This window comes from Rattus norvegicus, chromosome 5 (genome assembly GCF_021556685.1).
Source record: "Rattus norvegicus strain SHRSP/BbbUtx chromosome 5, alternate assembly SHRSP_T2T, whole genome shotgun sequence".
Classification (NCBI taxonomy): domain Eukaryota; kingdom Metazoa; phylum Chordata; class Mammalia; order Rodentia; family Muridae; genus Rattus; species Rattus norvegicus.
Window position 1 is genome coordinate 129259080 of NC_141538.1, and position 256401 is coordinate 129515480.

The window sequence follows — 256401 nt, forward strand, 5'->3', positions numbered from 1 at the left end:
TTGGGGCCCACCAGTAGGACCTGGTATAGATGGAGAAGACAGAAATGGGAACTTAGACAGTCCCACCATTCTGCCACCTTGAGAGCAGGAGGTATTGAGAAAGAGTTAGTTAAAAAAAAAAAAGAATACTAGGTATAGTAGCATATTCCTGTAATACAGCACTTGGAAGGCAGAGGCAGGAGAATCAGGAATTGAAGATGGTATTTGACTAGTCTGAGTGCAAGGCCAGTGGGGGCTACATGAGGGCCCACCTGAAAACACCAGGAAGTACATTACACAATATACGCTTACAAATACGCTTACAAATAAACTTGGTGAACATAAAACAATTTTTAAAAACATTAAGTTACCAAGATGCAATTCTGCTCTTAAGCGTAGAAGCTCTATTTATCTTTTAGGTTTAAATCTAGAAAACCTTGCCGAATGAGGAATGTGGAGCATAAGCGTTTTACTTCAGAAATTTCAGTGCACATTATAAAACAAAAGCTAAAAAGAGAAAAATTGACTATCCTTGGTGACTTAAGCCCAATTCCCCAGGATGGCTTAACTATGCATAAAGGATATTTTGTGAGTTAAGAATGGACCTATCTGTATGGCTCAAGTTTGTTCCTTTATGAGAAGACTAAACCCCTTGCATGTTCTGCAAGACCCATGTCCAACAAGGTACAGTTAGCTGCCCACCTTTGGAAGGATCTTCAGCCTAAGCTCAATATTAACACCAACCACGCCTCTCAGGTGCTCCTGTTGTATAGGCTTTAGGATGGTTCTAGAGCTCTATTCTAACAAGTTAGTGCTGTGCTTGTGAAAGGGCACCTCTGAGGCTTTGTACAAAGTGTAAGAGAAAGGTCCAGGTCCTAGGTCTCTGCGACTTTCATCAGCACCTTTGGACCTTTGGAGAGTGAATACACAGTTAACCCTCACCCACAAGAGGGACAAACACACACTCTCCAAGCCAGGCCTTTGGAAATTTACAAACAGTTGCTTCCCCAAACATGTCTAAAGTCAAGGGCCAGCTCAGCCCTCACTGTAGAAGAGGGGTGGCGGCAGCCTATCACTATCCTACAGGCCTGCATCTGAACCTAGGGGGGTATTGTGAGTAAATTGCTTTTGCTATAGAGGGACTAAATCCTGTGTGACCCCAGCCTCCACTGACACCAGTATCAGTTGCCCTCAAGCAGGATATTACAAACTAAGTAGAGAAATGCATTTGCCCTGTGATCAAAATAAATTTAACAAAATCAGAATGTACAAAGTGAGCATGATGGCACACAACTTTAATCCCAACACTTGGGAGGCAGAAGCAGAGGCAGGCAGATCGCTTGTGAGTTCAAGGCCAGCCAGTCCAGGACACCCAAGACTATGCAAAGAACCCGCGTCTCAAAAAAAAAAAAAAAAAAATCAGTATCACATATGTCTTCAGTGAACCAGACCTTTGTTTCCCGTACTCCAGTTAAAGGGCTGCTTGGAGATAAAGTGATTCCAAGCTTGGAGCAGGGGTGCAAGGTTTGCCTGGAGTTTCTTGTTAGGCTAGACAGGAAGGATTAAACCTAAGGATGTCACGGAAAGGGTGCATGAACCAGCTTGAAGTTGTTCAACTCAGCCAAAGATGAGACCACCTGAGTACAAGATGAAGACAGGAGAACTCCACAGGACCAACATGAAGATCACACAAATAACAGGACAAAGAGGGAAGGGTGGGCTTGCTTATTTTGAGATTATTAAACCCAGCTGGTAAAGAAAGGGCATGCCGGAACTAAAAAGCTACCTTACAGCAGTCCTGGGAAAAGGTCAGTGCAGGCCGAAACATCGGTGGTGCTGACCTAAGGGGAGCTTTGGGGAGCAGGGTATTTGCATAGATGGAAAGTACTCTGCATATATCAGTCACCACTAAAGGGCAAACGCACAGGGACGCTAGACGCTGAACAGTGATGAGAGCTGCCACTGTCTCTGAAAGGCAGATGGGTATCAAGGGATTCTGGCCAAGAATGCAAACTCAAATGAGGTATTTTCTGCTAAAACCAAACAAATGTGAGGGCCTGTACTCACAAAACAATATCCATGGCACAAGGAGAGGAAGCCAAGCCTAAAGCTATGTGCAGCATCTGACCCTAGCCTGGAAGTTCTCTGTTGAAGAATGGCTCTCAAAGGTTCTAGCAGGAGTGAGGTTAGAGCCTCCAGACACTGTGACCTTGACTTTAGTCCTGTTTGGACAAGGAATAAATGTCTACTGTAAAGGGCTCAGGGGCTGTGTTGTATGCACCTTAGTCTGAAATACCTCAGTTTTATAGAGGAGGGGAAAGATAAGCACTGACAAACTAAATGGGCAAAGTTGTTAGTGTGTGAGTGTGTACATGGGGCTGTAGAAAAGAGGACACTTTTTTTAAATAGGTATAATTTTCCTGGAGTTCTAAGAGATTTCTTAGTAAAAGTTCTTTAAAAATACTTCTGTTGTACAGTAAATAAAAATGCCCTGGGTGTCCTTGGCTAGCTGTCACTCAGATTCTCTTTCCAAATGCCCTCCGGTGGCAAACAGACCCGAACCCCTTTGGTTTGATTCAATTAGTAATCTGAACAAATAAACATGAATTCTCCTTGATCAACGCTGGGGTGTAACCAGGACCATAAGCATGGCATTCGTTATTTGTCAACTCTGTACAGAAAGTGCAAAAGTGATGATTCATTGTTTATTTCCTTTCTCCCCCACCGTGACCTTGGTGATGGCTGTACCCATATGAGCATTCATCTGAGCACATGACCGGAAGTCATCGTAAGAGAGGAGCAGAATTCTTGTCTAGACAGTAACAGAAGGGAGTTAGCTGCAAAGATAGCATATCTGTTGTGCAGTAGGAAGCTGCCCAGGTCTTCTTGGAGAATGCATAGAAGACTTAGAATCATGGATCATCTGTCCCCCAACCACCCTCCCCACCCCTTTTCCCCTAAGTCCTACTCCCACCCCATACCCTCCCTCCTGACAGTGTTAACAAAAGCTTAATCTTCCAGTTTTAAAGTGCAAATGGTTTGGATATGACTGCTGCTGCAGGTCTGAACAGAACAGACGGAGTGCCATCTACGCGATGTTCTCCAGGATGTAAAAGATGAGCTCGATGCCGACCGGGCCCTCGCTGAGCTGGCAGGCTCCTCCATGGATGACAGGCACCAAGGCACTGTCCAGATCCTTCATGTACTGCGAGGGGAGGGGCTGTCCATTGCTCCCTGCTTGATAGCCAACCTACCACAGAGACAAAGGCATGACAGGTCACCAGGCAGGGGAACTCTGCAGAGGCCAAGCGGGAAATAGCACATCCTTTGCCATGAGATAGACAATGCCAGAGCACACATATTCTTCCTCGTCTTTTTATTGTTTATCATCATCTACCATCCACCCTGGCCACTTGATAGCAGTGAGACTTTTGGCTGGTCCCTTAATGTCTATTTCCTGGGAAGAAAAATGGTGGGTCAGATGATAGTTCAGGCTCTGGTTGTGAAGTTAAAGAGAAACATAACAAAGATTAACTTCAGCCCATGCAGTCACCAGTGCACCATATTTTGAGCAACTGAAAACAAATTCAAAAATAAAGGGCCTTTCCCTCGAGAGGGTCGCAAATCTAGCAGAAAAATGCTTGCTACCCATAGTTCCTGTGAGGGAGCCTCTCTCCGCATGCTCTCAGCGCTGTGAGATGGAAGCATGGCTTCAGATAGACTTGCTTTTTCTAACCTGCATTTTATGTGTGGGTGTGGGTGTGGGTGTGGGTGTGTGCATGTATGGTGGGTAGTACATGTGCCACGACATGCATGTGGAGATCACAGGACAATCTTAGGAGTCAGTTCTCTCTTGAGTACATGGGCTATGGGGACTGACCTCAGGTTGTCAAGCTTGACAGCAGGAGACCTTTACCCACTGAGCCATTTTGCCAGCCTGGTTTTTGTTACTGTTGCTTTATTGTTTGTTTTGTTGTTGCTGTCCTGTGACAGGGTCTCATATAACTCAGACTATGTGGTAGTCAAAGATGATCCTAAGGTTTTGTTCCTTCAGTCTCCACCTCTGAAATACTAAGTTACAAGTGTACCCCACTATGCTCAGTTTATGTGGTGCTGAGGTCAATTCTGGGGCGTCATGCATGCTAGGTGAGCTACAGCCCCAGCCACAGATAAGCCCCTTGCAGCTTAGGACCAGACCGTAAGTGAAAGTAAATAGGAGCTGACGATGCCTAGTGAGGAAACGAAGCCAGACGCAGAACCGCTCACCCTGCCCTGGTCAGCTATTTGATTAAATTCTGCAATGAAAAGCCAGATTTCCCCAAGCCAGTACTCAGGAAAGAAGTGTGTCTGTGGCAGAATTAATTACTGCTCAGAGGGATATTGACCCAAGAGCCCACGTTCATTCCTTCTTTAAAAATAAACTTATTATTGTATTTTTTTTTTTTGGTTCTATTTTTCGGAGCTGGGGACCGAACCCAGGGCCTTGCGCTTCCTAGGCAAGCGCTCTACCACTGAGCTAAATCCCCAACCCCTATTATTGTATTTTTTAAAATGTGTATGTGACTGTTTTGTCTGCATGTATGAATATGCCTCATGTATGTGCCTGGTGCCCAAAGGAGGCCAGAAGAGGTGGTCAGAGCCCCTAGAACTGGAGTTAAGGATGGCTGTAAACCACCGTGCAGGTGCTGGGAACTGAGCAACGGTACTTATACCACAGCCCTCTCTCCAGCCTCCCACGCCCATTTCTAATTACACCACAGCCCTCATTCCAGCCTCCCACGCCCATTTCTAATGATTCAGCACTAAGGACAGAGGGTGAAGACTGAGCTGGCAAACTGCAAGCATCCCATGCAGGACCAGTGGAACGAGAGAGGGAGAGGGAGAGGGAGAGGGAAAGGGAGGGAGAGGGAGAGAGGGGTAGGGGAAAGGAGAGGGAGAGGGAGAGAGAGGCAGGCAGACACAAACACTAGGAAGAAGGAACTGGGGGTCAGGAGGTGAGGACTGGATTGTTAATACAAAAAGCACATAAAAACATCAAGTCAGGCATGGTGGCACACACTTTTCAACTCAGCACTCAGAAGGCAGATGGATCTCTGTGGGTTCAAGGCCAGCCATGACAACATAGTGCGATCCAGTCTCAAAAACAAAACAAAACAAAACAAAACAAAAAAACAACAAAAAACAAAACAACAACAACAACAACAAAAACCCAAAAAAACCAAAAGCAAAACAAGCAAAAACCTGTCAAGTCCAGTGACAGGAAAATTGTTGGGGAGATAGCTCAAACTACTCACTAACTGGAAATCCTGGCAGCAAGAAAACTTACTAGGCAGTGGCCACTGCAGCTGCCAGTCAGCAGGGGCTTGGTCCAGCTGAGTAAGAAAGGCAATATCGGGGACACCTGCAACCTGTCCCTAAGGGGCTATAGAACAAACAGGACCTGACAGTTGGGAATGGGGGATTTAAGGGTGGCACATGCTCGTCTCAGGTATCACGTCACAGCCTCTCCCATACCCTACAGTAAGAAAGAAGATATGCCTTGGGATGCATGTGGCTGAGGGTGACACAGCTGGAGACCAGGAGGATGCAGCGTCTAGAGGACTCAGGAAAACTCAGATAAAGTAACAAATAAAACAAACACTTCTCAAGACGCAACAAAAGCTGCCCAAAATGTATCTTACCTGATCTGAGTCAAGCGTCACACGGAGTCCCAGTTTTGTCATTCCGTCTTCTTTTAAAAGCTTCAGGTGGGGGCAGAGGGCCAGGCAGAATGCCTTGGCGACGTGCTCGGTCAGTCTGCTGTGATCTGCAGGGTCACTCAGGCAGGTACGGTGGTCATCGTTCTCTAGGAAGAAAACCTGTCCACAAACAAAGAGGCTTTTCAGCTGCTGCCCAGATGTGAGCAAGTAGAGCAACCCTTGTGTCTGAGCACCCCGCTCTGTGAGCAGCACAAGGCGACCTGATGGGAAGAGCAACAATAGAGTCCTTGGGGCCAGGAAAAGTACTACCTGAGGGCTGGAGAGATGGCTTAGCAGGTAAAGGCACACACTGCACAGCCATGGAGCCCATGTGAAGGTAGAAAGAGCCTAGTCCATAAAGCTGGCTTCTGACCATGATAGACATTAGACGTGCCATGATAGGTGGGCCTGCCACCACATGTACAGACATAAGATCTTTAAAAGGGACAGTGTAGCACCAAAGACAACCCCTGCTTGCCAGTCTCTGCACCCACACGCTAGCAGCAGCACCCTGTCTGCTCTCTGCCAACTGTGCCATGACACTTTCTTTGCAGAACCTAAAAGGCTCCCATTTTATACTGTACACTTTTCTGTTTTTTGAGACAGGGCTTCATGTTGTCCAAGCTTATCACGTCATCAAGGTCCTGATCTTCCCAATTCCAAGTGCTGGGGTCACAGCCTTGGGCCACCATGTGCAAGTGAAGTGTGCTCTAAAAGGCAATGCAGCATGTGGCAATTTGAAAAAAAAAAGAGTCTAAAAGAAGTCACTGTAGACTGGGGAATCCAGCTCCTCAGATGATTCAAGTGTATAAAGAGAGCGCAGTGTCTGGGCACAGGGCAGAGCTTTAGTCCTAGCACTGAAAAGGCCTCCAGTAGGAAACCTCTGAGTTCCAGGCCAGCCAGTTCTACATACCTAAGACCTTGTGTCAAAAGGAAAAACCGGACAAGCTGGGCATGGTGGTACCTACTTTCAATCCTAGCACTTAGGAGACAGAAACAGGCCATCGCTGTGACTACCCTCTAGAGTATGACCTTACTGTATGACTGAGTCTACAGGGTCAGTCATACTACCAGGCAGCTTTCAAGGGACTTAACATTTTCTGGGCTTGGTAAAGTTCTTGCCTCATATAATGAAGGCCTGAGTTTGGTTCCCTGGAGGCAGTGGTACAGGGCTTTATTGCCAATACTTGGGAGACATAGGCTGGTGGATCTTTGAATTTAAGGGTAGCCTGGTCTACAGGAATAACTACCAGGAGAGCCAAGAAACCCTGTCTTGAAAACCCAGAATGTAGAGCGTGGCGATACGCACTTGCAATCCCAGTGCTAGGGAGGTGGGGACAGGAGGACCCTTGGGGCTCACTGTCTAGATGAATTGCTGAGCTATAGGCCAACGAAAGAGTGTGTTTCCAACAAGATGATGTTTCTGATGGTGACTCCTGCGACTGTACGTGGTGTCCTGTGGAGTCTGTCCTTCCTTCCATCTTTTCAAGCATTCTGGAAATCAAGCTCAGATTGTCAGGGTTTATGGAATTCTGCCATGAGCCAGCTCATAGCTCACAGGCTGTGATGATTCTCAACAGACCTGCTTTCCCTCCTCCCTCCCTCCTTCATCCCTCTGTGTAGCCCTGGCTGGCCTGGGGCACGCCCCCACACTCTGTCAGGGTTAGACTGGCCGTCAACTGGCAACAATCTTCATGTCTCTGCCTCCTGAGTACTGCGATTACCGGCATGTATCACTATGTCTGGTTTTCAAAAGATTCCATAATGTCTACTCTGCCTCTGTGCATACAGAAAGCATCAGCTTGTCTTCTCTGGATGATATAAAGAATAAACAACATAAAGACAAAATCTAAAATAAAAATAAGTATAAATATACAATGTTTATACATTGTTATATACCAATTCCAGTATGCTGGTCCAAAGGGGGCCATGCTAAATATATGGTGGCTGGACATGTAGCTCCATGGCAAAGCATTTACTCCAGGACTCCAGGACCTGCCCCCTAACACATACACACACACACACACACACACACACACACACACACACACACACACGCACACACACACATGCAACACACATGCACACACACGCACACACACATACACACACACATGCACACACACACATGCAACACACATGCACACACACACGCACGCACACACACACACACACACACACACACACACACACACACACACACACACACCCTGCTGAGTCATTTCCAGCTGCTCACATGTGCTTAGGGGTGACAACCTGAAACTGCTTCACCTAGAAGGGACTCTGGTCCCTGGAGGAGATGGAGTCTCCCTCACTTAGCAGCATTAACTGCCTAAAGCTCTTCGTCTGGGACCACCTTGTAAAATTTCCCTGTCTACTTTGTCATGCCAACTGATGCTGTCATCACATGGGTCTTGCTTAACCCATGTTGTTAAAATCCCACAAAGCTTCCCTGTCACAAACAGAAGTGCTGGTCCTCTGACTCTTTAAATATTTCTGCCCTTCTTCTGAGACTTTCCCAAGCCTTAGGGGTAGGGATTGTGTTGTAGGACTTTTAAAAAACGTAGCTGATGCAGGATGTTAGCAGACCAACCAGCCTCAAATCTGTGATCTCCCTGCCTCAGCCTCCCAAGTACTGGGATTACGGGTGCGAGCGGGCACAGCTGGTCAGCAGCTTAGGAGCTGGCGAGATCTGACTTAGAATTGGGAACTTGCATTGTTTGTTTGCCTCTAGCTTTGACAAATCTTGCTGTGACTTGGCCATCACTTAAAGACCAAGTGAGGCAAGGGAGATTTGGCTATGAGTAAGTAGAGTATGGGATCCTTGGCTTCCTGATGAACGGAGCACGGAGCTCCACTCAGAGGCACACCCTACTTGCACTGCAAAGTAAATGCACGAAAATGAGTACATTAGACACAGCAGAGTGCAGCAGGCTGCAGTTTTGAACTTTCTTTCCCAGTCAGCTAAGGCAGATCAGAGGGAGTTAAACAGAATAGATAGATGAAAAGATTTTTTTTCATCAAAGAGAAAATTTTCTTTAAACATTTTTTATTTATTTATTTTAACGAGTATTTGTCACACGAGTGCCAAGTAGAGTGTGAGGGATTAAGAAGTCAAGTTATAAAAGTTGTTTCTTTTCTTCCACCATGTGGGTCCCAAGGACTCAATTTAGATCTCCAGGCTGTTGGAGACTCCTTTACCTACTGACCCATCTTGCTGCCTTAGTTCTCCTGAATCAGCACAGAATGGGCTTTTGGCTTAGCAAAGGCTACGCTGAGAGCAGGACATTTCCTTACCTCTGTCCATCTGATGACTTTTCCATTGGCTTTATACTCTGACCCATGGAATATTTTCACATTTGTTATAGATTCCATGGACTTCCCATCTATAGGACTCACCACACTACAACAGAGAAAAGGGAAGGAGATATCATGTCACATTTTGGGGTTCCTTGCTGAAGACATCTGCGGCATATCATGGCAAGACACAGAATGCTGGTGGAAAGGACTATCCACACAGAGCAAAGGCAGACACCTTGCAGGAACCTTTTCAGTTTCCTGTAATAGAGCAGGCTGCTCAGCCACCCCGCTCTTGTTCCTGTAATACACGCACGGCTCCATGCCCCAGCCTGGCTCCCCACTGTGTCCTGACCCTAGAGCAATGCTCACCATGCTCCTCTTTGCATACCTGCCTTAGAGAGTGAGTCTGAGGGAAGGAGTCCAACATGTCATCCTTGGGTGCTGTATTGCAGATACTGACCATTCCTTTGAACTTTTAGGAATTTAATGAGAATTTGTTAAGAACTATTTAAGGCCGGGAATTTGGCTCAGTGATAAGTGGGCTGCTTACAAAGCAGAGGAACTCAAGTTCATTGTCCACTAATGACATCATTGAATGAACGAATGAACGAATGAATGAATGAATGAACGAATGAGAGAGAGAGAGAGACAGAGAGAGAGAAAGAGAGAGAGAGAGAGAGAGAGAGAGAGAGAGAGAGAGCAAGCTGGAGAGCCGGGGTGAAGGAGACCAATGTCTATAATCACAATTCTCTTCAGTGCAATTTTATTACTCTTAGATTCCTAAACAGAATTAGTGTTGGCAGCTAGTTCTCCTTTAAAAACATAACAAGTAATTAAACATGTGGAGGTACACATTTACTCCACAAAAAGAACATACACTGATTGCTACAAAGATTCTACACTCCTCTCAGCAATATTTAAACCTATCTTGTGTTCTTGATTCTTTTGTTTGTTCAAGACAGGATCTCACTGTGTAGCCCTGGCTGGCCTCATTCTCAGAGGCCCACCTGCGTTTGCCTCCTGAGTGCTGGGATTAAAGGCATGTACCAGCATGCCTGGTCCTGTTCTTAATTCTCCACACATCCAGAGTTCAATCAGGGGCTAGCAAGATGGCTCAGCAGGTAAAGGTACTTGTATGCAGGTCTGGCCACTTAAGAGTTTGGACCCCAAAACCTACATAAAGGTGAAGGAAAACTGCACAAAATTGTTACCTACAGGGGAGCAAGCTCCTCTCATCCCCCAAATAAATGTTGAAAACATTTTAAAAGAGAAATCTAAATTGGGGAATGGGAACAAGAAATAGCAGAAGTTTTGCTGTATATGAAGAGAGAAATGTCAACAGAGTTAGAATGGACGTTGGCCAGAGCTGTTGGCCCTCACAGACTGGCACTGGGAACTGTGTGAAGAGGACGGTGCACTGATCCAGGGCAGGCATCCTGAGGAAGAGGGCGGCATGGGCGAAGGTCTGGGGCAGGAGCACAGCTCTGCTCAAGTAAGAAGCCATGTCTTGCTGAGCACTGTGAAGGAGCAGAGCAGGAAGATGGCTGTTGGTTGGAGTTCAGCCTAGATGCCATAGAGAATTCCACCAGTTTGGGCTAAAGAGTAAGACTCTGTCTCAGAACAGCAAGAAATGTAGGTCCTTAGAGTAACACATGACTTTAAATCTTGAAAGACACTAGATACCATTGGTTGTTTGAACAGCAGAGTGACATCATGCTGGCAGCTGTGTTAGGAGAGACTAGAAGCTGACCAGAGTGAGAGAAAGAAACCAGAAACCAGGGAAGCATCAGGGGCTATTGCAGTTGTCCAGACTGAGGTGATCTGAACTGGGGAAGGTGCTTTTCAAATGCTGATATGGTGGCAGTCTGGGTGGTGAAAGCCACTGTCATTTGGGATGTATCCTGAATTAGGGCAAACAGGATTTGCTGTTAGGTTAATTGTGGGTTATGAAAGAAAGAAAGAAAAGTATCAAAGATGAATCTGAGGTCTTGGTGTGAAACATTAGCATGGAGTTGCATGAGCCAGGGAGAATTTGGGTTTAAAGTCCAAGAAGACGGCTTTAAGTAGTCTTGCTAAGTCTTAGTTTATGGTGCTGACTTATTCAAACGGAATGCATTAGCAAAGATGCTTGATACCCAAAAGGCCACAGCTCATTCAGGCAACTCTAGAAGACCTGTTTTGTCTCACTGCCTCAGATTTCCCTCAAAATACACTCAGCGAATCCTTCACAGATCAAGGCAGGGGCTGGCTCAGTGGCCCAGTGGCTAAAAGTATGCACTTGCTGAGAACCTGGGTTTGGTTCCTGGTATTCAGGACAGGTGGTGCCCAACCACTGTAATTCCAGATCCAGAGGATCTGAGGTTAGTGTGTCCGTGGGCACCCACAGTCATGTGTACAGTGCCCCACACAAACACATAACTGTTTACAATATTAAAAATAGATATTTTTTTAAAAGAAATTAAGCTATGGCTGGAGAGATGGCTCAGTGGTTAAGAGCACCGGCTGCTCTTCCAGAGGTCCTGAATTAGGTTTCCAGCAACCACATGGTGGCTCACAACCATCTGTAATGGGATCTGATGCCCTCTTCTGGTGCGTCTGAAGATAGCTAAGTGTATTCATATAAATAAAATACATTAATTTAAAAAAAAAGAAAAGAAAAAGAAATTAAACTAAAAACCCAGAAATTACAAATTTTGTGTTTTACACTCCTCTTTCATTGCCAGGCATTTAGTCAAACTCTGAAGCAGCAGTGTGCACAGCAGACAAAGCCTGGAGTTGACTCCTAGAGGTTCTGAGGGTTACACTTACCCTTTGTTAACTGTCTTGTCGTCGTCCACCCACTGGATGTGGATCTGTTCCTGGGGGTCCTCTGCATCTGCCTTCCCACAAGTGATGGTAAAGTCCTTCATCTCCCGCAGTGCCTGCCTCAAGGAATCCATGTTCTCTGCAGTGATCTGGACCATAACGCCATCTAAGAGTATCAGCATGAAAGTAATACAGATGGAAACAGTGCAAAGCCAGGGAAGGAAATGGCTGAGACACAGTGCCTAGCGTCCAGCAGATTCTCTGATACTAAACGTAAGCTCTGAAAGCCAACAGACACAGTTTTGAGCTGAAACTCTAACTGAAGGAGCTATGGGGGCAAATGGGGGTTCACTCCAGGTTAGAATGCTGGCTTCTTTTTAGACCCCATTCCGTGTTTCTTCTGAGATTACTGAGAGGGAAAACTTACACATGACCACAGAGCTACTCTTTAGCCTCATAGAGTATTTTATTACTGTTTGCCTTCTTGCAGTTACCACCCTGACTGTATGTATTGGCTTCTAAATCTCTCTTAACTTCTCCCTGCTATATGACTGTCCTATAAGTGTTTGTCTTAAAATTACTAAATAAAATAAACAAAAATAAAATAAAACAAAGTTTGACTAGGTTTAGTGGTACAGACCTTTAATATCAGTATTTAGGTTATAAAGCAGGAGAATCTACTTTGAAGCTAGCCCGGCCTACATACATAAAGAGTTCTGGGCTAGCTAGGGCTACATAATGAGCTACTTTATCAAAAATAAACAGATCAAAGCCAACAAACGAAAATTACCGTGGTGATTTGGATGAAAACGGCCCCCACTGGCTCATATATTTGCATGCTAGTCCCTTACTGATAAACCAACTTTTTAAAAAGTATATATATTTTTTAGAATTTATTTTTTATGTATGTGAGTACACTGTCACTGTCTTCAGACACACCAGAAGAGTGAATTGGATCCCATTACAGATGGAATTGAACTCAGGACCTCTGGAAGAGCAGTCAGTGCTCTTAACCACTGAGCCATCTCTCTAGCCCCCATGATGAACTGTTAGCCCATGCCAGGCCCAGTCTTTGTCTCTCTGTCTCTCTGTCTCGTCTGCTTGCTGATCAGTGTGCAAACTCTCAGCCCCAAGCCTGCCCACCTCCATCTTCTCACCATGCTGGAAATGAGCTAAATGTGGTGGTTTGACTAAGAATGGCCTCGAGAGGGCTAAGAACAGACCATGGGTCCTCTGCAAAAACAGGCAGTGCTCTGAACTGCCGAGACAGCTCTCCAGCAATTTCCTTTAAAAGACTTATTTCTATTGTGTGTATATGATACATGCATGTTCGAGTGCAGGCAAATGTGTGCAACAGCACTCATGTGACATGCAGAGAACAATCTGAGACAGTTTGTTCTCTCTACCATGGGTTCCAGGGTTTAAACTCAGGCCGTCAGGCTTGTGCAAGTGTCACTTGCCTACTGAGCCCACTCACTGGCCCAACAATTTCTTTCCTCTTTTTTTTTTTAATTTAAAAAACTTTTAAATTATGTGTGTTGAGTGTGCATGCTATTATGTGTCGGATGTGTACTCTGTGTGTGTGCATGCATAATTATATGTGTGTACATGTGCATGCATGTGTTGGGTGGGTACTATGCATGTAACTATGACTCCAGGTGCCCACAGTAAACAGAGGCACAGGATCTCCTGGACCTACAGTTACATGTCCTCTCCAACTCTGTCCCCAACAATTTCTTTCTTTTTTTTTTTTTTCTTTTTCTTTTTTTCCGGAGCTGGGGACCGAACCCAGGGCCTTGTGCTTCCTAGGCAAGCGCTCTACCACTGAGCTAAATCCCCAACCCCTGTCCCCAACAATTTCTAATCATTCACTGTACAGTTGGAATTGTGAGATCTGGTTGTAAAATATGCATCACTTTACTCACTGTTTTACTAAACTTACCAAAAAAGATCAAAGCCAGTATGTATAAATACACGTAAAATTATCTGGGGAGGCCTATTGGAAACCATCTTTCAAAAAGGAATGATTTTACTTAGGAAACAAAGACAGGAGGATCAGGATTTCAGGATTTTCTGTTGCACACTGAACGCAAGGCCGGCCTGAGCTACACGATACCTTGTCTCAGACAACTGACGCTGGGGGAGGAGTCTGGAAAGAGTGGGCAGTGGATATGTTCAAGATATATTTTAGATATGTGCATGGAATTATCAACCAATAAATTTTAAAAATAGTTTTAAAAAAGAATGTTATTAACTACATTTATTTGCTTGAGGATATATGTAGATGACAGTGTTCCCGGGGTCAGAGGGCGACTCCAGGAGTCAGTTCTTTCTCCTTACACCATGTGAGTCTCTGGGCATCAGGCTCAGTGGCAGGTCTTTACCACTGAGCCACCTCACAGCCCAGGGATGTTTTTAGATGAGCCTTGGAGAAAGCTGTGTAAACAAACATGTCAGCCAAGCATGGTGGCACACTCCTGTGAGCCCAGCATCTGAGATTCTAAGGACTGAGGACCCTGAGCTCAAGTCAAAGTGTGTTACATAGCAAGTTCCAGGCTTGCCTGAACTACACAGTACGACCTTATCTCAAAAGACAATGACAGCGCTGGAGAGTGGCTCAGTGGTTAAGCACATTTCCCTCTCTTCCAGAGGAGCCGGGTTCAATCTCCAGTACCCACAGAGTGGTGTACAACCATCTGAAACCCCAGATCCAGGAAACCTATCACTTTCCTATGAAGTCTTTGGGTCCTAGGCATGCATGTGGCACACATACATACACACAGGTAAAACACCTACACATGTAAAAGAAATAATTTTTAAAAAATAACGAAAATTAAAAAAATAATAATAAAATCTGAGACTTCCCCTGAGCTGAAGACCTGCAATACCTTACAGCAGCAGAGCTGGGCTCATGCTGTGCCTCCCCTGAGAGACATAGCAGCAAAGTGACTACACACGGGGCTGGGGATTTAGCTCAGTGGTAGAGCGCTTACCTAGGAAGCGCAAGGCCCTGGGTTCGGTCCCCAGCTCCAAAAAAAAGAACCAAAAAAAAAAAAAAAAAAAAAGTGACTACACACTACACAGCTCTCTAACAGTCTCACAGACGCCATTCAGAAGCTCTCACACTGGGCATGCTGCTGGCAAGCACTTGTAATCCCAGCACTCGGAAGGTAGAGACAGGGAGACCATACGACCACATATAGGTCCAAGGTCATCCTTGGCTGCACAGTGTCTTCAAAGCCAACCTGAAAAGTACAGGAGACCCGTAGTTTCATCTTGTTCAGTTTCCCCCACTTGTTATGTTACAACTAGTAAGCAAAATATCAAAAATGTGCTGTAAACTTATTTTTTTCAAGCTTAATAGTTGCTTAAAGCAGGAATGTTTAGTATATTTTAAGGTAGTAAAAATGTATTTTACTATAACACACATTCCCAGTAATAATCTGCTTTCTACTTAGTAAAGTGTTAAATTGTAAGTCAACATCATCATTTCTGTTAAAATGATTCTCATCTGTTTAAAAACTGTTACAGTGTGGCTGAGCCAAGTGGTACTTTGTGAGGCCAAGGGTATGAGAGTTTACATGTCAGTTCCAGGTCAGCCAAGGCTACACAGTGAGACACTGTCTCAGAAGACAGACAAACCAACCAACCACTATAGCTGTATAATCCAACCTCCCTCCTGGAGGTAAAAACCCCAACTCACGGCCACAGATAGTCAGTGATTATCTAAAGACACAGTAGGTCCATATTCCTTCATCAGAAGGTGCGGCCTTGCCCCTGCCAGCACCGGAGTGTTGTGCAGGGACACTGCATAAGTCTCCAGGCAGGGCACAAGAGCAATGCAGCTTCTTCTCTGCTGCTGAACACTTGTGCGTGATCACGCCTGGTCTCCAAATCATCCCAGGCCTAGACATATATGTCAAAGTTTCTTCAGGGAATTTTATCTCATTTCCAGGAAATAATTTTGTGCCTTTAAGTCACGCCAATTGTCATGGAGCAGTATCAAATTCTCTGTAGTGTCCTATCAAGATTCCTTAGCAAGAGGAGTCAGCAGGCACGATAAAAAACAACTGCTTTATGCCATCAAATTTTGGGGTAGTTTTGTAATGCAATAAGAATAACTAGGCCAAAATGGGTGGTGGTGGTGCAGCCTTTAATCTCTGCACTCAGGAGGCAGAGGCAGGTGGATCTCTGTGAGTTCCAGGAAACATGTTGTACAGAGCAAGTTCCTGGGACAGCCAGGGCTATTACACAGAGAAACCCTGTCTCAAAAACCCAAAAGGAATAACGAGACCAACGTACAATAAACAAGGACAAAATGAAGATAAACAGCCTGTTCGCCTGTCTTTCCCAGGTGTTCATTATGTTGGGGGTGTGCCATGTCTGACTGCAGCAAGCGCACTTCATTTTGTGCTTCAGGGATAGTGGTATATTCTGTGGATAGGTGGGAGTGACATCATTTATACTGAAATATGGTATCTATGGCATTGCCCTAGGCATTCTATATCAGATGTGCGAATGGCTATCTCTAACAATTCACAAGTGCCTGTGGCACCGGTACTGAGTCCTGTCATTGGAGAACTAGGCATGCCAGAGATTTGTTTCCCTGTTTTTCTTGCTCTGTTGGTTAGACTGCTCTGGAACTCCTGTGTTCAGGGAGCTCCCTGCCTCGGCCTCCTGATAGCTGGCAGTACAAGCACATGCCACTATACCCAACTCTTGTGACAGTTTTAATCTGCTGAAGAATGGTATATCTCTAAATAAAAAAAAAAAGTTACAGCAGGTATCTAACCCCACCCCACAGTTTCATGTAGCCTAGACTATCCTTGAACTCTCCAGCGTGAACTTAAGCTCATGCCTCCATTTCCCCAGTGCTGGATTACAGGTCTGGTCTACCACATCTGGTTTGTACACTGAGGCAATCTTTCCCCCACCAGAACTACACCCACAGTCCTCATGCCCTCTCAGTGGTCCCATTTTTCAGCTGTAAGATCAGGATCAAACTGAGGCATGTGGAATAAACCATTCATCCTTTACCTTCTACAATACTGGACTTGGCAAGGTACCCTGAAGAGGACTTCAGTGCGCCACTGAACACGAAGAAGCTGGCACCAGTCACTGCAACAAGCAGAAACCTAGGTTAGTGAAGGCAGACTGCTGAGACGGGCAATGAGAACGATAGAGACAAACTGGGAATCCTAGGTATCATTATACGGAAAACAAAACAGGTGTGTGAAAGAATGACGATACAATTAATTCTCTTTCCTGCTGCTCTCTTTCTCAATCAAAAATCAAAGCATTTTACAAAACTTCTTTAAAAAATTTACAAGGGGTTGGGGATTTAGCTCAGTGGTAGAGCGCTTGCCTAGCAAGCACAAGGCCCTGAGTTCGGTCCCCAGCTCTGAAAAAAAGAAAAAAAATTTACAAAAAATTTTTACAAATTTTTTTTACAAATTTTATGAAAAAATTTATGGCCAGGTCCTATGGTTAGCTTGGCTTGCAGCACATTTCTGAAATGTTTGCTGGAACAAAGCCGGGTCTACTTGCTTACATATTTTCTAGGGCAGCCCAGTACTATACTTCTTTTCTTTTTTTTTTTTTTTTTTTTTCGGAGCTGGGGACTGAACCCAGGGCCTTGCACTTGCTAGGCAAGCTCTCTACCACTGAGCTAAATCCCCAACCCCAGTACTATACTTCTAAATAGATGGTGGCAAACACTGTTAAGTCTAAATATTAACATCTGGCTTGTCACAGAAAAGGTTGTAACTCTTTATCTACCAATTTCCAAATTTTCTGTTTTCTATTTGAGCATTGTCACTGAGGAGTAAGATGAGGTCTGTTAGCTACTTCATCTGCCAAGTAGAATTATTTTGTCTGTCTGTTTGGTGTTTTTATTTGCCTATTTAAGACAGGGTCTCGCTGTGTAGTTCTGGCTGTCCTGGAACCCACCCCGTAGACCAGGCTGGTCTTAAACTCACAGAGATCAACTTGCTTCCAGCTCCTGAGTGCTGGGATTAAAGGCGTGCATCCCCACTTCCCTCGTAGAGTTATTTTAAAGGCCTATTTAGAATAAATATTTAGGGTGGAAGATAGCTTAGTTAGCAGAGAACGTGAGCACCAGAGTCTGGCTCCCCTGCATCCATAACAGTGTTCCTGTGTAATTCCAGCTAGGGGACAGGGGCGAGCGGCTCCCAGGAATCACTGGCCAGCTAGTCTAGCCGCTCCAGGTTCAGTGAAAGAGCCTATCTCAAAAAACAGTCTGAGGCTGGCTAGTTGACTCAATAGGTAAAGGCTCTTGCTGCTAATCTGGGGACTTGATTTTTATCCCTGGAACCCATATGTTGGAAGGGAAAAAACCAATTCTCTCAAATTGTTCTCTGACCCACACACAAGTATGATAAATACATGTTAAAAACACACAAAAACAGTAAGCAAGCCATCAAAGAAGACACCTAATGCTGACTTCTGGCTTCCATATGGAAATGTACTACGTTAAGCACATATACAAGTGCACACATTCACATGAACTACCACTATCTCTCCAAAAATCTAAAGAATTTGCAATCATATTTAGTTTCACAAAAGCTTCACTATAACTGCTCTTATTTTCCTACCTCCTTTTTGGCTTTTTCATGAAATGGCTTCTCCGTGTAGCCCTGACTGTCCTGGAACTCACTCTGATCCACCTGCCTTTGCCTCCCAAGTGCTGGGATTAAAGGCGTGCACCACCACCTGGTTATTTTCCTACACCTTAGACTGGACTGAACTAATCCAGTTTCCCACTGATTAATCCTATAAGGTAGTGATCCAGCCTTTGTCAGATGCAGACACAAGGTAAGCATCCTACCTCTGGACAGCTCTCAGAATTACAAACCATGAATCAAATGTCGGATCTGGCTCTCTGTACAGTATTATTTCTAAGGCTTCATATCTGTTAGCTATCCACTCTGCAACTGCGTTCCAACCTTAGCCACCTTCTTTCTTAATGGTTCTAGATTGTGTAGCTATTAGAGAATTAACTGAATCTTTATTTCCACATAAAAAAAGAAGTAGCTAATTTATAATCTTCCATAAGGAATGATTCAAAACACATGAGCAACAAAAGGAATTGTTTTAGTAGGAACTTGGAAGGAAATTAAGCTTGTGGTTGAAAAAATTTGGGAAGAGTTAGACATCATCCTTCTCTTGAGAAAACCAGACAAGCATCAGCTGTCAAAAGACTGAAGGCAAAGTGTCAAATGGCTTAAAATGATTTAACACAGGTTTTCCAGATTTAAGACTTTATATAAATACTCCATCTATCATTCTATCTATCTATCTATCTATCTATCTATCTATCTATCTACCTACCTACCTACCTACCTACCTACCTACCTACCTACCTACCTCTACATACATAACTGTTTTGAGACAGGATCTCTCTACACCGCACCAGACCTGACAATGTGACCATTTCAAATCACAGGACTGGAGGAACACTTTGGGTACTGTGATCGGAACAAGATTTCAGGTCGGAAGCCCTATCTGACAGTAGTCTTCCTTTGTAAGTGGTGAGCCCACATTCAGAACCAAAGTCTTCCTTTAGGTGCAAATGAGCTGATTCATCTGCATCTCTGAAGTACACTTACTCTCAATACAGAGCCTAGTCTCAGTTTCAGGTACCGATGCTGGCCCGTTAGTATCTGAAGACAGCTCTTATATTTTCTTTTAAAAATATTTACTTTTTACTATTTAAATTGTGTGTGTGTGTGTGTGTGTGTGTGTGTGTGTGTGTGTGTGTGTGAGAGAGAGAGAGAGAGAGAGAGAGAGAGAGAGAGAGAGAGAGGAGGGAGGGAGAGACTGTGAGTGTGCCTGCACATGTGAGATCGTGCAGGTACATGTAGGGCCCAGAGGCACTGGATTCCCCTGGGGTTGGATTACAGGTGGCTCCCCGTGCCCTGTGTGGGTGCAGGAAATAAATGTCTTCTGAAGGAGCTGTACTGAGCCAGGTGTGGTGACATTTGCCTTTAACCCCAACAGTTGGGAGGTGGAGGCAGAGGCAGGAAGATCTCAAGCAAGTTTCAGAACAGCCCAGAATACACAGAGAAACCCAGTCTTGAAAAACAAATAAAAGGATGAGTGAATGAAAAAAGGAAAGAGCTGTATGGGCGCATAACTGCTGAGCCATCTCTCCAGCCCTGACAGTTTAAAAAAAAAAAAAAGATTCCCACTATAACAAAGATTCCTTTTGCAAATTTTAAGACTCAAAGAGCCAGATAGCTACTTGAGTAGGAAAACTAATCCTCAAAATATACTTGAAAAAAGTTAATTTGTGGTCATATATCTACTATAAAGTCAGTGGTGGGGATGTGGGACATCCAATACTTCAACAGAATAACCTGTTCTAAAGCATCTCCACTGTGCCAGCTGTGATGGCACCTTTAATCTCAGCGACTCATTAGGCAGAGGCCAGCCTAATGCACATAATGAATCCCAGGTCAGCTGGCAGTAGATGGTGGGACCCTGCTACAAACTTTAATAATTAAAATAGAGTAGGGGCTGGAGAGATGGTTCAGTGGTTAAGAGCATTAGCTGTTCTTCCACAGGACCCATTGTGGTTGGCTTGCAATGTCTGGAGCTCTAGACCCAGGGGATCCAGTGCACTCTTCTGGACTTTGGTGGAAGCAGACAAAAATGTAGGCAAAACACCCATACATGTATAATAATAAACCTTTTGATTGAATGAATGAATGAATGAATGAATGAGTGAAAGACTCCTCCAGTAGTTTGACTGTTTACCTTTCCTGGGCTGATTGTGAATACTGATGGCCTGGGTCTGATAGTTCCCATCATCGTTCTGTACACACACAAGATGAGAATCTGCCTTTTCATTGAAGCAGGCACCTCCTGCCAGGACGTGCTCATTGGATTTGTTCATGGCTTTCATCATCTGCAATCAAAGAGGAGGGCAAATCTTATTTTGCAAGAAAGGGCAATTTTTCTAATGTGGTAAACTACCACCTTCTCAAAGACAAAAAGTCAGTCACAATTAGTTTAGAAATACATTAAGCTCCCTATGTAATTTAGACATATAACCAATGCATATTTTGCATTTATGTTGCTGTTGCTGTTGCTGTTGCTGTTGTTTGAGACATGGTCGCACTCCTATGTGAACCAGGCTGCCCTTGAATTCATAGACACCCACCTGCCTGTCTTCAGAGTGCTAGGATTGAAGGTGTGCATCACCATGTCCAACTGTTTTGTCTTTCCCAAGTTTACTGAATCCAATTAACACAAACTAGTTCAGTTAAGTGTAGTTTCTCCTAGTCCGCTGCATTCTGTGAGGACACACACCCTAAAATTCTATTTCTAGAAGAATGTCCCAGTTTAACTGCATCTTCCACATTCTTCAACATCAAAACTGAGACTTTTCTCCAGACATTTATGAAATTCATTTAGTTAATTTTAATAACATATGTTTGAGTTCTTTAATGAATTTTAATGTTCAGTTGAATCCTTTTCAAAACAGTAAAGGTGGTAACTATAAATTTAACTTGAGGGCTGGAGAAAGGGCTCAGCGGTTAAGAGCACTGACTGCTCTTCCAGAGGTCCTGAGTTCAATTCGCAGTAACCACATCTATAATGAGATCCGATGCCCTCTTCTGATGTGTCTGAAGACAGCTACAGTGTGCTCATTCATACATACATAAAATAAATAAATAAATCTTAAAAAAGATAAATGTAGCACGGAAAAGCACCTGGGGAGCTAGGGATGTGGTTGCCTGGAGCACTCACTGGGCAAGTGTAAATACCTGAGTTTTAGATCCCAGCACTTGTGATGAAAAGGTAGGGATGGTTATGACCGTCTGTAACTCCTGTGTGTAGGAGGGTCAGAGGCAGGGGGTTTGCTGGGACTTCGTGGCCATTAGGTTCTGTGGAGTGTGACAGAGCAGGACACATGGCATCCTGCTTTGGTGTTTGCATGTGCACAGGCATATGCACACACGAGAAAAAGAAAGTTCCTGGGCCATTTTCTTTTAAAAAGACCAAACTTCCCTGGATATTAAACTCCAGCAAGATTAAGTTAATGTTCCTTTCCCCTGTTTTTCCTTTATGTTTTTACATCTGTTTAACTTACTGCTCTTTTTTAATGCCCTATCCTTTCAACAATTAATCTGAAGCTTGTTACAGTCTCTGTTTCTTTCTCTATAGTAAGTAGCAACACCATTTCCTTCCTGTACCCATTCATCTGCTCTGTTTCTATGCATTCATCCATCCCCAGTACTCATGTAAACTAAACCACACAAAATGTGACCATCAATCTAGCTATGCTCACTCAGCATTTGGTTTTTTATTTTTTATATTTATTTTTATGTGAATTGTGCTTTGTCTGAATATATGTATATGTACCATGTGTGTGGCTGGTGTCTGTGGGGGTAGAAGAAAAAGCCAACTCCCTTAGAACTAGAGTTGTGAATAGTTGTGAACTAATATGTGGCTACTTAGAACTGAGCCTGGGTCCTCTGCAAAACAAATGCTCCTAACCGCCAAGCCACCACTCCACATCTCTAGCCATCAGCACAATGTTTTGAAGGCTCATTCAAATTATAACATATAACAGGGTTTGTTTTTCTTTTGGTTTTGTTTATTTGTTTGAGATAGAATTTCCCTCTGTAGTGCTGTCTGTTATGGAACTTGCCCTGTAGACCAGGCTGGCCTTGAACTCACAGATCTGCCTGCCTCTTGCCTTTTGAGTGCTGGGATTAAAGGTGTGTGCTACCACCACCCACCTCAGTACTTCCTTTTTAAAAAAGAGTGTGTGTGTGTGTGTGTGTGTGTGTGTGTGTGTGTGTGTGTGTGTGTGTATGTGAGAGAGAGAGAGAGAGAGAGAGAGAGAGAGAGAGAGAGAGAGAGAGAAAGACTCCCTATCTTTGAAAAATAACTATATAGTCTGTTGTGCTTTGAATGGCCCACATAGGCTCATATATTTAATTCTTAGTCACTAGAGTATAGCACTATCTGAAAGGATTAGAAAGATGTGGAGATGTGGCCTTGTTGGAGGAAGTGTATCACTGGGGATGAGCTTTGAGGTTTCAAAAACCCATGCCAACCCCAGAGACTGTTTCTCAGACTACAGACCAGGGTGTACCTCTCTGGTCCAGCACCTGCCAAGATGCCACCAAGTTCCCCACCATGATGAAAATAAAATAAATATCTGAGTCCTCAATTAAATGCTTTCTTTTATAAGAATTGCCTTGGAGATAGTGTCTTCACAGCAACAAAACAGTGCCCAAGACACAGCCCTTTGCTCATACTGTGATGACATTTTTTACTTTTTGCTGTTGAGTTATATGCCTGTTCTCTTTTATTTCTGCAGGGGCAAGGGTTATGAGATATTGTCTCATGTAGTTCAGGCTGGCTTCCAACTCACTCCACAGCCATGCGGCAGAAAACTGCTTTGTCTTTTAACCCTCTTGTCTGCCTCCCGGTGCTGGGGTCATACTGTATAACTTTATGGTTTTACTACGTTTATTTAGTTTGCTGGTCCATTTTGATTCTGGCTCCATGTAAGCAAAATTCACTTGTTTTTAACATCCTTGCTTGAGATGTGTTTAGCAAACTATCAGCTGTGTTTCAGTTTTTTGACTGCCAGGCACTAGGAAAGGCTAACTAAACTTCAGAGTGAGGGGCTTCCTCCCTTCCCATATCCCTTCTATTCTGCGTCAGCAGGATGAGTCAGCACGAGAAGTATGAGATGCATAAGATGTGTAACCTGACCTGAGTAGATTTGTGAGTCAGATGATATACAAAAGAGAATGGTGCTATGACTATGTTGTAGAACCAGAGGATTCTTTGTTTTTGGAGTCCAAAGCTTTTGTGTTTCACTATCTACTCGACAAGTGGCAGAATTAACCCACACTCTCATGACATTCTTAGTGTAAGGTGAAACTAGGCTTATATAAAAACTATTATGTCCAGTAGGAAGAGAGGTTTCAGACCATGCTTGCTGGTTCATTTGAGTTGATTTGTATATAATCTGAGGAGGGATGGGGTACAATATCATTCTCTTCTGTGTGGAAATTCAGTTATTTTAGAGCCATCTGTGGAAACATGTCCCTTGCCATTTGGTATCCACAACATCCTTGTTCACACCAACTGACCACACGTACAAGGATTTCTCAGGCCTAAACTCTATTCTGTGCCAGCACAGCACTGTATACCCTTGTAATACATTTTAAAGATTTATTCAAGCTTTATTCTCCATCTCTAAAACCATTTCAGAATTGTTATTTGAGACCCATTACACTTCCCTGAATGTCAAGTATTGGTGTTTTTATTTTTCAAAGAAAGGCTGTGAAAATGTGAGGTTTCTATGAACTCTGCAGAGCATGCTGAGCAGTGTGACTGTGTCGGCTTGGAGTTTCAGGGACATGAGGTCATCTGCATATCTAGTTGTTCTTCAGCTTCTTTCTGCACCTCTTACAGTTTTCACAGTGTAAACCTTCGCCTCCCTGATTAAACTGTAGGCATCAATACAACCTGAAGTCATTACCCCACAGCTCTGTTTGTAAGTTTTAAAGTAGATATTTGCTGGCCTCAGTGGTGTGCAGCCAATGATCTTCAGCTTTTCATCTTCCTGCCTCTACCTTCTGAGTCCTGGGATTACAGACGTGTGCCACCATTCCTGCTTCATGTGCTGCTGGGGACCAAACTTTGATCTTCCCACATACTAGGCAGCATTCTAGGAAGCCCTCAAAGGTTAATTTATTTTCTAATTTAAAAGTTACTTTTAATTATGTGTAGTTGTGTCTACACGAAAGCAGAAAGTGTTCTTAACTGCTAAGCCCTTTCAAAGACTTTTTTTATTTATTTATGCCTCATGTATATGTGAGCACCTTCTTCAGAAGGTGTACAATGCTTGGTGTACAATGAGGTCAGATGAGTGCATCAGATCCCTGGACCTGGGGTTAGAAATGGTTATGAGCTATCATGTGGTGCTCGGAAATGAGCCCAGGTCCTCTATAAGAGCAGCAAGTATTCTCAACTGCTAAGTCTGATGGGGGTGGAAGAAGCTTTGAATATTGAGGTTCTGAATGAATATATACTTTTGATACGGGGTCATGTCAAGGACTCCAAAGCCTGAGACAAAGGGAAAAATAGCAGTGTTCCCTGGGCTAGCCATAGGAAAATGGCAAACTACCCTTTTGGCCCAAGTGTGGATGCTGACAGTGTGTGCAAAAAATGTCCACAAGACTGTTGCCACTGAGATTAGTTAAACTTGATCCAGCTGGATACCACAAACCCTGCCTCTTTGTTTATCTATATGTAATAACCCCACCTCCCAGTTTAACTGTACACAATAAATAGTCTGAACTTCTAGGGTGCTGAAGTTTTTCATCCAAGACCACAAACCATCTGATCTCAGGTTTTTTGTGTGTCTTTCCATTCCCTGGCTGCCCTAGATAGGTCCATCCTTGGGGGTCTGTGCAAGGACGCAACATGAGCCAGTTCTCTAGCCCCTATTTTTTAAATAAACATTTTTAATTTATTTTAGTGTGTGTGTGTGTGTGTGTGTGTGTGTGTGTGTGTGTGTGTGTGTGTGTGTGCAGGTCAGAGGACAACTCTATGGAGTTGGTTCTTTCCTTTTGCCATGTAGGTCCCAGGGGATCAAATTCCAGGTGGTCAGACCTTGCTATCTAAGAAGCAGTACTTTCTACATGGGAACAACTTGAATCAGTTGGTTTAATGCTTAGCCAGAGTCAACTGTGAGACAAATTTATCATTTGCAATTTACATTTGTATCATGTGAAAGGGAGATGACTTGCACGTAGCGATTTAAAGAATGCCACATCTACCATTTCCTCCAAAGCATTGAGCTGAAGAGACTTCTAATTGTATCTACACTAAGCAGACTAAGAAACATGTCCAGGGCTGGAGAGATAGCTCAGTGGTTAAGAGCACTGACTGGTCTTCCAGAGGTCCTGAGTTCAATTCCCACAAACCACATGGTGGCTCACAACCATCTGCAATGAGATCTGGTGCTCTCTTCTGGTATGTCTGGAGACAGCCACAGTGTACTCATATAAATAAAATGAATATTAAAAGAAAAAAAGAAACATGTCCAATTCAAACATCCTGAATAAATTACCTGGCATTGAAGGAAATCATTTCCTTGATTTATCTGGATGCTAGTTTCAAGTCCAACATGGTAAACTTCTATTCCTCCAAGAGCTGAATTACCATATTTTACTTTCACTATGTTCATTTGCAAAAGAAGATTTTCTCAGATAGATTTTTACTAACCATGAAATAGACTTATGCTACCACCTGATTACATAAGTGCTTGACTGTCTTATTTGGTTATTTCTGTACTCCAGAAGTTTAAATTCTATCTCTTCTATCTATCCCTTTCTCCATATTAATGTATAGACTTTCTCTATAGTAATTTTCTAACTACATTTTTTCTAGACATACCTAGATTTCATGTAATCTTAATCACTTCGATTATTTCCATATAATTTTCAAAGCCCAGCTCAGATGTCACACTTTATCTTGTCTACCACTTAGAATCATGTTTCTGATGCCCTAGCCCTGAACTAAGTTTTCTGTCTTGCCTCCCTTCCTAATGGTACCCAAATATGCTTCTTACTTGCAAAAGTACCACTCCCTCACTCACTTTCTCTTTCTTTTTCTTTTATTTTATGGAGACATGATCTTACTATGGAGTCCAGGTTGATTCTGAACTCATGATCCTTCTTTCTCAGCCTCCCAAGTGTTGGGAGTATAAGCATGTACCACTGTGCCTAGACTTAGGACTACTCCCCGACACCCCACCTATTTATTGATTGCTCTGGAATTAAACAAGAATTTGTGCTAAACTGTAATATTTTCTTACCCAGTGAAAGAGTGACAATATAAACATCTCGTGTGGTAAGCTGACATACTTATCCTAACTCAAAGCAATGCGTGAAAACAGAGATTGGTCTCTGCAATTACAAATATATAGACTAAATCCTCTTTTAGTGGTTAAAAATAGTTCATGTAGGAAAGTAAGTCAAGGCAGTATGAAGGTGGTCAGTGTCTTAGAGACTGTTTTATTGTTGTGAAGAAACACCATGACCAAGAAAATTTATGGAAGGAAGCACTTAGTTGGAGGCTGGCTTACCATTTCAGAGGATTAGTCCATTCTCATCATGGTGGGTAGCACGGCAGGCAGATGTGCTGGGAAAGTAACTGAGAGCACACATCTGATCCACAAGTTATAAGCCAAGAGAGAGAAAGAGAAAGAGACTGGGCCTGGCATGGGCTTTTGAAATCTCAAGCCCAGCCCCAGTGACAAAACTCCAACAAGTGCACCTATTCCAACAAGGCCGCACATCCCAATTCTTCCCAAACAGTTCCTGTAACTGGGGATCACGAATTCAAATAGGTGAGCCTATGGGACCATTCTCATTTAAACTGCTACAGGCAGAATCGGTTTCAGTGTTGTCACTAAGATCTCTGTCACTTCACTTGCACGAGTGTTACCTGACAACTAAGCAGGTGTATATTTAAGACTCTCAGATGGGTGAGTTACAGGAGATTGGATAACACGGATCCCTGGGATTGTGTCGCTCACTGGGAAATCTGCTCTGAGTTGCGGTGAGGCTCAGCCTTCGCACTCTCCTTTAACTGAAGAACTCTGCTTGAATGTTAATCACAGGACTAAATAAAGGCAACTACAGGCGAAACACAGGCAAGAGAAGTGAACATAAAATTATTAAGAAACAAACCCTGAGTAAGAGGGAGTCAGGAGGATGGACAGAGAGACACACAGGAAGTAGAAGCGAGGGATGTTCAGTTTGAAGGAGGTTTCTTGAGACAGTGAGAAAGGAGCCTTCTTGCTAAGATACCAGCTGAGGAGGAAGGTCAGCGGGGAGCTTTCTCTGCCTCTGAGCTAGCAGGCTTTCACCCTAACATCTGGCTCCCAGGTCTTCATTGGTAAAATTGAAGAATTGAGATTTTGTTTAAAACAAACAAACAAACAAACAACCCACCCAACAACATTTAGTGCTCCCACTGCAGGATCACATGGACAGAGAAATCATGCCAGCTGTAGACCAAATGAGAAGCCACCAGATTTGGTAAAGTCACCTGGGAAGTCCTCAAGGAGAGAGTTAAGTAATATTGAAAAGAAAAATCTCTCACACCTTAAGCATGGAAAATATCATAATATAGGGTGTTAGGACCCTATCTAGTGCCACTTTACATGGTGTGAAATAGTAGCAGAAAATGAAAGATAAATTACTTAACTGAGATTGGCATAATACAGACTAAAATTCCTATTGGTCTGGTAATTCACATTTACCCTTAATAGCCATAGTGTGGTTTTCTTGTGCTAAATATGAAATATAGTTAAGATACAAGCTTTAGAAAGACTTATAGATGAAAATAACAAAAAGACTCAGACACAGACAGAGGAATTTAGACAAGAACCTGTAGTACCACCATATGATGAAACTAAAAGGGGTGACCAAGGCTGTTAGAAAACCAACCTTAGTTTATCCAGATACTGTACAAGAACTACCAGCAGACAATGGGCACCCCCAAGGTTATGAAGAAATTAAATGGAATCCTATAGACAGACTTGAGGAAAATTAAGGAAATGATAGTTTTGTATGGTGTGTATTCACCCTATGTGAAGCACTTAATTCATGGGCAACTCAACAGAATTATCCCTCAAGACTAAAAGATTTGGCAACAGCAATATTAGAGGGTTCTCAGATACAATGGCAAACATGGTGGGAAGAGGAAGTTAGGGGCATAGAACAATGAAATAGGGCTAGAAGTATCAATATTTCCCAAGCTCAGCTGCTAGGTAAAGATTAATATGCTGAGTTACAAAGGCAGCTTGAATTTGATGATCATACCTTGACACTGTGTTGTTTAAATGCTTGGGACAAGGTTGAAGAATCAATCAGGAAAGATGTCTGAGTCATGTACTAAAATTATACAAGGCCTAAAAGAAGCCTTTACTTACATTTTTTGCAAAGATTGATTTCAGCTGTAAATAGAATACTATCAGATTCTGAAGTCAGAAAAATACCAATTGAAATCATTGGCTTCTGAAAATGCTAATTCAGAATGCAAAAGGGTGATTAGGCCTTTAAAGGTGAGATTAGCACCAATAAATGAATGGATTAGAAATACGGGTGATATTGAATCTCATGTTTATGATGCCACTCTGATAGAAGTAATTTCTACAATTTTTACAAAAAATCAAAACATCAGATGTTTTAATTGTGGTAATCAAGGTCATCTGGAAAGGGGCTGTAGGCAAGGTGTTCCTAGAAACAATGTTTTTTTCTAGAGATAATCCAAAAAGAAGGCCCTAACAGAAAGAGTGGCAAAGGCTGTTATTGTACTAATAAATGCAGATCAACAAGGGACAGTCAAGTTAATCCTTTGCCATGGGAAAATACCCTAGGGGACCTCCCTCAGGCCCTGATATTCAATTTGATCCAATCATTTCCTGTTAGTGTTGGTTGGAGAAACTCATCTATAGAGCAGTTAAAAAATGTAATACCTGTTGTTAAAAACAACAATGTTCTGGATGTAATCAAGGACAGAATAGCTTCAGTAGATAAAACAAAAAATTCAGGAGAGACAAGAAAACAAATACTTTGGCAAACTGCTAAAAATGATCAGTGGCCAAAAAAACAAACAAACAAACAAACAAACAAACAAAACCAAATAAATGGTTTGGTAGACACAGGAGCAGATGTAAAATCTTGGCATCCAGATTGGCATCTTTAGGAGGTGAATAATCAACTTCTAGAGATTGGGACTCTAAGGTAAAACAAAGTCCAAGATGGGCTGAGCATGAAAGAGCCAGAGCTGGGGTCAGTCTAAGGCCAGGGGAGACTTCCCCACACACAGACCTCCATGCACAAAGACCCTCCTTCCAGGGAGGGTAGGGCTGGCTTAGTTCCTGGAGCAACTGCAAGCCCAACCGTCAAACAAAGTCCCCTCCACTCCCAACTGCCGCCCCCATGTCCAGAACAGTCCATTGACCACAAGTCAGTTTGAAGGTCGCTTGTCCCATCGATAGTCCCCTGCCTAGTTACCACTGTTTGAATTCTGCCCCAATTGTTTGCAAGGTCTATAAGTCCCTGTTTGACTCTGCTGAGGGTCGTCTCCCCTTGAAGTGGGATGACCCTGACATGTTGGAATGATTAAACTCCTCTTGCTTTTGCATTGATCATCACCTCCGTGAGTCTCATTCAAGAGGTCCTGGAAGAAGTTCAATTTGAACCTCAAAAGTATATAGGGCCAGAAGGACAAACAGAAAAAATTAAAGCCATATATGGCTAGTAGAGTCATGAATTTATGGGAACGTGATTTGTTGTAGCAATGGAAAAACATAGACGAACATTCCTCCAATCTCAGAAACAAGCCATAAAATAAAAAATGTTTCTGAGGAAAATATTAAACAGACTGTTAAGGTTGTACATAGCAAAAACAACAGCTGCAGAGAGACATTGGCTAGTTTTGTTCTAAACTGTTGAGTTAAAGAGCTTGTGTATGTTTAAAGATGTGCTGTACTCAGAATGGAAACTGGGATATGTGTTCGGTTGGGGAAGAGGTTTTGTCTTTGATTCCACAGGAGGAAAAAAGCTGTGGATACAATCAAGATTGATAAAGATAGATTTGAACAGCAGAGACATACTGAATAAGGAGAGTCAGATAGCATTGGACAATTCAAACTAACCTATAGAGACTAACAAATGCCTTTCATATGATCATGCAGGAAAAAATAAAAATAAAAATAACATTTCTGAATAATTTAACAAAGGCACACTTGCCTTACTGTAATGAAGTGCTTTTGGAAAGGATATTTTTGTTGTTTAGTATTAAAAAACACAGCTAAGAGACTTAAATAGTGCTAAATAAATTCTAAGGGTTACTATAGTTTCAACTTGTTTTCTAAATCTCTAAGAGTTGGAGCAATTTGAAGATAAGATAGAATATTTGAGCAGGCAATGGTAGCCATGCCTTTAATCCCAGCAAAGATAGGATGATTTCTATAAATTAGTTGTTTTCTAAATTCTGGAGTTAGTGAAGAAGGCAGTGGTGGCACAAACCTTTAATCCCACCACCAGGGACAAAACTCAGGTACAGTTCCTAATTGGCATGTGTGCATATTAGAGAAATCAATTATCACATTTACAGACTATTATAAAGACCCTCAAAAGGGTTACTAGAAAGGGAGCTAGTTCCCAATGGGAACAGGAACAAAGTGCAGGTTTTGTGACTGTAAGCTCATCTCTGTGCATAGAACCCAATTAATACTAAACCAGATGATATCCTAATTATGGATATCAGATATATTGGTGACTTGGCAACTGGAGACTCTTCATAAAGCAAAAAGGATTCCACTAACATTTGCCAGTTGGCTTCTATTGCAAATATTTTCCATATATGGAGAATAACTATTCTCTCTGCAGCCAGGAGAAGGCAGGGCAAAGTCCAATGTGAGGAGTCCATAGGTCCACCTTCCCTCCAGGCATCTGCATGCCAGGTGGAGAGGGCTGAGCCCAGGATGGGCGAACCCGATCTAACCGAGAGTGAGTTCTGAGAGTATGGAGAGGCTGGAGGAGAGAAGACCTTCCCCAGAGGTTTTGGGTGTGGCTCTTTATGATGAAGGCCTTCCACCCGAGCTGCAACCCTTAATAAAGAGACGATCCTTGCTTGTTCATACTGGTTTTTTGATGGTGGATATGAATGCACACACCTTTTTTTTGGGGGGGGGGGTGAAGCAGGGATTAAATACCTTTTGTAGGAAGGAATACCCAGGGAGGGAAAACTCATTGGCTGAATACACAGGGGCTATCTAGATGCCTCATTAGCACGGAGAATTTGAGGTTTTTTATGCTATGTGACTGACTGAGATGGTCCCTCAGTGGGGTGTCATGGTTCTGAGTTCCAGAGCAGGCAGAGACAGGTAGGTAATGGCTCTACTTCTGCCATTCTCATTTTTGAGATTCCTGGAGTTTGAGCTCATTCAGCCTTACCACTTCTTATAACTGTCTGGTAACGAGGTCCCACATGCTCTAAATCTCTTTGAGAAACAAATCTGGACATATTTTTGAGGCATGGAAAAACCATACTCAGTCATTGCCTTGCGTCATAAGGGCAGCCCTTACAATGGTGGATCGGATACTTCAAAGGCAGAGCCCTTTGTAGGCTTAGCCATGCCAGGAAAGGTATCAGGGTAGAACTGGTGCCTATCTGAACTGCTTTGTGACAAGGATGTGGAAGCAAAGGGTCTATGCCTTCCCCACTGAGGAAATAGCTTAGTTGTCTAAACTGCTCACCCCTCTTCCAAAAGAGGCACCTATTGAACTGTGGGGACCCACAGAATGCTCACAATATTTGGCTAATACACGGTTTACTGATGGTCATCAACTACTGATGGAACCAAAACTAATGGAGAACAGCAGCCTATAGACTGGGGATAGAGTGGCCAGTACCAAAGAAAGCACCACAGAGTTAGTGCAACACTATTGGCTATCAGCAATGAGGAAAAATCTCTAATTTCTCTAGTTCATGGTGTGTGTGCAATGGAAAACCACTGACTGGCAGATACATGTCAAAGATACCTGGACATGGGAGGCATAAATGGAAACGGAAACCACAAAACCTGATAAAGCTTCGCAAAGACATCCATTTTATGGAGCTCATACAGGCAAGGCAAGCAAAATGTCTGAAAATAATGAAATAGTGAACAAATTGGCATCATCTTTAATTAAGACCTGAATATTAAAATTGACTGGAGAAAAAATTCAGAGCAAATCAGCAAGAATGATAGATTATACATTCTAAAAACACAAAAGCTTACACCTAACACTAAATAATAATGAGAAATGGAAAACCAAATTAAACTAGGACAACCCTAAGGAATTCCTAGCCAAGGAGGGGTTTGGAGGTACATGCCTTTAATCTTAATACTGGGGCACGGGCAGGGGCAGGAGCAGGGGCAGGGGCAGGCATAGAAGAATTATAGTGATTTGAATGTAAAGGCTGCTTTAGAAAAGACAGGCTGAAGTTTAAAGTGAATATTTTTTGTGCTCTAAATATAAATATACTTAAACATTGAATTTATAAATAAAGAGAATGGGACTTTAAATTTTTTCAATTGAAAGATAATATTTTCCTGTTGTTAAATAACATTTTGCCCTAGTAAATATATAAATAGCCAAAAAGGAACACACCAGAGTTAGGGCTGGGGCAGGATTTTGCTTTTATTTTTCCAGGAGAATAAAATCATCCAAATAAGAAAGCTAGAGACCACTGGATAAGTAAAACACTTGAAGAAAAAGGATGGATCATCAGAAACAATGTCCCACGAAAAAGAGTAAACTGGCAAGTGGTATCACCCACCTCAGCTGATGGCCTGAAGTCCCAGCTTGGAGACCAGGATTAGCACTAACACCATGTTAGAAAGGACAACCACCAATGCGCGCAGGGGAGGGACAGCCCAGGAAGACCCTTGCTTCTTTCTTTCTGTCATCATCTGGCCAGTCCACAGCAGATTCCCAAATGCTTGTCTCTGCTGCCCTCTCCAGACACAAGCGGCAAGTGGCCTTTATGTGGTCCCCATTCAATTAAAAATGAACCCACACACCTATGGTCACTTGATCTTTGACAAAGGAGCTAAAACCATCCAATGGAAGAAAGATAGCATTTTCAACAAATGGTGCTGTTTCAACTGGAGGTCAGCATGTGGAAGAATGCAGATTGATCCACTCTTATCACCCTGTACAAAGCTTAAGTCCAAGTGGATCAAGGACGTCCACATCAAACCAGATATACTCAAACTAATACAAGAAAAAGTGGGGAAGAATCTCGAACACATGGGCACTAGGGAAAATTTCCTGAACAAAACACCAATGGCTTATGCTCTAAGATCAAGAATTGACAAATGGGATCTCATAAAACTACAAAGCTTCTGTAAGGCAAAGGACACTGTCATTAGGACAAAACGGCAACCAACAGATTGGGAAAAGATCTTTACCAATCCTACAACTGATAGTGGGCTTATATCCAAAACATACAAAGAAGTCAAGAAATTAGATTCCAGAGAGCCAAATAACCCTATTAAAAAATGGGGTACAGGGCTAAAGAAAACATTCTCACCTGAGGATTATCGAATGGCCAAAAAAAGCAACTAAAGAAATGTTCAACATCCTTAGTCATCAGGGAAATGCAAATCAAAACAACCCTGAGATTCCACCTCACACCAGTCAGAATGGCTAAGTGATTTCCAACCACTCTAGAAATCAGTCTGGAGGCTCCTCAGAAAATTGGACATTCCACTACCTGAGGACCCAGCTATACCTCTCCTGGACATATATCCAAAAGATGCTCCAACATATAACAAAGACACGTGCTCCACTATGTTCATAACAGCCTTATTTATAATAACCAGAAGCTTGAAAGAACCCAGATGCCCTTCAGCAGAGGAATGGATACAGAAAATGTGGTACATCTACACAATGGAATACAACTCAGCTATCAAAAACAGTGACTTCATGAAATTCGTAGGCAAATGGAATGAACTAGAAAATATCATCCTGAGTGAGGTAACTCAATCACAGAAAAACACACTTGGTATGCACTTATTGATAAGTGGATATTAGCCAAAAAGCTCGAATTACCCAAGATGCAATCTACAGACCACAGGAAGCTCAAGAAGGATGACCAAAGTGCGGATGCTCCCACTCCTTAAAAGGGGGAAATATTCATAGGAGGGGATACGGAAGCAAAGTTTAGCGCAGCGACTCAAGGAATGGCCATTCAGAGCCTGCCCCACATGTGGCCCATATATATACAGCCACTAAAACTAGATAAGATTGGTGAAGCTAAAAAATGCATGCTGAAAGGGACTGGATATAGATCTCTCCTGAGAGACACATCCAGAGCATGTCCAATACAGAGGTCAATGCTAGCAGCAAACCACTGAACTGAGAACAGGACCCCCTTGGGGGGAATTAGAGGAAGTATTGAAAGAGTTGAAGGAGCTTGCAGCCCCATAAAAACAACAATGCCAACCAACCAGAGCTTCCATGGACTAAACCACTACCGAAAGACTATACATGGACTGACCCAGGGCTCCAACTGCATATGTAGCAGAGAATAGCCTTGTTGGGGCACCAGTGGAAGGGGAAGCCCTTGGTCCTGCCAAGGTTGGACCCCCAGTACAGGGGAATATTGGGGAGCAGTAAGGAGGGTGTATGGGGGGAATACCTGTATGGGGGAGGGGGATGGGATGGGATGGGATAGGGGCTTATGGACAGGAAACCGGGAAGGGGAATAACATTTGAAATATAAGTAAAGAAATACATCTAATAAAAAATTAAAAAAAAAAAAAAAAAAAGCTCGGGTTGGAGCATGGCTCTCTCCTCTAAACGCATTCATGCCTCTTGTTAAAGGAAAACCCAAAATCTCTGTCTCATATCAGAAAAGCCACCTGGTATGGGACAGAGGGAAACAAAAAATAAGGGGTTATTCTATTGACACTAATCTCATAATGTTTTTAGTGTTCATTTGACTCTCTAAAACTTTGCTTAAGGTATAAATATTATCTCAAGATCTATTTACATACACACACACACACACACACACACCCCTTATTTTGTCATGAAACTAGTAGTCATAGAGAGTACTACCAATTCAGGAATAATTTTCTACTTGCTTCCTGTATGTGTAGGTGTGAGTCAAGCAGGAACGAAGTTCATGTACCTCACATGTACTCAATAGATTATGGTCCTTAAACCTTTTGAATGCCATATCTGCTGAAAATGGCATTTAAAATGTTTAAGTTTTCTACAATAGACCCTGACCATGCCTAACACTAACCTTTGAGGTCTCCAAGAGGATGATGGGGCTCTGCAATGACAAATCCACGTCGATTGCGGTAACGCTAACCACTGGGGCAAAATAGTCCCATGCCTCTTCTGTTACGTTCTGCCAAATAGTGGATACCTTTGGGCTGACTGCTGTGTTCTACCTAGCCAGGATTGCCACTAAGCTGAAAAACACTACCCAAAGATCAGCTTGGACTACAAACTGCTCAGGACATTCAAATTGCTGAGTCCACAGAATGACACAAATATCTTACAGAACTTTGAACTGAGACTACTAAATACAACCAAGCTGGATACTGTGAAAAGTTTGGTAGAAATAGTTTCATTACTATGTTAAGAGTTAAAATCTTTCTTTTTGATTTAGACAAAAAGGGGGACATGTTGCAGGATATTTGATCACAATGTGACCTCTGAGATTGTGTTATTTACTGGAAAAACCTGTTTCTAGTTGTGGCGTGGCTTAGCCCTAGCACACACCTTTGATCCAAGAGCTTTCTTTTCATTGTAAACAGGGTTAAATAAAGCTAAGCATAGGTCAAGAGGTGGAACAAGCAACCAGTCAACAGGAAGTTAACATAGGAAAAACCATAGAGAGTAAGAAGTCAGGATGGATAGAGACACACACAGGAAGTAGAAGGGAGGGACATCCAGTTTGAAAGAAATTTGAGACAGTGAGAGAGGGGCATTTCTGCAGGATATTGGCTGAGGAGGAAGGTCAGCTGGGAACTTTTCTCTGCCTCTCTTAAGCTAGCAAACTTTCACCCTAGCATCTGGCTCCCAAGTCTTCATTAGTACAATTGAATGACTGAGATTTTGTTTAAAAATAACAAAATAGTGGGGAAAAAAAGGATAGCCTGGGTAACATAACTGAATAACTAGATAAAATGGTTCAATGAGAGCTGGAGCAATGACACAGACGATAAGTGACTTTCACACAAGGTCCTGAGTTTGGATCCCTAGGACCCATGTAAAAGCCCGGCATGACGGTGCTTCCCTGTGACCTAGTGTTTGGAAGGTGAAAAGGACAGGTCGCAGGGGTTTCCTGGCTGGCTAGTTAGGCAACACAGTGGCTCCAGGTTCCTGATACACCCTCTCCAAATACATGGTGAAGATGTCAGAGGAGGACAGGTCATGTTGACCTGAGCTCTGACTACATACTTGTGTACACATGCATACCCTCTCTAACACAGACACACAGACACAAATGGGTGGGGCATCTACGGAGAAGAGAAGGAGAGCTTGGTTCTTTCTTTTTAACGGCTTCATGGTGAAACCTTACCTTTTCTAGTGAACTTTATCTCAAGTCTCCTTCACCTCTCCCCTTATGAACAGATCACTATTCTTTGTAATGGCAGCTCCCACTTGTCTATCTGTGCCTTGCTTGATAAACTGGTATTCAAACTCCAGGGTCCTCAAGTTCTCATCTGTCACCTGGACAATCTCTATCTCTACAGCTATTCTTAACTTCTGCCTTTGATTGCCAATCGTGTGTGTGTGTGTGTGTGTGTGTGTGTGTGTGTGTGTGTGTGTGTGTGTTTAAGACAGGGTTTTTCTGAGTAGCCCTAGCTGTCTTGAATCTCACTCTATAGACCAGGCTGATCTTGAACTCAGAGATCTGCCTGCTTCTGTATGCTGGGATTAAAAACATACGCCACTGCTGCCTGGTTTGATTGCCAATCCTGATCTCTGTCAAGATGTCATTTTCTCTCAGGGCCTCTATCAAAGCCAGAATTCCATTTCTGGCCATAAATTTGATTCTGTTAAGACTTTTAATCATCCGGTTTACTTTCTGCCTATCTGAAAAGCAATGGCTGTAAGGTCACTGCTTCAGATAAAGTCAGGCTGAACTCTATGAGTTGTTGGTCACCAGAATCTTTGCACATTTCTTCAGGGTCATGGTTATGTTCTTGATGTTTTGCTGCAGACTCTCCTTCCACAGGTGTGGGACAGGATGTTCCTCAAGTACTAGCTTCACTTTCCTACATCTGAGTGCATTCTGTGCAGGCCTCTTGTCCCCTTTGATGTTGGCTGCTTCTCCATCAAATGTTTATGCTTGAGTCAACTGTGTACACCAAGCACAGCTGCAGGAGTACAGAGTCCAGTGTCAGAGGTGCTGGTCGAAGACTTTTCTAGGTTTGGGTCCAGAATCACTTTTTCTTTTTCATGAGTTCCTATATAGCCTTTTCTTTGGGGATAAAAATTCTTCCCCCCTTTTTTTTTCTGGTGAAGACCCCCATGAGTATTTCTGTTCAGAAGGCTCCTTTTCTACGAACACTGAAAGACCCTCGTGGTACAATGGGTCGGGGCTGCTTCCTGGCCTGGTCTTTCTGTTGGAGCCCAGCTGGTGGTAGAGCGCTCTGGGGTCTACGCCAGCCACAGCATTGGCAATGGCTCAGTTCCTCTCCTGAGAATTTGTCAAAAAGTTCATCTTCTCCAATATTCTTGTATTTTCCTGCCCTTTTTTGGTGAAGATTTAAATAGGGTTTTGTTGTTTGCTTACTTGTTAGTCTGCTTGAATGTACAATGACCTCTTCCTTTGGCTATATAGTCTCGAAACAACCATTCAAGGACGGTCACTTAGCTCAACCTAATGGACCCTTCGTCCCGCATGCACGGATGGAGATACTCCTGGCACGTATGCAGCCACAGTTCCAGGTCATATTTTGGTGGGCTGAGCAGACATGGCAAGAGCAAGAACCCTGTTGAATGCTCATGGTGACTCCAGCTGTTACTTACTGCATAAGTCCACAAGGGAAAGAGACAGCTCTCTTCTGAAAAGGGAGTGCTAATGCTATGCGGTGTGTGGTGTCTGCAAATGCATGCTCGTGAGCATGGAAGCCAAGAGAGGACACTGGGGCCTCGGCTTTATCACTCTTCCCTTAAGGTAAATACCTCATAGAACCTGGAACTACAAAGGTGGCTCAGAAATTCTCCTATCTCAGTTCCTTTACATCACTGGAGTTGTGTATGACCGAAGTTATCTTTCACATGGGTTTGGGGGACTTTAACTCAGGATTTCAATCATGTGCAATAAACATTCTGGCCTAGGGGTTGGGGATTTAGCTCAGTGGTAGAGCACTTGCCTAGGAATCGCAAGGCCCTGGGTTCGGTCCCCAGCTCCGAAAAAAAGAACCAAAAAAAAAAAAAAAAAAAAAAAAAAAACAACGTTCTGGCCTGATTAGCCATGGTCCAGCCCCCTGGCTTCTCATGTGTACCTCAAACTGGGTCAGTGCCCGAAGGCTTCAAGCTACCACCAAGCATTTGTTTGTCCTAGAACTGGTGGTAAGAGCTGAAGGGTCCTGAGGCACATTAGACAAGCAAATACACAAGAGTGTATTTGGATCTTGGCTTTGTTAGTAATGACCTAGCTGTGTGCCCTTGGGCAACTTAATTGACCTCTCTGTCCCAGTTTCCTCCTCTGCAAAATGGGATTTAAAAAAGGTGGCTACTTATATGACCCATTTAGCCTACTCTTCAGCATATGCTCAGAGGATTTACTATTCCATAGATAACTTGCTCAGCCATGCTCACTGCCACTCTAGTCACTGTAGCTAGGAAATGGAAACAATTTAAGCTGATGAATAGAGAACAAAAATGTCAGACAGACAGACAGACACACACACACACACACACACACACACATGCACACACACACGCACACACTGAACACTATTCAGCTTTAAAGAAAAAGTAAATCATAAAGTTTACAGGCAAATAGATGAAGCCATAAAATGAGTGAGATATAAAGACAGACACCATGTGTTCTCTTATTTCTTGAGCTTAGCTCTGCCTTTAGATATTAAGCATATAACCTTGACCATCAATTAGAAAGCAGGTACGGTGCTTTGAATGCAATGTCCCCATGGTCCTGGACACTTGTGAGATGAGGGATGCCGTGAGAAGATGGTCTGCTTCTGGCAGGAAGAGCTCAGCGCAGCCCCTGTGGAAGACACTAGAGGTAGACTCTAGGGGCTCTTTCTTGGGCCATCTCTTTTTATTTTGCCTCTTTTTTCCTCTTTTTTTATATTTTTATTTATATGAGTACACTGTAGCTTCAGACACACCAGAAGAGGCCAGCAGATCTCATTACAGATGGTTGTGAGTCACCAAGTGGGTGCTGGGAATTGAACTCAGGACCTCTGGAAGAGCAGTCAGTGCTTTTAACTGCTGAGCCATCCCTCCAGCCCTTCACTATTGTTTTAATTGAAAAAAATTTTCATATATTTTGCTCATATTTTTTCCTTTTCCCCGACTTTCCCCAGATTCTCCCCATCTCCTTACATACTCAGTTTTATTCTTTCTCTCTTAAACAAAAACAAAAAAACAAAGAAACAGCCAGGTTCCAGCACTCTGGAGGCAGAGGCAGGTGGGTCTCCGCAAGTTTATACAGAATTTTTACAGGTAGAGTTCCAGGATAGCTGAGGCTACACAGAGAATCCTTGTCTAAAAAAAAAAAAAAAAAAAAAAAAAAAAGAAAAGACAACAATAAAATCCCAAAGAAACAAAGATAACCTCCCTATGAAATTGAGAATTAAAATGAATAAGCAAAGAAATACCAGTAAGACAAAACATGGCAAAACGAAAAAGAAACAAAAAGTCTACAAAAGTAGCATCCACTTGATTTTGTGTTGACTGACTACTCCGAGGCACTGGGCCCCTCTCCTGATACCCAAAGACACCACAGTGGGAAACACTGATTTTCTCCTTGCCAGGCAGGGGTTCCCACTGCAGACAGCTTGTATTGGTGGTATCCTACCTATTTCTCCTTCTCACTTCTGGGAACCAAGATGATGATGGTAAGAATATAAACAAAGAACAAGGTCAGAGGGAAACAAGCCTTCCCTGCCCTCCAGCCTGCTTTTATTTTCTGCTGGTAAGCCTGTCTGTCCTGTTATGCTGCCTCCGCCATACTGTTGATATTAAAATCTAGTTTCTTTGTCTTTAGAACTGGACTGAAGAGCAACAACTCTCAGGGAATCTTTCAGACCTTTCAGTCCCATACTTGGACTGCTGTGCATCCAGTTTCATAGACTGAAAAGCTACTGGGTTCTTAGGAATTTTGGCATGCAGATAGTCATTACTGGACTGACTATGCAACCCCTATCATGTAAGCCAATCTGGTAAATCTCTTTTAACTAACTATATATATTTTTTCAGTGTAAACTAAGAACAGCCTCATCAATAATCAGAGAATTATCACCACCTTCACATACATTCTTCTCTACAACACCTTTGACCACCTCATTTCATTTCTTCCAAAACAGAACTATTAACTCCTCCTTCCCTGTAAGATGCATCCCTTGAAGACCAGAAACAAAGCATTCCTCAGATTTCAGAGCTCTCTCTCCTCACTAGTAATACAAAGAACTTCTGCAATTTCACACTTCCCTGAATATGTGTACTATCAATTTGAAATAACCTAAAATTCCTATTGTAAAATCAGAGTAGGAAACAACCTCGAGTCTATTCAGCTTAACATGTTCAGTCTAATTTACTCAAAATGGAAGAATATATTAAGTATTTGACTTCATTATATCACAACCATTACAATTTTCTCTTTTCCTGTCTTTTTACTTTTGAGCAAAAGCTACTGAAACTTTGATCATAGGCATCACCACACCTTAGTTTTACACAAGAGTAGGAGACAACCCAGGGTCCTTCTCTTTGCTCAGTTGCAGTTGCTGCACAGGCACCCATTTTCATGGACCAAGTCACTTCGGCCTCCCTGCCATCCATGCTATCATAAACTGTAGTCCAAAATCCCGGTCCAAAATGAACTTCCCTTTCCTTCAGCTGCTTCCGTCAGTATTTGGTTGTAGTGACCAGAAGAGCTAGCTACACAATTATTGTCTGCAGTGCTGACTTGGTATTCATGAATTGTTTTCATTTGTGCTTATCTTGAAATGTCTTTCTCTGCTGATTTTAAAAGGTAACCTTGACCTGGTCATGTGATTCATACCTGCAGTCCTGTACTCTTGAGGCTAGTACAGGGATGCTGTTAAGTTTGAGGTCAGCCTGGGTTATTTCTAGCTGTATCCAACAATACAAAACAACTTACCCACATAGGTTTGTTGGACACGACAATGTTGGTACGCAAACATTTCCTTTCAAAGTCTGAATACATTTTCTATTTTTTTCTGGCTTTTGGAATTTCTGGCAGAGGTCTGATGTTCTGTGTTTGCCATTGTAAGTGGCATTTTTTTTCTTGCAGTGTTTACTGTTGTTTCTGTGTTTTGACATCTTGACCACGTTAGGAAGAAGTTCTTTGGTTTTGTTTGGAGGGTTCTAAATGCCCCTTGTGTTTGGATATCCATTTCTTTCTCTAGACTTGGGGAATTTCTTTGTTCTAATTTTATTGAGCAGGCCCTTTTTTTTTTTTTTAAAGATTTATTTATTTATTATATGTGAGTACACTGTAGCTATCTTCAGACACACCAGAGGAGGGCATCAGATTCCCTTACAGATGGTTGTGAGCCACCATGTGGTTGCTGGGATTTGAACTCAGGACCTCTGGAAGAGCAGTCCGTGCACCTAACCGCTGAGCCATCTCTCCAGCCCGAGCAGTCGGTGCTCCTAACCGCTGAGCCATCGCTCCAGCCCGAGCAGTCGGTGCTCCTAACCGCTGAGCCATCGCTCCAGCCCGAGCAGTCGGTGCTCCTAACCGCTGAGCCATCTCTCCAGCCCGAGCAGTCGGTGCTCCTAACCGCTGAGCCATCGCTCCAGCCCGAGCAGTCGGTGCTCCTAACCGCTGAGCCATCGCTCCAGCCCGAGCAGTCGGTGCTCCTAACCGCTGAGCCATCTCTCCAGCCCGAGCAGTCGGTGCTCCTAACCGCTGAGCCACCTCTCCAGCCCGAGCAGTCGGTGCTCCTAACCGCTGAGCCATCGCTCCAGCCCGAGCAGTCGGTGCTCCTAACCGCTGAGCCATCTCTCCAGCCCGAGCAGTCGGTGCTCCTAACCGCTGAGCCATCGCTCCAGCCCGAGCAGTCCGTGCTCCTAACCGCTGAGCCATCGCTCCAGCCCGAGCAGTCCGTGCACCTAACCGCTGAGCCATCGTTCCAGCCCGAGCAGGCCCTTTTGCCTTTAGTGTTTTGCTTGTTCCTTTTCATCTTAGTTCTTCTACCTCATGAATTCTTAAAACTTGGTCTCCTGATTGTGTCCAAGAGTTCTTAGATGTTGTGGCTGTGTGCTTCCTTCCTTCCTTCCTTCCTTCCTTCCTTCCTTCCTTCCTTCCTTTCTTTCTTTCTTTCTTTCTTTCTTTCTTATTGTATATTTTTTACTTACATTTCAAATGTTATTCCCTTTCCCAGTTTCTCGGACATAAGCCCCCTATTCCCTCCCTCTCCCCTTCTTCTATAAGGGTGTTTCCCCTCTCCAACCACTCCACCCCTTACATTCCTTTACACTGGGGGGGGGGGGGGGAGGTCCAGCCTTGGCAGGACCAAGGGCTTCTCCTCCCATTGGTGTCCAACAAGGCCATCCTCTGTTACATATGCAGCTGGGGCCATGGGTCAGTCCATGTATAGTCTTTGGGTGGTGTTTTAGTCCCTGGGAGCTCTGGTTGGTTAGCATTGTTGTTCTTCCGAGGTTGCAAGCCCCTTCAGCTCTTTCAATCCTTTCTCTAATTCCTCCAATGGGGACCCCGTTCTCAGTTCAATGATTTGCTGCTGGCATTCGTTTCTGTATTTGACATGCTCTGGTTGTGTCTCTGAGGAGAGATCTATATCCGGTTCCCGTCACCAGGCACTTCTTAGCTTCATCAATCTTACCTAGGTTTGGTGGCTGTATATATATGGGCCACATGTGGGGCAGGCTCTGAATGGCCATTCCTTGAGTCGCTGCTTCAAACTTTGTCTCCATATCCCCTCCTATGAATATTTTTGTTCCCCTTTTTAAGAAGGACTGAAGCATCCTCACTTTGGCTGTTCTTCTTCTTGAGCTTCATGTGGTCACATTCTTTTTTTTCTAACACTTATTTTTTATTTATGTCTGAATATTTTGTCTTCTGCTTGATCTATTCTATTGCTAATGCTTTCTTTCTGTTTTAAAGTCTTATTTACTTTTATTTTACATGAATGTTTTTTCTACATGTGTGTCTGTCTACAAATAAGTCTGGTGCCCGTGGATGACAGAAGAGGGCACTGGACCTCCTTGAACTGTAGTTATAGGTGTCTGTAAATTATGTGGGATCTGGGAACCACACTCAGGTCCTCTGTGGTATGCTGCTCTTACATTCTGAGCCAACTCTGCAGCTCCGCTGTTTAATATTTATTTTTGTGCATGTGTGTATATGACCCTAGTGTCCATGTTTCTAGATGTCACAGGAAGGCACTGGATGCTCTGAGGCTTGAGTTCCAGGTGACTGAGCCACTGATGAGGGTGCTGGGAAGTGAACTCAGTTCATGTGACGGAGTAGCAAAGGTTCTTTTGAACTGAGCCATCTCTCTGGTCCTCAGTGATGATTTTATGGTACTTTTAAAATTTGTATTTATTTACTTACTTATTTATTTATTTATTTAGTTAGTTAGTTAGTTAGTTTTTAGTTTTCCAAGACAGGGTTTCTCTGTGTAGCCCTGGCTGTCCTGGAACTTCCTCTGTCGAGCAGGCTGGTCTCAAACTCAGAGATCTGCCAACCTCTACCCCCTGAATGCTGGAATTAAAGGCATGCATCACAACCATCTGGCCTATTTATGTATTTATACGTGATTAATTGTAATTTTCACTTCCAACTTTCCTGCTTTGTTTGTTTGTTTTTGTTTGGTTTGGTTTAGGTAACTCAATTTCCTTACTGAATTTCTAATTTACATTGCTAGTTTTTTACTCTGGGTGGCTTTTGGAACCATGGTCTTATAAATGTCCTTTCTTCCTTGTTGTTTGTTTCTTCTTTGAAGACTGTAGTTATTTATAGAAGCAGGCTATTTGTTGGTGTGTTTATTTATTTCAGCCTATCTATCTATCTATCTATCTATCTATCTATCTATCTATCTATCTATCTATCTATCTATCTATCTACCTACCTACCTACCTACCTACCTAGGCATTTCAACCAGTTCAGAATTTTTGGAATCAGGTATCAGGGAACTGTGATCTCTCAGAGGTGACAGGCTACCTTGCTTTTTGTTTGTGTGTTATGATCTGCGTGTCTGGAAAGCCATCTCTATGGTTCTATTCAGAGGTCTACTTGGTAGCAGCCTGTATCTGAGGGCTCGTTCTTAGTTCCTCCCAAAGACAAATAACAAACTGTATGACAAGAACCACATCAGACCAAACAAGATACCAAAACATACTGAAAATAGGTCAACACCGACTAATACACTGCTGATGACCAAAGAACAGAAACTAGGAAAAATCATGATGAATGTACTAGAAGCTAAAAAATTGTTTGGGGTGGGGGTAAATGTAGTAACCATAAGTGAATGGAATGAAAGACAGAAGCAAGGCAGGGAAAAAGGAAATTTAAGCAAGGCAAATAACAGGCAGAATATAAGGATGGAGAAAAATGTTATGAAGAGGAAAAAAGAAGTGTCTGCTTACCCAACAATAATGATGATGGGTAAGTAAAATTACATAAATATATAGAGGTTAAAATAAAAACATCGGAGTTTAAAATGCCAAAATATTAATAACGAATATTTATTTTTATTTTTTCAATTTGCCAAGCTGGTTTTTTTGTTTTGTTTTTGTTTTTCAATAATGAATATTTAGGAGATGGGAGCCTCTTTTAGGGGACAGAAAGATAAAATGCTGAAGCAGCTTCTTTTTGGACTCTCCAACACAGGAGTCTCGCAGATGAGAGGTGTGCAGGGCTGGTGTCAACTAACTGGGAGGCTCTTGCCTTTCCTGTCAGGTGCACTGGTGCTGATCCTGGACAGGAGTCAGATACTGGACAGACTTGTCTTTGCTTTAACGGCTTCTTTGGTGTGTGTATACGAAGCCTTCTGCTGGTCGCAATTAGCTGTGTAGTTTATCAGGTAGGGAGGTCCTCCCACGCTCCAAGGAGCCTCCAGTTTGTACTCCATGCAGTGTAGCTAATGCCCAAGCCATAGGATGTGTCCTAAGTACACTGACAGCAGGGAAAGTAAACACAGCACTGAAATCTATATGGGTAGATCAATTTCCAAAAGTTTGAAAATGTACTCAGATTAAACAACATGTTGGAGATGAGGTTGTAGGTGTCAAATATCCAGTATAGCTTCAAAATTCTCAGTCTCTGTGGTAGTGAGCCTCTGGGCACAAAGGTTGATTTACCTAGCAGACTCTCCTCAGGCAACAGACTAGCTACTAGGCACCATGTGTGGGTCTACAAACCATGGTACCCTTCAGCTTGAGCCAAGTCTCCTTAACTTTTGGTGTGCTGGTACATGACCTCCACACCTACCTCCACCAGTCTCTGCCCTGGGGCCATGGCAGGTTGGGCACAGGCTCCCTGACTTGTGATTTTCCCTTACTACTGCTCTCAGTCTTTAATACAGTGTCTGGCCACAGCTTCTTGAAACACAGGGAGTGACTAAATGGACCTCCTCTCCACTGTGACCCACCCCACTGCAGGAGTCACTATTTCATGACAACAGCCAACTAGAGTCAGGCTTGCAAGGACTATGGGCTGGTTCTGCAGCAGGACGGCCAGTCTCTTCCCACCAAGATCATCTGGCTTATCCTTTGATGAAGCTTCCATTCCCTCTCCCACTGGGCAGCCCCTGGGGACTCAGCTTCTTTTCACCATGGTATCCTTCTGTTTCCCCATCCTGTCCCGCTGTGCTGCCATCTTGCTGATTTCTGATGTTGTTCTCACCTGCTTCTCAGCAATAGTTAACTCCTGACTTTTCTCACCCACCATGTTATGTGGTGGAAGCTTCTAATCTGCCACCTCACCCTAAAATTTCCTATTTTTCTCTCCTGAAATTCAATGTTTTCACTTGTTTATTTTTAAAGTATTTCTTTTGTATGCACCCCTGTGTGCCATGAGGACAACTTGCCAGAGTCCGTTTCTCCACCTATGATGTGGACAGATTCTGGGGACTGAACTCAGGTCATCAGGTTTGGCAGCAAGTTCTATCCACTAACCCACCTCATTGACACTCATCTTTTGAAGTTCTCTTCAACTTGTTTAGAGGGCTTAGTAACATTATTTTATGTATGACATGGTTAGTAGAAAAACTATTCCTGGATCCATGAAAATTGTTCTACTGTTTCTTTCCAGCATTTTCTTCATGTACACGCATCCAACACAAAATCCTTGTGGATCTCCCGAGCTCTTCCATTTCCGGTAAATTTGCCTGCAAATTCTAGCCATGAAAGGCTCTCCCTGTATTCTGAACTCTATCTCCTCAACTAGGGGAGACCTCAGGTCTGCTTAAGTTTTGTCTATTTCTCTTCTGGCCTGGAAGATGCAGGCAGTAAATACAGGTAACATGAGCTTCTTTTCACCCTCCACTGCCTGCTGCCTTTGCTTCTTTTTTTTTTTTTTCTTTTTTTTCGGAGCTGGGGACAGAACCCAGGGCCTTGTGCTTGCTAGGCAAGCGCTCTACCACTGAGCTAAATCCCCAACCCCTGCCTTTGCTTCTTTACACTGGTCTGGACTAGCTTTTACAGTAAGCCGGAGTCCCTGAAGCAAAGCACATGGATGTGGTGGCACAAACTACAAAAGTGGATTACCTTATAGTGCTGGAAGCTGGAGGCCCAGTATTAAAGTCATCAGAGGTTCTCTCACCAAGGGCCATAGATTTATTCTAAGACTCTTAATGTGGATTAAAAACAGTTACTTTGGGGCTGGAGAGATGGTTCAGCAGTTAAGACCACTGACCACTCTTCCAGAGGTCCTGAGTTCAATTCCCAGTAACCACATGGTGGCTCACAACCATCTGTAATGGGATCTGATGCCCTCTTCTGGTGTGTCTGAAGACAGCTACAGTGTACTTATATACACATAATAAATGATTCTAAAACAAAACAACAACAAAAAAAACAATAAATAGCTACTTTGTCCCCTTACATCTTTATCATCTTCCCTCTATATGTATCTGTAGCTACATTTTCTCTTCATAGTATTAGTCATGTGGTATTATGGCTTCCCTAATTACTTTGTTTAAACTGTGCTATAGAATAGACCCTACCTTCAAATAAGGTCAACTCATTAGTAACTAACATCTTTTATTCCATCATGACCAGAAATAAAAGTTGATAAACTACTTTTGACTACAAAAAACAGTGACAGCTAAACATAATTTCAGACTTCCAGCTGCTGACACCTCTAAGGCTTCTAAGCCAGGACAGTTCATTCCCACAACTGTCTGATGTGGATCTTTGATAATGAATCTTCATCTTTGTATTTCATCCAAACCTGGGTTAGAGAAAGGTCTAAAAAGATGCTCCCAATTGGCTATTCCACCTATAGAATGAACTGCTGCAAGGACAACCTAGAAACAACCACTTCACATTGTGCTGCTTAGGGTCCCCACAGGATTCAACATGTAATAGAGCCTAGGCTGGTTACTAGAAAATACTGCATGCTTCTGTTACTACTTTTACTATTTTCCATTTCTCACATTAAAATCTAGTTAAGGCTGGGCTGGTGGTGCATGCCTTTAGTTCCCACACACAGAAGGCACAGGCAGGTAATCTCTGTGAGTTTGAGGTCAGCCTGATCTACAGTGAGTTCCAGGCCAGGTAAGGAGGAACAGTGAGGCCTTAATCCAAAAAAAATCAACCAACCAACCATTCAATGTCTACAACCAAGGACTAGGAATGTAGCTCAGCTGGTAAAGCATTTGCTTATCATGCATGAGCCCCGAGTTTAATCCCCAGTGTCATAAGACACCACACATGGGGGTACATGTTTGTGGTCCCAGGCCTGGGCAATCACTGCTTGTCTAGCTGGCCATTTTATGCTGATATCACTGTTACAAGAAAACTTTCTCATATGCTATGACTAAGAAACATTCTCATGCCTGACTTGGTTGTATATTCAGTTATGGTCTGTGCTTCGGTGTTCTTGGAAGCCAACCACAATGGAGGTCAGTTAGAACTGCTTTGTAGAGTTAGCCACAATAAGCTTGAACCAGAGCCAAGCACTGGGCAGCACTTCCTGCACCTGTGGATGGTAAGCTGCCCCTGAGACGGACCTCAACACAAGAGAGACAAAAAGACACCTGCACCAGTATAAGAAGCCATTTGGAATAAGGCTTCCATTTTGAGTAGGGGTCCAGTAGAGTTTTAAATTCCCAAGACCTCCCTGGGACTTGACATCCTACTTGGTAGAAAGAGACACGAACATGAGTAACTGACATCCTGGTTAGCAAATTAAGACATGAATGCTAGGCAAGGCAAGTCCCCTGCCACAGCTGAATATCCCACCCAATGGGAACAGGATAAATGCACAACAAAGACATGTTCCTAAGAAGTCCCCTACCCCTAAATCCTGGTTGGTGAAATAACTTGGCACAGACGTTTATGAATTTCAGACTTTAAAGCCCTGTACAATTCTGGCTCAGGGTTGCAATCAGCTCCTAAGTCTGACTTTCAGCCCTGATTGATCAGTCCTGGGATTAATGCTCAATAAACTATCCCTGTCTGAGGTTGGTATTCACATAGTTTGTGAGGTGACTCCCAGACCCCAACAACAGCTAGTTTATTTTATTCCTTATCTGATTTATTTATACAATGTCCTATAAGAGTTATTTATATACTATGTACATTTAAGTGCTTGCATGTATAAACACACATTACATGTGTACCTGGTACATGGCGTGGAAGGCACACACACTGGATCCCCTGCAACTTGAGATATAAGGAAACCCTTGTTAGTTTCTTCTATGGGTGCTGGAAACTCAACCCATGTCTTCTGCAAGAGCAGCAGTGCTACTCTCAACACTGCCATCTCTTCAGACCCATTTTTCTGATCTTAACAAACATATGGGATCTGTCTTGGGTTTGGCTGTAGCTCAACTACTTGCTGGATACTGGATATAAGAACACATTCTCTGTGTCCTAGCTTCCTCGTGTGTAGAGTGAACTTTCCATACTCATTTTATTAGGCACTTGCATATTTTCTAAACTGCCTGATATATAAGTATATCTGTGGGTAGAAGGGCTTGACATAAAACCTGATGACCTGAGTCAGACCTCTGGACCCCATGGTAGACGTGAAGAAATGATTGCTGAAAGCTGATCTCCACATGCGCACATGCTCACCCATGCTCACACACAGATTTAAGTTTAAGTCTCTTCCCCTGGCTTTTGAAGCCTTTAGACAAGACAGTACAGCACAACCTTATTTCCCACTAACCTATTAGTCTGTTTTAGCCTCCTTTTCACTATGCGGTTTCTGGTTGTCTACTGGGAGATACATACATGTAATATATTTGAGGATGGCTTTGAACTCCTGATGTCTGCCCACACTTCCTGAAAGCTAGCATTACAGGCTCCAGCCACCATGATAGTATATCCTTCTTCAATTTCAGTTATTTTGAATGTAAGCATCATTCTTTATTCATAAGATGCCATTTATTTATTTACCCAACAATTCATAAATATTTTCTATATGCAGAATTCTGCTTTTGTTAGGTACTCAAAGGGTAAAAAATTAAGGAACACTGGATAGTTCCATGTCCTGTCTTTGTTACTAAGCCTCACTATGTAGCCCTGGCTAGCCTGGAACTCTCTATGTAGGCCAGTCTTGCCTCAAACTCACAGATTCACCGGCCTCTACCTTAGGAGTGCTAGAATATGCCACCACACTCTGCCATGTCCTTTTAAATGTAGGTTCCAGAGACTGAACTCACACTGACAGGCTTGTGTGGTTAGTGCTTTCTTCCACTGAGCCATCTCTCTGCCTCTTGTTCATATTGTTATGCAACGTAGTTCTTGGAAACCTACGATGCATTAGGCAGCTACCAGTAGTAAATAAGAGAGACATATCCCTCGCAGAACTAAAAGTCACACAGAAAAATATTATCATGAAATAACAAATACAGGATTATCAATAGTATGCAAAAACTTCTAGGAACGTGCTGGTCATGGTAGTGCCTGCCCGTAATCTCAGTACATGCAGAGGCAGGTGGATCTTTGTGAGTCTCAGGCAAGTTCCAAGCCAGCTGGGGTTACATAGTGGGAAAATTTTTTTGAAATGTACACAACATGAAAAAGCTATTCCATGCTTAGGAAGCGCAAGGCCCTGGGTTCGGTCCCCAGCTCTGAAAAAAAAAAAAAAAAAAGAACCCCCCCCCCAAAAAGAAAAAGCTATTCCAGATAAAAATTTGTTGGAAACACAAAGGTTCCTGTGCTCAAAGATAGCTCTGAGGGAAACAAGAGTGCAAAACAAATGCTGTCTTTTCACTAGCAGGCTGACTGGAAGTGATTAATAGCCTAGTGACTTGTGCTGTCTAAAGAGTCAGGCCATACCAAGCTCCTACAAGCAGGGCTGGAGCTCACGGGTGGACTAGGTGGACCTCTGCATTGTCTATGCAGTCAGGGACTCCCCAAGCTCCCACAAACACAGAATGACCTTTACATCATCTGTATAACTGAGACATCATCAGATCCTTCCCTGGGCACTTGATTACACACATCTCTAGAATCTATCTTCTTGGAAGACGAGACAAGTACTTTCAGTTGAGTTTTGATGTAATTATGCCTCCTCGTGCACAGGGTATTGCATTATAGCAGAAAACTTTTTTCTAAATTGTACTGTGCTTAAATATGCTTGTAGTAAACTGCTCAGGGTCAGACTCTTGAACCAGCACCGGCAAGGTTGTGCTGAACTGATTCAGCTGACTTCTTGTCTCTTGTAGATTATTTGTCTGTCAGTCATAGTTTTGGCAGGGACTCCCCACCCATTAGGAATTAAAATCAATTCAGAGACAATATCCTTCAGTCTGTCCTTGAGAAGTAAATAAGGTTAAGCAAGTAAAGAGTAAGGTAAGTGTATTTAAATAAGGAAGCAGTTTATTGAAAAGCTGTGAAGCAAAAGCAGATCAAGGCCCAGACTCCTTAGAGTAAAAAGACCACATACTGGGCAGAGAGACAGTTCAGTAGTAAATAAACTGCCTGCTGGGTAAGCATTAAGGACCTGAATTTGGATTCCCCAACACCCAGTAAAAGGGATGGCTTGGCAGTGTATGTCCAACTAGTCATCTCTCATCACCAAATAAAACCTCCAGTTTCTGAAATGGGTTGTTGGCCACCCAAAACAACCCAGGCTGCTGCTAAGGCTATCACTTACTACAAAGGGATGGCAAGGCCCTAAGGCTGAAGTCACCACCACACAACTCAATGCACACTTAGAAGCTGAGCTGGTGCTCACTCATATCCTTTGCTCCTACTAACTGGTGTTCATGGTTCTAGAAGGTACTCTGCACTCTACCAAAGGAAAAAGGCAAACACTGGTGTACTAATGGCACAAAGCTACCGGTGTTATAACCAATATCTGACTGGACCTAAGGCCCATCCCATGAGATGGAACCCATTCTCAACACTGCTCACATGGCCAAGAACCTGAGGCTAGAGAGATAGGCCAGGGACTTAGGGACTCTAAACACTACTGCTCTGCTGAAACATTACAGCAATAAAATGGCTCCTAATGACCTTCTGCTTTACACATAGATCAGTGCCTTGCTCAGCCATCATCAGAGAGGCTTCCTCCTGCAGCAGATGGGAACAAAAATGGAGACTTCCAATGGAACATAGTATAGACAATGAGAGATCTTGGAATACTCAGTCCTAAACAGGATGTCTCCATCAAATCCCTCCCTTATAGCTGAGGGACTCCTATAGAAGAGGAAACAGAAATATCGTAAGAGGCAGTGGGACGGAGAACACAAACAAGTCCTTCTAAAACAGTAAGACTGATTTACAAGGAACTCACAGGGGCTGTGGCAGCATGCACTAGCCCTGCCCAGGTCTAAGTCAGACAGAGTCCTAGCCCTGAGAGGGAAAGTGGACACAGAACCATCCCTAAATCAAAAGCTATATCCAACTTAAAACTGACAGCAAAGAAAAAATTAGTATTCTCCAATGGAGTGTCACTGGGGAGATAAACCACCCTCAAGGATAGACCCCTCTATGGCGAGCAGTAGAGGGCGAGCAGTAGAGGGCGAGCAGTAGAGGGCCAGCACAAAACAAACTCAACGGTATGTCTAGAGGTTCCTTATCTTACAATGCTTTGTCTGCGAATTACTTTTTTTTTTTAAAGATTTATTTATTTATTATATATAAGTACACTGTAGCTGTCTTCAGATACACCAGAAGAGGGCATCGGATCTCCTTACAGATGGTTGTGAGCCACCATGTGGTTGCTGGGAATTGAACTCATGACCTCTGGAAGAGCAGTCGGGTGCTCTTAACCGCTGAGCCATCTCTCCAGCCCGCGAATTACTTTTATTATTCTGTTTTCATTCTTTCTTTTTCCTTACAGGTCTTGTGTGTGTGTGTGTGTGTGTGTGTGTGTGTGTGTGTGTGTGTGTGTGTGTGTGTGTGTGTGTGCATGGTTTTCGGTTTTGTGTTTTTATGGGATTTCTGTGTCTGCAAACATGTGTGCTTTTGTGTTTATATGTGTTTCTTGTGCTTTTTCTTTGGCTTTTTCTCCTGATAGTTTGTGTGTTACATCCTATTCCAGTTTGTTTGGTTTTATTTTTATCTTATGTTACCTTACATTATTTTATTTATTTTTTAGACTCCTGCTTGCATTCTAATGAGAGAGGGAAAGAGAGAAAGGGTGTGGATTTGAGTGAGTGGGGAGTCAAAATAATCTGGAAGGAACTGTGGGGAGGAGAACCTTAATCAGAAAATATTTATGAAAAAGAAGTCAAAATATTTTCAATTAAAAACAAAACTAATGAACAACAAAGCATTTGTTATACTAGGGAAAAATTCCACTAGAAATTTTATAGCTATGCTATAGCTAACTTTATACTTTTTAATAAGAATGCAACACTATCACAACATTGAAATCAAACGACATAATTAATTATTATAAAAGTCTGGAATTATCACTCTTTTATACTAGGAAATTTTACATAAGTGAACTAAGTCAAATATGAATATAAACTGAGTTTACTGCAACTGAAGATGAAATTTACTTTAAGTATGCACTTTTTACTTTTATTCACATTTTCCTTTTCTTTGTTTAAAGATTTATTTACCTTATGTATCTGAAAACTTTATGCTGTCTTCAGACACACCAGAAGAGGGCATTGGATCTCATTGCAGATGTTTGTGAGCCACCATGTGGTTGCTGGGATTTGAACTCAGGACCTCTGGAAGAGCAGTCAGTGTTCTTTACCTCTGAGCCATTTCTCCAGTCCTCATATTTTCAATTATGAAAAAAACGCCTTCATGGAACAAATCTTACCTCATTGTATCTGTTGCTGGGAATTTTGATGCTTGTTTTCCGAACTTCCATATCAACCACCAAACCTTGGACACCTGGCAAAGTGTACTGGTAATTTCGGAAGTCCTGAGCAAAGCAGAAGAAAGCAGAACAAAACATGATGAAATGGTAGGATCTGGTTCATAGCAATAAACGTAGCACAAACAGAAGAAGTACTGTGTCACTACCGGGTGAACTTGCTTATTTAAACCATGAGAAGGTGTGTAATGGAAGGCCTCACTGCAGTCTACCTCTAACTGTAAGCCCTAACTGTAACTTCTGCTCCTTACACATAATATTAAATAAACGGTTACTGTATTTATTGCCACTTAAGTTTTATATGCAATTTTTAGTTTTCTGTCTTCTTTTAATTTGCAAGTAGGTATGGACTCTTAACTTGTTTTGTTCTTGTACCTCTACTGCCTACAGCATGCTAGGTATTAGGGGTACTGCAGGCACACACAGTATACGTGTGGCTACCCAGGACGGCTGAAGCAGCACCAGCACCAGCACCAGTCAAGTCTACAATGCAGTATTACAGCCTGAAGCCATTGCTTCACATGTGTCATCACTAAGGGCTGAGATTGCTTTTCTTCCTTTTAGTTTTTTAGACACAGTTTTGTTATGCAGCCAAGGTTGCCTTGGAACTTACTGTGTAGTTATTGTGCAGGCTAGCCTTGATTTCACAGTTCCTTGGCCTCAGCCTTTCAGTGCTGAGATTACAGATCTGAGTCACCACACTTGATACCACAAAATGTTTGATTTTTATTCTGAGGAAGTTTCTGGTCTGTTTTTATTTCCTTCTGAAGACTAGGTGGTGAAAAAGGATGAGTGAGAGGAGATGAGATATGCATAATAAAAATAATCCAGGGAAGAGACGTGGTCACTGTTAACCGTTCAAAAGAGAGCGAAAATCTGTCAGATTAGGAAAAAACTGACAATATTTAACACGGGATTGGATATGGAATATGACAGAGGAGGAAAATTTTTAATGACTGAATTCTACTAATAGCTGGACTAATTAGTGAATCTGGAACTCAACACCTCAGAGATACAGCCTAGGATGGGAAGAGGAAGTGTCTCTAGGATGGGAAGAGGAAGTGTCTCTAGGATGGGAAGAGGAAGTGTCTCTAGGATGGGAAGAGGAAGTGTCTCTAGGATGGGAAGAGGAAGTGTCTCTAGGATGGGAAGAGGAAGTGTCTCTAGGATGGGAAGAGGAAGTGTCTCTAGGATGGGAAGAGGAAGTGTCTCTAGGATGGGAAGAGGAAGTGTCTCTAGGATGGGAAGAGGAAGTGTCTCTAGGATGGGAAGAGGAAGTGTCTCTAGGATGGGAAGAGGAAGTGTCTCTAGGATGGGAAGAGGAAGTGTCTCTAGGATGGGAAGAGGAAGTGTCTCTAGGATGGGAAGAGGAAGTGTCTCTAGGATGGGAAGAGGAAGTGTCTCTAGGATGGGAAGAGGAAGTGTCTCTAAGTATTTTGCCTGTGTACAGAACACAAGACTACAGACGGGAAAACAACAATATCCAGCTCTCCACACACTGAAATCACAGTGCCTAGTCTCAAGCTTGTGGTGATCTTTCTGCTTAGCGTTGTGACTGGTGAGGACCACAGACTGAAATCACAAAAACTTGGCTTTCAGACGTTTTAAAAAGATAGCTGGATCTAACCTGTAAAGGAGTGTGATGATTAATGCAGTCAACTTGACCAGACCCAGAATCACATTGAAGACAAACCTGAAAAGGACTATTTAGATTAGGGTAGGCCCTGGATGTGTCTGTGAGGGATTATCTAGATGGAGTTAATGGAGGTGGGAAGACCCGATTTAACTGTGGGAGGCATCATTCAATGGCTGGAGGTCATGGTCTGCTTCTCTGGATACAGTGTGACCAGCTCCCTCTAATTCCCACTGCTGTGACTTTCCCACCGAGACAGACATAAATCCTTCATTCCTTAAAAAGGAATTTTCTGTACACACTCACCCTTGCCACCACCACCCCCTAGTTAAAAAAAAACAAAACAGTGGTTCATGACTGTAATCCCAGCTACTCTAGAGGCTTAGGCTGGAGAACCACAAGCATAAAGTCAGCATGAACAAGTAAACGGGACCATCTCAAACTAGAAATTTAATGGGGCTGAGGGAAATAGGGTAACAAGAACAACAATAATAAGGCAATAATAATATGGCAATAATCTTACTAGCTAATAAATAGGGATGAAGGGGCTGAGCAAATGGCTCAATGGGTAAAAGTGCTTCTTGTGAAAGCATGAAGACTTGAGTTTGACTCGTGGCATATGTATTTGTAATCCCAAAGCCTGTACATGGAGACAGGAGGCAAAGGGAGGAGAAACCCTGAAACTCAAAGCCCAAGAAGTCTGATGCAATGGTGAATATCAAGAAACCCTGCCTCAAAAAAGGTTAAAGCCAAAGACGGACAGCTGTAGTTGTCTTCTAACACACACTGTTGCATGTGAATGCTCACATTCTCTCTCTCTCTCTCTCTCTCTCTCTCTCTCTCTCTCTCTCTCTCTCTCTCTCACACACACACACACACACACACACACACACACACACACACACACACACACACACACAGAGGGAGGGCCAGTATTGATGATAGCCTCAGGTTGCCAACTTGTGTGGAACTCACGTAGACTAGTCAGAGTTTCACAGGCAGTTCTGGAAGGTAGTATAGGAAGTCTCATGAACACTCTAAATATCTAAGATTCATCTTAGTGAAAGATGTAGCAGAAACTTTAATTGACTAAAATTTTGTACAAAACACTCAGCCTGCACACATACATCAAAGACATGAGAGAGATCAACAGACGGGAAAATGTAAGTCCTAGTCGGTACACAGACACATGAGCAAAAGAAGCCTTATTGGCATTTATTTGAGCATAACTCTAGGTCAACTTTCAGCTCAGTAGTGAACTATATAGGGATGGCAGATGCCATTCTTACAAAGAAACCAAGACAGAATGCTAGGTCTTTATTTATACAGTGTTCTAGTCCTTATAAGAATCCCCCAAGGTCATTACCAGGGAAGTATAATCAGGGCTGGAATCCTGTACTATTTCATCCAAGAGCTCCATCTGTTTTTAAAAGCAGATACATGTTCTGTTCTCTTCCAGTATAACCCTTCACCTGCCTGAAGCAGCAGGGGCACAGCTGACAATGAAATAATCTCTCTCTCCTTTCTCCTTTACAAGCACAAGAAAGATAGATAAAAGGAAACTTACTGCTAGAAGATTCATGATGGTATGCCCAGTTTCTCCGAACAATGGCTTCCGAAATCTGACACTGAACAGTGGACAGGGGTAAACTATAGAAATGAGAAATTATCAGATTAAACTCTGAAGCTTGAATTTCTAGGAAAAGAGACACCATTGTTATACACGTTTTAAATATAATTGTAATGGCTCATTATGACCTTTCAAATGTTGGGCTCAAAAAGTGTTAGTATTACAGATAGCTCCTGAGCCAGTCAGTCTCCCGATAACCAGACGTCTTCTGATGCAATTCTAAGATGACTCACCAGGCTCTAGGAAGCAGCCTGATCCAGAAAAACAAATTTCTCCCTAATCCCCTTGTACTCAGAAAGTCAAGCCCCTCCTTAGAAAGGCCAGACACCTAGTGACACTCCTAGCTGGCTCGCTGACCAAGTTTTCCTGTCTGAAATGACAGTACAAGACAAAGAAGCATGTTGCTTTCTCTGTGGGCAATCCTGTTTCCTTTTGCTGTTCATTTGTCTTTAGAGTTCCATCTTCACCTAAGAAGTGTTTTTAACCAACTCCTTCATCCTCGATCAAGATCAGGATCACCAGGGCTAGAGAGATGGCTCAACAGTTTTCTGACTCCTCTTCCAAAGGGCTACGGTTAAATTCCCAGCACCCACATGTCGGTTCACAATTGTTTGTAACTCCAAGATCAGACATCCTCACACAGACACACATGCAGGCCAAAACACCAATGCAGATATACACAAACAAAACATTAAAAAAAAAAAGTATCAAGATTGCATTGGAGCTCCCAAAGAATTTAAAGATAAGTATGGGTTTGTAACACAATATGCCACTTTAATCCTAAATTTTTTCCTTAACTAGATTCCTAAGATTCTATAATCATATCTTAGCTGTTCTGAATTTCCAGGATTCAAAATGCCTCATACGCTTTAACTAAATGGTTTTCGTTTGTTTGTTTTTTGCTTTTTGAAGACAGGTTTCTCTGGTTGGATGCCCTGACACTCTGTAGAGAAGGCTGGCCTTGATCTCACAAAGATCCACCTGCTTCTACCTCCGGAGGACTGGGATTAAAACCAGGTGACTTGTCCCGTCCCATCCACCCTCCCCCAAGCTTGTTTTGGGGTTTGGTTTCTTTTTGTTTTGTTTTGTTTTTTTTGAGACTGTGTTTCACTATGTAGCTCTGGGTGGCCTAGAATGAGCTATATTGACCAGACTGGCCTTGAACTCACAGAGACTCCTACCTCTGCCATCTCTGTACTGGGATTAAACATGTAAATTACCACGTCCAGCCCTTGATTGAATTATTTTTCTTTTTTAAGAATTTATTTATTTATTTATTATGTATACATCATACAGCTTTCTGCCTGCATGTATGCCTGCAGGCCAGAAGAGGGCACCAGACCTAATTATAGATGGTTGTGAGCCACCATGTGGTTGCTGGGAACTGAACTCAGGACCTCTGGAAGAGCAGACAGTGCTCTTAACCTCTGAGCCATCTCTCCAGCCCTGAAATTATTTTTTCTTTTAATTTGTTTAGATGTATTTATCTTATTTTTCTGTGTGTAAGTGCTTTGCCTGCATGTATGTGAGTGTACCACATGTGGACGTGGTAGCCCCATAGATCAGATGATGGCATTGAATCCCCTGGAACTGGAGTTGTGAGTAGTTGTAAGTCATTGTGTGGATGCTGGGAACTGAACCAGGTCTTCTATAAGACAAGAAGTTCTCTTAAATGGTGTGCCATCTCTCCAGGACCCCTTGATTAAATTCTTTTTTTTTATTATTTTTTTATTTTTTTAAATAGTTCATTTATTTATTATATATGAGTACATGTAGCTGTCTTCAGACACACCAGAAGAGGGCATCAGATCTCATTGCAGATGGTTGTGAGCCACCATGTGGTTGCTGGGATTTGAACTCTGGACCTTGGGAAGAGCAGTCAGTGCTCTTAACCACTGAGCCATCTCTCAAGCCCCGATTAAATTCTTAATCAATGAACAACATAAAAATAAAAATATAGGTGTAGTAGCTAATCGTAGTTGTCACCTTTATACACTTGGGAAGAGAGACCCTCAACTGGAGAACTGTCTCCATGAGACTGGTCTGTGCACATATGTGTAGTGGCATTTTCTTGACTGCAAATTGATATAGGAGGGCCCAGGCCACTGAGGGCAGTGCCATCCCTAGACAGGTGAGCCTGGGAACAAGCTATGAAGTAGTAGTCTCTCTCCTATGCGCTCTGTCTCAGCGCCTATCTCCAGATTCTGCCTTGAGCGCCTGTCCTGGATTCCTTAACGACAAATCGCACCCTGTAAGCTGGGGTCTTCTCTGCACGCTGCTTTTGGCTGTGGTATTTATCAGTGACAAACATTACGCTAGTACAAGAGGTGACTTGTTGAGAACATATCACTATTTTTTGGTTTATATATTAATGCTTCATTTATTGTTTTACTTTTTGCCTTTAACAATGTAATGGAACATGAGGCAAGAATTTAGATCACCAGTTTATAAAACAAAACAAAACCCTGACAATTTGAGAAGCTAATGACCAGAAAATTTAAATTACTTTCCTAAAATGGTGGAGCTTCAAGGGTTCTTATTCTTAGACATAGCACTTTAAGTAAGTGAAGATATAAAACTTAAAGTAAAGCTTACATTTATGGGTTGGGGATTTAGCTCAGTGGTAGAACGCTTGCCTAGCAAGCGCAAGGCCCTGGGTTCGGTCCTCAGCTCCAAAAAAACAAAAAAACAAAAAAAAAAAAACAAAAAAAACAAAAAAAAAGCTTACATTTATCTTTATTGTCTTAAAAACGCATAGACACACACACACACACACACACACACAGGAAGGCAGGCAGACACACACACACACACAGTCATATACACACCCAGACACAGGCAGGCAGGGAGACACACACACACACACACACACACACACACACAGGCAGGCAGGCAGACACACACACACACAGACATATACACACTCAGACACAGGCAGGCAGGCAGGCAGACAGACAGACAGACAGACAGACAGACAGACACACACACACACACACACACACACACACACACACATACACACACACACACACAAATGCACAGGTACAATCATGGGCAGAATAGACCTGTCAGACAGCTTATCAAATTGAGAGTCATTACAATACCACTAGTTTCCATTATCAGATGGAGTCAAGCAAAACAAATTTTTATTTTTATAAATGTTTCTAATCAAGTAATAACAAGTATGTGCAAAGATATACTATAAAAATGATACCTTTTTAAATTAATTGTTTAAATATGATATTTTTATCAGTGAACCATGAAAGAATAAATCTGCAAAGAAAGAAATACAATGAACATTCTATTTGGTATTCTCAGTCTTCTCATTATAGCCACGTACATTCAGGCATATTTAGTATACCTATTTTTAAAAGGTTATTTCTTATTAAACTGTATCACCAGAGGGGAATCAGAATACTTCATGTTTTATTTAATTACATGCGCTGGCTGTGTGCCTTAACGACATCTGTACTTACGTCGATACTCAGCTCCAAGTCTTAACATGAGTCGAATAGGAAACACTTTGGCCCAAGGGGTCTCCCATTTCTGGATGAGAATCCCAAACAGATAAGGAGGTGTTGGAAGCAGCAGGTCTTGCAGTGACTGGTGGGTAGAGGTCACGTACAGGAACCCGCCGTGCTCTTTACTGCCCAGGAAGCTCTGACTGAAGAAAGAATGTCCCAGGCTGCCCACAACACTCCCTAAAACAAAAGGTCCATTATCTTCTACCAAGAACCAATAGCATTTTAAATTATTATTCTTACCCAAACTGAGCATGCTACAACAAACACAATTCACAATCTTCCCCTGTGAAAAAGCCATATTTGCAAAAATTTCATTTTCTGTGTGTGTGTATTTGCATATGTGTGCACACGTGTGTGTCAACCTTTGATGACATTCCTCAAAGGCCATCTTCCTTGTGTTTTTGAGACAAGCTCTTTCACTGTGGCTAATTGGTCTAAGGTGGCCAGTAATCCCCCAGAAGTCCACCTCTCTCTGTCTCAACGTCTCACTTGGAAGCTCAGTACACTCTGCTGCCCGGACAGCTTCCTTGCAGTGAGGTACTGGTCTGATTGGAGGCCTCCTGCTTCTGCTACGCCATCAATACTGGATCTTCACCCAGACTCCTCTCAGATCTCCTGTTGTTGCCCTGTGTCATGGAGACCCTGCAGCTTTAGATCTGCAGGACCAGCCCCTTCACACACTCCAGAAGTTCATCGATGGCATAGATGTTGGGGTGGGCCAGCTCTCCCTGCTTAGCCCAGGCTAGGCACAGGGCCAGTTCTCCTAACTGCAGCACCAGTAAGGGGGGTATAATGACTCACTTACGATTATGCTTCCTTCTACTAGACTCCAATGTTATGACCCTTAGTAACACCAAGTAACACTCTTGCCCCAAGGTTGACGGATTCTCTTATAATTTTGAGTCTATCCTTTGTAAGAGAATCACAGAGAGTAATAAATATGTAATTTTCCCAACTATTGAAATTTCTAACTTGCCTATAATACAAAGTCCAAAGACCAGGGATATAAGTCAATGGTAGAGTATTTGCCTAACACAAATAAGGATCTGTGTTCAATTCCCAGCATTGTAAGAAAATATAAAAGTTCAATGTTATGTTTCCAAAACTAACAGGATTGTTTTATATGAGTTCAAATTTTTATCATCTACAATGGTACAAAGTTATAAAACAGTCCTACCAGCCAGTGCATCCCGGTAAAGTTGTACAAAATGATTAAAGATGTCCTTGGGCAAACATTTCTCATCTGGTAGACACTGTAGCAAAATGACTATCTCAGACTGACCCACAGCATGCATTCCTTTGGTAGTAAAACACCAGCACTTCCTGTTCACATCTAAAGGGGAAATAAAAATATATTATTCTTAATAATTGACCATAAAAGGATGCAAAGAAATCTGTTACAATACAGCAAAAAAGACAAAAGAAAAGAAAAAGAAAAAAGAAAGAGAGAAAAAGAAAGATCATGTCAGTTCATATGATTCAACTTTAATTTAAAATGGTCACTACATGAACAAGAATCACTGTAGAAAACAAAACATGGCAATGCTTTGTTTGCTTTTTCCTCAATGCTTAGGAAAATAACTGGAAGGAAGTTAAAAGAAATAAAAAAATGAAAATATATTTAAGACTTAAATAGACAACAAAGATAGAGTCTTCCATATTACTATTTAAAAACAAACCACTTTTCCTGGGAGTTGAGAAGACAGCTCAGTGAGGAAAGCACTTGCTGTATGAGCTTGAGGACTGGAGTTCAGATCCCAGCACTCACATAAGAAGCCGGCCTTACGCAATGGCACCTGCCAGTCACCTTAGTACAGGATGGCCCCAGGACACTGGTGAGCCAAGCCTGTGTAGATGACTAGTAAGCTCCAGGTCTTGGTCTGTCTCTGTTTCTCCCCCCCCCCCCACCTCAAAAAATAAAGGTGGACAGCAATACAATACACAAACAGACCTTCCGCTGGCCTCCGCCTTCATAGGCACATGTGTGGCTATGTTCACCTACATGCACATCTCACCCATACACAAAACTCACTTTACCATTATTTATGTAAGACTAGGAACAAAAAGAATAAAACTCGGTATTTTAGCTTTGAGTTCAGGTTCTGGCCAAAAGAAAATACATTCTTATGTACTAGCTAGCTTAATTACAATCCTTTCTGAGAGAAAGAAAATACTAGATAATCAGAAGGCAACTTGATTTGGTTGTACACTATACAAAGTATAGCTTGTCAAGACTACTTTTACTTTTTCACTTTAGGTTAGAAAGGGTTAAAAAAATCCACAAGAAAAAGATATTTTTTTTTGTACATACAGCAATATCAGTCCATCCTCGACACATTATTGTTTGCAATCTAACAACAGGATTTCCAAAGAAATCAAATAAGAGAATGAATAAGACCACTATGTGTTTCAAAACTAATAAAAGATCCTTTTCTTTTTGAATGGAAATCACTACTTTGGGTACCTAATTAGGAAGTACCTAGTCCTATTCATGCACACATATACACATGTCCATGTGCCACAGAGATGGTGGGTTTCTTCAATTGCTTTCCCCCTTATTTCCTGAGACAGGTTCTCTCAGTGAACATAAAGCTTGACAATTTGGGTGGAGTGGACGGTCAGAAATCCTCAAATTCCCATATCTGCTTCTTCAATGTTGGGATTGCAGACACATGCTGGTTCACCTGGTCTCTTCTTCCTCCTCCTCTTTGTTTTGTCTGTTTGTTGGTTGGTTGAGTTTTGTTTTTGTTTTTGTTTTTTTTACTGTGGGTGCCGGGATCAAACCCAGGTTTTCCTGCTTGCATGGCAAACACTTTACCAACTAAGACAGTTGCCAGCCCTTCAATTAGCCCACTATTTTAAGGTGCTTCAGAACTATAGGCTAGTTAATTTCTCTCTTTTTTGTTCCACAATCATTTAATGAGTAACTTCTATGGCAAAATGCTGTACTAGGTAAAAGCAGTGGATGACTTCTGTCCTCACATGGAGAGGTTAGCTAATTTCTAATTGTAACTTATAAACTGGATGTAGTACACTGAAATATCACATAAGCAAACAATACATGATATGAGCTGGGGTGGAACGTGGATAACAGTAACAATAGGCCAAATATATAAAGGTGCAGTTAATTAATGACTGAGGCTGAGACCTCCACTTCATCAATGGAGGATGTCTAGAGAAGCAGTGCAGAGCTGTTTCTGGTTTCTAAGGTCAAGTGGAAACTGGGGGACATTCCCTGCAAGCTGCCTCTTACTTTCTAATACATACCAGAAAGAATCAAGATTTAATTCACTGTCTTCTTTCTTACACTGATGCCCATGCTTCCAGCACCAAGAATTTGTTTCTTCTGATAAGTTAGTTTCGCAGTTTGAGTATATATTATGTAGTTTACATTTTTTACCACATAATATTCTGCACATAAGATGATTAAAGCTTCTGGATCTTAAGATCTACTAAGAACTACTGTTTGCTGCCCTGGATAACTTACTCACAATTATTCTAGTCATTAGTTGTGACTTAACATCCCCATATCACTGCAAAACTTATTTGACTTCCCTCCAGGGAGAATTCACCAGTCTCATCTCTGTGACCAAAGGTAAGAGGTTCAGTTAGCATCACCACTGTCTATTTTATAAGAACCAACTCTCTCAGAACTGCTTCCAGTAGGATGTGATTATATATTAAAATATTTTTGTGTGAAGATTATAAAGGCTCTAAAAAGTATGTGTTGAAATTATTTTTAATTAAAAAATTCTAACTTACAATTTACAATTTTAACCATTGACAATAAATTTGCATTTAAAACAAACACAAGTGGGTCAGGGCCACCATCCTCCAGTTGCTGCATGACTGAAATCTGTGATGGTTTCTCTTCCACAGCATAATCTGAAAGAGAGAAAAACATTGTAATGGATTGACTAAAGGGACAAACTGAGTAAGAAATCTGGTGTAGAATGTGATGACTAGTTACAGGAAAGGGTTGCACAGGTCAGGGTTTGTCCCACACTCCCTGCATGGTAATAGTGCTTCTTTTGCCACGGTTAGAATGAAAATAAGGCTGTCCTATATAAACCTCCCCACAAAACGGTTTGTTTCACATCTGCTCTACATCTTTATTTAACAAAAAGATTCAACTATTTTAACAGAAATGTCACAGAACAAATGCTTTAAGACCAACCTTTAAAATAATCAAAAATATATTACAAGGTGATTATATATTAAGACTTCCTATGGAAAGGATGTCAAGAAATTGGAACAGAGGGAGCCTGATTTTTAATTCTATGCTTTTATACTGTTTAATATTTTTGACCCTTAAGAAGCATTAGACTTTTTTTTAACTCACTAAAAAATATAATTTACTGTTTTCTTGAAATAATTTCTCTAAATCTGAGAACTTACATACAGATCACTGAAATCATTAGTAAGCCACACCTGAGACAGTGAACACAGACAAGACTCCTCCCCTAGTCCTGCAAGCACATACTGTACTACTTGACCACTTCATTCTTAATGGTGTTCATTTCAGTATAAAGTCAAAATCATGACCAATAATCAGAGACTCTAACTTAAAAATAAAGAAAAGAAATTAAAAATTGAAATTTCAGTGCTGTTCTCATAAAGTATATCATAAAGGGATAGCCAAGAGGAAAAAAATGATACCATTTTTCACTGATTAAAAGAAATAAAAATTGGGCTGGAGAGATGGCTCAGCGGTTAAGAGCACTGACTGCTCTTCCAGAGGTCCTGAGTTCAAATCCCAGCAACCACATGGTGGCCCACAACCATCTGTAATGGGATCTGATGCCCTCTTCTGGTGTGTCTAAAGACAGCTACAGTGTATTCATATAAATAAAATAAATCTTAAAAAAAAAAGAAATAAAAATTGATTTTTTGACCTTTCTATCAATCAAAATATGTTTGAAAGAAAAATATGAAGTGACTTAATTTTTTAAAATAAGTTAACCTAGTAAAATAAAAAATGCAAAATTCAAGTGAAGAGATTATAATATCAAAACAGAGCCTAGCAATATGACTTTCTTTTAATAATAAACTATATAATTCTTTATTAAACTATGACTTATTAAAATAGCTGGGTGTGGTGGCACACGTCCATGGGAGGGTAAACCATGCCAGGAAGCTTGCTAAGGTAGAGTGGGTCTGAGATCTGGAGACGCAGTGGGCACACTCCTGAGATGGCAGGATAGGAACACACGTCACACTCCTCACATAGGGAAACATGACCTGTGGTCATGTCGGCCCAGAACAGAGTTTTCTATGCCGATTAGGTATAACACATAACTTTCATGGGATGAGCCCAAGGAAGAAGCAGCGTTTAGAAACATGAATCAAGACCTAATGACTTCATGGTCAAAGTGAAAGCATCAGACTTAGTTTATCCACAACAAATGAGAAAAGTGTTTATACACACAAAGAATAACAGAATAGAGAAAAAAAGCAAAGTGTTACTTTGCAGGCATTCTAGGAAAAGACAGAGATAACTGAAAGGCTAAACAGCTTCAAAAAGACTGGCATACACGACTCTTCCAGAGAAAAGAGAAAAGTAATAATTAATGCCAACTGAATTGTTGCTAATAGGGTATATAATCTGATCTAATGCCCACAATGACATTTAAATAGGTATAGGTACCTTGTTTTTAAAAATAGACCAGAGTTTACTTAGAAATAGTTCAACAAGGATGTGTTTTGCCATCTATAAAGTTCATTGCTCCACAGCAAAGAGAAAAACATACAAGTATAAAATATAATCTATAAATGACACGTAAGGTGTTAGGAGTGAAATGAACCTGAAAGAGGGTTATAAGGAATTGTGCATGTTTAGATAAGTTATCCTGGAGGGATGGCTCGGAGTCCAGGTGCACTTGCTGCTCTTGCAGAAGACCTGGGTTCAGTTCTCAGCACCTACATGCAACTCACGACTGTCATAACTCCACTTCAGGAGACCCTCTTTTGGGTCTCGGTGGCTACCAGGCATGCAGGTGGTACACATAGATTCATGCAGGCAAAATACTCAACCACATAAAGTAAGCAATTTATACTGGGAATCCATTAGATATTTCTATAATTTGTGGTAGTGTCTATGTTCTAAAGGTAACTGGCAACAGTATAAAAGATAAAAGACAGGAAGTATGAGGCTACAGAGATCAGGGAAAGACTAAGACGAAGGAAAATGAAACTAATATTACTAATGAGTCTCTGGAAATGGGCTGACTGGATGCTGATGTGCATGTATCAGAGGCCACTGCTCAGCACTCTTTGCTTGTGTCATGTCTTTGCTCCTTTACCACGACTCCCTACAATGTGTTTTTATTAAGAAGGTTGCTGTGTAATGTAGGATGATGTCATACAGCTTGAAGGCAGGTACAAGATAGAATGAGGCCTGTCATTGGACGAGAAGGAAGGATGGGCGGGAGAAAAGTTTGAGGGAAGAGGAGGAGACTGGAATGGAAGGAGACTGGAGGAGAAGCCACCAAGAAAACATGGAGTTGGATGTTAAGATTCCACTCTACACCTTTACAGGTTGTTATGAATGTTCCTAAGGGATGGATGTGTACAGGGCTTTGTATGTTTCGGTGAGCAATTATATCGTATCAATTGGACCAGAGGTGGTTGTGTTGTGTGTTCATTCATGTGGCGATTTAAGTTTAAGAGAGTGTGTGGCGGCTGCGATACTGAGCCGCCATGGAGCTGGGATGTGTATGTGTGGCACAATGGCAGCCTGTCTTGGGAACTGGATAGGTAGAGAGATTGTTGCCAGGCTCAGAGAGGCCATCGTCACTGTGATATGGGATGGATCAAAGCAGGTGAGAGGCTTTGCTGACTGAGATGAAAATATCTACCAGATATCTTGGGGCACTGTGGTGCCAGACCTAGAGCAGGCTAAAAGAAAGAGTTTTTTTGTTTTGTTTTGTTTTTTTTTTTTATGTATAATTTTACAGCAACAGTATAAGCACAAATTTGGGCTATTTTAATAAATTTTTAGCTCAATAAGGAATTATAATGGTTGATTTTACTAATAAAGGAACTGGGTTCTTTTTCAATAAAGCTTGTGTCTGTTAAATTCAGTTGTTTATACCATCTTCTACACGTTTGTATATCTATTTAATGAAAACATTACAAGCCTGTGCTACCACACCCAGCTAAAAGATACTTTTAACAACAAAAGTGCTGCTTAAGTCCTCTTGATGTATCTTCCTGAAGGTGTTATCATACTTCAAAATGAAAGGTAAATTAGCATCCTGAGTGCACCAGGCTGAACTCTAGAATCACAAGGAACTCTTGAGAGCTTGGTAATTTTGAAATACCTTTCTAGAGACTAAAAATGACATTATACCAAAAACCATAAATAGCTACACTAGAATAGCCATGGCCATGCTTTCCTGGCACTGGGGAAGCTGTATTTGTTGTCAGACAGAAGAATGACTATCACTCATCAACCTTTCCTTAAACAGAAGGCAATGTGTGGCCGGAATTAACTATTCTGTCCAAACACTGACATCCACATACCTCCTTTCACACCCGTGGAGATGAGGATGGGAGGAAGGCCATCTTCAGGAATAAGGTTCATTGCACTTCCAACAGGACTTCCAACCTGAGTAATGCTCCCAGAGAACAGAGAAACGTCAGCCTAGGACAAGCAAATCATCAAGGTGAACACTGGAGTGTGTATGCAAGACGCTAGTAAAATGTAAGTAACTACTTGGGTAAACACTGGGAATTTATTTTTATTTTTTTAATTAAAGACAAGGTCTCAATATGTAGCCTTGGCTGTCCTGAAACTCACTATGTAAACCAGGCTGGCCTCAAATTCATAAAGATCATCTGTCTCTGCCTCCCAAGTGCTCAGATTAAAGGTATGGCCCAGCAAATCAGGTGCTCCTTGAATTCCTGAGATAGGATCTCTAGCCCAGGCTGTCCTCAAACTCACTACACAGCTAAGGATGACTTTAACTCCTGATTCTCCTACCTTGATTACAGGCATTCAATGCCATGCTCAGTTTATATGGTGGTGGGAATTGAACCCAGGGCTTTATGTATGCAAGGCAAATACTTCACCAACTGAGCTACAGCCCCAGCCTCAGTAAAGTTAATCTTAACAACATGTAATTACAATCACTTCAAAGTCAACAAATAATATGGAGATAAATATTTGAACAAGTATTTCTAAATGTATATTTAAACAGTAACAATTTCTGGAAACTTTAGAAGTACAAACTTTATCCAATAATGTGACCTACGATCTTTGGATGATCATAATGCAGGTTCACAAACTGCTTTATTCTGGGAAGGCACTGATAATGGTATGAGGACAGGTATTGTGAGAAACCTGTGTCTTAGTATGCAGCCTGGACGTCCTGAAACACTTTGTGTTGACCAGGCTGGTCTCAGACTCTGCCTCCCAAGTGGTAGAATTAAAGATATGTATCACTATGCCCAACTTAGTACTCCTTCCAATTTGCCATGGATCGAAAACTGTTCTAAAAGGTTTCATAAAAATGTATTCAAACTTCTATCCTTTAATTAAGAAGTAAAAAGCCAGGACTGGTGGCACAGGAGTGTAATCTCAGTGTAATACTCAGAAAGCTGAGGCAAGAAGGTGGAATGTTCAAGGTCTGGCCCAGATAAGAATGAGATCAACACTAGCTTGTAACTTACTATGCTCCCATTCCAGAGGAAGAATTTCAAAAGGGATGGAGATATAGATATATACATATATGTATATATCTCCATAGTAGAACTTTTTAAATCTACCATTTACAAGGTTCTGGATCCAACCTTCTAAACCTCAACAAGGACAAATAAATAAATAAAAAGGAGCTGGTATTTTCGGTGTTTGTGAATATTAGATCTTGATTTAAAAAAAAAAAAAGTCTTGAGTGCTCTCTATTGCAGGCCAGAAGAGGGCACCAGATCTCATTACAGGTGGTTGTCAACCACCATGTGGTTGGTGGGAATTGAACTCAGGACCTCTGGAAGAGGAGTCAGTGTCCTTAATCACTGAGCCGTCTCTGCAGTCCTGAATATATAGGTTTAAGGAAAGAAAATCCCATTAGTTTCAAAACTGTAACTGACTTTTACAGATATGAAAGTGAAAACCTACTATTAGCTAGTATCATAAGGTAAACTGAGCCTTCCATCCAGGAGAAAAAGACTTACTTATCAACTTAATTTAAACGTTGGCATCATTTTTAAATCTTAAATGGAAACAACAACTGGAGGTACTGGAAGAAAAACAAACCCAATGTCCCTTAGCTATGTTCAGGCCACTCTACCCTTGCCTCCACAGTACTTCCTAGGTCACCATAGAACCTGGGAACATAATTTGAAAACCAGTATCTAGGGACCTTGATATCTTTTAAGCCTGGCCTCTGCCTATAGCTCCAGCCTGATCCTCCCTGACAATCTTTCCCTTGAAAAGAACTTTCAAATATAGAACAAACAAGAGCAGCGAATTCTGCCATATTTCCTTTACTTAGACACAGACACAAATGAAGTTACTCTTATTAAATTAGGCCCAAGTACAGAAGGTTTCACACAGAAGTTATTCAACTTAACCAAGGACAGAGGACAGACAGTACCATGCTAAGTAAGGCAGTAGTCACTAGTAGCTGCCCTCCAATTTTCTTACCTCTGCCGGTAGAGGACTGGTGGCTACAGGCTTGACTGGGTCATGTGACACAGCCAGAGTTCCTGCAGAGGAAGTTCCATTCATTGTTAATTTGGCTGCATCAGCAACTTCTCCATTGGGTAAAATCCCATCAGCAAACCAAACTCTCCTCTGCTCTCTGGGCTGAGGCACTTGAGGGACCAGGAAAATAAAACAGGCATCAATGTGACATTGATAGTGTTTCTAATGGCAAAGAAGAGGTCACCAATTCCAGAGGTTCCAAGAGGTCCCTATTTATTAGCATCTTACAACTATATATGGTGGCTGAATGACAGCAGGTGTAACTAACAAAACTCTTCTTAAATATTCTTTACTTCTATTGGCAAATGCTTAAAATGTTTTGCTTTAAAAAATAGAGTAATTCTTAGACACCTCTATGATTATGTTACATAGTCTGTTCTGCATTGCTGACAGGAACCATGGAAAGTGTTTTAGATGCCAAGAAAATGGATTTATACCATGTGTGGGGATCTAGCAAAATAAACCCCCAGTTCCTAGAAATATGAGGTCCACAGAAATTAAATATTTGAAAAGAGGTTTTGGTACTTCTAAAAGGCAAAGATGCCCTGAAGAATATTGAAGAAACACTGCAAAGAAGACTTGGCACAGACATCCAAGAACTGAGTCACAAACTGACCAGATACTTTGGCTAAAAGTAACTGAAGGGGAAAGAGAACTGATCAGGTGCCAGTGTGCACTTTAGTGAAGGGACAGGGGAAAGCTGGAAATAGCATTTGATGAAACAATGCCCTTAAATCCAGTTTGGAAACCAGTCTGAGCAGTCAAAACAAAGAGACTAGGGAAGAACAACAAAAATAACAAATGAAGCAAAGAGAATAGGGTTTTAAGAAAGCCTGAACTCACAAATACAAGGATTATATTCTAAGGGATGATCTGAAAGAGGGGAGATGGGGAAGAATGAGAGTTTCAGTAGAGATCTGATCTTCCAAAGGGAAGGAGCACCTTAACAAGGAAAGGAGTATTACTAGGTGAACAGACACAAAATTAACGAAGATAGATTGATATATAAGGGAAACATCTTGACAAGGTAATTTTAAGGAAATATATAATTGCTATTTTTATAATTCATATTCATCTAAATTTATAGTATGCCTTTCATCTGACAATGTCATAACCATAAAGAAGTGACAATCCCCAAAAGTTGAGATTACAACCTATCATAATGACATAATCAGAATTAAAGTCCTGGATTTAAAGGTCTTATATGAGGTAATATTTTATATTTTTATAATGGACAAATTAATCGTGAAAAGAGAACATGGCAATGTCTACTTCTGAAAGCACTACCAAGTCATCAGGAAGAAGGCTTGTTTTTATCAATCACTTGGCAAACTCCTACCAAGAACAGGTAAGTTAAGTATGAATCTAGGACTTTACAGGATGGCTTCAAAGTCTTTAACTCTTCTCAGTTATAAGCATGAAATTAGTTCCTTCTTAAGTTGAGGGAAATGGACATATATTCAGAGGTCCCTCCAAAATATCAGGCAGTACAGTACTGTTTTACTTGCCCACATGTAATCTCGACATAGCTCTCAGCTTGGTCTTCTACTTCAATAGCCACCCACAGAGGCTTATCTGTCGAGTTTTAAAGAGTGGTGCTGTAAAGCCATATCAGCACCTTTCAGAGGAACATGGTGAAGAAAAGAAGAGAACAGCACATGATCCCCTACCTTCTGTTCCAGGGTGCTTTAAAACTCCCACAGGTACCATCACAGTGGGAGGTGGAGAGCTCAGGGCTCCTGAGGCCTGAGCTTGCTGCAAGGGAGGGATAGTAGAACAGTATTCAGCAGGATTGTTAGGGTTAGGGCTCTGGCTTGAGGCACTCATCATGTTCTCCCAGGCTTGAGCTAAAGCAAATACAGACACAATCAAGTGAATGGATTGCAAAATATGGACATCAAGACCTCGACAATACTGGATAATAATGTAGCTCCTCATTAACATTCACAGTATCTCTCTTGCCCAGCTCGTAAAAGGTATCCAGGATTAGATGGTTTTAATCCAATTAGGGAGACCACTTGGCTGAGCAGATTATCTGATGAAAAATAACAGCTCCAGGACTGTTGATACAGACTGTTGTTAGGTTGGTTGGTTTGTTAAGGGAGACCTTGTACTTCTTAAGAGGGAGGAAAATAACATCAGATCTGCAACTAAGTTGCATAAGGATCTACAACTGAGATAACCTTTATATTGTCTATAAAAAATCAAAATCAGGGACTAAACACTAAATCCAGTGTATGACTGCTTTAGTCTCACTTTCAGATGTTCAGGTTCCTTTTAGCTGAGATAAAATCTCATTTGAAAAATTCAGAAGCTTAAAGCTCAGAAGTATGTGTTTCGGTATTTCTATGGTTTATGCTTTAATGCAGAAGACACCTGTATAAAAGTACCCAGCAGTAAACCACTGCATGGTCTTGATATGTCGCAAAAACATAGGATCTATTTGAATATGAAAATGTGCCACTATCGTATAAGTGTGATCAACCAGTATGATCATAAACACATTAAGAGTCTATATACCTATAATCTTATTAACTAAACACTGACATATCAACATTGTCTTTAAAAGTACACAGGATGGATGGAGTTACAGAAACCAAAGACATCAAAGTTTTATTTCTGAGGTACAGGTAGTATATGGCCAGGAACAGGAAACACCCAGTTTTTGAGCACCTTAAAAACAAATCAGAACACCCCCATTCAACATCAAAGAATGATCCAAAAGATTTTGAATACTTATTTTGAATACGTATTTCCTCTAAGGCTAGTAACAAAAGCTATGTTCATTTGAAAGCTCTGGCAGGAAGAGGGAAGGAAGAGAATAGGAGAAAGGGAAAAGAGGGAACACTGAAAAGCATCAAATTAAACATTCAGAAAGAGACCAGGCTAAGCCATGCAGGAAGAAAGACAATAGCAAAACCAGAAGTAATTACCTTAGGATCCCCTGTTAAGGGCCTCCTTGGCTTAACAAAATGTAAGTGATTCCATACAAATCCTCTGCCATTTCCTTCATCTTTAGCTATGCCAAGTTTAAAAACATTGCTATCAAGTTGGAAGACCTCATCAAATAAAAAAAAGGTATTAGGTATTGTGGTTAAGCTGTACACTCCTGTCTGTGGATCTGTATCCACAGAGGAAAGCAGTGGACTAAAAACATCGACTGAGCAACTCAGTGAAGTAACCACCATTCAAACAGCGATCCTTAAGAGTAAAGAGAATGACTCACGTTTCATCAAAATTTTAAGAATTCAGAAATGGGAGGAAATCAGGTAGATCATAGGATATTAGAACAGATCAGACTAACTGACATGCAATAGGTTAATAAGCCAGCAACAGGAAAACGTCACTATGAGCAATGCAGACAGACAGAGCAGGAGGGATCTAAGAGCAGACCAATTCCAGTCTCCGGGATGCCAGGGACACCGTTAGCAATAATGTCCAGTTTCAACACTATGTCCACCCGGAACTGTTCTAGTAACTGCACAAAGATACATTCAAAGGGAAAATACTATCACATGCTAGGTTTTACTAAATATTAAAAATTTTTGGTTTTGTTATTTTTTTTTGTTTTTGTTTTTTTAACTATAATGTCCATGGATTAACTTCTAGTTCTACAAACGATGAATAATAAGATTAAGTTTTATCTTCCTTTCCTTGGCTGTATTCCAATTTCTACACAATACTTGATGCTAAAATATTTATTTCTAACCAAATGTATATTGTGAAGAAAGTAAATTCTGGGAAGGAGAGCCTTGGCCCAATTTTAATATCTCATGGCTATGTAGTCAACACACACCAACCCACACCTTTCTATCATCTGACAGGGACATACAGAGTTACACAACACTACTTCCTCAAAGGACTTCATTCTTCCCACAGAACTTACCTAACTTTACCATTAACCCATTAAATCTGACATAGGAATCTGAAAAGCTGACATACTTTTTAAACATGGAGATTAAGCTCAGGATTTTCAGTTACAGTTATGACACTTGGGAAGGTGAACAAATAGTTATTTAAAAAAGGGGTGGGGGCAGGGGAAAGGGACCTCATAGGAATGCTCTTCACTGCCTAGTGTCTGCATCAAGCCGTCTCCATACTTACCGTTCATTAGCACTGAGTGACAGATGACACACACTCGAGCTTCCTTTCTATCCATGTACAGCAGTTTGCATTTCAGGCTGCAGCAGGAAGCACAGAAAACCTGGGAAGAAAAAGAACAGACTGAACTATCAGGATCATGGTACAAAACAAGTGACCTAATATTGACCAGTACTGATCAAGAGTGAACCACATTAACCACTACACTACAGAATCAAAAACAAACAAACACAACAAAAAATGGCAGTTCAGGAAGCTAGAATTCAAAACCAAGGGTGAGTCTGTTAACAAGGAAGTCAATAAAGCTTGATGAAAATAAAATTTTGGTCATGGTCACACAGAAAATATATAGCAAGGGAAAAATAAAGCAAGGTTTTAGTTACCCTTAGGCAAATTCATATAACACCAGTACCTAAAAGATTGCTGCACCCATTTATCTATGTATGAGGGGGAAATGACCAAAGATAGCAAGTTTTAGGTTTTAGGTTTTAGGTTCTGTTTTTCTATTACCTAAAAATCACACTGGTTTGCTTTGAAGAATAAAATCAAAACATACAACTCAATAATAAAAACCAGCACAGCTCTAGCTACAGAAAGCCAGAGCAGGCCACACGGTCAGCCAGGCCAAGTTCTAACACCTCATCTCACCTTCTAAGCTTAGCCCGCCAGTCTGAGCCTTCCTTCCTCTCCTTTTCTACACCAAACAATTCCTCGGGTTCCTCTTAAGATTTACCTTCATGGATTCTTTAGTCACTTACCACATAGCTTTGTAGAGGAAGAAAGCTGTTCCCATTAAAATAAGCTGTACCCTAGTTTTCACGACCTGGAATTATCTTACGCTTCATAAAATTGAACCAAGAGATGAAAAGTCATATCAAAGTTAACATTAGCTACAGCGACTTTCTTCCCATTTGGAAAAATTGACATATTTAGCTACTATTACTAATTTAGTTTATAAAGAACTTTGCATTTTCAACTCAATTAAGAGAAAATATACAGAGTACAGAAGATATGCTATACTCACTTTATCCAAGAAGAAACTTATAGAGGGCCGCAATAACATTCGCCACCACTAGATGGCGCTGGCTTCCACTGCGCCCCACGTGGTAGGCCAGGATAGCCTCTGCCATTACAAGATGGCGCCAGCCTTCGCCGCGCCAGCCGGCCCCCTTTCAGGAAGTTAACTGTGCGCATGTGCAAGAGTGCCTTCGTGCCAGGTCTTTGCCCACTCCGGGGCGTGCCTTATGAGATCATGGGTAAACAACCAATCAGGTGTGGATGCGCCACACTAGGGGTTTATAAGCGTGCCATGTTGGCGCGGCGGGCGCTTCTCTTTAAGATTAAAATACAGTTTGGTCATAGCAAGGATTTCTAAATGTCCGCGTGCTTCTTGCCGGCGGAAAGTCGCGCGTGGGACATTTGGTGCCAAGAACCCGGGACAAAAAGCCACATCATCGCTGGCGCTACGAGAAGCCTCCATTTCACGGAAGAAATCCAGAAGCTGTGAGTGGTGATAAGACTCTGAGAGATCATGTTTAGCCTTGATCTGTTTCAGCTCAGTCCTCTGCTGGACACGGCAGGAGCCGCTATGGTTGCTCTGGCAGCCCTTGGGTTGTTTCTATTGACTTTTGAGTTTCTAGTTACCGCCAAACGGCGTCAGAGGTTGCGTGGGAACTGCCCAGCTGTAACAGCAAAGCGGAGAGTGTTGGGGGAAGGGCGAGGCGACAGAGTGTCAGAAACAGAGGGTAGTGAAAAGTTGCAACGAGAAAAGGATCCTGACCGATCTCAAGCACCAGGCCCCCCTGCGGTCTTACCACCGCCAGAGGCGAAAGATTGGGGAAAGAACACCCCGGGTGAGGAGAAGGGAGGAGATAAAAGGAACACAGCATTTTGGGAGAAAAATTTTGTCTTTGTGCCTGTTAGAAGTGTGCTTAAGCTCCGGCGCCGGCTCTGGGGATGCCGCGGCGTCCCTGCGCTGACCCAACAGCTTTACAGAGTCCTACTGATCAGATTTGATAGAGGCAGACCGCCTGAAAATTTATTCAGGAGTATCAAACAAAAGGACATCTCAGTGCCCGTGCACAGCCTGATGGAGTTAATGTAATTGGGTTGTGAGTAAAAATATTCAGGGCTGTGTTTCACTTCCATACCATTGGCGAATGTCGGTCGTACTGCTCAGATAATATATCTCAGTATCTTACAGGAATTGGGTTTCAACACGTTGGTGGACTAGTCCAGGAATTGAGACAATCCATCGCCCATATCGACTCCACTCGAGTGGATAGTCACCGTGAACACCATCTGGTTTTTTCCCTATTTGTCTATTGTTTGTCTCTGGTGCACCAGGATGTCCCATGTCTGTCAGTGTTATGTCTGTGGTTTTTATTTCTCGTTGTTTAAATGTTTTATGTTTCATGTTCAAAAGAAAAAACGGTAAAAACTTTATCTGCCGGTCGTGCACACCTTGACTTGGTTTTAACTCGTTTCAAAAGGGAACAAATGAATAAAAAACAGTTTCAATCAGGTCTTTGGATCCCTGTGCCTGGAGCCAGGTGTCTAGATTAGCTGGAGAAGCTGCCCAGAGGCTAAGCGTCTACACGAGCTGATCTTAAAAGCGCCAACAGCTTCTCAGCTTCTTCATACAAGAGTTGATAGCTGTTTCTCTTAGAAAAATCCCTGACTTATTACTTGACTCAACAGGTGACAAGGTGCTTCTCTTAAAATCATAGCAAAAATGTAAAAATGGTGTTTGGGCTAAATATTAAAGATAGGTGTAGCCACTTCAATTTTGTTTCTCATTGGTTTTTTTTTTTTTTTTTTCGGAGCTGGGGACCAAACCCAGGGCCTTGTGCTTCCTAGGTAAGCGCTCTACCACTGAGCTAAATCCCCAGCCCCTTCTCATTGGTTTTAAATGTATAAATATGCTCTACTTGCCTTGGTTATGGACTATTGGCTTTCAAGTTATTAGATATAGTTAAAAAGGTATAATATTGGTAACAGAAGGTTGACATAAAGCTGGTAATCTGGATGAAGTCATTCTAGATAACATGTGACATGGGCCAACCTAGGGAAACAGGTCTAAATTGAAATAATATTTTTATGGAATTATTATCCTAGAAACCAGGCTTCTAAAAGAATTTAGGACATTGTCTCTTTGTTGAGGTATTGGAGACCGCACCATCATGCGTTCATATATAAGAATTGGCAGTCAAACTTTGTATCTGTATTTTAATGCTAATTCCACTGCCCCAAGAACATTGCCTAGCGAGTTCTGCTCTCCAAAGTTGTGGTTTGCCCTAAAGCTATTGGTATTTTTATGCTAATTTACACTGCCCTAAGGACAGCTGCCTAGTCGCGTACTCAGAACTCAGGTGACCTTGTGGCTGTGTTCTGGTGTTACAAGGAGAACTTAAAGATTGTGATTTAGGATTGCCAGTGTTACATTGACTAACTCAAACTTATTTTTAATTAAGAAAAAATCAAACAGGTAGAGATTGTTACAAGATTTACGAAGGATTGATGAGGTTTTTGAGAAACTTGTGAGAACATTACAGCCAGTTTACTTACTCCAACTGCCATTTCAAGATAGATTTAGAGGATTGATTTTGAGTTTTCATTTCATGAGCTTGCTTACAGTTTTAGAGAACCCATAGAGTGATATCATTAAAAATGGCTAACAGCCTTATATTAGGTAATTTTGTTGCTTCTTCAGTGTAAGAAGTTAGAACTTAAATCTTTCAATGTATATGGAAATTTTTACTACAAACCTTTGCTCTCAAAATGAGCTTTAATATTTGGGGAGTAGCTGTTACACTACTCCAGATAAGAATATTTGAAGCTAATTTTAAGCTTCTAAGGATATGTTAATTGGCCAAGTACCTCACCCTACTAGAGGACTTAGGTCTTTGTTATGCACATTGGAGATAAAGCTTCAGCTGTGTTAGTACAGAGTTGTGGACTAGAGTCATGGAAGTATTTTGAAAAGAAACCTGGTAAAACTATCTTATTCCAAACAACAGTTAATTGGTTATTACAAAATACTGATATTTGGCCTATTACATATACAAATTTTTCAGACGAAATTGATAATTTTACTCTTTACATGCTTTTGTACTTCCTGTATATTTGTGCATACAACCCATAGGAAATGCGCTTACTGTATTTATAGGTGGTTCATCTAATGAAAAGGCTACAGGTATGATTGGATCACTTGTTTATTCTCTTGAGTTTCTATTGCTTCAACACAGATTATTAAATTCCGTAGTTTAGCCACTGTTTTAAAATCAAACTTTCTATTCACATACTGATAGCCAATGTGTGGCTTGTGGTTTACAATTGATTTCAATTACTTAATGCTTTATTAGAGACAGGTTTTCTACTTAAAATCAGTGAGTGATTTCAGTGTAAATTGTCTGACAACTCACTGTCCTTTCAGTGCTCTGGCTCAGACAACTAAACAAAACCATAGACCCAGCTCTTTAAAAATGGTAATGGAGTTGATAACACACCCTCACGAAAAGAGGAAGACTCCATTTGCTTACTTTCAACTCCCAGCCTCACCCTGCCAGCTCAGGGATTTCTAGTAAGACTGAATCTAGACAATATTTACAAGATTTGACATTTCTAATTAATGCTTATGTTTAGGTAAATAAAGTTTGTGAGGTGCTAGAAAAATGGCTTAGTGGTTAAGAGCACTAAATACTGTTCCTTTATAGGACATTTAAGAACTCAAACTGGACTGCCTGGGCTCTTTAGCAAGGGAGGACAAGATACCAGACAGATTATAGGCCTTACATAAGAACAATTAGTGAAAAAATCTCATTCTTTATATATCCAATACAATAATGCTAGAGACAATAATTTGGTATACAAGTCAATTTATAAATACAAGTGCTCAGTGTCCTCAATTTGATCCTCAAGGACTTACCTTAATAAGTAATATCTTTACTATATCTTAATAAATAAAAAGGGGGAGTTATCCCTGTATGCTAAATAATGCTCCTTTTATTTCAATTTTAAAATTTTGGATGCCAAAGTTTATGGCACCCTACAACTAGGCATACTTCTGCCTAGGTGAAATAGAGAGATCCACTTATTGACATGTTCCTGTCCAGATATTTTATATGGGGAAGAGGGAATGTTTGTGTTTTTTCTACAGGATGCTACAAGAGTGTGCCAGCTGCCTGAGTGGTTGCTGAGACTTCCTGATCCTGGTTATTCAGCTCTCGTGGCTCGGGTCCCTGGAGTCATCCCTCTGCCCTGAGAGGAAGATGAAAGATTCCCCTTCATCCTTTGTCATCACAGAGATTTTGCCATTGCTACAGTCAGTGTTACCGCTGCGTGTGTCCCGTCCCACTATGGCCTGCTCTCTGACCCTCTGTACACTGCTGCTTGCTGGGGAAGACTGGACTCCAGCCGTTGCTGCCCCCTTCATTTTCCCTGGTGACTCTTGCTGCCTTAACTGGTCATTTTACAGACTGTAGCTTTACAGGAATGCTACCTGCGTAAAGCTACAGTGGACTGGAGAACTCCGTCCTGGTTATACAGATCTCAGAAATGGTTCCATTGTCTGCTGGTTGTTCCAGAGAAAAATGACTGATCCTGAACTGTCCTAGAAAAGACCTTGACACTTTCGCTGCTATTGTAGCAGCCATTACTGCTGCAGACATTGTGTCTGCAGTGTCTGGAGTTATCCTCCCCCAATCTATTGTTGGACAAGTACAGTGGGTGAACTTTCTGGAGTAGTTACTAACAATTGGGAATTCTAAATTTTATTATAAGAGCAGCTTGACTACGGCCCTTGGTGGTAACAGCTGAGGAGGACCAAATGAGGTGCCCACTACTTATCGGGAGTGGCTCTGTCTGGTGCAGCCCTATGCTGTAGATCAGTGTTCATACCATGGTTGGTTTGCAAACTCAGATCTCAACAGAAACGTGACAAGGCCGTTATCACTCAAGCACTTGTGGCCATTGTACTAGGGGCCTCCCCTAGAATTTGGTTATCTTGCTCAGGAATTAGTCAGTATCTGAGTTCTCTGCTCCTGCACCCCATGGATCTGTGGATCCATTGCACTGGGAGGAGAGAGGATCTTTCTGTATCTGAGTTCTCTGCTCTTACACCCCATGGATCTGTGGATCCATTGCACTGGGATGAGAGAGACTCAGTGATCCTTTGATCAGCCCTTGCACATCGCTGAGGTTTCCTCATTGCACGTGATAGGGTGATCATGATTTGTTGTAATATAATTGATTTGTTATAAAAATAAATAAATAGGGGGAGATGTAGAGGTCCGCAATAACATTCGCCACCACTAGATGGCGCTGGCTTCCACTGCGCCCCACGTGGTAGGCCAGGATAGCCTCCGCCATTACAAGATGGCCCCAGCCTTTGCCGCGCCAGCCGGCCCCCTTTCAGGAAGTTAACTGTGCGCATGTGCAAGAGTGCCTTCATGCCAGGTCTTTGCCCACTCCGGGGCGTGCCTTATGAGATCATGGGTAAACAACCAATCAGGTGTGGATGCGCCGCACTAGGGGTTTATAAACGCGCCATGTTGGCGCGGCGGGCGCTTCTCTTTAAGATTAAAATACAGTTTGGTCATAGCAAGGATTTCTAAATGTCCGTGTGCTTCTTGCCGGCGGAAAGTCGCACGCGGGACAGAAACTAAGAGTTTTGTTGGTGGTTTTTTGTTTTTGTTTTTGTTTTTGTTTTTTTGAGACAGTTTCATTCTGTAGCCAAGGCTGGCCTTGAAATTACAGCAATCTTCCTCCTGCCTCAACACTCTAATTGCTAGGACTACAAGTTTAAACCATCACGTCCACCTAAGAAACTAAGAAGCCAAACAAAGTCACTAGGCCAAGCAATGAGATACTTTGGCTGGACTCTGCATGGAACTCTTGAGTAGGTTATGTGCAAAGCTAAGAGTTAAAGTCTACATTGCAATGGAAAAACCTAGGATATCTAATTCCAAATGCTGGTGTGCAAAGACGTAGACTCTGAGTGGAGCCAACATAAGAGAGACTATGTGCTGTTTATGTACCATGTGCAATGCAGATACCCATGGAGGACAGAAGAGGGCACTAGATTCCTTGGAACTGCAGATAACAGACAACTGTGAGCTAGCCAGTGCCTCAATAAATCTTAGCCATACGTAAATGTGCAAGTTAAGTATAATCCCCTCCACTTTATAGATGAACAAACTGCCTTGCCTAACAATACAGCAGCAGGTAAGCAGCTATAAAGATATTCAAAACCTATATCACGTTATTTCTAAATAAAGTTCAAGGCTGAATAGGTAACCAACTAGTATATTTCTAATGTTTAAGAGATATTGATCCCAGGCTGGAGAGATGGCTCCATGGTTAAGAGCACTGACTGCTCTTCCAGAGGTTCTGAGTTCAGTTCCCAGCAACCACATGGTGGCTCACAATCATCTATAATGGGATCTGATGCCCTTTTCTGGTGTGTCTGAGGATAACAACAGTGTACTCACATACATAAAATAAATAAAAATCTTTAAAAAGATATTGATCACATGAGGCTGGTGAAATGGCTTAGTGGATAATGTGCTACAAAACATGATTGGTAATCTGAGTTTAATCCCCAGAATCCATATGAAAGTTGAAAGAGAAGGAGAGGATTCTACAAAGTCGTCCTTTAATGTCCCCCTCAAGGCCTAAGACTTGTGCACACATACATCATCTGCACACAGTGAATAAAGAGACACTGACCTCTTTTGAACTTCACAATGACCTTAGTAACATACTTCAACTAACTTTTAAACAACTTACTACTCTTTGCTTTTTAAGGAACAATCAGTGACCTTACCTTGTATGAACATTTGAGGACAAAAGCAAGTCTTAAGTAACTGATCACTGAAGGTATAAACCAAAACAATCTGCTTTAATGTTCTGCCAATGCAGATCTTATGAAGATTATTCTGTATCCATTGCTGAAATTCTCAAATGTAAAACAGAAATGGCTGTAACTTAACAAAAAAATTCAACATGCAATTTTGTTTAAAATAAAATATCAACACCTAAAATAAAATTTAAAACCTAGAGTTTTTTACTTTTCCTTTTTGAAGTATATTAACAAATTTTTCTTTGAAAATCTTGACATGTCCACTATGGAAATCAACGTGGTGTTTCCTCAGAAAGGTGAGAACAGATCTACTTCAAGATTCAGCTATAGCAACCACTGGCTCTTGGGCATGTGCCCAAAGGACTATATCCTACTACAGAGGCACTTGCCCATCCGTGTCCACTGTTCTGTTTATAAGAGCCAGACACTGGGGACAGCCTAGATGTCCATCAACAGACAAAATGGAGAAGAAAATGTTGTACATTCTTGCAATGGGATATTATCCCAGGGTTAAAACATAATCCTTACCACGGCCTGCAAAGCATGACCTGACCTGTTCTGTGACTGTCTCTACATCTTCTTCTTATGGGAATCTTTCCTCAGTCACTATACTCCACACAGGGGCCCATTTCTTAAATAGGTTCTTTCCTGCCTCAGGTCTTCATTCAGGCTGTCTTCTTTGGAATATCAAAAGTCGGTTCACACAGGCCTTTGCAGAATGCCCTACACATAACTACCTTTCACATTAACTTTCTTATTTCCTTCATAGTCTTTACCACAACTTATATATGCTTGGCTCTGGCTGATGGCATAATATTTACATACGTATGGGGTTAGGGATAACAGTTACTGCTAATATAAATGAAGTACTCGATACAGAAACAGATGAGTGAACAATCAGCACGATCAATCGGCCAACTGTAACTTGTTTATTCATTAGTCAACAAATGTCGTTGAGCACTTTGAAGCTGCAGATACTGTGCTGTGTACTGGAAATGCAAATAAAACCCAGAATAAATGCCAGGGTTCAGTACAACAAAGAACAAAGACAAGGTTGTGTAATAATTGCTCTGTGATAGTTCAGGGTTTCTTTTAATCAGCACAGTCTTTTAGAGAGTATGTAATGGTAGGTATTTCCCTAGCTTCATTACAAACCACATTGAACCTAACTGTTGCTCTTATTTGACCATGCCAAAGGGTTGAAATCATAATAACAATTATAGGTTATAGGCAAGATGACAGGGTTTTTAGGTAGAGTATATGAGACTGAATTGCATGTAATATTCTATTTAAAGAAGGCAATTATTGCTCTCATATCTTTTGAATCCCATCAGTACATAAATAAGAGTCTGCGAAGGTTTGAATGAGTATGGCCTCCATAGGCTCCTATAATTTGGATGCATAGTCCCTAGTTGATGAACTGTTTAGAAGAACAGACATATGTCCCTGTTGGAGGAGATGTGTCCCTGGGAGTGGGCTTTGAGGTTTCAAAAGCTCTATCTGCTGCCTGTGTAGAGCTCTCAGCTACTGTCCCAGTGCCAGGTCTGATTGCTCTCCACCATGATAATGGGCCCTCAAAAGCTGTAACGAAGACCACAATTAAATACCTTCCTTTCTGAGCTGCCTTGGTTGTGGAGTGTTCTCACAGCAATAAAAGGTCAGTTACTAAGATAGAAACTAAGACCGGTTTGTCAAAGACAATGACAAACTTGACTTTGTCTCAATCTATTCTTTTTTTATCTCAAATTATTATTAAATAAGAAATCTAAGAAATACAACTATTTTAAACTATTTCTTGGGCTGAGAATGTAACTCAGTTGGTAATCTACTTGCCTGGTAGTACAGGCCTGGAATTCAGCACTCCAAAAATTCAGAATGTCAAAAGTAGAGACAACAGATCAGGGTTGCCTTCAACTACACAGCTAGTTTGAGGTCAGTCAGGGCTATATGAGGTCCTGTCTCAAACAAACAAGTAGTGTGAGATGTACACATCTGTAATAGAGGACAGCCTGGGCTACACAGGACCCTGTCTCAAACAAACAAAAATGTTCTGGTGTGGCAGCACATACCACTAATTCCACTATTTGGAAATCAAAGGCTGGAGAATTAACCATGAATATGAGGACAGTTGTGGTCCATGTGGTGCCTTTTAGGCTAGCCAGGGTCATATAACAAGACCCTATCTCAAAGACTGGAGGAAAAAAATAGTAAACTATCTCCCAAGTTCTAGCATTTACTGTATCTAAATTTGAGACCATTATCTAAAACTAAAGATGTTTTTAAAAAAGTACTGCTGCCATACAAAATTTCATTTACTTTTTAGTTTAGCAAATACCAATGAGCATCTCTTATGTGCTAGGTCTGAGAGAATACATCAGTGACTAAATCAGAAAGATCTGTAACTCCAAAGAACTGACTTCGAGGACAAAAATAAGCAAGTGAATATGTACAGAGAATCGTAAGAAAAACTACAGATGAAGAAACATTAAAGTATTTGGGTTGGTGTTAAAGAGTTGTGGTTTTGGACTATGAATTTTAAATCCTGACTAAGCTCCAACACATCTTCTTTATTAACCAACCTAGGAACTATTACAATCAACTATTTTTTCAAAAAGTAAATTTATTACTGTAGTATAAAAATCCATGCTTCTGGATTCCACAAGCTCTTCTTGGAAAGTAGTTTCTGCACCCTGCTGATTATTGAAAGTGATTTCTTTGTAAAAAGTTCTGAGATGCTTGAAGAAGATAGCTGGCAAGCTCACAAGTAAATATGGGAGAAGAGGAAAAAATTCACATGAAACGTTGAGCATTGTTGTGAAGAGTTGGGCTCCATTGGTTGATTTAAAACAGCTGCAGACATTACAATTTCCAGTGCATTTCACTTGGCAGAGCCCTCAGATGTGATGGCTTTGCAGGGCAGAAGAAAGCTGTAGTGGTTCAGATCACCAGCAGACCACAGAACAGTGGTTATGGCATTTTCTGAGTATGAATTAGAATGAACTAAAGGCTACTCTTTGGTCCAATGACTGAGCTATCTTATACAACCACTTTCTGTCACATCTTGCAATCTGATCAAGAAATGGTTTCTTGTTGCACAGAATAAGAGATAGTGACAGCTCAAAACAGTTTTTGGTTTTCTTAATTTTGATCAGTTCATGAGGGATCTGCTTACCAAGCTCTTTCAACCTTTCCAGTTTATTTGAAATGCTAAACCAGCTGAGTGGTCCGATAACCACTGAACAGCTACATTAAGTTATCTGGCAACTTCTTGTGCAGCTGTGAGATACTCAGCTTAAATGATTGCTCTCAATGACTGTTACCACCTTCCAAAGGACAGAGTCTTAACTATCTTCAAGGCTCTCATCTTGCCAAACCTGAACCACCACTGCACTGGACATAAGCAATTCTTTGGCAAAATGTGTTGTTGATGTAGCATGTCATCTTTGTTGTTTTTGATTCTTTTTGAACATTTAAAATTACTCAATGTCTTTTAAATATAATTTCCCTAGTATTAATATACAATAGCAATAAAAAATCATCAGTAAAAAAGTGAGAAATGTGAATTAAAATGATGTAGAACATAACCATATTCATTAAAGAATGTAGACCCATGGCTCCAGCTGCATATGTACAGAGGATGGTCTTGTTGGGCACCAATGGGAGGAGAAGCCCTTGGTCCTGTCAAGGCTGGACCCTCCCCACCCAGTGTAGGAGAATGTCAGGGCCGGGAGGTGGAACACCCTCATAGAAGAAGGGGGAGAGGGGATGGGATAGGGGGTTATGGACGGGAAACTTAAAAAGGAGATAACATTTGAAATATAAATTTAAAAAATCCAATTAAAAATGTTAAAAGAGGGGTTGGGGATTTAGCTCAGTGGTAGAGTTCTTTCCTAGCAAGCTGAAGGCCCTGGGTTTGGTCCTCAGCTCAAAAAAAAAAAAAAAAAAAAAAGTGTTAAAAGAAAAAAAAAAAAAAGACTGTATTCCCAGGGGCTAGAATGATGACCCAATGGTTAAGATAGCTGCTCTTTCAGAGACCTGAGTCAATTTATAATTGCAGAAGGCAAGTTCTACAGCTTAGAGACACAGGCTTGCCAAAAGCCCAGCATTATTCCTAAAATAGCAAAAACCAACAACAAAGAAACAAAACAGTAACAAAAACAAAATCTAACTATAATTGCCCCAAAATGAGGCAACTAAGTTATTCTTTAACTGATAACTTTAATCAATAAACTGTAGTATACTCATGTAATACAATCTTACTCAGCAGTAAAAAGAAACTTCCTATTAGGCCACGAAAAGACACAATAAAGCCTGAATGCATTTGAATCAGGGTCTTGCAGGAGTGCAGCAAGTGCTATACTGCTGAACTATGTCCAGTCTGCTACTGCATACTTCTACGTTAAAGAAACCAGTTTGAACTAACATACTGTGCAATTTCAACTACAAGGTATATTCTGCAGAAGTACACTTACAGAAGCAATAATAAGATCAGGGGCAGGGGCAGGGAGGTCGAGATAGACGAATGAGCAGGACAGGGTCTTTTAGGATACCTAATCGTGCTGGATGACACTGTGATAAAATATTTATTAAAGCCTGCTACAAAGTAAACAGTAATGTAAACTGGAGCCCTACATAATTCGTTCATAAGATTTTAGCAAAAAAATAATGTCTTGATTTTGAAATGTAATACATAATGAAAGTTGTTAATGGGTTAAACTAGAGGAAGGTAGAATTCACAAAATGTACTTTGTGTTCAATTTTTCTGCTCTGAAAAAAGTTTATTAATATCTTTAAAATGATCAAGACGGCCTGGGTATATGTAGAGGTGGGCCAGATATATCTTTTTTTGTTTGGTTTTGATTTTTTGTTTGTTTATTAGGTTGGTTTGATTTGATTTTTTTGGTGGTTTCTCTGTGTAGCCCTGGTTATTCCAGAACTCATTCTGTAGACTAAGATGGCCTCAAGCTCAGAGATCTTCCTGTTTCTGCCTCCTGAGTGCTGGGATTACAGAAGTGTGCCTCTACTGCCTGGGCCTGTTTTTTCTTTTGTTTTTTAAACATCAAGTGTAAGTGTGTTTCCACTGGTAAAGTACGTGCCACACAAATACAAGGACTTGAGCACCAAGCCTCAGCAACCACATAAAGGGCCAGGCACCTGCTTCTGCCTCCTGAGTGCTGGATTAAAGACATGTGCAGCCACCGCCTGGCTACCACAAGCTTTTTCCATTGTTTGGCTATTCTTTTCAAAAACTTACCATTCACGGGACTAGATAAAACAATTTCATGAAGTTAAACACTCATTGTTTTCTGGGACCCACTGCTAAATCCATTTCTACAGTTGGGACAGACAGAATGATTCTTAGGACCATAATGACCTTAATTGTGACATCTGGACCACGCCTTTCAGACACAGCTTTTGAATCACTTTTCATTTCAGTCCCCATCCAAGGCCTGGCTTCTTTCTCATCCATGCTAGCTAGCTTTCTTCTTCATCTTCTTCACCTTCACCTCCTCTTCCTCCTCCTCCTCCTCCCCCTCTCCCTCCTCCTCCTCTTCTTCCTCCTCCTCTTCTTCCTTCTCCTTCCTCTTCCTCCTCCTCTTCCCCTTCTTCCTCCTGCTCCTTCTTTCTTCACTGTAGGGGCCTCAGGTCAATTTGCACTACCAGCAACTATGCATTCTCAGTGGAATCTGGAAGATGCCCGATGTTTTTATGAATTAACAATGAGGAAGGAGAAAGAAAGGAAACTTCGGGTTTAGAAAATTTTTTGAGCTGCTAAATTTGTAACCTTGTAAAATCTGTCTCTAGAGTTCTTGAATATGGAAACAAGGCTACACTCCTGGACTTCTTTAAAGGATGTGTCAGAGAAAGCAATCAAGGTTGGCATGATAGGTTGTATGGAGTCTGAAGATAGGGTATGTAAGTATTATACTGCAAGTGTCAAGATAGCACAGGTACCATTTTCAAGACATGATACATTGTGGAAAAGAACTAAATTAAATAGTTGTGGGAGAAAGACTCTACATGTAGAAAGTTCTTGGGTAGGGAAACCGCGAGGGAAGAGGGTAGAAGGACATGGCCAAAGGAACTAAGATTTGGGAATCAGTGATGAAAAGCTAGGCAGGAAGAAAGGTAGTGAGTGGACGGGGCCGCTGCCAGCCAGCCGATTCCCAGGTGTCATTTAGAATATATGAGTGTGTCAGCTTCCTCTGGTACAAACGGTGGGCTCCACTCCAAGGAACATCTTTTCTCCCATGTTGGAGAGACCTCTTTGAGACATATGACTACAAACATATAAACAGTCTTTGACACAAATAGCATGGTTGATGACCAGTAATCCCTATACCCTCATACAAATGGTTTGGTCACTGACTAGTAATACCCTTTTGATGTAGACAGCAGTTGCTTCCCTTACCCAAGAAGAGCAAAAATTTGTAATATGAAAATTTTGTTTTATAACTACAAAAACACCAGACAAAAGTCAAATGGCAAAATGAATTTGTTATAACTAAAGATATGTTAAGAAAGTGAAAGTAGTAACTAAAGATATTACATATGCGGGGTTGGGGATTTAGCTCAGTGGTAGAGCGCTTGCCTAGGAAGCGCAAGGCCCTGGGTTCGGTCCCCAACTCAGAAAAAAAGAACCAAAAAAAAAAAAAAAAAGATATTACATATGCATGCCCCAAAGGCCCTTCTTCTATGCAGTATCCTTCAGACCCCTCTTGAATATACTTTATTATAAAATACTAATTCAAATTAAAGACACATGATCAGTCTTTCTGCTATCCTGGCATCTGTGAAAATGCTGTGGCAGCCAGGTGGTGGCGCAAGCCTTTAATCCCAGCACTCAGGAGGCAGAGGCAGGTGGATCTCTGAGTTTGAAGCCAGTCTGGTCTACAGAGTTCCAAAACAGCACTGCTAAACAGAGAAACCATGTCTCAAAGAATGAAATGATGGAAAGAAAGAAGGAAGCAAAAAGGAAGGAAGAAAACAAGGAAAGAGAGAGGAAGAAAGAGGTGTTAAGTCCACCTTCGGCTGCACCCATTCTTTGGATGGCAATCGTGAATGGAGCCATTTTGAACAGTTCTTCCAGGAGAGTGTTGGTGGCCAGGTTTTAACCACTGAAAGCAACAGGAGCAGGACCATTGAAACTTCTACAGCCTTTTCCCGCTGGACAAAGCGGTGCTTACCTTTAATCTCAGTACTTGGGAAGTAAAGGCAGGTGGATTTTGTGTGGTTCAAGCCCAGCCTGGTCTCCACAGTGAGTTCCCAGACAGCCAGAGCTACATAAAGAGACCGTGTCTCAAAACAACAAAAATGGATGAATCAATCAATCAATGAGTAAAAATATTTTGGTGATGACGACTAATCTATATGACTGTTTACTTGTAGCTGTTAGTAATATAGTTATAAACTACACGACTTTCAGATTAACCAGGATGAAGAGAAGGAGGAAGATGAGATTTAAAACACACTGATATAAAATATTTTGTATGAATTCATAAATAAAATTTAGGAGAATAAATGCATAAAATAAAAAACTGGCCGTCACTTCATACACATACAGAAGATATGGTAATTTATAACTACATTTATAAATGTTCAATCTTTCAAGTATCTATAAATTCAAATGTCTGAGAAGGAAACCTGTCTAGAGTCAGATTAAAAATTAATCTAGATCATGTTTCAACATGCTACTTTGACACTGTACGTATCACCCAGCTATTTTTTGATATAAGTAATGGGGATTATGAATGCCTTATACAAACCCTGATGAAGAAGCTAGTATGACAAACTGACCAGAAATGGAAGCTTATTGCAAAGTAAAACCTAAACGGTAGCCCTCTTCACTGACACAGCTTACAGCATTTCTGTTAACAGGATGGCTTTCAGAAAGTACACTCAAGTATTTAAGTATTCTTCCCACTGAGTGATCTCAGCTAATCTGTGAACTCTGTGGTCAGCATACAGCAAAATTTGCTCCCTTTCCATATACATGTATACTTATTTTTACTTTATTGAGGGAGCGGGCATGTGCACGACCCAGTGCAAGTGAGGTAGTCAGCAGAAAACTTGTAGAGGTACATCCTCTCCACCATGTGAGTTCTGGAGATCAAACTCAGGTTATTAGGTTTGGCAGCAAACACCTTCCTCCTGCTGAGCCATATAACAAGCCCCAACCCCAACTCCCCAGGCACAGAGGTTCACACCAGTTCTTTTAGACTTGACAATCTCTACGGAAAAGGGAACAGGAAATCCAGAGCTTTTAAAATGTATCCTACTGCTACAAGATACATAGTATCTACATACATAGTCCTACTGTGGCTTTCTCTTATCCAGTCAAGCTACCAATAAGTAAATTAAAAATTCATTTAGTTTGAGTTATACTTGATTGATGATAAATGTGGGAGAGCCCAGCTCACTGTGGGTGGTGCCTTCCTGGGTTGGTAGTCCTTGGTGCTATAAGGAAAGCAGGAAGAGCAAGCCATGAGGAGTAAGTCAGTAAGCAGCATTCTTCCATGGCCTCTATGTCAATTCCTGCCTCCAGGTTCATGCTCTTCTGAGTTTCTGCACTGAATTTCCTGAATGATGGACTGTGATGTGGAAGTGTGAAAGAAATCCTTTCTTCCCCACGTTGCTCATGGTGTTTCACCACAGCAATAGAAACCCTAAGACACTTGGTATCCACACTGTGGTGTATGAATTCTAAATTTCCCCAATTGTCTTGGGCATCTGGGCGTTCGGTCCTCAGTTGGTGGCCCTGTTTGGGGAGGTTTAGGAGTTGCGAACTTGCTGGAGGAAGTGTGTCACTGGGGATAGTTTTGAGACCTTAAAGACTTAGGCCATTTGAGTCTGCATTCTCTGCTTCCTGTCTGCAGCTGGAGATGTGCTGCTCCAGCTGCCTGTCTCCTGCTGTCTCCATGCTGCCATCACGAACTCTTATCCCTCTGGAACCATAAGTCAAATATACCTTTTCTTCTGTAAGTTGCCTTGGTCATCGTGTTTTATCACAGCAACAAAAGTAATTAGGACATTCTTTTACTACTCTGGAATTCAAAAGAAGCAAAGTAAAACCTACACAAATACAGCTACATTTCATTGCTTTCCCAAAGCCTAGCTGATGTGGTTTAAATGTCCCACTTAAGCTCATGCACTAAGTATCTGTCCCCAGATAGTACCACCAATTCGAGAGGTGGTAGAAACTTTAAGAGATAGGGCCTAGCTGGAGGAAGCACATCAGAGCCTTTGAACACTAGACCTGATCTTCTGGGCCTTCATGTTCTGCTTCCAATCTGCCATGATATAGCCTCCTTCTCCACACAGTCCTGCCACCATGATGTTCAGCCTTGCCTCAGGTCAAAGTAATGGAGCCAGCCAACCATGGTCTAAGCCCTCTGAAAGCATGATGAACTGTTTCTCTCAAATTCTTGGTCACCATCATGAGGACTAATACACAAGCAGAATTATTTTATATTCTATCTAACGATTATCTACTTAGGAAGGACTGATGTAAGTCCTATATTGTGCTGAGTAGCTTCTCACAATTTCCTACTAACTCTTTCTATATTTCTATATTCAGATGCATTTTTAATCTTAACCTATTCTTCTGATAAATTTATTTTACTTTTATTACTATTAATTTTCCCAGGCAATGCTTTTTCTTACATAATTTATAATTCCATAAGTTATATATACTCTGTGTGTGTGTGTGTGTGTGTGTGTGTGTGTGTGTGTGTGTGTGTGTGTGTGTGTGTGTGTGTGTAGTGTTGCATTCAAGTGAGGATGCAAGTTTGGACACAGAGGTCAATGGAAAACTTCTGGTGTCTTCCTCTATCACTCTCAACTTGAACTTCTTTTTGCTTCCCACGTCACCCTGTCACTGATTTAGTTACCTTCTAGTAATCCTTCTGTACTGGCTGGTTTTGTGTGTCAACTTGACACAAGCTGGAGTTATCCCAGAAAAAGGAGCCTCAGTCGAGGAAACACTTTCATGAGACCCAGCTGCAAGGCATTTTCTCAACTAGTGATCAAGAGGGGAGGACCCAGCCCACTGTGGGTGGTGACATCCCTGGTAGTCTTGGGTTCTATAAGAGAGCAAGCTGAGCAAGCTAGGGGAAGTAAGCCAGTAAGTAACATCTCTCCATGGCTTCTGCATCAGCTCCTGCTTCCTGCCCTGTGTGAGTTCCAGTCCTGACTTCCTGTGGTAATGAGCAGCAATGTGAATGTGTGAGCTGAATAACCCCTTTCCTCCCCAACCTGCTTCTTGGTCATGGTGTTTGCGCAGGAATAGAAACCCTGATGAAGACATCTTCCTTTTGTGTATATTCACAAAAAATGTGAAAGTGGATGTGTGTGCATGTGTGCATGTGGGTGTGTATGTAAGCATGTATGTATGTATGTATATATGTATGTATGTGGGTGTGTATGTGAGCATGTGTGTGTACAGCAGCAAGGGATGATGTCAAATGCCTTCCTCAATCATTCATCTTTTTCTTTTGAGAGGTCTTTTCACTGAACCTGGAGCTCACTGACAGAGCTAGACTGGATGGCAGCAAGCCTCAGAGATTATCCTAGTTCTGTCTTCCCAACACTGAGATTATAGGTATGCTCCCCCATGTCAGGCTTCTTTCTTTCTCCTCCCTTCCTTCTTTATTTTCTTCCTCATGAGTGCTGGAGGCCACACTTACGTCACGGTGGCTCACATAGTAAGCATTTTACTTACTGAGTCATCTCCCCATCCCCAAGTAATTCTTCCTAACTGCCCACACGTAATTTATCCTCCCCCTTTATCTGTTCAGGCTATGCTATGCTAAGACCAAGGAAATAAGTAATGATCAAGCTAATCATGTTTAATCCAGTAACTTATATAAGATCCACTGCCCATAACTGGTCAATGAATTGATGGAAGATGTTAGGATTCTTTTCCCCACAGTAAGAAGCTAGTTAAGAAGTCCTGTTTGACCCTCAGCCAGTTTCTTTTCCCTTAGGAAGTTGCCCAATTGAACTTGATGGAGTTCAACTACTAATGCAATACCATGAGAAGATCAAGAGATCTTCCATATTCCTGACTGCAGCAAACAAACTTGTGTCTTATAGCTTCTTATGTGAAATTGTGTTGAATTTGTCTAAATCACCAAGGTTTAGATATTCTTTTTGTTGATGTTAAAAGCATAAAACCAGATAAATCAAATGAGAAAGGATGTAGCGATAAACTATTGAAACTTACTGTTATTTCTGTAACCTCATGATCTTCACGATAGCCCAATGAAAACTATTTATACTAGTTTTGCATTTAAACTAGCTTTTTTTGTTATATATTATAAAACTAAGGATTAGTAAATTACATAATTAATAGAAACAAAGTTAAGATTTAAATCTAAATCTCACATAAAGCATCACATTCTTTAAAAAAATAAAATCTTTTCTCCATATTTATAGTTCTTGCTAAAAAACAGATTGTGGCGGCTAGAAGAGTGATTACCCTAAGAGTCTGTTGCTCTTCCAGAGGACCCAAGTTCAGTTCTCAGCAGCCAGACCAGGCAGCTCACACACACTTGTAACTCCAGTTCTAGGAAATCTAATATCCACTTCTAGTCTCCATGGCCCACAGGCACGCATACACACACACACACACACACACACACACACACACGTGCGCGCACAAATACAAATAAGTATTAAAAAATTGTGTTCCTAACAGAATTTGGAGAGAGCTAAGGAATATTAAATTATTCATATATCCTTAATAAGAATAAAGATCTATAGCCTTTAAATATTTGCATTAAAGTCATATAGGAGAAAATATGTGTATGTATTTATAAAAACCTTCAGAACATTTGGTACATGAAAAACTCTATGTAAAAACAAGTACAGGATCAGGCTTGTGAGATGGCTCAGCAGTTAAGAGCACTCACTGATCCTGCAGAGGAGATGGGGTCAATTCTCAGTACCCACATGGTGGCTCACAATCATTTATAACTCTAGTTCCAAGGGACTGAATGCCTCCCTCTGAGCTCTGTGGACACCAGGCAAAACAAGGTGCACATACACACTTACATGAAGGTAGAACATTCATTAAAAATAACCATATCTTTTAAAAAAAAGAGTGTAGGATAAATTTTGACTGTAAGTTAATGTTTAATTATAAAATATCATAAAATCAACCACTGACCACAGGGATTGTAATGTCTGTAATCATTACACTAAGTAAACAGTAGGAGAACTGATGCAAGTTTGAGGATAGCTTGGTCTCTACAAAGGGACCTCCAGATCAGTCACGGCTATATGGCCATACCCTTTTTCAAAAATATAAAAACAACAACAAAAATAGAGAACAACAACAAAAAAGTAAATCACAAATATGTCCTAAGTTGAAAGAACAACATCCTTATTTCAAACCATCCCATTAATCATGTATCTACAAACAGCTACAAATGTAAAGACCACAGAGTAAACACTTCCTTAATTCTCAATTCTCTTTTCTTCACAGAAAACTGAGACAGCATACTTTCTGACAGCAATTAAAAAAAAAAAAAAGACACCCACAATCAGCTCATATTTTATACAGATACTAAGACTGGGCTTTCAAAGGCTTTTTATAAGGTCATCTCAAACTAGAAGTACAGTCACCTAATCCTGCTTTAATTTTTGGTTCATCATTACAAAACACGGCAAGTTCCTGAACTGATAAATGCAACTTACCTTCCCACATGCTCTGCAATGATGCCTCCTTTTGGTGAATGTAAACCGAGCTTCACACTTCATGCAGTTCGGAGCCTGGGAGTCTGGTACCCATACTGGTGCCACCTCACCCAGGGTGGTAAATGGCTTTCTTGCAGAAATTCCAAATTGACCAGCTCTGAGATCATTATCTGGACTATCTGGAGATAATGCAAGGCATGGTCTACTGGAGATGTCAGCCTCGAAACTTTCTAAATGTTCCCCATTTGTATCAGTCACAGAGATGTTTCCCAAAGTTGCACTGCACGCACTGACTGCTGAGTTTTCCCCTAGTTTTGCTTTCCCAAGAATATCATTTTTGTTTTTACTATTATTTCCATTGTTTGCAGGAAGGTCATTTTGTAAATGGTCTGATAATGGCTTTGGAATCTGAAGTTTAAGATTAGAAGGTTGCTTGGGTCTTGCACCACCAAAAGGAACACTAATAGACTGCAGGTTTGCTATCTTGGGGGAAGATTGCCCGAGTACAGATGGGATTTGACTACAGAAATTATGTAAATAATTTTTCTTCATTATAGTTCCAGTGCTGTTTAAAAGCAGTCCATTCCCTTCTGTGTTCTCATTTCCTCTCTGTTCATAAAGATTTGAGTAGCATTCTGATTTGCTCTCTTCTATTTCTTTTTCTTCTGTTACTGAATCTTCTTTGGAGGGTAAAGTCTTTGGAACAAAAGATACAATTGGGCTCTGCATTCCATAGGAATCACAACTATTAGACAGAGAATTTGCTGCTGGTGCATCACTAACAGTGGAGAAATCATATCCTTCACTTTCATTCAAGCAAGTTCCTTTGAAATCTAGATCTGAATCTGCCATTCTAACACACTCTCCTGCACTCTGAGGGTCCTCAGGTTGGCTGATCTGTAAAACCACTTGATTTTCTTCACTTCCTTGGCGATCATCCACCTCATTTAGCTTTGCTGAGTCCCAGTGAGTCGTCTGAGAGTCCTTACCTCCATCTCCATCAGTTCTAGTCTCACTAGACACAAGGCAGTCTGAGGATGGTTCGCAATTGTCCCTTCCACATAAAGCAGGAGTATCTGGCTTGAGATTCAAAGATAAACCAGATGGGAGGGGGTCTTCAGCTGTCCTCTCCTCTGCTGGCTCTGTTTTTGTTAAGAGCTCCTCCCTTGAGTGGGAAAAGGAGTTTGAGCTCCCTAGATCTGTCCTAGAAGAGCTGTTTGCGCCAGAAAGGTCCTCATCAGGCATATAATCCTCTTGTTTTTTAATGGCAGGCCCTCCATCCATTCCCTGGGATGTATTAATTGCTAAGCTTGTAGCTGTAGATGTAGATGGGTCTCTACCTACATTTTCATTGTCCTTTAATTGTGAAGAGGAAGAGATACTGGTTGCACTGTTAGCTGAAGCAGCGCAGAGATGATTAAGAGAATCCCTCTCTGATTTTGGTTTATTCAAAGCATCCATTTGTTTCTCTGAGTTTATACCTTTTTCTGCGGACCCATTCATACTAAAACTAAATTGATCAGTTTGTCTAGTTTCATTATCCAGTGAACAGCTAAAAGAATCCATGAGGGATTGACTATTATAGTTATTACAATCCTGCAAATCACTTTGCAGTGTCCTTTTATCACAGTTATGCATGACAGCTACAACCAGAACATTCTTCTCGTCTGGCAGACAAGTGAGGCTCCCACGTTTCTCCTCTCCCACTTCAACGGCACTAAATTGATCATCCTGATTGTAGTTTCTCTTAATTAGTTGGTCTTCTGCCACAGCATTTTCATCAATCCACATCGTGTCAATCTCTGGATTTAGACTACCGTCCTGTCCGTTAGCACAGGGACCTTTTCCCTCCCTTGTAAGGGGAGCTGAGCCAGCAAGAGAAAAGATTTTCCGCTGTGGTCCTGTCTCATTAGAAATTGTAGGTTCATTCACATTGGCTAATGCAGGGTTAAAAGACAATGGATGAGAAGAGGAATCTAAAATCTTATTCCACTTTGTATCCAATAAAGTAGGAGAAACTGTTTCATCTGAAGGGGAAAAAAAAAAAAAGTAATTACAGTAAGTTTGCTGGTAACAGTAAAAAGCTACTTAGGGTTACCTGACAGATATTTCCAACTATGCTTTGGAGAAAATGTCCCCAGAATATGACAGTATCTAATCTTTAGCTAGACATAAGAAAAAAACATTTAAGACAATGCCCTATAATTATCTGTCAACAAATGATAATGCCTCAGAACATTTCAAATAACATAGTTGGGCAGTGGTTGTGCACGCCTTTAACCTCAGCACTCAGGAGGCAGAGGCAGGGGGATCTCTGTGAGCTCCAGGACAGTCAGGGCTACATAGAGAAATCCTGTCTTAAAAAACAAACAAATGGGGTTGGGGATTTAGCTCAGTGGTAGAGCGCTTGCCTAGCAACCACAAGGCCCTGGGTTCGGTCCCCAGCTCCGAAAAAAAGAAGAAAAAGAAAAAAAAAACAAAAACAAACAAACAACAAATGAATTTTATGTCAATTTAATTGTGTTATTAGATTGAAATAAATAACAATACAATTAAATTGCTCTATATACCCAGGAATGGGGAAGCAACTTTGGACTGTCTGTGTATAAGACAAGGTACAGACAATGAAGAGTAGTGAAGACTAGTAACTGAGTGAGAAATTTTCCATGGAGACTAATGCAGAGGTAGGGATTTAGCTCAGTGGTAGACCTTGGGTTCAGTCCTCAGCTCTGGGGGGGGGGGGGCTAAATGTCTAATCTACATGACTCGGGTACAGGCTACATGGACAGCCCCATTTGCTAAACTATCCAGTGACCCTTGTAGTCCTGGGGGCTATGAGTGGGAGGACAACTGAGTCAGTGATCTCAAGCCATCTTGGAAGCAGAGATGGAAACATAACATCAACAAAAAAAACCCAACCCAAACAAACAAAAAACACGAACTTTGTATAATAACATTTAGGTATTTTAGTGAATATAAAGTTTATCGAAAAAAGCTTTTTTAAATGGGCCTAGAGATTTAGCTGTTATAACAGTGCCTGGGATTAAAGGCATGCACCACCATATCCAGTTTAATTTGTATAGATTTAAATTTTTCAAATAAGGTTTTTTTTTTAAGTTTGATTATAGCATGTGAAATTCTGTTTATAATAATGTTACTAATTAAGCTCATATTTATATTCTTACCTAAGGACATTTGGGAAAATAGCATTTACTAAATCAATTTCTAGTGTATCTATATCTATATCTATTATACATATATATATAATTTCATCTATCATTTGTTTCTTTTATAATAAATCATAACTATAATAAGCTGTTATTCTCAAGTTATAGTGCTATTTTTATATATCTAAATAAGTTAACTAAATGAAAGCAAATGCACATAGTGTCTTGTCTTCTTTCTCCCATCAGTAAATGATAACCATGGTGTTGAAATTAGACAGTTACAATTGTTAACACTCATCTTCAATGTACCCATGGACCTTACTAAGGATTTTACTGTACTATAATACAACAGGTTATTTACCTTCTCTTTCACCCACTGAATGGTTTCTGAAGGCAGAAACCATTTCATTCTGTCAGTGGAAAGCCCACATTGCATAGTGCCTAGTGTGTAGTAGGTAACAGATGTACAAAAGCAAAAATAAATTCTGTGTAGCATTAAGGTTAATACCTTACGCCCCTACAAAGAATATAATGTAGCTGGTAAGCTAAGATAGATACAATATACATGAATAGCTAATTAGTGACATATTAAAATGATTATTTTTTGTAAAAATACAAAATAAATTCTAGGATGTGGGAAATGAGCCTGAGTTCACTAAAAGGAGGAACTAGACGAGGCTGCAAGCATTTTATCAAAAGTAAATGATTTGCAAATAGGGAAACCAGGAAAAGCACAACACCAAATATAAGACTTAAGAGAACAACAAATAAAACAGTTTGGGCCAAGAAAACAAGCCTATGGGATAATGAAACAAAGTAACACAAGGCAGATAGTGAAAGAGATAGGGATAATGGTTGATAGAATGCTTATGTAGCATTCATGAGGCCTGGGTTTGATCCCAAACGCCACACAAAATCAGGCTTCATAGGGCACACCATCAATAGACACTATAGAGGCAGAGATAGAAGGCAAAGTAATCCTCAGCTACAGGACAAGTTCAAGGTAAACATAGGATACAAGAGACCCTCACGTGGTGGTGGTAGAGCATGCTTTTAATCCCAGCACACAGGCAGAGGCAGAGGCAGAGAGGCAGAGGGGCAGAGAGGCAGAGAGGCAGAGGGGCAGAGGGGCAGAGGGGCAGAGAGGCAGAGAGGCAGAGGGGCAGAGGGGCAGAGGGGCAGAGAGGCAGAGAGGCAGAGAGGCAGAGAGGCAGAGAGGCAGAGAGGCAGAGAGGCAGAGAGGCAGAGAGGCAGAGAGGCAGAGAGGCAGAGAGGCAGAGGGGCAGAGGGGCAGAGGGGCAGAGGGGCAGAGAGGCAGAGGGGCAGAGGGGCAGAGGGGCAGAGAGGCAGAGAGAGGCAGAGGAGCAGAGGGGCAGAGAGGCAGAGAGATAGAGAGAGAGAGAGGCAGAGAGAGGCAGAGGAGCAGAGGGGCAGAGAGGCAGAGAGAGGTAGAGAGGCAGAGAGAGGCAGAGAGAGGTAGAGAGAGGTAGAGAGGCAGAGAGAGTTAGAGAGGCAGAGAGAGGCAGAAGCAGTCAGATCTCTGAGTTCAAGGTCACCCAAGTCTAGAGAGTGAGTTCCAGGACAATAATCTTGAAAACCACCCCAAAAAGGAAGGGGGATAAGTATCCCAAAAGAAATAAGAAATGTATTTCTTACAAGAATGATTGGGTTTTACCTACTACCTAGACATGTTAGTTACCTAATGTAGTACATTTGTGATGTAGTGTGTGTGTGTGTGTGTGTGTGTGTGTGTGTGTGTGTGTGTGTGTGTGTGTGTGTGTGTGTGTGTGTGTTTCATTCTGTTAACAAGTCTCACGTAGCTTATACTGGCTTCACATTCACTATCCAGCCAAGACTGGCTTTGAACTCCTGATCTCCTGCCTCCTTCAACTAACAAGTGCTGGAATTATAGGCATGTGTCATACCTGGGTCTTTGGGAGGGAGGGGTGGTGATACAGATTTCATCTATGTAGCCCTAACTGACCTGTAACTTATTATATGAATCAAGCTAATCTTGAATTTGTGAAGATCCTCCTGCCTCTGGCTCCCAAGTACTAGGATTATAGGCCTGGATATTTGCCATATATTTTCCCCTTAAATTAGAAAATAAAGTAACAAGAAACAAGAAACTACCTTCATGAAATTGTTTTAAACTTTAAGTTTAAAATACTTAAGTACCTGGTACATAATGCTAAGAGATATTATTTCTCCCTTTAAATATATTACATATTATTGTCATTATTATTATTTTATTTTATTTTTTGAGATTTATTTAATTTTATTTTATATATGAGGGTTTTGCCCGTACATATCTCTGTGTATCACTTGCACACCTAGTGCCTGTGGAGCCCAGAGGAGGGCATCAGATCCACTGGGATTGGTGTTCCAGTTGTGAGCCACCACAGGGGTACTGGGAATTGATCCTGAGTCCTCTGTAAGAGCAGTCAGTGCTCTTAACTGCTCAACCATCTTTCCAAACCCTTACCCTCATTTTAAAAACAAACAAACAAAAAAACCCAAAAGAACTGTATAGTCTAATTCTCACAGTCTTCACATCATAAACTCAAGTAGGTTTCCCAATGTAAATCCTCACCTTCATTTTGTTCAAATTCATCTAATACCTTGTCCAGGTTGTAAGCTTCTGCTTGGAAGTAATTCTCCATCAGTGAGGAAACACTGCTGAAGAGACTTATTTAAACCTAAAAAGTTAAAAAAATTAAGATACAATTTGAATTACTAAAATATGATTCACAGATCCTAGGTATACAAGAAAGAACAGCAAATCTATTTGGACAATGATAAACAATATTAAGATCTTCAAGTGTGGAAACCTGTCGACTAACAATTACCAAAACGCAGTCAGCCTCTATATCTGTAAATTCTATGTCTACAAATTAAACCAATGATGGATGAACAATATTCAGGAAAAATGGGGTATGTTCTAAATATGCATCTTTCTAGTCACTTCTCCCTAAGAAAAACCGTTAAATAGCTATTTCTTTAGCACTATATCTTAGTAGTCGATGAGTTACAGCATGCAGGGCGCCATGAACAAGTTATATGTAAATACTCCATGGACTCTGAAACCCACAATGGTACTAGGGTCACTTCTCCACGAACACTGAGGGACAAATGTACAACTATAATAAGCATAGAAGTCAGACTTATTTAATAGCTTATCTTCAAAAGATAAAGTATAAGAGTTGGGAAGGAATCATTTTCATTAGGATAAAGTTACATTTCTCCAAGAAAGGGGAGTGTTCATAGCTTCTATTAAGTAAAAAAAAAAAAAAAAAAGATAAGAAAGTTCAAGCACAGGTAAAGGATATTAGTTTTAATTTTAAGAATGACTGACAATTTTTTTAAAATCTCTCTTTTTTAGATATAATTGTTAAACTTCCCATACTGCTGACTGAAAAAGCATATATACAAGATATCAACAGTTCCTAAGGGAGTGCCATGTAACACCACAGTAGGAGTTTTTAAAATGCTACTGATGATTCCTTTATCATTTATTATTTAAGTTTTGGATTTTTCATAGTATCACACCCCACACTGGAGCCCAGGCTGGTCCATACTCCCGAGGGCTGGGATTACTGTTATAAGCCTCATCAGGCTTACAGCTGATTATTCCTTTTCTGAGTAGATCAAACTCAGATTTACTAAGAAAAGTGGGGAAATGCTCCCAAGACAGGAAGGTATTCCAAGGGAAGAATACCTCTGACCATCCCTTTAAACTGACTTATCTTTTGGTATGTGTCCATGTGTTTGTGTATATGAGTATATACAGCTCCATGTGAGTGTGCATGCATATGCAGGTTCAAGTGGAGGACAAAGGCCAAAAGGCCAACACAGGGTGTCTTCCTCAATCGTTTCTTCTCTCTCTCTCTCCTCTCTCTCTCTCCCTCTCTCTCTCTCTCTCTCTCTCTCTCTCTCTCTCTCTCTCTCTCAGAGAGAGGTATATGCACATGCGTTTGTGAGTGAAAGTGTGTAAATGTCATGATATACATACCAGAGACAACCTTGGGCATTAGTCTTTGATTGCCACCTTGTTTGTGACAGGGTCTCTGTTGTTTTTCTGCTATGTACACGAAGCTAGCTGGCCCAGGAGCAGCCAAGGATTTTCTTGGCTCTATCTTCCCTCTAACAGTATGAGCACTGGAATTATATATGTTGACCACCTCACCTGGCCTTATGTGGGTTTATGTATGAATTCAGATACTAGTTTTACACAGCCAGAACTTCACCCTCAGCACGCTAAAGTAGTACCTGGTGATTTATTATTTGTGATGAGTTGTTATTAAAATTGTTTGCTATTAATTTCCTACTTAACATTGTTTGCTATTGGCTAAATTATAAGGGTTTTTATGTTAAGATCAATAACTAAGGCCTGACTGTACTGCCTCACACCCAATGGTTGTACAATACATATCAATCTGTTGGTCTGATTATTTACTAATGCTTTTATCCCGACTTCCCTATGGGGCCTCATCTCTGCTGTCTCCAGGAATGGTTTGAGGTCTTGAGTCTTGAGACCCTGGTTTCATTTTCAAAGAAACACCTGTGGCTTTCTGAAGCCTTGAGGGAAAAAGTAGACTTCTTCTTACATAAGTTAGGATTTATGTTAGGATTCTTTACTAGCCTTCTTACAAAAATGTCCATTTTATGCAAATTAGTAGCTCACTAAACTCACAAGTGTTATTTCATAGTGGAATATAATGGGGTTGGAGATATGGCTCAGAGGTTAAGAGCACTGACTGTTCTTCCAGAGGTCCTGAGTTCAAATCCCAGCAACTACATGGTGGCTCACAATCACTTGTAATGGAATCTGATATCCTCTTCTGGTGTGTCTGAAGACTGCAGCAGTGTACTCATATAAATAAGATAAATAAAATTTTAAAAAAAGGAATATAATTACTTTGGGGTTTTTTTTTTTGGTTTTTGGGTTTGTTTTCTTGTTTGTTTGTTTGTTTCTTTGTTTGTTTGTTGAGATAGAGTTCCTCTGTGTATTCCTGACTGTCCTGGAATTCACTTTGTAGATTAGGATGGCCTTGAACTCAGAGATCTGCCTGCCTCTACCTTCCAAGTGCTGGGATTAAAGGAATGTACCACCACTGCCTGGCCTGGATTTTTTTTTAAAGGATGTTTACCTCTAGAGTACCTCCACTGATGAGAAAGCTTTTAGAAATTCTGCAGAATTCCATCCTTGAGGTCCCACTGACAGCACTGATTCAATTGCTGCTTTTATGTCCTCTTCCTTGAACTTCCCTTTTGTGCCCCAGGGACAAACTTATGCATCATATATTACTGGGCAGTTACTAGGTACTACTATTGTCCCAGTCACTAGATTACAGTGACAAATAAGATTATGCCTTAGACCTAAAGAAGCCCAAGGTCTCAGGGGGAAAGAATGAGTTAACTTAAAACTTAAAATACGGGGCTGGGGATTTAGCTCAGTGGTAGAGCGCTTACCTAGGAAGCGCAAGGCCCTGGGTTCGGTCCCCAGCTCCGAAAAAAAGAACAAAAAAAAAAAAAAAAAAAAACTTAAAATACTATGGCAGTACTAATTGCTATATGACTAAGGAGGAGTTGGATGTATCACTATTTTTTTCTAATGCATCGCTCAAATCCATGCTCTTTTTCATGCTAAAATTAGCTATGATCAAAGGTTAACAGTAAATTGATTATAAAAGGGAGAAGCCAGCACTAGTAAAGAAATTAGTGTCATGACATTGATAGTTACTTCAAAAACAAACAAACAAAAAACAGAGCTGAAGAGATGGCACAGCAGCTAAGAGTGCACACTGCCCTTACAGAGGACTCTAACCCAGTTTTAGCACTCATGTCAGGTGGCCCACAATTGCCTGTTCCATGGTATCTAACACACTGCTCTGGATTAAACCTGCAATCTCTGTCAGTGCTTAGGAAAAAGAGGCAGGAGGATCACAAATTGGAAGTGATCTTGAACCACACAGTGACCTCCAGACTAGCATGGACTACCCAGATTTTGCCTCAAATTAATTAATTACTGTCTTCCTCTGAATTAGAGTAAAAATCATTTTGAAAAGTTATACTGTTAGTTTAACAAGAGATGCTGGTAATGAGGCAAGCAGTGTATGTCCGTCTACCTGTATTCACAGGTGTAATCCATCACTCAAGTTTAGTGTGACAGAGAAATAAAACAATGGCTTCCCTACCTGTCCCCTCAAGCAGCCTTCTCTGTGCTTGCTCATGATGCCTGCTGCGCCAGCCAGTACTGCTGACCCAGAATGTCTTCTTTGATCCTACAGAAAAACCAGACTGCTTATTACATTTGCTAAAACAATAAGCTCTCATTTTCATCTTATAAGCCTGCTAACACCAGACAAATAAAAGTAACAAGTCTCAACTAAATTATAATTACATCTTCAGATTCAAAGACCTGCTCAGCATGGAAGGCAGACACACATACATTTATTGAAGAAGGCAAAACTTCAGCGTCAGGGACGAATTAAGAAAGTCTCTGCATGTTCACTGCAGGAGACAATATATAATAAAACAAAAGCAGGCGATTTCTGTCCGACTGTAACTGCTGATTCATAGAGACACCAGTCACTTTATGCTAACAACAGGTCCTTCTGAAACCCAAAGTTAAGAAGAAAACTGCTACCTCACAAGAATGTCCTCAAATACCATTTTCACCCCCTCTGTATATATCTCTGACTGTACAGGAACTTACTGTAAATCAAGTTGGCCTTGAACTCATAAGAGATCCACCTGTCTCTGTTTCCCAAGTGCTAAGATTAAAGTCGTGTGTATGCCACTGAAAATTATTAAACTGAGTTTAAAAAGTTTCCTACTGAAATTTTTATTGCCAAACAACTGTTTTCCCTCCAAAAGGAGTGTATTTGTATCTCAGACATCTCTCACTGCCTAAAAGCAGTGGATCCATTAATGCAGGATATTGAATATTACTGTTAATAGTATGTCAAAGGCAAAATTCCTCAAATGCAACATCCTTTCTCTCAAAAAAAGACAATATCCATAAACCTAGCATCCTAGCATAGTCCAATTTACATGCCTCTTTAAGTTCTTAGCAATGATCACTTATTTTTAAAGATTTATTCTTTTTTTTTTTTTTTTGGTTCTTTTTTTCGGAGCTGGGGACCGAACCCAGGGCCTTGCGCTTCCTAGGCAAGCGCTCTACCACTGAGCTAAATCCCCAACCCTGATTTAGTCTATTTTTAATTATGTGTGCATGAGTTTATGTGCACAAAAGAGCTAGCACCACTGAGGCCAATAGAAGGTGGATCCCCTGGCACTGGAGTTACAGGTGGTTGAACTTGGGTCCTTTACGAAAGGCAGCAAGTACTCTTAATTGCTCAACTACCTCTCTAGCCCTGTGAGAATTCTTAGAGGCCTAATTTAGCTTTGTTCAGGACTGAACACTGGAAATAATAAAAATAAAGACTAAGAACATCATAATCATGATATTTTCAGAATAGGTAAAATTCTTAGAGATTAGCCAACATATCTAAATATTATATTATCTAACATGAAAATTATGTGCTTATTAAGAAAAAGCCCAAAACTACAAGTTCTGGAGATCAATAAAGAATAAAGATCACTTGTCACAGGCTTTGCTATCTTCACGAAGTGGAGGCTAGTGATGAAGGAATACACCACACAATATCCTCTGATCCGATTGATAGGATAGAATTGCCCATCTAGACAACACAAAATCTTGTACACATCCATCCCTTAAGAATAGTCATAACAACCTGTAATATGTGCAAAGAGGAATCTTAACATCCGCTGCCATGTTCTCTCCTCATTTTTTCATGTGGTGACTTAATTGAGTTCAAAGAGCGTATGGTGGCTGGGTGCACCAGCCACCACAGAATTGGGATGTGTATGTTTGGCGTGGTGGAAACCAGCCAAGAAAGCTGTGAGTGAGGGCAGGGTAGCCTGACAGGGTGCCATGTTGGAATGGCTCTCAGACAAAGGGTCAGAAAGCAGTTGGGGTCAGCATGGAGCTGCTGAGATAAATTAGCGCTAGTTCCAATGGCCTGTGGGTGCCAGAACTAGCAAAGGGAGTGTGACCACCAGGGTATGCCGGGAACTGGTTCCACCACTTTTTCATTTTTACTGCAACAAATATCTATGGTTATTTTTACTGTATTTCTAACACAAGAGGCAGTATAGTTACATAATAGTTAATTTCTTGTTTTAATGGCTACTTGACTAGGGCACAGGTTGCCCATACTACTACTGGGTGTTTCTGAGGGTGTTTTAGATTGAGTTAAGTTTTGAATTGGTGGATTAAGTAAAGCAGACTGCCCTCTCACATAATTAGGTATCTTCCAAGCCACTGAGGACCTAAAGAAGGACAGAAGGATTCTCTGTGTGTGTCTAATTTGCCTTGCTGTCTTCTCCTGCCTTGGAACTGGAACTTTCATAATTATCATCCAGTCCCAGAACTATAATCCTACCAGCTTTCCTGGGTTTCCTGACTGCAGACATCAGACCATGAGACTTCTAAGTTTCCAGAATCCTATGAGCAATTTTTTATTTACATATACAGACATTTTTTTTGAAACTGAGTCTTAACACATAGCTCAGGCTGGCCTCAAATTCACCATATGGCCCAGGGTAGTCTTGAATTCAGACACTTATCACTTAATGATGGAAATGCATTAAAGAAGTGCTTTCTTAGGTGATTTCTTGAGTGTTCTTAGGTGTGTGAACATCAGAGAGTTCATTAGTATAGCTTGGCTGACTCATATTTACCTGGTTAAACCTTCTCAATTCATTTGAGTTGTTCCTTATTTTCCATTTTCTGTGGTCAAATTGCACTTATGTGTTTCTTGTCTAATGACAACACTTACAAATGAATTTACATTTTTCATTTGCCTCTCTCTCTCCCACTCCCACTGGAAGATGAACTGATTAAGAACAAGTCCTGTACTGGGTGTGGCGATATACAACTTTAATTCTAGCAATTGGGAGGCAGAAGCAAGCAGATCTCTGTGAGTTTCAGGCTAGTCTGGTCTTCCGGGCCAGCCAGAACTACATAGTGAGACCCTGTCTCAAAAAATAAAACAACAACAACAACAACAACAACAACAAAAAAAAAGAGCAAGACCCATGATGTCTTCATTCTTTGTAACCCAGGGCATGCCACAGTTTTTAGCAAATGCTATATGAATAAACAACTCAAGTAAAATTAAAACTCTATATTCTACATTCAATAATCAAATTCAAGGTAAATATTTTGTCTGTCCTAAAAGAGTAATACTCCTGAGAGCATGTGTATTGAAAGGCAGAAAGGAACATAAGAACAAACAAGTTAAATATATGCAAACTGTTGCCCCCCGACTCCCCAGCACAGCTGTAGCCATTTTGTTCCATGCTCCCCAGCTATTTCATATCGTTGCCATAATATGCCTGCCAGTCATTGACAAGAAAAATAACTTGACTCAGAGCAGAATCATGCTGACCTCATACCCTGTTATGTTCAGTATGTTTGCTAGTCTTAAGAAATTCCACAATCATAAGCTTCACTTAGGACGCATCAAATTAAAGATAAATATGAACTGTTATATCTAAAAAAGCTTGAGTCAGGGCCAATCACACTACAGAGTTTCCAGCATCTATCTGCATATGATCTCACTGTAGGCTTTGTGAGGTTTTTTTTTTTTTCCTTTAAAAGCTGGCCCTGAGTAATGTCTGGGGTCCCAGCTCCCATGTCTGGAGCTATGGCAGTGATCTTGGGTATGTGTAGTTCAATAAACCAACCCTGTTTAACTGAGATCTGTGTCTGAGGGGTTTGTGTGGCAATTTCTGAACCTCAACAAGAACCTAACATAAAACAAAAATTAAAAACATAAAAATTAAACATTTAGTGTGTGTGTGTGTGTGAGAGAGAGAGAGAGAGAGAGAGAGAGAGAGACTGATTCAAAGAACAACTTGTAAGGGTCAATTCCTTCCTTCCACTACAGGTTCCTAGTAATAAAGCTTTAGCGTCATTACCCACCGATTTATCTCTCTGGCCCCCATTTGTCTTAAAGAAATATTTGAATAAATATAAAAGATAATACAAATTAAACTATTAGATTCAAGTTTAAAATAGTTTAAAAATGGGGAAAATCTAAAGGTCAAGTAAGCAGGAACAATTTACAGAATGAAATAAAGCTTAAGACCTCATTTTCTTTTAGGTAAATTTCACTGTTTGCTAGGTGGTGGCACAGTATGCCTTTAATCCCAGCACTTGGAAAGTAGAGGAAGGTGGATCTCTGTGAGTTCAAGGACTGCCTGGTCTATAGGATGAGTTCCAGACAGCCAAGGCTGTACAGAGACCCTATCTCAAAAATCTAAAAACCAAACAATGTTCATTCACACTGAAATTAGTTTTGTCTTCTCCTAAGAATTAAAGATCGAATCTTTCTTTTTTTTTCAAAGATTCATTTATTATATATAAGTATACTGCAGCTGTCTTCAGACACACCAGAAGGCATCGGATCTCTTTACAGATGGTTCTGAGCCACCATGTGGTTGCTGGGATTTGAACTCAGGACCTCAGGAAGAACAGTCAGTGCTCTTAACCGCTGGGCCATCTCTCCAGCCCAGATTGAATCTTTCTAATAAAATTACTGCATATTCCTAAAGGAAAAAAGTATATATAAGGGCTTTTAAAATCAGAACAGGGAGAGAGACATTTCCTATTAGAAATTAACAGTTTTCTTAATTTCATTTGAGACTAAAAGAACTATAAAAAAAAAAAACCAAAGCAAAACAAAACCAAGGTCTCACAATGTAGCTCTGGCTACCTGGAACTCACAGAGATCCCCTGCCTCTGATTCCCAGGTGATAGAATTAAAGGCATGCACTGGCTAAGAGGACAAGTAAATGTAAAGGCCCAGGGAGGTGGTGGTACACACCTTTACTCCCAGCTCTGGAGAAGCAGAGGCAGGCTGATCTCGGTTAGCTCCAGGCCAGTGAGATCTACAAAGAGTTTCAGGACAGCCAGAGTTACAGAGAAACCAAATCTAAAACAACAATAACAAAATTAAAGTATTTAAAAAATGCATACACACAAATAGAGAACCTCTTGATAGCTAATGTTTGGGTAACAAACTTTTTTTTTAAAGAAGGGTCTACAGTCATAATTTTTTAAAATTTGTATAAAAAATGGAAAAGAGAATTGAGTTTACTTGACTGTCAATTGATTAAAAGAAAAGCTACTTATATTTTTACTCTGAAACCTGAAAAGCAATGGGAAGAGGACATTAATGGTTTCATGGGATCATCTCTCCAAGATGATAATGGAAGACTAAACTTTCAAATGCAAGATGGGAGAGACTTACAGAATCATTTAAAATTAAGAACGAAAATTATTTTTACAAATAAACTTATATGGAAAATGACAGGTATAAAGACGGTGTTCAGTGTGTAAAGTGCAAGGAAGCATGAGCAATCTCTGATATGCAGACGTTTTAACAGAAAAAACAACTTCCAAAACACCAGCTGTAATTTGAGAATAGAAAATTAAGAGGCTAAAACAGAGAATTTTCTTAGTTAAATATGTATCCTTTCTTGGTTCTGATCAATAAGATTCACATAGAACACATTAAGTATCTTCCCAGTAGCTAAACTTCTTAATATTCCACCAGGAAGTCTGACAAGGAGTTCAAACACTGCCCGAGTCTTCTCTCTCACAACCTTACAGTAATCTGGGAGCTCAGGTAGGTGTGGCAAGTCTTGGCTCCCAAATGGCTGCTAAAGAACCACCCAGTCCATGTAACTCCTTCCCCATTTTCAAACAGTCTTGATATGTTGCCTAAACTGGCATAGAACTTGCTATGCAGCCTATACTGGCTTTGAAGCTTGAAGCTCTCATGCCTCTGTCTCTCAAATGCTCAGATTACAGGTATGTGCACCACCATACCCAGTCCAAATGATTTTGTAAAGTGACTATTGCTATCTTCCAAGAGAGCTGCATCTGTCTCTTTCCTCTACACCTGGACAGCCCTTTGTGCCTACATCTACTAAGAGATTAATGCAGAAAACACATCAAATGGCCAAGTCATCAAAGGTGAACTACCTTGATCTCTTGGGGACACTCACTTTTTGAATACAGTTATCATGTCAAGGAAACCACACAAGAAGGCCATATGTAGCTGATTTAGTACATGAGAATTATACATGTGAATGGCAAGGCTAAAAAATAACTCTAGCTTCAGTCACTGCCTAGCTACAACTTTATGAAGATCTCAAGGACCGCTTGACTAAACCCAATCAATTGCTAGAAACATAAGAGATAATAATTACATTTTTTGGTTTAATTCATTATATAGGAATAGATTAACAGAAGAATTTCAGGTTAGTAATTTGTTCTCCAAATACAATATTTCAAAGTAGAAGCTTCAAGAGGGACAGGTGAGAATGCCTTTCTTTTATTAAACAATTTTGCTCTAACTTCCAATTTATGTGACTCAATAAAGCAAATCTTAAAAAGCCAAGGTAGTTCACTCCAGCACTAAGTTAGACTGTCACGAGTTTGAGGTCAGCCTGGGCTTCCTAGTGAGTTCCAGGCCAGCCTGGGATACAATGTGAGCCCTGCCCCCTTGACAATTATGGTAACAGCAAGCAGTAGCTTGGCCTCTGAGGGTCCAGTTTAGGAAAGGTACATTATTCAAGCAAGGGAAAAGCAGGATGGGGGTGGGGTGTTCTGGAAAATACTCTAGGAAGCGCAAGGCCCTGGGTTCGGTCCCCAGCTCCGAAAAAAAAGAACCAAAAAAAAAAAAAAAAAAAAAACCCAACAACAACATCTCACCAAGCCAGAACTTGAGTGCCATTCTAACTATTCCTCTTACCTCTGTATTCACTAGACCTCCAAGTCTTGTCAATCACTCTTTAAGTCTTTCCAACACATTCATTTTACTCAGTTTCCTCTGTCACCTCCCATACTTTCTACCATCTTTCATTTGTTAGAATTTGAAAGATCCAAACCACTCTATTTGCGTTCCTTCTATATATTTGGTATCCTTCTAGACTATTCCATATGCATATTGTTATATCTTTTATGGGGGGGGGTGAGCACCAGAGGACAACTTGAAGGAATCAGTTCTTCCATTATGTGGCTTCTGGGGATCAAACTCGGATTGCCTTGCCTTGCCTTGCCTTGCCTTGCCTTGCCTTGCCTTGCCTTGCCTTGCCTTGCCTTGCCTTGCCTTGCCTTGCAGCATGTTCCTTTACCGGCTGAGCCATTTCACAACACCCTTGTTTTCATCCTTAACAACATTCAATAGCCTTCTTTATTCTATAAGACTGGCCATACTTCCATAGCGGGCAATGGTCTTTAATTTGGCACCTTTTCTCTGTTCTTAAATTCTTACTCTGTGCACTAGTGATCTTGATCAATGTAAGCATTTAGCTGTCTATCTTGTCCATTTCCACTCCCCAGAACACAGTTTTATATCAATAGATATGCTGCAACATGGAGAGGTCTTGAGAATGTTATGCTAAGTCTAACATGTTTCATATTCTCTCTCTCTCTCTCTCTCTCTCTCTCTCTCTCTCTCTCTGTGTGTGTGTGTGTGTGTGTGTGTGTGTGTGTGTGTGTGTGTGTGTGTGTGTGTAGCCATGGATGTCTTTGAACTCCTGATCTTCCTTCCTCTGCCTCCCAAGTGTGGGATTACAGGAATTACTATCACGTACGACACACAGGGTGCTGGGAATAAAACCCATTGGTGCACGCCTCTAATCTCAGAAACTGTAGAGTTGAGATGACAAAGATCATGAGTTTGAGTATGGTACAGGTCAGAGAACAAGACAGTGCCTCAAAAAGTATCATAATACAAGATAACATATAAGTGAAAAAGTCCTGGGGTCAGACAATACTGATGGTGGCATGACATTGAATTTATTGAAAATAGAAAGTATACATAGAACATATACTTTAAAGGAGCTAATTTTACGTTATGTAAATTATATCTAAATAACAATCAAATATTTTTAACAACAGTCCCTGAACTCAATCCCTGCACTATTGAACGAGTGAAAGAATGAATGACTTCACATGTTACTATTTAGGCCTAGGTCTGGGATAGTGGCCTATCTTTTCTCTTGTGTTTTTTACAATGATTATAACATTTATCAGTCTGGTCATGATTTCTACTTAATTGATTATCTTCTCTTCCAGACTCCTAAGGTTTTTCAGACTAGGAATTGCCCTTACCATTTTATGACTATGGCAGGTGACACCATTTATGGCATAGAATACCTACTCACTACCTATCTGGGAAACAAACCGAAAGATTTTAAAGCACGTTCATCTAAGAAATTTCTAACATAAAGGATCTCGAGAGTTGTGTAATAACTGCTAAAAGTTTAATGCACTTAGAATTCCAAAACTAATGAATGCCAGAATAAAGCAATGGTTTGCTTATTGAAGCTTAAATTCTATATTAATCATGTATTGTGCTTTCTACCTACATTCACTCATATCTGGAAACTTTTGCATTAGTTTGACTACTTTGAAAAAATAGTATGATTCAAGTATATAACAATATATATCTGTAAGAGCAGACCTGGAATCTTTAACCAACCATCATAAACATGTCATATACAAGTTGGATGCTTAAGCCATGTGAACACTAATGATCCGTCAGCGGCACAAAGGTCCCTGCTATAAAATCTAGCTAATTCAAGCTTTAACTTATGCTCTAGTATTTAACAGTTGATGTTACTTTCACCAAGTCACTGAACTTCTTTGAGCTTCAGTTTCTTTGTAGTATATACTATATAATTCATAGTATATAGGAAACTAAAGTTTGTAATATATAATATACACATATTCATATGTTATGTAATACATGTGCATACACATGCGCGCGCGCACACACACACACACACACACACACACACACACACACGCACACACACACTCAGACTAGGTTTCTCTGGGTAGCCGAGATGTTGTCCTGGAACTCAATCTGTAGATCAAGCTGGTCTCGAACTCAGAGATCCACCTCCAGAGCATGAAGTTAAAGGCATGCACCACCGACACCCAGTTTTGCAGTAGTGTATTGTTAACAATGAAGAATTTTACTTGGTAAAGAGAACTTCACATGAAGTGCCTTTCAGAGACTTTATACGTAATGTTCAACAGATGGTAGCTATTTAGCAAATTATTTAGCAAAACTAACTTATGTGAAATATTTAGGACAAAAAGACAGAATGTAATCTGAGCCATGAAACCAATCAATGGATTGGTCATTTATACAATTAATCCATTAGGATCCTTAGTCTTAAATTGAAGTCAGGACAATGAAACAGAATAAAACAAAAAGGTAACCTTATTGTTCAACTTTCAGAAAAGGCTAAATTTGATCCTAAAACGACACACTTTTAGATATCAAAACTCTCAATCACAGTACCACAGGAAAAACGAGATAATCTCTGAGAAGAGCTTTATTCTCGTAGCTCAAGATCAAAATACATTAAGGAGGTAGAATCTGGGAAACTGACATTGTTGCTGTTCCACGATCTCACAGGGCTTCAATTTCTAGGCTATCAGTCTGGCACCATTCACAACCATCAGCTTCTTGGTCAAAAGCCATGACTACTTTCAACTAGTACACACTAAGCAAAGGACAGAACAGCCTAATAAATTTTGGAAAATGTAGTCTATAACAGGTGTATGAAATATATGCAGACAACAAAGTCCCCTCCCTTTGCCCTATCTACTGTGCGAATGATGACCATTCTCAGCAGTCAGATTGCTGACATTCCAGAAAATGTGACATCATCAGAAGGGGAGCGCGGTCATTGTGAAGGGCCCCAGGGGAAACTCCAAGGAGGGAGTTCAATCACATCAATGTACAGCTGAGTCTTCTTGGAAAGGAAAAGAAAAAGCTCCGTGTTGACAAGTGGTGGGGTGACAGAAAGGAACTGGCCACTGTCAGAACCATCTGCAGTCATGTTCAGAACATGATCAAGGGAGTTACTCTGGGCTTCAGTTACAAGATGAGGTCTGTGAATGCTCCCTTCCCCATCAACGTTGTTATTTGGGAGAATGGGTCTTTGGTTAAAATTTGAAATTTCTTGAGTGAAAACTACATCTGCAGGGATCAGATGAGGACAGGTGCTGCTTGTTCTGTCTCTCAAGCCCAGAAGGGTGAATTAATCCTTGAAGTAAATAATACTGAACTTGTTTCAAATTCAGTGGCTCTGATTCAGCAAGTCACAACAGTTAAAAACAAGGATATCAGAACGTTTTTGGACGTTATCTATGTGTCTGAGAAGGGAACAGTGCAGCAGGCTGACAAGTAAAGCCTAGGGTACCCAGCTCCAGAAACAAGATCCTGGTTAAAAGTACAATTTGGGCTCTTTGGGGACAATAAAAGACTTATATATTACAAAAACAAACAAACAAATCAAAAAAAAAAAAAAAACCCCACAAAGTTCCTAGTACAGCCACTGATCTGAGATCAGTATTAAAAGAAAAAATGTTTAATCCTGATGTCTGGAGTACTACAACCCTAGACCATTGAGATACACTTACATACATATAGCACTGAGTCAGCAATCACTGAGATACATAACATCCTTGGGAGGGTTAATTTTACATGGCACTTTGAGCCAATGGATGCCTAGGCATCTGATTAAAGATTGTGTCTTGTTGTGTCTGTGAGAGTACTTTAAAAAAACTAGGGGTTGGATTTAGCTCAGTGGTAGAGCGCTTGCCTATCAAGCGCAAGGCCCTGGGTTCGGTCCCCAGCTCCGAAAAAAAGAAAAAACAAAAAACAAAAAAACTAGCATTTCCATTGGTCTGAGTAAACTACATTGTCCTCCCCATAATATATAGACACACATATACATCATGAGATTTTTGTAAGCCCTTGGCTCATGCATTATGAAGTTATATGTCCAGAATCTGCTGACTGGTTTGTTTCTTTTTATCCACTTTATTGGCTCGGTTTATCCAGAGAATTCTAACAACAAAGTCATACACAAACAACTCTGTTCATGATAATGTGCCATAATTATGAGCACATTAACTCAATTCTATACCTTGAATTTTTAGAACCTTGAATCCTATGTAAATTGCAAAAACTCCAAATCAAAGGACAGCCCCACACTCTTCATGAGTTTTACCTGCAGGAGCTCAGACTATAATAGCTACAGTCAGCATCATAGAAGAATCCCATAATGCTTCTGGCAAGGAAAGGAATAAAAGAACTATTTTGAAACAAGCCAATTCTTAACAAGTCTGTCCCCTGTAGAAACTCAACCTGTCAGAGTTATATCATGGCCTAACTGACCTGAGACAAGGCAACATAAATACCCAACTGTAACCCATTTTACCATCCTGTCCCCTGGAAACAGGGGAAAGTACTGAATAGCACTTGTGAAGTACACAAGTCAAAGAACAGGTTTGCTCAAAGACTGTGACTTAATCATGGGACTACAGAGTGTTTCCTTTTTTACCCTAACTTTACCATATTACTAAAGATCTATTTATAGTTGTTTCTTTTACCAAGTACATCATGTCCTGCTACCAAGAAAAGGTTACAAGGCATACTGAAAGGTGAAAACAAAACCAAACACAATTTAAAGAGTTAGAGCAAGCACAGAAACCAGACTAAATGTGGCAGAAATACTGGAATTATCAGACAGGGAATGTAAAACAATTATGATTAATATAAGATCTACATAATGGCAAAGCATGAGACAAAGTGTAAGAACAGATAGGCAAGGCAAGAGAAAAAGAGAGAAATTCAGAAAAATGTGCTAGAAAGATTGTTCAGTCAGTGAAGTGTCATACAAGTATGAAGACATGAGTTCAATTCCCAGAAGCCATGTGAAAAAGCCAGGTGTGGTGGCACACACTTGTAATGCAGGGCAGGGGAGGCAGAGAAAGGCAGATCTCTGAAGCTTGTCAGGCAGCTAGTTTAGGCTACAACCAATCCAGCATACATGGTAAAATCTAGACCAACTAGAGACAGTATCTCAAAACACAAGGTAGATGGCTGGAGAGATGCCTCAGCAGTTAAGGGCACTGGCTGCTTTTCCAGAGATCCTGAAGTCAATGTCAGCAGTGACACGGCAACTCACAACCATCTGTTACAGGATCCGATGCCTTCATCTGGTGTGCGGACATAAACTCAGACAAGGCATCCATAGACACAAAATATACACATAAATCTTAAAAAAGACAAAACAACAGTAAAACAGGTGTTATAGTGCACGCCTTTAATCCCAGCATGCTGGAAGCAGAGGAGACAGATCCCTATGAGTTCAAGTCCAGCCTGATCTATATAGTGGGTTCCAGGACAGCCAAGAGTTATACAGATTCTGTCTCAAAAACAAATAAAAATCAGTCCACACTTAAGGAATGGTACTCAAGGTTGAACTCTGACTCCCATATGCATACTTACATGTGTGCAACACACACACACACACACACACACACACACACACACACACACACACGGACACGGTGAGGACACATATCAGTGCACCACTCCACACTCATCAGAGATACCCCTTCTTTCAGTAGATGATGATTACATGGAAACTGAACAATGTACAGAGAGTAAGACTATGGAGCACTCAGCCCATGGATGTCTTTATTACCACTCCCCACAAGACTCAGGGATCTATGTAGAAGAGGAGGGGGAATAAATGTGAACCAGAGGTAGTGTATGATTCCTAGGAAACCATTTTTTCAAGACACAACAAGTTGATAACTGGATAACCTAAATGAAAAGGGCCACATGTTAATGTTCTGTCACTGTAGCAAAATATCTGAGATAATCAATTTATAAGGCAGAAAGAATCACTGAGGTATTTCAGTTCACAGTTGCTTGCCTGATCATGTTAGCACTGTGGCAATGTAGATTACCATGGTGTGGCCAAGTTGGTGAAAAAAGCTGTTCATTTCTAGGCGGAGAAGCAAAAATAGAGAGAAGGGGACAGGGCACCAACATACCCTCCAAGGCATACCCTCTACGACTAAATTCCTTTCATTAGCTCCGGCTTTTCAGGTTTCTACCACTTCCCATCGGCTCCTATCCACTAAAAGCTAAGTTTTCCACACTTTAACTTTAAAGGAAATGTTAAGTTCAAAAACATAATAGGTCAATTCTTTGAAAGACAGAATCTGCCAAACACAAGAAGGGACTGAACAGACTTTTATCTAACAAAGAACTTACATCAATAGTTAATCTTCCAAAGCAGAAAGTACCAGATTCCCTGGCAAATTCTACTAAACATGTGGGAACGAAACTATACTGACTTTCTCTAATGTTTTTCCAAAAGTAAATGCAACAAGAATATTTTCTAATTCACTCTTTGAAGTCAGCTAATATTACCATAACCCCCGAACTGAAGAGATTATTAAAAAAGCTAGTTGTGTCTCTCATCACCATAAATGAAAAGATGCTGGGCAAAAATATTAGCCCATAGCCTAGTAATCATACACAATAACCAAGAGAAATTTATTGCTCCTAGGTAAAACTGGTTCAATAAATTTAAAAATTGATCCATGTAAATATCATATCAGCAGTCTACAGAAGAAAAATGAGATAGTCATATCAATGGATGCAGGAAAATCTATTTCTAAAATCCAACGGCCATTTATGATAAAAATTCAGAAAACTAAGAAGAAAGGAATGTCATCAATTTGATAAACAATATCTAAAAAATTAAAAAATTAACATCACATTTAATTGATTATGGAAATTGAAAGCTTTATTATTAACATCAAGAACAGGATAATATTTCCTCATACTGAAAGTTCTAGCTAAAGCAATACAAGAGGAAAAGAAAATAAAGATATAAAGATTAAAGAGAAAGAATACTGTCTTTGCTCACGTATATCATGACCTAGGGACAGAGCCCAAAAGGATCAAAAATATTCTAGGAACTAAGTAATAACAGCAAGGTTGTATAAGTTATAAGGTAATCACACAAAAGTAAACTGTCTCCCATACACTAACGAGAAACAAGTAGAATTTGAATTCAAAACAGAATCATTTACAAAAGCTTTAAAATGTTTAAGAAAACTACAAAACTCTAAGAAACAAAAACAAAGAGCTAAATAAATGGAGAGAGACATTTCATGTTCATGAACAGAAAGACTTGGTATTATCTGGTAACAGTTCTTCACAACACAATCTATAAATTCAATACACATTTTGAAACTTATAAACTATTAGAACATAATGCAGGTGAAAAACTGAGAAGACTTTAGATTTGTCAATGACTTTTAGATAGAACATCAAAATCTTAACTATGAAAAAGAACTGGGGGTTGGGGATTTGGCTCAGTGGCAGAGCGCTTGCCTAGGAAGCGCAAGGCCCTCGGTTCGGTCCCCAGCTCCGAAAAAAAGAACCAAAAAAAAAAAAAAAAAAAAAAAACCCTGATAATCTGGACTTCATTACACTAAGACTCTCTTAGTTGGTTCCACCCTGCGTGGAGACTGAGCAGGAAGGTAACTTGAGCAGGGGGTTTAAGTTTGGCCTGGACAACAAAGTGAAACTCTCAAGAAGAATCATTTTCCCTGGGAAGGACAAGAGCAGGGGGAGTATGGTTAGAAAACATATATTCAAGCAAAGTACAGATAGAAGGAATAATAAACCCTATTGAGTTCCATCAATCACGATGGACCTATAATTCACAACGACCTAATGCATTTACCAATAGCTAGAAAAGCTCCAAATATAAAGTATTGATGAAGAACTAATTGAAAGCATCCTCAGTAGATGAAGCATTGCTGTACAAGCTTGACAACCAAAGTCTGCACTCCCAGAAATCATGTAAAATCAGATGAAGGAATGATGTGAATATGTAATCCAAGTGTTCCTATAGCAAGAAGGAAGATAGAAACAGGAGGATCTCCTGATGCTCTCAGGCCAGCTAATTTGGCATTCTCAGGGTGAACATAGAGAGATAGAGTTTCAAGCCGGAGAGATGGTTCAGATAGTAAAGGAACATGCTACCAAGCCTGGCATCCCCTGGGATCCAACTATTGAAAGGAGAGAACTGAGTCCTGCAAAGTGTCCTCTGGCTTCTTTTACCTGTGCACTGTAGCATGCACACAGACACGTAAATACACAATAAATAACTGTAAAAAAATTTTTAAAGATTAGTTGGCCAGCAAGCTCCAAAGATCCTCTATCTCTGTTTCCCAAGGGAAAGTGAGTCAAAAAGCTTAAAAGCAATTTTGAACTTACAAATTCTTTCCCCTTCAGTAATGGGTGGAGGAATAGTTATGTCTCCTTGCTAGGCCACAGACTCCTTAAAGGAACGACAGTGTCATCCATGCATGGTATCACTTTCACAAGGCTTCACAATGCTATTATATAGAAGAAGCTCTCAAATGGTTTACTGACTCAGTTTCCATCTCTGAATATTCATGAAAGGATTTAAAGTAATCAATGTAAAACCCCCAAACCCTTCCTCATAAAAAGACTACCCTCTGATTTACAGCTCAAGGTAGCTCTTTAGAGTCTGGTGGTGTTTAGGTCTCAATAAACATAAATTCATTGTCCCCTTCAAGTCTTTGTTCTAGAAATGGGGAGTGGGAGGGACAAAAAACAAAACCAACCAACCAAATAAAACCTGCCCTGAACAATTACAGCCATGGGGTATTTCTGAGGCTGTGTCCGTTAAAGCTACTCACATTTCACTCTCTGGTCTTTCTCACTACATTATTTAAGAATGAGTTCACTTCAGCACTCTAGACACAGCTTTTGGGTCTCCTTTTCCATGCCTGCCTGGCTAAGTGCTTTAGACTGCTTACTTTCCAGGGTATCTTCTCAGGATCTAGGTTTGCAGTCTCACGTGAAACAATGCGACAATGTGGTGAAAGGGAAACCGTGCGGGATCCCTGGAGCCAGCTGACCCGAGTTTGTGCACTGGCGCAGCCACCAGTTAATCATGTGACTGTACATTTCTAAAACCTCACCTTCTTTCTTTTCCTTTTTTTCAAATGAGAATATCAATAATATCTAACCCACCTGGATTATAATACTGCAATACTATTATAAAATTAAATGGCAATGCAGAAGTACTTTATAAAATAGTCTACAAACGTGAACCACTACCATATGAGGTGTGGCTCAAAGACAGTATAAACGGAAGGGCAATTCACTTCATGATGACAAGAACATTAAGAATATCTACAGGATCATAGTTACTTCTCCACAGTCTGGCTTTCTTTCTTTTCTTTTTTTAAAATTTTTATTTTTATAGGTGTTGTTTTCTGAATTTATGTCAATGTGTCACACATGCCTGGTGCCCAAATAGACCAGAGAGGGTGTTGTATTCCCTGGAATTTGAGCTACAGTTGTGAGCTGCCATGTAGGTACTATGAATTAAAGCTGGGTCCTTTGGAAGCACAGCCAGTGCTCTTCAATACTGAACCATCTTTCCAGCTCCCAAAGTCTAGCAATATTTGTTGAATGAAAAACTAAAAAAAAAAAAAAAAAAAAAAGACAGAAAAAGAAAAGAGAACTCAATATTGACCTTACCTAAATACAGAAACATCTACGCTTCAATGTCTTTCTTTGTAAAGGGTTAAACTACCATCCACTTCAAAAAGATTGCTGTGGAGCTTAAGAGAATGATACCCATAGAATATAGTATAATGAACACTTCTCTCCTTGCTTCCTTCCCCTAAGTCTATTTAGAAATTGATTGAAGGGCTGGAGAGTTGGCTCAGCCGTTAAGAGCACTGTCTGCTCTTCCAGAGGTCCTGAGTTCAATTCTCAGCAACCACATGATGGCTCATAACCATCTGTAATGGGATCCGATGCCTTCTTCTGTGCTTCTGTGTATCTGAAGACAGCTACAGTGTACTCATATAAATAAAATAAATCTAAAAAAAAAAAAAAAGAAATTGATTGAAAACAATAACTAGGGCTGGAGAGATGGCTCAGCGGTTAAGAGCACCCGACTGCTCTTCCAGAGGTCCTGAGTTCAATTCCCAGCAACCACATGGTGGCTCACAACCATCTGTAAAGAGATCTGATGCCCTCTTCTGGTGTGTCTGAATACAGCTACAGTGTACTTATATATAATAAATGAATAAATCTTTAAAAAAAAAGAAAACAATAACTAATAGTTAAAAAACAAGGGTACAGATTCAGATTCACCAGGGACAAAGAACTTTATTTTCAGTAAGTCAACAATTTGCAAGGACTACATGAATCCCATGAGATCATGTTAGGTCATAAAACAAGCTACAAATACTTTAAAGATTTAAAAATCATAGAAAATACATGTTTTGTAATCACAGCAGAATACAATTTGAAATCAGAAAAAAGGTCTGAGAAATTCTCAACATGTGGGAATTTTTTGTTTTTGATACATAAAGTTCCATGTGTCCAAGATTGGCTTCGAATTTACTATGTAGCTAAGGATGACCTTGAACTTGACCCTGTTTCCACATCCTGAGTACTGATATTATAAGGGTGAACCATTCTGGCTGATTTAGGTGCTACTGGGATCAAACCCTGGACTGTGTGCATAGATAAGGACTCTACTGACTGAACTAAAATCCCCAGTCTAACATGTGGGAACTAAACAACATACAAATAACCAAAAGGTCAAAGAATAAATGTTGAGGCTAGAGAGATAGCTCAGTAGTTAAGAGCATTTGCTACTCCTGCAGAAGACATGGGTTTGGTTCCCAACACCCACATGGTGGTTCACAACCATCTTAACTTCAGTTCCTGGGGATTCAATACCTTCTTTTGTCCTCCACAGGTACCAGTCATGTACTTGGTGTACATGTATACATACAGGCAAAAGATTCATACACATAAAACAAAATCTAAAAAACTTTTTTCAAAGAATAAATGACATGGAAAATTATCAAAGACTCTGATATCAATAAAAGTACAAACACAGGGACTAGAGAGACGGTTCAGTGTTTAAAAGCACACTGGCTTCTCTTCCAGAGGACTCAGGTTCAATTTCCAGCACCAACATGGTGGCTCACATTTGTCTGTAACTCCAGCTGCAGGGGATCTAATGCCCTCACAAAGACATACATGCAAGGAAAATACCAATGCCTATTTAAAAAAAATAACATTTAAAAGTTATTTACGGTTGATTGCTGGTGGTGGCACATACCTTTAATTCCAGCACTTGTAAGGCCAAGTCAGGTGGCTCTCTGATTTACAGAGTCAATTCTGAGACAGCCAGGGTTACACAAAGAAACTCTCTTGAATAACCTAACTAACTTTAACTGCATACATACAAACAAACAAGCAAATGCAGTAATCCTAAAACGTATAGGGTACAACCAAAGCTGTATTTTAAAAGAGCTAAAAATTCCCTGGCAGGGAAGGGGCAGTGTAATAGTTTTGTTATGTAGACAAACCTAGATTGGCCTTGAACTCATAATACCTGAGCCTGAGCCTATGAAATGCTGGGATTACAGGCATGCACCACATCTGGTTTACTTACAGTTTTAAAAGACTTTAAATAATAATTTAATTTTCTACTTTAAAAATTATATAAAGGGGAAGAAGTTAAACCAAAACAAACATAAGGTACTAATAAATATTAAAATAATATAATAGAAACATACAAGAAAATCAAAAAACAAAATTTTAAAGATTTTTAAAAGTGGGGAGCCTTTACTAAGACTGATAAGAAAGAGAGAAGACTCAAGTTAATAAAATTAGAAATGAAAGTAGGAACATTACTATTAACCTTATGGAAAAGAATTGAACCTAAGTAAAATGGATAAATTCCTAGAAAGACATAAACTTCAAAACTTACTCAAGGGGAAATAGATAATTTGATCTGATGGGACGGATCAGCTGGTAAGACACACAAAGCCAAACCTGATCATCTGAGTTCAAACTCTGAGACCACATGGTAAAAGGAGACGACTCCGAGTTGTTCTGACCTCCATGTGTGCTCTGGGATGCATACATGTATACATACACATAAATGAATATAATCTGAAAAAAAAAGGCTAACTCCTCAACCTGAAAAAAGCCGCTAAGGACAAACCTATGGCCTAGATCATGCTTTTGGTGTCATGCTTACTGCCTCCTGCTAACAGCAGCAACAGTCAAAGAATACACTTTGGCTTCTTCTACTCAAAACAGATACACAGATGATTACAGGGAGAAGTAAGGCATATTCAGACGGGAAAAAGTAAAACTATCTCTACTTACAAGAGATATGAACTTGAATGCAGAAAACACGCATCCTCAAAACCAAAGTACTAAATTCAAGAGGAATGAAAGGTACAAGAGCAATATCCAAAAGTCCACCATCTTTCTGTGTACTACTAATGAACAATCCAGAAATGAAATTAAGAAAATTGTGTGTGTGTGTGAGAGAGAGAGAGAGACAGACAGAGAGAGACAGAGAGACAGCATCAAAAGGACATTAAATGAGAGTGTGGTATTCATAAATGGAAAACTACAAAGCTTCATGAAAAAGAGTTAAAGATGACCTAATGGGAAGACTGTCATGAGTCGAAACTCGTGTCCGTGAGTTGGCAGTTTTAATGTTCAAATGATTCCCAAGCTGAAGTACAGATTCAATACAAACCTTACCAAAATCCCAGGTACTCTGGGTTGTCAACAGTCAGAATAATCCAAAATATATGTTGTAATATAGAGATACAAAGAGCTCACATGGAAGTAGAAACAAAGTCATAAACGTCGAAGTTAGAAGGCTCACATGGTCGAATTAACACACTTACTACAAACTTAGTTTAATTTACACGATGTGCTTCTGCCATAAATTCAAAAGGAACACATATTAATGGAAACTAACTGAGAGCTCAGGTACCAGATTTCCAGTCAACGGACTCTTCAACAAGGGTACTATATTAACTACTCTTCTGTCACTGTATAAGGCATTGTGACCGAGGCAACTTGCAGAAGGAAGAGTTTATTTGGCATATGGTTCCAGAAAGATAAAAATCTGCCATGGAGACTGAAGAGATGAGTCAGTGGCTATGAGTACCTGTTGCTCCCGTAGAGACCCCAGGTTCAATTCTCTGCACCACACAGTGGTTGACAACCAGCCATAACTCTAGTTCTAGGGTCTCTGATGCCCTCTTCTGATAACAAGCAGCCATGTGCTGCACATGCACACATGGAGCAACATATACACACGTGAAAAATAAATCTAAAGAATAAATTACATATATTTAAAAGAATTTGGAGACACACCTGGAAAGTCAGAGGAGAGTACTTTCTGCCCACATTTCTGACTCTAGAGGAAAACGCCTAGCGCCATCTGGGCCCCCTGTGTACAGGGACCTGAGAAAAGGCGGGGCAGGCCCTTCTGGTTGCTGCCCCCACAGAGAGCTGGAACCCACCCCCGAGGAGCGACTTCAGGCCCAAGACCAGAGGTAAGACCAACTTTTCTGCTCCAAGTGACCTGCCTGGTGGACTCAGGCCACACGGCCACAGGAACAGCTGAAGACCAGTAGACAGGAATAACTACACGCCCAAAAGCAGAACACTCTGTTCCCATAACTGGCTGAAAGAGAACAGGAAAACAGGTCTACAGCACTCCTGACACACACACAGGCCTATAGGACAGTCTAGCCACTGTCAGAAATAGCAGGAACAAGGTAAAACCAGAGACAACCTGATGGCGAGAGGCAAGGGCAGGAACCCAAGCAACAGAAACCAAGACTACATGGCATCATCGGAGCCCAATTTCCCCACAAAGCAAACACTGAATATCCAAACACACCAGAAAAGCAAGATCTAGATTTTAAATCACACTTGATCATGATGATGGAGGAATTCAAGAAAGACATGAAGAACTCCCTTAGAGAAATGCAGGAAAACATAAATAAACAAGTAGAAGACTATAGAGAGGAATCACAAAAATCCCTGAAAGAATTACAGGAAAACACAATTAAACAGGTAAAGGAATTAAAAATGGAAATAGAAAAAAAAGGGAAATAGAAGCAATAAAGAAAGCACAAAGGCCTTATTTATAATAGCCAGAAGCTGGAAAGAACCCAGATGCCCTTCAACAGAGGAATGGATACAGAAAATGTGGTACATCTATACAATGGAATATTACTCAGCTATCAAAAACAATGACTTTATTAAATTCATAGGCAAATGGATGGAACTGGAAAATATCATCCTGAGTGAGGTAACCCAATCACAGAAAAACACACATGGTATGTACTCATTGATAAGTGGCTATTAGCCCAAATGCTTGAATTGCCCTAGATGCACAGAACACATGAAACTCAAGAGGGATGACCAAAATGCGAATGCTTCACTCTTTCTTTAAAAGGGGAACAAGAATACCCTTGGCAGGGAATAGGGAGGCAAAGTTTAAAACAGAGGCAGAAGAACACCCATTCAGAGCCTGCCCCACATGTGGCCCATGTGGGGCCCATATACAGCCACCCAATTAGATAAGATGGATGAAGCAAAGAAGTGCAGGCTTACAGGAACTGGATGTAGACACAGCCAGAATACAGCAAATACATAGGCGAATGCCATCATTAAGCCACTGAACTGAGAATGGGACCCCCGTTGAAGGAATCTTAGAAAGGACTGAAAGAGCATGAAGGGGCTTGAGACCCCATATGAACAACAATGCCAACCAACCAGAGCTTCCAGGGACTAAGCCACCACCCAGAGACTATACATAGACTGACCCTGGGCTCCAACCTCATAGGTAGCAATGAATAGCCTAGTAAGAGCACCAGTGGAAGGGGAAGCCCTTGGTCCTGCCAAGACTGAACCCCCAGTGAACGTGATTGCTGGGGGGAGGGTGGTAATGGGGGAAGGATGGGGAGGGGAACACCCATGGAGAAGGGGAGGGGGGTGGGGTTAGGGGGATGTTGGCCTGGAAACCAGGAAAGGGAATAACAATCGAAATGTAAATAAGAAATACCCAAGTTGGGCTGGAGAAATGGCTCAGTGGTTAAGAGCACTGACTGCTCTTCCAGAGGTCCTGAGTTCAAATCCCAGCAACCACATGGTGGCTCACAACCATCTGTAATGGGATCCGATGCCCTCTTCTGGTGTGTCTGAAGACAGCTACAGTGTACTCATATACAAAATAAATAAATAAATAAATAAAATAAATACCCAAGTTAATAAAGATGAAAAAAAAAAGACTGCCTTGAAAACAAAAAACAAAAAACAAAAAACTTTCAGTAGAATCATACTCATATGATTCTAAAATTAAAAAAAAATCACAATGTTTGTTAACTAGGCAACAAGTAAAATGTATATACTTTACTGATAAAAAATAAAATATGAATAAATCTTGAAAACAGCATGTTGGGTGCTGGAGAGATAGCTCTATAATTAAGAGTGCATATTACTTTTGCAGAGCACCCAATTTCTGTGGAGTGGACTGTGAGAGGAAGCTCCCACAGCCCTCCCTAAAGAGAATTGTGGTTATCAGTCACCTAGGGGCAGCGCCCAGAAATCCCTCCTCATGTTGATGAGGCATCTCAGACCAAGCCAATAGGAAGCACCTGCTGTCATTGCCAACCCATCCAAAAACTGTATACATGATCCTATCCAGAAGGGATAAAGGTATGTGTGAATTACTCCATTGTCTAAGGACTTCTGTTACAAGAGCTGTAACACTACCTCAGAAGAGAAGGCTCTCCCAAAGCTTTCATCACCAGAAGCTCCCCTGCATTCTGTTCACTAACCAGCCCTCCCGCCCTGAGCCCCACAGCTGGCTAAGCTCAGCACAGTCAGTGCAGTATCTCAGAGCAGCAGCGGCAGCAGCAGGGGAGGTACTTCCCTTCCCTGCTCATGCTCTTTCCCCTTCGCTGAAACTGGGCCATGGAGAGCCTCCTGCATGCAGACCTACAAATTTCTAGCAACTACATGGCAGCTCACAACCACCTGTTAACTCTAGTGCCATAGGTCCAAACCTTCTGGCCTGTGCAGGTACCTGCACGCATATACATAAACCCATACATACACACATACAAATACACATAACTAAAGTTAAAATAAATTGGAAAGAGAGAATAAGAATAGCATGTTAAGCTAGGTGTCTGGGTGGTACACGCCTAGAAATCTCATTGTAGCAGCAGCAGATAGATCCTGAGTTCAAAGCCAGCCTGGCTATATAATAAGACACTGTCTTGGTAGGAGAGGGAAAGGAAAAAGGGATGAGAAAGAAAAGGGAAAGAGAAAAAAAACAGGTAGAAGATCCATCAACATGAAACATAAAAGACAGACAATTACACAGAGAAACTACAGTAGAATTAGAAACTGAAAAGCAATAATGAAAAGGACCAATAACCTGCCAATGAGTACAAAGTTCCTGCAGGGATGAAGTTGTTCTAAAATTAGAAACTGTAGTGGGGATCACTGCACAGCTCTATAATATAATAAAAACTGTTAAACTGTACACTTTCAAAGAGGCAAATTTTATAGTATGTATATATCTCAAGAAAGTTAGTCTGGAAACAAGAATTAAAGCTATAAATTTCAACCTACTTGATAGTAATATGCTTGTTCTGCTATATCCATCGGCCTCCTATATAAACCATTTCAATTAATCATCTATTATAGGATGAAAAAAGTAGCAAATGGTCCTCTCACAATCAATAAATTCATTTCTTAGAGATTCTGTGAGGGTTTTACCTGAATGTATATATGTGACCACATGTATGCCTTGTGCCCACAGCAGTCAGAGAGACCATAGGAACCCATGGAATTGGAGTTACAGTTAAGCCTTCATATGGTTGTGAGACTGAAACCCAGGTCCTTTGCAAGAACAAGTGCTATTAACCACTAAGCCATCTTGCCAGGCCCGAAATAAATTCATTTTAAGAGCTAAAAAAAAAAAAAACCTATTATTTTAAGAAAAGTATATATATTTAAAATATTTATAAAATTTGCAATTAACTAATAAACTAAACTTTTAAAAATCTATTTTTGGTGCTTCACTCCTTCTTTAAAAGGGGAACAAGAATACCCTTGGCAGGGAAAAGAGAGGCAAAGATTAAAACACAGAAGGAACACCCATTCAGAGCCTGCCCCACATGTGGCCCATGCATATACAGCCATCCAATTAGACAAGATGGATGAAGCAAAGAAGTGCAGGACGACAGGAGCCGGATGTAGATCTCTCCTGAGAGACACAGCCAGAATACAGCAAATACATAGGCGAATGTCAGCAGCAAACCACTGAACTGAGAATAGGACCCCCGTTGAAGGAATCGGAGAAAGGACTGGAAGAGCTCGAAGGGGCTCGAGACCCCTTATGAACAGCAATGCCAAGCAACCAGAGCTTCCAGGGACTAAGCCACTACCTAAAGACTATACATGGACTGACCCTGGACTCTGACTTCATAGGTAGCAATGAATATCCTAGTAAGAGCACCAGTGGAAGGGGAAGCCCTGGGTCCTGCTAAGACTGAACCCCCAGTGAACTAGATTGTTGGGGGGAGGGCGGCAATGGGGGGAGGATGGGGAGGGGAACACCCATAAGGAAGGGGAGGGGGAGGGATTAGGGGGATGTTTGCCCAGAAACCGGGAAAGGGAATAACACTCGAAATGTAAATAAGAAATACTCAAGTTAATATAAAAAAAAAATCTATTTTCGGGCTGGAGAGATGGCTCAGCGGTAAAGAGCACAGTCTGCTCCTCCTGAGGTCCTGAGTTCAATTCCCAGTATCCACATGGTGGCTCACAAACATCTGTAATGGGATGAGATACCCTCTTCTGGTGTGTGTGGGTCACCCTGATGCTGTTTGTATTTGATGCTAATTACGCTTCCCCAAGAGGGGTTGCCATGGGCAAGGAGTGAATCATTACTCAGGTGATTCCATCAGAACTTTCTCCCCATTTTAACTTGTAAAATAAAAGTGAGAGCTGGTAATTGGGCAGGGGAAGGGAAGGTGGAGCTGAAGAGTTGGAGAGAGAAAAGAAGAGAGGAGGAGGTGGAAGGAAGATGGAGCTGAAGCACGTGGCCTGGAGAAACCACAAGTTCTAAGGGATCTCACAGCTGGGGAACAGAGTAGTGTAGTGGTATAGATCTGCCCAATCTAGGCACTCAGCTTGTATTCATATTAATTGAGTTGTGTTTTCTTTGCACGGGCTTATTTGGGTTGGAGAATTTACTCCAAAAGGTGTGTCTGAAGACAGCAACAGTGTACCCACATACATGAAATAAAATAGATAAATCTTTTTTAAAAATCTATTTTCAAGTGAGTATTTGTACACAAGTAAGTGAAGGTGCCCTCAGAAGCCAGAATAGTCAGGTCCCAGGTGGTTGTGAGTTACTTAAACATGAAAGCTGGGAACCAAATTAGGATCCTCTTCATGTGTGGTATAAGCTCTTTACCAGAGAGCCATTTCTCTAGCTCCTAAATTTAATTTAATTATTTAATTAATTAATTATTTATTTATATCCCAAATGCTACAACCCCCCCCCAGTTCCCCTGAGGTCTTTCTCCCCATCCTCCTTCCTCCCTCCCCTTCTCCTCCAGTGGGTCCGCTCCCATATTACTCCCACCCTGGTCCATCAAGTCTCTGCCTGATTAGGCACATCCTCTCCCAGTGAGGCCAGAAAACCTGTTGGGGAATGGATACCACAGGCTACAGCTTTAAGGAGAGCCTCCACTCTAGTTGATGGGGGACCCACCTGGAGACCGAGCTGCACATCTGCTGCACATGTGCCGGGAGCCTCATTTCAGCCCATGTGTGTTCTTCAGTTGATGGCTCAGTTTCTGAGAGCTCCCAGAGGTCCAGGTTAAGTAACTGTGTGGTTCCCATCCCCTTCAGGGTCTTCAGTCCTTCCCCCAACTCTTCCATAAGAGTTCCTGACCCCTGTCCAATGTTTGGCCATGGGTATCTATCTGTGTCTGTTTCAGTCAGTTGCTGGATAAAGCCTCTCAGAGGATAGTTATGCTAAGCTCCTGTCTCCAAGTATAACCGAGTATCACTAATGTCAGGGATTGGTGCTTGCCCTAGGGATGGGTGTCGGGTTGGGCCAGTTATTGGCTAGCTATTCCTTCAGTCTCTGCTCCATCTTTGTCCCCCTATTTTTAGATAGGACAAATATTAGGTTGAGAGTTTTGTGGGTGGGTTGGTGTCCTTATTTCTCCATTGGGGGTCTTGCCTGGCTACAGGAGGTGGTCTCTTCAGGTTCCATGTCCCTACTGTTAGGCATCTCAGCTAAGGTCACACACATTGATTCCTGGTAGCTCACCCTATCTGGGGTCTCTGGGACTTCCTAAAGATTCCCCTACCCACCCTACCTCTTGACAGCTGCAGATTCTCATTCATTCTCCTGGCCCTCTGGGCCTCTCTCCTGTCTCTCTCCAAATCTGATCCTGCCTGATTTCCCTTCCCTACCCCTCTCCCACCCACTTTCCTTCCTCCCTCTTCCTCCCATGACTATTTTGTCCCCCCTTCTACGTGTGACTCAACATCCTCACTTGGATCTTAATTTTTGGGTGGTATGTGAGGTACATCATGGGTATTCTGTGCTTTATGGCTAATATCCACTAATCATTGAGTAAATACCATGCATGTCTTCTGGGTCTAGGTTACCTCACTCAGGATATTTTCTAGTTCCACCCATTTGCCTTCAAATTCATAATGTCCTTGTTTTTAATAGCTGTGTAGTATTCCATTGTGTAAATGAATCACAATTTCTGTATCCATTCAGTTAAAAGACATCTGGGTTGTTTCCAGTGTCTGGCTATTATGAATAAAGCTGCTATGAAACACATGGCCTTAAGATATGGTGGAGCAACTTTTGGGTATATGACTAGGAATGGTATAGCTGATCTTCAGGTACAACTATTTCCAATTTTCTGGAAAACCACCAGATTGATTTCCAGAGTGTTCCCCTTTCCCCACATCCTTGCCAGCATCTGCTGTTGCTTGAGTTTTTGATCTTAGCCATTCTGACTGGTGTGAGGTGGAATCTCAAGGTTGTTTTGATTTGCATTTCCCTGATGACTAAGGATGCTGGACATTTCTTTTATGCTTCTCGGCCATTTGAGTTGCCTCTGTTGAGAATTCTATGTTTAGCTCAGTAGCTCATTTTTTTTAATTGGGTTATTTGGTTTATAGGAGTCTAACTTCTTGAGTTCTTTATATATTTTGGAGATTAGTCCTCTGTCGGATGTAGGGCTAGTGAAGATCTTTTCCAAATCTGTCAGCTCCTGTTTTGTGTTATTGATAGAGTCCTTTGCCTTACAGAAGCCTTTCAGTTTCATGAGATCCCATTTATCAGTTACTGGTCTTAGAGCCTGAGCCACTGGTGTTCTGTTCAGGAACTTGTTCCCTGTGCCAATGCATCTGAGGCTCTTACCCACTTTCTCTTCTATTAGATTGTGTGTATCTGGTTTTATGTGGAGGTCCTTGGACTACTTGAACTTGAGTTTTGTGCAGAGTGATAAATATGGATCTATTTGCATTCTTCTACATGCAGACATCCAGTTAGATCAGTGCCATTTGTTGAAGATGCTTTCTTTTTTCTGTTGTATGGTTTTGGCTTCTTTGTCAAAAATCAAGTGTCCATAGTTGGGTGGGCTTATTTGGGTCTTCAACTTGATGCCATTGATCAACCTGTCTGTTTCTATACCAATACCATGAATTTTTATCACTATTGCTCTGTAGTACAGCTTGATAGGAGAGTGATTTCTCCAGAAGTTCTTTTATTGTTCAGGATTGTTTTGGTTATCCTGTTTTTAATTGTTTGTTTGTTTTTCCATATGAAGTTGAGAATTGCTCTTTCAAGGTCTATTAAAAATGTGTTGGAATTTTGATGGTAGTTGCACTCAATCTGTAGGTTACTTTTGGTAAGATGGCCATTTTCCTACTTACCACGAGCATAGGAGATTTTTCTTTCCATCTTCTGATATTTTCTTCAATTTCTGTCTTCAGGGACTTGAAGTTCTTGTCATACAGAACTTTCACTTGCTTGGTTAGAGTTACACCAAGATATTTTATATTTGTGGTTATTGTGCAGGGTGTTGTTTCCCTAATTCTTTTTAAAGAAGGATTTAAAGTATTTAACACAGCTTTATATTTAAACTACCAACTCAATAAATAGTATTGTGTTTGTTCTGTAACATACTTTATTTGGTTGGTTCATTAATCAAGCATGAATATTCTAGAAGATCTACGCAACAGAATTTTAGACATTCCTTATCATTTAACAGGGTCACAGTTTTACTTTTAATATCATCAAAACACCTATACTAAGTACCTATAATTATATCAGCATAAGAATTTACAGTTGAGGCTGGAGAGATGGCTCAGCGGTTAAGAGCACTGGCTGCTCTTGCAGATGTCCTGAGTTCAACCCAGCAACCACATGGTGGCTCACAACCATCTGTAATGGGATTCGATGCTCTCTTCTCTTCTGGTGTGTCTGAAGACAGTGACAGTGTACTTACATACATAAAATGAATAAATCTTTTTTAAAAAAAGAATTTACAATTGAGCCTAGCTTGGTGGTGTATTCCTCTAACCTCAGGAGGCAGAGGTGGACAGGAAGAGTAAGCCAGTAAGCAGCATCGTCCATTGCTTCTGCTTCCGTTTCTGCCTTCAGGTTAGCACCTTGAGTTCCTGCACAGGCTTCCTTCAATGATGAACTGTGATACTAAAGAGTAAGTTAAACAAACAAACAAGCATAAAACAAAAACCTTTCCTCCCCCAAACTACTTTTGGTCATGGTATTTCATCACAATTACAGATTCCTATCTACGACAGAGATTATTACCATGACCATGGGGTGCTGCTGTGACAGACCTCACCATGTCATTTTGAGGAAGATTGTGGAAGCAACTTGGAACTTTGGGCTAGAAAAGCCTGTAAATACTTAGAATCCAGCAGGGTGTTCTGTGAGAACTTGAAAGATCATGGAGCAGTGTAGACAATGAAGGCCCAGCTTGTAAAGGTTAAGTAGTTCTCAACCTGTGGGTCCAGACCCTTTCGGGGTCATATATCAGATTGTTACATTACGGTTCATAAGAGTAGCAAAATTACAGTTATAAAGTAGCAACAAAATAATTTTATGGTTGGGGGACACCACAACATGAGGAACTGTATAAAAAGGGTCACAGCATTAGGAAGGTTGAGACCACTGCACTAGAGGAAAACACAGACTAAAAACCCCTCCTCCCCCAATTGCTTTTGGTCATGGTGCTCCATCATAACTATATAAACTCTACCTAAGACAGGAATTGAGCTCAGGTCCTCACAGTTAGTTTCATGGAGCCATCAGGTTTTTCTGTACATGCCTACAATCCCAGCCCTGGGGGATAAGGTAGGAAGATTGTTGCTAATTTAAGGCCAGCCTGGTCCACATGTTGAGTCCCAGACCAACGAGGGCTATACAGTGAAACCTTGTTTCAAGAAAACAAACAGTCCATAAAAAATAAATAAATATATTTAGAAGCTAATTTCCATAATAATCATTCTGGGCAGTCAAGAAAGAAGTTGGTTTTACACTAATGTGTTAAATGTATGATTCAAACTCCCACTCCTATTCCCCCTAATTGGACTTTGTAATTATTTTCCTTAAAGCATTTTAAGTAGTAAGTCACAAAAATGAATACTGATTAATGGTATTTTTAAAATACTACAAATAATACTTAAACAAAAGTAACATTTTCACTGACACCATTCTTAACAAACTTCAATAATAACACTATTCCAGGGAAACATCTATACTTATTATTGAAGAAATACCAGAAGTACAAATAGAACCACAAAATGGGCTGATCTAAAGCTGCTAGCTCAAAAGGTACGTATTCCCAAGGGTAATGTGACACTTGACAATTGTATGGATTTGTAACATAACATCACTATGTCCTCAACCTCTAATTTTTCAAAAACTATTTTATAAAGATAAAAAATATAAGCTCTTATAAAAACATTGACTGAGATAACAATAAAAGAACACAAAGCACCTAACTATGTAACAAGCTGTGGTGGTTTGAATATGCTTGGTCCAGGGAATGGCACTATTAGGAGGTGTGGCCTTTTTGGAAGAAGTGTGTCACTTTGGCTTGGACTTTGAGACCCTTCTTCTAGCTGCCTAGAAGTCAGTCTTCTCCTGACTGCCTTTGGACAAGATATAGAACTCTTGTCTTCTTCTCCAGCACTGTGTCTGCCTGGACACTGCCATGCTTCCTGCCATGATCATAATGGACTGAACCTCTGAACCTGTAAGCCAGCCCCAATTAAATGTTGTCCTTTATAAGAGCTGCCTTGACCATGGTGTCTCTTCACAGCAATGAAAACCTAAACTAAGACACAAGTGATATTTAAAATTTTCATATATTAAAAATATTTTTCTGATCAATTGTTAGACTCAAATATCACTTGTAACTGATGAGGAAAAGCACTGGTTTATATGAATTATTTCTTTAAAAACTATCCATGCCTATAATCTTAGTTCTAAGGCAGGAGAATTACCTCAAATTTGAGGACAGCCTGGACTACAGTGTGAGACTATCTCAAAGAGAAAGCAAAACAAAGGATCTAATGGAGCTACTCTGGAGGCTAAGGACAAGCATGTGACTGTGGTGCTTCAAATGGCGGGGAGGGAAGCAATGCTCATACACTGAAAATCAAATGAAGCTCGTTAAGTCAAACATCGACGAAATTCACTGAGAGCAACATTACACCTTCCCCTAGACAGAGAGAAAACTGTAGTTTATTAATTAAATGAGCCATGTGTCTACCCAGACATTTATTTAATGATCATCTATTATGCATGCTCAAGAGCTATAGTAAAAGCTTTGAAAACAAAGAAAAAATAAATATGTTTATCTGTCTCCCCCCATAGAAGGGACAACAATATAACATAGTCCATAATAATGGATACTCAGATACGGTATTTAATTGAACATGCAAATATTCAATTGGAATAGCTCAAAAACTGAATGCTATTGTATCTGAACAATATATGCAATGAAAGTCTGATCCTGAAAAAACAGAAAGTCAAGTAATTAATTGCATTTAATATAATTTTATATAATTAAAGTTAATAACTAGAGAAGTAAACAGTACTAAAGCATAGGTCTTGATTCCTTCATCTAGCCAATATAGAGACTTCAAGTCCCAAAAGACTTCTAAAATTGAATTTGCATTATCTATTTATTGGTGGTGCTGTTCTAGTAAGTTATAAGAAAAATATATCCCATGTGTTCATAACTCAGATTACCACGTCTTCTAATACATATATTAACAATTCTGAAACAATCTTCTTTCGGGCATGCACTGAATACTTGGCATTCCTGTCTTTAACTTCTTCCTTTAGCGATTTCCAATCATGCTATCTTTGGATAACAGACATTCAAATCTTTACTTCAACTTCATACATTCTAGTTACTGTCCATTTAAATTTTTTTTTAAACCAAGCACGTAAAACTTTTTTTACTGGGGTTTGGCGGATGGCTCGGTGGTTAAGAGCACTTGCTGGTTCTCAGAGGACCTAAATTTGTTTCCCAGCACCCATGTCATGTGGCTCACAACTACCTATAACTCTGACTTTCTCTTCTGGCCTCCTCAGGCACCTGCACACATATGGTAAGCCCCCCTTCACCCACATGTGCACACACATGCCATTATTTTTAATTAAAAACAATAAAATTAAAATAAAAGTATTTTTACTAAGCCACCTTATCTCCAACCTATTAGAACTGCTCCAGCCAAAGTTGTCAATACTTTCCAAATGCTGAATCTAACAAAATTTTTCCTTCCTTTTTTTTGTTTGTTTTTTGTTTTTCAAGACAAACTTTTTCTTTAAAATTTTGTTGGTCTGTTTTATTTTGGAGGTGGGATCTTGCTGCATAGCCCTACTGGCTTGGTACTTGGCACGAAGCTCAATGTGGTCTTCACTTACGCCCATCCTATTTCAGCCTCCCTACCAATAACATCCCAGCCATCCATCTGTGCTCTCAGGTCTAAAAGTCTTTGCTTCTACAAAGCTTGATTACTTCTCTGCCTCCCTTCCTCCCCACCTCTCTGCTGAGGGCCTCTACCACTGAGCTACAACCCCAGACCCCTTTTTCATTCTTGAGGAATGGTTTAACTAAGTTGCCCAGGCAGATCTTGAACTTACAATCTGGTGATCTAAATAAAAATGGCCCCAATAGGCTCATATATTTGCAGGCACTATTTGAGAAGGACTAGGAGGTATGGCCTTGTTGGAGTAGGTATAGCCTTGTTGGAGGATGTGTGTTACTGGGGGGTTGGGGGTTGAGGTTTCAAAAACCCATGCCATGCCCAGTTACACTCACTTCAGCCCTTGGATCAGGATGTAACTCTCAGCTACTGCTCCAGTATGCCGTGAGTATCCATCATGCTCCCTGCCATGATGATAATGGACTAAACCTGTGAAACTGTTAAGCACACTCCAAGTAAATGCTTTCTCTTGTAAGAAATGCTTTGGCTATGGTGGCTCTTCATAGCAATTAAAAAGTGAGACACAAGCTTCTGCCTGAACCTCTCATGTAGCTGACGGGTCTATGACACTCTCTCTTTTTTTTTTTTTTTTAAGATTTAATTATTTTACTTTATATGAGTACACTGTAGCTGTCTTCAGACACACCAGAAGAGGGCATCAGATTCCATTACAGATGGTTGTAAGCCACCACATGGTTGCTAGGAATTGAACTCAGGACCTCTGGAAGAGCAATCAATGCTCTTAACCACCGAGTCCTCTCTCCAGCCCCGCCACTCTATTTCTTAACTGTGACTTTATATAGTCTCAAGTTCTCTCACAGACTCTCTGCTCTCTTCATCTTCTCATTAGATGACCTCATCTACTACAGCTTTAATTATCCCCCTTAAATCTAGTCTATGGTCCTAAAACCTCACAGTATCTCATATATCCCTTTTTCAAATTAAACATATCACTTTATCCTCAAATCATCTAGGCCTAGACATAAGTACACACACACACACACACACACACACACACACACGCACGCACACGCACACTCACACACACATGCACACACAACCAAAGGCAGCACCCAAAAAGCAACACCTGTAACTGTCCTCTGACTTCCACACACATGTGCATATGTACTTGCACACATGGAAAGGTACACATACACATAACCATCACTAATTCTTGTCTGTTTCTATGTATATTATCATCTTGTTGTAGGGCTAAGGGTATAGCTCAGAGTTAGACTATATGCCCTGGGATGGATTACCAGCAGTGAAAGAAAAAACAAGATTTGTCTACCATTAACAAAAAAAAGGGAAGGGGGCTTTTCTGGTTGGCAGGCCCGTTCAACAACAGAACAAGGGTTTCCTGGGGGTACCAGAGCACATATGCTTCAGAATAACAAGCTTTTAGTTGAATCTCATTATAAAATAATTATGGTAAAACCCTCCGCAAAATGCAAATTTATAGAACTATCCACGGACTCAATGTTTGGGTATCTATGCATTCTAAGCATAAATCTAAGTACTAGAAATGAAATGTCAAGTAAATAGGAAAAAACAATGACCCTTGTGAGGAAAATGGAAAATAGACAGATGAGTATGTAAAATGTTTCCCATGCTAGTCTACAGAGAAAAAGAAAGGGGGTTGAGAGTTACAAGTTTAGATGGGTAGCCAGGTGACATTTAGATTGTTAGCAATCAGGTAACAATAGCATTTGTTTCAAGACATGAATGTCAGGAAACCCTGTGAATATATGGAAAGAGAATTCCAACACAAGAAACTGCAAGGACAAGAAACAGTAGGGAAGAGAGTAGCAGAGAAGACTTTGCAAGCATTGTTTGTGAAGGACTAGGAGGTATGGCCTTGTTGAGGAAAGACTTTATTGAGGGGTCAAATTAGGTCAAATACATATTATTGTCTACAATTCTTAATACAACAATTTTAACATAAAAGAATGTTGACATTTGGTCTAGAATTTGCTACTGAAGACTCTAATCTGCAATACAAACTTACTTTGTCATTATTTTTCACACTGTATTTATAATAGATTTTAAATTTTCATTAAATAAGGATGATACTAAATGTAAATGTAAATTCTCATTTTCATTGATGAACTCGTCCCAAATTTCACACAGAAACACTCTGAGCTTCAGGAAATGACAAAATGCACTGGGACAATGCAAATAGTGCCTTCTAATTTCTTCCAAGAACCTGAGGAGTATGTCCCCAATCCTAAATTCATTTTCCATTTCCTAAAATGAGCTATAGACACACTTTTGTAAGAGTTGGGTATTGTGGCATATATATATATAAAATCATGGCACTTGAGATATGGAGGTAGAAGGATTGGATGTTCAAGGACAATCTCAGCTACACACCAAGTTCAAGACCAGCCAAAGCTGCACAAAGCCTGTTTCAGAAACAACTATTGAAAACAGAGCACAAAAACAAAATCTGGGTAGTGGTGGTGCAGGCCTTTAATCCAGCACTTGAGGCTGAGAGGCCAAGAGGCCTCAGAGATGTACTTAGGTTCAAGGACAGCCTGATCTACAGAGTGAGTTCCAAGACAGTAGCCAGGGCTACACAGAGAAACTCTGCCGAAAAACAAAACAAAACAAAACAAAATAAACAACAAATAAACTGACAACCCAGTATTTCTGTTTCAAGAATGTCAAAGGTGCTGGGTGAAGGCGGCACACATCCAGCACTTCAGAGGCAGAAGCAAGTAGATCTCTGTAATTTCAAGGCCAGCCTTGTCTACAAATAAACCCTGTTTGAACAAACAAACAAAAAAGTCTTAGAATGTAATATCAAAAGATCAACTGATATATATTTCTTAAAGATTTGTTCTCAGTAAAGAATTACTGAATGCAAGCCTTAGATAAGGACCATAGCTCAGTGGCATAACACATATTATACATGAGTTCAGTCCTTATCCCCCATCTCAAAAACTGTATTTTTAAAGTTATTAACATGGAGTTACTATATATGAGCAAGCAATAAACTATACAAACTAAAACCATAAAGGTATAGATTAAGAATTATGTTACTATATTAAGATTTAAATTATTATGTTCGCAGTAAAGTAACTACTGTGTAAGCATGAATTTGGATCCCCAACATAAAAAGCTGTGCAGCTTCTGTAACTGCAGCACAAGAAGCAGAGGATAGGATCCCTGGCACTCATTGGCCAGCCAGTCTAACCAATCAGTGAGCTCCAAATTCAACCAACTGTCTTCCACATGCAAGAATACCTACATACATATGTGGATAGATCAACAAAAGAAATGGTATTACTAAAACATTTTCAAACTTGTCTGGAGAGATGGCTCAGCCAGTGGTTAAGAGAACTTGCTGCTTTTCCAGAAAGCCTGGGTTCAATTCCCAGCATTCATACGGCAATTCACAACAATTTGTAACTCTAATTTCAGGGAATCTGATGCCTTCCTCTGGCCTCTGAGGACACCATGTGGTGTACATACATGCATGTAGGCAAAATATTCATATGCATGAAGCAAAATTAAATTTTTTAAATGATCAAACAGTTTGATAAATTCAATTTATCAAATTAAATTTAAACAGTTTAAATAAATTCAACAGAGTTTAACCTAGGTTGTTAACTTTACAAAAATTTTCAAATAAGTTGGTAATCACATAAGATAAAACAATCTTCAATGAACTAAATGTGATGAGTTTAGATTACAGATAAGTACAGGCTACAGATCCCTAGGAAAACTACTTTTGCTAACACTATGTCTAATAAGAACACTATAACAAAATGCCTTGATATTTCCATTTCCATTTTAGGGCACACAAAAGTGCAAAAACAAGAGTGGGTACAACTGCTTGTATATAAGTACAAATCAGGCAGGCAATACCAGAGCGTTCTAGTAGTCATATCCTTCACTGTCTCTTCACTAAGCTCAACTATGGAGGGAGTAGAGGGAGTCCATTCTCCTTGACTGCTGAAGCAATATAATTATTAACTTTAATAAATTTTAATTCTTGGATAAGTGCTTTATATTCTTTGTGGAACAGTGGACCCTACTAGCAGCAATCCCAGCTATTCAGGGGGCCAACGTAAAAGGATCATAAAAGGCCTGCCTATTCAAAGTGAGTTCAAAGTCAGTCCAAGCAATTTAGTGAACTATGCTCTCAGCGTAAAACACTTAAGAAGAGAGGTGTAATAAAGCTCAGTGGTAAAGTGCTTGCCTAGCATATGAAAGGACCTAGGTTTAATCGTAAGCACTAGAAGGAAAAACGTATTTGAGTGTGGGGTGTGCGTGCATGCGTGTGTGCGTGTGTGCTGTATGGAATATTTCATTTCAAGCAACATCCACTAAGCACTTATTATGTACTATGTGCCAAACCGTTACATCTGAAATACCTGCTTTCGGTTCCAAGTAGAAAACTCATGTCACATTGATAAGCATATTCAAGAAAAAATGTCAAAATCAGAGTATCTAGAAGAAGTTTTAGTTATTAAATACAAAAGCAACTTAGGAACACAGCCAGATAATCATTCTAACATTAGTACCTAACAGCTTCTTAGTACTTACATACGGACGTATGTTACTTGTATTAATATTCTTGGAAGAACTTGCCAATAACTATTAGATATAAGTCACATGCCCCCAGCTGCATTCCCTTCGGGATCCCCTGCTTTCAAGATGAGGCCATGCTTTCTCAGGGTGGCCCCAGTCAATGACTGATTGACAGTATGGGCACCAAGAACTGGCCATTTATAATACAAAGCCCCTCCAAAGGCAGTTTTGGATCCCATCATTGCTGTACTTGGTTAATGGAAAACAGATATGTATGACACTTCTACGATCTCCATGACAATAGCACCTCTCAAATCCTTTTCTCTGGAGGCCTCCCCTCCTGCACAAACTTCTCATATTCCTAATTCTGTCTCAGTAGCTACTTCCTCAAAGACTGGAAATGGACACAGTTGATAGCAGACAAGGACTAAGAAAACAGGTTAAATGGGGCTGGAAACAGATCACTTACAATCCTGCTGGCAATGAGTATGCCATGTGAGGTATGAGACATGCATGGACAGTCTTTGGCAAAAGCTAGTGGTCCAAGCAATAACACTTTCAGAGATATAACTTCAGAGAATGTTCCCAGAAAGGAATTCCCTTACTGGTATAAGAATGAAAAGTCTGAAAAGTGTGAGTTACAAAAACAATGGGATGAACTTAGCTATTCTGTTGCAGTGACTCCCCAGAGAGAGCCACTAACAAATGACTTAAAACTAAGGGCTGTTTGGTAGAATACAAAGATCCCTATCACTACAGGGAAAACAGTAAAACACAGATGAACCCTTGGCAGCTAAGACCATTGTTTGAAAAATAACTTAATGTTAACCATGGACAAATATGTTATGTGAAGGTCAGGACCTTGGCTTAGAAAAGCAGAAGCCTGAAAGATGGAACAGATGCGCCTAAGATGGTGGCTCTTGAGGACAGTCATTCTTCTTTGAACCCTCCAAATCTACAGGAATGAGTTAGCACTCCCAGAGGTATATGCTTACATTTCATATGGGAGAGGGTAGGGGGGTCACTGAATCTTCATCTGAGAGTCCATTCACTCCCTCCTATGCCTCTCAGCACCATGCATAGAATTCTACAGTAAGGTAGTCTGCCCCATGGTCTCAAGAGGTACTAGAGTACACAGAGTACAAAGGCAGGAGAATTCTGTGCAGCTATGAAACAGTCACCGTCCATGCTGAGGGGAGACCTTCGGGTGGCTTCGGGGGTCACCCATGCTCTGTAAGTAAGTCAAATAAACTCACTGGCTCAGCAAATAAGACTTCAGTTTGTCACTGGGATGTTGTAAGGAAGTAGACATCTGTCTATATCATTTGTTTATATCTCCCCAGAGAAGGCATTCTCATAAGTCTTCCTACTCCAAGCTAGTATGTTTTCCCTCTGGCTGCCATGATAATAGTTAATGCTACCTCTAAGGAGGATATGCTAAGCCTGAAAAAAAGAAGAAAAGAGAACATATATTCCAAAGGCACTGCAAAGACTAGCCAGTATAAACCAGCAGGATGCAGGATATTTGTGGGGCTACGTTTTTAATACCACTAATCAAAGAAGCAGAAATATTAGCCTGAAGTAAAATTTATGGAGAGGGTTGGAGTACAGGGGAGACACTGTCTCAAGATTCCGGGATTAACTGTGAAACAGACCTAAATGATGGTATAACCTTGTGGCCAGGATGACTCTTAGAAGCCTGGGGAAAGTGAAATGCCTGAGCTGACATGAAGAGTGGAAGTAACAAAAGAAGGTTAATAGAAGGCCATGCCCATTCACCAAGGCCATCAAGAACACAGCTAAAGAGGCAAAAGCATCACTAACCAGTTAGATAGTAGGTTTCTTCTAATACACGATGTCAGTCAGGGTCTGGCTCATTGATAAGAATAGGAACCAGGGCACTGAATCAATAGCAACCAGGTGGCAACAGTAGAAGTGAATCTTTCATAATGGCTGACAGGTGGGTAACACTAATAAGTTAAATCCTCAGGGACCTGTGCAGATAGTTAATGGGACAGTGTCATTAGGAGAAAAGTAGACAGTCAATCACAGTGCTGCTAAATATATATATGCTCAAAACGAGTTAGAGGCTGAGGGTGACTGCTTCAGTAAAGATCCTGTAGCCCCTAGCCAATTCCTGGACCTGAGCCAGTTGTCAGATCAACAACTCATATAGATCCTTACTGAAGAAATATACTTAGAACACATTTGTCTGTGACACCAATGGCATGGCATGGCATGGCCATAGCCAACATGCTGAAAGATAAATATACTCAAAACAATGAGAAAACTTTTCTCTTCACATAATGAGGTATTAGTTCAAGTTCTCTCACTCTTAGGGACAACAAAATCCATTAATGCCCAATTCTTAATACTCAAATCTCTTCTATAAAATGTATAGTATTTGTACATAATTTACATATATCTTGTTACATACATCTTGTTGAGCATTCTGCTAGCAGCCTTCAGAGGAAGATGTAACTAGAACTCTCAGCTCCTCCTGAACCATGACTGCCTGGATGCTTCCATGTTCCCACCTTGATGATTAAGGATTGAACCTCTGAACCTGTAAGCCAGCCCCCATTAAATGTTGTCCTTGGTCATGGTGTCTGTTCACAGCAGTAAAACCCTAAGACAGAAATTGGTACCAGGGACTGGGGTATTGCTGTGATAGGCCTGACCATGCTTTTGTTTGGAAGTATTTGGATTTTGGGACTTAGGATTTGGAAATCAGTGGAATGCTTTAAATAGGGCTTAATGGGCTATCCTAGTAGGAATATGAAAGACTTTGTTGCTGAGAGTAATTTGAACTGTGCTGATCTGGCCCAAGAGGTTTCAGAGGAGAAGAATTTCAGTATGTGCAGTAAAGATTGTTTTTGTGGTATTCTCATGAAGAATGTGGCTACTTTTTGCCCTTGTCTGAAGAGTCTGCCAGAAGCTAAGGTGAAGACACTCAGATTAATTGCATTGACAAGGGAAGTCTCAGAAACGCCCATCTTAACTTTGTTCTCTGGTTAAGTCTCATGAAGAACATTTTTAACAAGCGCAGCAAGCTGAGAAAGGAAAAATATAAAATATATGGTTTGACTATTAAAGGGGCACCAGGAAGTGAAATGGAGCTGAATCCTGTGTTCAAAGAGATAACAAAGGGAGTGGGACTTTAGGGCAAAATCCTACCAAGCTAAATTTAGATTCAGGCACGTTGGTACACACCTTTAATCCCAGGAGATAAAGCCAAGCAGATCTGAGTTCAAGTCCAGCCTGAGACAGAGCAAATTCTAGGTGAAGAAATGCTTAAATCCAGGCATGGTGATACCCACCTTTAATTCCAGGAAACAGGCATGCAGATTTCTGAGTTCAAGGTCAATCTACAGAGCAAGATCCAGGATAGCCAGGCTTAGGCTGTGAAGCAGATGCAGAGTTTGGAGTTTGCCTAGCTGGTCTTGCTTTGGGGATTACAGTTAAGTGATTGGATGGATCTCAGAAGAAACCTTGAACTTTGGACTTTTAACACTGTTGAGACTGCTATAGATTATGGGGGCTTTGGAAGTTGGACTAAATGTATTCTTTATTATGCTATGTTTAGATATGGCCTCCATAGACTCCTCTGTCTAAACAAGCCTATGGGGGCCAGGGAGTGGAATATGATGGCTTGTATATGCTTGGCTCAGGGAGAGACACTATTAGAAGGTGTGGCCTTATTGGAGTAGGTGTGTCACTGTGGGTGTGGGCTTTAAGACTCTCATCCTAGCTGCCTGGAAGTCACTGTTCTGCTAGCGGCCTTCAGATGAAGATATAGAACTCTCAGCTCCTTGTGCACCATGCCTGCCTGGATGCTGCCATGTTCCTGCCTTGATAGTTATGGATTGACCCTCAGAACCTGTAAGCCAACCCCAATTAAATGTTGTCCTTATAAGAAAATAAAAAAATAAATAAACGAGGGCTGGAGAGATGACTCAGTGGTTAAGAGCACTGACTGCTCTTCCAGAGGTCCTGACTGCAATTCCCAGCAACTACATGGTGGCTCACAACCATCTATATTGGAATCTGATGCCCTCTTCTGGTGTGTCTGAAACATTGTACTCATATACATTAAAATAAATAAATAAATCTTTAAAAAAACACTCAAAAAAAAAAGAAAGAAAAAACAAAAACAAAAAAACCCATATAGCTTGTTAAGTCATCTTTAGATTATAATACCTAGTACAATATAGATGATATGTAAATAGCTGTGATTCTGTGTCTACACATGAATCTCTAGACATGTAGAGGAAGTGTAGAGGAAAGTCGAGGAAAGAAGTGTACACATACTCAATACAGACACATTTTTTCCCTGAACGCTTTCTATGGATAGTAAGTTGAATCTATGCATGTGGAGTTCACAGACACATGGGGTGACACCATTCAGGGCTCTATCACTGCAGTGAAATTGTAGGAGTGCAGTGTCAGAATCACACCAATGCTCCCCCTCCAAATCAAACTATGACTGCTTGCATTTCCCTACAACTATCAGTGGACTACTTCAGATTCTAAAGGCAACTAAAGGACAGTACTGTGGCCTATATGGCGACATACGGGTTACCCGCTTAGGTTGGAAAACAGCTCTAGAGAATTCCAGGCTTCACTGTAAACAGTCCCTAAGCCACCGATCCTCAACCTTCCTGTTGCTGAGACTCTTTAACACAGTTCCTCATGTTGTCCCATGCATGTCCCCGACTATTAAATTATTTTTGTTGCTACTTCATAACTGTTATCTTGCTACTGTTATGAGTTGTAAATATCTGTGTTTTCCAATGGTCTTAGGCAATTCCAGTGAAAGGTTATTTGACTTCCCTACCAAGGGTCAAGAACCACAGGTTGAGAACTACAGCTAAGCTGTCAAATACACGTGGGGAAATAATAGTAATGAATTGGTAGATTCGTAGTGCAAGTGATGGAGTTCTATGGAAAAGCCATGCTACTAGTACAACAGCTCCTGGTATGTATCCTGGTAAGAAAGAATGCTTGATCACTGGGCACCATGTGTTCAGAACTTTTCATAATAAGCTAGGTTTACATTTGAGCTCAGCAGCAACCCAGTCTAAGATAGAAACGGTAATACTGAAGACTGAAAACAGAACCAAAAGACACAAGGTACATAAGCTGGCAGCCAAGACTACCCTGACAGTGACCATTATTCGAGCACTTCCTCAGTTCACATCTACAGTTGTTTAGAGACCCTACAGAATCAACACAAGGAGAAGAAAACAAATCAAATCAAAACAGAAACATAAACTAAAGATCAGCATATGAATGCAAAAGTAGATTTAGTATAGCCAAAATTAAGGGCAACCTTGACACTGGAGAAGAAAACCTCTCTAGCTTCCTAAAAGAGCTTTAAATGATATGTATGCTTATGAAATTTTGTAGAAAGAAAAGTGGGATAAGAACACACACTCATAGACAATAGCAAATAGACTGGCCAACTGATCAGAGAGGTTTAAAGAGAAACACTTTAAGAAAAAGGAACAATTGAATGCCCTTAAAGAACTGAGCACAAAGCATGAAAATCTGTTTCCTGTGTTAGGCTCACCAGAAAGCATCTAGTTTCTGCAGAAGAGCCACTGAACCACCAAATGTACAAAATTATTCAACTGACATATGCCACCTCAGAACTGGCATGATGAGGACATGAATGAATAGGCCACTATGGCATAAATAGAGATGGGGAAAGAGGAAAAACTATGGGTCATTTACCTCACCCAATTCTAAATATTGCCAAGCTCCCAAGATAGTACTAAACTTAATAAACAAGCTATTAGGTGGCAGGCTGACTACCCATCTCAGAAGGACTAGTGTGTCAGTTTGGTTTCTACTGCTTGGAGAAGAGTTTGTTTTATTTTACAGCTTGCAGTTCCTCCATGAAAGGAAGCAGAAACTGAAGCAGAGACCTCGGAGAAAGACTTTCTGGCTTGCTCCCACGGCTTTATCAGCCTGCTTCCTTATATAACCCACAGCCACCTGCCCAGGGACACACCACCTAAGGTGGGCCAGGCCTTCTACATCAGTCATTAAACAGTAAAATGCCCTCAGACCTGTCAGTCTGAGAGATGTACTTTCTTAATTAATGACTCTAGCTTGTATCTGGATGACAACAAGAACAACAACAATAACAAATAACCATAAGAGTCAATGATTGAGTCTCACAGGAACACAATTATTACTGGTATGGGTTTGCCTTTCCAACAGGAAGAGCCAAACTAACACCACTCCATAGGGCTTGCACAGTACCTATTCTAGTTTGGATATTGTCTAAGTATGCTCCCCAAAGCTCCACGTGGTAAAATTTAATCTCCATTAAAAGTAATTGAGGAGCAGAAACTTGGGAGGCAGAGACAGAGAAATCCATGTAAAATCAAGGTCAGCTTGGTCTACATAGAAAGTTCTAGGATACCCAGAGCTACACAGTAAGACCCTGTCCCAATACAAAAGAAAATCATAACTCATGAAAGAGAGTCCCGGGGAGAAGGGACATTGTCCTGTGGCAGGACAATGGAGGCTGACATACAGATCTTGCTCTGTGTATTTACAGGTTGTTATCAATGTTCCTAAGGGATGGTTGGTACCGGGCTTTGTATGTTTAAGTGGGCAATTATAGCTTATCAATTGGATCTAAGATTATTGTGTTGTGTGCTCTTTTATGTGACAGTTTGAGTGTAGGAAAGTGTGCGGCAGCAGGAGACACTGGGCCGCCGAGGAGTTGTGATGTGTTTCTGCCAAGATATTTAGCAGATATCTTGGGGCACTGCGGTGCTGGACCTAGCGAGGTAAAAGACAACTACAATTTTTTATTTTTATATTTTACAACAACATATAAAGGTTTGCCCAGTGCTTTCAATAAACATCTTCTTTTTTTACTTGCCAAAAAAAAAAAAAAAGAGAGAGAGAGAAAGAGAGTCCTATACTCGCAGAGTACTGGATGTCCCACTGAAAGCACAGCTGAAATACCAGCTCAGAGAAGTAAGAACATGTAAGATCCTCTAGAACAATGGTTCTCAATCTTCCTAATGCTGCAATCCTTTAATACAGTTCTTCATGCTGTGGTGACCCCCAAATAAGATTATTTTGTAGCTACACTATAATTGTAATTTTGTTACCATTATGAATTGTAATGTAAATATTTGATATGCATCCCTGTGAAGGGGTCATTCATTCCCCTAAGGGGAACGAAACCTACAGGTTAGGAACCACTGATCTAGTACACTGTAAGTAAACTAATTCAGAGCTGTATTCCCATTGGTAGAATCACATGATCTCAGAAATAGATGGAAGAAAAAATACTCCCACCATCATAATTTCCAGTGATCCACTAGAAGACTTTGTGCTTTCCATTCATACAATGCTGAGCTCCACAGAATTAGAGAGTCTCCTGCCAAAAGTGGCATTCTTTCCTTACAAGGAAACCAGGCTGCTTATTTTTTAGTCAACTTGACACAAAGTAGAGTCATCTGAGAAGAAAAAAACTTCAATTTAAAACCTGCCCCCATCAGACTGGTCTGTAGGCAAGCCTGAGGACTTTTCTTGATTGAGGATTAGTGTGGGAGGGTACATTCTACTAAGGGCAGTGTCATCTCAGGGCAGGTAGTCCTGGAGTGTGTAGGAAGGCAAACTGAGCAAGCCAGTACACACTATTCCTTCATGGTCTCTGACTGTACTTCCTACCCTAGCTTCCCTCAATGATGGACTATAAGCAGTAAGTCAAATAAACCTCTTTATCCCCATTAGTTTTGATCAGTGTTTTATCACAACAATAGAAAGCAAACTAAGAGACACAGGGAAAACTGCAATTACCTACAACTTACAACTGGGACTCCCTGCATTCAGGAAGTAAAGAAGAGCAACGATCTCTGCAGCCTTAGTTAATCCTCAATTCAGCAGGAAGTAATAGCTACAGTTACATAATAGAAACAAGAGGTAGTCACAGAACTCAGATATTCAGTAACGTGACAACTGTATAATCTCCTGCCTAACTTTATTTATGAATTCACAAATGCAGCAACTCTTACCTGACAAGGTATGGCTCTCTGACCCCTCAGAAATAAAAGTTTGGGTCATACTACTAATAAGCAGCCAAGACTAGGAAAAATGACAGCTGAGAGTAAGGACTATCTATTTAGACTGAACAGCAGAAGCAATGAAAATGATTGTAACTGCAGCAGGTTTGAATCTCACCTTCCCAATCGAGACTATCCTTGTCAAAGGCAATTCCTAAACAGCACCTAAATGTGATGAGCGTAATAAAATCTGTCCATTGCTCCACAGTCGCATACTCTGGCTGGCAATTTGTGTCAAAGACAGCTTTCTTTCTCATGTTCTTCTCTATCCTCCTCCCTCCTCCCTAATTTCTTTTTATACTTCCAAATCCACTCCAGTGCCTGATTTTTAAGGAATCTATTACACATAGTGACAATTTGGAATTATGGTTTCTCTGAAATAGAATAATTATGAGAATGTGATTTGTTTTAATCCCAGGTGTAGGGATACGGGGCTGCTTCAGACTGTTTGAAGCATCTATGAATTGCTTTGTGCCCTAGCAGAGGTGTGGCTTCTGCAGCGTTCGGAACTTTTCGGAGGCTATATTAATGCTAGGGTCCAGAGAGGCAGGGTGGGTGGTTGTTGGCTGTGGTTTGTTCGTGGTCACATTCAAAGAAATAAACAAAGGGAAAGAAATTAAATTCTAAGCTCTCTCTCTCTCTCTTTCTCTTCTTCCCCCCCCCCCCACAATCTATCCTTCTTCCTCTCCCATCTAGTGATAGAGGTGAAACCTGGGAGAGGGAGGGTAGATAAAGGGTGAAAAAAAAAAAGAACCCACAAAGTACCAAAGACTGGCTACATAGGGTGGATCATCTCATAACTCACTGAAGTATTACTGCTAGTCCTATTTTACAGGTGGGAAAGCTCTGGCACAGAAAACTGTTAACCTGCCCAACAGCACACCACAGAACTAATATAACTGAACCAATTTCTGAGCCTGTGTTTTAAATTACCATGATAGGAGATGAGATATTATTTTGACATCTTTAGAGGTTAAGAGAGTAATGATTTATTCTGCAGAGTTTCTGAAAACAAAACAAAGGAATGTTCACTAGAGAAAAGATGTTTTGCTAAATATAAAAGAAAATTTCCTAATAATGAGCAATAAACAACAAAATCAACTCCCTAAAGAAGTAATGAGAACTTATCAACTGCAAGTTCAAATATTCATGAATATTGTAACAATGAGGCTTTATAAAAACAGATAAAAGTTGGCCTGGGTCAGTCAAAGGTATATTAACACCTCTCACTTTGGAGCTATTATGAATGATGTTAGAAATGCTGTGTACAGACTGTTCTGTGCCCATATACTTTCATTTCCTTTAGGATATACATATGTATGTAGGTATGTATGTATGTTATGTATGTATGAATGAATAGAATTGCTGGGTCAATTGTAACACTGTTTAACTGTCTGAGGAACAGCCTGGCTGTCCCACAGCCAGATAAGTTTGATAACATGTGGCTGAACAATTTTCAGTTCATTGCCACTCCCCTATCTCTGAAATATTAATGTGCTTTACAAATCTGTACCTGATCAATACAGAATGCTGTAAACCCAAACTTACATGATTAGGGAACATTTCCTTTTCCCCAGGGAATATACTTAGGCAGTCCTAGCCTGGGATAATTTCTTTCCAAAGTCAATATTCAATTAACCAAGGCATCTAAAAAGCTAACAAGGAAAAAAAAGTTAACTTCCCAGTTTCCCAAACCATCACCTGTCTATTTCTATCAATATCAGTCTCTCTAATATAGAATGGGAAAGCTATATAAATCTTGTTATAAAAATACATTTCAGTCTTTTCAAATGCAGTATGTGCCCTCCTTTTCTTTATAAACAAACTTCGCACACCTGTAACAAGGACATATTTTAGTATATGTGCTGCCGAAGCGAGCACAACAAGGACATATTTTAATTACTAAATTTTCATATTATAAGCAATATGAAAACTTTTATTATCTCATGCACGCTACTGAGTGGCCTATTTTCATATAACAAGCTCTAGATGCATTTTTCCAAACACATGTACACTTTCATAGACAAAAGCAGAAGAAAGAGGATATGAGCCAGAGACAGAAAGGCCTCTGCCACAAATGAATGCTCAGAGTTATAAGGGTTTTATTTAGATATATATTGCTTTATAATTTTAAGAAAAACTTGTAAAAATATATATATAATAAAATAATAAAATTATAATTCCTCTGTTTTGACCTTGCATATTTCTCAGTCACCACAGCTGCCTACCACTCCTAATTCTTTACTTCCCTTATGTCATTTCATCTCCATAGCCTTAAGTCAGTCTTCTGTCAGCCATCTATCTTTCACTCCATTCACCGTTTTTTTTATTGGTTATTTTATTTATTTACATTTCAAATGTTGTTCCCCTTCCTGGTTTTCCCTCTGTAAACCCCCATCCCACTGCCCTCCCCTTTGCCTCTATGAAGGTGCTCCCACACGCACCCACCTCTGTTCCCACCTCATCACTCTATTGTCCCCCTTATACTGGGCCATCAAGCCTCCATAGGACCAAGGGCCTCCCTTCCCACTGATGCTAGATAAGGCCATCCTCTGCTACATATCCAGCTGGAGCCATGGGTCCTTCCATGTGTACTCTTTGGTTTAGTCTCTGGAATCTGGGGTGGTCAGGTTAGTTGATATTGTTCTTCCTATGAGGTTGCAATCCCCTTCAGCTCCTTCCCCTAACTCTTTCATTGGGGTCCCAGGTTAGCTGTGAGTATCTGCATCTGTATTGGTCAGGTGCTGGCAGAGTCTCTCAGGGGATAGCTACCAAGCTCCTATCAGCAAGCACTCCTTGGCATCAGCTATTATGTCAGGGTTTCGTGTCTGCAGGTGGGATGGATCCCTAGGTGGGGAGGTCTATAGATGGCCTTTCCCATAGTCTCTGCTCCATTTTTTTATCTCTGCATTTCCTTTAGATAGGAACAATTCTGGGTTAAGTTGGAAACAACCCAGATGTCCTCAATGGAAGAATGGATAAAGAAAATATGGTACATTTACACAATGGAGTATTATTCAGCTATTCAAAACTATGACATCATAAAATTTGCAGGCAAATCAATAGAACTAGAAAATATCATCCTGAGTGAGGTAACCTAAACACAAAAGAACACACATAGTATGCACTCACCAATAAGTGGATTTTAGCCCAAAAGCTCAGAATGCCCACGATACAACTCACAGACCATAGGAAGCTTCCTTTTTCTAGAAGGAAGACAAAAGTATAGATGCTTCAGTCCTACTTATTAGGGGGAACAATATAATCATGGAAGGTAGAGGGAGGGAGGGACCTGAGAGGGAGAGAGAAGGGGGAGGGAAGACAAAGGGGGCAGGATCAGGTATGGGAAGAGGCAGGAGAGAAGTACAGAGGGTCAGGAAATTGAACAGAAATATGAGGCAGTGGGGGATGGGTAACTGAGGGTAGCCACTTGAAAGTCCGAGATGCCAGGGAAGCAAGAGGTTTGTTCCCAAGATCCAACGGGGATGACATTAGCCAAAATACCCAACGAAGGGGAGATAAAACCTGTAGAAACCATATCCAATGGATAGGCATGGCCCCCAGTTGAAGGTTGGAGCCACCCATCCATTCACCTTTAGAAATAGCCTATTTAATGTGGGAAGGGCCTTGCTATCTAGTCTACAACTAATTTCCAGAACAGAGAACTGTGACCCAATCAGTTACTATACTTTTCTAATAACTGCAGATAAGACATTTATCTATTCAATGTAGTATATGAAATATGAAATTCCAAAAATAAATACTTATATTTCTAGCACATATCTATATATGTCAGTATATTTCAAAGGCAAATACCCATCTATATTAATCAACGGTGTATTTACTTGGAAATACATTATGAGAAATTATTAGATAAAAGACATAGACACAAGATTAAAATAGTATTTCATTATAAAGTCAAAATTATATGTATTTGAATCATGAAATATGAGTTTAGGCTTATGAAAACCAGTAAACTCTAAAACTCAGCCCCCTTGGGTGAAAATAATGCTACATATATTCTAAGGTCATTCTAATAACTAGAAATAAAATACAATGATACACCTAACAAAAAGATAGCACACTATGGAAGTGTGCTATCCACTTCCATAGTGGTGCTTATATAAGATGAAAGCCTTGACAAACTTGTTATTTTGGAAGAATCAAATATAGAACCAGGGATGAGTGATGATCAGATTGTAACTACACTGTGAAAGGCGGGTTATGAGATCTTAACCTCTGGCCTAAGATGTGCTTGTCTAACATATGCAAAGCCCTGGACTTGACCTAGCACTGCATGAGCCAGGTGTCATAGAAAGCCCAAGCCTATAACACCAGTACTCAGAAGGTATAGGCAAGAAGATCAGAAGTTCAAGGTTATCGTCAGCTACATTTTGAGTCCAAGGCTATATGAGACCCTGTCTCAAAAACAAAATAAAACCAAAAAAGGGATGGTGAGATAGCTCAGTGGGTAAAATGACCTGCTGTCAAGCCTCTAGACCTGAGTTTTATGACATGATATAAAGAGAGAACCAACTGCTACAAATTGGCTTTTGACCTCTAAAGATACACCATGGCATATGTGTATCTACAGGCATTTGCTCATAAATAAATAAATAAATAAATAAATAAATAAATAAATAAATAAATGTAAAAGAAGTATTAAAGTAATGTGAATTTTAGCACAGACTATTATGCTATAAATACAATATTACTAATAACATAATAATATAATAAAAGTAAATTAAAACACATGCCTTTACTCTTTATTTTGATAAAATAAACACTATCAGAAAAAAAATATCACTTTTACCATGAGAAAGTTGATAAGAACCAGATCATTTTACACACAAAAATACATGTCTGTGCCTGGGTTAGTGGCTTGTACCCATAATCCTACCACTCCTGAGGCTGAAGAAGGATCAAGAGTTCAAGGCCATACTACACTAACTACAGTGTGAGACCCTATTCTCCCCACCAACCCCGCCCCTAAAATTCTTTTTAAATGTTTTTCATGAGTCCTACCAAAAAGACTCTAGAAATACTATTTTTTTTATAACTTTACATGGAACCTTTGGCATTCAAAGCAACTAAAGAACAGTACTAGTCTTTTCACTCATATAAATAAATCTTTATTCTAAAACATTTTTTAAAATTTATTTTATGTATGTGAGTATACTGTCGCTGTCTTCGGACGCACCAGAAGAGGGCATCGGATCTCATTACAGATGGTTGTGAACCACCATGTGGTTGCTGAGAACTAAACTCAGGACCTCTGGAAGAGCAGTCAGTGCTCTTAACCGCTGAGCCATCTCTCCGGTCCATTAAAAAAAAAAAATCTTTAAAAAAAAAAAAGTTAACATATGACTGGACTCTAAATTTTTAGAAATGTTTTAGCAGAGTTAAAGGAAAATCAAACCTGGGACTTACAATTGCCTTTTGTTAATAAGTGTTCTTTAAACTGGTGCTTTCCTGTAATCCAAGCACTTTGGAGGGTGAAGCAAGTGAATCCCTGAGGTTTGAGCTACATAGTGAGTTCCAGGCCAGCATGGGCTACAGTATAACAGTCTTTCTCAAACAAACAATAATTTAAAAGAATCTGGTGTCTCTATTCCACCCCCACTACCACCCAGTATGATTAACCAGTTCCACTTAATGAGCTCACTAAAAGTACACAGCTTTTATCCCCAAGCCAAAACATTTCTTATCATAAAAAAACAAAAAAAAAAAAACAAAAAAAAAACCTCACAATTTGTCTCCAAGAAAAAGCTCCAACAATTACCTACTGATATAAACAAGTTATGAATAGAAAATAAAGCCTTACCTTTCCACCTCATGCTTACTCAGGTGATTAAATCAAAAGACAGGTAACAAACACGGGTTAGTAAGGATGTGAGGAAATTAGAACCTTCACACACTTACTGGTGAGAACATAAATGTTGCAGCCTCTTAGTAAGACAGCCAGACTGTTCCTCAAAAGGTTAAATTGACTGAACAATTCCATTCCTATGTGCATCCCAAAGGCAATGAAAGTATACATGTGCATAATAATTTGCATAAGAATTTTCTTAACATTATTCATAATAGCCAAAAAAAACTATACCCAAATTTCTGAATGAATAAATGAAATGTGGTATATATTTATACAACAGAATATGATTGAGCAATAGAAATAAGCTATAGATTCATTATTATTGAGCCCTGAAAACGTAATTATACTGCTATAAACCAATCACATCATATGATTCTATTATATTAAGTGTTCAGAATTGATAAGAAAGTTTCTAGAACAGAAACACATTAGTGTTTGCCCAGGGCTGGGGGAACTAGGAAGATATTGGGGGTGATTGCTAATAGATACCAGTTTGGAGTAATGAAAATGTTCCAAATTAGATAGTAGTAACATTTATACAACTCTATGACTATAAAAAAAGCCATTACATTTTATAATTTAGATGGGGTAAATCATGTATACATTAATTTGTACCATAAAAAAATAGACCCTTTCCTAACATTCTAAGTTTGGCTGAAATACATTCATTTCATTTGCAGTTTAAAGTCTCTAGAGCTAATGTTGTAGAAGCAATCTTCATTGCTTAAAGACTCCTATCAATGAGTGTTAATTTCTTTTTCCTTGTGCAATAAAAACTGTTTCTTTGATGAATACCTTTAGAGATTTTATCTTTACCTTATTTTCCAAAAAGTTCTGAAAGGTATAAATACAAACAAACATATTGTTCAAAATTTTGCAACACTCCAGTTCTCTTAGTTGGACTATTTAAAATAATTTAAGCGAGGCATAGTGGTTCATGGCCATAACCCCATCACTTGGGAGGTAGAATGTGAGGATCAGAAGTTCGGGATCATCCCCAGCTAAAATCACATGTTCTAGGCTAGCCTGGGCTACATCAGACCTTATCAAAAGAGAGAAAAAGAAATTAAAGCACTACCTAAATTTATAAAATGGAGAATTTATAAATAGCATTTTCAAAAAATTTCATTAAATAAAATTTTGATAAAGTATGAAGCATTCTATTAACTACATAATCAAAATACTAATTCTGTGAACTTGTCTCATCCCTAATTTGGCAATCTTTGCAATTGATCATGTTACCTTTATTTCTTAACAGAAAGCTGAATAATTAATAATCTTTTAAACTTACTCAAAACTCAAAAAAATATATTTTTCATTTCTAGAGCAATGCTTATTTATATATGGAACAAGCTCTGATTTACATATTATATCACTTAATCCTCACAATAATCCTATAAAATGTAAACTATTAGTTCATTTTACAGAATAAATGAGGACTTAAAAGAGTATAAACAAGACTGTTCAAGGTTATAAGACATGTATATATACATATGTGTATGTATATAAGTTATGAGAACTCTGATTTTTATAACTTGGGACTGGAGAGACAGCTCAATGAGCAGATGGCTCACTAGCTGCTCTTCCAGAGCTCCTGAGTTCAATTCCCACCAACTACTTGGTGACTCAGAACCATCTATAATGGGATCTGATGCCCTCTTCTATCATGTAGACACATATGCAAATAGAGTAGTCATGTGGATAAGTAAATTTTAAAAAATAAAACAAAGAATTGTGATTCTCATCACTACAGATTATAAGGAAAAGTATATGTTTTGAGTAATATTCTTAAACTGAAGTACATGAAGTGTTTTTGTTCAGCATCTGCAACTCAGTATTTTCCAATGATAAGTACGCACCAAGAATGTTACTCTATACACTAATTCACACTGCAAGCCGAATATACAAGGATGGAATAAAAGTAAAGACCAATGTAAAACTGAAAGGAAATTAACAAGTATATCCTAGGCATATGGAATATTAGTTAAAGATGAAATGAAAAATATGTACTCATTACAATAAAAATTTTCCCATCAAATTTTAAAAAATAAATCCAAAAGTAAAACTTGTCGAGAGAAAGGAGAGAAGACAAGCTTTAAGTCACACGGATCTATACAAGATCTGGTTTTTATTTTTCTTTTCTTCAAAAGGAAAAATGGAAATGAACGTTTCTCTTTACTGTCTATAATCACTTGCACCTCACAGAAACTTTCTACTTCCCTGGGAGGGCTACTCATACTACAAGAAAACAGAAGAAGCTCAGAACCTAAGTATCTCATTGCTCTTCACGTCTGACTCCATACGCTGCACCACAGCATGCCATGCAATTAATAATCATAAAACACTTACATGCCACCCCTAGAAACAAAAGAACTTAAGCTAAAGTCTATGCAATTATCTTTTAATCAAGCTTTGTACCTTGCAACCACCAGTCTGTGACCAGCACATAAGAGGAGCCAAATAAACTTCAGTGAATGGAATAAAAGTGGCAGCTTAGCAACAGAGGAAGGAATGAGTTCATCCCTACTCATTCACTTGTTCTCTATTCACTAAGGAGTTAATATAAAACTAGTACTTCCTAGGAAACACATGCTACTGTCTCTTTAAAGAAAACATTGAATCAGGAATTGGAAAAGAAAGGAACACTGCATATGATTTTTTTCCTCAATTCTTAGAATTAAACCGGGGGACGTGCACATTCTAAGCAAATCCTCTTCCAGAGTGACCTCCCATCCCTTACAGATGCTCGTGAACGGCAAGATCCTGGGTGAGACACAGAAGCCCTAAGCAGAGACCTAGCTCATTTTACTCAGTTACAACACTTTTCTGACCCTGCCTTGTAACAGTTAATTAAACTTGTCCTGTTTCCACAATTAGCTAATTGCTAGCGGAAGCCTTGGTCATTTTTGTATTTCCCAGAACACCTAAGACAGAATCTGATATTAGTATTACCTAAAATTATATTTAAAAAATTTAGGGGTTGGGGATTTAGCTCAGTGGTAGAGCACTTGCCTAGCAAGCACAAGGCCCTGGGTTCAGGCCCCAGCTCCGGAAAAAAAAAAAATTTATACAATACTTTTTTGTATGCTGTTTTCTAAAAGCCTTCCAAATTAAGTATAATACCTAACTGCATTTTATAGACAATATTGACGTTTATCCACTGCCAAGATGAATAACCAGGTAGTTTTCCTTAATGTTCCCACTGCAGGCTCACCAGGTTTGTTTACTAAAACAACTGTTTTTCTATCTGCATTACAAAACCATTATCTGTTGCTATGAAAACCATCTGTAAGCCACTTAAGAGTGAAAGCTGTGCTAGAGAGAGGACACTTTTGATCACCCAAGCAAATCTCTTTTAACTTTTATCAATGATGTTCAAATTAAGAAGTACTAGAAACCAGGAAGGTTGATAAAAATCAAGATCTTTGAATTCTGAATTCAAATTGATCTACAATTCTGATTTAGGGGACCAGGGATCAAATATTTTAATCAGCACCCCAACTGATTCTAATATTGGTCTTTAGAGACACTAAGAATTTGATTTTTAAAACCTAAGTTAATGAACATACTTAATCAAACCAATGTTCTACAGTTAAAAACACACAAAATCTGACAAAGGCAAGGCTACACACACACAATGGGTGCTCAAAATTCTTCAACATGATGAACCTCCTTAGTCCTCAGGAGATTCCCACGCTCTGTAGGAAGGTTAAGTCAGGAGTCTTACAGGTAACTATGCATATTAGCTGATGGCTCTAACTCCGGTAATTAGTAACATATTTTATAAATTTTAAACAAATGCCTGACTGTAAAGTGGACCAGTCAGGTATTCTTAATTAATACCAAATAATAACAACAACAGCAATAATAATAATAATAATAAATTTTAAGTCACTATGAGTACTCTCACTGTAAACTTTGAATGACCATCAAAACATACTATGACATTACCAGTAATCTCTCTCCAGTTATTAAGTACATATTGAAAGCCAATATAGTACCTCTCTGCGTATCCAAATTTTCTAGTATATATACATATTTTCATGCCTTAAAGTTCTAGATATACATAAGTCCTTACAATAGAAAATAAAAATAACCTGTAATCATAAACAAGAAGCACGCCAATAACTGAGGTGTGATATCAAACTACAATCACTTTTTTTACATCAAAACAAATCATTTTTCTTGTACAACTGAGTTTATATCCCATTGTCGGCATGTCCTTGCTATTAGGTTAATTGGTTCGATTTAAAATTCTTCTTGCCATCCGTTCCCTATTTGAGTGGTACATTTTTGTACCAAGGACTGAGGCATTAAACAATTTCCTGTCTCTTTGAAGGTGGAAAAGACACCTTCATAAAAGATTTTTTTTTAACTGTAAGTGGTTAGCTAGGAAACTTAGCATGGCAAAAATGGGATGGGGCTTTCTCCAAGGCAGACCTCGCTCAGATGTAACATAGGGAGGAAAGGATGAGCTAGCGGCAGGTGATGAAATTTCACCTCAAAAAAGGACGCAAAAGGCTGTGTCTCCATCAAGAGAGGCGTGAATGCTACTCCTGGAGTATCTGGGGCTCCGAGTGCCCGCACTCTCTGCACCTCAATACTCACCACTCCCCACCCAGGGGTTGGCTCCGCGGGACTCAGTAAGCCGCGCAGGCAAGCCAAAGCTGTTTGCAAACAAGCCGTCCTTTGCCTCCCTCCGGGATGTGCGCTCAGGGCCCTGGGAAGGAAGGCACGCACGGCCCCGCCCGGGACAAATGCGAAGGGCACCGGTGCGGCCGCCAGCCCAGTCTTCACGTACCCGGCCGCGCCGGAACCCAGGCCCAGCTAAGGGCTTCCCGGCGGCGCGGGGCCTAGTCGCCCCCCGCACGCCTTCAGTCTCCCGGGGGACCCACGGAGAAAGGGCCGAGGCCCCAGAGCTTCGGGGTGCCCGCGGTGGCTGCGGTGGCCGCGGTGGCAGGACGCTCCGTCCGCCCGACCCGAAAGCAGGCGCCAGGACCCCTGGGCGGCGCAAGCAGGCGAGCCCCGGACCGCGGCGCGCCACACTCACCGCCTCTCCATGGCCCGGGGGTCGTCACTCAGCCGAGAGCCTCCTCCACAGCAGGGCTCCGCCGCGAAGCCTCGCACTCCTGAGGGGGCTGCGGTTTCTGCGGCCGGGGACGAGGCCCAGCGCCGCTCCAGTCGCCTCAGCCACGCGGGGCTGGGGGAGCGCGGCCGGGGGCGCAGCTTACGGCGGGACGACCGAGGCGCTGCAGGCGGACGGGCTCGGCGAAGCCTCGGGCGCCGCGGTGGCCGCTTCAGCCGCCCGCGCCGCTGGGCCACAGCGCCCCCTGGACCCCACGTCCCGCTACGGCGCCGGGACTGCGGCGGCCGCACCGGGCACGAGCGGCAGGGAACGCGAGGCAACGCGGCCTGGGGGTGGCGGGGCCCGGTGCGCCTTGCGCCGCCCGCCCGCCTGCGGCCGGTGGCCCGCCCCTGACGCGGCTTCCCGGGAGCCGGAAGCTGTCGGCTCCCCCCACCCCACCCCCGTCAGACCCCAGCACCTTTTTCTTCCCTCCCGAAGGTATGTGAATGCAGAGCGGGAATGTGAGGGAATCTCGGTTCATTTCTCGCGCAGACAGGGGGTCCCTTTTAATCCCCTCAGTGCGTCAGTATGAAAGGAGAGTGACCCAGAACAAATCTCTTTTTTCTTTTTCTAAGCACATGCACAATTCCTTCCCAAAACAGATAAAGAAATAATCTTTGACCTCAACTTTTTTGGAGCTACTGTGCAGATTCACTACAGAAATTGGCTACAGAACCCCTTAACGCCTAACCTTCCCCACAAAATGGGGGGGGGGGGAGGGGGGAAACAAAAAAAATAAACGCTGACCAAAAGAAGAGAATAACCAACGGGTTGTCCTGAAATTGATAAACAACTTAAAGGTAAGAAAAGAATCATCCTTTTACTAACTTAACCCTGGCCACCACCTCTATTATTTCTGTGCCACCCACCCCTTACCAAATCCTAGGTAAGACTCTGAAAGAAGGAAATTGTGGTTGTATTAAAGGCTATGTAGTCATTTTGTTTACAAATGCCGCCCGTTTGATCTTGCCCAGCCTCTGGGTTGCTAACAGAATGCCACAACCAAAAACAAAAGACTATCAGAAGGCAAATAGGAAAAAAGAAAAAAAAAATTAAATCCCCTGGTCCCTCAAATTCCCAAATGTGGTGTTTGTTTGTTTGGTTGGTTAGTTGGTTTTGTTTCTGGGTGCTATACTGGAACAAGCAAGGACTTCGGAGTCAGGCAGATCCTGATACCACTGGTTTCAGTTACATCATGTAGAGTTTTATGACCCTGGCAAGTTATGTAATATTTTTGAACCTCTGTTTTCTCCTGCCTGCCTAGCTGGTTGTGAAGGTTAGGGACAGAAGGACCGGCCTACAATTACAATTTTCGTTAATTCCAGAGCACCCTAACACTTAGTCATTCTTAATCTGGATATTGTTCCCATCTGTGTTTGTTTGTCCCACCTCACTCCTCCACCCCTTTTGTGTGTGTGTGTGTGTGTGTGTGTGTGTGTGTGTGTGTGTGTGTGAGTGTGTGTGTGTGTGTGTGTGTGTGTGTGTGTGTGTGTTCCTATCAAAAGGTCATTCTCATCATTCCTGGTCTAAGTGAAATTTCCCTGAATTTCACTAGTGCATTTATGTAACATTCTCCTCTGAAGAAGAGAACCTAATATACTGGATCCTCTGACATTCTACCGTACAGCAGATATCAAAATAGAACCAGTACATTTTTTTCTGCATAAAAAATATTATAAGCAATCTTGGCTTTACCTTAGGTTATGGCCTAATAGTAAGTAACAAGACATGAGAAAATTACATAAGAACTTCGGGAACCGTTAAAGTAATAATTGAGCAGCCACTCAGAGAAAATATAACCTAGCAGTTCTTTTTCTCATCAATGAAAGCTGTTCCTGTACAGTCCCAAGTCTGCCTTTGCCACATAATTCTGAGTCACATTAAAAAAAAAAATCACTATCCCCTTTTTGTAACGACAGAAACCAGCTCAGAAGGTGATTCATCCTCACAACATCTCTATGAATTCAGTACCTTGGTACCACCGAAGGACATCCAACATAAAGAAAAGCTGCAAGTATACCCCATAACCATAGGGGTCTCCCATCTGATAGCAATCTTTTCTGAAGTATTAAAACATTGTTAGAGTGAGTTACTATGGATATCATTTGCTCTTTAAGATGGGGCCCTTTAATTTAGACCAGCTTGGCACCCTGACATTGGCACTGTCCTTTCCAAGCCCAGCTCACTGCCGCTGCAGAAAACCTACATTTGTTTGTGAATAGTCATGACGTCTAAGGGTGTAGCTACAGCGTGAAGATGATTCATTTGTTCCCAGGGCCGGTTTCTTCTTGCCTCACACTTTCTTCCCTTCTATGCAAACTCTTGCTGAGGGAGGCTGCTTGATAGTAGTTTGCTTAAAATCTGTTTGTCATATGCTGGCCAGATGGCTCAGTGGCTAAAGGGCCAAGCTCGGTGATCTGAGTTTTATCTCTGGAACCCATGTGATAGAAGGAGAGAACCAACTACAGGAGGCATGCATGCGCCCAGTCAGTCTCCTTTTGTCTGCTCCCGTTTCACCCACGACTGTTTCTCCTCTTGCTTCCTCATTTTACTCTCAGCTCCTGACCTGTCTCTCACCTGCCTCTTTTCTTCTACCTCAAGCCACTTCAGCTTGCAGTCAGTTGTCTTGGTCCTGCCACTCTCGGTATGCATTGATTTCCACCACTCTCCAATGACTATAAAGTATATCATACTCCCTGGTAGAAGTCCCCACTTTCATTTGTTTACCATTGACATCCTGTAGAAAGTTAATATCATAAGAATGTTTTCAAGGAAGCTTAGGATCATCTTCAATAGAATTTTCTTTGCTCTTTAAACTCCGAGTGAAGCCAGGCATGCTCTCCTCATCCACCTGTATGTATATCTGTTTATTTCAAAGGCCGAGGCAAAGGGATCACTATTGAACAGGAGTTGGGAGCCAGTGTAGGCAACATGTCAGTAGTCCCATCTCAAAATTTTAAAGCGAGGAGGGAGATATCCAGTGACGTCATCGTCTCCCAGCTGCCTAATCCAAAGTCCAGATTTAATTGTTAGCGCTCACTACTGGACAGTCAGTCACAAACCCTAACTACTTCTTGTGGTTTTTTTTTTTTTTTTCTTTTTCTCTCTTTTCTTTTTTTCAGAGCTGGGGACCGAACCCAGGGCCTTGCGCTTGCTAGGCAAGCGCTCTACCACTGAGCTAAACCCCCCCCCTTTTTTTTTTTTTAATTATTCTCCTCCCTTCACACACCTCCCTGCACACATAGGTACAGACCTTTTGATCTAGGATATTTGATGAATAAATGATAAGTTTACAGAAGGGGAAGAGGGAAAAACAATTAAATTTTATATTTGTGTACAAGACTACATACTGTATAAATTATCTCATCTGTATTCTTTTTAACCCAACTTATAACTCTTCAGCACTGCAAGGTCAATACATATCTCCCCGTATGTCTCCCTTATCAGATTGTGAGTCTGTAGGCCAGGTGCAGTGTTTTAATCATATCTGTGTCCCTAGAACTGGTCTCAGCATGGGTACTCTTAAGCTGAACTAGATAGCTTACGTTTTACCTGCTCAGCGACTTTTTAAGGCTTGCTTTCAATTTTCAGGACCTAAAATAAGAATTCCCTTTGAGAGTTTTAGCCCAGAACTGAACCTACCCTGCTGCTGATAGCTGTGGTCTCTCACATCCTTCTTCCCTCAACAAATGCCAAAGCCCCAAATCCAGTGTCTTGTGGAGCAGATAAGCCCCGGCGCAGGGCAGAAGTCAGTTAAGCATCCCAAGCTGGAAAAGGAACGGGGCATCTGGGGACTGGTTAGACATCCCAATCCCTAAAAAAGAACAAAGCAGCCTACAAGATGGCATAGTGGAAAAGGGACTTACCTACATGCCTGATGTTCTGGGACCCACGGGGTAGGTAGAAGAGAAGAACTTCAAGTTGTCCCCTGACCTGTATATGTTCTGACCTCCACACATGATACCCTCACCACACACAAAAATATAATCATTAAAAAAAAAAAAAAAAACCAAAGCAGGGACAAAACAAAATAAACCAAAGCAGGGCCTGGAGAGATGGCTCAGTGGTTAAGAGCACTGACTGCTCTTCCAGAGGTCCTGAGTTCAATTCCCAGCAACCACATGGTGGCTCGCAGCCATCTGTAATGTGATCTGATATCCTCTTCTGTAATGTCTGAAGACAGCTACAGTGTACTCATATACACTGTAAAAAATCAATTTTAGCATAGGTATTAAACACAAAGAAGTAATCAAATATATAAAAGATATATAAAATGTTTATTATGTTTTGGTTATTGACATGAAAATATAAGGATAACCTAAAATAAGTAAATTACATTATCTCCACAAAAATATTGTTCATCTATTAATCTTTTCTGTAATGTGTGTGTGTGTGTGTGTGTGCGCGCGCGCACCTGCCTGTGTGAGTTTATATATAGCACATGCATACAGGTACCCAAGAAGGCTAGAAGGCATCAGACACCCAGACCAGGAGTCACAGGTGGCTGAGAACTGTTAAGTGCTGGAAACTGAACCCTGATCTTCTGCAAGAGCAGCAAGCATTCTAAAACCACTGAGCCATCTCTCCAGCCCCCATTAATTGTTTTTAAATTATTTTAAATGACATTGAAAACTGCTCATGATACAATACAAAATTAATAAACGTATAAAGTAAAAAAGAATGTATGACTCAATTGTTATATGTGTGTGGTATATTTAAAGATTCATTTTGTTATTCTTAATAGACGCGTCTACCTGTGTGCCTATGTGCCAGTCTATACTTGGGATTATAGTCGCCTTCAGGGACCAGAGGTTTCAGATCTCTTGAAGGTAGAGTTAAAAGTGGTTGCAAGCCAATGGCATGTATCCTCTGCAAGACCGGTACAAACTCTTTTAACTACTGAGCCAGCTCTCCAGTATACATATATTTAGAAGGTAATAAATAAAATGTTAAGTGCTTATGGGAATTTTTTACTGTATAATTTGGAATAATTTCAGATTTAAAGATGGCAAAAAATAGCACTTCCAAATCCCATGTATGTTCTGGTCGTAGCTAACCACATTTCCTTTAGCATGCTTTCTCTTGTTCTCTATTTTTTTCTATCTCAATAAGACATAGATATGTCTGTATAAATGTATATACATATATATCATTGTGATTTTTTGGAATTATAATTACATCATCTTTCCCCTTCCCCTTTCTCTCTCCAACCCCTCCCATATATCCCCCTAAAGTCATAGCCTCTTATTTGTTATTGTAACATAATGAATATATGTAAATATATAAATACAACCTGCTCAGTCCCTCAGTGTTACTTGCATGTATATTTCAGGACTAACCATTGGTTTTGAGTGATCAATTAGGGGACCTATCCCTGGGGGAAGGCAGTTTCTCCCACTCTTAGAATTCTGTAGCTGCCTGCTGTTCTTTGTGTATGTGTGGGGCCCTTGTAAGTTCTTCCCTTTCAGTGTTAGTAGGTCTATCAGTGTTGTGTTTCTTTAGGTTTTGTCTAGGCAGCCATACTGTTGAGAGGAAGCTTGCCTGCCATTTCTAGGAGATACAGTCTCCCAGCTTTCCTGGTCCTCTTTCTGCCTCTCTGCTGTGCTGTCCCTGAGCCTTCAGTCCAGGAGTTAAGTTGTAGATGTGCCAGCTGATACTGACCTCCCCAGATCACTGGTTCTTAGTAGTAACTATGTTCTCATCCTTTGTTTCTAAATAGTTTATTATATTTCCTCAAAAGATATCATAGTATAATTATAAAGATTAGAGGCATTTCATTAGTATAATATTATGGTCTAATCTACAAACTTATTCAAACATTGTCAATTGTCTCACTAATGTCCTTCATAGGAAAAGACAATAATTGCTGGGCGTGGTGGCACACACCTTTAATCCCAGCACTTAGGAGGCAGAGGCAGGCGGATCTCTGTGAGTTTGAAACCAGCCTGGACTACAAAGTGAGTAGTCACAGACCGAACAGAACTAGTAGTGAGACCCTATCTCAAAAAAAATCCAGACTACAACATAGGACCACACATTGTAAGTAGGCGTTGGGGTTCTAGACTGTAGGATGATGTCATTATGCAGGTGAAGGCAGGTACAATATAGAATGAGGCCCGTCATTGGATGAGAAGGAAGGATGGGCAGGTGAAAAGTTTTAGAGAGGAGGAGGAGACTGTAGTGAGGTGGAGAAGCAGCAGAGAGAACATGGAGGTCGATGTTAAGATTCCTCTCTGCATGTTTACAGGCTGTTTTGAATGTTCTTTTATTTATTTGTTTGTTTGTTTGTTTGTTTATTTGATGTATGTGAGTACACTGTTGCTTGCTGTCTTCACACACACCAGAAGAGGATATTGGATCCCCATTACAGATGGTTGTGAGCCACCATGTGATTGCTGGGATTTGAACTCAGGTCCTCTGAAAGAGCAGTCAGTGCTTTTAACCGCTGAGCCATGTCTCCAGCCCGTTATGAATGTTCTTAAGGGATGGATGTGTACAGGACTTTGTATGTCTTGGTGGGCAATTTATCTTATCAATTGGATCAGAGGTTGTGTTGTGCGTTCTTTCATGTGTTGATTTAAGTGAATTCAAGAGAGTGTGTGATGGCTGGAGACATTAGGCCACCACAGAATTGGGATGTGTCTGTCTGGCATGGTGGCAGCCTGTCTTGGGAATAGATGGGTAGAGGGATTGTTGCCAGGCTCAGAGAGTAGCCATCAGCAATGTGATATGGGATAGAGCAACACAGGTGAGATGCTTTGCTGACTGAGATGAAGGTATCTACCAGATATCTTGGGGCACTATGGTGCCAGATGTAGTGCGGGATAAAAGACAGCACTTTTTAATCATTTTACAGCAACACTAGACAGGTAGCTCAGTTGATTATTTGTTTACCGATCTTCTGGAGGAACCAAGCCGATTCCCGTAAACTAACATCAGGAGACTCAAAACCACGGTAACTCTGAGCTCTCAAGGATCCGACATCCTCTTCTGCCGCCTCAGGCATCTCCTCGGGCACCTTGGGGCACACACATAAGTGAAAATCAAGGATTTTAATAAAAATGTGTCTTTAAAATAATTTTTTTAAGCTGGAACGGGTTCTTGGTCTTGTCTTTTGTGACTTGACAATTTTGAAGAATGTGTTTATTTTGTAACCTTTTGTTTTAACTTGAGTTTTGATGCTTCTTATAATGAGATTCAGGGTCTGCATATCTGTCGGAATACTGCAGAGCTGATGTGTCTTCAGTAAATTACATCAGATGTAATGGACCTCGTGTCCCACAGTGACAGAAACTGTTCATTTGTTCAAAGTATTATCGACTGGATTTCTCTACCATAAAAATAGCTTTTTGTCTTATTTCTTTTGTTTATAACATGCAGGTTTATGGGTGTTGCTTAGGACTATCTATCTCAAATTTATGGTCTCAAGTGACCCTCTGCCCCCACAGTAGCTAGAATTGGCTATTTTAGATCTGTGATTAATCGATATCTTTGGGGTAAGATCACTTTTTAACATTAGTTGATGATTTTTGTCTGAAACAACTATTACCGTAGAGATCGCCACGCGATCATCTAATTCCATCATTACCCTTCTTGCTTATCCTATATTTGTTGTCCTGTTAACGCCCCCACCGTTTCCGTTTCCTCTCACTGTGCATGGCAGCTTGCACCTGTACTCTCTCCTACCGTCATTCACATTGGTACACAGGTCATTTTCAGCCCTGACTGACTTGGGTCTTCATTTCTTTGTTTATTAGGCTTCCCTGCCTTCTGTCACTGTGCATCAGGCTTATTTTGTACTATACTAACCCTTGCCCTGGAAAAATTTGGTCTCCCTGAAAAGACTAGTTCCATTTAGTGGAGAATACTTTTTTTAAAGAAAATTCTGGGGTTGGACATGATGGCACACAAACTGTAATCCCAGGTTCTTGTGGGTCTGAGGCAGGAGGATGGTAAATTTAAGGCTGACCTGGCTAAACAAACAGACCTAAGTGCCAAGTATCACTCCTCACTGCCTCTATGATTCTGTTCTTGTAGAGTCTTCCAATGTGCAAGACTAGATCATGAACTCGTACCTCACTGTGACCTGAATATCATTTAAAGTAATTAAATTATTGGGTTACGTGTGTACACACACATACATGAACATTAACATGTATACCATGGTATGTGTTTCTGTAGAGGTTAGAGAACAATTTTCAGCAGTTGGTTCTCATCTTCAACCTTGTTAGTCAGGCTCCTTTTTGGTTTTCCTCCTACTGCACCATGTATTCCACACTCGCTAGCTGAAAGCTTCTAGGCAGTTCTGTCTCCATGTCTTCTCTTGCTGTAGGAATGCATGTTTACAGATGTGTACCACTGCATTTTTTTTTACCTGCGTTCCATGAATTAAACATACGTTTAATTGCCAGGCAGTGGCCCATATCTTTGATCCCAGCAGAGGCAGGAGGATCTCTCAGTTCTAGGACAGCCTGGTCTACAGAGAAAAATTCCAGGATAGCTAGAGTTACACAGAAAAACTCTGTCTCAAAAGACCAAAGGGAAAAAAGAAAAGGGTGCGTCAGTCTAAAAGAACCAGTTCTTTAGTCCACAAGGTGGGAATCCAGCTATCTTGTGTAAAGTTTTTCTTACTTTAAAGTCATTTGCAAAAATGCCAACAATAATCCATCAAACTAGAATAAAACTGGAATAGACATTTCCAGAGGCAAAACCACCAACTCATGATTGGGCTGGCATGTGGGAGAAAAATAAAAAGGAACCTAGTGAAAAAGAGAAGTCAAGGATGATACTTGAGTTTCTAGCTTGGGAAACTTGGGGAGTTTATTTTAGACAAAGAGCAGAGGAGGTGGAGCAGGCTTGAGAAGAAAGGCGAAGAGTGCTATTTCGACATACCCACATATTAAGAAACTAAAATTCACGTAGATGACACTCTATGTCCAAGATGACTGGAGTCAGCAGAGCTGAGATTCCAACCCAGGTCTGTCTGACTGCAAATCTCTGCTGCTCAGCACTGCCCCGCCTCCTCCCACACCTGGAGTGGGAGCGTGTGCCAACCAGTAGGGATGGGCGGACAGTGGGGACCAACTTACAGAATGAGTAACATGCTTTCTTACACGTCAGATTCACCTGACTAATAACATGAGAATATGTCCACAAACATAATTACTGTTATTAGCATTGTGCCCCTTGTGACTCACACTGCCATCCTCTGGTTGCAGTGCAAATGCATTGAGATACACCTGATGCCTTGTGGTGGTGGTGGTGCGTGCATGTGTTTAGTCCCAGCACTCAGGAAGCAGAGGCTGGCAGATCTCTGTGAATTCAAGGCCAGCCTGATCTACATAGTAAATTCCAGGAAAACCAAAGTTACACAGAGAAACCTTCACCAGTGCACATTAAGTAAAGAAAAATAAATCATTTTTTAAAAGAGCCGTGAGCCAGGCAGTGGTAGTGCATCCTTTTAATCCCAGCACTTGGGAGGCAGAGGCAGGTAGAGAGCCCAGCCTGGTCTGCAGATCAAGTTCCATGACAGACAGGGTGAAGCAGTATGGTGCAATGGAGAGACTGTGGGGATAGAGACTAGAAATAGAAGTTCTAATGACGGTTTGGTGAGTGGAGGAGGTTGTTCCTGAGTCTGTTTTACTTCTGCGTACCCAGTTCAGTCAGGACTCCTTTAGCCCACCTGCCTGTTCTTCACTACTCACATGTAAAAAGGTAGCATTGGGGATAGTGCAGTGTGCAGGACAGTACAGCCCTTTACAGTGAGCAGATCTGAGTTCAAATAACAGCTCCAGGCAGCTTGGAGGGAGAGAGTCGCTTATTCTGTGTTTGTTTTCTTTTCTTTTCTTTTTTTTTTTTTTTCTTTTTTTTCAGGGCTGGGGATCGAACCCAGGACCTTGCGCTTCCTAGGCAAGTGCTCTACCACTGAGCCAAATCCCCAACCCCCTGTGTTTGTTTTCTAATATGTATGGTTCAAGGAAGTTTGAAGCACATAGTCGGCCCTCAGTTGAGACTACCTATATTTTCTTACCCTTTTCATTCTTTTAACCTTAAACGCCATTTCTCCTCATCTCTATCTCTAGCAACTCCAGAGTCTACAGTTTCTTTCTTTCTTTTACTTTGAAGGGTAGGGATTGAACTCACAGACTCACACTTGCTAGGCAAGAGCTGCATGCCAGGCACTAACAGTTCTGTATGCCCTATCTCATGTGTGCCTTCATTGCCAGAAAATGAAATAAGAACAGTGTGGTAGTGAAATATGCACCGTCCAGGTAACCAGCATCCTTTACCACCTGATGGTTCCAGGCTTGCTTGACGGTCTTATACCTTAACACTGCCGTTCTGGGTGTTCAGGAGGGTTTTCCTCCCCACCTCAACCCCCATGGCAGTCCAGAAGGATGGTGTGTAACAACTGTTACCTGTTTAGCTAATAAAAATGTCCTTCTCTCTGGGGTTCTACCAAGTCTGTGAATGTGGATTCACATACTCTCATGTGCATGTGAACTCAGTTTAGTTCTACAAATACTAAGTGCTATGATCTGATACACTAGAACAGAGAGTAAGTGGAAATCATAGTTTTGAGTGTGTGTGTGTGTGTGTGTGTGTGTGTGTGTGTGTGTGTGTGTGTGTGTAAATGTGCCTTGGCTAAAGAAAGACATGAATCATACAATGTCTGAGATCAGATAGTAGGATATCGTGAGTTCATGTTGATTCATGAGAGCTGTTTTAATTTTTTCTCTTTTACATATATATTATAACATTTCATCATCTCTTACTCTAGACAGTGGTTCTCAACAATCCTAGTGCTATGACCCTTTAATATGGTTCTTCGTGTTGTAGTGACCCCCCCAACCATAAAAGTCTTTTTTGTTGCTATTTCAAAACTGTAATTTTGCTACTGTTATAAATTGTAATATAATTATCTATGTTTTCCAATGGCCTTAGGTGACCCCTGTGAAAAGGTCATTCTACCCTCGAAAGGGCCATGACCCACGGGTTGAAATCCGCTGCTCCAGAGAGTATTAAAATGTTGAATCTTAGTCAGTGATAACGTGTTTATCGTAAGATATTCACAAAGCTAAATCAAATTGAATTTCTACCCACCAACTTCAGATTTTTAAAAAATGTTAATTATTTTATGTGTATGAGTGTTTCATTTGTGTGTGTGTGTGTGTGTGTGTGTGTGTGTGTGTGTGTGTGATGCCTAATGAAGTCAGAAGAGGCCATTGGATCCCCTGGCACTGGAATTACAGATGGTTAAAAACCACCATATGGGTATTGGAAATCAAATCCAGTCCTCTGCAAAAGCAGCAAGTGCTCTCAGTCACCGAGCAACGTTTCCTGCTCCTTCTTTTTGTTTTCTGTTCTAGACAGGCTCTCATGTAGCCCAGGCTAGAATTAAACTCAACATGTAGCTGAGGGTTTCTGGTCTTGAACTACTAACCGTTTTGTCTGTACCTTCCAAATGCTGGGATTCCTGGCATATACAATACATGGTTAAATGTGGCCATTTTAAAAAGCTAAATTTTAAGAACCTCAATTTGTGTAAACATATAGTAAAGTATCCGAAGAAAGATAATATAGTGCTTGCTTTGTACCATTATGAGATGAGTGAATTTTAATTTCCACAGTTTAGTTTAACATCAATCTTCTGGCGCCATAATTCAAACTTCATTTCTCATAGTATATTAGTTAAAAGTAGATACAAAACTATAAGCATTGCTACTAGCTCTTTAGAATTCACTGGGGAGGGCTGGAGAGATGGCTCAGCGGTTAAGAGCCCTGACTGCTCTTGCAGAGGCCCTGAGTTCAATTCCCGGCAACCACATGGTGGCTCATGACCATCTGTAATGGAACCCGATCTTTCAGTGTGTGCACCGTGTACTTACATAAAACAAACAAATAAATCTTTAAAAAAAAAAAGAATTCACTGGGGAAGTCAAGGAAGCACATCATGGTTGGTCATGAGGCACCTCATGTTATCCTATCAGGGATCAGTCACTGCACGGCTGCTATTAAAGTCTTGCATAGACAGCAAAGCAGATCTTGTGTTGCCTCATTTTCTACCAGTGTAAATTTTACAAAAATTAACAAGTGAAATGAAGCAAAGAACAAAAAATGATCAGGCTCAAAATTAAACTTTAATGTAAAAGCTATTACAGAAGAGATAGGAGCTTATTGGGCAAAACCCAGAAAGCCTAATGGCCTGAGTCCAGTTCCTAGAAACCACAGAAAGGTGAAAGGAGAGAAGCAACTCTACAAAGTTGTGCTCTGACCTCCACACGTGTGCTATGGCGAGCACATATGCACACACACAGAATAATAAGAATTGTAAAAGATAGTTTAGATAGGAATTTTGACACCACTCCCATTGGGAGACTGTACACATGAGCCAAAGGAACTTAGTGAAGACAACTGATCTAAGTGACGAGATTGTGACAAAAAGCATGAATGAGTCCTAGAGAAAGTGAGACTAGCAAAACATAAAGCTTCAGCAGAACAATTCTAAGATGTATTTCACGTCAGGACATAGAAAGTATAAAGAACAAAATGTTGGAAATAAATCCAAGCTTAGATATGGAAGTGTGTCCTTAATACAGAGCACTTGCCTGTTTGTGCTGTAAGTTACACAAAAGCAAACAATGTTCAAATTACTGCCAATCATTTTTTTCTAAAAAGAAAATATTTTAGTTTTAATGTTTTGAATTGAGTATTTTCAATTACGGTGTGTGGTATTAATGGGAAAAGAACAGTCTTTTCAACAAATGGTGCCAGGACAATTGTATTTACACAGGCAAAATAGTAATATTGGACATCTACCAAAAACAGTATTAAAATGGATCAAGGACTTATGTATAAAAACTAAAACTATAAAATTCCTAGAAGGAACATGGATGTAAATCTGTTTTACCTTGAACTAGGAAGTATTTTCTATAACGAAAGTATAATGCAATGAAAAATAAATAAAATGACTTCCAAAATTTAAAACTGTAATTAAATTGGTACTAGCAGAAACTAGCAAACACTTCATGTTAGGGCTTGTTTCATTAACCATGTAGACGTAGATTAAGTGATAGAGTAAATATTGTTTTGTGTCTATTGCTATTACGTTATGAAAATGACATAGAAAAAGAAGGTCCAGTGATTAAAGTGCTTGTCACACAAGCCTGATGTCCTGCAGCCCATGGAAAGCCAGATGCAGTATGACTGCAGGGCACGCCTACAGGAAGATGAGAGGCAGAGACAAGAGATTCGCCAGAAACTGGTGGATCGGCTAGCCCTTCCGCGGCAGTGAACAGCAAAGGACCTGTCTCAAACCAAGGTAAAGGTGAGGACCAACCCCCAAGGCTGCTCTCTGAACTCTACATCCCCAAACCTTGGCGGGTGCACACCCATACTCAGCACATACGTCATACACATGCACGCATGCACACTAGCAAGTAAATACTTTTACAGTATTTGAAAACAAACATTCTCAATAAACCATTTGTATGGTTCATAGATAAATCAAGATTTCAATAGATGCCTGTGTTGTTTCATTTTCATGATACTTACACTAAAATATCAACCAACATTTGTGTCAGCACTATCCTAGGAAAGCCAGTGGTTAAACATTTACCAGTAGTATACCACTAACTGGAAATGGTAGCAGAAATCCTAGAATCTAGTGTCTCTTTATCATCTTACATGTTCTGTGCTTGACGCTTGCCCAAGTCACAAGCAAGTGAATGGATGGTCATATCAGATCATGAGCTGTTCCTCTGCCCTTAACACTGCCTCCCTGGATAGCCAGGAAATGTTGTTTCCCATGACATTCCAGAGTAAGGACAGGTAGTGAAGAGCTGTGAAGCCAGTTGTAACCAGACTAGCTAATAAAAATGCTCTTCTCTTGGGGCTTTTGGTAAGTCTGTGCACCTGGCCTGGGAGGAAGAGGCAAGAGAATTAGGCCTAGTAAAAGACCTGCCAAGTGCTTCTCTCTATCTGGGCAGACACTAGGGCAGACAAATAAGCCCTGTCTTGTTTGGGGATTTTTCTTTCCTCTCACTCGACTCCCTGAGGCATAGTCTTTAGCTGGGAATTAAACAGAGACTTGGCCCCAAGAGAGAGTCAGGTCTGAGCTTGGCTTCCAGTCCAAAGCTCTCTCCTTGGCTTTAATCACTTGGAATGCTACTCCAACTTTATCTTATTTACTCAGCGGCTCCTTGGGAGGCGAGCCAGAGACTAATAAAAACAGGCTTTTTACATACAGCACTTTCCAACTTAACAAAGCCTTGTCAATGCAAGATGTGTAAGCCCCCCACTGGCCTTATATGGTGAGTATGGAAAGGCTAGTAAGTCTATTGATGAGAAAAAGAGGCTCAGAGACATGGTGCCAAGGTATGCTAACACATTGTCTTCTGTAAAACAGAAGCATTATACACTAGAACTTGAATTATAGTTATTTGCAATAAAAATTGCATACTATACACTTTCATTGAACCTCCATATTAGGTACAATGAAATTGATGCTGAACTTCGCATTAAGTGAATCAGAAAGCAAAGTTTAGAAAATCTTAGGAAGTTGTCCTGGATCACACAGCAGAACTATCAGAGCAGGGATTCAAATCCAAATCTCAGTTCCCAGTGTTAAACCCATATCAAATAGCTAGTCCTGACACACGAAATGATATTTTGTTATATATAAATTATTTCATTAATAAAGGAAAGAGAAAGAAAAGTAAACCAATTGAGCTTCCACCATTCAGCTGTTAATAAATATTCCGTAAGAATATTGTACTACGTATAGACTAAAAAGTTACAGATTTTACTCTCAGTTAGATCTCCATACTTAGTGTGTGTATGTGTGTGTGTGTGTGTGTGTGTGTGTGTGTATATGTATATATATATGTATATGGGTAGCAGTGCATATGAAGGATTCAGTATAAATCTGTGTAAATCTGGAATATTCTGAGATCATCGGGAGAGGGAATAATGGGGACAGGGAGGTCTTTAAGAGGAAATTACTCAGGAGAGTCCAGGAAAGCTTTTTGAGGAAGTGCTTTTTGAGACCAGAATCCAAGTCATAATGAGGCAGAGAACAGTGTGTGCTTAAGCACAGAGAATGGCAAGAGCCAAGGCCACAGAGAGGCAGGCAAGAGTCAGATCGTAAGGACCTGTGCCCATTGGAAGAGATCTGAGTTCTTCTCTCAGTGGGAAATCTTAAAGGGTTTTCTATCAAGGGAGAAATATGAACTAATTCATGTTCAAAATATTACTCTGATTATTGAGAAGAATGAAATTGCAGACACAATATTTGAAGCATGGTGAAGCCGTGCTTTCAGAAGCCGGGTGAGATGGTGGCCTAGACTAGGCCCAAAGCAATGTCAGTGAAAAGGGGAAACTGTAAGTGATAAATGTGAAATATATATGGTATACCTGGGGACTATAAAACTTCTTATTTAAACTCACAAACTAGTGATGTAATTGTTTTACAGACTTTTATAAATGAGGAAGCTGAGACTGAGAGATTTCAATGACCATGTTCTGTATTTTACCTTTCTTCAAATAATAGTGATCTCTTGGGTGGAAAAACTCATATCCAAAACCCTTTAAAAAGTAGTTTTATGGTGATTGATATATGGAAAACCCTATCTGAAAAGCCTGTCTACCTCCAGATGTAGAGATCGGTCTAGATAGGGAGAATCTGTGGTTAGAGGTTAGTCTGGTAGAACACTGTATTTAACCTGGCACAGCATCAGGTCACCAGTTTCTCTGGATTCCAGGCACTAGAAAGAAGCTTCTTATAGCTGGACAATCTTAGAAGGAAAAAAAAAAGATTTTAACTTGGGCCATAAAAAGATATAGCTGTAGATTGCCTGAGCTAGAAAGATTTCTTCCAGATAACTGGACACAAATGTCTAGTGTCACAGATGAACAAACAAAATCTAAATTCCAAAGAGTCTGGGGTCTGCCAGAGGCACTTAGAATGAGAGAGCAGATGTGGGCTGACACCAGGTCTGTCACTGCCCAACCATCGGTTCCTACAGCACTGAGCTATGTCATTTGACCCAAAAATCTTTTTTCTGTATCTATCCCTTAGAGCATCCCTCAGGATTTGAAGCTCCTATTCTCCTACCTCTGTGAACTTCCTCTACCAGGTGCTCTCTAATCTTTGGGGAAAGATTTTTCTGTCCATCACTTTTACCATGACAGGAATTATAAAGAGTCAAATCCCAGTAAGGCAGAGGCCCTGAGTATTCCATTGGCTGCTGTGTGACCCCAAGACAAACCTTTGTTCTGTTATAGGCCTGTTTCTTTATCTGGTTGATAGGAGAGTGGGCGTAACTCCTGAGGGGGCTTGCTTTTTATGATCGTGTGGAATCGGGACTAATTCCAGGTCCCTGGCACAGAGTAGACTAACCAGAATGCTTGACTGCCTGGTGAGGTGGAGTCCTCAGGTGGAATGTAGTAACTGCCAGGCTCTTCCTGCCTCCCACCCGTCCTCCTTTGCTCTTCCGGAGTGTCAGCTGATGACCAGAGGTGCCCAGGGTCCAGAATCATTTCCTTCCTAACCAAGGGAAGAGCCCAGGGCCCCACCCAAGCTCTTCACAGGCTACTGTTTGAGTATAATTTGAGAGAGGCACCTTCCTGTCTTAAAATATCTTCTCCACCCACTGGGAGGAAGTGAGGTGTTGATGAGGGAGCAAGAGCTCTGGGTAAACAGAGTTGGAACCTCAGCCTGTCATTTCAGCAGCTTTGTATCCTTCTGCAGCTTGTCCTTCTACATTCAGATCCTAAGGTGTCTGTAATACCCACTGAACATTGAAAATTACACGTAATGTCTGGAAAGTACTTGTGGAATAAAAACATAAACTTTTGCTCTTAAAGCACATTAGAAATTAAATATTAAGGGCCATTTTGTTATGAATTTTTCAAATGATGTGATTCTAATAATCAAAAGGCTCTCTCTCTCTCTCACATACACACACACACACACACACACTCTCACACACACACACACACACCAGGGGGTGTATGTGGGTGGGCATATGTATGCCAGAGAGCTTGTGTGGAGGTCAGAGGACCACTTTCAGGAGCCAGTTCTCTCTGTCCATCATGGATTCTGGGACTGAACTCAGGTCTTGAGGCTCAGCAGCACGCACTTTACCCACTGAACCGTCTCACAAGCCCTACAGTTTATTTTTTAAAAAGCAAAATGGCAATGTAAAATCTTCTTTCCACATGTTTCACAGGTAGGTCAGCACATCTTTATTGTCATTGTAATTATACTCATTGGGAATTAACTCAGTGGTTCTAAATTATCTCACAAATGGAAGTCTGATTCAAATGCCTCTCCAGCTTAACAGTCTCCAGTGACTTCCCACCGCCTACACTGGATAAAGCCCAAATGTAAAGCTATAATTGAGGACTCTTAGCTCTTAGGGCCCAGCCTCCCTTTGCAGTCTGAAATCTTCAGTGCAGCTCTTTAAAATGTATGGGACTTAGTATCCCCCTTCAGGCACTTCACAGATTTCTTCCTCCGTGACACTAGTAATTTCTACCTCACATAACATAGTAGCTTCTGATAGCTACTGATTTTTGCAGTCATTAACTGCTGGTTACTGTATAAGAACTTGAGACTTGACAAACATTCAATCCTGACAAGAGCCCAGTGAAGGAGTTTCTGTTTTAAGGTGAAAAAGCAATGTTAAATAGACGTTAAACAGCTGCCAAGCACGACAGTTGTCAAGTACCACAGACTCAGGTTCTGCGTTGTTAGTTTAGCCCACAGTGCTAACTTTGTGCTATAAGACCTCCCCGAGGGCAGATGTTTAAGAGGACTTTGCACACACCAAAGAGCTGTAAAAAATACCTGTTAATCACTGTCATCACCTCCTCTTCCTTGGATGCAAAGATCTGATTGCCCAACAATGTACCATTCTCAAAAGCACTTTATACAGCTGTGCTTTTAACCACATTGTTATTTTCTGCCCCAAGTGTTCCTATTTCCTCACTTGAATGCACCATCCCTCCTCTAGAGTCAGGTAGACCATGAGGTCCCATGTGCCCAGTGGTGAATGTTCTGTAACACATGGCATACACTCACCCTCTCCAGGGCGGGTCCGAGGCGCCTCATGTCCCCCTGCTCCTCTCCACTTAGTTCGCATTTACTAGATAATTTATGAACTCTTTTCTTGTAAAAAATTTCCATGAGGGCTGGAGAGATGGCTCAGCGGTTAAGAGCACTGACTGTTCTTTCAGAGGTCGTGAGTTCAATTCCCAGCAACCACATGGTGGCTCACAGCCATCTGTAATGGGACCTGATGGCCTCTTCTGGTGTGTCTGTACTCACATAAAATAAATAATTATTAAAAAAAATGTCCATTCTATTGTTCCAAGAACTTAATGGGATTGTTAATGGAAACACAGGACACAGATAGCAGTGTAATGCAAGCCATGTCCAGCAGATGGCAGAGCAGTCGTGATCACAGCAGTCCCAGCAGGTAGATTGTAGTAGCTGTTATTTGCACGATATTATCCACAGGTGTTCTGATCCACATCTTACAAATGAAGGGAAGTAGGAAACTTTTTAAAACATCAGAATCTTTTCAAAACATACAAGTTGAGTTCATTTCAAGAGTCCAGCATAAAAACCTTGGATTTCCGTTTACAGTTAGGTAGCTCATTCCTTGCAAGTGTATGAAGTATGGTACCAGGGACTTTAATTCCATAAAGCCTTCTAATCTTAATTATTTATGTAGGGAGAGATATATTAAATATCTTAATTCATATTTATATTAATGTTAAAAGTTCCAAATGTGTTCTTTTGAAACAGTGACTTACCATTTAGCCCAGGCTCCTATAACTTGCAATCCTACCTGTTGCCTGCTGGTTACTGGGATTACAGACATGGGGCACTATGACAAGCCTCAAATATTTATTTAAGACAAGGTTTTAGTATATATCCCTGACTGACCTAGAACTTGCTCTGTAGTCTAGGCTGAGCTCAGGCTCACCAAGAATCACCTGCCGCTGCCCCCTGAGCATTGAGAGCAAAGTGTGCACCATCATGCCCACTGATAAGTGCTTGTTTATTTTAAGTGTTTTCAGACAGGGTCTCATGTATCCAAGGCTGGCCTCAAATTCCCTTTGTAACCAAGGACAACCTTGAACTCCTGAACCTTTTCCTCTACTTCTCCAATGCTGGGATTACAGGCATGTGCCACTATACCCTGTTCATCTTGATGCTATTGACAGAACCCTGAACTCCATTCCACTCAAACAACAGAGCTGCATCCCCAGCCCACCCCACGTATATAGTCTTGAGTTTGTCACTTGACCTAAATAAGTTTAATGGTCACAGTGAGAGTACATGTGATTACTCGAGACATGAAAAAGAGCCACAGAGATATCAGTGAAGAAAAGGACAGATCTGTAGGAAGTTCCTTAGGGCCCATTTGCTTCCCTGTGGCTAAGGTTATTGCCAAGGGGTTCTGTTTATCAGGAGATTGGTTATTCCAGGAATTTGAGAGTACAGTTTATGAGAGCATCATGTTTAGGATATCCTCAAGAAACTCCTAACCAGTATCTAAGAGATATACAATTGAGAGCTACGTCTGCATAAGAGTCAAAAAAAAAAAGTAAAATAATAAAATCTGCAATTCCAAATGTAGTGACCAGAAGTTCGATATTAGGATCTCAGATTTTGGAGCCAGGTGTGGAGATGCACATGTTCAATTCCATAGAGGTAGACAGATCTCTGGGAGTTGGGGCCAGCCTGGCCCTACATAATGAGTTCCAGGACAGCCAGGGCTGTGTAAAGAGGCCGCGTCTCAAAGCTCATGTTAGACAGTCACCACACTCAAGTGGTAGGAAAGGTTTTTCCCTGCTGTGGACTCCAAATGTGAACTTTGTATACTTTGTAAACTTTGTAAACCCTCAAGGCAAGAAAGTAGCCAGGTCCTGCTGGAGGAGCTCCAGCAGCCAGGCCCCTCCCCCAGACCTCCCTAACTGTCATAACTGTCACAAGCTCATCTCCAGTCCCTCAGCAGGACACTCCCCAGATTATGTTAATTTTAGGGGGAAAGATGTGAGAAAAAAAAAAAAAGACACCAACCCCTGAATAGGAAAACCCACGAATCCTGAGCTGCCTCAAACTCGGAACTTGAAATCCCACCAATCCTCACCCTGGAAATCTCCACCCTAGAAATCTCCACCCCCAAAACTCCTACATAAGCACTGCACTTTGTCTACTTTCCTGCTGCCGTTTGCTCCGTTGGTTTCGTCTCTCCTCACCGTGAACACTCACTCTAATAAATCTCTTTTCTGAGAGTGCTGACTGGTGTGACTCTTTGGAAGAAGACAAGAAGCAGTGAAGAGAGGAGGTCAGCTAGGGAGACCCTCCCCTGGAGCTGCAACAATACCTCTGCTGAGGAGGCTTCCTCTCAGAGCTGTGTAGTTCACTGGGACACTGCCCCACCTCAGAGCAGTGTGGTTCCTCAGCTCCTAAGTCAGGATACCCTTCCACTGGGACACTGCCCCACCTCAGAGCTGTGTGGTCCCTGGACTTCTGAGTCCCAGGACACCTTCCCATCCAGAGAGGTTACAGCTCAAAACTCAAAAATATAAATAAATAAACAAACAAACAAACAAACAAACAAATGTGTGTAACTCAGACTTTGTTGCCATTGACGCCAGGTTTGGTAGCACACACCTATAATGCCAGCACGTGAGAGGTTGTGGTAGGAGAATCACTTGAGTGCAGGAGATTTAAGTCAGCCTGGGAAACACAGTAAGATCCAGTCTCAACATGAACCTAAGATCTGGAGCACACAGATTAGAATGGGGTGTTCTACATGTGACCCTTGGGTTGCCATTGTTGACATGCCTGTGATAGAATCTTTGGTTCTGGTGTTTGAATTGACCTTAGAGCTTGAATATAAAGTTATCCTGTAAATATGAGATGTGTGGATTTCAAAACACAGCTGAATTAGTGGGAGAAAACTAATTCAGTGAGTTAAATTTGAGGAGACTTGGGGAGTTAAATACTAGAATCTCAGACTCTGAGTTTGGAACTTGGTCTTCTCGTCTCAATACAATTTCAGATTATTAGAGCAACATCTGGAAACCTGACAGTAGACCTTCAGAGTCATAGAAGAGCAGGGAGTAGAATTTGGAGTTTCAAGACTAGATTTAGAATATTCTTATTAGAATCCTGCCTTTTGAGACTAGAGCCTAACTTCCAAAAAATAGAATACTGCAGTTTGAATGCTTAACCTGAACTGAATACAGAGAGCACAACCTTGAGTTCCAGAAAAGACCATTGAGTTGTCATTGTGGATTCTTGAGACACACTGTTTATGTATACCAATACATAATTAGACTAATATTAAACTTTGCCATCAAAAACAATAATGCAAGTCAGATGTGGCAGTGCACACCTATAATTCACTTGAAAGGCTAAGGTTTGAGGATCAAGAGTTCAAGCCAGAAAAAAAAAAGAGGCTGGGCATGATTACTCTTGCACTTAAAGGCTAGCCTTGTCTATAGAGAGAGTCCAGGGCAGCAGGACAGCCGAGGGCTACTCAGAAAAACCCTGTCTCAAAATACCTAAACAAACAAACAGGCAAACAAACAAATAAATAAAGTAAAATTCAAGCTCAGCATTGATTACATAGAGAATTCAAGCCAAACTCGGATGCCGGGAGGAGCTTGTGAAGCACTTTAATCCCAGCACTTTGGAGGGATAAATAAGCAAATCTCTGATTTTGGGGCCAGCCTGGTCTACAGAGTGAGTTCCAGGATGACCAAGGCTATATAGATAAACCTTCTCACTCTCTCTAAAAAAGAACATGTAATGATGCTAGTTAGGCCTAATGGCACAGACTGTAATTTCGGCTACTCAGGAGGATCACAAGTTCAAGGCCAGCCTGGACAACTTAGTAAGATACTCTTTCCAACAGGAATCCTTGCAAGTTCAGACCGAAGTACTGGGGCGGGGGCATTAAAATACAGTGATTACACCAACACCTAACATTTACTAATGCTCTCTAAATGCTTCACGTACAGTAACTATCATCAGCCCCTGTTTTACAGATGAGGACACAGAGGTATGGAGAGGTTAAATAACTTCCCAAAGGTCATGCATGTGAGAAGTACAGATGTGGAACCCAACCATACGTCGTCTGGTTCCGGAGCACAAGCTTTTAGCCACTGTGTAAGTACTTCTTGACTCTTGGGTTCCATTAGTAAATATTGGGCTGATCAAGTAAAACCTGGAGTTATCATAAAATAAACAATAGCCCAGTAGCAATGTCTTGGGTTTTAGTGACGTAATCTGTATGTCCCGTGAGAATGAAAAACTCATGTAATAGGAACCAGAGCTCTAAAAAATTATTTATTTATGAAATTAGAAGAGTTCAACTTAACTTTAGTAATTACATTCCAAGTTACTAAAACTTTAGCCTCAACTCTGAAACTTCAGACCTAGTTCCAGTCATTTAGTGAATATTTTCTAGAGTAAAGTCTAACTCCTATGGCAGAATTTTAGTTTGTGAAAATAGATCCTTGACTTTTAATAGTGAATTCTGGGAGAGTAAGGTTTTAACGGTTGAATCAGGAGTTATTGAGGTTCTCAAGCCTTGAGATTTGAAACTGGGGTCCCATTAATGAAACATGAGATTGCATTAGCAGAATGTAAACTCCAATAATAGGATCTTGGTTACAGAGACTATGGTGCAATGCTACAAAAGCAGTGTTATGTGATTCCAAGAATAGAGCTTGGATCTCCAGTGTTGGGAGCTTAAGCCTTGATAACAGAACCTGAAGTTATTAGAAAATACAAACCCAAAGTTTGGGTTATAGAGTGAACTGGAGACAGGTGAGATGGTCAAGCAGGTCAAAAAGGGTCTTACTGCCAGGCCTGATGATTTCATCTCTGTGGCCTCAGGGGGAGGAGAGAGCCAACTTCCAGCAACTTGTCCTCTGACCACCACATGTTGTGGCACACGTATAGTATTTTCTGTTCCAATAAATGTAAGTGTTTTAAAAAGAAGAATCTGGATTTGCCAAACTAGAAGTTGTAATTCCAAAAGCAGCATCTTGGGGTTTACTGGTGGCGTCTTTGGGTAGGGCACTGGAGAAATGACTCAGTGACTCAGAGCACTTACTGATCTTTTGGAGTTCCCTGACCCACAAGCGTCTGTAGCTCTGGTTGCAGTGTGTCCAGTGCATGCCTTTGTCCTCCAAATGCATTGGTCAAACACATGTGCACATGCACACATACAGACAAAATGCTCATGTATGTGAAACATCGAGCTTGATATTTCAAAAATAGTAAAACCTGTTCAATGGGAGGATATAAGACTTCCAAAATAGGATTTGGCGTTTAACTGTAAATCACTGTGTTCCTAGGGTGGCATCTACAACTCAATTGAATAAATTTCAAAGAATTGTAGCAGAATATGAATTATTGTTAATAGAATTGGGAATTCTCAGAGTAGATCAGGGGATCCAACATTAGAATTTAGTGTTGCACTCCAGTAGAAAAATCAAGAGTTCCAGTTAAACAACAATTTGGAATTATGGGTTGGCAAGGTAGCCACTAAGGCTGACTACCAGAGTTTAATCCCTAGTACTCACATGGTAGAAGAAAAAACTCAGCTCCCCCAAGGTGTCTTCTGAGCTCCACACATGTTTTCTGTCTGTCTGTCTGTCTGTCTGTCTGTCTGTCTGTCTGTCTTTCTCTTTTATACTTATAAGTAAATGTTGTTTTGGTTTGTTCGGGTTTTTTTTTTTTTTAATAAGGAAATTGGGGCAATGATGGTGGACTCGTGGTTAATTTTCTTCTCAGTTTTCAATCTTCATTGTTTGTGAGCTAGCAGCTAGATTTATTGTGTCTCCTTATTAGAAAAAGAAAGAAAGAAAGAGAAAAGAAAAAGAAAGAAACAGAAAAGAAAAGCTTTCTATTCAGTGAGAGGAGATTCCTAAGCAGAGAGGAATCCTGCAGAATCTAATGGAAACTTCCAGCATTACTGCAGGCAGATTAAAGCAACCTTCTTCTCCACGAGCCATGTGATCAGACCTGTCACATGCTGTGGGATGTCTCCAAGAGAAGACCTGCTCCGGTCCTGAAAAGCTAGTCATGAGTAAATCAGTACATGTTTGACCTAGTGAGGAATGTGCTCCATGGTCAGAATGCATGGCTTGTGCTATTCAGACCAGAGGAAAGAGCTCTGTGTGGGCTGAGTAGGGAGGATTCAGAGGAGGCATTCTGAAGGGTGGGGAGAATTTGAATAGAAAGTAGGAGCTTGCTCATGAGGGAACACTCAAATGAAAACATGGAAATAGGATCCAGCATTCTGTACACCAGCAGTTTCTTTCAGCAGGGAAACATTTATTGTCTACTGTTATTCACCAGGGTCAATCTAGGTCCTTACAAACAGACAGCACAACTAGTAGTCTCAGCCTCTGAGAAGACAGAAAAACAACTATAGGCTGAGACAGGAGAAACCAAGGGATACGGAGGTCATAGGTTCAATGTATAAAGTGTGTGTGTATGAAACTATCCTTCCATAACACAGTCTCACAATGAATATGCACAGTCAAAAAAGTTGGGTTTTGATTTGTTGGGTTTTTTTTTTTTCAGAGCTGGGGACCGAACCCAGGGCCTTGTGCTTGCTAGGCAAGCGCTCTACCACTGAGCTAAATCCCCAACCCTGGTTTGTTGGTTTTTGTTGTTTGATGTTGTTTTGTTTTGAGACAGGGTTTCTTCTGTGTACATCCTGGAACTTGCTTTTTATTGCTACACTGGCTTCCAACTCAGAGATTGGCCTGCCTCTGCCTCCCAAGTGTTGGGATTCCCTTGAGTACTGGGACTAAAGGCATGTGCTACTACTACACAGTGAAAATTTTAATCTTTATAGGTACACGTTTCCCAAAAATTTACAATGACTTGAATTTATACAGATCTGGGCTTGAAAAGTTGACCCACAAATTAACTAGCCTTGAGACTAGGAAAGCCCTTTTACATCTTTGAGCTAACCTTTTTATACAAAGGGGCTAATGGTACCTTCCTTAAAGAGTAGTGTGAGCATTCATGTATGCGTGCATGCGTGCGTGCATGTGTACGTGTGTGTGCATGTTCGTAAATAAGCACATGGTAGTCATTATTGTTTGCTCAAGTAGACTATGGACACAGTGTTATAAAGATACAAAGGAAGGGCTAGAGAGATCGCTCAGTGGTTAAGAGTGTTTGCTGTTCTTGTAGAGGACTCAAATTTGATTCTGAGCACCCACGTCAGGTAGCCCACAACTTCCAATAACTCCAGTTCCAGGAGATCCAATATCCTCTCCTGGTCTCTGTGGCCACCCAGATGCATAGGTAAACACTTATACACAGACACACTACATATTCAAAAATAAAATAAAATTCTTTTAACAGGAGCTAGAGAGATGGCTCCATATTTACTGTTCTTCCAGACTAAGTGAGTTTGGTTCCCAGCACCCATGGTCGGCAGCTCATAACCACATTAACTCTAGCTCCAGGGGATCTGATACCCTCTTCTGACCCATATGTTCTCTCTCTCTCTCTCTCTCTCTCTCTCTCTCTCTCTCTCTCTCTCTTTCTCGCATGTGCGCGCGCATGTGCGCGCGCGCGCACACACACACATTAAAATAATTGTGGAAGAGGAGAGGCTGGAGAAATTACTCGTATGTTAGGAGCAGTGGCCCTGGGTTTAAATCCCAGTGGCTAACAACCGTCTGCAATTACAGTTCCAAGAGATCCAACACACTTGGCCTCCATGGGTGCCCCATTAACATGTTGCATAAACACATATGCAGGCAAAGTAAACATAAATAAATATAAGTAGAAATAATGTTTAAAAAATGCAGCTGGACATGGTGATACACACCTTTAATCCTAGCACATGGGAGGCCAAGGCAGATGGATCTCTGTGGGTTCCAGGACAGCTTAGTCTACGTAGTCAGTCATAGGCTAACCAAAGTTACGTGGCGAGACTCTGTTTCAAACAAAACAAAACCGAGGGTGCCCAAAAGAACACGAGGGAGCCGACAATTTAAGTTGAGTTCTGCACAGTCTTTGGATAATCAGACAAGGAAAAGGGCAGTTCAGACAGAAGAAACAGAAATTATGTACATGTGAAGCAGGTAGAGGAAGGGTACTTTGGAGGGCTTGGTCCTTGCTCAGGTTAGAAAACCAGTGGGATTCCAGGTCATGCTGGTGTCTTCATAGAATGACAAAAACTTGAAGTTTTGCTAAGAGAGTCATTCCACAAAAATACATTAATTGAGGTCAGGTCCTAACTGGGTAGTAGACTAATAGGCGACAGGATAGCTTTTAAAATTACATTTAGGTTATTTGTTGTATGTATGGGTGTGGAAGTCAAAGGAAACCCTGTGGTGATCAGTACTGCCGTCTTTATTTCTACTGTGCAGTCCCAGGAACCAAACTCAGGCCATCAGGGTGAGTTGTGGCTCCTCTACCTGCCGAGCCCTCTCCCTTGGCCATGGTGATCAGTCTTGTCAACTTGATCTGTCTGGGAAGCACCTAGGATAATTTCCTAATAAAGCACTTTCTGGGTGTCTGTAAGGGCGTTTCTGAGAGGATTAACCAAGGGGGCTGAGATTTATCTTGAATGTAAATGGTACCATCCAAATATGAGGCCCGGGTGGGGAAGGGAAGAAGGAAAAAGCCCCCGTAGGGAAGCACTGTGCCCTTCCTCTTCTTCCCTCTCCATCTGCTTCCTAGCCACTATGAGGTAAGCTGCTTTGTTCACCACCCTTTCCCCACCAGGCTGGTCTGAAACCTGCATAAGCCAAAACCAATATTTCCTTCCTAGTTTTGCCCAGGTATTTGGCTATAGCAACAAAAGTCCAACTAACACAGCGAGACAGTCCTGCTTACATAGAGCCTGTAGAAATGTAGGGAAAAGTACTGCATGCAAACACCCACGACTAGTAAGCCAAAGGTTCCTATCTTGTTTTGCCCATCAAATTTTCTCTGTGTGTATGTTTATTTCACTTTCACTTGGCAACAAACTGTCTTAAAAGACTTAGGTCAGGATTATATGGAAAGGAGAGTAGAAAGAAAAATAGCTCTAGAAAAAGGTTCAAGTCCTACCTATTGCATAATGTGATTTTTTGGCAGGTTAATTCTCCTCTCAGAGGCTTAGTTTACAAAGCTACGAAGTAAAAGTGCCAACCGTGTGTGTGTGTGTGTGTGTGTGTGTGTGTGTGTGTGTGTGTGTGTGTGTGTGTGTGGTTTTTTGAGACAGGGTCTCACTAGCCCTGGCTGGTGTGGAAATCACAGAGATCCTCCTGCCTCTGCCTCCCAAGTGCTGGGATTAAAGACATATACCACCACCACTCAGCTCAGCACCTATTTTTCAAGAAGGGCCAAGCTGAGCATGATGATGCACGCCTTTAATCCTAGTACTCTGGAGGCAGAGGCAGAGGCAGACTGATCTTAATGAGTTCAAAACCAGCCTGATCTACATAGTGAGTTCCGGACAGCCAGGGCTACAAAATAGAGAGACTGCCTAAAAGAGAGGGGGGAAGAGGGGAGAGAGAGGGGAACAAGAGTCATGTGTGGTTTTAGTCAAGCTTGTTGGGGTATTAGGGAATTCCTTCAAGTGCCTACTAAAGAAGTTTGGAAGTTAAGCAGTGATGTATACCATTCGTTTGCCCACAGCAGTCCTATTCCCAGTTGCCAAAGACCTCTTGGAGAACTGCCCAGCATTGTGGGACTGGCCTCTAAGGTTGTGTCCCCATCCTAGGAGCAGTGTGTCTCCTATGCCTAGCTGATGGTTCAGTCAGTCAGGAACATAGAATTCTCACCCATTTGCTTCAAGTCTGAATGATTCTAAGGAATTATGTTAGTTCTTGACTCTCATAGGAACATAGAAAATTCTATTTTAACTTTATTACAACCCAGCTTCTTCTCCTGCCGCATTATGTCCCCTCATGTCCTCTCGGGTTTTTTTCTTCTTTTTCCTTGTTTGATTAGATGCTTAATTTTTAATTTTGTCTATCTTTCTGTGGGTGTGTGCATCCACAGGTGCCCACAGAAGGCCAAAGGCACTGAAGGTGTCTGGAATTATAGAATGTAGGTGCAGTGAACTGAGCTCTAGTCCTTTGCACAGCAAGTACTTTAAAAAAAAAGTGTGTGTGTGTTGCCTGCATGTCTGTCTGTCTGTGTGAGAGTATCAGATCCCCTGGAACTGGAGTCGTAGACGGTTGTGAGCTGCCTTGTGGGCTCTGGGAATTGAACCAAAGTCCTCTAGAAGAGCAAGCTGTGCTCTTTCCTGCTGAGCTGTCTCTCCAGCCCCACTGCAAGTGCTTTTAACCACAGAGCCAGCACTGCAACCCCAAAAGGTGCGATCACAAGTGCATGCCCTGAAGGACCTGACTGTTCATCTCTGACTCAGGTTGTTTATCAGAGAACCTGACTGTAGACAGGAAACAACGGTAGTTTGGATCTGGGACGAGCTCTACTTCAACAAATTGATTAACACGTGGATGCAGTGGACACTCCCCGTCCCCCTATGGTGGTACCACACTACCACTGTCTACTTTTCCTAGTTTTGCAGCTACCAATAAACATTTCTCTTTAATTTTCCCTTCCTCTGTCTTGTGGCTTCTGCTTTCTGCCTTCTCTGTTTACAAACTTTTGTTTCAACATCAACTGCTGATCACTTCATTTAGTAACATGTTGCCCATTCAGGGCTTCACAATGCAATGAGCATTAGTAATTACTAAGGGGATGGCACTTCCCAGCTAATGCTGACCTCAGACCAACTAAATGAGAGCAAGTGTGTGAACTGAGTGAGAGCACAGCAAAGTCCTTAGGAAATGTGCATCCCTGTTACTAGAGAACACAGTATCAAGGAAAGCAGAGTTACAGGTGGCAAACGGGAACACCAGAGCAAACTGTTCCAAGGACAGCTACTTCTCCAGCAGTGGCAGCCAGCTTGCAACTTGCTTACTTTTTCCTTGTCCTTGCTGCCACACAGGAAACACTGCTTTCTTTTGCTTCTGACTTCACACTCCCATGTTTCCACCTCTCTGATCGGTCTCACTTCCACTTGATAATTCCTGTGTCTTCATATCCTTAAACATTCCACATCCCTCCAGGCCTTGTGCTGGGTGGGTTTTGGTTTTATTTTATTTTGTCAACTTGATTTAAATCTAGGGAGAGGGAAGTCTGTGAGGGTATTTTCCTAGTGATTGATGTAGGAGGGTCCAACCCACTGTGGTCAGTGCCATTCAGGACCTGGGTTTTATAAGAAAACAGACTGAGCAAGCCTGGGAGAGCAAGCCAGTAAGCGTGCTTCAGTCTCCTGCCTCCAGGTTCCTGCCCTGAATTCCCTTCATGACAGACTGAATGCTGTGAGAATGAGTTAAACCCTTTCCTCTCTAAGTGGTTCTTAGTCATGTTTCACCACAGTAACAGAGAAGACTAGGATAGGTTCTTTGGCTTTCCTTCTCTCATTCCTCATGATCTGTCTGTGTATTTAATTATAATCTTTAGGGCTAAGAAGATGGTTCAAGAACACTTGCTATGCAAGAATGAGGATCTGAGGTTGAATCCCTAGAACTAACTCACTTATTTGCTTTATTATTTATTTACTTATGCATACATACCAAGAGGGCTGGAGAGATATTTCAACAGTTAAAAGCATGTGTTGAAGAGCAGTAAGAGGAAGAGTGTGTGTCAGGCGTGGTAACAACCTAGAAATGTGCACCCACGTTAGTAGCTCATCTGTAACTTTAGCTGTAGGGAATCCCAGCACTTATGTGTACATACCCACACAGAGAAATAAAATGAATCTTTAAAAAAACAGCCAGGCATAATACAAACACAGTTCTGTTGTGAAGGCAGAAACAGGAGGGTCAATGGGCTTGCTGGCCACCAGCCCAGCTCCAGGGTCAGTGAAAGACCCTGTTTCAAGGCAATGAGGCAGAGGCAGAGAGTGACAGGACAGGATAGCAGTGTTTTCTTTCAGTCTCCATATACACACAAGTATTTACACCTGTACACACGTGTGTGTGTGTGTGTGTGTGTGTGTGTGTGTGCGTGCCCGTGCGTGGCCACATGCTAGGCATCACGCCCAGCACAAACACTCCATTAGTGTGCCATATCTCCAGTCTTCATTGTTTATTTTTTCCTTTTTGTTGGTCACCATCAGAGTTTCTCCGCTTCTGTAGAAACCTGTATCCCTCTCTTCAAGCGGATCGACGCCTCTTTGCTCTGGGAAGACTGCTCTGAATCTTCCAGGCAAAACTAGTCACACTAGTATTCCTTTCATATTGTAAACATATGTAACTTTCCATGTTTACTCCAAGAGTCCTCATTGGTAGCACTTGAAGGGATCTTCTTCTTGAAGCCAGTGGGCAGAAATATTATAGGCAATATTATTAAGTAAAATATAAGATTGGGAGATGGTAGAAAAGATTCAATTCCTAGCATAATCAAGTGTCTTCTCCAAATTGGGTCCTAATAAGAAAGAACTTAGTCCTAAACAATGAGGTGAAGATATGTCAGGAGCTGTGCTTGAATTCTAAGATTCTCCTGACCCCCCAGGAACTGTAGAAGTGACCCACTGTCTCAGGAAGGTAAATGCCCACCCCCCCCAAGTTGGTAATTTAGAAAAACAACACATATCTCCAGGATCTGCCCTGATTCCTCCTCGTGGCCACCAGATTTATAACTATTATCAATTAGAACAGGTAGGTAGGGAAATATGGGTCTGCTAAGAAGGAAAAAAATTATATACCAAAGTAGCTATAGGACCTGGCTCCCAGTGCCAGGAAAATGTGCGTGGGACTGGGTAAATGAGAGTAGAGCTAGATTGGGAAGAGAAGGGTTTGCAATATTGCAGTTCTTCCCTGTGACGGGATGGGACATCTTCCGAGGGACCCCAGGCATAATTCTGTACACCACCGATACTCCTTTTGTTTTATTCATGGATCTGTGCTAGGTTTGCACGTTGTGGTTGTTGCTTGGTGTTGGGAGGGGGGCCCTAACAATGGGAGTGGGGTTATTTCTGACTCTTTTACTTTTTGGGACCCCTTTCTTCCTATTGGGTTGCCTCGCCCAGCCTTGATGTGAGGGTTTGTACCTGGTCTTATTGTATCTTGTCGTTCAGTTGATATCTCTCAGAGGCCTGATTTTTTTCTGGGGGAACACAAGAGGCAAAATGGATCTGGAGGAGAGGGGAGGGTGGACTAGAAGGAACAGAGGGAGGGGAAGCTGTGATCAGGATATATTGTATAAGAAAATAAATAAAAAATAAAAAAAGAAAGAGAAAAATCGTTATTTTTGCTCTGAAGAAAAAGAAGAAAAGAAACATGGAATGTCTCATGAAATCCTGTGCCAGTGTGTATGCCATGCCAGGAGATCTGTGGTGGCCCTGTGCCAGTCTGTATACTACAGAGATCTGTGGTGACTCTGGCCTGGCTGGAGCGGCCAAGGAGTTGCACTCTCTGAAGGGGAGAAGGGCATCAAGGTGGCCACTACCCTCTTCCATGGCTGTTGCTGGCTGGAGCAGGGGTTGGACTTGGGGGACACAACAGCAGCTGCTGTTCAGGGGTCAACTTGAAATGGCAGGGTGTGGCAGATAGGAACCAAGGTTGAGGCCACCCGGTAGGAAGTGACCTCAGTGGGCCCAGGCAGCTTCTGGAGGTGAAAGCTTCAGCAGAACTCTCTTCTCCAGAAAGTGTCACAGCGCTTACATGACAGAAGCTCTCAGATGGTCCTCGATGGAGTCATTCTCACACCTTTATTCCTTCTGCATAGGGTCTTATGTACATTTATGTACATAGGGTCTTATGTACATTTTGGGGGTGGGTTGGGGTCTGACAGCAGTATTTCCTATTGGCTCGGTCTGGGATGTTAGGGATGCCTCACCTGCATTTGGAAGGTTTTTAGGGCACTGCCTCTACACGACCATCATGGTGATCCTCACTGTGGGGAGCTGTGGTCATGCGACAGGGGCCTGGTCAGGAGCAGGTGAAGTGTCTGTCCTCTGGTATGAGGTGCTGGGGCTTCTGATCTCACTCAGCCTTATCAAGTTTCCTGGCATGAGCCATTACTCTACTTCCCTGTGTCATTCTTGCACAGGGGCCATTCTGATCTCCTTCCTGTTCCAATGTAAGTATATGTGCTGTTGAAGCAAAAGGTAGAGGAGCTGTCAAAAATGACAGAGATTACCACACCTCCATAGGAAACTATGGTGACAGGAATCAAAAGACTCAGATGACTGAGACTGAGGGTGTAGCTCAGCCATACTGCAAGGGAATACAAGTGGAAAGTAGAAGACTCTGAAACTGCCCTGACAATAACCAACATAATAAATCAAAACATGTCATATCCCAGTGTAGTGACAGAATTTAATGCCACGGATGCCCAGGTGGTGATGGTGCATGCTTTTAATCCCATTACTCAGGAGGCAGAGGCATGCGCAACTCTGTGAGTTCAAGGCCAGCCTGGTTTACTTAGGAGTTCCAGGACAGCCAAGCTACATAGAAATCAAAAGAGAACAACAACAGAATGTAAGGATGGAGCCAGGTGTGGGGGCACACAACACCAGAGTTCAGGATGGGAGAAACTGCGCTACATACAGAGTTGCAAGATATCCTGGGGATGCAAAAGGGAGGAAGAAGGGAAACAGGAGAGGGGGTGGAGTGTGAGAAGGAATATGACGGTACTCGTCAGATTCCCAGATGCAGTGTGCTCCGGAGAGAAACGGCATAGCTCAGGTATCTGACACTCAGTCAGGGATCTGCTAAATATGCTCTTTCCACACTACCTAGAAAACAACTATCATGGGATAGTAACGGTGCACAGTTATAATTTTCTCAACATTAATGTCCATGTGCCTTTTGTTCCTTTCAGTATGAAGTGTAATCCACACTAAAGCAGAGATTACCACAGCCTCCGTAGGAAGGATTATTATTGACCTAATAAGCACTCTGGAGGGCACAGTAAGGCATACCTCAGCAGCATGGAAGAGAAATCAGATTCAGAGATGTGACACATAAGTTTTGAGGGGTTCAAGGATCTGTAGCATTTCAGGATGTTCCCCCCAGGGTGAAGAACAGCCATTTCGATCAGCAAGTATATGTTCTAGGCTCCTCTGGGTTTTAGGGATGACAGGTTTTCCATTTGGAATGCTTCTGTGGCCTGTTTGTCAGTTGATACAGAGTCTTGTAGCCTGGGTTGGAGCCCAGAGTAAGACTCAAGACTGAATATAAATAACACCACTGACTTATATGATTGGCCCATATGGCTGGGCAATATTTTATTATACTGTAAAACCTCTAGTAATCTGGCTCAAATACTTAGTTGTTCACAACTGCTAAATACAACTAATTCCAAGTTTATCTGATATGCATTTAATATTTGCGAGTCCCTGTGCTGAAAACTGGAGACAAAGAAATAAAACTTAGTCATTGCTCCTAAGAAGCCCAGAGTCCAATGTTACCCTATATGTATTTAATTAACCCATTCTTTTTTCTTCCTCTAACATTTTGCAAGGATTTGGGGCAGGGGAAGAAACTTAGGGACAAGTTCCTTAACTAACATATATTACAAACCAGTTGTGGCAACATAATTCTGAGATTGAGGCGAGGGCAAAATTATCACAAATTCAAGCCCAGCCTGGACTACCTGCTGAGATCTGAGCTAGTAAAGATAGGAAGTTGGATGAAAACACACAGCAATCACTCTTCACCAATAAAAACCTAGTATTTACTGACTTCCCCCTAATATGCCATGTTGTTTCAGCAAGTGAATCACTCAAGGCACATAAAGGCCAGTAGAACTATATTTACAGGGCACTGCTGGCACCCCACATTTGCTGGCACCCCACATTTGTTTTTCTTCACACTAAACAACTGCTTGCAGTTTCCTTTGTAGTCAGAATCTGACCCTCCAGTGACAATGAGCATTTCAAAGAAGTCTTCTCATCTGTTCAGGACTAGGGCTGGCCTCCACATGCTAGGTAAGTGGCTTTACAAGTGCACCTCATGTCCTAATAGGGACTTTTGTCTGGGGTGTGGGGAGGGGGTGGCAGACTGACCTTGAATTTACAAGCCACATGCCACCATGAGCCCCTCAATAAATTCTGTAGAGGATATTCAAATGTCCTCACTCTAGGATCATTAGTTTGCCAGAACAGTCTCAGGCTAGCTTTGTCAGTGACTGGCAGAGGAGGTGTTTTCAAGAACACAAAAATCATGCTAGTAGCCAGGCACACACCTTTTAGTCCAGCACTTGGGAGGCAGAGGCTGGCCAACCTAGTCAACAGACTATCTCAGACAGTCATGGTTATACAGAGAAACCCTATCTGGAAAAGCAAAACAAGCAAAAATCCTGCTAGGAAGCAACTCAGAAAAAAGGACATCTTGACATAGGAACAGAAACTATAGTAATTTTCTGAGGCCCTTCTCTTGATAGGGTTGCCTATTATGTTTTATTCTTACCAACTTTCACACAGCCCAACATCAGTGTTTCAGCTCAAAGGTATATCATCTTACTCAGTTTTAGACAAAACAACAATCCTCAGAAATAAAGGATTTGGCCCAGCTTATTGTACAGATTGGATATTCTGGCCTTGGTCTCATCATCTATGGCTGAGGTGAAGTAGCACTCAAAGCGTGTCTGACAGATATGCATGCTTACTTTGGATTAAACCAAGGGCATCACAGACTCATGAATGCTGTGTGCACTTTACCACTGAGCTGTATCCTGAACCCTTATCTAGGCCTGCGTCCTGTGGATATGAGCTGGATTTGTCAATATGCTGGAAACAGCCTGTCCAGAACACATAGACAAGACGATTCTTTTCATCTAGAATACTTTTTATTTTTTTAAATGTGCTATTTTCTAGCAATTGAGATAGAGATCACAAATGCTCCAGTGGCGCAATCGGTTAGCGCACGGTACTTATAGAGATAGAGATCACCATAGAGATAGGACTTGGTACCTAGCAGCTTTGGCTGCTCAAAGTACCAACACAAGGGTCTCAAAACCATGGCCTGGAGAATGGCTTGATGTCAAGGCTGCTTTTCCAGAGTCACCTGTGACAACTATGCTTATGGTAGGATGCACTTACCAACTGCTGGATGACCCATCTATCCAGGATTTCTTTAAAAAAGAATATCAGGGGCTGGAGAGATGGCTCAGCGGTTAAGAGCACTGACTGCTCTCTTCCAGAGGTCCTGAGTTCAAATCCCAGCAACCACATGGTGGCTCACAACCATCTGTAATGGAATCTGATGCCCTCTTCTGGTGTGTCTGAATTTACAGTGTACTCCTACATATACATAAAATAAATAAATATATCTAAAAAAAAAAAAGAATATCAGTCTGGACGAGAGCTTAGCATTGAAGCACTTGCTCTTACAGATCTAGGTTCTGTTCCAAGCACCACAGCAGCTCACAACTATCCTAACTCCAATTCCCAAGATTCTGACCCTCTCTTCTGACCTCTGTTGAGTACTACACAATGGGTTGCACAGACATCTATGCAAGTAAAACATCCATGCACGTAAAATAAAAATACAAATATCTAAAATTACATCCTGAGCAATCCTGTAGACAGGTTTGGCCTACATGCTAAAACTAGATTTGAACTTGGTATTTGACTAAAGACTATATCTACATAGTTTTCATTGCAATACTTTTCAGGGGGCTAAGGCTAAGGTCAATAGTAGAGGCCTTAAATAGCATGCATGAGGTCCTAGGTTCAGTCCCCACAATTTCAAATAAACAAAATAAAGTTTTTGGAGAGTATGGGATGGTATTAAGGAATTGGAGCCTTGAATTTAATGTCTACAAAAGATCTACATTAGTTCTACAATTAGTTTGACCTTTGGCAACTCCTGTATTCTTCAGTTCTCCTTTAAAACTGAGACAGTACCTGTCCTCCTAAATTGAGAATTAGGGTGGGTAAATGTTAGTTATCATGCTCTTGAGTAAATGTTGGGCACTATGCTGAATGCACGATGAACACAAATCAACGTGTTTATAATCTGATGACAAGACAGATACTTTTTGTAGTAACAGTATGGTGTGCTAAAAATGAATGTAGGGTGACATACTTAGATGGGAATTTTAGGTAGTTTGGCGTCTAAGTGGAATAGTAAGGGAAATTAATCACAACAGATACCAATAAGGAGGCTCTACTAACCCAGGCAAATTGTGTGTCAGGCAACCAATAAAAGCAGAAGCTGAGACAATGCAGGGTAGAAGCTGTGCTGCCTACCCAACAGCCCGGGGAACAGCTTCCTGCCCTGGCTTGGAGGAGAATACACACTACCGTCTGTCTTTACCTCCCTCAGGCAGATCCTGAGACCCCTGATTCCATCTTAAAAATCACTTTTCAGAGGACACAGCAGCTGAGAGATCACTATGAACAGGGTATAATTCATACTGTAGTTCAAAAATGGTACCCTCTGAATACAGCAACGTGAACTATGGCTCTTAGAGTTGTCCTCCACAGCATCTGTGTGAAAAGTTATCTTAAAGCCTGTCTTTCCCTATTCTCCTGTCATGTAATTTTATGGGTACATAGCATACTTGTGTTAAACACTGAATTAAAACAAGCAGGTATGTCCCATATACAACTGTTTTTGATAAGTCTCAGAGGTTTCCTGAAATGAATTTAATGGAATCCTCTAAGTCTCATTATTTAACAATAAATTAAGGTATTTGATTCTTTTTTTTTAAGATTTATTTATTTATTTTATGTACAGCATTCTGCCTGCATATGTGGCTGCAGAAGAGGGTACCAGATCTCATTACAGATGGTTGTGAGCCCCCATGTGGTTGCTGGGAATTGAACTCATGACCTCTGGAAGAGCAGTGCTCTTAACCGCTGAGCCATCTCTCCAGCCCAAGGTATTTGCTTCTTAAACTGTCATCTGATAGGTAAAACAGAATAAAGGTAAGGGTCCAACTATTTGAGTGTCCCCCAAATAGATAATGCTTTTAAAAAGTACTAATCATAAAGACTACAACACAATCAGGTGATGTGGTACATGCTCTTAGTTCCAGCACTCAGGAGGTATATCTGTGAATTTAAAGCCAGCCTAGTTACAAACTGACTTCCAGATCAGCCCGGACTACACAGTGCAAACTGTCTAAAAACAAAACAAAGCAGGCTGCACATCAATTTCCTGCAGTCTGTACGGTTTCCCCCTTTCTCCTTCTTTTCTTATATTTTCTTGAATTATTCTTAAAATTTAAGGGCCTGGAGAGATGGTTCAGTGGCTAAGAGCACTGACTGTTCTTCCAGAGGTCATGAGTTCAAATCCCAGCAATCACATGGTGACTTACAACCATCTGTAATGGGATCTGATGCTCTCTTCTGATGTCTGAAGGCAGTTACAGTGGACATTTATATAATACATAAATCTAAAAAAAGGCTAATATCCTTAGGAAACTCATATGTAGCCTTTATTTACAAAGCACATGTTTAAGTCAGGCAGTGGTGGCACACACCTTTACTGCCAGTGCTCAGGAGGCAGAGGCATGATATATATATATATCCATTTAATTCATGATTATACCAAGAGCTATATAGTTTACTAAAATTTCACCCTTACCTTTATTCTATGCCTACCCACTTTGAAAACATAATTCTTTGTTGAGAGTTTCAATATATTTTGTTCAGAAAAGGCAAAGTATAGGAATGAGATGAAAAGAATATTGTTTCTTTCATTTTATTATAAAGTGTGTGTGTGAAGTTACCAAGGGAGCCCAAAGAGTATGCCTGGAGCTTGAGTTGCAGGCAGGTTTAAGCCAACTGACATTGGTGCTGGAACTAAGCTCAGGTCTTCTAAAGGGCAGTATGCCCTTAAGCACTGTCACCTCTCCACGCATCCTTTCTTTGTACAAAAGAAGACCAGAGGAGAGTTGCTGACAGTAGGATAAAAGGGGATATTGACCAGAATTGCTTAGAAGCTAAAATGGGATCAAAATGCAAAGGGTTATATGCATATAAAGTCTATTAGGACTGATAAAAATAACAACATCCTTCAATAGACAACAAACCCCTTCTGGAGAATTTCCAAATGAGATTCACAGAGCTGCAAGAGCAGAACAAGGTTTACACTCAGAAGGATCTTACTGGGTTGATGATGAAATTTATAGTATCTGGGTCATGTGGGTGGACAAGGTGACATAATGCCAGAATCTGGACCACAACATAAATTTTCTCAGTTCTAGATATACTCTCTCTTTTCATCTACAACATGGCCCGTTGCTTTCTGTTCACAATTTCTGCCTTTGGACAGTCAAAGGAACAAAATTCTGGAGTAAGTAGACCAGCTACAGATACTGACCTAACAATGGATGAGATTATTTTCAATATTGACTACGTGAGAATTCATTTAAGTATGGAGTAGAGGAGAAATAGAAAGGAACTGTAGACAACAATTAACAGAAGCACTAGAGGAAATAGTCTCCTCTTTTGTACTGTTATTTTATTACTGTTATTTATTTTGTTACGTCCATATATTATATAAAACATAACAGGGAAAAATCAATAAATTTATGAAATAAATTGAAAATGTTTGGATGAAAAGAAACACAAGAGATTTGCCTTCAAGTCTACAGATCTGTCAATATGCTGTTGGTCTTGCATCCTAAGTATCAAGGAAAGATATCCAGCTTGAAACAAAAGTTGGCATGCTGAAGGTTAAGCTGCAGTTAGTATGGTGATGGGCCAGGAAACAACAGATTCTTTAAACCTTATCCTAAGATATTGGCTATAATATGCTGATATGTCAAAACACAAGCTTTTATCCAAACAGCAAGAGGAAAGCCTGAGTAAATGAATATAACTTACCTCCACGTTCTCTGACAGAAGGTAAACAAATAATACTGTCTTACCACCGTTCCCTGGGGCATTAGTCTCAGCATGCAGGAGGGTGTTAAGAGCAGCTGTAATCAATTAGATCTACTCAGAGGTAAGTTCAAGGCCAAGAATAGGAAAGTACCTGAAGAAATTCTCCCGTTTCAGAGAATGCCTATATATGCTAGGAGAAAATATGGCCTACGTGTTCTTTTCATTCAAAAGGACATTCCCAGATTCAACCTTGTTGAAAAAGAGGCACCCCTGCACCTGATACTAAGAACTAGGAAATAGGAGAAGCTGAGTATAAAGTTATTTAGCAAGCACATGCTAGCTATTCCAGTTTGAACTCTATCAACCGTAAATGTTTAGGGAAATAAAACATTGAAGATGCTCCTCGAGGTGAGGAACAAAGAGGAACTAGGCACTCTCTATATGGAGAACTTCTGTCTCAAACTAGACAGAAGAGAAGAGTAATATCAAAGGCTGACCAGTCCATTTGAAGACCAATATGCAGGGAGGCAGGGCACCAGGAAGAAAGTTAAAAAAAGGACATTTTATGGGTCTGACTAGGAAGTGGGTCTAAGGTAGCCACACCAAAGGTGCCTGACTTGTGACTCTGGAGCAATCTAGTGCCAAAATATCTCAGGACATTTTCAACCCATTGAAGTGTATAAAAATATTGAAGTTAATTCAACAAATTAACACCAAACTTCTAACAGAAGGAATCTCCTCGGCTCTGAAATCAGAGACACTCACTTTTCATCAATTATGTGCAGCGTTTGTTAGAGAAAAAAAAGTAACAAATGTAAAGATTTGCTTTATTTCTATTGGGGGAAGGGATACGATAGATATAACTGTTATCCAATCTGCTGTCCACTGTGTACACACATACCCACACACATACATATACATACACACCAAAAGTCCCCCCCAAAAAACAAAAACCACCCTCAACCTGTACCAATACTTCATATTTTGACCAAAAGAATCGATCCTGGGAAGAAGTGCAAAATGCAAAATCCAATGACCAAGAAATGCTGATAAAACAGCATCATTAATATACAAAATATTTATATTACGGAACTAATAACAGGTGATGTTCTCCATGTCTGTAAAACTTTGGAACAACAGAGCTGATTGTTAAATCTAGTCCATGCCAGCTTCCAAAACCCAGAAGATTTTAGTTAGCTTCATTTTTTGATGCTTCATCAAAATTTTCTACAAGATCTGACAAAAAGAAGAAAGGAAAAAAAATAAGTAAAATACAAATGAGTCAAAATAGTTGCAACTAGAATTAGTCAAAAAGCAGAAAAGATGAAAACAAACTAGCACATTTCAGTGATAATGACTTTTATAGAACAGCAATCTTGAGGAAATGACTTTTAAAATGTATGCAAAAATAACTATGGTAAATAATATTTTATGTCAGTTATAATGTCACCAAGCTTCTAATATTATTTTATTATTTTGTGTGTATAGGTGTTGTGCTGGGATGTATGTCTGTGTACCACCAGCATGCAATTCTCGAGATCAAAAGAGGGTGTTGGATTCCCAGAACTAGCATTACAGAAGGTTGTGAGCCATCATGTGGATGCTGGAAATGGAATCCAGGTCCCCAGGAAAAGAAGCCAGTGCTCTTAATTGCTGAGTCATTTCTCTAGCCCCCCAACAAAAATTTTCAGCAATAACAATGTATACTGATAATCATTTCAATGTAATACATGCAGGCAACAGAGCTTTGTGGAATATTTTCTGATCCCAAGTTCTGAATGAGAAAGGGACTTCTGTATTCATGAATCTCCTACCATGGGGATCTAGTCTGGATTCCCTGGTCTTTGTGATCTCTGTCTAAAGAATTTCGATAAAACACAAAGAAACAGCATAAATGACAGGTAAATACATCTGTAATACAGTAGTGCATACACTCAAGGGGTAAGTGTGACCTAGACTGCATATTGGGCAGGTCACAGAACAAAGAGCTTTTCTTGAGGGTCTTTGTTCTGTTCAGGTGAGTGGCAGGCCTGTTTCTGACACAAATAGAAGGCAACAGTGTGTCTATGTTCTTTATCAGACAGCCTTCTGCTATACAGTGATCTTTCCTAAGGTTTAGCATTCCTAGAACCAGGCTTAGATAGTATTATGTAATGGCAGAGACAGGACTTAAGGGACATTTTTCTGACCTGAAGTTCCAGTCCTTGGTTTTATAGGCTGAGGAGGGTCCAGCGTCTCCTATGCCAGCTAATACCTAGCTAGAAACCTAGCACTATCCATCTCATTCTAAATCAATTGAAATTCAGTCAAATAGAAAAAAATTCTGAAAGTCGTCCATGCAGTAAATAAAGAAGATGAAATCTTTTTTTTTAAAGTTTTAAACATTACACTATATTATTTTATATGGTGTTGCATTTGTGTGTGCATGTGTGGGTCAGAGGACAACTTGCGTTACTGATTCTCTCCTTCTACTGTGTGGGTCCCAGGGTCAAGTTGTCAGACTTGGCACCAAGCATCTTTACTAGAACAGTCTCACTGGTCTGAGACAAAGACTGAGAAAATGTCCTTTACCTGGAACGTCATCATCCTCTTCATCAATGTCTTCTGGTTTGGGTGCTTTACTATCCAATACTACAAAAAGTTGATTTGAGTATTAGTCACTGAAAACAAAGAGCTTCACAAAACACCTCTAACACTTACCTTCTCTTTGTCTAAATCTCACATGGCTGTTGAATCCAGCCAATCTAGCAAAATGTAGGATTTGACAAGCCTGAACAAAGGTATACTCCTTTAGTATCCTTTATTATTCTCTGACTTAAAAAAATACTTTTTTTTTAAAGATTTATTTATTCATTTATTATATATAAGTATACTGCAACTGTCTTCAGACGCACCAGAAGAGGGCATCAGATCCCATTGCAGATGGTTATGAGCCACCATGTGGTTGCTGGGAATTGAACTCAGGACTTCAGGAAGAGCAGTCAGTGCTCTTAACCACTGAGCCATCTCTCCAGCCCAAAAATAGACTTCTTTACCACTTATTTTGATCTAAGTATCTAGCTATGCAGTATGACCACATGACTACTGAAATATGAGGCTCTTTGATGGTTAGAGGCAACAAGACATGCGTGAAGTCAAAACCAACCTGGAGATTCAGAATTGATGGTTACCGTATCTATAATGGCAATCATAGAGAAGCACAGTAGCAATTGACAACACTGATCTGAATATTCTATAAGGCACACTTCATTAGCTAAAAAAGAAAACTACAAGTTTTACGAAGCACACAAATGGCATCATAAAAAGTAAAAGAACTACCTACTGAGGAAAATCCTCTCAGTTTAAGTAAAACACCTTTTTTTGTTTGTTTGTTTTTGAACCAGTCTGTGGCACAGGCTGACCTCAACTTCCCTATACAGTGAGGATAACCCTGAACTTCTGCTGGAAATACAAGTGTGTGCCATCACAGCCAGTGCTGCTGGGGACTGAACCAGACACTATGCACACTAGGTTAGGACTCTGTCAACTGAGCTATGCCCCGAGTTCCAGATGGGATGCTTTTAAAAACAGTTAGGTTTCTTAATGACAGCAGGGAAGAGGGGAAAGGTACTAAACTGAAATACATACCTTGTCGTGGGAACTGTTCAGCTAACTTTCTAAGGCTCGTTAAGCTGTCAGCACCAAGCTGACTTAGTATTCCAGGAAGCATTTCTGTGATTGGTTTGGCTTCTGCATGACCAGTAATTGCAAAGGTGTTAGCGGAGAGGGAAGCCTGGACTTTGGGATTGTTGAAATGAATAACTGTTCCATCGTCTTTAATCATGTTCACCTGTATGGGCACAGAAGACAGTGTATTCCACATGCTAGATTCAACTAAAAATATCTTTTAAAAAAGCAGTTTTATCAATTATGGCATCTTGCAGAGTAGCAATCCTATAGTGCTAATAATCTCAGCAGAGAAAGACCCCCACAATGGATGACAATGGTGCTGGACAGTACAGGTCATTAGAATGGCTATGAAGTAGTCACTCAGGGCTCAGGTGAAGGAAGTTCATGGCCACTTCCTTCTTTAAGTAGAACTACATTCATGAGCCAACTTCTTCATTAAATTAGTTATTCAAACGAAATCAGTGCAATTACCACTTAGTGGGGTGGCATCTTACTTAGAAGAATGGAAGGCAGGAAAAGTCTGCAGTAAAATAACCACTGAAAAAATCCACAAAGATGACACAGAAATTTAATTAGTCAAGCATTTTACTTCTTTGAATGCTCAGCAAATTTACCAAATTTTCAACCTATTTTTTTTTTACTGTTGTTCTATTTCTTTATTTTTGTCTTTTGAGATAGAGTCTTGCAATGTATCTCAGCCTGGCCTAGAACTCTGCTTGCCTCTGAGTGCTGGAAATAAAGGCATATGTTGTAATGTTTTTTGTTTTGTTTTGTGTTAAATGGGTACATATGCACAACATGTATACAGGAGCCACGGGAGGTTTTAAAAAATCAGATGCCCTGGAACTGAAACATCTGTGAGCTGCTATTTGGATGCTGGGAACCAAACCTGGGTCTTTGGCAAAATCACTAAGCGTTCCTAACTCCTGAGCCACCTCTCCCACCTGTCATGTTATTCTTTACAGGAAGCTTGTCAAGCTCTTTTCTTTTCTTTTCCTACTTTTCAAGATAGAATTTCTCTGTGTAGCCCTGGCTGTCCTAGAATTCACTCTGTAGACCAGGCTGGCCTCAAGCTCTGCCTGCCTCTGCTTTCTTAGCGCTGAGATTAAAGGTGTGCAGCTACTACTGCAGGCTTCCTTTTTAACTTTTATTTATTATTTCTTATCATCATTATGGCATGATGGGGGCTGTACCTGTGGAGGTCAGAGGCAGCACCGTAGAGTCTTCCTCTCTCCTCCACCTGTGGGCTTCCCAGCATCTAACTTTCGTCAGTAGACTTGTGAAGAGCATCTTGCCCACCCCTAATATATATATTAGGCCCTTTACTTTTTTTTTTTTTTTTTTTTTTTTTTTTGGTTCTTTTTTTTCGAAGCTGGGGACTGAACCCAGGGCCTTGCGCTTCCTAGGCAAGCGCTCTACCACTGAGCTAAATCCCCAGCCCCGGCCCTTTACTTTTTATTTTGAGACAGTTATTTTTTTTTTAACTTTTTAAACTTTTACTTTATGTGCATGTATATCTGTGTGAGGATGTCAGGTCCCTGGAAGGGACTGGAGTTACAGACAGTTGTAGGCTACCATGTGGGTTCTTGGAATTGAACTGAGGTCCTCTGGAAGAGCAGTCAGTGCTTTTAACCACTGAGTCATTCAGATAAATCTAAGTTTCCAGGCTGGCCTTGAATTGTGATTCTCTTGTCTCAGGCTTCTACGTATCTGGGACTACAGATTTGTACCAACAGGCTTGACAGTTTTCTCTAATTCTTAAATATTCCTTCTCTGCAAACAAAGCTCTCCTACACACTTACCCACCAGAACATGTTTTGTTAATAACTGGGAGTTCTTTAACAGCATCCTACCACGATTTCTTTAGCTTTTATCAATCTGAATTATTTCAGATTAATTTATTCCACTGTCTTGGGATTTACAGAAACAGCAGAGTGAATGCATGCTATTTAAATTGCTATTTCTCTCTCATGTATTTTCTTTCTGCACTTTTTGTTATGTCTTGCTATGATCTCGTTTACACAAGTTAACTGTGTAAACACCGTCATTCCACCATGAGGTTGACTCCACTCTAAAAGTCCCTTCAGTGCTATGTGCTTATTATATATAGGTCAGGAGAGCTAACACTTAACTACTTCAAGGTATATAACTGCCCTTGTCCTGTGCTCTCGGTGTCAGTGGGAAGTGGCTTCTCTTCTTCAGAGGGGTCACCATCACCGACAACACTAGTGGGGCAGGAGGAGAAAGTAACTCAAAGTTTCAGCAAGACTGTAAGCAGAGAAATTACAGATACATCCTTGGAAATTACAAAATAACTCCACAAATCACTTCTAAGTGTGTTTGTGTGTGTGTGTGTGTGTGTGTGTGTGTGTGTGTGTGTGTGTGTGTGTGTGTGTCACTATTTAATCTTATACCCTTCCTTTTCTCAGCACTGCACTGGGCTATATGTAAGGATCTTTTTATGTTTTGTTTTGTTTGTTCTGAGACAATCTCACTACGTAGTCCTTCCTGGCCTTGAATTTATAGAAATTCACCAGCCCCTGCCTCCGAAGTGCTGGGATTAAAATTGTATATTATGTAACATGTATATTTAAGGTTCTTTGAAGTGTATCATACACAGTAAGGGTTCAATGCTGCTGCTTTAAACAAATGGCACAACTCAATTTATAGCAATTTTAGGAGCTAAATTATATTATTCTGAAAATGACTGCAGCTTTGGTAGAAAAACTAAATGGTAAAGTGGCTAAAGTCCGGGGAGGTCTGGGAGGTTAACGCTGGATATGAAGGGAGGTGCATTGGATCTACTCAAGTCCCCTGGTTTATAAGAGACAAGAATAAAGGGAGAATTGTTCAATGGTGATTTCCAAATCACATGGTTCAATGAAGAATTTCTACACACACTGTTGGGCATGAAAAGTGGCACTACTGGAATTTGAGACATTCTTGACTTACAAACACTAAAGTCATAATTCATTTGAAATCTATAGTTCTTCATGCTAGAGAAGTAAATACAGAGGACAGTATTCCTGGTTAAACATAGACCCAAGGACAAACAGCTGGCTATGTGTGGACTAAGTACTTAAATGAATTAGTTTCTCAACTTACTGTCTGGTTTCCTGTCTACTATGCCATCCTCTTGCTTAAAATATTCATTTGTGGGGTTGGGGATTTAGCTCAGTGGTAGAGCGCTTGCCTAGCAAGCGCAAGGCCCTGGGTTCGGTCCCCAGCTCCGAGAAAAAAAAATATTCATTTGTTTATAAAAATCCAATTCTCTGCAAGCGTGTCAATTACTTGTCTCAGAATATAGGTCAAATGGAAATCAAAACCATTACAGATAGGTGGAGAATATATCTCACTGGCTACAAAGAAGCCAACATAGGGTCAAAACCAATGCATTTATGAGTTTTCTTTCTTGTTGGGCTTCTCTTCCAGGCCATAAGACAGGCATTAGTTGTTTGGGGATATGTGTAGGTAATATGGAAGGGACAAGAGGAGAGGAAAAGGCTAAAAATAAGAAAGTACAACTGAAAAGATCAAAAGCCAGCTATCTTAACATAGTATCCACTCTGGTTTTTAACATTCCTTAGTTCAAGTCTAGAATTCCAATCCTTGTTAGGTATGACACCAGGGGCTGGTGAAATTCTACAAGCATCAGCCCTTTGATTTGTAACTAATAACTCATCAATAACTCATCGGGGCTATGAAGCTGAAGTGGGGTGACACATGTTCACATGGCTGTCTGTCTAATTAGTTCCCACACGACTGTAACTTAGAAATGACTGACAGGTTATGAATACTACTTTCTCTACCATCGCTGGCAACTGGTTAGTACACAGCTGACACGCAGTCAGTGTTGACTGCCATTAAGCCCTTCAGTGTGACAGCTTCAGTTGCAACAGAACCATGGCCACATAAAGCGCAGCCTTGTAAGTATGGTAGTGGTTCAACAATTTACTAACTAGGGCTGAAGATGTTGCTCAGTAACAGAGTGTTGATTTTCCAATACCTCCAAAAAGAAAAATTACTGTGTCCTTACTTTATTATGACACAATTATTTTAATAAATTGTAATTTGAAGGACCACAGGAGCTGGAAAGATGGCTAGGTGAGTAAAATCACTTACTGTGCAAGCATTAAGACCCGAGTTCAAATCCCCAAAACCCATAGAGAAAGTTGGGAGTAATTCACTGCTGCCTGTAGCCCTAACACTTGGGGGAATGAGGGAGGAATGAGGATTCCTGGGGCTCACTGGCTGCCAGCCTAGCTCCAGATTCAGTCAGATACCTGTTTCAAAGGCGTAAGGCAGAGAATAACAGAAAGAGTGCATACATACATGAACTGCCACACACATGTACACATAACATACACAGCACTCTGGAGGCTAAGGTAGGACAAACAGCCATAAACGCTTCTGAATTTAAACAAAAACAAACATTTAGAAATACATATCCTTGGAGATACTACATGGATAAAGTCAACACCACAAAGCAGGATGTGGTGGTCTACACTACAATCCCAGCTGAGGTAGAAAGACTATTGAAAGCTTAAGGCCAACCTGTAAGACCTTATCTCACGAAACAAACATGGGCTGGAGAAATGGCTCAATGGTTATGAGCACTTGTTACTCTACCAGAAGACCTGGGTTCGGTTCCCTGCACCCATAACTCCAGTTTTGGGCTATCTAATGCCTTCTCTTAGGACCTCCCTGGACACCAGGCATGTATGTAGTAAACATAGATGCTGCAGACAAACCATGCATATACGTAAAATAAAAATGAATGAATGTTCTCAAAAATATTGAGGCTGGAGAGATAGCTAAGTGGTTGAGAGCACTGGCTGCTTTTCCAGAGGATCTATGTTCAATTCACAGCACTCACATGGCAGCTCATAACTGCCTGTAATTCCAGTTCCGGGGGATCTAACAGACACACGTGTAGGCAAAACACTAATCTACATAAAATAAAAATAAAAAAACCACACGAATTAATCTTTACTACAAAGGAAATATACCTTTTATCTCTACATACAACTGTTTCTTAGACAAGGGTAATTTTTTTTCCATCAAAGAACTATCTCACAGTATTTAGAAGTAATTTTCTTTTATTGTGGCAGTGGCTGTTTTTGAGATAGGGTCTTCCCATTCAGTCAAAGCAGGTATGAACTTGTACTGGGGTGCAAACTCCCAAGGGCTGGGATTGTAGGGGTGGACCAAGACAGCCAGCTCAGGGACATGTTTGACTGTTGCCACTAAAGTGTTGGGGGTGTTACTAGCAATTAGTGGACAGAGGCCAGGGAAACCATGAAACATCCCACAGAGCACTAGAGAACTGACCAGAGCTATCTGCTCCAAAATATCAGTATGAATGAGGTTCAATATATGAATGGGTTAGAGATAGAAAATTAGTAGAGCTATAAATTTCATAAATATTTTCAATTATGTTGTAGCTTACTACTAAGTTGTGGCTCTTACTTAGGGTAAATAAATACTTCTAGTGTTGTCAGGATTAAACCCAAGGACTCTAGTACACTGGCAAGTGCTTTATAACTGAGCTATATCTTGCAAGAGAAGTCAAAATTAGGTCTGGGGATATCTTTTTTCTCTAATATATATGTCCATGGTTGAGACTATCTGCTATTTTTTTCCCCAAGACAGGATTTCTCTGTGTAGTCCTTGCTGCCCTGGGACTAACACTGAAGACCAGGCAAGCCTCAAAATCAGGGGTCTGCTTGTCTCTGCCCTCCCCTACCCCAAGTGTTGAGATTAAAGGCATGCGTCACTACACCCAGCCTCTCTGAAATTTTAGGTCAATTCGGATATATAAAAGTTTTGGGGCTAGTAAGATGACTCAGTAGGTAAAGGTGCTTGCCGCCAAGCCTAATGACCTGAGTAAGACTTCTAGGACCCACACAGTAGATTACCAACTTTCAAAAAATTTCCCTTCACTTCCACACACCACCAGTTTTCCACCACGAATAAATATACATTTTAAAAAGACAATATATAAAAGGTTTCAACAGCGCAGAAAAAAACTTGAAATTAGTTATGCAAATCAGACTAATTTTTAAGAATGCTGTCACCTCAAGCTGAAAGGAGAAAAAAACTGCATATGTTGTGTATTTTCTATGACTTTATCAATACTGATTGTGAAGGCAGATTTAAAGGAGGTTAATTTTGGTCATTTGCATGTGCATGCAATTTTCCACCTTGTCTCTAAGATGCTAATGTTACTAGCATTTATCTATTAAGAACCTCAGTGATAGCTAGTGGGATAGTACATGCCTTAAATCCAGCATTCTAGAGGCAGAGGTAGGGAGATCGCTGAGTTCCAGACTAACCTGGTCTACAGTAAGTTCCAGGCCAGCCAAGGCTACACAGTGAGACACAGTCAATATGGCCTCAGCCTCATGTTCCTGTCTAGGCTTTCCCCACCATGGACTGCACTCTCAAACTGAGAGCCAAATAAACCCTTCCTTCAAGACGCTTTGGTCAAGTATTTTGTCACAGCAATGAGAAAAATAATACTTTTAAAAGTTAATTACTTTTGAAAGAGTCTTAATAAAACCGACTGAATGCAGTCACAGTTATGCATCACTATGGAGAAACAGGCAACTATCCAGTGAGATAATAGCTTAAAAAAGATAAAAACAAGCCTTTAATGCCAGCACTTGGGAGGCAAAGGCAGCAGATCTCTGAGTTCTAGGACAGCCAGGGCTACATAGTGAAACACTGTCTTGAAAATACCAAAATAAATAAATACTAAAAATAAGGAAGAAAGACAGGGAGGGAATCAAATCCATATACAACCAATGCTAGATGTTTTTAGATGAGGTAATAGACTTTATAGCATAGAAGATGAATTTATGGTAAAAATAAAGTCTCACTTGAAAAAAATATTGGGCTTTACTCCTACACCATTAGAAACAACAACCTGCTAGGTACCAGGCCACATCCTCTGTTAAATATCAATACTAAGGAGGCAAAATCACAAGTTAGAGGCCAGTCCAGCATACAGAGTGACCCACAGAAACAAAGCAAAACAGAAGAAATCTTACTTTACACTGACGTTCAAGAGCAGTTTCATAACTGTCATGTACGCAAATATTTAAGCCTAAAGTGTGAAAAGCCCTACCTGCCTACTAAAGTCATTTCATCCCAAAGCAAATCCAGCCACTACCCTTTCAAAGACACATACGTGAAGTATTAGAGATTTTTCCAAGCTAGTATTTTCATTTGAAAAGTCAAAAGAACTGTGCATGTGCTCTCTCTCTATAATTTGAGTTTTCAAAGTGTTCATACCTCTTCAATACCAGCTATATTGTTCACAGCCAGTTTCTTTAGTGAACTCTGAAGCTTTTTGTCATCAGCAGTAGCTGTCCTATGCACCACCTTCTTCTTCCTGCGAGCTGTCCCCTGGAAAATGATTAGACAGAGGTGTTACTAAGCACAACTGGCTACAGCAACCACATCCTCCTGGCTACAATCTAAAATCCACATTGGAAAAACTAACCAAACGGCAGTGATTAACAAGACCACACAGTGTTGTGATATTCAGTCGACAACTAAAGGCAACTGTAGTCAGTTATTACTCCTTTCTAATGTCTAGATTTTATCATTTCAATAGACTATGCTTCAAAATACTGTTTGTCAACAGAACAGAATTTATAACTCTGTGCTTTATAACTTTCAAGCATTGTATACTTTCACAGAATCCCTGTCAGCCCCTGCCAATAAAATCTAAGGATGGTCAAAAAATCTCAGGAACTATTAAATTCCTATGAGTGAGTACTCCAGAGTCTAAGAATCCAGAATGAAAACATCAAGATTTTACTTAAGTTCCTATATTATAATAAGAGAAAAATGTCGATAAGTACTTAAACAAATAGATCATTTCAAACAGGGTAAAAGCAAAGCACTGTTTTACTAGAAATGAGACCCAAGATCAGGAAGGAAGGATCCAAGCAGAAGGAAACAAGATTGAACTTGTCTTCTAGGCAGAGGGGTGCCCATGTGGCTACAACAGAATGAATAAAGAGGAAAGGAGACGGAAATGAAATCAGACAGGCACACAAGGGCCACACCATGTAGATTACAATCTCACAGGTAGGAGCTCAATTTTATTCTCATTGCAATAGGAAGCCACTGACAGAGCCTTCATCTGACCTGTTTACTCTTATCTAAGGTTGCCACATGGAAATTGGACCTGGAGGCTATAACAGAGACCAGTCAGAGGGCTGGTGCACAATATGGTGAGAGATGAGAGTTGTGGTAGTACCTGAGGATGGTCAGAATGTCACGAGACAAAATAACTGCTGATGGGTTAGATGTGATATATGCTGGTAAGTCAGGATTTTGGCACAAAGTTAAAAATTGTAACTATTTACTAAGTCATAAAAAGTTCATTTCTCTATTGGTAACTAGAAATACAGCGGTGGAGATAATGCTCAGAGCACTTGTTCCTAGCACCCATGTCAGGCAACCCACAATTGCCTATAACTCCAGCATCAGGGGACCCAATGCCCTCTTTTGGCCACTGATGACACCAGCAGACACAGAGACACATACACAAAAAATATATTTAAAAAAAGAAATACATTTTCCATTAAAAACTATTTAAAATAATGGATTAATTTTCTGGGTCATTAAAAAAAATGTAACCAACATCAGAGCTGCAATACTACCAAAAGCCAGGGTCTTTAGTCTCTCAATAGCTCCTCAGGGACTTACAGAAGAGAGCTGGGGTTCTCTCTCAGCAATCCCAGTGGGAGATAAAAAGCTCTGGCTGCAAAGGTTCTGATGATGCTCAGCTGTAACAGATCACTATGTACAAAGATGGTCGCTGATGAAGCATCCCTAACTCAGGGCTAGCTTAGTTGCTTGCTCTACATGTTTAAGACAGCATATTGCTATCTAGTGAAGCAGTCTGCAATCCGGAGTGCTGTGATTATAGGGTGTGCCACCATGCAGAGCTACTCTATTGAAATGGTCCTCAGATACTTCAACTAAGTTACCTATAGTCCCAGCACACAAAGATGCAGAGGAAGGATTGCTTAAATGTTTGAGGCTAGTCTGGTCCACATATCAAGTCCTGAGCAGCATGGACTTTAGAGTGAGACTCTGTTGTCATCCCCCCGGCCCCCAAAAACCCCGAGTTCAACATGTCTACAGACTTAACAGTTCACAAATCTTCCTTATCTCCTAGATTTTATAGTTGGTAACACCACAATCCCACACTAAATAAAAGCCTGGGAAACACCTTAATTCTTCTCTATGCTTCTCATCTCCCCACACCCACCTTTCATTAAATCATGTCCAACCCCTAAATTTGTGTACTATGTGTAAGCAACAGCTTCTAGACTATTCTGTATTTGATCCCATTTCATCCCATTTTTCACACTGACACCAGTTCTACAACAGTGAGGCTGTACTCAGACGCACAGAGATCCACCTGGCTCTGCCTCCAGAGCCCTGGAATTAAAGGCCAGTGCTACCACACCCAGCCATTCCCTTCTTTTTTTTTTTTTTTTTGTTCTTTTTTTCGGAGCTGGGGACCGAACCCAGGGCCTTGCGCTTCCTAGGTAAGCGCTCTACCACTGAGCTAAATCCCCAGCCCCGCCATTCCCTTCTTAAAATCCTTCAGAAGTTGTCTACTGTGAATGGATGAAATCCCAAGCTCCTTAGAATAGCATATAAAAAGTATGACGGAGCCCAAACTACCTGATCATCTCATCCCTACCATTCTCTATCCATTGTATACTCTAAACTAGCTGTACCAAACTAAAGCTAGCCATCTGTAAAGTTCCATGCTCTCTCAGCACCCTATGTGCAAAGGCACATAGGCACATGATATTCCCCATTTTAGCCTACCTCTCACTAGCCCTTTCATTTGCTGGTCTAATGATTCTTACTTATCCTTTAAATCCCAGCATGACTCTCCTAAATAAAACACTTTGTTCTTTTATTACAATACTTGCTATTCTTCATTGTACTTGTGAGTGTGACTCTCTTCTATGCTGAGCTATGCCAATGTCAAAAGCAAGAAACTTGTTTATTTACTATGCCTGGCACAAAGTAGGTATTCAGTTAACTGTAGATAAATTCATGCAAATACCAACCACAACATTAAAAATAGATAATTATGGACTCAGGATATGACTCAGTAGGTCAAGTGTATGTGCCAAACGTAAGGAACTGAGTATGGGCAACCAACATAAAAAGTAGGAACAGCTGTGTGCACCTGTAACCATGACAGAAGGTGGACACAGAAGATTCTAGAAGTTCACTCACCAGCCAGTCTAGCTAAATCATAAATCAGCAAGCTTCAGATTCAGTGAGAAACCACCTCAAAAAATAAGGTGGGGCACATATATACATACGTATGTATGTATGTATGTATGTATGTATGTATGTATATATGGTAGTGAGCAACAGAAGATATATAATGCTTACCAATGGTCTCCACACATGTCATGTGTCCATAAACATACACACATGTATATACACACATCAATGTACACACACACACACACACACACACACACACACACACTAAATAAGCCTCTAGTTTTGCATGTGCTGCAATGTGACCACTGTGGTTATCGGTGTGTTAATATAAATTGACATCATCCAACTTTATCACTATCAGAGGAAAAGTACCAGTCACTTCTTCCCTTCTCCCTCTATGTCTATGCCCAAGAGCTGTGGTTATGACCAATGTAAAGCATGGTTAAAAACCTGTTACATATTGTCCTATCTGCCTTTTCTACACCTCAATCCATGTATGAAGTATTGTTCTTTCTTTCTCTTTTTGCAAACACTGCAGTGTGCAAAGATGAGCATACAGTATTCACCTTGAGCCAAAAATAAAGAGAAAACAAAGGGCCTGGGTACTCACAACTTCCTGAGGCTTTAAAGAATGTGGAATATGAAAACTTACGTTCATGTTCACCAGCATGAAAGGAAAAGGAAATTTGGGAGGAAAAACTAGCAATCTACAAAATGTATATCAAACATTCTCAGTTAAAACTGCTTCTGCAACCAACCACATGGTAGTTACTTGTACTTTTATTCAAGATGAGGTAACCCCAGTATCTGCCATTCCTACGTAAGAGACGTAATTGCTACCATTTGTTAACTATTCACCTTGTGTGTCAGATATATACCATGTTATTGTTTATAAACAATGCTCTAATTGATAGAAGCATCTTTTTTGATCATTTGTATTTTGCAGAGGGAATAAAGATGCTTAACAAGACTAGGTAACTTATGTCACACAAGCAGATGTTCAAACTGGGACTTAGAGGCTCAATGAGTAAAGCACAAACATGAGAGCCAGTCTGGATCCCCAGAGCCCACATAAAAGCCAGGTGGGTGTGGTGGCCCCCTGCAATCCCTGCATATGGGAGATGGAAAATAGGAAACCTTTAGAAGCAGCTGGCAAGAGAGTCTTCCGTGATATATAACGTGGAGAATCAATGAGAAAAACTCCACCCCACATCAACCTTGGGCCTTCAAATGCATTTACATTAGCATATGCTCAAATGCCCACAAACATTTGTATACACGAAGACGCACACCAAAATAGAAAGGTGAGGATTCAAACAAAGGGGTCTATTTTCATGGCACCATCAGAAAGAAGCGTCTTCTAGTTACCTGCTTTAGATCTAGACAAGTTCCTATCGAATAGGAATGTGGTCTGATTGTAATCACTGAAGAAGATTCTGGACTCAATGACCACACATACATAGACGTGATGCTCTCAGGCAATCACATGTCTTCCTAGTTTGTCTTATAGCACACTCACCTTGCCCCCTATCCGGACCTGAGCTTGAAGCTTGGCTAACTTTTCTTGATTCATGCTGTTGGTAAATCTAGGGGGAAAACAGATTTGTTAAATTCACTGTTTTATCAAGTTAAAAACCTATTTATTCAAACAATACCTTTTGCTTCACTGAGTTAATGTAGTGTCCATTAACATCATGGTCATATCAATACTGTCTCTAATCTTAATAAATAGTGGTAACTTGCTCTAGCTTCACAAACCAATTTTAAAAAAAAAAATTAAATACCACATGAGAATCAAATATACAAATAGCAAATGAATGGGATTCAAAGTTGCCTATTTAAAGATCCATTCTTAATACATGACTCAGTTCTCCGACATTCAGAAAACTAACCAATTATGAAATTCCTTCAGGCAAGGAGGTTTTTTCTTCCAAAGACTTTCACAGCAGAGAACAGTTACCAAATGTTATTAGCAAAACCTTCAAGTAGATCATTTTCTCTGGAATCACATTCTGTATTTCTTATAAAGAATAAATCACACACACACACACACACACACACACACACACACACACGCGCGCGCGCGCGCGCCAGGCAAAGAAGAAATTGAATAATGGGCTGCCAGGCTGTCAACAAACAGGGAGGTCACGTCCTCTATTCAAGGTCAGATATGTTAATAATGGGAAACTGCCAGATTTCCAAATACCTGCTGATTCTGCAGCACCCCAGTTCATTCTAGACTTTGCACTAGAGTGTGTCACACTTAACAAGATTATTACTGCATTCCAGGCAAAATGTCTCACTGTACAATTTGACAAAGATGATTCTTGGTTACATTAAGTTGGTAGGGCAAGACAAAAAAAAAGTTATGCAAATTTTGCCTTTTGAAGATTCTAAGGACATTCTAAAATCACGAATTCTAGTCGGGACTGTGACACTCCTGCTATGAAAAACAACATACCATGCTCTAAAAACAAATAAAAGCTAATTTAACAGTCTTATTTGACTTGTTCTGTGGCTTAACAGATCATTACTGAGATGAAGGGGAAATAAGGGAATAGATATTGTTGAACTTTTTTTGCTCATTCTAACCTTGTAATTGCATCATTCAGATGAGGATACTGTTTTTTTACATTTGAAAGAAAAATCATGTAAATTACTAACCATTCTGTACTGACATTGAACTTAAGGAACTGACATATATATATGTGTATATATATATATGTATATATATACACATATATACATATATATATACACATATATATACATATATATGTCACTGCTGTAAGGCTGAATCCATTTCATGAATAAAAATTAGAACCTATGGCTTCTCACTATGTTCAACATTGTATCACAATGGCCAAGCAGGTAAAAGGGGAGTTGTGTGTAGAATCCAAGTCAGGTGTGGGCCGATCTTAGCTGTGCAGTAGACTTAAATGTGCTGATATAAACCTCAATCTTGCATTCAAGCATCCACAAAACAACTAATACTCATTTCATCAAAGGACTACAGCCATGAACTTATAGTGAAATAACACAGCACTTAAGGAATTTCTTGCAAAAAGAAGGTCAGGAGAGAATATTGAAACTAAGCGCAGGATAAGCCCTTTGTGACTATTCTGCATGTTAGGTGACAATCCTCAAGAAAAGAGATGGTGGTTGGAAAGATAAGATAAAAAGTCCAGACTTATTTGAAGCAAAAGCAAAACCCAAATTAACTCTTTCTTATAGAGTTAAGAAATCTTATTCCTAGGGAGTATTTTAGGGAAAAGGCATAATTCTAGGGAGTCTAGAAGCTTGAAGCAGCAGGAGAGGGAGAAAGATGGCCTTTTGTCCAACAGCAAGTTGGGCAGTGTAGGATTCAAACAGGAAAGAAATTTAGACTCAGTCTGAGACCTCAAAAGGTCACCTGGTTTAATCCCTACTTGATACCTTTAATGTACCTGTCGTTCTTGTTTTAAGTGTGAGGTCATCTCAGATACCTGCTAGTGCAGCAGGACATAAGTTATAAATAAAATCGTTAGCCGCCTTCCCAGTTTAACAGAAAATGAAGGCCTGGAAAGTTCCTTTCTGTGTCCCAAAGGTAGAAATGACTTTCAAGGGCCACATGATCACTGAGTTCAAGAATCCTTTTTGCACTTTTCGCAAGGACTTCCAAAAAGAGTATAAAGAGATGAATCAATATTTATTGAATGCCCAAATTATAAGCACCCAGGTACTTTCATACACATCATGTTTACACAAAGATAAAAATAATTTGAATTATCAGCCCTGACTTTTTATGTGAGGTTATACCACTTAGGGCTTTGGGAAAGTATTTAACTTCTTTGTACTTGTGTTTGTTTCTCCCGCATTAAGAAAAGTATACCATCACATACTTTACTGGGTTGAAGGCTCTTAGAGCATATCAAGTTCAGGTAAGATACACAGTAGTTGGTAACTATTGTTACCATTCCTCCAGAGGGCCACTAATTAGGTATAATGAAAGAACCTGGGAATAGAAGTTGAAATTGCCATTCACCAGCTGTGTAACACTGTGCTTGCCGATCAATCATCAGGCAGTGTGATGAGGTTATAGGGATAAGTAACTGTCTCAAAATCAAGAGAGACTTGTAAACAAACACTGCCATTACAAAGTGAAGAGCGCTGCAACCTAGTTCGGCCCCAAGAGCTTGGTAGTCGGGTGCTAACCTCAGTTTCCCTATCTAAAGATTGGGAAGAGCAAAAGAGATGACAACAGATATGCTGCTCAAAGCGCCTGACACTGTTGTTGTGAATGAGTGATAGGACGAGGAGGGTTCTACCCTCCAGGATCTGGATCTGAGCGGCCAGAGCCCCGGCCCGGTTCCTCCACAGCGGGCGGTGGTGCTGGGGACCATCCCTCAGGTGCCGACCCCCAGCTGCGCCGCCCGTAACCGACAGGCCCGGCCGGCCGCCTCCGCCCCCACTCGCCGCGCCACGGCGGAAGTGGCAGCCGGAGCGGACGGCGGGTGTCGAGAGGGGAGGGCGGGGGGAGACCGTGCGCAGCGGCCGGAGGCCGTGGGGTGGCGGGCCCGCCGGGGGTCTCACCTGCAGCGGGGAGGGTCCTCTAACACCAGCACGCGGCAAGAGCAAGATGGCTGCCTCAGCTGAGACAGAGAAAGACCGCGGCGGCAGCGGCGGCGGCGGCGGGAGAGGCCCACGTGACGCACGGCCCCGCCTCGACCGCGGGAGGAGGGGAGAGGGTGGGTACCGTAACCGCGCGCCTCCCAACTACAAAGCCCAGACTGCCTCGCGCACCCCAATATTCTGATTGGCGGCCGGTGAGGGGGCCGCGCTGCTTCCTGGAGGAGGTGGCGGACACCTCAGCGTCCCATTGTGTCTGTGATACCTTTTGTCTCGTACTCAACCGAAGGGCCGGGTGGGATGTAGTTTGGGTGTCTACTTTGGATGTCCTTCACTAATGGACTCCACTAGTATCAGAAGGTTAAAGTCGGGAATGTTGACTTGTTAGGGAGTAACTCGACCCAAGACCAAAAGCAACAGATTTAACGGAAAGAAGCTTTGCCCTTTACGTGCTTGCAGTGACTTATGTCCCAGTTCCCTCGGACTTCCTCGTCAGTTGTGCAGTAAGAGGCCCCAAACATGGTTTCTTTGGAGCTTATGTCAGTTGGTTGCATCATGCCTGAGTGGAAGTCGTGCGGATGCGAGGGATAGTAAAGGGTCCAGCGCTCCTCCAAAGTGCACGCCTGCAAGACATGGACAGACGCGTGCACAGCAAAACGGGCTTACCGGGTCTCTTCGGAATCCCAAACAGAAGAAATCTAACAATGAAGTGCTGTTGTCCAGTATTTTTACTTTATGCAAGGGGGCGGGAAGTTCCAAGTCCTTTGTTGTGATAGGCTAATATCACAGATAAATAATTTGCATTTTGAATATTTAGTGTAGTGGTCCACTGGAGGGAGGGGCTAGGGTGGAGGTCAGACGTAATTAACAACGGTTTTCCCGAACCTTTCCCCAGCCCCCACCACTTCGGCCCACCTCATCCGGCTGTGTCCCTAGGCCTGGATATCCAGGATTTAGGGAAAGCAAACTCGAGATGTACTCCTCCATCCTTCTACGTGATCTGCACCTTTAAACTTACTCCATTCCAAAGCGGACCCTCGAGGCACCGCCCACATCCGTCTAACATCACTTCCTTCGGTGTTTGGAGAGGAAAAAAATCTGGGAATCCGAGGGGTTGGGCTGAGCGGCGATAAGAGGGCACAGGGGAGCTTCTCCTGGAAATCCTGTGTTCCCGCAATCCGGTGGCTCTGTGCAACTACCCCAGTGGAGATGTCGCTTCGTTTCGGGGCCACCTGTTTGCTGAGCTTCAGTTTCCTGCTCCTCATCACTTCTTCAGACGGACGCACTGGGCTTGGAAAGGGTCAGACCTCGTTCTTATTGTAATCTTTACGGACCCCGGGCCTCCTCTTGTCCTAACACTTTTTGCTCTCGCTGTATCTTAGGCCACTTCAGATTCCTTTTTATCTTCCCCAACTGCTTTTGGGAGATTTCTTGGGGTCGGGAGTACCAGGTCCCGGAGAGGGTTTAAGAGAAGGAAGTTGAACTTGAGGGCGCTCTTAATTCTTGGGTTTGGGAAGATATGGCCCTTAAATTAGAACTAGGCTGTTTAGGAGTCCATTCATGTGTCATGTTAGGCGCTTGGGACGCCTACAAGAACCGTCACCTTCCCGCCAGAAGTAAGGTCGCTTGGGAAGCCCTCAGGAACCGTCACCTTTCCGCTAGAAGAAAAAGGGTCTCTGGTGACCTGTGTATCACATAGTCGCTGGAGTCTGAAGATTCCTCACCACATTCTCCCTACCCCACAAGACCCGGTTCCCGATTCTCTAAGAGATGCAAAAGAAAGAGCCAAATGAAGGGTAGATCTTTTGCTAGGTTACCAACAGTTGTTCTCTGTGTGGCTCAGCTAGTGTGTTGGAAGAAACTGATTTCTTTAGAGCGATGGATCAGTGGTTATGAATGAAGGTTAGCAAGTATGAACCCCCAAATCCGTGTATTGCCTACTTGAACCCCTTCTCATCATCAGTCCTTTTTTGGACGGGGGAGGCAGCTGAATTGACTAACTGGGTGAGTTGTAAATGGATTCCAAGCCTGCTTTGATTATTTTGTGTTCTGACCTTACTGTGTGGGATTCTGCTGCTGGTGGTGGTATCTGCCGATGCGTTTTGTGGTGCACGACACACATGACTAGGCCAGAAGAGGATGTTGGGTGTTTTCCTCTTCTGCTTGTTCTCCACCTTATGAAACAGTCCATTCAATTTGAGTTCACCGTTTAGGCTAGAGGAGCTGGCCGGTGAACTCATGGGATCCTATCCCTAATGTTAGGGGTTACATGCATGAGCTGTCGTGCCAGGCGTTTATATGGTTACTAAAGTTGTTTTCACAACTATTCTTATCTTCTGAAACATCTCTAGGCCCAATCATGATTTTTTAAAGGTTTATTTTGTGTGTGTGTGCGTGTGTGTGTGTGTGTGTGTGTGTGTGTGTGTGTGTGTGTGTGTAAGTAAATGTGTGGCCCGAGTAGGTCAGAAGGAGGGTGTCAGTCCCCTTGGAGCTGGAGTTACAGGCAGTTGTGGGCTGCCTAACATGGCAACTGAACTTGAATCCCCTGAAGAGCAACAGGTCCCCTTAACCTCTGATCCATCTCTCCAGCCCCTGTTTGTTTGTTTGTTTGTTTGTTTGTTTTTAATGCTCTTTAATTTTATATTCATTGGTGGCCAATGAGACTGAGTGGAAAGTCAGTGGACCTAAATGGAGTCACCTCTGTTCAGGATTGATTTCTGATCATCAACCATGGTTTGATCACTGGCTCGAGTACTAGAGAAATGGCAGTGAAGAGAACAGACAAGGTTCTTGCTTTCATTGGGTGTATATTTACACCCAGGTTCATGACAGATTAAAAGACTGGGAAGTAAAAAGGCTGAAGAGGGTAAGGGAGCTGGCATTTACCTGAATTAGGAAGGTGAAAAAAGCTTATCTTTCTTTCTCTTTTTTGAGGAAAAGTTTTTCTAAGATGATCTGTGGGTTTTTACCTATGAAGGAAGTGCTAAAAACTGCACAGTGGGTCAAATGTTTCAAATACTGGTGATTCTTTTGTAAAACAGGCTGCTCTGTACTTGGAATAAAATTGTGAGCACAGAGGGAGACTGGAGTGCTAGGATGTATGCGGAGCTGAGTTTCAATGTTTTCTGCCAATGTCCAAATGAGATGCCTGTGACAAGCAGCTTAATCTCTCACAGCCTCAGTTCCTCAGCTGCAAAATGGGTGTGATTGTTACCTCAGACACTCGACATGTAGCGTGCCCTGCTCAATTGACTGTGTTGAGTGTATATAACATTATGAAATGTTTTTTGAGTATCCGTTCTTTGTCAGACAGTAAGTTCTGTGTTGTTCAGTTAGCATCATTGCCTAATAAACAACTCCCAAATATATCGAAGCCTTCAATCCCAGGACTTGAGGTAGAAGCAGGTGAGTGGATCTTGGTGAGTTCCAGGGAACTCAAGTGGGAGAGCTAGTTTGTGATAATTGAAAGAAAAAGCAAAAGACAGAATACCATGCCACACACTTGAAAACTAAAGGAATTAATGCCATTTAAAGTGTTTGTTTTATGTATTGCTTATGTATAGATTCTTTGGACATAAGAAATATACTAACCCTGCCTAAAAAAAAGTAAAAAGTGCTACCTGAGGCAGGAATTCCTGAAATTTTTGATGAGTGTCGTTTCTTCCAAGATGTCTAAATAGCTCCAGCTCTTTCCAGAAGACACCTTGGGTGTTTGCAGAGAGGAGACAAGGAATAACCCCCTTCCTACCCTCTCCCAACAGTTCTCATTATGAAGAGGAAGCATGTTGGTGTGGAATGGTGTGCACTAGACTGGAATTACTAGGCCTAGATTTTAATCTTGGTCAGGCCATTTAGTCAGCTCTGGTCTTCCCCGGTGACCATTTATTAAGTGAGAGTTGAACTAGAAATGTGTCCTAAGGGCCCTGCATCTCTAACATTCCAGTGTCCAAAAACATGTTCATTGTTCTCAATAGACTAGAAACTTAAAATGTATCACCTGGAAAGAAGTGCAGTCACTAATGCTAGCTTCTAGGCACTGATCAGTGCATTTTTTCATACAGTTTAATTCTCATAGTAACTCTGAGGTGGGTAATATTTTTATTATCCCCATTTCACAGATGAGGAATTTCAAATGAAACATTAGCAGTTAACTAGTAAGTAGAGAGCAGGAAGATGAAGCCCAGAGTCCATGTCTTTACCCAGTGCACCGCTCTGCCCTTCAATGCAGAATCTAGAAAGAAGCCATTCATGTGCTTTCCCCCCAATAATAGAAATAGATGACTTCAGTTTCTGGAATTCAGAGTTGGCACAGTAACACTTACGCTCCATGTCCTGTTTACAGCCACAGTCACTTCATGAGACAGATATTTCTGTTAGCTATATTTAACATTTGCGCAGATGGTAGAAAGGCCGCTTTCTGACAGAGACATCACTTGGCTACACTGTTACTCTACCTTCCAGGTACAGCGTTGCCTAACTCACACTTGGCTGCCGGCTCTGACATTTGACCTTCCCTTATTTAGGTTTCACCAGCTGGAGCGTGGGGGTGACGCTTTTCTGATGTCTTTAAAACAATCTTTAGAAGAAGAGCTTGGACAGTGCCATAAATACTGTGTTTAGAACGGGCTTTTCCTGTTTTAAACATCGTCTTGGGTGGGGAAAAAAGAACTGTGGCGTGGGAGCCTTTAGCTTCCTTTGCAGATGGCTGGCATAAACTGCCTTGCAGATGACACCTTAGGAAACTGAACTGTCTGCTGACGTTCCGTGCTGCCACGGCCAGGAGAATAGGTGCTTAAAACGACCTGTGTAAGATCTTTCAAGAGGAAAGGCAAAAACAAAAACAAAGCACAACCTCCAGGGGTGTTCTGTAGCTGAAGTCAAGCTCTCAAGGTGCATTCCTTCTTTCATTCATTTTCTTTTTTAAGATTTTTATTTATTTTACATATGTGAGTACACTGTAGAGTGAGTACACTGTAGCTGTCTTCAGACACACCAGAGGAAGGTTTCTGATCCCATCACAGATGGTTGTGAGCCACCTTGTGGTTGCTGGGAATTGAACTCAGGACCTTTGGAAGAGCAGTCAGGGCTCTTAACCACTGAGCCATCTCTCCAACCCTTTCATTCATTTTTTAACTATTGTTGGTGAGCCAGTGAATGGTAGTGAATGGTTCTAACTATAAAGGCAACCACCTCCATTTTAGTTCTAGCTCTGTCTCTCATGGGCAACGTAACCCTAGACAAGCTCTTTAACTTCAGCTTCCTTATCTGTAAGCAGAAAGGATAGAGTTAGCATTTCATAAGGTTATTCTGAGGATAAATTAATACCTGTAAATACATTTTAAAAATTGCTATGCTTAAAAAGACAATCCAGCTGGATACCTTTAATCCCAGCACTTGGGAGACAGAAGTAGGTGAATCTCTGAGTTAGAGGCTAGCCTGATCTACAGAGAGTTCCGGGACGGCCAGGGCTACACAGAGAAAACAAAAAACAACACTATCATTATTGTTTTTCTTAATTATCATAAGCTCTTATGTTTTCCATCTCTTTTTATCTGTGGTGCAGTCAGGAGAGCTGAATTCTGTCTGTCTCTGGGTTGCTATTTTAACCTATCCATTGATGCTTTAAAAAACAGTAGACTTATCTTTTAGAACAACAGTTTTATGTCTGCAGAAAAATTGAGCAAACAAAAAAGAGGCCTGAGAGATGGCTCAACACATAGTGTGTCCACTTATGTTTGATCTCTTGAACCAAAACAAAAGTAAAAGTTTTCCTCTGACCTCTACACATGTGCCACGGTATGTGCTCCCACGTGCACATATCACACATATACCCACAGGTACACATTGAAAAAAGAGCAGAGGGGTTGGGGATTTAGCTCAGTGGTAGAGCGCTTGCCTAGGAAGCGCAAGGACCTGGGTTCGGTCCCCAGCTCCAAAAAAAAAGAACAAAAAAAAAAAGAGCAGAAAATAAGAGTTTACATATATGCACTTTCCCTTCCTCACTTTTATTTTTTCAAGACTTATTTATTTATGTAAGTACACTGTGTTCAGACACACCAGAAGAGGGCATCAGATCCCATTACAGATGGTTGTGAGCCACCATGTAGTTGCTGGGAATTGACCTTAGCGTCTGGAAGAGCAACCAATGCTCTTATCCCCCAAGCCATCTCTCCAGCCCCACTTCCCTACTTATTAGCATCTTATATTAATGTAGACTGTTACAGTGATGAGCCAGGGTTGACACATTTACTAATAAAAATCCCCAATTTATATTACAGCTCACTCTTAATGTATATTCTGTGCATTCTGACAAATGTAATAACACTCTTAGTTTGCTAGGGCTACTATAATAAGTACTGTAGATCGAATGGGGCTCTGTTTGTCTTTCTGTACTTATTTGTGTGTGGGTGTGGACGTACATGTGTGTGGAGGCCACGGGTCTACTGCAGGCATTCTTTTTCAGATGGCCATCCACCCTGTTTCTGAGACAGGCTCATTCAAGATGTTGGCAGGCAGGGTTGTTTTCTGCTTGTTGGTGGCTATTTTCTCTTGCTGTATTAGCATGGTCTTCCTTCTGTGTATATTTAATCTCTTCTTTCAAGAATTAGGGCCTTGGGGAGGGGTGCATACCTTTAATCCCAGCATTTGGGAAGCAGAGGCAGGCTAATCTCTTAGGTCAACCTGGTCTGCAGAGTGAGTGAGTTCCAGGATTGCCAGAGCTACACAGAGAAACCCTGTCTTGAAAAACAAAACAAAACAAAACAAAACCTTTGGGCCTGCAGAGAAGGCTCAGTGGTTAAGAGTACTGGATGCTCTTCCAGAGGATTCAAGTTCAATTCTCAGCACCCGCATGGCAGCTCATACTTGTCTGTAACTCCAGTTTTAGGGCTTCTGATTCCCTCAGACAGACAGACAGACAGACAGACAGACAGAAGTCCAGCTAATTTTATTACCTCTTTAAAGACCACACACATTCTCAAACACAGTCACACTATAAAGTACTGAGAATTAGAACCTCAACATCTACAGGGAGAGACATTGTGCAAAGTTCAGGCTATAACAGTCTGTATCAGCCGGTGTGCTGTATGTCACAAAATAGCTTGCTAGTATCACAGCCCATGTTAGGTGGGTTCTGGGCTCAAACTCAAGTCCTCGTGCAAGCACTTTAGTGCCTCAGATAGCTCCTCTGCCCTTCCTTTTGTTTGTTTTGTTGTTTGATTTTGGAACAGAATTGAATGAATCTCAAGCTGGCCTCAAAACTCAAAAATTTACTATGACTCAAACATGACCCTAAACTTATCATCCTCTTGTCTCCTTGAATGATGGGATTGCAAATGTGTGTTAGCTTTCCCGGTTTTGACTTGACAATTTAATTTGTGATTTTGTGAATTTATGTGGTATTTCTCTAAACACATTAAATGTAGTTTTTGTCTGTTTTTTAATTCTGTGGTTCTTAAGCCTGGTACCTAAAGTCCTCGTGGTCTTATTCTGTTGCTTTTGATGATTTTGTTTCTTACTTTGATTGTTTTGTTGTTGTTTTGTTTTTATCAGTTTGTAGCTCTGGTGGTGAACTCACAGTAATTATTCATCGTAACTACCTTGGAGTCCTAATGTGGGAAATGTTTCCCCCTTAGGAAGGTGTGGGGAGTGAGCTGCACTGGGGACTTGGAACCCTTCTACTTTTCTCTAGTGGTTTAAGAGGAGTCCCAGGCTGTCTCCAGTTTGCCACATGATAGCAGATATTTGCTTTTGGGGTGGGTGACCTCACCTTTGCTTGTTCATCTGACATTGGTTTCCTTTGTGTTTGTGGAGGGATTTCTGTTATCGCAGTGAGTCCGCTTTGAAAGTTTGCTTCTCTGGAATTTCATTGTTTTGTGGGTGGGCTTCTTAGGCTCAGACAAGGGCATGTGGCCAATTGTATAGGTTTGAGGCCTGTGAATAAGTGATGATAGACACGTTGAGCACCTTCCAGTCTCCCATTGTCCTCCCAACGTCACCCTGTTAGTCACCTTTCAGGATCAAACTTTGGGCCTTAGGTAAATGACACACCCTCCCTGATGGCTAGCAGCCTATGCTGTTGAGATTGAAAAATGGTGGTGGTTGGTTTGGACACTACTCTTGTGTGTTAACAGGAGGGAGATTCATTTTCCTTTAGAAGAACACTGATAACAATTAGATTTTAATCCATTTGGGGGAAATAAATTTCTGAAAGACAAATATAGTGATTGAAAAAGCATAAGGTGTCAGGCTGTGGTGGCAGGTGGCCTTTAATCCCAGTACTCGGGAGGCAGAGGCAAAGCAGATCTCTGCCTGGTCTACAGAGCAAGTTCTAGGACAGCCAGGGCTATACAGAGAAACCATCTCTTGGAAAACAAAAAGGAAGGAAGGAAGGAAGGAGAAGGGAAGGGAAGGGAAGGGAAGGGAAGGGAAGGGAAGGGATGGGGAAGCACAAGGCTGGATGTTAAACCCCAGGTTGTTTTTTTATTTTAGCATTGGAAGACCTGGTATAGCTGACTGGCTTCTTGGAGCCTCAGTTGTAAAGAAAAGCAAAAGCTACTCCATACTAATGTCCATACCCTAAGACTCTTAACATTTTTATATTTTGTTTGCTATTTACCAATAACCTTTTGAGAGACAATTATTATACCTATTTGAGTCCTGAGAAAATGGATAGAGGAAGGTGAATTATTAAGGTAACCCAAGCTGGTTGTCTAATATGCTGTACACACATAAGGTGGTTAATCACCGATATAAGAAGAGGTGGCAGAGAGTAAAATCCAGAGGATGGGAAGAAGGGTTGAGAATGGCTGTCTTCTGGATGTGAAGGCTGTTGTCCATGAGCTCACAGCAGCTGTGGCTACCTGCACAAGGGTTTCACAATCCGCACTGGACACACCCAGAGTTCTCAGCACAAAGGAGATTTATTTGCCTCAGGAGGACAAAGGGTGGGGAATAAGAGACAGAGACTGGACAGGGAGTTGAGGACAAAGGAGAAGAGAAAAGGGCCCAAGGCTGGGTAGGGACAAAGGACTGCCTCTGGTTAGAGAGGAGACTAAGGCCCATAGACTAACAGCAGATTATAATGGGAATAGGAGTTGGTTTGCTTTGATTGTTAGTTCGGATAGCCAAAAGGGGGCTTTTGATTACTTGATTTAAATACTTTGGTAGGTGGAGGAAGAGGGGGAGGAAGAGGAGAAAGAGGAAGAAGAAGAGGAGGAGGAAGAAGAAGTAACTAAATACGGGAATCAACCTTGAGGACTAGCTTTAGAAATGTAATCTATGGTTTAGCCAGGGGGAAGAAGGATAAAAGACAAAATCTGTGGGCCCTTCAATAGATATATAACTTACTGATTGGTTTTTGGAGGAGAAGAGTCATTCCTCAGTGGGGTAGCCCTTGCTCAAGTAGATAATGTTAGGCTCCAGACTTGGAGCCCCTACCCATAACCCTATTAATATACAGGCAGTTCCACTGGCCTGCTCTCGGGGACCTAGCAGCTGCTTATTTAATCATCTGCTGCCTCCAGGTACACTGGGTGTGTGCTGCAGATAAAAGGACCCCAGCCTCCTCAGATCGATCTATCTATCTATCGATCTATCTATCATCTATCTATCAATCATCTATCTATCTATCTATCTATCTATCTATCTATCTATCTATCTATCTATCTATCTGTCCGCCCGCCCCCCACGTATAGCTCTTTCCCTGACTTTATTCTCTGAGACCAGAGAACCCACCCCTAAGCTGCCCCCAATAAACCTGCTTTTAATTTAGCTTGAATTAGCTTATTACATCAGCAGAAAAAAACCTATTAGATAATTTCCTATACAGGCTCATATAAGCAACCTGAATTACATAGACACATATACAAGAAAATAGGAAGATTTATTAGAAAGGCCTCAGTGGAAGGGTAAAGGAGGGAGATACATACATACATACATATATATATATATATATATATATATATATAATTTAGAAAGAATAAATGAATTTAAACAGCAACTAACATTTTGATCACTGACATTTTCTGGATATAACACAAGATTATGTGATTTGGTCTACTAAGATTTCGAGAACTCTTATGGACTACTTGGAATAGTCATGTGTATTGCTAAGTGCTAGGGAAGCAGAAGATACAAAAGGTTTGTCCTAGCACTAAGGGAATTCTCCTTGGAGTAAGGATGTTTCAGATACTGTAATGTCTGAAGATTCTGTCTGGGAAGTGTGGTGGTGGGATGAGAATGGAGAGGTTTGAGAGAGTAAGAAGAAATGCCCTTTGGGTTTATTTATACCGGAGCATAGGAGTGGGGAAGAAAGGCGGGGGTGGGGCGTGAGGAGGTGGAGCTGGAAGGTGTGAGGGCGGTGCTGCACAAAGAGGTGGAAGTACTCCTGTGTCTTGAGTCTTATGAAAATGCTGGAGTGGGTTGCAGAAATGGGCAGAGTGTTTGTGTTTGTTTGCTGTTTTTGTTTTTAAGACAAGTTTTCTCTTGTAGCCGTAGCTTTCCTGACACTCTGTGTAGACCAGGCTAGCCTTGGATCTCACAGAGATCAACCTGCCTGCTCTTAGTCTGCTAGGACTAAGAGTGCTCACCACCACATCCAGCCATGTGTTATTTTCTCACTGAAACCTTCGTAAGTGCTCCTTCCAGGGTTTCCCTTTTATCCTTGGGACATTGGATAGCCTCTGAAGTTTTTCTTATTAAGCAGTGATATCATTGAAAAAGATTATGCCAGGCCAGGTAGTTGGGTCAGTGGGTAAAAGTGCATAAGGCTCGAAGTGAGTCTTAACTACTGGGAGACCCCCTAAATGAGACATGAGAATGGAGTTTGATGCAAATGCAAGAGGTTTACTTTCTGGTGCGTCAGGGTTGCCTTCCAGTCACGAGTTACATCAGCAAGGTTACAGTTTAAACTTATTGGCTAAGCATATTGACCTTTGAATCTATTGGCTAGCAAGCATATGACATGCATTCGAACTCTATCTGGGACCAGAGGGTCAGGTGACTATCAGTGAGTACATTCTGCGGTTTTTCAAGAATGTCCCTGCTCCTCCTGAGAACTGTGGGTGGAGAATGGAACTTGGCCTAGCCTTGACCGGAGGTGGGAAGCTGGTACTTGGCCTAATCTTGACCTGAGGCGGTGGGTGAAAGGCTGGTGAAAGCCCTTAGGGTCCTTCACAGGAACTCTATAACCTGCCTACCTTCTACCAGGCCAAGCCTCTTAATAGCTCTTACACGACAGTAAAAACTAGAGTCCTTCAGGTGCTTGCCACAATCTTGCCAACCCGAGCTCAACCCCTGGGCTCACAGGGTGGAAAGAAAAGGCTGATTCTTTTTTTTTTTTTTTTCTTTTCGGAGCTGGGGACCGAACCCAGGGCCTTGCGCTTGCTAGGCAAGCGCTCTACCACTGAGCTAAATCCCCAACCCCGAGAAGGCTGATTCTTTTTTGGTGTTTTGTTTTGCTTTTGTTTTTGTTTGAGACAGGTTTCTTCGTGTAGCCCTGGCTGTTCTGGAACTAGCTCTGTACACCAGACTGGCCTTGAACTCACGGAGATTCTCCTGCCTCTGCCTCCTGGGTGCTGAGATTAAAGGCGTGCTCCACCATCATCCAGTGAGAGGGCTAGACTTGTCCTCTGGTTTCTACATGGAGGCTGTGGCATGTGCATTCCCACATAAATACACAAACGTAGTTTTAAATGACAAAGACCATTCTGGCTGAATTTGGGGAATAATGTACCAGTATTCTGAGGTAGAAATTAGTGTCTTGATTTTTCTGGATGATGAGACTGAGACTTAAATGACTTCATTCAAAATTCCACAACCTTAATGAGAAGTGGAGTTACAGGTCCAAGTTTTTGTGAGTCTGCAGCTGCACTGCCTGTCATTTCAGCGATGGTGCTTTCTGTTCACTGTGTAGGACAGTCTCACTCATTCTCACCACATTGTTGGCGTGTGTGGTAGTTCGCAAAGGCGTCATCGTTATTTAAGCTCCTTAACATTCACTAATGAAATAGCATTCTCTCATCTAGAGGTATGAAAACAGACTTGGGGAGGATGGCTATCCATGGTTCAGTATGCCCAGAAAACAGTGGAGCTGGCCTTTGAACCAGGCTCTTAGCAGAGGGAAACTTTTTTTTTCCTATTCGTAGCTGTATTACAAGCATGTCTCCTTTACTTTGTATGTCCTTTGCTTGTTTTTTGGATGTTTATAAGGCTCTCTCCTTCTAGGTTTTGGAGATCATATTCACTGGAGGACTCTAGAAGATGGGAAGAAAGAAGCAGCTGCAAGGTAGCAAGCTTGGTGTTAAGTTGTTTGTAGTAGCAAAACCTTCTAGCCATTAGCATTGCTCTCAGACGAAGGGCCACAGCAAGGCCCAACAAGAGCTATGTAAGCTCCCTGATAGCATACTGTGTACCAGGTGTTAAGTAATCCGAATTGATTAACTTATTTAGTTTCACAACATTTCTATAAAGTGTTGTTGTTACTTTTTAAAATTTATTTATGGGCTGGAGAGATGGCTCAGCGGTTAAGAGCACCCGACTGCTCTTTCAGAGGTCATGAGTTCAATTCCCAGCAACCACATGGTGGCTCACAACCATCTGTAAAGAGATCCGATGCCCTCTTCTGGTGTATCTGAAGACAGCTACAGTGTACTTATATATAATAAATAAATAAATCTTTAAAATTTATTTATTTTATGTATATAAGTACACTATAGCTATCTCAGACACACCAGAAGAGGGCATCAGATCTCATTACAGATGGCTGTGAGCTGCATGTGGTTGCTGGGAATTGAACTCAGGACCTGGAAGACCATTCAGTGCTCTTAAGCGCTGATACATCTCTCCAGCCCGTAGTTACTTTTTTAGAAATGAGAAAGTCACTCAACAGGTAAGGTGTCCAAGATCACAAGTTGGTACATAGCAGAGCTGAGCTTCTGACAGCCTCTTTGTACTCTCAGTCAGTGAGTTATACTGTCTGCTAACCTAAAGCTAAAATAGTGTGATGTTTCAGGGGGGTTAGTTTATGCACAAACACCCACAACATAAGGGTTGGGGTGGGGGCGGAGACAGGAACTGCCAATGTTACAAAGATCGGCCTGTACAGCCTCTGAGGTGGGAAAACTGTGAAATAACTGTTAGATTTTATGGAAGGGGAACTGAAATACAGAAAGGTGAAATTACTTTCCAGTATTTAAACTGCTATTAAGTGAACTTTCATTTGTCTACTGTACTGTATTAGAGGCTTACTCTACTCCAGCATGTGTGTCCTATGTTATATCATAACTCCTGGCACCAACATCCTCACAGTTACACCTCTGCACCTACCAAACTAGAGATCCTAAGTCTCAGGACACTGGGGTCTCAAACTCTCTGCAGTAGGACTGCCAAGTTTAATTAAAAAAAAAAAAAAAAGATGCTCAACTAAATTTAAAGTTTACACAGAGGAAAATTAAATCTGTTCATGTAGCTTATGCAACTTTAAAAAATTTTTTTTCAAAATCAGATTTAATTGGAAAACCTGCATTGTATTTGGCAACCCTATCAGAGATTAATATTTTCATTAGTCTTAAAAGTTCAAAATCAAATAATTTGACCTGAGGGTGTAGTGCAGTGGCAGAGTGCATGCACAGGCTCTAGCCCAGCAACCCTTCTACCAAACAAATAAAAACAAATTCAAGCATCAGTCAAGTCATCAAGTAGTAGTCTGGGCACCGTTTTCACTTCTGTTCTTCACACTAACGTACAGCTACCCATAGAAGTGTTTACTTTGTGTAGACACTTAATGCTTCCTGATAAGAACCTTGATTTTTCTTAGGGGAACAGTTTTCTGTTCATCTCAGACCTTAACCATGGAAGGTTGTTGACGATTGAAATAGTTGTTATGAATAAATATTTACTAAGAGTTACTAGGTATGAGGGAAATCCTGACTAGAGAAACATCATTTGTAAAATGCCTTCTGTATGCTAAATGTGCTAGTAATTTCATTGAATGCCCATTAAATTTATTTAATAGATAGGGATGTTCTTTGACGGAGGGTAATCTTATTCTGTTGAGCCTTTAACGTTTGGTGTAAATAACTAATGCATTCTAATCTTTGCGTCTCCTTTCTGAGAACGTTGGTCCTTAATCTAGTTGGTTAGAGTTCCCGTTTCCATAGAAACAAAAGGTCATGTTAGAGTGTAGGGAAACAGGAAGTTCGGGTTCCTCTTCCGGTTCTTACCGGAAGTTGTATCGAGGCTTCCGCACATGGATACTTCTGGAGAACATGCCACTGGTCGTGGTTTGCGGGCTGCCGTCCAGCGGCAAGAGCCGGCGTACGGAAGAGTTACGTCGGGCGCTGACCGGCGAGGGACGTTCGGTGTATGTGGTGGACGATGCTTCGGTGCTGGGCGCGCAGGATTCCACTGTGTACGGCGACTCTGCGGGTGAGAAGGCGCTACGTGCTGCGCTGCGGGCCGCGGTAGAGCGGCGCCTGAGCCGGCAGGACGTGGTCATCCTAGACTCCATGAACTACATCAAGGGGTTCCGCTACGAGTTGTACTGCCTTGCGCGAGCTGTGCGCACGCCGCTCTGCTTAGTTTACTGCATAAGGCCCGGCTGGCCAAGCCGCGGGCTTCCGGTGCCTGGCGCCTGCGAGAGCTCGGACCCGGCTGTCAGTGTGAGCTGGAGGCCGCGCGCCGACTACGGCGAGAAGACTCAGGCGGTCGGCGCTGTAGAGCAGCGCGCCATCAGCCCCTTAGCAAATGGGGGAGTCCCGACCGCTGTCCCCAAGGAACTGGATCCAAAGGATATCCTGCCATCAAATCCTCCAGCTGTAATGACTCCGGAATCCGAGAAATCTGCAGAGCCTGCGCCATGTTCCTTTCCTCCCGAACTTTTGGAGTCCTTAGCGCTGCGCTTTGAAGCTCCCGACTCTCGGAACCGCTGGGATCGACCCTTGTTCACCGTGGTGGGTTTAGAAGAGCCATTGCCCCTGGCTGAGATCCGGTCTGCACTGTTCGAGAATCGGGCTCCCCCACCCCATCAGTCTACACAGTCCCAGCCCCTGGCCTCTGGCAGCTTTCTACACCAGTTGGATCAGGCCACGAGCCAGGTGTTGACTGCTGTGATGGAAGCACAGAAGAGCGCTGTACCCGGAGACTTACTAACGCTTCCTGGCACCACGGAGCACCTCCGATTTACCCGTCCCTTGACCTTGGCAGAATTGAGTCGCCTCCGTCGCCAGTTTATTTCCTACACTAAAATGCATCCCAACAATGAGAACCTGCCTCAATTGGCCAACATGTTTCTTCAGTATCTGAACCAGAGTTTGCACTAATGGGATAGTGGTCTGCAGCGGTGGCTCTTGTCTGAATTCCCCTGTACTTTGGCTAGGAAAAATAGTCCGAAGGTCTGCAAAGCGCACTGTAGTACTGAGATGCTAAATTTGACTCATTTTCTTAACTGCCTCTGCCATATCCTGAGTGTGCTGCATAAGCTGAGGCATTGAGCACCAGCTCCAAAAATACCAGGTGGCTTCGGTTGGAATCTACTTGGGGATTCTTCATACACTGTTTTCCTTTCATCGGGACGGAGAATTGTTAAGTCAACTGTGAGTAGAAACCGAAGATAACAGTTTTGTATTATGGCCCTTTCATACTACAAATACTTTTGAGCACAGTGCCTCTTGCTATCTATCCTGGAACTTCGAACACAGATAAATCTTGTTCTGCCCCTGGGAAACTGATATTTGTATAAGACAACCATTAGATATTTCCTCTAATAAAATCTTCTAAAATTATCTGCTGGACTCTTGGTGTAATTTACTGTTTCCCTTGCAATTTTGCATATACGTTTACCATCACATACCTTTGGCTGATAGTACTTTTATAGGAGAGGCTTGAGTGCTTGGCCTATACTTTGTGGCACCTTGCATTGTGCTTTATTGCATATTTAAGGCAAACATCGCTGTAATCTTAGTTTGTTGGTAGCAAACAGTACTGGATTTTCATTATTCATAAAATTTTTCGGACTTGGCTTTGACCGTGAGTTGTGTGAATCGAAAACATGCTGATAGGATGAGTGCTAGCCATCGCTGTGGAGGATTAGCCAGATGCTAGGAGGTGTTTGAAGAGGCGCGTTAGAGAAGTTAGTATTTGAAATACCACGGTAGAATAGTGGTCTGCAAAGGAACAAATGCAACTTTTCAGACTTTCTAGACCTTGGAAGGCTCTTGCTACTTGGAAAGAGTAAACAAACGTGTTCTAAGAAATGTGAATAATACTTGTGTCACAAAAGTATTTTAGATTTGCTTTTTTTCTTTTTTCTTTTTTTCGGAGCTGGGGATCGAACCCAAGGCCTTGCGCTTGCTAGGCAAGCACTCTACCACTGAGCTAAATCCCCAACCCTAGATTTGCTTTTTCAACTATCAAAATTTTCACCGGGTGTGATGCTCACACCTGTAAGATCCTTTTTTTTTTAAAAAAAAAAAAGGGAAGAAAAAGTTGGTTTATTTTTGTTGTTTTTTTTTAACGTGTCTTTGTACAGAAGCAACCAATGGGTTGGCCTTGGCCTACAGATTATTTTTGCTATTTTAGCTAACTTGCTAGAATGACTAATAAATGTTTGACAGGACTAAGACATTCATTCTAAAATAACCACGCTCTGAAAACTGGTGGACTGCTTTGGTTGATGTTGTTTCCATGGTAATACTACACCTTTTGTTTGTGATATGAAGGGCGGGTAGGATTCATGTATGAAATGTAGGTTTGAACTAGGTAACCTCAACCTTTTCCAACCTTCATTTCTTATTTTTGTCTAATTGATTATTGATTGATGGGTTTAAACCCACATATTCTAGGACTGTCAATAATGCCTCAGTGGTTAAGAGCACTGGATGCTCTTCAGGTGGTCCTGAGTTCAATTCTCAGCAACCATGTGGTGGCTCACAACCATCTGTAATGGGATCTGATACCCTCTTTTTTTTTCTTTTTTTTTTTCTTTTTTTTTGCAAGCATACATACAAATATAGCACTCATGGCTCTTCTAAATAAAAGATACTGATACTATTGTGGCCAAAAACAACATTGGTCTGGGAGTTAGTCCTTTTTTTTTTTAACTTATAAATGACAGAACTTACATTTTATGTAGTCAGATTTTTTTTAAACGATTTATGTATTTTTATTTTATATGCATTGGTGTTTTGCCTAGATGTTTCTGTATGAGAGTGTTAGACCCCCTGGATATGGGCACAGGAGTAAGTTCTCTGAAAGAGCAGTCAGTACTTTTAGCTGCCCCCTCTGCAGCCTCTGTGGTCAGATATTAATCTCCTGGGATTCTTGGTCTTTTGGGGTCGGATTAGAGATTGAACCCAGACCTGTACAAACTGGGCAAGTGCTCCACCATTGCTCTACATCCCAGGTTAACTTTCTCTTTTCTATGAGACCAGTGTCTGCCCTAGATGAATATTGGGGTGTATGCCTGTAATTCTAGCACTCAGGAGGCTGAGGCAGGAGGGTTGCCACCAGTGCTAGACTAATTTACATTACATAGCTAGAGACCCTGCATGAAAAGTAAAAGGAGGACAGATGAGATGCCCTGGAATGCCAAGAGAGCTCCCCTCTAAGCCTATCCAGCTGAGTTCAATCCCCAGGACCTACTCCATGAAAGGAGAGGACCTCTGAGCTAAATAGTACATGCTCTCTCCCTCCCTGGAGTGTGCATGGGTCCACACATACAAATAAATGTAATTATGTATTGTGGGGGAAGAGGACAGGGTCTTACTACATAACCTTGCCTGGCCATCAGCTCACTATTTAGAGCAAGCTACCCTCAAATCAGATTGCTGGCTTTAAAGATGTGTGTCACTATGCACGGCCCATACCTCTACTTTTTAAAAAATGTTTCTAGAATTGTTTGTGGGGCTATGTAGTATAAAGCATGCAACATATTTAACATATAATAGTCACATTTAACACACTTTAGTCATGGTTACCTAGATCCTGCCATCTATTTACACTTCTGATTTATAAGCCGTTAGCAAACAGTATGAGTCACGAGTCAGTCATGAGTCAGATTCTCAGTAGACCTAAGGTGAGATGGCGAAACAGTTTATTTACCTAAACCTCATGTAATAGCAGTGGTGTATGGTGAACATCGTGTATTTGATGTCAGTAATATTGTATGTGTTGGCACAGGGGATGAAAGGATAACTGAAAACATGTCCCAGAAATTATGAGTGTAATGGAGAGAGCTGCTGAACAGGCTCTGGGATCTAACTAAACTCAGGCCGTCGTGCCTATATAGCAAGCATTTCACCCACTGAGCCATCTCGCTGTCCCAATCATAACTTTATATCTTAATTTTATACTTAGCATACTAATGAATTATTTTTCCATTTTCAATTACTATGTAATAGTAATCATAGAAATACAGTAACATTTAGAATATTGTAATTCAATGTTTTTCTTCTACTTTTTTTCCTCCCTACTTTTAAAGCCCACGTTTGTGGAAGTTACGGAAACATCAGCATTTATGTCTTTCTGATAAGACTCGATGACTCGAGTGGTTGGATTGTTTTACAGTTTACTTTGAAACCGTACAAAAAGAGCATTTCTGTGCATTACTCTGACTCAGTGAACCAATCATTTTGTTAGAGTTCTTTTTGAAGGCTTTTACTAGACTGTACTTTCTTTGTTTTTAAGTGGCTTGCCGCTGATGGTGATCATCCACAAGTCTTGGTGTGGAGCCTGCAAAGGTAAGTACGAGTGTCCCCTCCCAACGTCAGGCTTCACGTGGATTAGAAATGTCCGCGTTGATGAGGATCGCCTTGAGCAGTAACAAAGAAATCCTCCACACATTGTCTCCCTTCATGAAATTTGCAGTCATCTTTGCAGGGGGCTTAAGGTGGGTTGGGAAGATTAAGATACAGTTATATGAAGCATGGAGTTTTTAATGTCAAAGTCAGTTCATTTTAGCAGAAACTGGAACATTTATGTCCCCTGGACAGAGGGACATAAATGGTTTAGGGAGGGAGAGAACCAAACAAAAGAGGATATTTTTGACTGTGGCGTGTACTCTTTTTTGCCTGTCGTGATACCAGTCAGGTTTTATTTTTCACTAAATGCTACACCTGGTAAAACCCTAGTTGAAAAGTACAGCTGGGCATGGCAGCTCGCGCCTGTAATCCCAGCACTCAGGAGGTAGAAGCAGAAGCGTGGACACAAGTTTGAGGACACCCTCCAGAGCAGAGTGAGTCCCTGTCTCAAAAATAAGGAGCTAGAGAGATGGCTCAGTGGTTAAGAGCACACACTAGCTCCTCCTGAGGACCTGGGTTCAATGCCCAGCATCCACATCAGATGACTTACAACTACCTACCTGTATGTAACTCCAGCTTCAGGAGAATTTGACAACTCTGACCCTTGAGCACTCACATTCATGTTCATAACCCCGCCCCCCAACAATACACATAATTAATAAAAATAATAAAGGAGTGTAAAAGCCAGGTACTGTAGTGCATGTCTGTAATCCCAGCACTTGGCACTGAGTATGTCTTATTGTTATTTGAGACAAGGTCTTAATGTAGTCCTGGCTGTCCTGGAACTCACAGAAATCCACCTATCTCTGAGTGTGGAGCTCTGGAAGTAAAAGTGTGCCACACCATGCCCTATGCCTGTTTTTTTTTTTTTTTTTTTTTTTTTTTTAAATTGAGAAAGGTCTTGCTATGTCTCTCGGGTTGGTCTTAAACTCGAGAAGTTCAAGTTACCCTTCTGCCTCAGTCTTCCCAGAATCTGGTCTGCAACTATGTACTACCAGGCATTTTGGAGATTCTTGTTTTTAATTTTAATTGTTATTTTGTTTTAATCATACACATTGAGGGCATGTATATTTGTGTTCATGTAGAGGCCGTAGATCAACCATGGATGTCTTTTTCCAATTGGTTTTCACCATGTTTTTTATTTCATTTTATTTATTCTTGCATGTGTGCTCATGTGATATATGAGTTGATGCTGGAGGACACCTTCATAGGTTCAGTTCTCTTCTTCTACCTTTTCATGGCTTCTGGGTTCAAAGGCAGGTGGCCAGGTTTGCATGGCAATTGCTTTTACTGCTCAGCCATATTGCTGGTCCCCTCTCATTGGAACCTGAAGCTACCAGATTAGGCAAAGCTGCCTAGCAAGGCAGCCAGTCCCAGGGATCCCGCTGACTGCTGCCTCCTGGATGCTGGAATTGTATGTGCTGCCATGCTTTTTTTGGTGCATGCCAGGGATTGAACTTAGAAGCACTTTACAGACTGAACCATCTCCCAGCCCTCAATTTTAGCTATTTAGACTTAAAAACATTCCAGTTATATGGTTTAATTTAGTTAATACCTGACCCATCAATGAAAGTTGGTGGTGTTTATACTTAGTGTTTGGGTGTGTTTTTGTCATTTTTTTTTTTCTCTTTCTCTCTTTAGCTTTAAAACCCAAATTTGCAGAATCTACAGAAATTTCAGAACTGTCCCATAATTTCGTTATGGTAAATCTGGAGGTAAGACTTAAAGATGCCCCTCCCAGGAGGTGATTTTATTGTTTGAGATTTAATATAAAGGGAGATGGGCAGAGCTGCTACTTGATCTTGTTTTTCTCTTGACCTCTAATCCTAAGGTTTATAGGAGGAACCTATCAGCCATCCAGCATTAGAGAGGAATCAGGAAGGGAGAATTTGAATAAGTGGCAAAAATTTGGAGTTTTTCATCCTTACCTTTTGATTATGATGTGTTTTACATCTTCCTATAGCTGCCTATAGATAGTCTACAACTTCCCGCAAATTGTGATTCAGTTGAGCACCCACTTGACGCTTGGCTGTGCTAAACTTTTATATGCAGCCTTCCTGATCTCCCTCGTACTTCACACAGAAGTCAGCTCTTGTGATCCTGAATCTTAGAATGTCAAGAGTTAGACTCGGAAGGGATTTTTTCAGGTCATTGGTATTGTTCCCATTTTATAGAAAGGCCTGAAGTCAAGTGTGCGATTTTTATTAAAACCCTGAGAATGTAATTATGTGAGCAAATATCCTGATGGAGCCATGCTCCCTTCTAGGCCGCACTCTTCTGTCAAACACATTAACAGTCAACACTGAGGTGTCAAACATGGCTGCCTATATAACTAGTGTATCCAAGTGCTAATTAAAGCAGTTTAAATAAATGATCCTACTTAATCCCTGAAATGAGAACCTCACCACAAGCAATAAAATTATTCTTTATTTCCCATGAACATGATCTCATTACTTTCTGGGGTAAGCTGGGATTTCCTGTTCACAGAAGACGAGATGTTTCCAGTTAGTAACTCCAATGTAAGAAAGTGTAGCCACGGTCTGATGGCTAAGTGGTTAAAAGCATTTGGTGTTTTTGCAGAGGACCCAAGATCGAGGCTCAGCACCCAAATGGTGGCTCAAAACCATCTATAACTCCATTTCCAGGGCATGATGCTCTCCTCTGACGTCCAAGGGCATCGGGCACACATAGAATGCACAGACATACGTGGGAACAAAGTGCTCAAGCACACAAATCATTTAAAAAAGGAAGTGTAGCCACAGTGTCAGTCGTGTTCATGCATTCCAGGGGTACTGTGTGAGGGGTGATGGAGGTACTGGGAGTGCAGCAGTGAACAGAACACAGTCCCTGTTGAAGTAGCATGCTAGCATGGGGAAACAGGTAAAGTGGAATATACAAGATGGTGTTGAATGCTACAGCCGAAAGTTAAGGGTAAAGCAGATATCATAACTCATGATTTAAAATAGGTGTCTAGAAAAGAAAATTATATTTGATCAAAAATCAGAAGCAGGAAAGGGAGTGAACCCGGGGATGATTGGGAAGTGTGTGTTGGGCAGAGCCATTCCAGAAGCCCAGATTGTGAGTGTGTCTGGTTTATTGAATGACAGTAACACTAAGCAGGTTCCTGTAGCTAAAGACACCTGAACAGGTAGAAGATGAAGTTTGGGAAGGGCTGGGGGGCATGGGCAGATCACATGGAGCCTCCTGGCCTGAGCAAGCTTGGGGTCCACTGAAAGGCTTGAAGAGAGGAAGAATATGTTCTTACTATGGTTTATATTTAATCTTAAAGGATGAAGAGGAACCCAGGGATGAAGACTTCAGTCCTGATGGGGGTTATATTCCGCGCATCCTTTTCTTGGGTAAGGCAACAGAGCTTGCTGGGTGACCAAGGCTCAGATGTGGGGAGAGGGAAATGATAAGCACTGGGACTGTGCTGGTGACAAACTGATGTAAGGAAGGGGCTGGGAACGAGGGGCTACATGCCTGCAGTTCTAGCACTAGAGGGTCATGTGTTAAGGCAGGCTACAGAGAGATATAGAGGAAGAGGAGGAAGAAGAAGAGGAAGAAGAGGAGGAGGAGGAGGAGAAAAGAATCAGAATATGAGATTGAGCCTGCTTTTTACCATTAAATGTCTACTTTTATTGGGCAAGATAAAGAATTTGACAGAGTCATTCATAGTCATTTGGACATCACCCATGAATCAAACACCATTTAAGACACTATAGGGGTAGATAAACGGTTCTACCCCTGGGTCTGTATGCAGCTAACCCAGTGGAATAACAGATCCAGACGTGTGTCTTTCAACAATTTTTTTTTTTAATTTTGTTTTGTTTTTTTTCAAGTCAGGTTTTCTCTGTAATAACCCTGGCTATCCTGAAACTTACTCTTAGACCAGGCTGGCCTCAAACTCACAGAGGTCCACCTGCCACTGCCTCCTAAATGCTGGGACTAAGGGTGTGTGCCACCATGCCCAGCTTTGTATTCTAACAATTGGGGGAGGGAGGGTGTTCAGGACAGGGTTTCTCCATGTAACATCCCTGGCTGTTCTAGAGCTCATTCTGTAGACCAGGCTAACCTAAAACTCACAGAGATATGCTTGTCTCTCTGCCTCTCAAGTGCTGGGATTAAAGACATGCACCATGAGTGTCTGGTCATCTTTCAACAGTATTATAAGATAGGATGGCCACCTGATTTTCATTCAGCGTTTAGCCAGCCAGGTGTGGTAGCACATATCCATGATACCACCACTGAGAAACTTAAGACAGGAGGATGGTCAGGAGTTCAAGGCCAGTCTCAGTTATACAGTAAATCTGAGGCCATCCTAGAAAACATGAAACCCTATCTCAAAAAAAATAAAATAAAATAAAAACAAAATTAATATACAGAAAAAATTTGGCCAGATTTAATGGATGATACAAATAAGAAAATGTGTAATTCTATCCTCATCAAGCAGAAAAGGAACATTCCAGAAAGGGAATAGCATTTGCCAAGGTATGGGGTAGAGGTGGTGAGCTGTGCTCAAGGAAGTACAAGTACTTTTTAATGATCGTAGCATGAGACTTCACGTGAAGGGTGGTGACATAACAGGCTGCAGAGTTGGGTCTCAGTGTACCATCAGGTGTTCAGATATCTTTCCGTCGCCATTACTGTGGTCTTCACACCATTTGTCTTCAATAGATCCCAGTGGCAAGGTGCGCCCTGAAATCATCAATGAGAGTGGAAACCCCAGCTACAAGTATTTCTACGTCAGTGCTGAGCAAGGTATCGTTCTGAGGGAGGAGGAAGGATTGGCTAGGTCCTGTGTTGAATACAACTGGCAGGAAGATAAAACTGAGCCTTTTCCCAGCTACGTAGATGCCCATGGGACAGCTAATGGCTGGCGAGAACCTGAAGGACTGAGGCTTATGCAGATAGCTCCTGGTTTCAGGCCTCAGTTCATAAGTCAGAGTGGATTTGATTTGTTTTATTTTTCCATTACACTCATACTGTTCTTCTGTAAGAATCCAGAGGAAGAGGAATACAAACTTAGATGAAGAAGTTTAATATTTTATAAATAATAAACTGAATGGACAGTCAGTGCAAGAATTGGGCTCTGGCTCTGGCAAGCTGGTGTGGGTAAAGGTACCTGCTGCTAAACCGGATGACCCAAGTTCAATCCCCAGAGCTGATGAAAGAAGAGAACTGACTCCTGCAAGCTGTCCTCGACCTCTGCACAGGCTGTCACATAGGCGTGCTTAGCACGTGCACACATGATAAGTAAGAATGTAACACAAAATAATAGTCTATCTCTAGAAAGACACAGGGCACCTCACACTATGAGAGTGAGTGTGTAGGATAAGACTCGCTAAAACATGGAGCTCGAGTCCCTGAGAGTGAGTTTTAGTCAGTGAACATGGGAAAGGCACATTGCAGGCAGAGGGAATGGCCTTAGCCCAGTGGTGAAGAAAGGCTGACATATCTGCCTCACTTTCTGGTCTCTTGATTTTGAAACACTGTCATCCTAGAGGCAGGGGTTGGAATAGATGTCCTGTGCTGTTTATCGCTTGCTGCGTTGCCACGTGTCACCTATTGTGAGCCTGCCAAGTCCCTCTGTTTCCCATTCTTGGAACTCTTATTCCTAGACTAGGAGAGGGAGGACGCAGAGATGTCATATCTCTGTCCCGGGTCAGGAGCTGCATCTAATGCAGGTGCCTCGAGACTGACGTTAGATGCAGACTTCTCCACACACAGGAGGGCAGTGCGGCTGTCAGTCCTAAACACTCGTCTCTCAACATTCACCTTCTGTCTGAACTCGTGTTACACAATTGTTTTGTCGTCCCTACACTAACACAGTATAAAGGCTTTTCCCCGAGTCCTCATGGCTTGAAACTAGGAACATTCAAACCTGTCTCTACCTAAAACGTAAGTAAAACATGCCCATGCTAGCTGCTCTTATGAGCATATGGTGTCTGCAGGATTCTCAGGACAGACTGGCTCAGCCCAGCGCCTACCCTACCATTTTAGAGCTGCCACTCCCAGGCCTGCACTGACATCACTGCCCTCCTGGAAAGACAGATAAGTACACGGGGGCTGTCGGTGCATAAGGCGTTCATCTGCCGCTCTCTTTCCTTAAGCTTCTCCTTTTTTTTCCCCCTAAAAACTTGGCTTTTTCCATTATTGTTGGTCAGTAGTAGAAATGATTAAGCCCTTCAATAAAGATCACTTCCTCTTATAGTGTGCACATATGTACTTGTTTATACACACATCATGATCAGTGTGACCAGTCATTCCAAAGCGGGCAGGAGGAGGGTGTTCCCTCTCCCCGAGTGTCAATGAGCATGTACAGCCATGATGGGGTCAGCAAGAATGCTAGGGCTTAACCAGAGTAACAACTAGTGTTTTTATAGGTCTTAATATTTATGAAACACTTGGTATTATTCATTCTCTGCTTAATTTTTGTAGCAGTCCAATGTAAGTAGCATTTTCTAAAACATTTAAAGTCTGTGTCGTCACATGTCAGGTTTAAAAGGTGCTTCACACTTACCCCACCCCTTACCTTTATTCCAGTTGTTCAAGGGATGAAGGAAGCACAGGTGAGGCTGACTGGTGATGCCTTCAGAGAGAAACATTTTCAGGATGAATTGTGATATGAATGAGTATTCTGAAAGAAAAGCTGCAGGGAGAGAATACGGAAGAATCACCCAGAATAATTAAACCACCGGAAACCATGCTTCTACCTACACCGGAAGGAGCTCTTACTGGGACAGGCCTGCTGACAGAAGCTGGTCTGTGCACCCAGCATCCTGGCCGACTGACTCTCATCTGCTCCCTCTCCTAAATATCCATTCCTCTGAATGTAAAGAATGAAACTATTTAATACGAAACTTGAGCCACTTGGAGATTTGCTCCACGTCAGTATTTGAATCTTCATCCATTTCCTCCCACTTCCTCAAGCTGAAGTGAAACAAACCGAAGTATCTTTTATATAGTGTACAAAGTGCGGAGGTCCTTATCAGATTTTAAAGAAGGCTTGGTACTACTCCTGGACTTCCTGAATCCCTGCACCCTTCCTTCTTTGCTCAGGCATCCCTGTTTGCACGGATGTGCGTCAAGAATGGCTGTGTGCTGAGGCTCAGCCCCAACTGGAAGCATGTTTTCCCTGTTGTTAGAGAAACTCAAGCCTGCAAACCCTACATGAAGCCATTTTGTCAATTCACCAACTGTATTTTTGTACTGGGGTTAAAACAAACACAAGAGATAAAATATGTTTCACTAAGCTTTATTAAAACTTGAAATGGAAAGATGCTATGGTGGCCTTTGGTTACTAGACAGGGAAGAAGGGATATCTATGGAGGAGGTGGAGGAGGAGTGTCACGCCCACCTCGACCGGCAAGGAAGACGCAACACCCACCGTTGGATCCTTCTCAATCAGCCTTTATTGCAGGAACACCTAATTGATAGTACGGGGACCCCGGGGAACAAAGGCACTCGCCTTAAATACAAGACAGGCTGTGGCTGTAAATTTGTCCACTGGGGATTGGTGGAGCATGAAATACCTATTTAGCATGAATATCACCCTGGCCTTGTAGGTGCTGGGGGTCTGCCAACACATGCGCTGTAGGTGTTTACCACAAACAACCACTGGATGTCGGCGCCATCTTTAGCCGCTCCCTACAGAGGAGGAGGAGGAAAACTGGTCAGTGAATATCAGGGCATCTCCTTTGTTGTTACTAGGTAGAATTCCCTGGTGTCCTCAAACTCAGGTTCAAGTGGTTCCCCTGTGTCGGCCTCCTGAGCTCTTGGAATACAGGTGGGAGCCACCTCCGCACGTTTAAAGCCTGCGTTTCCTCTGCCTCACTGGCACTTTACCGTAGCACAGGTCTCTTCTCTTTCCTGGGCTTATTTGTTGTGACAGCTCTATAACTTGCCTACTCGCCTGTGATACTCTTCTGTAGCCCGTCTTCCTTGCCTTCCCCAGAGTGATCTTTTCAGAACTCTAATCCATGTCATTCCCCTGCTTAAAACCCTTTCTACTTCTACTTTCTACCTTCAGGATTATATTACTCCCTTAAAAATGCTTGGGCCTTTGGATAGCCAGGCATCTCCTAATTGCTTACCAGTGTCACCCCATTTAGTCTTTCCTCAGTCTCCTTTCAGCCCTGAGAAAGGTGCTGTTGTAACCTCTATCCTACAGAATGCTTGCGGGTTTTGTGTATGTGTGTCCATCTGTGCATGTGTGTGCTGTGTGGTGTGTCCATCTGTGCATGTGTGTGCTGTGTGTGTGTCCATCTGTGCATGTGTGTGCAGGTGCTTACTGAGGCAGAAGAGAACATCAGATCTCCAGGAGCTAGAGTTACAGGCAGCTCAGAGCCTCTGGACATGGGTACTGGGAACTGAACTCTAGCTCTGGAAGAGCAGCAAGTGCTCTTAGCCACAGAGCCACCTCTCCAGCCCTAATGGTGTGTGTGGTTCCCTCCCCGCCCCTGTGTGCCTCCCCCGCCCACCCCCCCCCCCGCCTTTTAAGACAAGGTTTCACCATAACACCCTGAAACTATGTAGACCAGGCTGCCCTAGAACTCAGAAATCTACCTCTGCCTTCCACATGCTGTGATTATAAAGGTATCTGAGTCCACATAAACACTGGGTTCTAACCACCAGGATCTAATTGCAAACTCCTGCCCCTCCTACCACATTTCCTCTATATGCTGAGGTGACTCATTGAAACAGGTGGTTTCAATCTGGGGCACAGAAACTTTTCAGTGAGTCAATTTCTGTATCTTTATGCTCTAAAAAATGATTTCCCACAAAATGAGTTGAAGAATGACCATGTGAGCCAGCAACTCCCCTTCTCCAGGGAATATAAGGAAAAGATTTTAAAATAGATATTGAGTGGATATTTGGATGCCCACATTGAAAGCAGTATCAGTAGCCTGAAAACATCTTACCCACGTGGATGAGTAGGTGGATTACAAAGGAAAAAGAAGGAGGGCAGGTGAGATTGCTCAATGAGTAAAGCTAGGTTCTAGCTTCAGACTCCACAGGATGGAAGATTCCCTGACCTCTCTCATTACCATACCCCCTGCTTCCTAGTGGAGCAGAACTGGACCTTCCAAACCTGAAAGAGGAAACACTTGTAAAGCGCTAACTCTCAGTGTCCCTCTCTGACTGCTAGGTCTTCAACCTGGCTCTAGGTAACCACATACAGATCCATGCTGAGTACGGGTGCTAGGGAGGCTGCTACTCCTCCAGAGCACTCAAATCAGGTAGTTCCCGACTCGGGGGAAGAGGTCTGATGATGTCTTTGCTCCAAGCATCTGAACTCACGAACCCAGAGACCCACACACTACATATAATTTAAAGATAGACTTACAAGCAATCTATTTGGTGTATTTCAAAAGGTATAATGTTGCTTCAGTTATCAGTGGAAGAAGTTAGAAATCCTCTCCCACCCCAAAAGCAGCAAAAGCAAATATTTGAGAGTCACCGGCACACATAAGATACATCCTAGAAAAGACAACTTCTGATCACCCTAATCAGTTTTGTCAGACTGGGCCTCCAATAAGGCATTTGAGCAGGCCTTCCTGAGAGTGCCTGGTGGAGAACACATTCGATAAGTGATCCAGGAATTGGAATATAGCCTTGTCCCCAACAGCTGCTGAGTGGTTAATGAGTTAAAAGTAAGTAAGTAAATGACAAACTTAACTCCCCATGACTTCAAGAATGTAGTGGCTGGAGGGATTCTAAATCATCCCAGATTCTTCTCTAAGAAGTTGGGTTAATCTATGGCTCAGTTGCCACAGCCATGTTCCACTTTGAAGCAAGCAAATGAGAGTATTTTTCTCTCAGGAAAACAAAAACTTAGTACTGTCAACTTTTTTTTGAAAACATAGTTACTCAAAATTGTCCAGTAGTGGGACAGCAAAGAGAGGCTGCATACCCAGGCCCTATTCTCACCATCGAGTGGTTCGGGCAGGGCATTCGTATTTTCACAGAAATGCACTTTAATTGTTAACCTTTCCTTTGAGTTAGGCAGTGCTTTTAGAATGTCAACACCAGCTGTGCAGAAAGCGCTCTGAGAGTCGCTCACTGAGGGGCACACCTGCAGCTCTTTGCTTCCAGAGGCAAAGACAAACCTTCCTGTGTCAGGCCTGCGAAGATCACCTGCCACCTCAACAGCAGCCACTTACTCTTGGCAAGTTTCTCAGCTGTGAGGAGTTTCTCAGCTGTGAGGAGGTTGTCTCTCAATCATTTTGAGTCCCCACAGGCAAGTCTTTGGACAGTAGTGAGTATGTTCAGGTAACTACTTTTTCTTGCACCTTTCAAATGAGGGTAGAGAGACCACTGACCCGAACAGACTAGCAGTACATCTATTTGTAGATACATTGGTGGTAATAATCTGCCCTGAAGCATCAAAACACCGTAGAGTGTGGAGCTCCCATCCATAGCCGCAGCTACATGGCTGTTGAGGGAAGTTGGTGCGTGTTCCAATGGGGATTTGTTTCCTAAGGCATCAGCAGTGATCTTCTCTACAGTGTGGACCTAGTTCTGTGTTCACTTTTTTGTTTTGTTTTGTTTTGTTTGATTTGGGACTGGATCTTACTGTGTAGCCTAGGCTGGCTCTGCCCTCAAGACAATCCTCCTGCTTTGGCTCCCTAAGTGCTAGATTACAGGCGTGATCTGCCATGCCTAACTCTGTAACTGCTCTACGTACTTCACATTTAATGTTCACTTCTGCCTCTCAGTCAGGCCACTGACACCTCTGTGCAGGATAGCCTCAGCTACTAGATAGGGCATGGGTCTGGAGCAGTCTTTCTACAGTTCTTTCGTTGGAAATTGAATCCAGTGTCTCAGGTATGGCGAACATGAGCTGTATCGTTGAGTCATACCTTCAAATAAATATGCAGTTATTATGTGAGGCTAGGTTTGTTAACTTTACAGCCATATAAGTTATATGGAACATAGATATACATATATAATCTTGTGAAAGAGCATTCTTGATGCACAGAAGCTGAAATGAAATATCAACAAGTAAATGGGGACTGGAGAGACGGCTCAGCAGTTAAGAGCACTGACTGCTCTTCCAGAGGTCCTGAGTTCAATTCCCAGCAACCACATGGTGGTTCACAACCATCTGTATTGGGGTCTGATGCCTTCTTTGGCATACATGCAAGCAGAATACTGTATACAAAATAAATAAATAAATCTTAAAACAAGTAATTAGAGAAACTGTTCTGATCATAGAAAGGGTAGACACTGCTGAAATGTGAAACAACATGAATCAATCTTTTTCTTTCTTTAAAGATTTATTTATTTCATATATGTGAGTACATTGTCACTGTCTTCAGACACATCAAAAGAGGGCATCACATCCCCATTACAGATGGTTGTGAGCCACCATGTGGTTGCTGGGAGTTCAACTCAGGACCTCTGGAAGAGCAGTCAGTGCTCTTAACCGCTGAGCCATCTCTCCAGCCCAATGTGAATCAATCTTAAAAAGCCAGCACACTCATGGGAAACTTTAGAGCACTTGGAATTCTCTATACGGAGAAGCAGATCACTGGTTACCTGGCTTTGCAGGAGGGGCTCAGTAAGAAGGAAGAGAATTGTGTGGTGATAGAAATGTTGACTGTGGAGCTAGAAATGGGGGTGCACACCTCAGGGGGCAGATACCAGTGGATCTCTTGAGTTTGAGTTCAGCCTGGTCTACAAAGCAAGTTCCAGGACAACCAGGGCTACACAGAGAAACCCTGCCTAGAAACACCAAAATAAACAAATAAAAAGAAATGTTGATTGTGTCAACACAAAACACAGTTCTTGCCTAGAAGGAAATGAGGGATAGCTGTTCTTTGAGCCAAATATGAGTGACTGTGACCTGGAAACATGGATTCAAGTTGCCCCAAATAACATGTTCCAATGTGGAAATAGTTTGACAAGGTTTTTACATTGGTGAGAGCGGGGATGTACTTGCTTAAAATTCCATTTCAGTGATGCATAAATCCAGCATGGTGGACACAATGTAATCCAGAACTCCGGAGTTGGAGGCAGGAACATCAGAAGTTCCAACTCATCTTTGAGAACCCAGCAAGGTCAAGGGCTTCCAGTGATGTGAAACCTTGTCTCCAACAAATGTGTTTGATAGGGACATCAAGCAAATGGATTGCAACCAAGGAGGCAGGTCCATACTTGGGTCTCAGATGCTATCTGAGCTTTTGACATTCTTAGCTTTTGAGTTAACAGAAGTTTGTGGTCTGTTAAAACAACACATTCCGGGGCTGGGGATTTAGCTCAGTGGTAGAGCGCTTACCTAGGAAGCGCAAGGCCCTGGGTTCGGTCCCCAGCTCCGAAAAAAAGGAAAAAAAAAAAAAAAAAAAAAAAAAAAAACCACATTCCAAAGGAGAATTCTCAAGATGTCAGACAAAAAAAGTGGGCAATGAATTCGGGGGATAAAGACAGGAGATAATATGGCTTTCTGTCTGGACCATCCCAGCTCTCCACAACCAAGAAGTTCTAATCAGATCCTCACAATATCTTTAACATGGGTGTGGCTTTCTTTCTGGGAACTTCAGTTGTGGTGATTATATAGCTGTATACATTTGTCAAAACTGAAACTAAACATCAACATTTTACCACATATAATTTGTACCTTCATATATTTAATTTAAACGTATTTATTTTCAACTCTCCAAAGTAAATTGTTTCTGAAGGTCTAATTTGGCTGACTGACTTAACAATGAATGCTAAGGCCTTCCAGTAAATTTATTTAAAACCAAGTGTGTGATTAAAATTTACCTAATACTCTAGGCTGCATTAATTGTATCAAGTTAAATTTGGTTGATAAAGATTTTCTTATCACCTTCTTAGGGAGTTGCATAATGCCATAAAGGAATTATATCACATCTGCCTGCAGTTAAAATGTACTTTTTGTTTGTTTTTCAAGACAGGGTTTCTCTCTGTAGCCCTGGCTTCACTGGAACTCACTCTGTAGACAAGGCTGGCCTCGAACTCACAGAGATCTATCTGTCTGCTTCCCAAGTACTGGAATCAAAGGCATGTACCACTACCAACACCTGGCTTTGCCCTCCATTCTTACATGTCAGAAAACTGAGACCCATCCTTGACATTTTAAATGTATTCCTTTTTTTTTTTCTTTTCTTTTTTTTTCTTTTTTTTTTTTTTTCCGGAGCTGGGGACCGAACTCAGGGCCTTGCGATTGCTAGGCAAGCGCTCTGCCACTGAACTAAATCCCCAACTCCTTAAATGTATTCTTTAATCACCAATCTCCATTCTCATTCTGTCTTTGTGTCTCTGTCTCTGTCTCTCTCTGTCTCTCCACCTCTCTCTCTGTCTCTCTCTCTCTCTGTCTCTCTCTCTCTCTCTCTCTCTCTCTCTCTGTATCTCTCTGTCTCTCCCTCTCTCTTTTCCTTTTTGTTTGTTTGGGTTTTTCTTTTTCTTTTTCTTTTTGGTTTTGATGACAGGACCTTGCTTTTCAGTCCTGACTGACCTGGTACTTACAGCCAGCTTCAGACACACAGCAATTCTCTTACCTCAGCCTCCCACATGCTGAGGTTACAAGTATGTTTCACTACATCACGTTTCAATATTCTAATTGGATTTATTTTATTTTATGGGTATGGCTGTTTTACCTGCATGCATGTCTCTGTGCAGTGTGCATGGCTGGTGCCCACAGAGATCAGAAAAGAGCATCGAATACCCTGGGTATGGAGCTAGGGATGACAGGGAGTCACCACGCGGGTGCTGGGAACCAAACCCCAAGAGTAACAGTGCTATGTGCTCTTAACCGCTGGCCATTCTGTTGTATGTGTGAAATGGGGTCTTCTATGAAACCCATGCTGACCTCAAGTTGGCAATCCTCCTACTTCAGACTCTCAAGTGCTAGGGTTATGGTAGGAGTCTCCATCCTCAACTTTCTGAAAATATTCTTTACAGTCTCTCTTTACAGGCTCTCTTTAAAAGGAAACCCCACCCAACTCCTCTCCACCCCACTCCTCCCCCCCAACCCCTCCCCACTCCAATCTTCTTAGGACTCATTGACTTTCTTCTTCTACCATTATCAATGGCATGGCTTAAATGATATCATAATTTGGCCCTAATTCTCCAGTTTCCTGGTATATTATTATTCTCATATTCCTGTCCAGCCATGTAATCTGCTTGTACCATAGTCTATCCTACAATGTCCTGTTGTAGGAACAAAGTTCACATAGAACTTTGTTTACTCTCCTGGGAGGAAACCTCCACCGCACAAGGAATTTATTGCAGGATATTTCCTCCTCCTTTTCCTCCTCCTCTTCCTCCTCCCCTCCTCCTCCTCCTCCTCCTCTTCTTCTTCTTCTTCTTCCTTCTCCTCCTCCTCTCTTCTTCTTCCTCTTCCTCCTCCTCCTCTTCTTCCTCCTCTTCTTCCTCCTCTTCTTCCTCCTCCTCCTCTTCTTCCTCCTCTTCTTCCTCCTCCTCTTCCTCCTCCTTCTCTTCCTCCTCCTCCTCCTTCTCCTCTTCCTCTTCTTCCTCCTCCTCCTCCTCCTCTTCTTCTTCCTCCTCCTCCTCCTCAGTGTAGCTTAGCAGCTCAGGGGCAGCACAGAGTCAGACCCATTCCTCTGAGACCTTCCGTCTCCTGAGCACATCTGGTCACACTGGTGATAAGCATACTGTGTGTGTATTATTGCTTCTCTGCCCTGCTTTGAACCCCAAGCTTGATTGGAACAACCGCTTCAGAGAAGCCCAGTAAAGAGCTCTTGAGCAGTATTTCCCGAGATCTGTCGTTCACTTGAATCTCAAATTCAACTCCAATTCCTCAGCACCCACCACTGGTGCATAGACATGCAGTCACACTTGGCTTCTTTCTGGTGGTCAGAGGGCCTTGGGGACTGACAGGAGTCATTATTTCCATTAGAGGAGCTCTTCCCCATCCTTTGCTTCTCCTTCCTCGGAAATCTATGCAGTGTCTCTTTATGAGACTTGTCAATGACCACACCATTAAAACAGTCTTTTCTTTATCTGTTCACTGCTTCCCGCTCCCCCTCCAACACAGTCTAGTCCAGGGCGGCACCTCAAACTCACGATGCAGCTGAAGATGATCTTGCACTTCCCATCCTCCTGCCTTCATTTCCCCACTGCTCGGATTAAAGGCAAATGCCACCACGACTGGTGTACTCAGTGCTGGAGATCCAATCCAGAGCTTTGTTGGAGCAAACACTCTACAGCTGAGCTCCACTCCCCAGCCAGCCCTCGCATGGATTTTCCTTCGAAGTCACTCTCATGGTGATGATCCGTTATCGTTGGGATTGTTTATTGTTGCCTCACCAGAATGTATGGGAGGCTGGCTGTGAGGACGTTAGCTGCTTGCCCAGCTCTGTCATTCCAACCATTGTTGAGTGAGGAATTGGGCAACTGTCTTACCGCTCAGCCTTTGTGAGCCCACACGAAGGCTGAGGTCCAAAAGCGAGAGCTGTGATATCCTTCCCAAGTAAGAAGGATAGTGTGGCTGGTTAAGTAGAAAGTGATTCTCTAATGAAGGGTACTGAGGATAGCATCTAAGGTTGAGGCAGAGGCCTATCTATGTAAAATCAGTGAACTGCAACAGCTAAAACAACCACGTGGCTGGAGAATAACGTTCAAGAGGGTTGATGGTTGGCAATAAATCCATAGAGAGAAGCATCTGGTCAAACCTACTAAGAGTGTTTGACTTTATCCCTCAGTACAATGAGCATCCACTCCCCCTATCCCCACCCCGGTTTTCTTTGTGTTTAGGTCTAATTAATATGCATGAATACTTTTTTAAAAGTTACTTAATATTGTAAATCTTATGGCTTTGCTTTTGTTCAGTGGTTTGTGAGAGAAAAAGATGATATACAAAACTCACCCCAGTAGGTACTCATCAGACCTTACTTCCCTCCTATTCTGCTGTGTAACTGGGTTTATTTCAGCACCATGGCTACTGGTCAGTCCAGAGGGAGTGCACTTCCCAGTTAGAACACAAGAGGGAGTGTGAGATTCAACCTTTGCAGAGAGTCGCAGGACTTCCCCATCGGCCTCCCTCAGCAGGCTCCCTGACTTGATAGATTCTAGGACTAATAACTGCTCCTCAGTTCCATGGAAATGTATCTGAAGGAAGAACCTTTGATGAACACAGTGTATTTATTTAGTTATAAGAGATGTCTGTGTTTTTTAGTTTCACTATGTAGCCCTGGCTGGCCTGGAATTCATTAAGTAGACCAGGCTGACCTTGACCTCAGGTATCCTCCTACTTCTGCCTTCCAGTGCTAGGATCAAAGGTGAGCTCTCTTTAAGTGGCCGATGTCACCGAATATCTCTTTATGTACCACTTCCTTATGTAATAATTTTGAATTTAATTTCCTTAAGGAGCCCACAGGACTATTTACACTAACGGCCTTCACACTACAATGAAAAAGTAGTAACACTAACTGGCAAATGGTAACTGCTACCCCTGAGCCCCGACCTATTGGATCTTAGAACCAATTCTGCCCATTATATTTACTTTAGACCAAGGCCCACATTTGACAGACAGGGGATGGATGAGAGGGAGGTACTAACTTAGGAGACTGAGAGGACTCTGTGTGTGTTGTGGGGCTCACAAGCACCAAGCACCAACCAGTGCTCAGTCACTGCTGTGCACATACTGCAGGGGGTACTTGAGTGTCAGTCATTTAGCCATAGCGACCCTGGGAGAATCTCGTGTCCTCTCTCCATTGATTTCCTCCTCATGCTACAGATGAATTGGTCCCTTCTCACCTGTCGGGTCTCAGCTCAACTGTCACTCTCACGGAGGCTTCTCCTCTTCTCATTGTAACATGGCCACGCCCACTATTCGAGTTCTTGCCTTTATCCTCTCTTCCCTTTTTCTTTTCCTTTTGGAGACACATAGCTCAGGTTGGCCTTCAGTTTGCTGTATAACAGGATATCAGGGAGCTTCTGGGTCTCCTGCCTATATTCTGGGATTATAGGTTAGAACCACCACACCCCATTTGTATGGTAAGGGAGACAGAACTCAGGGCCTCACACACGCTAGGTGCCAGTAAAATCATGGTGGAATGAATGGATGGATGGATGGATGGATGGATGGATGGATGGTATAATGGCCAAGAAGTAGGAACAGAGGGTTGTAAGTGCTATGTCAGAAAGATTTTGATAAAGAGAACTTTCAGGTGGCTCCCTCATCCTCAGGAGGGAGCATATCAAGACGGGAGATCCCCATGTTGCTCTGGTTGGGAAAGGCTAACTCCAGTGTCCTTTGGCTACTCAATAAACTTGCAAGTATTGACTTAAAGCCTTGGTGACAGGATGCCGTCTACTCTCCATGTTAAATTATAGAACAGGCATTCTCCCTGTGTGCTTTGTTGCTGGCAATGAAGAGGCCCTGAGGCTGGGAGAGGCAGAGACAAGGGGATTAACACTGGTGGACTCTGGCTGAGAAGATGGTAGAGTTGATTTAACTAGAGAAAAATAAGTGACTATAATTATAAGTAATCATTTCTGGCTCTGAGTTCTGTCCCCAGTATTGCACAAAAGGAGTATGGTGGTGCAATCCTGTAATCCCAGCATTTATGAGGTGGAGGCAGGAGAGTCAGACGCTTCCTGATATCTTCTGTCATATAACAAGTTGAAGGCTAACCTGAGCTACGTGAGACCCTGTCTCCAAAAGGGGAAAATAGATAAAGGGAAGGAAAGCAAATAGATGAGGGGCTATTTTATAATGCTGGAGCAGGGAAAGCATCTGCCTTTACCACTGGGGCCTTGTTCCCTCTTCTGGACCCTATGGTCCCTATGGCTTTTCTTCCTTTCTCATGGGTTGTCCTAATTTCCTTTCTCCCTATCTACATCAAATTAGTCACCAAACCTTTCCGTTATATCACATAGTGTCTCCCAACTTGGGTCTTATCTTTTTTAAAACTACCCCACCTGCTTTGATTCTTGCATATCTTAGAATATCCAATTCGTTCTCTATTATGTAGGCTAAGATCTTTAAAAAATAACAAATGTTGCCAACCCCTCCCTCAGATAAAACCCTACAATGGTGCCGTGCTCCCCAGTGGTGCCGTGCTCCCCAATGGTGCCGTGCTCCCCAGTGGTGCCATGCTCCCCTGATCATCAAGTGCATCCTTCTTAGTGCTGACCTCAGGGCCTGACTGACCTCTCCTGTCCCACCCATCTCCTGCTCCTCCACCCACATACCCGTGCTTCCAGAGACCCAAGGCTCTCTGAGGTTCCCCCAAGAATTCACACCATTTACTACCTCATGCTGGTCCATCTATCTGTCCAGGCTGCTTCTCTAAGCCCTTGGTGCCTACTGCTTCTTAAATTTCAAGTCTGCATGGAGGGATCAGGCATGTGCCAGGCCTGAGATCTCGGCTCCTCCTTGATCACCTAATATGAGAAAACAGTTATATTTGGCTAAATGTGTTGTCTTAGTTACTTTTCCTGGGGCTGTGACAAAGTACCCTGACAGAAGACACCTAAGGGAACTGGGGTTTCTCTTGGCTTGCAGTCCAAGGAACAGTGTGGTGGGGAAGGTAGCACAGAAGGAGCTTAGAGCACCTCTCACAGTGCATCCATAGTTGAGACGCAGAGATGGATAAATGCTTGGGCTCAGCTTGCCTACTCCATGCATGTTGTAGTGCCCCATCCCTGGGAAATGGTGTCACCTACCATGGCTAGGTCTTCCTACTTCAATTAGCCTCCCCAGTCATGCCCAAAGTCCCATCTTCCAGGTTATTCTAGATTTTATCAAGTTAACAATTAACATTAACCATCACACACACACACACACACACACACACACACACACACACACACACACACCCGAGCCTGTTTTAAATCTTGCTTTCCTTCCTCCCAGAGACCATGTTATTGCTTGTGCACATCTAATATGCTATGTTTTGTTCCTCTCTTCAAAGGCTTAGTATGAAAGTCAATGAGGCGCCAGATGGATAAATATAAATATATTTGTACATGTATTTATTGCAGATAACCTCTCAGCCCTTCTAAGGATGGTCCAGGAGGTGCTATGTTGGGTAGTGGCATGTCCTTGGCCTTTGTGGAGTGTAGGTTACCCTCGTCTCCTGCTGCAGCAGACACTGAACTCCTTTTGGTCAGGAACCATGTGTTCCTTATCTCCACACATAGTAAGTGTGTATTAGTGAATTTTCCATTACTACATCCAAAACCAAATAATCAACTTACAATGATAAAAGGTTTGTTTTAGCTCACAGTTTTGCAAGTCAAGTCCATGATGGATCGATCCTGTGGCCAGAATGTATAAGGGACTAAAATTGCTTAGCTCATGACCAGAACACTAAAGAGAGAGGAAAGACCAGAGCCTCGTTCTCCCCATTGGAAGGCAGCCTAATGATATTAAGACTTCCCACTACTTGACATAAGCTAGACTAATTTGGGAAGCGGGAATCTCAACTGAGAAAATGCCTCTGTATGATTGAACTATAAGCAGGTTCTGTCAGGCATTTTCTTGATTAATGATTGATGTAGGAAGACCCACCCCACTGCGCATGGTGCCACCCCTGGGCAGATCATCCTGGGGTTGAATAAGAAACAGCATGTGTCCATGGCTTCTGTTTCAGTTCCTGCCCAGACTTCCTTTGGTGATGGACTGCGATGTGAAAGTATGAACTAAATGAACTCTTTCCTCTCCAACTTGCTTTTGGTCATGGTGTTTATCCCAGCAATAGAAACCCTAAGACAGCCACTCCAACTGCCTCCCAACAGCACCACTGTAGAAACCAAGCCTTACTGTATCAATCCAAGAGAAATAGTTCACATTAAAACTGTATCAAGGGCCTCGGGAGATATTTTCAAGTGAATGACATCCTGGGGAGAGGAGAAACATGCCAACTCATGGGGATGTTATGGAGCAGGTCAACACGTTCCAAATAGTTTAATGTGGGTGCAGGCCTAGGCGTGAGGAGTATGGCCCAGAATGAGGTAAGGGGTAGAAGAGCTCATGTTAAAGATGTGAGATTTGGAGGTGACCTTTCAAAAATGGACTTAGGAAGAAGCCTCTGCTGCCCTGTGGAGTGTGGTAGAGACACTACTGATGGCTCTGTTGGGAGTAGGACCACAAGGAGGTCCAAGCCGCAGAAGTGAAAGGAAGTGAAACATTCCTGAGAGATAGAATACCCCCTCCCCCCCCCCCCCCCCCGCACAAATGGAGGGCTAGCAGACAGGCAGGCGGGAAGGAGGGAGGGAGGAG

General features: G+C 41.4%; 4 protein-coding genes and 1 pseudogene across 19 annotated transcripts; 3 read left to right on the forward strand and 2 right to left on the reverse strand.

Annotated features, from left to right (window-relative positions):
• Positions 1 to 1241: 1241 nt before the first annotated feature.
• Positions 1242 to 160265, reverse strand: Zfyve9 (zinc finger FYVE-type containing 9). 13 transcript variants are annotated; one of them, XM_087549165.1, is made up of 20 exons: positions 159902 to 160265; positions 152112 to 152185; positions 104629 to 104715; positions 101025 to 101130; positions 95265 to 97291; positions 74708 to 74807; positions 72274 to 72450; positions 70544 to 70713; positions 68422 to 68542; positions 64660 to 64782; positions 62075 to 62230; positions 60850 to 61074; positions 57311 to 57393; positions 54054 to 54158; positions 20601 to 20751; positions 16860 to 16940; positions 11826 to 11988; positions 9015 to 9120; positions 5661 to 5837; positions 1242 to 3229 (listed from the first exon to the last, which is right to left on the reverse strand). In XM_087549165.1, the coding sequence occupies exons 4-20, from the start codon at positions 101092 to 101094 to the stop codon at positions 3068 to 3070; spliced, it is 4197 nt and encodes a 1398-aa protein (XP_087405291.1). In that variant the 5' UTR covers positions 101095 to 101130; positions 104629 to 104715; positions 152112 to 152185; positions 159902 to 160265; the 3' UTR covers positions 1242 to 3067.
• LOC148005973 (uncharacterized) lies at positions 159556 to 160694 on the forward strand (annotated as a pseudogene). Its single transcript, XR_015621481.1, has 3 exons — positions 159556 to 159623; positions 159730 to 160414; positions 160579 to 160694. The product of XR_015621481.1 is annotated as an uncharacterized LOC148005973, transcript variant X2 (transcript).
• Positions 160695 to 198465: 37771 nt separating this feature from the next.
• Btf3l4 (basic transcription factor 3-like 4) lies at positions 198466 to 218125 on the reverse strand. Of its 3 annotated transcripts, none has more exon segments than NM_001399000.1 (6): positions 198466 to 200067; positions 201403 to 201462; positions 202459 to 202660; positions 209797 to 209910; positions 214301 to 214367; positions 218056 to 218125. In NM_001399000.1, coding segments are annotated over 5 exon segments (477 nt in total). In that variant the 5' UTR covers positions 214355 to 214367; positions 218056 to 218125; the 3' UTR covers positions 198466 to 200020.
• Positions 218126 to 218451: 326 nt separating this feature from the next.
• Positions 218452 to 243466, forward strand: Txndc12 (thioredoxin domain containing 12). The gene is given in 7 exon segments (NM_001100840.1): positions 218452 to 218689; positions 229615 to 229675; positions 236074 to 236126; positions 237828 to 237901; positions 239476 to 239545; positions 240864 to 240947; positions 242733 to 243466. Coding segments are annotated over 7 exon segments (513 nt in total). The 5' UTR covers positions 218452 to 218598; the 3' UTR covers positions 242813 to 243466.
• On the forward strand, positions 231653 to 233171 carry Kti12 (KTI12 chromatin associated). Its single transcript, NM_001044288.1, is given in 1 exon segment — positions 231653 to 233171. A coding segment is annotated over 1 exon segment (1053 nt). The 5' UTR covers positions 231653 to 231656; the 3' UTR covers positions 232710 to 233171.
• Positions 243467 to 256401: the final 12935 nt, after the last annotated feature.

What these genes read in the sequence shown, in the direction of transcription:
- Btf3l4 (XM_087550203.1), bottom strand. Translation starts at nt 202,654, where the DNA reads ATGATTAAAGACGATGGAACAGTTATTCATTTCAACAATCCCAAAGTC. An exon ending in TGAACAGTTCCCACGACAAG is followed by an intron (nt 201,463 to 202,458) that starts GTATGTATTTCA and finishes AACTTTTTGTAG; the next exon opens with TATTGGATAGTAAAGCACCC. An exon ending in AGAGGATGATGACGTTCCAG is followed by an intron (nt 200,068 to 201,402) that starts GTAAAGGACATT and finishes TCTTTTTGTCAG; the next exon opens with ATCTTGTAGAAAATTTTGAT.
- Zfyve9 (XM_087549166.1), bottom strand. Translation starts at nt 101,094, where the DNA reads ATGGAGAATTACTTCCAAGCAGAAGCTTACAACCTGGACAAGGTATTA. An exon ending in ATTGCAGAGCATGTGGGAAG is followed by an intron (nt 74,808 to 95,264) that starts GTAAGTTGCATT and finishes TTTTCTTCCCAG; the next exon opens with GTTTTCTGTGCTTCCTGCTG. An exon ending in AATGGTTAAAATTGTAAATT is followed by an intron (nt 62,231 to 64,659) that starts GTAAGTTAGAAT and finishes TTTCCCCTTTAG; the next exon opens with ATGTGAACAGGAAGTGCTGG.